Source organism: Dreissena polymorpha, chromosome 12 (genome assembly GCF_020536995.1).
Source record: "Dreissena polymorpha isolate Duluth1 chromosome 12, UMN_Dpol_1.0, whole genome shotgun sequence".
Lineage (NCBI taxonomy): Eukaryota > Metazoa > Mollusca > Bivalvia > Myida > Dreissenidae > Dreissena > Dreissena polymorpha.
This window is the reverse complement of record NC_068366.1, coordinates 43,470,103-43,685,260: the sequence shown is the minus strand read 5'-3', so window position 1 is coordinate 43,685,260 and position 215,158 is coordinate 43,470,103. Positions and strand designations below refer to the sequence as shown.

Below are 215,158 nucleotides of genomic sequence, written 5' to 3'. Positions count from 1 at the left end.
ACTCGAAACAGTAAAATGGTTTCAGGATGATAACTCAAGAATGCTTACATCTAGGATCATGAAACTTCATAGGAACATTGATCATGACTGGCAGATGACCCCTATTGATTATGCCCCCCTTCGAAGAAGAGGGGGTATATTGCTTTGCACATGTCAGTCTGTCGGTCGGTCCGTCCACTAGGTGGTTTCCGGATGATACCTCAAGAACGCTTGGGGCTAGGATCATGAAACTTCATAGGTACATTGATCATGACTGGCAGATGACCCCTATTGTTTTTCAGGTCACTAGGTCAAGGTCACGGTGACCCGAAATAGTAAAATGGTTTCCGGATGATAACTCAAGAACGCTTATGCCTAGGATAATGAAACTTCGTAGGTAGATTGATACTGGCTGGCAGATGACCCCTATTGATTTTCAGGTCACTAGGTCAAAAGTCAAGGTGACCCGAAATAGTAAAATAGTTTCCGGATGATAACTCAAGAATGCTTATGCCTAGGATCATGAAACTTCATAGGTACATTGATCATGACTCGCAGATGACCCCTATTGATTTTCAGGTCACTAGGTCAAAGGTAAAGGTCACGATGACCAGAAATAGTAAAATGGTTTCCGGATGATAACTCAAGAATGCTTATGCCTAGGATCATGAAACTTGATAGGTAGATTGATCATGACTCACAGTTGACCCCTATTGATTTTCAGGTCACTATATCAAAGGTCAAGGTCACGGTGACCCGAAATAGTAAAATGGTTTCCGGATGATAACTCAAGAACGTTTATGCCTAGGATCATGAAACTTCATAGGTACATTGATCATGACTCGCAGATGACCCCTATCGATTTTGAGGTCACTAGGATAAAGGTCAAGGTCACAGTGAGTTGAAACATTTAAATGGTTTCCTGATGATAACTCAAGAATAATTAGGCCTAGGATCATGAAACTTCATAGGTACATTGATCATGACTGGCAGATGACCCCTTTTGATTTTCAGGTCACTAGGTCAAAGGTCAAGGTCACTGTGACAAAAAACATATTCACACAATGGCTGCCACTACAGCTGACAGCCCATATGGGGGGCATGCATTTTTACAAACAGCCCTTGTTTCTAATGGAAACCATCAACTCCACCTGTTAAGTATTAGGTCATGTAAAGAATCAGATTCCAATCCCTGTATATTGTAATTGGAATTACAAGTGGAGTGTGATGTATGCAGAATTGATGATTCAAAATTCAATGTTTATTGCTATGTGGCCTCCGGCCCTTGCCCTTGATGAAGCAATGTCCTCAAGAACTTTACTGCCAAATACCTTGTCAATCTAAGAACTGTCGTTCATGCCGATGTTCTGTCAGACAAGTTTTGAAGTATCAAACAAGTGATGCACACATCATGCGAAAATGGGTTTAATGCCATATAGGGCCAGGGTTGCTCCAGTACAGCCTGTGCACTCTGGTCGGTAACTTCTCCATTCTCTATAAAGTCAGGCAAGGTTTTGTGGTCTCTCATGCAATCTGGTCTGGAGCAATGCTGGCTGCATATATATCTTAAGGCACATTTTGGCGTGACATGGGTCAACTGTTCATAATACTTTCTGATGCTTCTTATCTCCTGTGCCTTTAATGATTATGAACTTATTTGGGTGAAATGACTTCAATATTACATAAGCCCATGATAATGAACAGCATATAAGATTCATCATGAATTTGTTAATGGTCTTGAGACATGCACTGTATACACCACATCTGACTGCCACCAGCTTCCCACCAATGTCATTGACTGAGGACCATATTTCAAAGCCTGGTTCACACGTAATCATCTGACAGGGTTAAGTTGGTGGGTTAATAATCTTGGTCAGGTCAATCTGTGGATGATGAGTTGACCTTTTTTTTGTCCTACAGATATTGGATGCTCTTCTGAATACCATCTAGAGATCTGCTGACAGTGCGGACATTTCTTTTAAAAAAAACGATCTAATACAGGTCAATTTCCAATAATACAATGCATGGACATAATTCTGCTGGGTCAGCTCAAAGTCTGAGAATGTCCCTTTGTGCTTTGTATGAAGTTGTCCTGACCTAGTGCAGGTCAATGAACCATCACTTGACAAAGGTTAAGTGCTAATTGACATCTCTCACTAATATGTTGTGCTCAATTAAGCTAGTCAACCTAACAATAACTATACTGAACTTACAATTCTGCTGATATTACATGTAGTGATGTATTGCTTTGTGAAAAATACTGAGACAAAGGTTCAGGTGATTACCCTGTAAGCTTCAAGTGATTTTACATTGGTTGTAAGGCTAACACATAGGTAAGAATTATTGCTGGGTGTTGCATAATAATTTCTTCATTAATGCATGCGTCTTTTGTCAGCTCAATAATTCTTACCCATCACAATTCCAAATGAAGATGACAAATTATCAAAACATAGACAATGTCTTAAGGATGCAAAGTTTGCCTCAGTTTTAGGAAATTTTGCAAAGAATACCGCAACATCCACACAAACTTTCACTTCTACAGAATTTAAACAAATGTTTTCAATATATAAGCCACAACATGGAACTAAATTGTTATGTGAAACTGAAGTTTAAATTTAATCGTTTTATACATGTGGAAGCAGTTTGTTCAACAAAACAACCTACAGAATAACTCCAATATACCCTCTCTCAAACTTTATTGGCAGGGGTATAGTAATGGAGAGGAAGATAACTATGTATGTCATTTATTATTTTTATACCAGAGTACATAAATATACTAATGATTATTGCTAGATTACAATACAACAGCACTGCAAATTGTATGCATATTCATTCAAACTACAAATCATAAAATATGAAGATAGGCAAATTTTAAAAGTATGTTTCACAATATTCATTTGCAACAAGAGATATGTTTGTCAGAAACACAATGCCCCCTTCTGCGCTGCTTTGAAGCCATATATTTAACCTGAAGGATGACCTTGACTTTTCACCACTCAAAATGTGCAGCTCCATGAGATACACATGCATGCCATATATCAAGTTGCTTTGTGAAGCGACATAGAAGTTATGAGCATTTTTCGAATGCTAAACGCAAAGTGTGACGGAAGGACAGACGGACAGACAGAAGGACAGTCCGATCAATATATGCCCTCCTTTGGGGGCATAAAAAAAAAATCAGTATTGAATAGCTCACAATGTGCAAAATCTCTAACATACTTACAACTAAGCTCTGAACTCTGACTTGATATAAAAGTGTGGCTTACTGCTTACATTCATATATAAACAATATACTGTATGACTTAAAATGACACATTGTAATCAATTGAAAATTATGTAATACAATCATTAAACCACATAAATACTCAAAATATACAAAGATGAACACTGCACTTGATATGTTGCTACAGCTAAACACTGTGGCAGATAATACAATATAACTATACAACCAAAATACACTTACTGGTGTGTAATCAAGAACTAGCCCAGTATTTATTATGTTTTTATCATGACATACATTGCACATTGCACACGAATATTGATATACATCATATACAAGTTTAATGATATATTTTTGATTTTCAAAATTATGTGATCACTGATTTTTTTCTATGATTGTTTCACATATTTTTTTTAAATATAAAGGCAATAAAGAGGATACAAAAACATGATTACATTGATCTTTTTCTATGAAAAATACAGAATGACAAATTATTAATACAAATTTAAAGACAACACAATTATGGCACTAATATAATATGCAATATAATTCACAGAAAATGTAAGCACTGCTTTATGAATAATATGCATACATAGTATAAGAAAAGTACAAATACAATAAGCTTATATTGGAACCGCATTTCCCGAGGGGAAGACATGTATAACAATGGATTTTCTGCAAGGTAAAGAAGTACATGTATAACTCAATTTATTCACTGAGCTAAACCAACCAGCTACATTCTGTAAATCATTTGTCCAAATTAACAGTCTGTAACACAAGCAAGCTTCCGGTCACTCACTCTTCCACAATTTGTTTATCACTCGTAGGGCCCCCTGTTGACCTGGTGCAGTTTTCTACGCTGACGTTCCAGCAGGTGCCTCAGTGTCTTCCCAGCATTCCCAAGGTCATCATCTGAGGCTGTCAACAGTAAAAATAATAAAAAAATAATCAAATTGATATCCCCTGCCAAATAAATTGTGATTATGGATGGGAGCAAATCCCTTGATAAACAGTATATCATAAAAAGTAATTCATAGTAGGGTTATTGTTTTTATGCCCCCCTTCGAAGAAGAGGGGGTATATTGCTTTGCTCATGTCGGTCTGTCGGTCGGTCCGTCCACCAGGTGGTTGTCAGACGATAACTCAAGAACGCTTGGGCCTAGGATCATGAAACTTCATAGGTACATTGATCATGACTTGCAGATGACCCCTATTGATTTTGAGGTCACTAGGTCAAAGTCACGGTGACTCGAAATAGTAAAATGGTTTCCGGATGATAACTCAAGAACGCATACGCCTAGGACCATGAAACTTCATGGGTAGATTGATCATGACTCGCAGATGACCCCTATTGATTTTGAGGTCACTAGGTCAAAGGTCAAGGTGATGGTGAACCGAAATAGTAAAATGGTTTCCGGATGATAACTCAAGAACGCATACGCCTAGGATCATGAAACTTCATGGGTAGATTGATCATGACTTGCAGATGACCGCTATTAATTTTGAGGTCACTAGGTCAAAGGTCAAGGTCACGGTGACCCAAAATAGTAAAATGGTTTCCGGATGATAACTCAAGAACGCATACGCCTAGGATCATGAAACTTTATGGGTAGATTGATCATGCAGTCATTGAAATTCAGATTTAAATCTACAAGCAAGTCGGGCTAGTACTATGGAAATTTGAACAAGCCCGAGTCAGATTTTACCAGCCCAAACATTTTTGTTAAAAATGCAGATAAACATAACATAAAACATCCAAAGAAGCATTCATTTATTCAATCTTTAGAATACAATACAAATCTCTTATTAATTTCATCCTCATACAAGTTAGCTTCCTAATCATCTGAGCCAGCCTCTTTCGGATCCTTAAATAAGAAGAAATTAATTTCACACACAGATTTCAATCAAATCACAATTATAAATATATACATAAAGTTTAGGTAAAAAAATAGCAGAAATGTATCCCATATATCCATGTGAAAGAGAGAGCATACCTGAACCACCAGAAAATATATAAGCAATTAAGTGCCAGGTTATTCTACAAAAAACCAGTTGACAAATGCGTCAATCACAGTTACCTGGCTCAGATTTGCATTCCTCAACGACGTACTTGAATGACAACTGTTCGGATATTACTCTCTGTGTCCCGAACGCATTGCAAAACATTTATTTTACATAATAGTAATCCGGGAACCTCAAAACCATGCGCTTTATGCGCAGTAATCCAATTATTGGCTGATTGCCCAGCACGTGTTCGCAATGTGTTAAAACATAAGCGGCTGTTGATTTAAGCGACTCAAAACATTGTTTACAAATATTGAAAATGAAAGTGGAACTCGTTTTCTGTTAAATGAATTGTACAAGCACGTCGGGCTTGTAATATTGGATTTCCTACAAGCCCGAAAGAAAAAATACTAGTTTTTTGCTGTCGGACTAGTGCGAATTTCGACGACTGATCATGACTCACAGATGACCCCTATTGATTTTGAGGTCACTAGGTCAAAGGTCACGGTGACCCGAAATAGTAAAATGGTTTTCGGATGATAACTCAAGAACGCATACGCCTAGGATCATGAAACTTCATAGGTAGATTGATCATGACTCGCAGATGACCCCTATTGATTTTGAGGTCACAAGGTCAAAGGTCAAGGTCACGGTGACCCAAAATAGTAAAATGATTTTCGGATGATAACTCAAGAAGGCTTTTGCCTAGGATCATGACACTTCATAGGTACATTGATCGTGACTCGCAGATGACCCCTATTGATTTTCAGGTCACTAGGTCAAAGGTCAAGGTCACAGTGACAAAAATCGTATTCACACAATGGCTGCCACTACAACGGACAGCCCATATGGGGGGCATGCATGTTTTACAAACAGCCCTTGTTATGCATTGAAATTCTTCCCATTGATTTCTATACACCCATGAAGTTTCATATTGAAATATTGTATTGTATCTGAATTATAGCCCTAAAAAGTTTCATCATACAAAAACAAACAAGAGATGTATTTGTCAAAAACACAATGCCCCCTAATGCGTCACTTTGATTTTTTTTACCTTTGACCTTGAAGGATGACCTTGTTTTTTCACCACTCAAAATGTGCAGCTCCATGAGATACACACATGCATGCCAAATATCAAGTTGCTATCTTTAATATTGAACAAGAGATGTGTTCGTCAGAAACACAATGCCCCCTACTGCGCCGCTTTGAAATAAAATTTATATTTATCATTTGGCAGGTATAGAAATCATCTCCTTTTAAAGCTTATTACTTCCCTTGGATTATTTTTTTTTGACCTTTGACATTGAAGGATGACCTTGACCTTTCACCACCGAAAATGTGCAGCTTCATGAGAAACATATGCATGCCAAATATCTTCAATATTGCAAAAGTTATGGCTAATGTTAAAGTTTTCGGACAGACACACAGACTGACAGACAGACGGACTGACAGTTCAACTGCTATATGCCACCCTACTGAGGGGGTGGGGTGGTATATCAAAGAGATCATAGCCACAGTTCATCATGTTTATATGGGAATAAGTCCACAGGTAAATAATGAAACCTACCATTCACAACTCAGTACAGGAAAGAAATGATAATTATATCAATAAAAAAAAACTTTGACAAATCAATCATTTAAGTTATAAATAAACAAAATACAAATTCTGTTCAGTAAGTGTGAAAAGAACTTAAATTCTTGGTGAGGAAATATATAATCTGAGATTTATAATTATTTAAATTACTTCCCTTGAAAATAAGTGTCTCTAACAAATCTCTATTTTTAGTAGCAAATAACTATAAGCCACTACTGTGACTGTAGATTCACAGGTAACCTTAAGGTGCCTAAGAGCCCAAAAGTATCATTGTGTGCTTGGCCTCATAAAATGTCATTTTGATTATGCTTCAGTTGTATGGTTTCATATTATTATATATAAGTTTCAATATATCATTTGGAAGGTTTAGAAATTATCTCCCTTTTAAAGCTTATTACTTCCCTTGATTTTGTTTTTTACTTTTGACCTTGAAGGATGACCTTGACCTTGAACTTCCACCACTCAAAATGAGCAGCTTCATGGGATACACATGCATGCCAAATATCAAGTTGCTATCTTAAATATTGCAAAAGTTATGGCCAACGTTAAAGTTTTCGGAAGGACGGACAGACTGACTGACTGACTGACTGACTGACTGACGGACGGACGGACGGACGGACGGACGGACAGACAGTTCAACTGCTATATGCCACTCAACCGGGGGCATAAAAAGTTATGACAAAGGTTAAAGTTTTGACATAGACACACAAACACACACACATACAATGACAGACAGGCCAAAAACAATTTACCCCCATCATTCGATCCGGTGGCATAAAAAGGGCAATAACTCTTATTTAAGAAAGTGAAGAGTGATGGTTCTTAAGCAGCGCACTTCTTATCATTAATATCAATACACCCATGAAGTTTTCATGTTGAAGTCTTGCATGGTATCTGAGATATAGCCCTGAAAAGTAAATCAAATAAACAAGCAAATTTGTAGAATTAATCCCCCGCCAAAATACTTCTGAACACAAATATTTCTGGACGGATGGACAACGCCGACATCATCCTCTTATCCATTTATATACTCATACCAAGTTTTCAATGAAATCTGTCAAAGCACTTCCAACATATGGCTCCGGACAAACAAAAAAGCATATTTTCAAGATACAAAGGGCCATAACTCCATTATTATCCAAAGGTGTACAATGCCATTTGGCGTGCATCCTCCTCTTATCCATATATACACTCATACCAAGTTTCAACGAAATCCGCCAAAGCACTTTCAAGATATGGCTCCGGACACAAAAAAGCATTTTTTCAAAATACAAATGGCCATAACTCCGTTATTAACAGCTGGTGTACAATGCCATTTGGCATGCATCATCATCTTATCCATATATATACTCATACCAAGTTTCAATGAAATCTGCCAAAGCACTTCCAAGATATGGCTCCGGACACAAAAGTGCCGGACGAACGGAAGGACGGACAATGCCAAAACAATATCCCTCTGCCTATGGCGGGGGATAAAAAACAAATCACTCTTAATTAACAGTGTATGGTTATGGTTCTTGTGCATGACACTTCTCCTCATTGATATATATACACCTGAAGTTTAATGTTGATATCTTTTATAGTTTCTGAAATAAAGCCCTAAAATATTTGTTGTCACAGAGGGACACACTAACAGACGGACGGACATCAATTCTATATCCCTCCACCTTTTTCATAATACCATGTAGTTATTAATCAGAAGTGGCATTCACAACTGGCCATTTTAACTTTAGTTGATAAATAATCAGTTATGGACCAGACAATTTAGGTTTCTCGATGTATGAGGGATTGATATCAAGACTTGTTACTTTTTTCAGTCTAGTGTGCGATAGTTCAGTTTAAACTCTAAAACATTTCGTAATTAAATAATGTTTAACTATGTTCCATTAAATCTGCATATTAAAATCCTGCAGCATAGGATAACAATAAGTTAAACACAAGCCATCATTGAAAACTCACCATCTGTACTCAGCTGGGGAGTAGTCAGGAGGGGTCTCAGGCATGAAGCTAGGCCGAGTACCAAAGTCTGCCTCCCCTAACGTGTCCGTCTGCTCCATACGCCGCTTTAAGATCTGCTGCAGCTCAACTCTTCCTCGCGTACGGTACTAAGGTGTAATGTTATGTGTTAAACTGTCCGCAAACATTGTTTGAGCATAATTATTATGAAGTATAATAACTGATTATAATGATGGATCTATTTAACAATCTGCTTTGTATAAATAAAAATATATACATGTAAAACAAAATAAATGTAACAATCAAACAGATTAAAATTACTGGCGCCACTATTCCTCCTGTAAAAGACCTGAGGGACTTTAACACAAGTTTAGTTCCATTTCATCATTTTGTAATATCAGTAACATAATTTGATTGGCCCAGCTAGCCCTCAGTGAGGTAGTCTTGTATGGACTACCTACCCCAGCGTTCAGTTTCTGCAGTTCCAGCAGACTATCAAGGCGGGATCCTTCTTTCTGCCCCACAAGTCTCTCCAGCTCGGACCGGTCTGTGTTGAACAGGTCAAGACCACTGTAGCCACGCAGGTTGTCAATGGTCCTGGAAATAAAATACAAATGTTCATTAAACACATGCAACTCTTTTTGTCTTTTACATTAAACAAGACTTAACTTTGTTTATGTGATGTTATCGAATAACAAGAGTGCCAAACTGTCACAAGATACGCCAGTTTCAAGGTTTTTGACTTGATAACTTTACCATGACCCATATTTGAACTTGACCTACATATCATCTAGACACAACTTCTGACCGAATTTGGTGAAGATCCGATGAAAACTACTTCAATTAAAGAGCGGACACCATGCTAAATGCTTGAAATGCACTAAGTGACCTCGTGATCTAGTTTTTGACCTGGCATGACCCATATTTGAACTTCACCTAGATATTGTCCAGATACAACTTCTGACCAAGTTTGGTGAAGATCGGATGAAAACTACTTCAGTTAGAGAGCAGACACCATGCTAAATGCTTGATATGCACGAAGTGACCCTGTGACCTAGTTTTTGACCCTGCATGACCCATATTCGAACTTGACCTAGATATTGTCAAGATACAACTTCTGACCAAGTATGGTGATTATTGGATGAAAACTACTTCTATTACAGAGCTGACACCATGCTAAATTCTTGAAATGCACTAAGTGACCCCGTGACCTAGTTTTTGACCCGGCATGACCCATATTCGAACATGACCTAGATATTGTCAAGATACAACTTCTGACCAAGTTTGGTCAAGTTCGGATAAAAACTGCTTCAATTAAAGAGCGGACACCATGCTTGAAATGCACTAAGTGACCCTGTGACCTAGTTTTTGACCCGGCATAACCCATATTCAAATTTGACCTAGATATTGTCTAGATAAAACTTCTGACCAAATCTGGTGAAGATCGGATGAAAACTAATTGAATTAGAGAGCGGAAACTGCTGTGGACAACGCCTGCCCGCCAACCCGCCCACCCGCCGCCAAGCTGAAACTATAATACTTCCCACTTTTTAAAAACGAGCGTATAAAAAGGATTCATTTTTGATATGTTTGAGCAAGAAAACTTCAAGCTCATAAAACAACACTCCAAAATTGTTTGAGAAAGACTGGTTTATTTCTTGCAAAATACAACAGCTATTGACGCATTATATCATTTCTTAAAATTTTCTTTTGAACAAGTTCCTGAAATTTGTAGCGAGTTTTTGGTAAGTTACTGGTTCTCACATTTCCCAGATAAGTTAACCAATAATAACTAGAGCTTTGTCACAAACGTGACAAATACCCACACACGCAGCATTGACACAGAATATTTTGCATGTTGTCTTCACAAAAAACAGAGGACACCATGCTAAATGTTTAAAACTTACTAAGTCACCCCGTGACCTAGTTTTTGACCTGGTATGGCCCATGTTCAAACTTGACCTGCACATCATCTAGATACAACAGTACTTCTGACCAAGTGTGGTGAAGATCAGATGAAAACTACTTGAATTGGAGAGCGGACACCATGCTGAATGTGTAAAACATACTTAGTGACCGTGTGACCTAGTTTTTGATCTGGCATGGCTCATATTCATGAAGTTTGGTGAAGATTTGATGACAATTGCTTGACTTATTGAGCGGAAACGAAAAAAAACCACAATTTTACAATAATTCAAGGGCTGTAACTCAGGAGTATCTGGGTCAATTTGGCCGATTATCGAACTTGACATAGATGTTATAGCCTAACACATATTCATGAAGTTTGGTGAAGATCTGATGACAATTGCTTGACTTATTGAGCGGAAAATAATTCGGACGGACTGACTGACTGACTGACGGTGCAATTTTAATATGCCCCCAGAACCTATGTTCTGGGGGCATAAAAATACACTAAGTCACCCTGTGAACTAGTTTTTGGCCGGCATGGCCCATGTTCAACCTTGGTGTAGAGATCATCTAGATAAAACTTCTGACCAAGTTTGGTGAAGAGATTGGATGAAAACTACTTGAATTTGAGAGTGGACAACATGCTAAATGTTTAAAATGCACTCAGGGACCCGTGACCTAGTTTTTGACCTTGCATGATCCATATTCATACTTGACCTAGACATCATCAAGATACAAATTCTGACCAAGTTTGGTGAAGATCGGATGAAAACTACTTGAATAAGAGAGCAGACACCATGCTCAATGTTTGAAACGCACAAAGTGACACCATGACCTTTTTTTGGTCCTGCCATGACCCATGTCTGAACTTGGCCTAGACATCATCTAGGTACAACTTCTGACCAAGTTTGGTGATGCTCAGATGAAAACTTCTTGAATTAGAGAACGGACACCATGCTCAAAGTTTAAAACGTACAAAGTAACCCCTTGACCTAGTTTCTGACCCATCATGACCCATATTTGAACTTAAACTAGACATCATCTAGATACAACATCTGACCAAGATTGGTGATAATCAGATGAAAACAACTTAAATTAGAGAGTGGACACTTAATACAGACAGACAGACAGACAGACCAACAAGTTCACTACTATATATCCCCCTAAACTTCGTCTGTGGGGGTATAATAATGTAATACAATCACTGTTGACAGAATAAAAATACAGCCTTGCAAAAAAGCAAAACTTCAAAATCATAAACATCAAAAATCAACAATGAGTAACATCCACCTTTTTGCAAAGCCTTTCTGCTGCATCCAGTCCCTCACTTCATCAGAGGTTGTGTACTGTGATATAGACAAGATGTTCCTAGGGGACACAGGAGTGGGAACCGGGCTGCGGGACCTGGGCTCTGGCGGGTTGTGGGGAGCCCTGAAACCCATGGTGGGGCTTCGGGGAGGCTGCTCTCTAGGGGGTGGGTCCCTGGGGGAGCTGCCACCTCCTGACCTGCTGTCATTGGACAGGCTGATCTTGCTACGGAGCTCGTTCTGCAACTCTGGCGTGTACTTGTTTCCTAAAGTATTATCATACTAATGTAATATAATTTATTCTAAAACATTTTACATATTTTGCATTAACTTCCCATTGAAAGCTCAACAATCACCAGTTTTGGTATTTTCATTAATAATACATGTCCTTTTAACTAGACAAGTATAAGTAAAATATGAATTTCCCTAAATTTTGATTGTATAGTCGCAAACCCAGTCCCTAAATAACTTTTCCCGAATATCCAGGTGCATAAGTTCATATGCCCATAATTTTCTTGATCGATTACTTTCAATTTTGCTTGAGGCAAATAAAAGTGTTATGCTTACAATAAAGCAATAATTTAGACTGAGTTTGGAAAAAAATGCCCCAAAATACCAACGTGCTGCAAGTGCACTGGACATGTGAATCTTGTGATTGTGAACTTTAACCCTTAACTGAAATATTTGTAAGCAACAGACAGACTAAGATACATCTATAGGCTTACCACCATTCCAATATTGGGACATGTACGAAAATTATTTGACATTGAAATACAAAAGTTGGTATCAGACTTTTTTCCCAAAAATGCTAATTTGACCCTCAAGAGACATTATTATACAATAATATTACTAGAGTTTGATTAAATATTATTGATATGTACATTGATATGCCATTTAAATATATGTCATTTCAATAATATTTGTATCAGACTCTAAAAGGATCTTCTTGATTTTGTTTATCTTATCTAAGAAAGCAAAAAAATGCTCCTTACTAAAAAAAATGTTAAACATATTTTTGCTCATAAATAATAATCAAGCGAAATTTGTAAATTAACAAGAGATTGCCAAGCAATATGGTCCCCTACCGGTGAAACTCCACCTCAGTAAAAATATTTTTTTATATTTGTTGCCATAGCAACCAGAATTTTTTACGTAGGAACAAAATGAAATGACGTGCATAATCTCCATATTGCCATCTATTCATGTTTCAAGTTTCATGAACAAATATTAAGAACATTAAAAGTTATCGCAGGATCCAGAAAAGTGTGACGGACTGACTGACAGACAGACTGACAGACGGAGTGCAAACCATAAGTCCCCTCTGGTTTCACCGGTAGGGGACAATTAAGCATTAGTAATGCATCTCATTGATAATTTGGAAAATATGTGTATTATAATAAAAGCATGTAAAATGAAGTCGAATATGAAAAGATAGTGGTAGCCTTTTAGATTTTGCCTTTTAAGGGCCTGGGTTCAAATCTAGAGGCATGCAACAATTTGCCCCCCCCCCACCCAAAACAAGAGCTGTCACCATAGGATGACTTATTCCCCCTATAAACGCTTGATATAAGTTATGAGCTTTTTTCTAAACCTAAACGCAGATTTCAAAACCTAAATGCGGACCATAAGTTCAAGGTCAAGGTCACAGGGGTCAAAATTTGTGTGCGTATGAAAAGGCCTTGTCCATAATACACATGCATACCAAATATAAAGGTTATATCTCAAGGGACATACAAGTTATTAGCATTTTTTAAAACCTACACGCAGATTTCGAAACCTAAATGCGGACCATAAGTTCAAGGTCAAGGTCACAGGGGTCAAAATTTGTGTGCGTATGGAAAGGCCTTGTCCATAATACACATGCATACCAAATATAAAGGTTATATCTCAAGGGACATACAAGTTATTAGCATTTTTTAAAACCTACACGCAGATTTCGAAACCTAAATGCGGACCATAAGTTCAAGGTCAAGGTCACAGGGGTAAAAATTTGTGTGCGTATGGAAAGGCCTTGTCCATATACACATGCATACCAAATATGAAGGTTATATCTCAAGGGACATAGAAGTTATGAGCATTTTTTGAAACCTGAACGCAGATTTTGAAACCTAAACGCGGACCCGAAGTTCAAGGAAGGTCACAGGGGTAAAAATGTGTGTGCGTATGGAAAGGCCTTGTCCATATACACATGCATACCAAATATGAAGGTTATATCTCAAGGGACATAGAAGTTATGAGCATTTTTTGAAACCTGAACGCAGATTTCGAAACCTAAACGTGGACCCTAAGTTCAAGGTCAAGGTCACAGGGGTAAAAATGTGTGTGCGCATGGAAAGGCCTTGTCCATATACACATGCATACCAAATATGAAGTTCAAGGGACATAGAAGTTATGAGCATTTTTCCAAACCTAAACGCAAAGTGTGACGGAAAGACGGACAGTCTGATCACTATATGCTCCCTTTTCTTCGAAAGGGGGCATTAAAACAAAAAACAACAAGAGATGTGATTGTCAGAAACACAATGCCCTCTATTGCCATAAATTTGACTTTTGACCTTGAAGGATGACCTTTGACATTGACCTTTTACCACTAAAAACGTGCAGCTCCATGAGATACACATGCATGCCAAATATCAAGTTGCTATCTTCAATATCAAAAAAGTTATGACAAAACTTGAAAGAAGGTTTAAGTTTTAGGAAAGAACAAGAGATGTGTTCATCAGAAACACAATGCCCCCTATTGCGCCGCTTTGAATTTTTTTTTTTTTTACCTTTGACCTTGAAGGATGACCTTGACTTTGAACTGTCACCACTCAAAATGTGCAGTCCATGAGAACGCCGCTTTGAAACAAAAAAAAAATAAAAAAAATTGACCTTTGACCTTGAAGGATGACCTTGACCTTGAACTTCCACCACTCAAAATGTGCAGCTTCATGAGATACACATGCATGCCAAATATCAAGTTGCTATCTTCAATATTGAAAAAGTTATGGCCAATGTTTAAGTTTTCGGACGGACAGAAGCCATATATTTGACATTTGACTATCTTCAATAGTGAAAAAGTTATGGCCAATGTTAAAGTTTTCGGACAGACAGACACCTTTAATTTGACATTTGACCTTGAAGGATGACCTTGACCTTTCACCACTCAAAATGTGCAGCTCCATGAGATACACATGCATGCCAAATATCAAGTTGCTATCTTCAAGTTTTTGGACGGACAGACGCCATATATTTAACATTTGACCTTGAAGGATGACCTTGACCTTCACCTATCACCACTCAAAATCTTCAGCTCCATGAGATGCACATGCATGCCAAATATCAAGTTTTCAATAGTAAAAAAGTTATGGCCTATGTTTCAGTTTTTTTTTGACGGACAGACAGACTGACTTACATACTGACGGACAGCTCAACTGCTATATGCCACCATACCGGGGGCATAAAAATACACTGATATTTGACCTTTGACCTTGAAGGATGACCTTGACTTGTCACCACTCAAAATCTCCGTGAGATACACATGCATGCCAAACATAAAGTTGCTATCTTCAATAATGCAAAAGTTATTAAACTTTAACCAAGGCTAAAGTTTTGGGACACACACAATTAATGAATGAATGACAGACAGACAGGCCAAAAACAGTATACCCCAAATCTTTCGATCCAGGGGCATAATAAAACAAAACAAACAAGAGCATTTGTGAAACATAATGCCCACTACTGCGCTTTGAAGCTGCACAGTAGCTATTTAAGAGAAAACAAGGTCTATAATTCAGCCAAAAATCAATGGACCTGAATGAAACTCGCACTTCATCTTAATAAGTCATGTAAGTAGACTCAAATACCAAAAATAAGCTTAATATCTGAAAGCGCTGCATAAAAAACTCCACAAAAGAGTTATTATAGAGAAAATTTCTGAGTCAAAGGCTCATTAATTTGCCAAAAATCAATCAAACAGAATGAATTTCACACTTCATCTTTAAGTCATGCAGGAAGACTCACATACCAAAAATCAGCTCAATATTTGAAAGTGTTGCATATAAAAACTCGGGAAAATGGAATTCTGGAAGGACAGACAGATGGACAGTGTGACTGCTATATGCCACCCTACCGAGGGCATTAAAAGAACAATAATACAACATATGTAAATACTTACTGTCTGCCTTACCCTGCGGGCCCATCCTCGTGTTGCGCTGGTCACCAGGGGGTGGAGTCAGTGGGCGGGCCAGTTGGTTATCAGAGGGGCGTCTCTGTCGACTACCAGGCTCTACAGACACACAGACAAGTAGGGTTTGAAGGGAATATCCGATATATATATCCCAGAATGTAATAGATTTTTTAAAAACAACCCACTTATCTTGCGGGTTCAAAAACATAAACAAAGCTGAACCATTCAATATCCTTTCAAAATTGCAACTTATATCAACCAATATTATCTGAATGAATCTGCAATTTTAATGTTGATTAAAATGGGTAAGTGCTGTTTGTTCCAATGTATCAGTGGATTTTTCCAAAGTCTAAAGCAAAACGAGACAAGTCTATTACCGGGTATTAAGCAGAATTAAAATCAGTCATTCTAAGGCAGCTTTTGAGGTCATTATCAAGTTCTAGTTAATATGATTTCAAAGTTTGGATTCATGATAAATGTTTGCTTGAAATACAGATGCATTTTAAAACATAAATTGTCAAATATTTTAATTATTGAAATAAAGGATCAACATAATAACTAGAATTACTAGAATCACATGAAGTTAACTTTCAAGTTAACAGCCGCGAAATGTACAATGTTCATTACAGTAATATTTTGTTCAATGAGATCAAAGATATAGGTCTGTAACTAGCCTACAAGACTTAAGTGAAGTAAACTGCAGCCATTACACCCCAGTAGGAGACTTAAACAGGTTATATGCAAAGTCAAAATTATACTTAGCAAAAATATCATCCTTAACGTAAAAATAACTTTATAAAATATATAAACTTACAAAAAGAAATGTGGGGATTAATGTTAAACATGTAGTGCATTTAAAGAAAATTTAAAATAAGATGATAATTTTTATACAGAAATATACAAGCTACAAACTGAAAGTAAAAAGAAAACAGGCAGCATTGGGAAAATAGTGTTGTTTGGCTTAAGGTTATAAAAGCCATTCACATGTCATGTTGTAATTATGAGAGTAATTTAAAAAGCATAATATTTTCTAGCAAAAATACAGAATGCAGCATATCATATGAAATAATACCTGTATGAACCCTTGCTTGACAGTAACCAAATATTCCAAGCAGTGTACATGTAACCCATGCACTAGTATGAGATAAGCTCAAAAGTTATAGTAATAGACGATTGCAGTGTTCTTACAAGAATGTTCTTATCCAAACATGTTTGTATAGGGAGTCTTGTTAAATTTGAAAATCTGGCATTCCATCCTACATTAGTTAACCATGTTCATATTACAGTTTTTATGCATTTTTGTTGATATTACCAAATAGCTAAATACTAAGTTATGAAGTAAATCAAACAGATATCAGTTTTTTTTCCTTCTTTGAGACGGGCCTATTATCAGCCCTTTCCCCTAGACAAATTTTCCCCTCTTACAGAGATTTTCCCAAAACAATGACGTCTTAAAAAAAATTAGTTTTTTTGTGGAAACCTTTAATTATCTAAGTTAACCTGATCCAGTGTAGCAATTAGAACAATATTGCATAATTAAATTATCTGTTGCCTTGAATTTGTTTTAAAAACAGCAAAATATGTTTAACTGATTATTTAAGACTTTCCTTATTTTCCCCCAAAATCCAGCGTTTCGCACATTTTTTCCCCCTAAAAAAAAGCAAGACCCCAAAATCAGATAAAAAAAACTGGATATGATACATATATAATAATTCGGTCATAAAAAAATACAAAAAGCAGCCAATGCATAACTACATTTTACCTTAGATCCTCTTATTGAAAAATAATGAGAAATTATAACTCAAATCATATAATATATAGTACCATATAGCTGGTGCATCAAACACTACAATAGAAGGTGGTTTACAGCTTAACCCTTTCCCACTTAGAGGCAAAGTGAAAATGGCTATGTGCAAACAGCATAAAACCAGAACAGCCTGCGAGTAAATCGCAGTCTGTTCTGGTTTTATGCTGTTTGCTGCTCACCAGTATCTAATGGTTGGAAATAAAGCCTTTAAAGCTTGAATCTAGTAAGAAAGGTCTTTAATTTAATTAAACTTTCCAAGGGACTACAAATGCGTCAAAATACGTTCCGGTATCTACATGGTAAAGGGTTAACCTGGCATACACATCAGAAGTGTTAGTGGTGACGCAAAACTCAAATTAAGTATGTGCATCTATGAACTAACTAACACCCACATATCAAAACAACTTAACACCATGTTAACATACTCCGTACCCATAATTCAAATTATGTAGACAGAAGTCCTTAAAATATATCACAATAAGGAAGCTCAGATTTGTCAATGAGATGTTACAAAATCTCCTACTTTAAAATTGGTCTACATGTCGTGTGCTTCATTCATCAATCCTAAAATCATGGTCATAGATGGCACCTAATTAATAAACAAGAACTATGACTCTTACAATAAAAATTTCAGTCGTGGTTAAGGGTAATTTGTTGGTATATTCTTAGCATGTAACATATCATATTATTTAGACCATTTTGAAATTGTCATTACCTAAGCTCTGTAGACATTTTCTTCACATAAAGCCATAATAACCAATATATTCTAAAACAGTAATTAGATCGACTTAAATTGAATTGTCTAAATAAAATGACAATTAAAATAAGACAGGAACCAAAACAAAACAGAAACAAGACTGTTAATTGTCAGTACATGGAAACATACCATATTAGTAAACACACAAGTGCAAACAAAATCAAAATGCATACAAAACTTGATGTCAGTCAGGTGTGAGTTGTTAGTAATTCTATGCAGACATATCCAGTCTTACCCTCTGCACAGTATTCATGAAGCCTTGTACGTCTTCCGGTGTGTATTCCATTCTGAGTGTTTTTCGCATTGAATGAGAACCCATCACACCAAGCAGTATGAGGGGAGGACCTATGGTACGTCCCAGGTCCCCAGACTAATTTGCTTTTAAAACTTAGTGAAATTTCTGGATAACATATGTCACCCTTGACCTTAAAAGCTTCTTTTAGATTCTTTACTGGGTTGTGATCAAGTCTGTTTTCACAATCGTTATAACCAACATGGTCATTTTTGTGTCCTAGTGTCATTCCATGTGCAGGTTTTCAGCCAAAAAACGCCAATTGAAGTTAATGCACTTCTGCGCATTATCAAAGATTGAACAGAAAATTACGTTTCATATTTTGGTAGGATTATATGTGCACAGGCTAATCAGGGACGCCACTTTCCACTTTTATGGTATTTTTCGTTTAAAGGTAGTCCCTTTTTTACCAAAAATCTAGTTTAAGCGGAATGTGTTGTACCTGATTAGCCTGTGCGGACTGCACAGGCTAATCTAGGACGACACTTTAAGCACATGCATTATGCCCAGTTTTCTCAAAACAAGACACATATATAAATATTCTTATCGCCAACCTCAATTATTAGTTAATTTCAGTAATGTCTATTCATTTCCGTTTGATCTTGCATAGGTGCTTTATTTTAGGAACATAGAATATAGATCACGACTATTTATTTGTTGTGCCATAAAACTTCACTTTTATTTATTTATTATCCTATCATGGTATAGAATTCCCCATTTTTGGAAAGTATTTCAGCAATTTCTGCATTTTTGCACAAATGTTCATTGAAATGCCAAGTGAAGCATGCATTCTTCAAGAAATAGTGCAAGTTAATAAAACAATGTATATAACAATGTGCTGTCAATATTTGCTTTTTACACTGAGACATCTTCATGAAGGGTGATGCGATTTGACAACTATCAGACATGAGTCGTATTTTGAGAAAACTGGGCTTAATGCATGTGCGTACAGTGTCATCCCAGATTAGCCTGTGCAGTCTGCACAGGCTTATCAGGGACGACACATTCCGCCTAAATTGTATTTTTGCTAAGAAGAGACTTCATTTAAACGAAAAATGTTATAAAAGTGGAAAGTGTCGTCCCCGATTAGTCTGTGCGGACTGAACAGGCTAATCTGGGACAACACTTTACGCACATGCATTAAGCCCAGTTTTCTCAGAGCACGACTCGTATAATACGTTACCACCCATAATTGTATACCTTCATCTTTCCAATAATATCATTATCTTGTTACAATAAGTTGACTTTAACCTTTTTGTCAAGTGCGGATGTCATTAACTTTATGTATATATATTTCTGCATTTGATGCTAAAAATCCCTATTAACCACCATGTAACTATCATAAAATTATGATGAAGTGTATCAACATCAATGTGTGCACTATGGTATGCTTTACATGTCATACAAAAATAGACGTTTCCAGAGAGTTTAGTGGTAGTATCATGGGACAAAGGGGCTTCATGCATGTGACAGTGTGTTACATTCAGTACTCACAGGCCAATTGGGAAGACACTTTCCACTTGTATGGTATTTTGCGTACATAGGAAGGCTCACCTTTGCAAAAAAACAGATTGGCAGAAAGTGTTGTACCGGACTAGCCTAAGCCAACTGCACAGGCTCATCTGGAACGCAACTTAACGCACACGCATTAAGCCCGATTTTGCCAATGCGGCTCATGTTGTTTATAAAGTAAACTGAATAAAGTTGTGCATGGGTCACAAAACGATTATATTAAAAGAATGACTTCATATTAATATCTAAACTGCCATGCAACAAAAAGTGTTACTTTTTAAGCAAAGTACTTGTTAACTGGTTTACAAATCAGTATATAAAAGTGTGGAATCTTTATCAAAGAAAACAATTTAATCTTCATTTTTTTAAGTTTATTCATTTTAATTGTGCTTACAAATCGTAATCTGGTAATGAATATGGTTTACATACTTTTGAGTACATGATACAAGTATAGGGTACATAGCACAACCAGTTACAAGGGGTTCAGGGAGAGGCGGGAATGCAGGAAATCTTAGATCAGGGACCATTCAAGGTTCAAGTATGCAACTGTTGTATCTAGTAAACATTTATGTTATCAGATAAATGTGTTTTACAATAATCCCTTAAAGGGGCAAATGAATATGTTGTGTGAAAACTGTGAAACATTTGTTTTAATACTAGTATTTGGTGTTTTTTAATAAAATTGTATTTTCATTTTAACACTTCTATCACAGAATTTGTTTACTAGAAAAATGAATTGCGAAGGATGTGCATTCAAAAAGATAAGTGCATAGAATTTATGAAAGCCGATGGTGTGGTACAATGGTTGTGATTGACGATTAACTTCATTTGACTGTTGTTTTTATTACCCAGTGAAAATACTTTTAAATTATTACTTTGACGTCAACATTTAATTGCGTGGTTAATTTAAGTTTAAAATTGTACTGATACTGAACCAATTTTCATGTTGTTATGTTTGAGGTATTGGAAACATTTCTTCCTGGGTTTGCATGTCATTTAACTTCCACCCTTATCAACATAAATTTGCCTCAAACAAACATGGTCAGTCAAATGTCATGAACATTTTTACTCTGCAGTCACATCAAAAACATTTCAATTAAAGCGTGGTGGTTCTAAGAAGATTTCCATCATTTCTGCCTTTCCAGGAGCGCCTGATGAGAGGATGTCAGAGATATAAGTTCTAACACAAAACAATATGGCTTCGAAAAAAGGACATCACATCCATAAACAAATACATTGTTCACAAGGAATGCCAACAATCGTACTAGTGTCATCGTTTAACATTAATATTGTCTAAAATAGTTACAGCTTTACCTAATGCTCAGCAATATAAAGGAAGAGTTATTATCATATGAAATTAATTATTTCTTTAAACTTAATTTTTTTGTCTGATATTCAGTTTTATATGAATTAAGTTGCAAGCACATTGTTACTTGGCCAACCTTCACAACATAGTTTTTACTGTTTCCAGTAACTTGAAATCACAACAAGAGCTGTCACCATATGATGACTTATGCCCCCTATAAACGCTTGATAGAAGTTATGAGCATTTTTTGAAACCTAAACGCAGATTTAGAAACCTAAACGAGGACCCTAAGTTCAAGGTTAAGGTCACAGGGGTCAAAATTTGTGTGCGTATGGAAAGGCCTTGTCCATATACACATGCATGCAAAATATGAAATTGCTATTTTTCTGAAGCGCCATAGAAGTTACGAGCATTTTTTGAAACCTAAACGCAAAGTGTGATGGACAGACTGACAGTCCCATCACTATATGCCCTCCTTCTGGGGCATAAAAATATATAAACAATAATACATAATCATATAATCACAGTACATAAATAAAATACTAAATATTTTGATAATAAAACGAATTAGAATTGTATAAGAGTTTAAGCAATTATAATTAAAGCTGATGATGAAAAATGTAAAGCTATCTCAATATAATAATAAAAATAATTTATTAATGTGTATTCATTCACTTTTTCAGATCTTAACTTAATAAAATCTAAACAATTAAACAACAAAAAAACATCATACATGGACATTTTAACAGCAATAATGATATTGTACTCCCTAACAAACCTTTGATGAGTACATAAAACATGATTTATGACTTGAAAACTTGTCAAATAGAAAATCATTAAACAACAAATAGGAGGGTAATGCAACCTGTTTTCAATGGAATGTCAATTAGTGTAACGAATACAGTTTGTACTGTCTCTGATGGCATTTTATTCATACAATTGCATACTAACAACACTATAACTGAACTGCATTTTGCTAAAATTTACAATTAAAGAAATATTATTTACCACAACAGTATTTAAATTGTATGAATTTTCCTTAAATTGAGTACCATATTCATTTTATTTTTGTTTTGCTAAAAACAAACATAATTAACACATTACATCACAAGACAAAGTTGATTTCAATCAATCAAACATATTGACAACCAAATTGGACAAATTAATTTACATGAAATTGAACGCAAATACGGAAAATGTGTAAATGAATTGATGTATTCTCTGTCTGTATTTACTTATATCATTTCAAAAGCTATCTTGTTTATCAAAATCTTTGATGAAATAATACACAGCCAAATTCTCGGCTTGTATTAAACATAAACCTCACATGCAGTTGACTTTTCAGAACCCTTGTTAACAAGAGATGTGTTTGTCAGAAACACAATGCCCCCTAATGTGCCGCTTTGATTTTTTTTTTTTTACCTTTTACCTTGAAGGATGACTTTGACCTTTCAACACTCAAAATGTGCAGCTCCATGAGATACACATGCATGCCAAATATCAAGTTGCTATGTTCAATATTTAAAAAGTTATCGCAAAACTTTAACCAAGGTTAAAGTTTTGGGACAGAATGACAGACGGACAGACAGACAGACAGACAGACAGGCGAAAAACAATATACCCATTACCCCCTCTTCTTCGAAGAAGGGGGCATAAAAAACAAGGATCTAAAAGCAATTAGTGAGGGAGGTAATAAAAACACCATTATTATAGAGCTCAACTAGAAACATTACCAGTAGACAGGTTATCAAAAGTTGTTATAAGTGGGTAACAAACATCAAGTTTTCCCTCAACATAGCTTGAATCTTGACTTTCATAGTAAACCTATAGAACTAGAATAAGTGATTTACCATTGTCTACATAAATGTCTCTGTCAGTAGAGGGAGACATCTCAAAATCAGGACTGTCATGCCAAAATGGGGATAAATGGCATGTTTTAAGCAAGGGATACAGGCATAACGTGTGACATGCTGTCACTAATATTTCTGCAGCTTGGTGAATGACAAAAGTTACCATCTAGACAAGCTGCATCATACCTATATCTGACCTTTGAAATCTAAGTGAGCTTAACCTTTGAGCTAAGAAAACAGGTCAAGCGTGTCCCATGACATCTAGACAAGCTGAATTGTTGTCACGTTAATTTTAAATTTCATGATGAATGATTAAGGTTACAATCCAGACATACTCAGCTGGATGTTCAGACTCACAACAGATTTATGCATATACACAGAACATCCATTTTGACAGCTATATCTAGCTCTACAAAAATGATTTATGAGAATTGTGATGTTATTATTTATATACTTTTGAAAAAGGTTTTTCAAAGTCATTCAAACAATTAACTACAGTCATGGAAAGTGAATAAAATGATTGATAAACATCAACAATAAACAAAGAGTTTTTTTATATGCATACGGAACAATCTTGAAAACAAAATATAAAAATAAATGTACAATTTATCATATAATTGTATTTACACATTCATACATAGTCTAAAACAATGCTTCTGATTATATACAACCTTGTATCTTATAACCTGACCATTCAAAATGTGTCAGAGACTGTATAACGAAATTTGATTGGCTAGTTGCCGAGACTAAGCAAGAATCTTACAATAATTAACTGCACACAATAATACTCAGATCTATATCAGTGACATGCAAATTGCCACATTGGCTCGTTCACACCATGTTTTAACAACCATGGAAGAGTTTATCCGTTTAAATTATGAATACTGGAAATTATAATATTCAACAACAGGTGGCCAATTTACAATATGCTACAATGTATAGAATGATCAATATATAGTTAAAAACATTTTTTTTTTAATCATTAACTGACAAGAATTGCAAACTGTTTCACAACAAGTTAATTAAAAGTAAGACCAACCAAGAACATGTACCTCAGAAAGTAGAGAAAAAATTGTTTTTCCAACATGTTTCATTAAAAGTAGGACCAATCAAGAACATTTTCTTCAGAAGTAGCGAAAAGAGCCATCACCTTCATTGCGATTGGTTGATCTGCCTAGACCGCCCATAATTGGTGGGGCAGGGGGAGGTCCTCCTCCATTTATAAACCCGCTGTTGTAATCACCACTCAGTCTACGTTTGTCACTTGAATTCTGCAAGTAGAACACAAATGATTAGACCCCAATCACAACAGCAGTCCCCAATCAACAAGTCTCTGTTATGTATTGCTTATGTACTGATTTGTGTTCTTAAGAACTTGTTTTCGGCAAAGTTGTTTTGAAAAAAGTTAACTTCAAATGTAACAAATATGGAATATATATATTTGAATTTATAAAAAGTTAACTTTAAATGTAACAAATATGTAATATTTGAATTTATAAAAAGTTAACTTCAAATGTAACAAATATGGAATATTTGAATTTATGACATAAACCAATACATAATCCACAGCAGGACTCACCCATCAAAACTATACAAAACGTTTCTAAAAAATAAGGATTCTTTTAGTTACTTTCTAGACAATTTAATAGCTAACAAATGTGCTTAAATAAGTGAGCTACTACTTTATTTGTAATGTATGGCATGTAAATAAACTGAAAAACTGTCTTCATATTTGATTAGTTAATAGATATTTATTAAATAAGTGAACAAATTACATGTACATTTCCAACGCTATGCAAAAGCTTTAAAAATATTTTTTAAAACAGGACTTTTTATTTTTGCAAAACAATTGATCAAGCAAATTTGACAGCATTGATTTTGAAATGAACATTAACAAAGTTGTGGACAGAAGTATACGCCCGTCTAAAAAAATGGACCTTATGAGATGCCTTATTTTTTTGGCTGGTTATCAAACTTTACTTCCATTTTATGGGAGCTAATATATCTGGAAAGACTGTGAAAAGTGATTGTGTTATGGGATCTAAAATGGGGAAATTGGTAGTTTTTAAATAAACAATAAGCAACAATTCTGAAATACCTAACATGATTTGGCTGGTTATCAAACTTGGCACCCAATTTATGTAAACAATTTGTAGGAAGTTTGGTAAAGACTCCATCATGACACAGCTGAATCAGCAAATTTCACATTTTTAAAAAAACTAAGGGCATTAACTTTGAAAAACCAGGTGCAAATTGACTGGTTATGAGACTTGGCCTCCAATGAATGTAAAAAAACAAGCAAATTCATTGAATTGATATCCCCCGCCAATATGCTTCTGGACACAAAAGTTTAATATTTGACACTCAAAAAAGCATTTTTTCAAGATACAAAGGGCCATAACTCCATTATCAACAGATAATGTACAATGCCATTTGGCGTGCATCATCCTCTTATCCATATATATACTCATACCAAGTTTCAATCAAATCCGCCAAAGCACTTCCAAGATATGGCTCCGGACACAAAAAAGCCAGACGGACGGACGGAAAAACGGACGGATGGACGGACAACGCCAAAACAATATCCCTCCGCCTATGGCGGGGGATAACAAACATGTCAAGATGGTTGGTGAAGATTTGATAAAAACTGTATGAGTATGATAGCGCAACAGAGAAATTTGCATACTATGCATAAGCAACAGACTATTGATTAAAATTGCCTGTTATGAATTGGTTGGTTCTCAAACTTGTCTTTGATTTAATGTTGACAAACATTTCTTGGAAGTTTGTTTAAGATTCAATGAAAACTGTACGAGTAACCTAGCAGAAACAGAGAATTTCTTATCTTTCCTTAACAAAGGTCAATAATTCTGATGGCCTGGAGTGAATTGTGGGGTTATTAGACTTGGCCTCAATTTTATTTCTACAAACATATCTAGGCAGTTGGGTGAAGAATCGATGGAAACCGTCAGTGGAAAACTGTCCACCCATCCATTCATTAAACCAGCCCATTTGCCAAGAGTGTTCCCACAAAATGTCAGGCAGACAGGCGTATACAAAAATGGAAACAGAGATAAGCATGCTATACACTACAGACAAATACACAGATATGCAAGCAGTTAGTAAAACACCTGCCTGTAATGTAATGGTAACTTTTCAAACATTTTCTCACAACATACCCAATAAGCCAGCCAATTCAACAAGAGACACACCCATATCTTTTAAGGCTTCTCTGGTAAACAATTTGTTTACTTACAAAAAGATATTTACACAAAAATAAGTTTTTTTCTCTCCAGATAGTGTTATAAAATAGCAAGAAGGCCTAAAAGGCCCTAGGTCACGCACCTTAAACCAAGGAAATGAACTGCTCTAAGCGGCTTTTGTGATGTTTCCAAGATGGTAAACAAGTTAACTATATGGAGACCAAATTTGATCTCATTGACATTATTTAAACAAACTTGGTGAGGAGATTTTTTTTATATTTCTGCTATTTACTTTTTAGTGGAAACACGTTTCCCTACATGATGGGCCAATATTGTGACCCAAGGGATAAGATTTGAACAAACATGGAAGAGGACCATATATGATGCTGTATGCAAACTATTACACTTCTTAGCCTTGTCGTTTCACAGGTTTTTAAGGTAATTGTGCTGTAGATCTTTTTAAATCATGTCACCAACGTGGCGTGAAAGTTTTCAAACCCAGGGGCATAATTTGAACAAACTTGATAAATGACCACAAGAAACACCATTGACCCTTGCATGCACTGACAGGTAACGGACAACACATTATCTTATAAGCTCAATTTTAGCCATATGTTGAGCTAACAGAACCTTTTTTTAAATGCATCCTAAATCTGACAGAAAAAAGCCCCATAAACAGTTAGTTCCAGTTAATATATAACCCTTCAAAAGCTCATTAATGCATTCATAAAATGAATGAATGTACAGTCTAGCCCAGCATCAACTGCATTCTTAAACTGGTTGTACACATTCCTAAAGAAAATAGCCAATATGTATAACAATATTGTTAAAATCTCTATCGCAATTGAAATATGAGCCAAACTGCACAAGAAAAGTTACCTTCTCACTTCCAGTCAATTCTATTTATTCCTCGTTTGATTATTGCTATTTCCATTTAAAAATAATCATCACAAAGATTGCATAATAATTGGCAATTTGCTGGATACATAATTCTGGTGAAACACTTTAAACCGTATAATACTTTTTTTTTGTTTTAGGTAAATGAACCGGAAAGTATGCTACCCAAATGCATAAATGCATTATCCCATCAAATCTTTGTGATCAGTCAGTTATAAACTAGTCAAAATGATGCTTTTTACATACCGGTAACAGTTTAAACATTCAGCGATAACATAATGACATGGGAAAAGATGGAAGCAATGCACAAACTAGGAATCAGCATTAAATAACCAATGTTACCCACACCAATTGTATATGTTACACTATACAGATGCAAACAAGGCGGCTAAAATTCTGATATCTTACACTGTTCATAAACACAAGTCCAATGTGATAAATGTTAATAAGAGGGGATCATCTGCAAGAGGAAGTAGATTAACAAGTGAATGAGAGAAACAATATACAACATAGATCATGACGCAGGCCCATTTCTATATATCCATCTACATAGCCATATCACAATACCTGAACATTTGCAAAATATTATTGTCTTGATTCCATTACTTATTACTTTAACAGTCTCATCTGAGAAATAGGTTTGAAAATCATGAAGATCTCGACAAAAATAAATTCTTTTAAGAATGCATCGCAATCAAATGTGTCCAGATGCTGGTATTTAAGTTTTGTACATACCAATGAAAACTTACTACTACCTAAAAACACACGAACACAAAGTTGAACAATACATTCTTTCCCCAAATTTGTAAATTCTCTTGTTTGATAAGAAGTTTGATATGGTTACCATCTATTTATTCCCCAAAATGAACAGAATAAGGTCTGTCAACATTTCAGGAGCTGTAGGAATTGAACGAGATATACAAATAATTTGTATCACAAACACATACAACACATTCACATGCACAAAAGTAAGATGGAATACAGCCAACTACATAGTTGAATATCTGCATGGTTACTTCAGACTTTCTGCTCACATTAAAAAAAAAATTGCTGTTTTTATTCAGATGAAAATCCCAATAGAAAATATGTTTTATTAGTGCATACTATTCATTAAAGACCTTATAATTTGCTAGACACACAACATACAGACAAACAACAAATAATAGTCACAATTGAAAAACAGATAACTTGAACTTGATCTTCAAGTCTGCATGTAAATGATAAGAGAACTAGTTGTAAGCATAAATACACAGCATATATCAGTTTCTTTAAAGTGGTATGAGCAATAACAACAAACTACATCAACATTAATTTATTTCCATTTATATGGAAATCTTATATCAGGTTATAGTGCAGAATAACTTTTCAAAAATGCACAGCGTAGCCATATAAGGAATAAATTTAATACATGTGTTACCGTGGTAACAAGCAAAAACTGTCATCAAATAGGCAAAACAAACAATCATTGTAATGAAACAGACAGTTTGTCCTTGCCTGATTGGTTTACTTTCCAGTTTTACACAACCTTGACATGAGGCCAATCTTATTTAGGGCCTATTTGAAGAGTCCTGGGCAGCAGAAATGAGCCCTAAAGCAAGGGAGACAAACAGCATTTGGTTGTTATGGTTCGCAAGGTCAAAGGTTGCTATGGTGTTTTAAGATTTGTTCCTCTTTTTTTAAACAAAGTTAACAAATTCAATACGTTTAACACAAAACACAAAAAAGATTTGTATGAAATGACAGAAGATCATAAGCAATAAAATAACATGAAATACATGATACACAAGGAAATTAGTTGTGTCATAAAGAATTGTTGTTATTATGAAGCCAACTAAATGCAGAATCTTGTGAAGCACTGAAAGCATAATTAAAAAAGTAAAAACTGTGAATATTATGTACCAATAAACTTGATTCTGATCTTCAAAAGTAATGTCTTATTTCATAAACAAGATTTCCAACGTGCATATTCACAATGAATGGCTAAGACAAATAAAGCAGAGCTTTATATAGATATAAATGACCAAAATTTGTATTTCATAGTCCAACATATTCAGAAATGGCAGCATATAAGAACTTTGTTATTGATTGATGTTAACCCTTTGCATGCTGGAAAATTTGTCGTCTGCTGAATATCTTAAATTAGCATTTTCTTTGATTTTTTTCAAAGAATACTATCAGAATAGCAAACAGTTTGGATCCAAACTGTTTACAAAGGCCTTCAAAGTTGGGTTCCAGCACTGAAAGAGTTAACTCAGAGACTGTTGCATGGCACTGGAACCTTGAATGGCATTCTACTGATACCATAGCCTTTCATGGACCATTTAAAGGTGCAACATCAACAACAGCACATCAACTGAAGGAACAACAGATGTTTAACAGCCTTACAGGGTCTTGACAATGACAAAACTATTGTGTTTTTTTCCATTTGAAATTTTTATTAATACACTGTGACTGTTTTCTATTGCACAACATATAAAATGGCACATATTCAGCTATTATATGCAAAGATTTAGATTTCTTGCTGCTGCTGGATGCCTTATGCTGCTATGACTACATGTATACTATTTTATTTCCTGATGAGCAATGATACCAAAGATTTCAACAAGATTCCAGTGCATAAACATAAATCTTAAGATATGTACCGTATTTTCCCTTGTATAGCGCGCGGTTTTTTACCTCCAAATTTCAAATAAAAACGTTTGTGCGCGTTATACATTGATACAATGCTATCCTGGCTGCTTAATTGCAAAAAAATAATGTCATAATCGTAAATATTCATAATAGCCGCCATTTTTTTATTCCAGAAACTACACCCAATAATCTTACAGATTGAAGGGGCCGTTGTTGAAACAACAAAAAGTCGGTAACGGCAGGTATGAACGGGGTAGCATTAGTTATTTACAAAAAATAAAATGTTAAATAAAGTATGGGAACATTTATTTGTCTGTGTTTGGGCACTTCTACTGCCATTTTCAGTCCGATTAGGCAGCTTATGTTAGACTGGTAAAGGTATTTAGTCTTTTTTTGCAGGTAACCGTAGGTGTGAACAGGGACTTCCTAAGTGTTTTCCAGTTTATCGACAAACAATAACCCAACTTGTCCAACATAATAGACTGCCAGTTTTACGTTAATACTGACATGCATGTATCTCAACAACTGTAGCCCTGTCTCCCATGCATGGCTGCCGCCACGAAAATTTTATTCAGCATTCAAATTTAAAGCCCATGCTTTCCCCAAGGAAAAATGATACAGTGTACATGAATTTTTATTTTCTCACTTTTTTTACGAAATGCACGTGGACTGTTAATCTGTTGCTAGAAAATTACAAAATTTTCAAGAAAGTATAGTGCTATGCAACCCATGCTCCTAATCATAATGACGCTTGCTATGTTGAAGGCTTAATTAAGCTTTCCAATGCCCCTGATTATTGGATTGCGCAATAGTAGAATGGCAGCCATTTTCGGTCCGATTTGGTGGTTTTATTGTCTTTTAAATATTTTTTTTCTGCATTTTTGCATTAATAAAACAGCCTGCGCGTTATACATGGGTGCGCGCTATACAAAGTAAAATTCGGTAGTTTTTGTATTGTACACCAAGAATTTGTATACTTTCAGCACCCACTTAGCCTTTGGTTACGTTTTTCTCTTTTCAACAGTAGTGTATAATTCCAGGTTCTGAAAATCAAAGTTTGTCACTCATATTTTGACTTACTCTCTTCATCAATTAACAAGACAGTTCTCAGATTTTTTTGAAAATATAATATTTAAGTAAACAAAAATTTATCATACACAATTTATTTTTGTTAAAGCCATCAAAACTGAATTTTGTATGAGATTAAAAGACATACTGACTGAATGAATATATAACTACATTGGTTTGAAAATCTGTTTCGGCAATACACATCTCAAATGAGCCAAGTCAGTCGAAAATGGGTGTCATATGTGCCCAGCTTATCTCCAGACCAGCCTGCGCTATTGTGCAGTCTGGTCAGGCGCTGTATGTAGTCCGGCCTGTAGCTGCTATAAAGTCATACAAGGTTTGGAGGTCTTATTTGTGGACCAGGTAGCAATTGTGCAGGTTGGTATGGAGCTACACTTCTAGCAAATGTGCATGAGGCGGCTCAAATAAGTAATCAGAAGACCAGAAAACAAGCTTAAAGCTACGAACATCTCAATAATTATGCACACGTATACACCCACAATCATGAAGAAACAAGACAATACAAGAAGTGCACTGGGAAAGGCAGGCTGAATGCAAATGTGTTGTCAAAGATTGGCCTGCGCAGTCCACACAGTGCAAAGATTGGCCTACGCAGTCCACACAGTGCAAAGATTGGCCTGCGCAGTCCACACAGTGCAAAGATTGGCCTACGCAGTCCACACAGTGCAAAGATTGGCCTGCGCAGTCCACACAGTGCAAAGATTGGCCTACGCAGTCCACACAGTGCAAAGATTGGCCTACGCAGTCCACACAGTGCAAAGATTGGCCTGCGCAGTCCACACAGTGCAAAGATTGGCCTACGCAGTCCACACAGTGCAAAGATTGGCCTGCCGCAGTCCGAACACAGTGCAAAGATTGGCCTACGCAGTCCACACAGTGCAAAGATTGGCCTACGCAGTCCACACAGTGCAAAGATTGGCCTACGCAGTCCACACAGTGCAAAGATTGGCCTACGCAGTCCACACAGTGCAAAGATTGGCCTACGCAGTCCACACAGTGCAAAGATTGGCCTGCGCAGTCCACACAGTGCAAAGATTGGCCTGCGCAGTCCACACAGTGCAAAGATTGGCCTGCGCAGTCCACACAGTGCAAAGATTGGCCTACGCAGTCCACACAGTGCAAAGATTGGCCTACGCAGTCCACACAGTGGATTTGTGTTCCAGAAGAGATCTCTTTTAATGAAAAATTTCATAAAAGCAGACTGTCATCCCTGATAAGCATGTGCAGACTGCAGAGGCTAATTTGGGACAATATTTTATGCACATGCATAAAGCATTGATTTCCCAGCGCATGACTCATATCATTAAAAATGCTCAGTGCAAAAGTTTATTGTATGCCATATGCGGCCAGCCATGCTGTCTGGTCAGGAGTAATGCTGCCAACTAATGATGCAACTAAACACTGCCTGACTGTATAGCCAACTGGGCAAATCCTGTCCTGACAGATGTGGTCTGGAGCTTCACTGGCCGCAATCTGCATATCATTTTAGTAATCTCATACTACAGTGTTCAAGCTACAACCAATACAGGAATTATTCACAGTTTCAGATAATATTGAGTCAAGTCACAACTTTATTCCTTACTCACTATAAGGTCAATGGTTGCGACTAGTTGCGACGGAACACATCCTAAAAGGGGAACAATTATGTAACATAGATTCTAACCAGACAAGACATGTAGCTGTTCTAATGTAACTTCACTGTTTTCTATAAATATGGTCATATATTAACAGAACTTAATTCAAAATAGCTGCTATCCTAAAGTAAGATACACTGTTCTCTATAAATATGAAGCAGGGTCATATATCAACAGAACTTTACTTAAAAAAAGCATAATTAATTGTTTAAGGAACTAAAATACATCTAGGCTTGTTCATAATTTAAATGTTCACCATTCACCATGCATTGCCTCATATGTGCTCAAATTTAATGACATGGTAAAGCACACAAGCAAAAAGCGTAAAAAGTAAAGTGCTCTATCACAAGTGTGCCACAATGGTGTCACTTCATTTTGATTTATAAAGATTTTTTTTTTAAAGAAACTGCAACAAAATGTCTTCACAGTTTATATGATTAACAACATAATTATTATGTATCCCATACTTATGATCTACAAGATACTTAGTTTTTAGCATTAACTGAATTAAACTATTTTTGAGCATTAACTGAATGAAACTATTAAAGTTTTGTCAAAGATGGAATACATATAACAGTCACCCACAGCCAGGTATTATAGGCTTACAAGAACACTTATTTTTGTAATAGTTTTCTCAGAACCTGCTAGATTAAAACAGCCACATTACACAAAAGAACATTATTGTAAAACACAAAACATGAAAAAAAAACTGTAAATGTTTAAGTGAATCCATAACAATGAGTTTTCTTTAACTATGATTCAGAATTACAGACTCAATAACATTGGAAGGTCATGGGTAAATGTCACAGTAAGGCTTATGGTCAAAGACAGGTCATGGTTCAAGATCACTAGAAGGTCATGGGTCAAGGTCACAGGATGGTGGGATACTTACATGGTCATATGCATCACCTCCCTGGAACTCCTTGAGAATGGTATATGGTGCGTAGCCGCTTTCTCCATTGAAGTTCTTCAACTTCCACCAGTTACGGGACTTGTCTAATACCTGAATCAAACAATGACTAGAGGAATTAAATTATCAATGAAACATATATAACATTCAATCTCAACATAAAAAAATATTCAAGCAATTACAATCAGAGTTTATTGGAACCAATCAATATCTCTTATAATAAAGCAATCAGATTTTATTTGATTACCAAATTAATATCAAAATTCACCAATTAATATTAAATATGTAAATAATAGATAGTTAAAATAACACAATCAAATTTACAAAAGTGAATGACAGAATAGATAGCACAAAACATTATTGATTCGCTAAAGTCAAGATTGCAACATGTTTTAGTAACATTAAAGCTTCATCAACTAATCCCTTTTAAATTTAAGTAATTACACAAGTACATACAAAACCCATTGACCAAACCAGAATATCCCATTGACCAACCCAGACTATCCCAGTGACCAGCCCAGACTATCGCAGTGACCAACTCAGACTATCGCAGCGACCAACCCAGACAATCCCAGTGACCAACCCAGACTATCCCAGTGACAAATCCAGACTATCGCAGTGACCAAGCCAGACTATCGCAGTGACCAACCCAAACTATCCCAGTGACCAACCCAGACTATCCCAGTTACCAGCCCAGACTATCGCAGTGACCAACTCAGACTATCGCAGCGACCAACCCAGACAATCCCAGTGACCAACCCAGACTATCCCAGTGACAAATCAAGACTATCGCAGTGACCAAGCCAGACTATCGCAGTGACCAACCCAAACTATCCCAGTGACCAACCCAGACTATCCCAGTTACCAACACAGACTATCCCTGTGACCAACCCAGACTATCCCAGTGACCAACCCAGACTATCCCAGTGAGCAACCCAGACTATCCAAGTGACCAATCCAGACTATCCCAGTGACCAATCCAAAATATCCCTGTGACCAACCTAGTTTATCCCAATGACCAATCCAGACTATCCAAGTGACCAATCCAGACTATCCCAGTGACCAATCCAAAATATCCCAGTGACCAACCTAGTTTATCCCAATGACCAATCCAGACTATCTAAGTGACCAATCCAGACTATCCCAGTGACCAATCCAAAATATCCCAGTGACCAACCCAGACTATCCAAGTGACCAATCCAGACTTTCCCAGTGACCAACTCAGACTATCCAAGTGACCAACCCAGACTATCCAAGTGACCAATCCAGACTATCCCAGTGATCGACCCAGATTATCCAAGTGACCAATCTAGACTATCCCAGTGACCAATCCAGAATATCCCAATGACCAACCTAGTTTATCCCAAATGACCAACCAGTATATTCCAGTCACCCACCCTGTTTATCCAAATGACCAACCATTATATTCCAGTGACCAAACAGAATATTCCAATGACAAATGCAGTATATCCCAGAGACCAACCAAGTTGATCCTGGTGACCAACCTGCAGAATGTCTCCCTTTTCCACTGTCAACTCCTTGGGATTCTTGCCCTGCCTCTCATGGCCTGCCTCGTATATCCTGCAAAAGACATCAGTGCTTCCATTGAAACCAGCCATAAAGTGGAGTGTAACATTGAAGGACAAGTCTGTTACCCTAAACCTAATATTGGTACCAGCTACTTAAACAATTATTTCATGTGTCCTTGTAATACTACAGTGGAGATATTTGAAAACAAGACACATGTCCATAGGCCAGAGATGCACCAACATTCCACTGATGTCCTTTAACTCCACTTGTGTTACTAACATGCTGATTATAGAAACATAATATTTTTTAACTTTTTTGTGTGCCTTTGACCATTCAGCTTATCAGATGGCTGATACATTCCACACTCAGTCCCCTTATTATGGTTATTTGTGGTAACTTTTTAAAAAGCATGATGAATTACCAAGTTAGAGTCCAGCTCTTCAATGGCCAGATTTGATATTTGACCTTAAAAAGTGACCATGCCCTTTAAGGTAGGGGGACAGATGTTTCCCTATGGTGGTAAGTTATTTAACAAGAGCTGTCAGAGGACAGCGCGCTCAACTATTTGAGTGCTTGACAGTATAACATAAGCCATCATGGAGAGGGGGGAAGGGGGGGGGGGGGGGGGTTGGGGGGGGGGGGGAGGGGCGGATGGTTTGGGTGGAGTGCATTGTGGTATGTCAGGTAAGTGTTGTTTTGTCAAACTTTAACATAGATTTATCAATAATATGCATATTCTAAGTATAAAAGGGGCCATAATTCTGTCAAAATGCTTGATAGTGGTCTGCTCTTGTTTATAGGTTGGGGTCATGATGGTAAACAAGTATGCAAAATATGAAAGCAATATGTCAAGGGACATTGGATATATTTGGGGTAGTAACGGAAACGCCGACGTGAGTAGGATAGCTCCACTATATATATATATATTTCATATATTATAGTCGAGCTTAAAATAGCATGATGAAAGACAAAGTAACAGTTTAGAAAAGATGTTTTTGGGCCAAATTTAACCTTCAAGCCAGTCAAGGGAAACGGCCAAATTGGCTGCTTAAGCGGGGTGGCCTCTTAAGAGGGGGTTGGGTCATAGGGAGTCTAGAGTTGATGAGTGCATGGCCAACTGTTCACTTTTTGTATAAACAAAATGGTAAATATGTGTACATGTACTAAACAATGTATAGACTTAAAATAATGTTATTTCTTCCTTTCTAGAATCAGCTATAAAACAACATTTCCATTCAAAAAAATATTCTATTCATCTTTCTAATCATCATCAATATCATCATCATCATCAGAATCAAGTCAATGAAAAAGAATCATTCTCATGATTCGTTGTTTACACAATGCGCTTTGTATGGCATCAATACACTTAAGATGGGAACAGTTGTGAATCAGTTATGCGTGAATAACTCCCGTGTCACTGTCAATCGATAATTTAATTGGTTTATTGCAGTTTTTTACCTACCGCACGAATTGGTCCCGACAGTGATCTCCTCCACGATAAAATCGTGGCCAGTTACTTAAGAGACTGATAATAGCAACCAGGTGTAATCCTACTGGTAATCGTGCTTTGCATGCATAATATTATAAAAACATTTTTTTCGGCGCGTAAATGGTTGTATCAAAATGAATGTTGAAATCATTGTAAATATAAAACAAATATAAATGTTTTGTTTAATTCCCAAATGGGAATCATAATTTGTAATCCGAAACACACTCCCGATTGTTTTATGTTAACGAGACGTTTACAAATTCTAGCATCAAAAAAGTCCTCATGTATTTCCTTTGTCCCGACAAAAGCGCGCGAAAATTATGCACCAATGTACAATGTCACGTCATACCCATGCATGCGTGTATTGATTTTTGGATAAAAACTTTGTAGCACAGAGAACATGTAGATCAGTTGATTTCGGTTAAAAGTTTAGTTGTTCTTTTTAACTTTTAATTAGCCGATAATTGTCATAAATCTGTGCTTGAAATAGTATGATTTAACAGCTACAAATAATAAATTATAAATTAAGAATCTCTTTTCCAGTACTTAGTACTTAGTAGATGATATTCGCATGTGCGGAAACAAAAAGATCAAACGGTCGCATATTGCTTTTAACCCGATAACCCGATAATCTGCAGCTAATTAATTGCAATTTGCAAACTGGCTGTCAAAATGTTTATCACACATCACGCTTCAGTACTACAGAGTCTAAACCGCAGACTGTAAGTACGTATCGATTTCTCGCCGTTGCGTCGGTGTAACTTTGCCAATGTACATGACTGACTTACTCGCGCGTGACCACTCATATTGGGGGAATTTAACATTTGGGATGCAAAATTGCTGGCCGCTGGCCGGAGAAACGGGGTTACCGCTAAAGAGGGGTGCATTATATAGTGTTTATCGACGGTCGCGGCACAGATCGGCCGCCTACACGGGGCGACCGGTGATGAGGGGTGACCGGAAGTAGGGGTTGGACTGTATATAGTCCATCACTAAATGGAAAAAAAAATTATCACTGAGAAAGAAATTTTCAAGCTGTTTTATGTCCAAATTGGACCCTTTAATCTCTGGGTATAACCTTGACCTTTCAAGAAGGGAGGTGGGTGTCACACATGACACATCCTTATGACCTTTTGATGGTTTACATGTGTGCTTTATTATTTTTAAGTCTATCAATATATGGCATAGTTAGGACTTAGAAAGAAATTTTGGGACTGTCATCACATACTCGCATATGCAGACAGAAGGTGTGACTGCTTTATGATGTTTTATTCAAAGGGAGGCATATTGGTAATATGGCCTTGTTACTTTAGAAGTTTGCAAAAACAACAAGAGATAAATGTGATAACCAAGTAAGAACAAGCCTTGCGGGTGCAGACCGCTCATCTATTTTCCTTTTTAAAGGTGTAGGGACCTTTCTTGATTTCAATCACAAAGGTTGGAGGGGTGGAGTGGAAAGGGGTATAGTGTGGGGGTGTGGTCATTTATTACATTATCTCCCAAAAATGCAAAAAAAAAATAAAAAAAAATGGGGGGGGGGGGGGGATTCTTGGGTGTGATGGTTGGACGGTATTTCAAAAATAAAATAATAAAAATAAATATTTGTGTTTTTTAACCATGTTTGAAAAAAACATGAGATGTTTGTCAGAAACACGATGCCCCATATTGCCCCGCTTTGAAAAACAAAAAAAATTGTGTTTTTTTACTCTTGGCCTTGAAGGATGACCTTGACCGTCCACCACTCAAAATGTGCAGCTTTATGAGAACGCCGCTTTGAAATATTATGTTTTGACCTTTGACCTTGAAGGATGACCTTGACCTTGAACTTCCACCGCTCAAAATGTGCAGATTCATGATAACGCCGCTTTTCAATTATTATTATTTTTACCTTTGACCTTGAAGGATGACCTTGACCTTGAAGAATGGCCTTGACCTTGAACTTCCACCACTCAAAATGTGCAGCTTCATGAGAACGCCACTTTGATTTTTTTTATTTTTTTCTTAAATTGAAGGATGACCTTTACCTTGAACTACCACCACTCAAAATGTGCAGCTTCATGATAACGCCACTTTGTTTTGTTTTTTAGTTTTTTTTTTACCTTCGACCTTGAAGGATGACCTTGACCTTGAAGGATGACCTTTACCTTCAACTTCCACCACTCAAAATGTGCAGCTTCATGAGAACAACCCTTTCAAATTAAAAAAAAAAAAAAAAATTATCTTGAAGGATGACCTTGACCTTGAACTTCCACCACTCAAAATGAGCAGCTTCATGATAACGCCACTTTGAATTTTTTAATATATTTGTTTTACCTTTGACCTTAAAGGATGACATTGACCTCGAAGGATGACCTTAACCTTGAACTTCCACCACTCAAAATGTGCAGCTTCATGAGAATGACGCTTTGATTTGTTTATTTTTTTTTGTCCTGGAAGGATGACCTTGACCTTGAACTTCCACCACTCAAAATGTGCAGCTTCATGAGATACACAAGCATGCCAAATATCAAATTGCTATCTTGAATATTAAAAAAGTTATGGCAAATGTTAAAGTTTTCGGACGGACAAACGCCATATATTTGACATTTGACCTTGAAGGATGACCTTGACCTTCACCATTCACCACTCAAAATGTTCAGCTCCATGAGATTCACATGCATGCCAAATATCAAGTTGCTATCTTCAATATCTTAAATATTTATGGCCAATGATAAAGTTTGCGGACAGACAGACACGATTAATTTGACATTTGACCTTGAAGGATGACCTTGACCTTTCACAACTCAAAATGTGCAGCTCCATGAGATACACATGCATGCCAAATATCAAGTTGCTATCTTCAAAAGTGAAAAAGTTATGGCCAATGTTAAAGTTTTTTTCGGACGGACGGACAGACTGACTGACATACTGATGGACATTTCAACTGCTATATGCCAACCTACTGGGGGCATAAAAATTATTTTTTTGGGGTGTGGGGGGTATAGTGTGAGGGTGTGGTGGTCATTTATTAGATGATCTTTAATAAAAAAAAATAATGGGGGAGATTGAGGGGGGGGGGGGGGGTTCGGGGGCGTGGGGGATGGTTTGGGTTGTGGTCAATTGTGGTATGTCAGGTAAGAGTTGTTTTGTCAAAGTATCAATCAAATATAATCATAAATAAAGAAGTTATGGCAATTTTAGCAAAATTTAATTATTTGACCTTGAAAGTCAAGGTCATTCAAAGGTCAAGGTAAAATTCAACTTGCCAGGTACAGTACCCTCATTATAGCATGAAAGTATTTGAAGTTTAAAAGCAATAGCCTTGATACTTTAGAAGTAAAGTGGATCTAAACACAAAATGTAACCATATATTCAAAAAGTCGAAAAAGGGCCATAATTCCGTAAAAATGACAACCAGAGTAATGCAACTTGTCCTTTACTGTCCCCTTATGATAGTTTGCGAGTGTTCCAAGTATGAAAGCAATATCTATGATACTTTAGGGGTAAAGTGGACCAAAACACAAAACTTAACCAAATTTTCAAGTATAAAGGGCCAATAATTCCGTCAAAATGCCAGTCAGAGTTACATAACTTTGCCTGCACAGTCCCCTTACTATAGTAAGTAAGTGTTGCAAGTATGAAAGCAATAGCTTTGATACTTTAGGAAAAAAGTGGACCTTAACACAAAACTTAACCAAATTTTCAATTTTCTAAGTATAAAAAGGGCACATAATTCTATCAAAATGCCAGTCAGAGTTACATAACTTTGCCTGCACAGTCCCCTTACGATAGTTAATAAGTGTTGCAAGTATGAAAGCAATAGCTTTGATACTTTAGGAAATAAGTGGACCTAAACACAAAACTTAACCAAATTTTCAATTTTCTAAGTATAAAAAGGGAACATAATTCTGTCAAAATGCAAGCCAGAGTTATCTAACTTTGTCTGCCCAGTCCCCTCATGATAGTAAGTAAGTTTACCAAGTTTGAATGCAATAGCATTGATACTTTATGAGAAAAGTGGATCTAAACGCAAAACTTAACCGGACACCGACGCCGACACCAAGGTGAAGACAATAGCTCATTTTTTTTTCAAAAAATAGATGAGCTAAAAATGAAATTAATACAACACTTCAAATATTAATCACAGACAAAGGATTAAATCAAACAGTAAAGGATCACTTTAAATGGTGTCTGTAAGCATACAATACAGAAATGTATTATTTATTATTACTTTTCATTTCAATGGGAAACGTGTTATGCAATTTACATGCCAAAGGGTAAAGTCTCTCAATTGTGACGCATTACATCATTTAAGTTTAATGTATCATTCTCATTCAACTTCATTTACATCAAAGTTATATAAATGTTGAAAAGCATGAAGTAAACCACAAACATAAGCATAAAGCTTATGATTTCATTTCTATATGGGCCGTGCTCTGTGAATAATGGGTTTAATGCATGTGCGTAAAATGAAGTCCAAGATTAGCACAGGCTAATCAGGGACTACACTTTCGACTTTTATGATATTTTTCGTTTCAACAAAGTCTCTTTTTAGCAAAATCAAGTTAAGACGGAAAGTGTCGTCCCAGAATAGAAAAATGTTGTCCCGGATTAGACTGTGTGGACTGCACAGGCTAATCTGGGATGACACTTTATGCACATGCATTAAACCCCCTTTTCACAGAGCACAGCCCAAAATCATTTGATAAACCACTCTTACTTAAAAACACTAAAGTTGTTGCATAGGGTAATCACAAGGATACATATAAGCGTTACTTCGTCATTATTTTTCAATATGATATGCCCAATTAAAAACTTACTTTTGATCACTTCCTTCAATGCTTGACATACAAAATGGCACTGTGTATAAAGCCATACAAACATCACAGATGGACACTCATAGCGCATTTTGAACATATAATTTGCAAACCACTTAATCCAAGTCATTTTCTTAAGGCATTTGTTAGTATGGAAAGCAGAATGTTCAGTGTAGAAAACCATAGATATTAAACAAGAGGGACTGAAAGCCCCAAAGTCGCTCACCTGAGATAAAAAGAAATGACCTGTTCTTTGCAGCCCAAGATATCAATGGAACGAATGTTCTAACCAAGTATCATGAAGAATGAACAACAAAATTAATGGTCCCTTGGCGGCCATGTTTTTTTAACAGACCTGAACCATTTTTTAACTATTCCAAGATATGTCCAAATTTCATGAAGATTGGGTAAAAAATGAGTTTTCTAGACTGTTCACATGTTGTCACTATACATATAAAGAAAACTGCCCCACTCCCTGGCGGCCATGTTTTTTCACTGATCACGACCATTTTCAAACTCGTCCGAGACATCCACATAACTAATGTTTTGACAAAATTTCATGATGATTAGGCAAAACATGTGACTTCTTGAGTGTTCACAAGCTTTTTTTACTAAATAAATATAAGGAAAAAGACCCCCCCCCCCCCCTGGCGGCCATGATTTTTTACCGATCCAAACCATTATCGAACTCAACTGTCCTATCCAGGTGTGGTAGTGCGGTCTCCTTCGCTTACGTAAATGAACCGGTCACAGGACGGTTACAAGTCATGTAACTTTGTAAGAACTTATGTAATGCGGAAATATTTATTTGACAAACTCTTATTTCCGGTCAGGATGAATATACTGACTGGTTGTACTTCAATTAACTAAAGGCGTTCAGTCATGGATGCCAAAATGCACTCAAAGAATTTATTTATAAGTGAAAACCAAGGCAGCTTTAACAAAAATAACAAATTGAAGAACAATGACAGAAAATTAAGAACAGGTACAAGCCAAGTCTAAAGAATCTAAGTATCATTACAAAAATCAACAACATACAGCAAATACCTTAATGAATGTAAAAAGAAGTTCAAAATCTGTCCAAAAAAACTGATATAAATATAAGTTACTGTTAGTCTAGAAAGTGCTTCAAAAATCTAGTTTACAAAATAGGTCTAATTTAATCTAAAGAACAATATTTATGGAGATTAGGAAACTTCAGTGAATCAAATGTAAAAATAAGAAAAATTTATTACAGTTATTGAAATAGAATAGTCTTTCTAATTTAGAAAATGCCAAATAAAAATAATCTTAATAATAAGAATAATTTAGAAAATAATGCCAAAATGTCTTGATGCTGGTTTTAAAATTTAATTTAGAGTTTAATTAATTCCAAATTCCAACCTTTTTCAAGATCTGTTAACTTTTCAAGAAAGCATAAAGAGGTGTTTAAATCAGCCAAAACAGCTTATTGTATACAGTTCAGAAGAGATAATGGCAGAGTAGTCAATTTTCCCTCAGAACAGTGCATTTATCAATGATCAATATCTTCCCAAATTCCAGAGTACAACTAAAAATAGATTACTGAACCAGGTTAAACAAGGGAGAGAAATACTGCATAAATACTGCAAAATCATGTACATGTTGTCTTTTTTTCAGTTATCTCTTAGTTGAAAGGCTTATCATAAGTGTTAATGACTAAAACAGTTATGTTAACTATGAAAATTCTGTGTTATGAAAAATTACATAACACAGTTAATGTCACATAATATTGACTTAATAAAACCAAACTTTACTGCACAGGAAACCAATGTTCTGACCAAATCTCATGAAGATTGAGCAAACTAGAAAGTTAACAAGATTTTACTATAGCCATATAAGGAAAATACCCCGCCTCTTGGCAGCCATGTTTTTCAAGCCAAGGTTACCATTTTTGAACTCATCCAAGATATCATTGGGACAAATCATCTGAGCATGAAGATTGGAAAATAAATGTGGCCTCTAGAGTGTTAACAAGGTTTTACTATAGCCATATAAGGATAAATGCCCCGCCCCCTGACGGCCATGTTTTTCAACCACAAACATCATTATCGAGATCGTCCAAGATATCATTGGGATAAAATCTTCTGACCAAGTTTTATGAGGATCGGACAATAAATGTGGCCTCTAGAGTATTAACAAGATTTTGCTATAGCGATATATAGCCATATAAGGAAAAATGCCCCGTCCCTTGGCAGCCATGTTTTTCAAGCAAACGTAACCATTTTCGAACTCATCCAAGATATCATTGAAACCAATCTTCTGACCAAATTTCATGAAGATTGGACAATAAATGTGGCCTCTAGAGAGTGAACAAGGCAAATGTTGACAACACACAACGCACGACGGACAAAAGGCGTTCACAAAAGCTCACCATGAGCATGTTGTGCTCAGGTGAGTTAAAAAACAACAAAAGGGACTTACTGTCTTTAAGAAAATAATTCATAGAGACATACTATCTATACAACAAGAAATGTGTTTGTCAAAAACACAATGCCCCCTATTGCGCCGCTTTGAAATAAAATTTCAATATATCATTTGGTAGGTTTACAAATTATCTGCCTTTTAAAGCTTATCACTTCCCTTGGATTGTATTTTTTGACTTTTGTCCTTGAAGAATTACCTTGACCTTTCACCACTCAAAATGTGCAGCTTCATGAGATACACATGCATGCCAAATATCAAGTTGCTATCTTCAAAATTCAAAAAGTTATGAAAAAACTTTAACGAAGATTAAAGTTTGGGTTAAAGTTTTGGGACACACACAATGAATGAATGACAGACAGACAGACAGGCCAAAAACAATATACCCCCGATCTTTCGATCCCGGGGCATAAAAAACTGCTAAAATTATCTATATTTTAACAACTAATGCTCACATCATATATAGTCTGTTTAGCATGCTACGGAATAATCTTAAATAATAACTGATAGAAAAGTCTTCAAAACATTACTATAATTGGACAATGATTGTTACAACAAGAGCTGTCACCATTGGATGACGTATGCCTCCTATAAACTCTTGGTAGAAGTTATGAGCTTTTTTCGAAGCCTAAACGCAGATTTCGAAACCTAAATGCGGACCCTAAGTTCAAGGTCAAGGTCACAGGAGTCAAAATTTTTGTGCGTATAGAAAGGCCTTGTCCATATACTCATGCATACCAAATATGAAATTGCTATCTGAAGCGACATAGAAGTTATGAGCATTTTTCGAAATCTAAACGCAAAGTGTGATGGACAGACAGACGGACAGACGGTCTGATCACTATATGCCCTCCTTCGGGGGCATAAAAATGTCTTAGAATATCAAAATAAATCAGAAAGCCACATAAACTAGAGACAGGACACCATGCTAAATCCTTGAAATGCACTAAGTGACCCCCTGACCTAGTTTTTGACCCAGCATGACCCATTTTCGAACTTGACCTAGATATTGTCTAGATACAACTTCTGACCAAGTTTGGTAAAGATCGGATTAAAACTATTTGAATTAGAGAGCGGACACGAAAAGTGTGACAGACTGACGGACAGTGCGAAAACTTTATACCCCCTTTTCTTCGAAAGGGGGCATAACAACTGTGGAAGCACACTTGAAATGATATAAAACAAGATCCCAACATGCATAGATAAATCATCATCATCTTCACTAAGGCACTATAAACTGTGACACTATAAAATTCGCAAACTGTTCTCAATGACTTTTAATTATTTTCAAAGAAGCAACGCTTTGTTAGTATGTGAGTCGGACACAGGTGCAAATCACTTTGTTTGGCCTTGGGATCTCAATAATTTGAGTCGCATTCTGAGAAAACTGGGCATAATGCATGTGCGTAAAGTGTCGTCCTAGAATAGCATGTGCAGTCCGCACAGGCTTATCAGGGACGACACTTTCCGCCTTTATTGGATTTTTGCAAAGAATAGACTCCATTTAAACGAAAAATGTCATAAAAGCGGAAAGTATCGTCCCTGATTGGCCTGTGCGGACTGCTCAGGCTAATCTGGGAAAACACTTTATGCACATGCATTATGCCCAGTTTTCTCAGAACACGACTCATTTAAAACCATTTTCAGAGGCCATATGCTTTGGTAGTGCGCGAAAATAAGACACAGGCTACACGCAGGGTGTTAATATGGATTAGCTACTGCAAGAAACACAAAAGCTACACCTAATCTGGGTTTTTATATACTCCACTATTATACATACTGGTGTCTGAAAACATAAATGTTTAAGTGCACTATATCGAATTATTCATGAAAGTAACAACTGTTATGTGAGAAACATTTGGGCACAACAGTGTCATACATAAAACAAATAATTTGTTTATGCAAAAATGAGACCAAGTGTTATTACAATCCTAATTTATCAATAAGAAAGGTTATGCCAAAAATATAATTTTTTTATTAGAATTATACTAGAGTTTTAATGTTAGGTCATGGTTTTAGCAAAATAATTCCTTGGCTGTTTGTAAAGATGCTGGAATATTGTACCACTGGTTTATTCCACTAACTGGATGTTACAATAGACCTTAAAGATCATGTTATAGCGATATGAAGACTACAGCAATCAGACACTGTTTGTAACTGACACAATGTTTTTTCAGTGTATGAAAGCTGTAAGGTGTGTAAGAATAGACCCACTCACAAGACTATTTACCTGTCAAGATTTTGACCAAAAAATATGATTCCACAAATTTAAGATCCAATGAATATGCAAGATTTTGCAAACCCATACAATGTGATTTCAATGAAAATTAAATGAAACAAATGTAGGCTATATTATCTGAACAATGTTAGATTATAAGACTGTATCATTTAATGTTATTAACTGCAGATGTTCTTATATATTGACACGCATTTACATATGCATATATGTTCATTAGATTTTAATATTAAGCATGGAGAAAATCTATAAATACACTATTGTTACTCGAGCTACTCATGCTGGGTAAACAATTACCGTGGTGCCAGCTCTCGAACACTCAAACACATCCACAAAGAGTGAACACTTACGTAGCTCCCATGCGCTTAAGATCCTGCGCAAAGGCAAGGTTCAGTTCTGCACGAGTTTTTGGTGCTGGTGGCGCGACATCCCGCGGTGTTCGTTTCTCCCTACAACATGAAATATTAAATGTAAGTATTTAGATTTTACTGTCTTACATTTTTTGAAGAAATATTTATTGTATACATTGCTTTTTCTTATTAATGCCGAAATGATGGATAATATATCACATTCCTGGAAATGTCAACAACATTTTGACTGCTTTTAACACACTTGACAGTAGAAAGGAATATGTGTCAGTCGTTCTAATCAAAATAGTAAAATTGTAAAAGGAACATCTACCTTACATGTGAAGATAATTGTTGTTGTTTTGGATAACAAGGATCATTTAATATCTCCATGATATTAACAATCATTAAGGTATAGTTTAACGTCCGGTAAATTCTCTATTTGATCTCAAGATTATAGTGATATAAATGCCTTTACATTAATGATAAACTGACAAAAACACGTTAAACTTAAGTAAGCATGCTTTATGTTAACATAACATTGTGAATGAACAATACCCTTATTGCGATGCAATAGATGTTAACTAGTCATGTAATGATTAACCCTTTCAGTGCGGGAACCGAATTTTGAAGGCCTTTGCAAACAGTTCGGATCCAGATGAGACGCCACAGAACGTGGCGTCTCATCTGGATCCAAACTGTTTGCTATTCTGATAGTATTTTTTGAAAAAAAATTCGAAGAAATGCTAACTGTAGATATTCAGCAGACGACATTTTAGCAGACGATAAATTTCCCAGCATGCAAAGGGTTAAACAATAACTCAAATCAAGTTCAGGACAAGCTAAACTTCAGAGATCAAAATAATTGTAAGTTTTGCTTTAACAAAAACTCAAATCAAGTTTTATAGGGAAAGCTAAGCGTCAGTCAAACACATCTGTTTATGAAATGATTGAACAATAACTCAAATCAAGTTTAGGGCAAGCTTAGCTTCAGTGAACACTATTGTTGTATGCAATGATTTATCAAACTCAAATCAAGTTAAGGGAAAGCTAAGCCTCAGCAAAACACATCTGTTTATGAAATGATTGAACAATAACTCATCATTTTATCAAGTTTAGTGCAAGCTTAGCTTCAGTGAACAAAATTGTAGAAAGTAATGATTTATCAAAATCAAATCAAGTTTAGGAAAACGCTAAGCCTCAGTAAGACACATGTGTTTATGAAATGATTGAACAATAACTCAAATCAATTTTAGGGAAAGCTAAGCCTTAGTAAACAACATTGTTAAGAAATGATTAAACGTTCAAAATCTAAATATTTACACCATGATTGTCTTTGCAAAACAAAGACAACTTAACAGTGTCTTAAAGTTCTTATGGTGAATGATGGAAAAAGTTCATATTTATTGGAAATGTCTGGAAAAAAAATGTATAAAAACCATAGTAAGGCTAATTAGTATTATTTTTCTAACACACTATTGCTATTGAATGCATGAACAGTTAAATGCTTCAACATTAAAAACAACAAGTGCACAAACAATATCAGCAACTGGTAAAAGGAAACCAGTTCAATCCAATTGAAACCAGTGTAAACTTGTTCAGTCTCCCAACAAACAAGAAATAACAGCTAACCAGGTATCAAATTTACTTTTTAAACTTATAAAACAAAAATGATCAAAATGATTTTTATTGATAAAATAAACAACAGTCCAAACGCAAAATAGTCAAGGGATATATAGAGGATATTTCACGAGTGATCATAAAACTAATATTTTCAAGAGTGGCGCATCTTATAATAGAATTAACACGTAAACATTAATTGACAGACAATACACTGTTCTACAACAGTAAAACCAGTCAACTGTCACAAAACATCTTATAGTATTTCATATGCTCAAAAATGATGAAGCAAACTGTCAAACAAAGCTATCTTGGTCAGCTGTGGATATCTTCTCAAAACGGAGTGAAAAGCCATGATTGCAAACCTATTCCTAACGTTGCAATAACTTTTAATTGGTAATTAAACAAAGTGACCAAGCAATACATTCATTAAATCACATTTTCTATTCAAATGCTCTTTTGTTACATCTTATCTTTTTTAGTTTGGTATACAATATGCAAAACAACCTTATTGGTTGTATCCCATCATTTTGTTGCATAGCGATTTACTGTTTAGTGTTTTGACTGAAAATCCCAAAGGTCAAATGCAATGAAAAAAGTTTTCAAAACTTGCTTCATCTGAGTTATGTGTTAGTTCTTTCACACAGTACCTAATGAAGTCAATTCTAGATTGTTATTTGTTTTCAGAACTTCCAGAATAAACTGGGTCACTAAGGAAATCACACTTTTTTGGAAATGCTATCCTACAAGAGGCAAAGATGGGTTTGTTGTTTAAAGGGAGCTGAACTACTCACCAAAATGTGGAATAGAAATCTTTCGATTCCCTGCAGAGTTTGAAAAAAGAATTGTTAAATTCAAAATTTATTTTATATGCACCCTTACCTGAGGGCACTTAAATTAGGTACAGGGAGTCCATAGGTAGAATGCAAGCATAGAAATGGATGTCTTAAATACAGAAAGGAGTTACCCACAATATTGTCAAGAAAGCCAAATGCAATAAACAAACCTTTACATTAATTTGATTAACAAAATATTCCTGATAAATCTGTCATATGTAAAAATTATCCCTTCTTACTCGACTCTGTAGGGAGCAGGTGTGGGTGTTGGGTAATTGTCATGTTCCTGTTCATCACGCCTTGGAATGGACTTGGAATATGCTGCAGGCTCTCTTGTGTCTCTATACGGGTCCTCCCTGCGAATGTCCCTGCTGTATGGGTCATCCCTTGCAGATTCACGGTAAGGTTCTTCCCTACGCGTGTCACGATATGGGTCGTCCCTGCGTGTATCTCTGTATGGGTCGTCCCTGCGTGTATCTCTGTATGGGTCCTCCCTCCTATACGGGTCCTCTCTACGGGTGTCTCTTAAGGGCTCTTCTCTTCTGCTATATGGGTCGTCCCTGCGGGTATCCCGGTATGGGTCATCTCTGCGTGGGTCATCTCTACGTGGATCATCACGTCTGGCATCAAGGTATGGTACTCGCTCCTATTATTATTAACATTAGGTAGTGTTGCAAAAAGAATCTGTAATGCATTATTCTGGAAAAATAGAGGTGTACAAACAAAGACAGGTATAGACGTCACTTTGATGTTAAATACATATTTGCTACAAAAAGACTGTTTGAATGGGTGAAACAATCAAAACAGTAATTTTACAGATATTTGATTCCTTCAGTTCACATTTATTCAATAAATATTACAAGATCCTTTGAGAGCCAAAGGGGCTTATCAACCTTCTTTGCATGCCTTTATACAACCATTTGGCACTAAGAACCATCATCCAAAACAGGAACACAAATCTTACGCTTGTTCTGAGGATCTGGTCTTCCCTGAAGCCTCCACCAGGAGCGTTCACCTCGTCAACAAGCTGTGGCGACGGCATCCAGCCGTTGTAAAATCGAGGATTATAGTTGGGGACTGGTCCATTCCATTCATTTCTTAAATTGACAAAGAATGGCTCATTTGTAATCAATGTCTTTTCATAAAACCAAAATATTACCTATACATTTGTGTGTGTTACGACTTTTCCTTTTAGAGTCAAGCAGGCTACTTAACATATAAGCAATAGAGCTCTTCGACTCTTAAAGGACAAGTGATGTTTGAAAAAAATGAATTACCTTATATTTATTACATAGAAAATCATTTGGGGTCATTCTAAATATAAACTAACCAGCATACTGATTTAAATGTTCAAGTTACATGTCCCTGTGACCTTGACCTTTGATGTGATTACCACAATTTTACTAGGTGCTTTTCTTTCAACCCAAGTAACCTAACTAACCACTTGACTTCAGGATCGTAAATCAAATTGCTCTTAAATTTCTGGGTGGAAACAAATATCCCCTTACAAGCCCTTATGACCTTGACCTTTGACCTGTTGATCTCAAAATCAGTATGCATCGGTTTTTTTCTCCCAAGTTACCAGTAACCAGTATAAAACTTTAGATAATTTTAGGTCAAAGCACTCTGTTAATATCACAAAGAGACCCATTTCTAGATAAAGGCTCATATGAATTTTGACCTGGTGACTTCAAAATCAGATTGTTTCTTCTTTTTCTCCCATGTAACCACTATTCCAATTTACATGATCGCACATAAAAGTGTTCTCAAAAATAATACTGAAACGAATTTCCTCTTACACAACCATGAGACATTAATCTTTGACCTGATGACCTTTCAAAGGTGGCATAACTGAATCCTATTTTATGTCTGTTTGATCAGTACTCAGATGCATGTCATTGAACATGCTTACTGAATAGAAATGCCATTTTGAAATGGAAAGCATTTTTACAGATTATCTAAAAAAGGAACATGCATAAAGAGTATATTACAAATATGTCAACAAGTTTGCCTGGAAAAATCTAAAAATAAACATTAATAATTTATATTCCCCACAATCCTTAAAAAGGGGGCTACAAATGTCTGTATCCCATTAATGTGTGGGTATGTCATACTTGACCAGTGTCCAGGGCCTGCCAAGTCTGGTCCACAGTTCAAGCTCCTTAGACGTCAAGCAATTGGTGAGGAGTTGTTTTGCCTCTGGTAGAAGTAACGGTGCCACAGCCTCCACACCGAGGTCACGACCTCCATGAATCGGGTCACGACTTGCCTCGTAGATGAGGCTCAGAGGGGTAAACAGGAAGTGCACAAGCTCGGGAGCGTTTGGGTCGTGAATGTGGGCCTTCAGTTTAGCCTGAAATAACATGTATATATATTTTCAAATTCATATGAGTTCATAATTGCCAAATAAAAGGTAGGAATTTGGCTAAGGCTTTGACATTTCAAGAACACAATTCTGGTTGCCCAAGATACAAGAGCTCATGACAGCACACTTGATTATTCAAACATCTTTGTTACTAGCCTTGGTTTACATAATGCAACTAAATAGGATTATCTGTAGCAGGTGTAAACCAATGGATTTAAATATTTAACACATTTTTTGTCCAGTACGAAACTGATCTTTTGTAATTTCTCTAGCATAAGATACCATTAGGTCTATGACACACAAATGAAATCCAAATAGGACAAAGTTTTTCAATGAAAAATTAAATAGAGCAAAATACGTCCATTTCCTATTATTTACTTGATGCAACCAAAAATAATTTTGTTGTGGAAACTGCGTTATGAGTTATGGTTGTACTTCATCAACTAATATTTAAGCATTGTTGATAGAATATAGCTATGGTAATTCATAAATTAAGGTATTCATTCCTAGAATATTGTATCCCAAAAAAGTCTTGTTTTTTTTTAAAAACAATTTTATGGTCAACACCTTTGAATAACCAATGAGCTGCCAGTTGAATGTTAAACAAATAGGATCTTTGCTAGTTTATTCAAAGAAGCAGTTTGTTGTCTGCATAGTATAAATGTGTAAATCAACTCAAGAGTAGGTGTGAATGAGGTTTCAGCTAGTTTTGTAAAGACCAAAAAAAACAGAGGAGATTTTTGTCACATCAGTACAGAAAAAAATAGGGAAAAAAGAAATACAGTCATGGTGAGTAAAAAAAATGACTTACATATTTACTGAGAAATTACTGTAATTTGGCTAAATGCAGGTTAAAGTTATGGAAACATTTGATGTTATAACCATGAAAACATTCCTCATTTGTGTGAAGTTTAAGTTCAATATCTGTAGCAGATAAAGAGATACAAACTTGTTCTTTCAACAAACTTCAACTTGAATGATTGATTATATGTAACAATAAAGAGAAACAAACATGTTATTTAGAGATACAAACATGTTCTTTTAACAAGATTCAACTTAAATTATTGAATATCTGTAGCAGATGAAGAGATACAAACTTGTTCTTTCAATAAACTTCAACTTAAATTATTGAATATCTGTAGCAGATGAAGAGATACAAACTTGTTCTTTCAATAAACTTCAACTTAAATTATTGAATATCTGTAGCAGATGAAGAGATACAAACTTGTTTTTTCAATAAACTTCAACTTAAATTATTGAATATCTGTAGCAGATGAAGAGATACAAACTTGTTCTTTCAATAAACTTCAACTTAAAATATTGAATTATTGAATATCTGTAGATTAACTTGCTTTGAGTAAACTTAAAATTGAAAGAAACAAGAGCTGTCAGAGGACAGCGCGCTTGACTATTCAAGTGCTTGACAGTTTAACGTAAGCCGTGATAGGGAAATTGTTCAATAATTTATTAGACGATCTTTCAAAATTAAAAAAAGGAAAAAAAAAAATTTTTTTTTTTTTTTTGGGGGGGGGGGGGGGGGGGGGGGGGGTAAAGTTGAGGTGAGAGGGGGGTATGATGTGGGGTGTGGTCATTTATTAGACGATCTTTCAAAAATAAAAAAAGGAAAAAAAAAATGGGGCGGGGCATAGGGGGGGGGGGGGGGCAGGGATTCTGGGTTGGGGCGTGGGGTATTGTTTGGGTGGAATCCATTGTGGTATTCAGGTAAGTGTTGTTTTGTCAATGTATTAATAAAATCTGATCATAAATAAAGAAGTTATGGCAATTTAAGCAAAATGTTCAATTATCTAAGAATAAAAGGGGCCATAATTCTGTCAAAATGCTTGATACAGTTGTCTGCTCTTGTTTATAGGTTGGGGTCATATTGGTAAACAAGTATGCAAAATATAAAAGCAATATGTCAAGGGACATAGGAAATATTTGGGGTAGTACGCAAACTTTAACATAGATTTATCAATAATATGTATATTCTTAGTATAAAAGGGGCAATAATTCTGTCAAAATGCTTGATACAGTTGTCTGCTCTTGTTTATAGGTTGGGGTCATGATGGTAAACAAGTATGCAAAATATGAAAGCAATATGTCAAGGGACATTGAAAATATTTGGGGTAGTACGCAAACTTTAACATTTGCACGCAAACGGACACGGGAACGGATACGGATACAGGAACGGCAACGCGGGAGTGAGTAGGATAGCTCCACTATATATATTTCATATATAATAGTCGAGCTAAAAAAATACATATATGTATTTGTTAACCTACCAGCAAATTGAAGGCAAACTTGAATTTCTGGAAGATGTCTACAAAGTCGTCTGCTGGCGGAGGCCTGGCTCTCATCGTTAGCATGCCATCTGAAACACAAGTTATACATCTTGCAAAAATGGGCCTTGCGGCAAATGTAGCCAGCATAGCTCCTGAACAGTCTGCACATTGGTACAGTCTGGTCAGGCGATTCCCTGTCAAGTCAAGCAAGATTTCAGGTGTATAAGCAGACATCCTGATCAGACTACGTGTCTATAGCTAGACTGACTACATATGGCATAAGGCCCATTTTTGCATGACCAAGGTCTTGCTTTTAGACAAGAGTCTGTCTTAATGACAAATACCCCAAAATGCCGTAATCTAAATCGAGTTGTAGTAATATTATAGAAATTCAATATTTTAAAAGTGTACTGAAAGTAACATATGAACCACTTCATAAGGAACAATTCATAGTCGTTAAAAGTTTATGAATAAGTAGTCAGGCCTGTTTGAATCTATGGACAAAAAGACAAACAGTCGTCCTGAGTGAATCCAGTAAAATGCGAAAATCATACAATAACAACATGAAGTCATCTTTTGTTCACCTCCGCTAATGGCTTTCTTCTTCTTGCCCCCACCTCTCTCATTACGTCTTCGCTCCAGTTCCTTGTAAGCCTCAGCCGCTTGCTGCAGGCGGGACACAAACTTCTCTATGTCGTCAAAACAGTTGTTCAGTAATTGCTGAAAGGGCAGGTATAACAATCATGAAGTGCTTGCAAGTTACTTCACAAACATCACCAAAACAGTTTATTATTATAAAAATTATTAAAATTATAATGATAACAATGACATTTTAATTGTTTGCTAAGAACAATGGCTATGTATCAACATTTATCAACATTAACATACATCAATTGTAAAACTGACCACACCTATATAGTACAAGAGGGCCTGAAAGGCCCAAAGTCGCTCACCTGAGATAACAAGATATTATTGGGACAAATCTTCTGACCAAGTTTCACGAAGATCGGAAAATAAATGTGGCCTTTAGAGTGTTAACAAGGTTTTACTATAGCCATATAAGGAAAAATGCCCCGCCCCCTGGCAGCCATGTTTTTCAACCAACCAGCATTTTTTTTTAACTCATCAAAGATACTATCGGGATGAATCTTCTGACCAAGTTTCATGAAGATCGGACAGTCAGTGTGGCTTCTAGAGTGTTGACAAGATTTTACTATAGCCATATAAGGAAAAATGCCCGCCCCTTGGAAGCCATTTTTTTCAAGCAAACATTATTATTTTCGAACTCATCCAAGATATCATTAAGACCAATCTTCTGACCAAATTTCATGAAGATTGGACAATTAATGTGGCCTCTAGAGTGTTAACAAGGTTTTACTATACAGGGTTGTCATTATTAACCGATTGCCGATCGAATTCATCGGTTAAAATCGCCAGAAAATCGGTTGTTTTTCCCGAATCTTTAAAATTGCGATCGGAAGTTTTGATCACGCAAACCGACAATAATTGACGAGGAATAACCGTAGTATTGTAGAGCGACGCCCGGTCATTCAGTCAGTCCATTAACTCCGCCTAAGAGCTACTGTTTTCAATGAATTTCTCAGCTAGTGGCCAATATTGATTTTTCCAGCTGTCAATCAAATTCTTCTTGGTAAGCACGTCAACCAATCAGCGCTCAGGAAGCCGAATACACGCCCGAATACACGCCGACCCCACGTGAAACTGTATCAAATAGCTGTACATTTCACAGATTATTACTGACCGTTGCTCAACGAATGTAGCACTGTAGAGCGTAATTAGCTAGTTTTTTTTAGTGAGAGAAAAGGTTTCAACATATTAAAAAATGCTCTTCGATTTTCTACCATAATAAAAGATATTAGCGACCTCTGCCCTACGAAGTTGTTATTCAGCATCTAAATATTAAAGTCCACGCTTTCCCCGAGGAAGAATGACGTGACGTTATACATGAAGTCTAATTTTGGCATGATTTTCATCTGTACATGAAAAACACGAGAAATGTGTCTCTGTTGCTAGAATTTTCTAAATTTTCCGTGAATAATGAAATCTGAAAATGATTTCGGATAATACATTTAAGTATACGCATTTGAAAATACTTTAATTAAATAATGCATTTTGATATACAAATGGTCATAACGCATAATGTAATAAGTAGGTAAATAACGTGTTTTGAGATTGCCAAACTATGCATACATATAGGTCTACATGCATGAATGACCTGACAAGTTATATCACGATCCGGAATGAAAAGTACTAGGTAAAATTTAAAGAAAGACGCGTTTTTATACTCAGAAATTCACTTTCACTTTCTCAAACTTTTCTGAAAGGAGGTACATGTAACAGTTTAGATTGAGTCGTTTATTTGTCGTAATTACTAAATATAAACGGTTCTCAAGGCTCTCAAATCGCGTCACGTGATTCACGCATGTTCAATGGGAATTCCCCAATCCCACAATTCAATTTATATATAAACTTGCGTTAAATGGCGGACGACATTCATCGTCAATATTGGCCATAATTTGGTTTTGAAAAAAAAAATCGTTATAATACTGGATTATCGGGTAATGGATAGAATTGGAAAATGAAATGATCTATCAATATAACATGTTTTTACATTGTACAGTATACTAAAAATGTGAAAATCTTAAAATTGTCTATTCTGTCTAGACCTCATTTTAACTTTTTATGCTCTGAGAATAGCAGTATTTTGTCCCGTAAATGTCTAGAATTCGTTTGCGGTCGGGGGGCTTCGCCCCCTGGCCCCCTACCAGGGCCTTGCCCTGGACCTTGACCCCCGGCCGAATCGGTTACTATTCCAAAATAATCCTTTGTTTACAATCATAATGACAACCCTGCTATAGCAATATAGCCATATAAGGAAAAATGCCCCGCCCCTGGTGGCCATGTTTTTAAAGCAACCAAAACCATTTTCGAACTCATCCAAGATATCATTGGGACAAATCTTCTGACCAAGTTTCATTATGATCGGAAAATAAATGTGACCTCAGACAAGTGTTAACAAGGTTTTACTAAAGCCATATAAGGAAAATAGCCCTGCCCCTGTGGTGGCCATGTTTTTCAACCAACCGGCATCATTTTTGAACTCGTCCAAGATATTATTGGTATGAATCTTCTGACCGAGTTTTATGAAGATCGGACTATAAATGAAGCATCTAGAGTGTTATACAAGATTTTACTATAGCCTTATATAGCCATATAAGGAAAAATGCATTGCCCCTTGGCGGCCATGTTATTCAAGCAAACATAACCATTTTCGAACTCATCCAAGATATCATTAAGACAAATCTTCTGACCATATTTAATCAAGATTGGACAATAAATGCGGCCTCTAGAGTGTTAACAAGGTTTTACTATAGCCATATAAGGAAAAATGCCCCGCCCCCTGGCGGCCATGTTTTTCAACCAACCAGCATCATTTTCGAACAAGTCCAAGATATTATTGGGATGAATTATAAAGAAAAATGCCCATCCCTTGGCAGCCATGTTTTTCAAGCCAAGGTTACCATTTTTTAACTCATCAAAGATATCAGTTGGACAAATCTCCTGAGCAAGTTTCATGAAGATCGGAAAATAAATGTGGCCTCTAGAGTGTTAACAAGGTTTTACTATAGCCATATAAGGATAAATGCCCCGCCCCCTGGCAGCCATATTTTTCAACCAACCAGCATCATTTTCGAACTCATCCAAGATATTATTGGGATGAATCTTCTGACCAAGTTTCATGAAGATAAGACAATAAATGTGGCCTCTAGAGTGTTAACAAGATTTTACTATAGCCATATAAGGAAAAATGCCCTGCCCCTGGGCAGCCATGTTTTTCAAGCAAACGTAACCATTTTTGAACTCATCCAAGATATCATTGAAACCAATCTTCTTACCAAATTTCATGAAGATTGGACAATAAATGTGGCCTTTAGAGAGTGAACAAGGCAAATGTTGACGTCGCACAACGGACAACGCATGACGGACAACAGACGACAGAAAAAAGGCGATCACAACAGCAGCTCAGGTGAACTAAAAATAGGCTATTGGTAAACAACGAAGAGTGCTTATATTCACAAATACAAACACACACACATTTCATCCCTTAATCAGTCAATTTGACATAAAGAGATTAAGAAGAAAGGATTTTTCTATTTTTAGTATACAAAAACCTTGACTTCATCCACCGGATATGCTAACATAAGCTCTCTACAAGTTACCTTCATTAGAAGTTTCTATGTTTAATCAATAAACTATTTTTATTTTCAAATGTATCGACCTTCAACCCAATCATGTACCCACCCAACTCGTATGCAATCCCATGTGATATCTTGAGATAAGACATTGTCATATAAAGCTTCATTAAAAGTTAGAGAGCGGAAACCTTAAGTTGATGCCACTCTGCACTCCCACAACCTGTTTGGGCTGGAGCTAACAGTCAATAAATTCCCTTTTTAATCTATTATATTTCTTTTCTGTTTACTAATAGTTCACTCCTCTTACCCAATCTCTTTCTTTGCCAGAACTTACATTTAACTACCCTTAGCACATCTCCTTTGTTGCCTGGCACTAAATGTTAGTTAGCTCATCTTACCAAGCCTCTTTTCTTTTTGCCTGGCATTAACAGTTAACTCCCTTTACATCTTTCTCTTTGTCTGACACTAACAGCTACTTTCGATTCATTTATGTTTGTTGATATTCAAATAAATGAAATCATAAAATCAGGATTATATCCTGGATCATAAGATGTGTGGATAGTTTTTATAAGTCTGATGTAAGACTTGAACATAAAAGTTCTTTGAACATTTAATTGCGATGTTGAGGGGACCTACAAAAATCCACCAGTAAATTATATAGTTTTCACAGTAACTTCATTTGCCACATCTCTGTCACTGCCTGGCACTCCCAGTTCATCACTCCTACTTACCACGTCTCTTTCGAGCACCTCGTTCTGGCCACTGTCCATGTCGTCTCTGTACGCATACCCAGCCCTGGTCTGCGACAACACCCCACCTCCACCAAGGTACGCCCCCGTGCTACGACTTGCTAAAACAAGAACGGGAGCTGAATCATATAACTATAATAAGCTTTAAATTCAAACTGTTTAATTTGTCTATCTATTTTTTAATCAGATATATTTAAAAGTTCAACAATTAGATCATCTTACTATGTGCTTATCCACAATATATATGTCTAAAGGAAAAATCTAGTGTATTTATCAAACATTATTAAATGTCCTTAATATTTTGATTTCAAATTAATTTATCTACAGATCTCTTATCATTGTTTAAAACATGTAAATATTATTTAGCTGTAAAGATTGGAAATAATTTTTTACACAGAATCTTTTTTGATAATGACTTAAAAATAGCAATAAACAAGGGCTGTTTGTAAAACATGCATGCCCCCATATGGGCTGTCAGTTGTAGTGGCAGCCATTGTGTGAATACATTTTTGTCACTGCGACCTTGACCTTTAACCTAGTGACATGAAAATCAATAGGAGTCATCTGCCAGTCATGATCAATGTACCTATGAAGTTTCATGATCCTAGGCCTAATTATTCTTGAGTTATCATCAGGAAACCATTTAACTGTTTCGAGTCACTGTGACCTTGACCTTTGACCTATAGACCTGAAAATTGATTGGGGTCATTTGCCAGTCATGATCAATGTACCTATGAAGTTTCATGATCCTAGGCGTAAGCATTCTTGAGTTACCATCCTGAAACCTAGTGACCTGAAAATTAATAGGGGTCATCTGCCAGTTATGATCAATGTACCTATGAAGTTTCATGATCCTAGGCATAAGCATTCTTGAGTTATCATCTAGAAACCATTTTACTATTTCAAGTCACTGTGACCTTGACCTTTGACGTAGTGACCTGAAAATCAATAGGGGTCATCTGCCAGTCATGATCAATGTACCTATGAAGTTTCATGATCCTAGGCCTAAGCATTCTTGAGTTATCATCCGGAAACCATTTTACTATTTCGAATTACCATGACCTTGACCTTTGACCTAGTGACCTGAAAATCAATAGGGGTCATCTGCCAGTCATGATCAATGTTCCTATGAAGTTTCATGATCCTAGGCCTAAGCGTTCTTGAGTTATCATTTGGAAACCATCTGGTGGACAGACCGACCGACCGACAGACCCTTCTCGAAAAAGTGCACTAAATGCGCATTTAATGCGCATTAAATGCACATTAAATGCGCATTTAATGCGCATGTTATTGGCACCGTATTTTTTGCTTAACAAGTGCATTTTAATCTGTTAAAAAAAAACACTTTTTACTAGTGTGTTTATACATTTAAGTGTATTTTTTTTCCACGAAATAATACACTTAAGTGCGTTTATTATGATAATAAGTGCGCTTAAGTTTATTTTTAAGTGCATTTATACACTTGAGTGTATTTTAAGACATACAAATAATACACTTCATGGTCAAAGTAAATTTTTTAAAGCGCATTAATACACTTGAGTGCATTTCCAGTCATTCAAATAATACACATTACAGAATTAAAAGCAAATTATTTAAGCGCATTAATACACTTGAGTGCATTTCCAGTCATACAAATAATACACTTCATTGAGTATTCAAAGTGAATTTTTGTAAGCGCATTAATACACTTGAGTGCATTTCCACTGATACAAATAATACACCTTACAAAATTGAAAGTGAATTTTTTTAAGCGCATTAATACACTTGAGTGCATTCCCGGTCATACAAATAATACACCTTACAATATTAAAAGTGAATTTTTAAGCGCATTAATACACTGGAGTGCATTTTCAGTCATACAAATGATACACTTTTTGAAGTGTTGGAAGTGAATTTTTTAAGCGCATTATACGCTCAAGTGTACTTTTCATCACTTCAAATTAATATGCTTAAAAATTAACCAAATTTAAAAAAAATTCCCAGCATTTTGAAGTCAGCATTCATTCTTTAAATGAAAGGTTAGTGTAAACACATACATAAAAAACAAAAAGTACAATTCAATAGATAAATACACACTTTTATTAGAATGTTAAACCTTAAAAAACAAAAACAAATGTTACATAAAAGAGAGGATTCAAATGGGCTATTGCCTATCTGGAATTAACAATTGAAAATATCAAGCTCATACCAGTGATTTTTCTCCCCCCTGATTATTGGTAACTGATTAACAGCCAAATACAGGTGGTTTCCACTTCAAAAATATTAAAGATTTCCCCTCCTTAAGCTGAAATGTTTTCCCTATCATTTACTAGATTTTTATATATTACATTAATTCCTTTTTAATATGGACAAAAGCAGTACATTTAATTCAATCATATTCTGGATCCTAATATAATGATAAATGAACAGTATTCATGAAATTTATATAAATCTATACCTTATTTTTAAGATCTTACTTTTTTTGTTCATTATTGCGCTAAAACATGCCCTTCTGAGAGCCAGTACGTACAGGTTGTTTTGAATTTCCAAAGAAAATCACTGCATACATGCTGACAATATTTAGCAGCTTAGCCCCTGTCACTATATTTGTTGTTATACACTGTTCCTTACAAAGAATGCATTCATAAACAACCCTTTATAGAGCACTTCACCAGCTGATCAGGTCTGAATACTACTGTCATGGTCTGCGAGGCGCTTCTCGTGCATGATCTCATATGAGATCAGGTCCTGAAAGATATTTTATAATGTAAGTGTTAAATATTGCTGTTATGGTAATCTTGTTCAACAGTTGCTATAAATATCATAAATTTAAATCAAAACAAGTTTGTTGGCTTGTTGTTTTTGTTTGTTTATTTTTGCAATTTTAATCTCGTGATCACATGTGACTTAACGCTTTTCATAAATAATTTAAAGAAATTACGTTTGATAGAAAATACTGTTAATAAATGTACTAATATATGTGGTCTCCTTTGGCTGTGTGGACTGGTCGGAAGTGTGACTTCTTTGAATTGCAATAACCTTTATTATATAGTTTTACCTCTCAACAAATCCATCTTTTCTTGGTCAAGGACAAGCTACAGGGCACGGTTTCCCACTCCTGTTCCCCTCAAGTTGGCCTGGTATACATGTCCATACATCAGGTAGTCCCCTTTTTGCTCCCTTTTTTGGCAGGCGATGATGCACATTCTGTCCAATTGATCTTCCGATCAATGTAAATTTCACCTTGGGGTTTAACCTTCAAATATAAAATATTAAAGTTCTGATTAAATATGGGGGAAAGAAATCTGTTCAATGACAAGAAATAGGTATAAATAAATTTTAAGATGACAATAACCATAAAATACAGCCATAATAATTCAAATGGTGTTTTTTTCCTTAAAATTGCATTACATTTACTCATCCAGTTACATTTCCCAGTGACAATACATAAATATGATAATGATCATAATTAATTTAATTAAAAAGAGATGCAGAAATGAAAATACAAACCTGTTACAGCTGTTCTTCAGCATTCCAAAAAAACAAAAACGGCAGTTGTTGATCACTTTAACCACCCACTTTGAATCTTCTTTTCAACAAACTTATTGTTGATTAACACATTGTAGTAAATACACATTGTTTTCATCACACAATAGTTCATGTGCTGAAAGAATTTCAAGACATTTGACACTAGAATTAATGTTGCTGAATTATACCTAAAAATTTAGCTCAATTTAAGTTGCTGAAACCAAATTGTTTACAAAAATAACTGCCTGTGCTCCAAATAACTTGCTGTGCTCCAACCAATCAAAAGTGGTTTGTTTTCAAATAGATGGTCCCAGAACCAATCAAAATTTTATAAACACCCCTTTGTTTTGGCTAGATGGAGCACTGATAGGGATTAGTGTTTATGATGCTAATTGATCTCTTATCTGATCCTGATCTTATCTGATATTTATTGAATAATACACAGCACACTTAGCATATTATATTTAATTGTGAATATTTCAATATAACATACTGAATGGTGTTAGGAAATAAATATAATATTATAAATGTTATTTAAATTGTCTTTTAAAATGTATGTTAATAGTCAATGTGGTAGACATTAATTGAATTGGGGTTAAATATCAGTGTAAGAAAGTTCAAATACTTGTTTTTTATGTTGTGAAGATATAATTGATACTGGCAAGACCACATAATTTTTTTGACACTTTCAATATTTTTAATTATTTACCCACAGCCTGATTTAGTTGTACTTTTCCCTTTAAAAGCTGCTCTACTGATTCACATATTTTATGAGCAGACAAATTGTAATAATATAGAGGATATTTGTTGGATCCGGTGGATTATCGATTTTAATTCACGAGTGATCATAGAAAATAATATTTTCACGAGTGGCGCAGCCACGAGTGAAAATATATGTTTTCTATGATCACGAGTGAATTAAAGTCGATAATCCACCGAATCCAACAAATTTTCTTTTTATTTAATGCATTTTTCACAGTTTATATACAATGTTCAAGAGTTTAACTAACGAATTTTGCTGGTATAATGACGTCATTTCGTAAAAAAAATGACGTCATTTCACAGTAAACAATGAAAATTATCGATAATTCTCACTGATAATTTTCACTGTTTGAAACAGTGAAATTATCAGTTTTAATTCACTGATATTTCTCTATAAACCACCGGAAAGCATTAAATAAAAGACCATAAACATTATGTGAAGATAAAAAAGAACAGTACAGTACAATTCTCCTATTAAACACTATATCTCTGTCCTTTAACTTCAGTTATTTGCTATAGTGTTGCTCTTTTTTATGAAGATGCACTAAAACTACACTTGTACAGAAAGAATTTTTTTTTTGCAAATCAGAAGATACACTAATATGCACAAAAAATGCACTTCATTGAAAAAATGCACTTATTGCATAAAAAGATGCACTTTGTCTACAGAAGATACACTTAAAGTACAGTAAAATACACTAAAAGATAATGAAAATACAGAAAAAATGCACTTTAGTGCACTTAATTGTGAAAAAAATGCAGAAAAAATACACTTTTCGGTAAAAATGCAGAAAAAATACACTTTTTAAAGCGTATTTTGTTAAAAAGTGTATTTTATTTTGAGAAGGGGACTGACCGACATGTGCAAAACAATATACCCCCTCTTCTTCGAAGGGGGGCATAAATATGTAATTAATATACATAAGCATGTACTTGCAGATATACATCTAATAGCTACCATCTTTCAATACTATAACTATAGCAATATGTATTGTTAATTTAAAAGGAAAGAAAAATTGCCACTTACTTTTTAAACATATAACCATTAAGAACTCAGTAAATTTTGTAACATCAAACTATAGCAGGAAAAATGTTTACTTCAATATGTTAATACATGGATACAGAGTAGATTAAAGTTACAGCACACCAACACCCAGCGTTAAACACATGCTTAATTAATGAGGCTCAGATATGTGTCATACAAAAAATGTACATAAGTGTCATAAGAAGAAAACATCCAACAAACACGAAATAGCCACTGGTTAAAGACTGGGGGAACAAGAAACTGTTAAGTGTGACAACAGGAAAAATATTGTACATTATCAGTGCATAATATCGTAAACATCATTGAAAGAATCCACAAACATACATGTTCTGATGTTTAGGGACCATTGTAAGGGTTAAAAAAAAACATTAGTTCAATAAAAATGGTAAATTTAAAATAAGCATTTGAAACTTCTCAAAATATTAATGTATGAAACCATTGTGCAATATATATTATCTCTTTTTGGTAAAAGTTGCCAGTGCAAATTCTTTTTGCCAATTACAACAGCTAAAGCTTGATATTTATCTTTTCTTCCATTCATCTTGTGTATTTTGCTTCTAATGTAGTTAAGCAATTTATCTTTTGTCTAAACTGTTGCAATTAATATTCATGGCATTATGATCTTGAATTATAGTGCGTGCACATGCACTCTATTTTTCATGGTGAATTAGCTGTTTAGATCACATCATTTTCAAAGTTAAAGTTACAGGTGTTGGAAAGCAACTGTATATGTAACTTTATTTGGAATATGCAAAAAAAGTTAATTCATTAAGGTGATAGCAGAGTGCTCTAATAGTGATCAGTTTTGCAATAACATGGCCCAGTTACTTAAGGGCTTTACTTAAGGTTTTTTATTAAGAACCACCATCCATTTACATCAAACACACTTATTTACAGATTATTTTTTTTTTAATATCAGCTTCTTTTATGACCCAGGTAGCATTTTGATCACAATTTTCATCAACAAATTAAAATTTATTCTGATTTCAGTCAAACTTAAGGCATAAAGCCCAGTATGGCTCAGTTCTTTCCACTTCTCATTTCAAATACATCATTTTACAAAATGTCAATATAAACGTAAGACAACAGACATCATAACTTATACATGTATTAAACCTTCACAGTCACTGACACTTCCTTACAAAAAGCTGCTAAGGTAACACCAGAGGGGTTACAATGCACTATGTATGACTTAAAGCTTGATTTAATGAAGAATTAGAGCAAAACGTACAATAAAAACAGATGTGATAACTGGAAAAAAACAACACGAGCTCTGTCTCTGGGCATGTGAATCTTCAAAGAATATTTCTAAGTGGTACCTGTATTACGCATTTTGATCTTCAAATCATGCCTCATTTATGACATCTGTTAGGTCACATTGTACTGGTAATTTACATGTATTTGCATATCCTTAAAGAAATAAAAATAAGAATAACTTCTCATTAAGTGAAGGAAAGAAAGTGTTTGTTTTGTAAAAAAAAAAAAAGAGATAAATGTTTAGAATTGAAAGACCTAGTTATATGTAGCTATAGTAGCAAAATCATAATTATGAAGGTTAAGTACAAAATTAGCTTTTCCTTAGAAAAAATTATGAAGGACTGATGTAAAAATTCTTGTCATATAACATCAATCTTTGACTTGGCACATTTTGCTACAGACCTTATAACGTCTATCATCTCTGTAAGGCAAGCTTGACACCTCCATCCTGAACAGACATCTTATACATGTACATTGTGTGGCATGCAATGGATTTTCCTTTTTAGAATAATGACTGCATACTTGTAAATGTACATACATTCTCTCACACTCTCACATATGTCAGTGTTCATGCAGGTTGACAGGCAATTACCTACATCCAATTGAATTTCAAATATAAGGTATTTTTCATTCAGTGCAGAGTTTATTCAAATGTGAGATTCTCTGTGTTATTCATTCACCTATGGCTATTAGTTTTCTGTGAGTCATGGACAAGTCCAGGTATCTTTAGACTACATTCACATTATGCAAATTGTTTCATGTGGGTTATGAAATTTCCAGATGCATTCCAGTACATATAATATATATATAAAGATGGTATAGGTATAATTAATTTCCTGTCAGTAATGCATATTTCAAGGGCATTCACATTTCACATAATGCAATTAATTTCCTTTAAAGTGCAATGCATTTTGTTTAGGCATTCCTATATGTAGTACAAGCCTGACATTGAAGCTACCTGAGTCAATCTCATCAACCCCCCAGTTCTCAACAACTGTCTGGTCCCAGTTCTCCCTTTCAAGCATCAACTGCTGTCTCTGTTTCTCTCTAAGCGTGTTTGTGAACAGGTTCCCTGCAGACGCTGACTTTGACCTATAAAGAGCAGGCATTGTAGAGCTGCTGTACTCCATGGCTCCATCTTCTATGGGTGGCTTGCGCTTGTTTGCGTTCTTATGCAAGGTGAAATGGAACCATTTTTTGCCCTTCTTTTTCCCTTTCTTTCCAATTACATTCTGTTGATTGAATGCTCCTGCGCTCCAGGTGCTGAAGTTATTTCCAGAAGCCTTCTTGCTCTTCTTTTCCATGTGAATGGTCTCAGCATATTGATAGGGGTTGTCTCCCATGGTTTTGGGGTAGTCAATGGGCAGCAAGTGCCCTGGAGGTGCAGTTCGGTACACAGGATCAACATACATGGGATTGGTGGAGTATTGGTTGTGAATCATACGGCTTGCTATTATCAAATGCAAGAGGAGTCAGAATATTACTGATAACATTGGATTTTAATTTGAGAACAGTTATCATTTATTTCAATTTAAATTCAGTTGCATAGTTTCAATGATTTATACAAGAGCACCGCCTTGCGGGTGCAGACCGCTCATCTATTTTCTTTTTAAAGGTGAAGGGACTCTCATTTTCAATCACAAAGGAGGGAGGGGTGGAGTGAAGAGCGGTGCATTGTGTGGGGGTGTGGACATTTATTACATTTTCTTCCAAAAATGCGAAAAAAAGGAAAAAAAATAATCGGGGGGGGGGGGGGGGGGTGGGGGGGGGGTGGGGGGGGGGGGGTGGGGGGGATTCTTGGGTGCGATGGTTGGACGGTATTTCAAACATAAAATAATAAAAATAAATATTTGTGTTTTTTAACCGTTTCATAAAAAAAAATTGGGGGGGGGGGGGTGAGGTGGGGGGGGGTATAGTGTGAGGGTGTGTTGGTAATTTGTGAGATGATCTTAAAAAAAAAAAAAAAAAGGGGGGGGATTCGGGTGGGTGGAGGGGGGGTTGGGGGGGGGATTATTGGGTGCGATGGTTTGGACGGTATTTCAAACATAAAATAATCAAAATAAATAGTTTTGTTTCATAACCGTTTAAAAAAAAATTGGGGAGGGGGTGGGGTGGGGGGGGGGGTATAGTGTGAGGGTGTGGTGGTCATTTGTGAGATGATCTTAAAAAAAAAAAAAAAAAAAAAAAAAAAAGAATAGGGGGGTGGTTTGGGGGGGGGGCAGGGGCGATGGTTTGGGTGGAGTCTATTGTGGCATGTCAGGTAAGAGTAGTTTCGTCAAAGTATCAATCAAATCTAATCATAAATAAAGAAGTTATGGCAATTTTAGAGAAATTTAATAATTTGACCTTGAGAGTCAAGGTCATTCAAAGGTCAAGGTAAAATTCAACTTGCCAGGTACAGTAACCTCATGATAGCATGAAAGTATTTGAAGTTTGAAAGCAATAGCCTTGATACTTAAGAAGTAAAGTGGATCGAAACACAAAATTTAACCATATATTCAAAGTTACTAAGTCAAAAAAGGGCCATAATTCCGTAAAAATGACATCCAGAGTTATGCAACTTGTCCTTTTACTGTACCCTTATGATAGTTTGCGAGTGTTCCAAGTATGAAAGCAATATCTATGATACTTTAGGGGTAAAGTGGACCAAAACACAAAACTTAACCAAACTTTCAATTTTCTAAGTATAAAGGGCCCATATACTTTAGGGGTAAAGTGGACCAAAACACAAAACTTAACCGAACTTTCAATTTTCTAAGTATAAAGGGCCCATAATTCCGTCCAAATGCCAGTCAGAGTTACATAACTTTGCCTGCACAGTCCCCTTACGGTAGTTAGTAAGTGTTGCAAGTATGAAAGCAATAGCTTTGATACTTAAGGAATAAAATGGACCTTAACACAAAACTTAACCAAAATTTTCAATTTTCTAAGTATAAAAAGGGCACATAATTCTGTCAAAATGCACGCCAGAGTTATCTAACTTTGCCTGCCCAGTCCCCTCATGATAGTAAGTAAGTGTACCAAGTTTGAATGCAATAGCATTGATACTTTCTGAAAAAAGTGGACCTAAACGCAAAACTTAACCAAAATTTTCAATTTTCTAAGTATAAAAAGGGCACATAATTCAGTCAAAATGCACGCCAGAGTTATATTACTTTGCCTGCCCAGTCCCCTCATGATAGTAAGTAAGTGTACCAAGTTTGAATGCAATAGCATTGATACTTTCTGAGAAAAGTGGACCTAAACGCAAAACTTAACCGGACGCCGACGCCGACGCCAAGGTGATGACAATAGCTCATAATTTTTTTTCAAAAAATAGATGAGCTAAAAATGTATAACATCTATTTGTTAACAGATTTTAATGCTATAACTCAGTCCTGTGGTGGGTTTGCTAAAATTTGTATGTTTCTGTAATCAAAGGCAACATACTTGTCTTGGAATAAGGTAAAACACAATACAAATGTGAGAAAGACAAAGCGTCTCGTAATAACTGGTTGAGACAGTCATCTATCAGGAATCCTAATAATCTGGCAAAATCTTGGTGACACCAAAGATGTAAATATTTCAAAATATATTTTATTACATAACATTTGTTTGTTTTTTGTTCTATGCAAAGATGACAGTGTGCAATAATGGCTGTTAAGAGCTCACTAGAGTTCACGGACAGCATAAAGTGAAAATTTTTATCAGGTGGTCAATTTTTTTAACACCCTTGACCCATATAATAACATTGCCTTCACATCGTCAAGATAAACATTCTGACAAAATTTCATCAAGACTGAGTCATAAATCTGTTCCATGAGTGGTAGCAAGTTTCTTTTTACTTGACCTGATGACATAGAAGCATCTAACCAAGAGTCAAACTTAGATATTGTCAAAATATAGAGTCTGACCAAGTTTCATTAATGTTGATCATTGTTTCTAGAAAAAAAGTGACCCAGATTCATTCATGGCCAATTGTAAAGGTAAACATGCTTACCAAGTTTTTATAAAGATCAAGTCATAAATGTGGCCTCTAGAATGGTTGCAAGGTTTTCCTAAGATTTGTCCATAAGAACATGATTTTATATGCATGCAACCCAGATTCACATACAGCCTAGATATTGCCAAACTATACAATATGATATTTCAATGCTTAACTTTGATAATCAATCACTAAAAATATGTTAAGATGGCTGACATTTGCAACGTTTTTTCAGAAATAAGCAAAGTTTTTGCATCAGTTACCATTCATATCACTGCCATCCGCTAACCAGAATCAGAAATTGATAAAAAAAAATCCGTTCCAAGCACCAATATCAGGAATGCAGAGGAAGCTATAACAATATTTGTTCTCAAAAGATCTGCAAACAAGAGATGTGTTAGTCAGAAACACAATGCCCCCTATTACGCCGCTTTGAAATTAAAAAAATACCTTTGACCTTGAAGGATGACCTTGACCTTGAACTTCCACCACTCAAAATGTGCAGCTTCATGAGAACGCCGCTTGAAAAATGTTTTTTTTGTTACCTTTGACCTTGACCTTGAAGGATGACCTTGACCTTGAACTTCCACCACTCAAAATGTGCAGCTTCATGATATCGCCGCTTTGATTTTTTTTTTTTGAACTTTTACCTTGAAGGATGACCTTGACCTTGAACTTACACCACTCAAAATGTGCAGCTTCATGAGATACACATGCATGCCAAATATCAACTTGCTATCTTCAATATTGAAAAAGTTATGGCCAATGTTAAAGTTCTCTGACGGACAGACGCCATATATTTGACCTTGAAGGATGACCCTGACCTTCACCTTTCACCACTCAAAATGTTCAACTCCATGAGATACACATGCATGCCAAATATCAAGTTGCTATCTTCAATAGTGAAAAAGTGATGGCCAATGTTAAAGTTTTTTTTCGGACGGAGTGACAGACTGACTGACAGACGGTTCAACTGCTATATGCCACCCTACCGGGGGCATAAAAAATTGAACAGCTTTGCCGCCCCCCCCCCACCTACAAAGATTAACATTTGTCTCAACATCAACACTGAACAGTTCAAATACAGATTTATGGAATAATCAGGAAAATTGACGCCCCTGTCTAGAGTTGAAACAAGATTTTTCTTAGATTTGACCTGTGGACCTAGTTTTGGACACAAATGACAGATTTAAACTCATCAAGAAAAAGTCTAACACATTTATCTAAAGTGGAAACAAGGGTTTTCTAAGATTTGACCAGGGGATCTTGTATGTGAAGGTACATGATCCAGATTTGAAGTTAAACCCTTGTGTTGTTGAGAAAAACATTCTGACAAAGTTTCATAAAGATTGTGTAAAAAAATGTTACCCGCAGTAACTAGGCTTGTATAAGAATAGACCTGGGGCCTCATTTTTGGTCACATTTGACCAAGATTCAAAGTAAACTGAGATAGTGTTCAAATAAACTGTCTGAACAAGTTGCATCAAGATTGATACAAATATGTGGCCTTTAGAGAAGTAACAACTAAATGGCATAAAGCCAGACATTGGGTGATCACAATAGCTTAATTCAAGCATTTGGTCAAGAGAAAAAACAAAACAATTTACATTAGAAGACTAAAAGATTCCTGAAAGATTGAGATACAGTGAAAGCATAAAAATGTTAGATACACCAGGTAAGGCTAGGCTGCACACTACTTTATATGTTCAGTGAAGGACCAGTCAACAAAGATTTTCAATTACTGATCCTATAAGCTTAAATCTGATTAACATTTAATTATATGTTCTGAAAATAAAATCATAATCAAAACACTTTGTTGACTTTTCCTTAATGACTTCTTAACATTATACGGTCTTTGTGTGAAATCAACTATATTATTTCAAAACCACACCATAAACTTTTAAAAAACAAAAGGCCACACAGTATCACACTTTTGAAAGCAGAAAAGTATCAAATGTACCAAAGCATTAATTTAGAATCTCTAATCAAAGCCAAAACACTTGAGAATTCCAAATCCAAGCAATCATTAACATAGAGAAAAAACAAACTTGGTTGTTGAAAAGACAGTTGCATTGACCGTTATGATAATGTTACAAACCATCGTTGAATCTGCGTGATTCACTGAAACTGTTGTCACCTATACGGGTTTGTTTTAGGCTAGCCTCTATCGGAAGAACCTCCGGCCCGGGATAAGGACCGGAAGGCTCACCAAAGCTAGAGTTGTGTGCACTGTTACCGATATATGGAGGCTCTGGTGCAGGCACTCTTGGCGGCGGTGGTATGAAGGCTCTGTAACAGGCAGATACTGCTTTATGCTTGTTGAATACTTATATTAAAATAAATGATGTTACTTATGATATCATTAAGACAAAAACTTCACATAGTTTTTAATAAACTTCACAAATGACAAATCATAATAAATACACATTCACGGGTGGTGAGGTATCAGTATGGGCAATACAGACACTGTATTTCACCAGCCCAGATACATAGAACTGGAAACTATATACTTAGAAGTATACTTCATTGTACTGGTTGAGGACCAATAGCTGAAGAGGGCAAATAACCAAGAACCTGTGATATCAACTAAATTGTGTTTGAAATTGGCAAATAAGGAAATAATTTGTTGCAGCAAAACATTCCTGTGAATGCTTTTTATTTTAAAATGTCTATGTTAAATTGCAGCAATTACTAGCTTTTGTTTACATGTGTAATTTAGAACTTGAATACGCATTTCTGTTAACTAGCCCAAATTTGATATGTGGCAGTCCTGCCATGAGTCCAGCATTTCTTTGTTATTCTGAAAATTAATCTGCATAATTGTAAATTATTTCCACTTCAAACATTATTTTTATTTTATACATGCATTTAAGTAATAGTACAAATTCCTATTAGAATAATCAGACACCTGTATGTGGTATTTACCTTTGCCTATTTGTCTCTGACCAGAACATATACCATGTGGAATTTTTTCGTAAGACAAAATGCTAATTTTATCACATTCTCATCTTCTTATTGTTTAGGCTGTCTCCTTAAGATGACATATGCCCCCTAAAAAACGCTTTGATAAAAGTTATGAGCACTTTTCGAAACCTAAACACAGATAATGATATCGAAACCTAACCGCAGACCCTTACTTCAAGGTCAAGGTCAAATGAGTCAAATTGTTATGCGTATGGAAAGGCCTTGTTCATATAAACATGTATACCAAATATGAAGGTTACATCTGAAGCGACATAGAAGTAATGAGCATTTTTCGAAACATAAATGCTAATTTTGAAACCTAAACGCGGACCCTAAGTTCAAGGTCAAGGTCAAAGGGGTCAAAATGTGTACGCGTATGGAAAGGCCTAGTCCATATACACATGCATACCAAATATAAAGGTAACATCTGAGGCGACATAGAAGTTATGAGCATTTTTCGAAACCTAAACGCAAAGTGTGATGGAGAGACGGACAGACAGACGGACAGTCAGTCGGACAGTGCAAACACCATATGCCCTCCTTCGGGGGCATAAAAACAGATAATGTTCAAGGGAGACAACTCACTCTGGCTCTCGTCTACCGGCACTGTCCCCCTTTGCTCTGAGGATCTCGTCTACAATGTTGTGTGCCTGAAAAACACCAACATCATGTCATAAAATGATGAATTAATAACACAAAAATTGTTTACAAAAGTGAGTCTAGATTGTTTTAAACTTGACACCATTTCCCAACATCACAGTAATAGCCAATTATTGCCATACCAACCTATTTTTAGCTTCACTTAAAAACTGTCTAACATACAATTGTGTATTTTCCTAATCCTTCACAGTATAAACGTATACATTATGATGGAAGTAAAGTAAGCAACTTACATGTATATCCAAGGTTCATAATTGATGATGCATTTGTTCTCAACATGTATAAGGTTAAGGACACAGATTTCACAAACATAACTACTTACTGGTGCGTTGATGCTCTGGAATATATGCATATCTGAGGAACTGTTCTTGCGTCGAGGATCATCAAGGATAGTGAACAGGAGCAGATTGTTGTAGGTTTCCTTGTTGTCATTTTTCAGCACTGCCGTCGGCTCGTACACATTTGCCATGGGGAACCGCTCCAATTCATCCTATTGATAATATAATATGCAGACATTACAGTTATGCTTTTAAATAAATTTTCAAGGGCCGAATATGAGATAACTATATATGATATAAAATATTTAAGCAGATACAACAAGTTCATACTTAATCTTCTATTCCAAGGATGTGATATTACTAATGACCAAAATATATATTGGAAAAATATCAAACTTGTCAAACAGTATCCAGTGATATTTTTACAAATTTTCTCCTGGGACTCCATAACTTGCAAATCTCTGAGTCCCTGAATTAAAAGAATGAGTTCAAATATTAAACAGTATTATTTTTTTAGAAATTTCAATACATTTTAATATCCCCAGAGGTTTTTGTGAGTCCAGGACGCAGGACTCGCAGGTAAAAAAATCACTGGGTATCCCAACCCAGATTACAATGCAAATAGTCATCTATCAAACAACAAAATCATTTTGTCATGCAGAAAAAAAAAAAAAACGCTATCAAAGTAAGAAAGTCACTGACTCCATTTCCCTTGTCAATGATCACAATGTGAAAGCGTTCAATGATCAGTGAACATCGCATCGTCCAGATCCCCGTCGTACTCTCCATCTGCTTGAGCTTTGTGAGACCATCCTCCGGGTTTGTTATGCCTAAAACAAGGGTAAAACACTGGCTAGAGTTCAATCCTTTAATCATGGGTGAAAGGTCAAAGCTTAATTATGTGTAAAAGCTAAAGGTTTTAACATAGTTCAATTGTCAAGGTTTAAAAACAGGCTAGACTTAACATATTTATCATGATTGCTAAGTCAATGCATAAATATGGTTCAAAAATCAAGCCTAATACCTGGGTCAAAGGTATCGGCTATTATCCACAAGTCAAAAGTCAAGGCTTAAGCCACAAGATAAAAGTAAAAGCTTTAAATATACCCTCTAAGTGTTCTGTTCATTCATTAATAGAGCTAACTTAAACAATCAGAATAAAACGCTGCAAATTTAACCAGAAAACAAACAATTCCTATTGCTAATTTTCCATGCAGCATCACTTTTTCTTAAAGTTTTGATTTAATCCAATCAAACCATGGAGTGAGTTATCCACTCTTTCATGAGCCTTGATATCATATGACACATTTCAACTGTTATGTTGACCCAATGGACATCTTACCTGATTTATTTGTGTAGGTGGCCAGGTGATCCACCTCATATGTCGGGTCTCTCCCTTCACGCATTTCAAAACTGTTGTGCTCTGAAAAAGAAATAAAACGTTTCCAGCATATTTTATTCAATACAACTTACTGATATAATTTGTGTCATTTTTCTCAGGTTCTTTTAATAATATTCAACATGCAGATACTATTCACTATATTGAGGAGATTTCATTTTCCCCCTTGCTCAATTAAAAATACATAGAAATGTCATGCTCATCAAACCAATGCAAATTCCATATTCAAGTGTTGAAACAAATTGATAACAAGGGCTGTTTGTAAAACATGCATGCCCCCCATATGGGCTGTCCGTTGTAGTGGCAGCCATTGTGTGAATACGATTTTTGTCACTGTGACCTTGACCTTTGACCTAGTGACCTGAAAATCAATAGAGGTCATCTGCGGGTCACGATCAATGTACCTATGAAGTGTTATGATCCTAGACAAAAACGTTCTTGAGTTATCATCCGAAAATCATTTTACTATTTCGGGTCACCGTGACCTTGACCTTTGACCTAGTGACCTCAAAATCAATCGGGGTCATCTGCAAGTCATGATCATTCTACCTATGAAGTTTCATGATCCTAGGCGTATGCGTTCTTGAGTTATCATCCGAAAACCATTTTACTATTTCGTGTCACCGTGACCTTGACCTTTGACCTAGTGACCTCAAAATCAATCGGGGTCATCTGCAAGTCATGATCATTCTACCCATGAAGTTTCATGATCCTAGGCGTATGCGTTCTTGAGTTATCATCCGGAAACCATTTTACTATTTCGGGTCACCGTGACCTTGACCTTTGACCTCAAAATCAATAGGGGTCATCTGCGAGTCATGATCAATCTACCCATGAAGTTTCATGATTCTAGGCGTATGCATTCTTGAGTTATCATCCGGAAACCATTTTACTATTTCGGGTCACCGTGACCTTGACCTTTGACCTAGTGACCTCAAAATCAATAGGGGTCATCTGCGAGTCATGATCAATCTACCCATGAAGTTTCATGATCCTAGGCGTATGCGTTCTTGAGTTATCATTTAAAAACAATTTTACTATTTCGGGTCAATGTGACCTTGACCTTTGACCTAGTGACCTCAAAATCAATAGGGGTCATCTGCGAGTCATGATCAATGTACCTATGAAGTTTCATGATCCTAGGCCCAAGCGTTCTTGAGTTATCGTCTGACAACCACCTGGTGGACGGACCGACCGACAGACAGACCGACATACCGACAGACCGACATGAGCAAAGCAATATACCCCCTCTTCTTCGAAGGGGGGCATAATAATAGGAACCAAAGTCTGGGGAATCAGGCCCTAATGCATAAAAAATGTTCCAAGCTTTAGCAGTCGCAGAGGACACATTCCACTTATATGAAAAATTTTGTGTGAAAGAATTCTCTATGATAAAAAAATATCGAACAGAATGTTTGATCCATGATTTGTGGTGACGGCACAGCATTAAGAAGAGTTGAGTCGTGTTCTGAGAAAACTGAGCATAATGCATGTGCGTATAGTGTTGTCCCAGATCAGCCTGTGCGAACTGCACAGGCTAATCTGGGAAGACACTTTACGCACATGCATTATGCCCAGTTTATCTATCTATATATACTGCCAAGTCATCTGGATTGTAGATTGATAAGGGAAGGACAGAAATATGAATCCTCGAGCAATCAACAAAAGTAACATGGGCAACCGCCTAGGTTAACAAATATTTTGAAGGCTTTATTAGCAGTCTCATAAGAGTGGGTTTGCTATTGAAATCCCTTCTATTCACCACCCTGGTGACACAGTGACTATAATGGTCTAGACACCTGTGGCTCATTTATAAACACTAAAAACTAATCCCACAAATACATTCACAAAACATTAATGTAATAAAGACATCTACATTTAAGATTCAATAAAGGGATTTTAACTTACAGTTTCAATATGGTGATTTTAACTGACACTGGTGATCTATCTACTTTTTTCTCCTTTCCACAATTCATTTCAGTTCAGTTCTAATAAATATTTGTAATGCACACCAACCTCAAAACCCACAAAAAAAATATTTCTACTATTGCTTTATTAAATTAACATGAAATATGTGATTGTTATTATCACTATCAAAACACAATTAATGATTGCTACTTTTGCAACAAGTAAGTTATCTTACCATTTTCATATTATTGTATATTTATTTTGTTCATAAATATTTGCATTATATTTTACCAATGACCAACAGGAGCTCTTACACTACGCGGCCCGCGATTTTTGCCTAAATCACCGATCACCTCGTTTGGGTCAACGTAGCAAATCGCGGTGATTCGCCGCAAATCGCGGTGATTCACTGTGATAACACTCTATGGGTGATTCGTGGTGATTCCGCCGTGATTTCACTGTGACCATCTCACGATAAAGATCTGCTGTTAAATCATCGCAAAACACCGCGAATCGCCGTGATTGGCATTGACTACTATATTTAAATTTCAACTTATTAACTAATGTCATTATTATTGACGATCACATTATATCGCGAAAATGTATTTCAATATGAAAGTAAACACCGTACTTGCTGAATGTCGAATCCTGATTTCAAAACAATATCTTTATTTGTTGAAATAACAATAGTACAGTATGGCTCACGCAAAACCAACAAAGTTCGCGGCTACAGATACTTTTGGTCTCGAAGTTTCTCTGCAGCCACAACTAGTATTCACTCCGAATCATGCCAAGGCACTCGGCGATAATTCGCGGATATAAGAAACAGGTACAGATAATAACCTGATATTTTTACTTCTACGCCATTGTTTTAACATTTCGTCAGCTTCTCTGCATACTTCATAATTACCATCGGATGTCATCTGTCAATGAATTTGTAGGTCAGTAACCATATTGAAGAAATTTACATAGTTTAATCTCGGAAATGAGACTTGCTTTAAACGTTGAAATAAACAATATATATTTGCATAAAACTTGCTAAAAAACACACACGACACAAATATAAAAAATGTCGACCATTTGAATAATATCAAATGGTTTATTTGTAAAATGAATACTTTAACTTCGTCCCCATTTTCAGAAAATGACATTTACATGTGCATCTAAATTTAAATGTACACATTGCTTCAGATGATGTACGCGTCTCCAATCCCGATGCGGCTGCTAGATCTATTTAATAAAATAGTAGCGTGTAAAATTCATTTGATGGAACAATAGTTAACGTTTGTCTTTACTTTTTCTCGAGCAATGTTGAACGGCATAAACTTTTGAAAATGGAAGCCGTGATCCTTCGGAATTATTGTTATTTTAAATGTTTCAAACATAGTTTGTTACACTTAAAATTAGGCGGTGAATCGTTTGATTTGGTGGCATTCTGTTTCATTTCGGACCTCTTGCAATTTTTCAGATCATAATCTCTGTGCTTTATTACTCGAACTTGTTAGTTTGTGACCACGTGTGCTACTGAAAGTAACCATCGGGCTGTGTATTATGGTCCGTGGAAGTTGCTAGGACCCGTGTTGATGATCCCTAAATGTTAGATAAGCATGTGCACTATCGATTAAGTTGGTAAGTACAAAAGTTCTACTGAAAACCGCCGACTGCGTCTTTGTTTTATTATCCAATCAAGCCCCGAACATCCAATATCCTGTGTATTACCAGAAACAAACTTAAGGTAAGCATGTTTCGTCTGTCAAAACAATGATTGTATAGCTGTTAACATATTGAAGTAGCTCACACAGTTAATTCCCATATATGCTCTCGGAAACAGACTTGCATAAAACATTTAAAATAACGATATTTATTTTCATAAGTTTGACAATTTCAATAAACAGATATGACGTGTACATGTTGTATTAAATCTAAACTTAAATTAATTTGTTTATTGGTCGTTGAAGAATATTATGAACTGTAGACGACATTTGTGTATAGTCAGTATACAATGCAATAATTGTTTCAATAACGAAGGAACTGAAACAGCGTTATGGTTACAATACAGCATGTTTTAATTATATTTTATTTACAGGAAATGTCAATGCCAAGTATTTCGCGAGGTACCCCGGTAATAAAGTTGAAATTCACAACGAAACTTTTAATGGAAATTAAAATTAATGATATCAATGTTTTACCCACTATGAAATGTTTATTTACAAATAAATATACACGCGCCAATTTTCGCGCGCTTTTTATCAGAACAAAGAAATTAATTTAATTCATTTGCACTATGAATTTGTGGCTAGAATTTGTAACCAAAAATGGCTGTACACGACGCAGTGCAAACCGTGTCAGGTGATTTACGCATGTACAATACAACTGATCTGATTGGGCTCTTATTTCATCAAATCTATAAATAGAAACATATGCCGAAATTCATTTGATAATTTCCAACGTTTGTGTATGACATTCTTTGGGACTCTTATTGTCAATATTAACCAGAATTCGCTTTTAAAATGGAAATCGGGCATATGCGGGATTATCGAGTAATGGATAAAGACGGAAGAAGTTGCATGTATGTGACTGAGACAGTTGAAACGTATGTATCGGGGAATCGAGAGACTCGGAAAAATACGACGATTACATTACAATCAGTTGAGTTCTCCATGGCTTCAAACTGTTAATTGCATAATCAAAAACGCAATTATCACTCCTCCAGGTGCGGTATCATACAGCTAGGTGCGAACACTGTTTTGTTTTATACGCAGCATTTAAAAAGACCAAAAAAACCTGTCAGGGACATGGGTGTGAAATACATGTTGACATTTTAAAAAGGATACTCAATTATATCTGCCAACAATGCTAATAATCCCATATTGCTATAATCTCTGTGAAGATTATATATGTACATGTAATGTAGGAAAATCGTTCTTCACCACGTTGACCGAGAACACGGTGAATCACGGTGAATCGCGGTGAATCACTGCGGAGATTATATTTATAGCATTCACGGTGATCATGCTCGACCTAGTGTGATGAAACGCGCAAGATTGTGGTGATTTTTCACCCAAAATAAATAATGACCAACGCGTGTCGGTGATTTAGGCAAAAATTGCGGGCCGCGTAGTGTACATGGCACCTTTGATAACAGTATTCCCCTCAAGTGAGTCAGAATGTATTTGCTTCGATGCACATCAATCAGTCATACTCACCCTGTATACAGAATAGCATTCAAAAGGCAAGTCTATTTGTATTAATGTGAAACCATATCACACATTTAAAGACAATTCTTTTGTACTTTACAAGTACAGGAACTCATTTGACACATCATGTAGATGTATTTGAATGATTGATCATTTTTTAGACATGTTTTAGCATTAGAATTAAGGTGACATCAGCATTTACCTGAAAAAGTTAAAAAAAAATCAAATTAACCCAATTACTTCTGAACACTGTACCGTGTGAAGTTGGAATATGATATTTAACTAAGGACTTCATTTTTTAGCTTTTTTCACACAAAACTTTCATTGCCTGTTGTAAATGTATGTTACATATATTTGGTCTATATATTTGGCTTTAAACGCCCTATTCTATGATTTTTTGTAAACTGTGATTGCAGGCATTTCCCCAGACGGTTTAAGCACAGCGGGCCCGCGGTGCCTGGACTTTAAAATCCATTGCGCCGCGGCGCTTGAGTTTTCAGATAATGAGGTCCCGATGCTTGAATAGTTTACAAGCCATTTCAAGCTCTGATCGGAATGTTGTCTGCATTCTGGCATCGACCAATTCTTATAAGTTTTATGTTCATAATAAAAGATTTGATCAGACGCGAGCACAATTTATGGGTTGTTTATAGGGGTCAATTATGGTGTGTATCCCCTAATAATGGTCTATGATGATTGATTATTACCGGTACACGTGAAGTAAAAGCAATTAAAGGTATGCTCGATTTTGTTGTTGTTTCATTTTAATTGCACACGACTATTCACAAAATAAACAGTCAACGTTGTCTGTTGCGGTAGTGCGTACTTGAATAACAGAACATACAGTACAGCCAAAGCGGCACAAACATAATCCGCGGCTACGCCACGGCCAGATTATTAGTCCGCGGCGGCCGAATCGTGTGTTCACGCGGCGTATCGCCGTGGCACTCGGCATCGATCCGCGCAACGACGCCGAGTCTGTATTAACCTCGCGTACTTTCGCGGAGTAAATCCGCCGCATACGTACGCGGCGGATCGAGTGAAAAGATATCCACCTACATGTACATACATGTATGTGTAGCGTAGAATTAATTACGCGCAACTGTTTATGTTTCGTTCGATTATCATTATTAAATTTGTAATCGGAAACACACTTCCAAATTTTAATGCTAACGCGTCCTTTGGCAAAATCTAGCGTCAAATAAACAGTGCTAAAATATCCTTTGTTTCATAAAAAGCGCGCGAAAATTATGCAGACATGTAGAACGTCGTTTGGAAAGTTTGGGTGTATTTTGTGTTGTATAAATACACGAACATCACGTCAGGCGTAAATCGCGTGTTCAGTGGAGAAAAAAAACGCCCCGATTAGACGTTATTTCATCATCTCTATAAATAGTAACAAATGCCAAAATGTATTTGATACTGAAGGAAATATCGAGAATGTTTGCGTATCGTAAATATTTACCAGCATTTGCTTTAAAACTGGAATATACGGGATTATCGGGTAATTAGTAGCGATATTAACTGTATAATATGAACAAAATAAAACGTGTTTATATACGCATATTCAAACAATAGTTATAATAAGCTGATAATTAACAAAACTACAAATACGTCGTCACCGTCTTGATTATTGATGTGGCTTCAAACTGCTAATTTTCTCAGCTAAAATATAATAGCGGAATCAACATGCAATTAATTTATAAACCCACCATATGCTGGAGCCTTGATCACGTGTATGTGCGAAAACATATTTACGTGACCTTGTTTATGTGTGAAATACATACGCTACGGGCGGGAAACAAACTTAATAATTGGCCAGACACATTATCTATGCTTACATGTATATGCTAATACAATCCGCGCACAATAAATTTATTATGATTGTAATTATTATTATACTTGTTCTTTCAAAATTTGTTAACTACATTTAACTAATAATTTAAAAAAATAAATATTTCATGATCGCATCGACTCGGCATCATGTCGCGGACCGCTGCATGCCTCGGCGGACAGATGCGAAGTTTCGCGGCGAAATGCGACTTGCCGCCGCATACTGACGCGGCTTCAACGACTGACGCGGCATCGACTCGTTTCGCCTTGCCGCCGCGGATCGCGAAATACGTTTGTTCCGCTTTGGCTGTACTGTAACATATGTTTTATTATTACTGGCAGTATAACAAAACAAAGCGTGATTAAGAAGATTCATGTCACATTAATCATATAATTTTAGTAAAACATGGTATGAATTTCAGCGTAATATAAGTTATATTTACAATTAATTGAAGTCAAACGTCTCACTTGATTTCTCCCGCACACTTACAATGTTCACACTATTTTCTCAAACGCAACTAAATTAACAGCACCAACATAACATGCATTCACATCAAATAGCTTATTCGATATTTTCGGAAAACGCTAAATATCTGCACCACAGTTATCTTTAGTTTTGATGCACGAAATAATGCTACGATCGAATACACAACCAGTCCCTGTGTCTGGGAAATCTGCAATTGCACATTTCTTTGTCAGTACTACTAATTATCGTCGCTGTCAGAGAGTAAAATAAGTAAAAGTGAAAGTGTCAAGGATGTTTTAGTGATCCTGAGACCTCCAACCCACGAACCAAAAGTCTCAAACAGCGAGTCAGTGGCAGCAATATTGTCCAATGTTGTCCATGGGTAACAGAAGTTAAAGGAGGTAGGAACATCTTTACTTAACTAAACTTTTTATAAGTATGTAGTGAAATCAACGCAAAATGAAATCGCACGTGAATAATTATTAAAAACAGACAGATATTGTGTTAAATAAAATATTAGACACTATAGATGATAACATTTAAATATAAAAGCATATCTTAATGTAACTTTATAAACATATACTAGACTTAAAAAAAAAAAGTTGTTTGAAAAATAATCCACCCTTTTGTAGGTTTATTGTGCTCTTTGTGTATTCTTCACATGTGCAGATCAGTGCATTCAGAAGTCGGTACTGCTCCTTGGGTACTTGACTAGACTGTCAATAATATACGTAATAACAAACGAAAAACGATTTTTTGCTTAAGGTTCATGGGGGGGGGGATAAAATTCATTAAAACTTCGCTTTTGTTTTTCTTCATTCAATGTGGTACAATATGGTCAAACTATATATCATTTTAAAGCTTAAGACGGATAGAATAACATAAACACATTTTTGACATTCAATATTTGTGTGCTTTATTCATATTTTGGTTTAAAACCAATACATTTTTACACTAATTTACAAAATCTCAATCTAAAGTTAGGAAGGATATGCACTACCTTTAGTTGAATAAATACAAAGCTATATACATATACAAGGTCAAGTTAGCAACATTTCACAGAAAATTATTGTCATAAAACAACAAATGAGTTTTTATTCAACTGCCTTTTTTGGATAAATTTCCTAAACAAAGTTCTAAAAATAACTAAAACGTAACTACTTTTTAAAAATCCAGGTATGGTGGATAATAAGAGTCACAATTCTATTTCAAAGGCTTAACAATTTTGTTATTTACCTCTCAACCAAATTGCAAATTTTAAGCCATCTCAAATTGAAATAGATTGCAGACGACATATAAAATTTTTAAGGAATATAAAGAAATTGGCAAACCGATTGATTTTATATTTCAATTCCTTCTACCCATTTTGAAAGCGTGGCCATCGCTGTGCTCCGTAAAAAAAAGTGCAGAACAAATCGGTCGAAACCACGTGCAGTACGGTGAGAAAACCGGGTATGTGTATACACATACCTGAGAAAACACATATCTTATTTTGACAGTTGGGTGGCAACTAGTAAAACAACTATTAACATTAATCAGCAAGAGATCGCACTAAATAACAGAAATGACCACGTAGAGATATCATCACTTACCCTATTTCAAATATTTTCCAGCTGAAAATTGTCCCCCAAACGTCTTTTTTAATTTATTTGTATTGTTTTTCTGGAGCCGAAGTGCATCTCACAGAATATCCATCCAACTTCCGTTGTTTTCACTTTCGTTATTAAAAACTCCGTTTAAAAGAATTATTTCTACTTTAAGATTGTTAAAGCGATGTATTATTATATATTAACATTATAATAGTATACCGTGATGAATTGAACGGAGTTACGTATCGATCTTTCTGTCAGTCTGTAAGCGTACTATTTTATGCGCAATAATATAAGTAATGTGATTCGACAACGATTGTAAACATTGGTGAAATGCTTCTTACATAGTTATTCTTTTGAGTGTTTATGAGGTCTGATCGTGCAGTTTGCAAACATCAACGGAAAGAGTACAATCCAGTGCATTTGTCATCGTCAACCGTTTGGAATGTCAATTAGGCAATGAGTGAGTTTTTAGCATGTTTCTTTCTATTTTATTAATTTAAAAATGGCTGCCCCCATGGTGATGAAATGACATGTGTTCCGAGTTTTGATATTTCTAGATATGTTAACTTTTTTTACTATTTAAGCGTAACTTGCCCTCGTCAATGTCGATATTAATCACTAGTTATATAATTTTCCGCCGAAATACGTGGAATAAACATGATTCAGATTTTTGAAAATAATGTATATTTTATTGTTAAAATCGCATTGTATTTTGGTTGATTTTGTGGATGTTATGATACGTTGATGTACAAAATTGGAAGCAGTTTGAAGGAAAACATCCTTTAAAGCATATATGTATACATTTTCAATGTGGCACTCTTCTTTTAGTCAAATTTGAGTTCAATGCTAGGGGTCCCACATTTTTCAAATTGAAGCCTCTACATGAACCTTAAGCATCTCTTAGTGTTAAGTCAATGAGATTTAACATTCTAATTTCAGAATAATTTTACATTTTGTTTGTATTTCAGACTGCGAGTAGGCTTAAGCACAATGAAAGGGGGTAAACACAGAAAATTCTGCTCGCCTGAAGTCTGCTGTCCTCAATGCTCTGGTGATGGTCAGCATTGAAGGACCAGATAATGAGGCAGTGGACTTAGGAAGAATGGTGGATGTCTGGCACCAGGAGAAGCATCGGGGAAAAGGTGTTCCAAGTGAAAATTGTATATATGTGCATGTGTGGTAAAAAATGTAACTATATTATTGTGGTGTTATTTTCAATCATTTTTGAGTGAGTTCTAATGCCTACTGTTATTTTTCTTGTTATTTTATAATATAAAATATGACTTTAATATAAAAAATTGAGGAAAAATAAATAAACAATAAAATAAAATTTAATGCTTTCATAGCTCCAAATTAGTGTGTATTTTATATAGGAACATGTAGAAAAAAGTGGTTAAATAGCTCCTAAGTATTGTGTTTTGTGATTAAGAAAAATTAGAAAAAAAAGAAAGCTTAATGGGCACCCTTTTGAATCAACCCCCATTCCGCCATGTCTTGCCACTTTGCTTGACCAAAATCCTGGGGAAATGCCTGGATAATTTTGTGCCTTTGATAATTTAAATAATATTTTTTAAATGTGTTCATGCATGCATGGATACAGTTTCATCTTAGGGCGTTTTTTATTAATTCATATGTTAATACAATTTTTTGTAAAATGAATCTTCATGATATATATTCTGGCATGACTAATCATTATGTATTTGAGTAAACATTATATGCTATGAACCAGTTTATAAGAAACTCATTGAATAAATCTAAGATTTCATACATGTACATAAAATTGTTCAGTATATTATAAATTCAGTTTTTTGCCCTTTTGGTAAAAGTAGTCATGTTTGTGAAATAAATGTGGCTTCCAAAAAATTCTTAAACTCGGCTGAGATGTTATGTGTACAAAATTAATGACATGCTTAAGTTTCATCGTGATAGGGCAAAAAGTGTGACTTGTTAAATGGACTTAAATAGTTTCAATGAATACATGAAAGTTTGCCTCTACTTTTAGTGGCCGAGTGTTTCAATAGACCAAAACCAATTTTGAACTCAGCCAAAATTTAATTAAAAAAAAATGTTCTGAGAAAGGTTTATGAAGATTGGACAAACAATATGACTGTCTCCGCAGCCCAGATATCATTATATAACTAATGTTATGAGCAAGTTTTAAGAATAACAGGCAAAAATTGTGACTTCAAAAATATAAGTAATGTTTCAATATTGCCATAAACATGTAGGACAAACGGCCCAGCCCCCTCGCTGCAAGTGTTTTTCGATAACAGGGCCATTATTCAAGTGCACCACCTCTGTTTTAAGTTGCATAAAAAATAAGCCAATGCTACTTCTAAGGTGGCGCTAAGGACTGGACATTTTGAAATTTCACACAAAATTCTACAAGGGGAGTAGGTTTTATCGGGGTTTTTTAAAACATATTTCACATTATTTTTAAAATCCAGCAATGTATAAGTTCAATTCAGGGAAGATAAATTGATTCACAAATGAACAAAAACATACAATCACAACCCATTCAGGGACATATTAAGGACCTTTATAAGTTGTTGCATAGTAGTTTTTTTTAAGCAAATCCATCTTTTGCCTGTGTGATAAGTACATTTCCACCCAGTTAAATCGTTGACCACATCAAACTATAGCGTTAAACTATATTATAACTTCTTGCAGATCTAATAGATCGTTTGTTTTATTCCAAAAGATGTGGGGCCGATGTCAAGGAGGTGAGGTGCTGTTGGTTCTGATTCATGATATATGAATTAACAGTTGTATAACAATAATATCATTACATGACTTTACATTTTTATTTTTTATTTTGCCATTATCATTTATGGCCATTTTGACCATTGAACTCTTTTATTTAATGCTTTCCGGTGGTTTATAGAGGAATATCAGTGAATTAAAACTGATAATTTCACTGTTTCAACCAGTGAAAATTATCAGTGAAAATTATCGATAATTTTCACTGTTTACTGTGAAATGACTTCATTTTTTGACAAGATGACGTCATTATCCCAGCGAAATTCTTTAATTAAACTCTTTAACAATCTATATAAACTGTGAAAAAGGCATAAAATAAAAAGAAAATTTGTTGGATTCGGTGGATTATCGATTTTAATTTACTCGTGAACATAGAAATAATATATTTTCACTCGTGGCTGCGCCACTCGTGAAAAGATTTTTTTCTATGATCACTCGTGAATTAAAATCAATAATCCACTGATTCCAACAAATATCCTCTATGTATTTAAAATAAAAAATTAATGTACAGAGTCATTTTTGAACTCCAAGTGTGACCTTGACCTTGGAGATATTGACGTGATTCTTTTAAATGACATACTGTTCAATGATGATGAACAAATGTACAGAGTAATTTTTAAGTCTCACAATGAATGACATAGTTATGGCCACAACAAAATCATTTATGGCCATTTTTAACCTTTGAACTCACAGTGCAGTGACCTTGACCTTGGAGGTATCGACTTAATTCTTTCGCATGATACACCGATCAATTATGGTGAACAAATGTACCGTGTATTTTTTAAGTCTCACAATGAATGACATAGTTATGGCCCATACCAGATCATTTATGGCCATTTTTGCTCTTTGAACTCAAAGTGTGACCTTGACGTTGCAGATATCGATGTAATTTTTTCGCATGACACACCGTCCAAGGATTGTGAACAAACGTGCCAAATAATTATAAAATTTAAAAATGAAAGACATAGTTATGGACCAGAAAAGCTCATTTATGGCCATTTTTGACTTTTAAACTCAAAGTGTGACCTTGACCTTGGAGATATTGACATAATTCTTTTGCATGACACACCGTCCAATGATGGTGAACAAATGTGCCAAATGATTTTTAAATCTCACCATGAACAACATAGTTATGGCCCAGAAAAGCTAATTTATGGCCATTTTTGACCTTTGAACTCAAAGTGTGACCTTGACCTTGGAGATATTGACATAATTCTTTTGCATGACACACCGTCCAATGATGGTGAACAAATGTGCAAAATGATTTTAAAATCTCACAATGAACAACATAGTTATGGCCTGGACAAGCTTGTTCCGCCGCCCGCTGACGTTCGCCAATCTAATAACCAGTTTTTCCTTCGGAAAACCTGGTTAAAAATTATGAAAAAGGTACTCTTGCTGAATAACTATTATGACATCCCATTTGCAAATTAAATTTCTTCTTAAACAAACAATAACAGAATAATGAACACTTACCTAAATCCTCTGCACCATTATATCTTCGTTGTGGACCACTGAAATAGTGCAAAAAGATCAGCATAAAACAACACTGCTCATGAATGTATGTATACTGGAAAAACTGCAATACTTGGCAATCAGGTCCCGTGGCATAGTAGATAGGGTGTCTGCCAAGCAACTAGGAGGTCATGGTTTCGATCCCCACTGTGGGAGCGTTCTTCAGATCTCTCCCATAGACCTGAAGTACTGGTTCTAGTCCCAGGAAATTAATGGACTTTAAATAAGCCTTTGGTAATCGAGCTCAAATATATAGGTTAAATATAACCAGGTGTAAACAAATAAAAAAATAATGACTACTAAAATTGATGATTGTTTTTTCTATAAATATGATGGCATTGTTGGTAGCAATATTTTAATAAACAGTCACAACCAATTGTGCTTGATATATTTGTGATGGCTATACAGTAACCATTATTATATGACATTTCAATTATCATTTAAATCATTTTTTAAATTCTATCTTAAATGTTTTATAGCTTAACATGTATATTTAATTGCTGTCCTTTCTATAAATGTGTTAACAAACAAAAAAGCCGTTGGTTGTGTTGTGAGTTGTGATATGGTAGTGTTTACAATCTTTGACTTACTTTAGAGAAAACTAAAGGTTTTTTTTCAATCCATTAAGCTCCTTGAATATCTGACTATTTCATGTTTGTGTTGTTTTTATATACTTTTTTAAATCTTATAAATATTACTTACTACAGTGATTATATATATGTTTATTCTTTTGTAAGAGGAAAAATCAGATTGTTGTTTAGCAAGAATCCAACCAAAACAATCTCAAAATATCTTTTCAAAACTATCCTCATATTTCATACACTTCCTTCAATAGGATATATAATATCCATGCATATGATATACATCTTTGTTAGATTGTAGATGTCATGTAGATGATGTATAACTTTTTAAGATTGAAGTTAAGATTGTACAATCGTGTATCTAGCTATACATTAAAGTATTGTATAAAATCATGGTGTATTCACATAATTCAGTTCAGATCAAAGTTGTTGTTATGTTGAAATGTTTCATTTTCTTCTCGCAACAACAACATTCTCTTGGCTTCCTTTTTTCAATATTCTAATAGAAATTAATGTTTTTTTACCTTCCTACAACAAATGACATGAAAGTTGTTTGACTGACAGCCATTGTCATTCTTCTCATCCAAGTAGTAAGGTTTCAACATGATTTTCACTGATATTCCAATACGCAAACAACCAAATAGATTTGTTAAACTACTAATTAACAAGAGATCCCTGAGGATCATTGAAAGCTCACCTGAGAAACTGTAGCTCAAATGTATAAATCTACAGGCCCCTGCTTTAAGGCTAATTTTTGTTTTTTACAACTGTGGCATAACTTTAACACATCTTGCTAAAAAGTCTGTATTAAAAAGTCCATACCACGAAAAGGTTAGGCAAATTGACCCGAGACTAGGTATGTCTTTAATAAAGTATTTAGAACTTTGTAGACGACCATGATCTGAAGTTACATACAAATTATTACACCAACTGGCCTTAATTGTCTTTTCTTTTTGCAGACAAAACTACATTTAATATGTTACACTTAGAGCATGGCCACTTTTGTCCATAAGGCATTATGTAGACTAGAAATGGCGCGGCAGAGGCTGACGCGCATCCCCACGCCGCATGTTTGACCCAGGGGCTCCCCAGGGTTGGTAATGGGGCCATGCATAGTTTAGATTGATCGTATTGTCATAAAAAGAAGTTCAGTATCAATTAGAAGTGAATCGGTGTAGAAATAAAGAAATTATAGTAAAATACAATTTTGGGTGGGTGTGGCCTATTATGGGCGGGGCGCCCCAGGGTTGGTAATGGCGCCATGCATAGTTGAGATTGACTGTATTGTCATAAAAGAGGTTCAGTATCAATTTGAAGTGAATCGGGGTAGAAATGAAGAAATTATAGTAAAAGGCAATTTTGGGTGGGCGTGGCCTATGTGGCCGGGGCGCCCCAGGGTTGGTAATGGGGCCATGCATAGTTGAGATTAACTGTATTGTCATAAGAGAGGTTCAGTATCAATATGAAGTGAATCGGTGTAGAAATGAAGACATTATAGTAAAAGGCAATTTTGGTGGGCGTGGCCTATGTGGGCGGGGCGCCCGAGGGTTGGTTATGGGGCCATGCATAGCTGAGATTGACCGTATTGTCATAAGAGAGGTTCAGTATCAATTTGAAGTGAATAGGTGTAGAAATGAAGAAATTATAGTAAAAGGCAATTTTGGGTGGGCGTGGCCTATGTGGGCGTGGCCTATGTGGGCGGAAGCCCTAGGGTTGGTGATGGGGCCATGCATAGCTGAGATTGACTGTATTGTCATAAGAGAGGTTCAGTATCAATTTGAAGTGAATCGGTGTAGAAATGAAGAAATTATAGTAAAAGGCAATTTTGGGTGGGCGTGGCCTATGTGGCCGGGGCGCCCCAGGGTTGGTAATGGGGCCATGCATAGTTCAGATTGACCATATTGTCATAAGAGAGGCTCAGTATCAATTTGAAGTAAATCGGTGCAAAAATGAAGAAGTTTATGTAAAATTACATTAAAAAATTAGTGAAAATCTCTGACCCAGCCCGCCCCGACAACCATAACTTTTGACCCAGGGGTCAGATCAAAATTCCGTCACTGTCATCGTCGCACATATGCTCATAGCTACCATGAAAGTAAGTTTCAAGGTTCTAGTGCTAATAGTGTAGGAGGAGCAGGTGGCCAGGACGGACGGACGGACAGACGCACATCACCACAATATCCCCACTTTTTCTCCGAAAAACGTGGGGATAAAAAAAAAATTGGGGTTGACATCAGCATTGACCCAAAGGGCATTATCTGTAAAATTGTGTATATGACTTCTAGATGATGCTACATACCAAAAATGAAAGAATTGAGTCGCCTTTGCTGTGTAAGATCAGATAATTTGTTTAAGGAATTCTATAAAGAAAGTCTTTAATTTAGTATTTGTAAAACTGGTGACCACTAGGGCGGGGCAATTTATGAGCCCAGACGCAATATTTGAACAAACTTTGCAGAGGACATTTAAATGATACCACATACCAAATATGAAAGCCGAGGGTTTTACCATCTCAGGGCTTACCCTGGGCAGGGTCAATTTAGATCTTAGGAGAAAAAATTGAACAAACTTTTAGAAGAACTTTGGATAAAGCTATATGTCTATTGATCAATAAACCATGCTTACTCAAAATGTATTTCTTATTGAAGCCATCTTACATAAACACAACTAGATGAAAAATTCTGCTTTCATATTCTTGATATATAAACAATCCTTCAATGTTCAAATTATCTGTTAAAATCATTGTGGTACAGAAATGCTTTAAAATGAAAAACTCACCAAAATAATTCACATTACCAAGATAATACACAACTATTCCGGTGTTAAAATATTTTAAATGCAAAAATACCAAAGGTATTTTCATAGTAACTTCACCACACAATACACATAAAGCAATAAATCTAACGTAACTTGCTGAAGAAAATTTACTCAAGCATGACATATTTATCAAACACTTTAAGAATAAAAAATGCATTGTAGCCCAAATAGCTCAAGGAATTTGACATACATAACCCATGATGAGTGACAAAAATCACTTTTGTATATTGTCTAGTAAACCAAAATTTCACCTTCAATGAAATGATGTTCTTAAATATCTGATGTGTACTTATTTCTCCGATACTGCTCATATTCAATAGGGTTCAGTCCTCATTGATATAGATACTGTGCAAATTTGGAAATAATTGGATGAAAACTGTGGAATTGATTGCGTAAACAAGCGGAATTTCAAAATTTTCTCATATTCAAGGGGACGTCATTCTGGACTTTTTGCTTCGATATTGCTCTTTTTAAAAAAGGGTTTGAGTCCTCGTTGATACAAAGACACTACACTGTGAAAGTTTGCCAAGAATTGTATGAAAATTATGGACTTCATCACATAAAACAAGAAACCGTCGGAGACGGGTGATGCTCCCCAAAGTTTTTTTTTGTCACAATATTGCACTATATATTCAGATAAAAGGAAACGTCTTGAGGGCACAGTAGTTGGGGGGACAAAAAAAAATTATAGTAAATTTCAAAGGGCCACAACTCTGTGGAAAATCATCTGACCAGAACCTGCTGATAATGAGCACATCTCCTCTTGGTAGTGAAGCTTCCCATAAAGTTTCATTGAATTCCGGTCATTAGTTGCTGAGAAATAGCCCGGACAAGAATTGCACTATATGTACAGTTAATGGAAATTTTCAAAGGGCCATAACTCTGTGAAAAAATCATCCGACCAAAACCCGCTGATAATATGCACATCTCCTCTTGGTAGTGAAGCTTCCCATAAAGTTTCATTGAATTCCGGTCATTAGTTGCCGAGAAATATCCCAGACAAGAATTGTGCACAGACAGACGGACGTACCCACAAACACACGGACAGACGAAGCGGGGACTATATGCTCCCCCCAAAATAAATTTTTGGGGGAGCATAAAAACTGAATTTTCATTTTTTTTTTCCACAAATTCAAGGGGAGATAATTTTGGACTTATAACTCCGATATTGCTCATTTTCAATAGGGTTTGACTCATCATTCAGATAAAGACACTGTGCAAGTTGGGAAATGATTGGATGAAAACTGTGGACTTAATTGCGTAAACAAGCCTTATTTCACAATTTTCTCAAATTCAAGGGGAGATAATTCTGGACTTTTTACTCTGAGTTAACCCATTTTCAATAGGGTTCGAGACCTCATTAATATTAAGACAGTCTGAACAAAAGTAAAGAAACTGTGCCTTGTGGAAGAATTATGTTGGAACGTTAACAAGGAAGCATTTGAGGAATCTTTTCCTCCAGCACCAAATATTGGTATCGGTTCTAACAAAGAGACAGTTTTTAAACATTTTGCGAATAAATCTCTTCTGATTCATGTGCAATATGCCTGATTGCTAGTTCAGCGCCCAATGTTATGCAATAGCGAACAACTGCAATCCCTTAAGTCTATGCTTACAAGACTCTTTAAATGTAGGATGATATATACAATGAAAGACACCATTTCACTTCCAATTTTTCTCGAACTTTTGACCACAATTCAAACACATTCCTTACAGCTGTTCAGGTACAGCCAATTAAAAAATCATAATATTTACCCATTTATGCCTAGTACACTCCCCCATCCTTCTAAATTGGATCCCTTTATTTCCAAAATTAGGGATGTCTAAAATATTTATTTCTATATTTAGAATATTTCTTACAGAAATTCCTTTAAGCAAGCAGTGCAAACCCTGATGAGACGCCGCATTATGCGGCGTCTCATCTGGGTCTACATTGTTTGCCAAGGCCTTTTTTCTAGACGCTAGGCATAAATGGGTTAATATACATAAATTAACATAAAATACATCCAAACAAATAAAATTATTGTCTTACAGAACTCAAGCAGCTGCCTAAGAGTTAATCCTTATACATGTACACTAACCTATTTAAAGGTTTAATTCACTCACTTATGACCAGCAAATGTTTACAGCTTACAGCTCCAACAATAAGAAATCTGAAGGTTTACACTTATCCTAAACCTGTCTTTGTATCATAATCATTCTTGCATTCAGCCACACATGTAACTTGATGCAACAATTTCACATTTCAAAACTTGTTGTATCAACTTTACACTGCAGAATGATTAATTCTTCAGACCAAATTTTTTAACCTGAATGTTAAAAAAGAAATATGATAAAACTGTAGCCACCAATTTTATTAAAATATTTAACACTCCTTCCAAGGGCGAGGAATTTACATGTAAACTGATAAATACATCAGGCTTCTACTACAAAAGGTGACCTTATTTCACACACTTGAGTTATTTACGCAAGCCCATAACACAAACTGATGAATGGCCAATCTGAAAGGCTATTCCCCTCTTTTAAATGACTTAAGCATTGTTCAAACTATTATACAGATCACTGGTAAAAAACGTTTACCGTATAGTTCTTTTAGACTATTGCTCTGTATGTAAGACCTTTCAATTAATGAATCATTTGCAATCACATCAAATCTAACTTGAGTTAAGTGTTTTCCGTATAAACAATTATACAAATAAGCTAAGAGAAACTTAAAAGTAAGTTACACAAGTTTAAAAATTGGTTATTCAAGCTTAAATAAACAGCTTCTTTTTGCATTCCAAAATCGAATGATGCAGCTTTCTTCTCTTTCTTTAAATCGTTAATAATTATTAAGACTGAAGGCTGTTGAAAATTGAACTTTCATGCTAGGTTTCACATGTCCAGAAATCTACTGCAATGCAACAATCAACCATTTAACTAATTGCAACTGATAATGCACTTTTTCTGGGATTTGTTTGGCTCAAATACATTGTACTACATGTCCGTTCATTATGACATGCTACTTTGTGCTCAATTGGGATTTGTTTATGATTTGACAGCTACAGTTCCCACCATCTAACAGGGTCTGATTTTCAGTTCAAATACAACAAGACTATTTTCAAGCAATATGGTCCCCTACCGGTGAAACTCCACCATTGTCAGAATTAAAAAAAAAATTGTTGCCATAGCAACCAGATTTTCGACGTAGGAACAAAATGAAATGTTGTGCAAGTTCTCCATATTGCCATCTATCCAGGTTTCAAGTTTCATGAAATATGAAGAACTTTGAAGTTATCGCAGTATCCAGAAAAGTGTGACTGACTGACTGACACACAGAGTGCAAACCATAAGTCCCCTCCAGTTTCATCGGTAGGGGACAATAACCAGGAAGTTGGGAGTGTTATATTGAGTCCAGTATGTTCTTTTGTGAGGTAATATGTTACCCTATGTTTATCAAGAATACATGTGCTAGGTAAAAATTCAATACTTTTTTGGTTGCGATATTTTTTATGATTTCATCGATTAATCGTATTAAATCCTAAAAATATTAGATCCTGACAGGACCTTTATTATATCAATATAGTGCCATTGACTACTGATATTTATTCTTAAGATTTTTCTGCCATCACATTGATAACGCTCACAATGATGTATAAGCAGAATTAGATACGACTTCTCACACAATGTTTTGAAACAATATGATCTAAAATGATTTGATTTGATAATTATCTTAAAGTAAATAGTGTGTAGCCAACATACACATCTATCTTTCAGTTTTATGTATATTTCAGTTGATTGATAGTCCTAACATATAAACTCTTAAATATGAATGGATATGTTGCAATTGAACCATTCTGGAAAGTGATAAGTTCTTTATGTTTTATATCATATATGGTTTGTGTACTATTGCAAAATTCCTTACTCAAACTGCAATTGCAACAAAGGCAATAAAATCATATAAAAAATAAACAAATAACACCAAATTATTAAGTGTTGTCACTATAGTGTAACATATGTCACCAAGAACAGTTTTAAATATTCCATCTTATAAATACAACATTTTTATTTACAAGAGCCTTTGATAAAATTCAAGTTCTTGGTCTTCATTAAAAAATGCATAAAAATGTCATGTTTATGAATTCTGACTTCAGGAAAGACAATTATTCACTCAATTTAAAAATCATACTTAAGCTTAAATGATTTCTTGGCCAGTGAAGTCTCATCTTCAGCCTCTGTTATATGATCTAGATGAAATGTCAGCTGCTTTCGGTTTTTCATAATTGTCCAAAGAAGTCCCTCACCCACAATATTGATCATGAGTAATGGTTTTCCTTAACTCAATTGTAATTTCCCTGTACCTCGATGACAATCACATATTGTGAATACCCATAATTATGTCCCTTGAAAAAAAAACCAGCTCGTCAATCAGAGGATATTTCTAAATAGCAATCTGTATAAACCAAATTGCCAATATATTACAGTTAAAATGTATCGGAATGCAGGGAATCAGTTATTATCAATCCTTACACACCTTTAGTAATGTAACTGGTATTTTCTCTTATTAATATGGATGAACAATGTATCACCCCTCTTAAGTCCGTGTGCAATAGATAAAGAAACCATACACTTTTAAACACTCTTCTGTAAAATGAAATGGTCAATATTCCAATTAACCAACAATAAAATTAAAAAAAACACAATTCAAGGTATTTATTAAAACCAGTTCCTACACCAAATGCAAATCCAGTTACACCACCCAATACAATTCGATTGAAAATTCATGTACTTGATCAACCATTCAAAATATATCATCACCAATTTTATGCTGAAATTTAAAATGCACTTCAAAGATGATAATGATTAATCTTTGATCTTTAAGAGACAGAGCTGTTATGTGAGGATGATTTTCATGTGAATTTGAAATCACAGGAGTATTTGAACAGCGAGTCATAGACTATAGAAACTATTTAAGAATAACATTTTAGAATTCTGTTCACACCCTCCATTACAGGATCCAGGCCCATGAAACAGCATTATCCATGGACTGCATTATACATTCTGCGCTCATAAATTGATATGAGCCTTGTTCTGAGAAAACTGGGCTTAATGCATGTGCGTAGTGTCGTCCCAGATTAGCCTGTGCAGTCCGCACAGGCTAATCAGGGACGACACTTTCCGCCTTAACTTCATTTTCGGTAAGGAGAGACTTTCTTGAAACTAAAAATACCATAAAAGCGGAAAGTGTCATCCCTGATTAGCCTGTGCTGACTGCACAGGCTAATCTGGGACAGCACTTTAGGCACATGCATTAAGCCCAGTTTTTCTCAGAACAAGGCTCATATATTTATGTGTAGACAAAATGTTATTCTCCTTTGCCTTCACATAAATAAAAACTCTACATATCTGGTTACAGATTCCTCTTTTGAACATGAGCGAATGAGGTCAAACCATGTGCGTCAAATATGCACATTTCAGATTAAATTATAACAACATGTAGACAAGTGAATTTAAATTTAGATTAAATAGAACATTTACACCTTATTTTCTGACAACAAGGCAAAATTGAAAGTCAAGTTTAAAACAAACATTTGCAAGTATCTAAATCGTCAGAATTACTTATTTGTCTTTCATGCTGCAATTGCATATATAGATATAGCAATAGCAGACAATATTTAAATAAATATTGTCTACAAATAACAATGAAATGAGACTTCCACAGATAAATTGTTAAAGCTGCCAATAATTCAAAAGCTCAAGAGAACAAAGATATTTAAGAAACAGGATTAGAACATCAAACACATGAAGACAAAAGGTCTTTTTCATACCCTTATTTGCATCAAACAATATATCATAACAGTATTACTGTCAAATGACTGGTGATAGGTTAGCCATTAGTAGATTATAACAGAGAAATAAAACATGCATGCCCCCCATATGGGCTGTCTGTTGTACTGGCAGCCATTGTGTGAATACGACTTTTGTCACTGTGACCTTGACCTTTGACCTAGTGACCTGAAAATCAATAGGGGTCATCTGCAAGTCACGATCAATGTACCTATGAAGTGTCATGATCCTAGGCAAAAGCGTTCTTGAGTTATCATCCGAAAATCATTTTACTATTTTGGGTCACCGTGACCTTGACCTTTGACCTTGTGGCCTCAAAATCAATAGGGGTCATCTGCGAGTCATGATCAATCTACCTATGAAGTTTCATGATCCTAGGCACATGCGTTCTTGAGTTACCATCCGAAAATCATTTTACTATTTCGGGTCACCGTGACCTTGACCTTTGAATTAGTGAGCTGAAAATCAATTGGGGTCATCTGCCAGTCATGATTAATCTACCTATAAAGTTTCATGATCCTAGGCATATGCGTTCTTGAATTATCATCCGAAAATCATTTTACTATTTCGGGTAACCGTGACCTTGACCTTTGACCTAGTGACCTCAAAATCAATAGGGGTCATCTGCGAGTCATGATCAATCTACCCATGAAGTTTCATGATCCTAGGCGTATGCGTTCTTGAGTTATCATCCGAAAACCATTTTACTATTTCGGGTCACCATGACCTTGACCTTTGACCTAGTGACCTCAAAATCAATAGGGGTCATCTGCGAGTCATGATCAATCTACCCATGAAGTTTCATGATCCTAGGCGTATGCGTTCTTGAGTTATCATCCGGAAACCATTTTACTATTTCGGGTCAATGTGACCTTGACCTTTGACCTAGTGACCTCAAAATCTATAGGGGTCATCTGCAAGTCATGATCAATGTACCTATGAAGTTTCATGATCCTAGGCCCAAGCGTTCTTGAGTTATCGTCTGACAACCACCTGGTGGACGGACGGACCGACCGACTGACCTACCAACCGACCGACATGAGCAAAGCAATATACCCCCTCTTCTTCGAAGGGGGGCATAATAAATAAAGCAGCTCACTGGATGTAGCAAAAAATATGTCCTGAAAATATTTGAGACAGAAATGGAAGGTTGGAGAAAAAACAGGAGCCAACTGCACCCGTGTTATTTTAGAGTCAAAATTAAAATTAAGCGCTCTATATTGAATTTACAAAGTAATGCATGTATTTGATGTATTTGATGTATAACATTATTTTTAAATCATTGAAAACTGCTACTAGCTATTTTATTTAAATAAATGTTTATTAATAAATAATTCAGAACAAACTTTACCATTTGTATTTTTATTTCACACAAAAACGACTTGCCAAAAAATTCATATTGTTTATGAAATATTTTACTCTATTTACTTATGTAAAACAACTTTATTTATAAATACATTTAACCGTGTATTCAGTGACTTTTTTCACTTTATATTTTATAGCCTGTGCCTTTTTGATTGGAAAAAAGAGCATTTATATAAATATAAATAACAGCTTATCAATTGTTTGTATGTGCATTTTAAAGGGATCGTCAACAACGAATGACGAAAAAGGAGAAGTTCTAAAATACTGTATTTTAACAATTATTAGTTTATAATGATTAAAATATCACAATTGGTATATTACATTACTTCAAAAAAGTTCGTATTTTCAGTATATTCCGTTATAAAATTTTGTGTGACTTAACGATATACACACTTTAAATAACGCAAGTAGATTGATCATTTTTATATATAAAATATATCAATTCACTATGCATGCACAATTTGCATTCCTGGGTTTACACGTGACGACGATGATCAATCTTCTTGCGTTATTTATAGTTATCTGGTAGTTACCTGGTACATGTACCCAGTAAAATTTATTACCAAACATACTGAAAATATAAAAACTTTTTTCAAGAAATGTAATATAATTGTCATGATATTTTAATCAATATAAACTAATAATTGTAAAATAATACGGTATTTCAGAACTTTCCTTTTTTCGTCATACGTGATTGACGGTGCTTTCTAAAATTAATATTTTTAACTAAGTGCTAGGGAATTAAATTGCTGTGTAGTAAACTCAATTAACTTGTATTGAGTTTATACGAAAAGATTGGTATATTTTTGGGAAAATTTTGATCAGATTGTTGGGCAAAATTGTTCCTTATTTCAAGTGGGAAACAGCCTTTTCTTACGTTTTGCTATTGATATACAGCCTTTCAGAGGCTGTAATTTTGGGCGAAAAAAAATTACTGATATGTGTTTCCTTCTCTACCAAGGCATTAGACTGCCCTAATGCAGACTCTTGATGAATGTTAGTGATTTTCAAAATAAAAACAGTGTCCAATCTTGAAAAAGATTGTGAATAGCTAAAACAGATTTCCTGATAAACACATCAAACATTTTCTCAAAGACAATGAGGGACAGATATACAAAATGTATATCTCTTCTACGGAAATATCTAGCAATCAACGAGAGACATGGAAATATCTAGCAATCAACGAGAGACATGTAAGAGCTAAAACTGTGACAAACAACACCAAACCATTTAAACTAGCTATCTGGCAACCCTTACAAAGTTACAACAGGAACAGAGCCCATTACCAATGGAGCAAAATTAACTGGAAAACACTGCTAAACAGGAATGTGAAAAAAAAACACTCCAAAAAACACTATTGCAAGTGTGAGGTCCCCTACCTATTAAACTGACTTGTTTGACCAACTGATCTGGCCGATGCTGCGTATCCCGAACGAGTCGAGCGAGCGTAGTCGTAAACATTAGAGCGACTACTTTGCCCAAAGTTTGGGCGAATGTCACTGAAATAAGCTCTTTGGATTAATTGTGGTACATATGGAATTGCCAGGTGTTCAGTTTCTTTTGCAGCTAAATTGCAACAAATATGGGACATAAAACTTTTTCAACTCTATCACAGAATAAAGATATAGAAGATCATCTTTTTGGGGAATGATCAAGGCTTTTTCGACTAACCTTTTGACACTACATTGAATTATATATTCCTGATATACTTAACTGAGGTTACTTCCAGTAGTATTAACAATACTATGATTGCAGTAACTTATTTCTATACATTACCATCAATACATGTACCACTGTCAAGACTCATCATGTAAACAAACACACTTGTAAACTTTTTTAACAAGACTGCTTTTAGATACATCTTTGTTTTGTTTTGTCATTTTTAATTGAATGCAAACATTTGCTACTAAATGAAAAGTCTAAGCACAAAGCAGCATAGCAAAATGTGTACAAGTTGTCCACTGATTAATTTAGAGCATTTTTCTGTTGTGGACCTATAAGAGAAACGCAGTAATGAACTATCTGAATATAATACATAATACAGTATAAGGGAGACAACTCACCCATAGTTTTCCTTTCCATATGGATTATATCCACTGAAACAAACAAAATGTCAGGTCAATAGGAGTGCTACCAGTTGCAAAAATACGCAATTGTTGCAATAAACAATAACAAGAAACTCTTTGAAAATGATGCAAGTTTTTACATATTAGTTACTATTTGGGGAATACAAATGAGTAAGATTTTTGCACCATTGAATAATCAGCAGCCAGAAACTGATACTTAACATTATCAGTTTAATCAGTGTTAACATTGTAATTTATCTACATCCATAGGTGGTTGAAGAACTTGCCATTTTATCAGCATTCAGTTTGCTGAGCCATTTTGCTTCCGGCCTGAACAAATTGTAATTATTTAAGGTATACAATTTGGTCTGTGATTATTTGAGGGAGTATTCCAAACCATACATGTGTTCTCGTGGATCTTCTAAGAACAATTAACTTAAATTTGCTAATTCTGAATATTAATTAACCTTTCCATATTATGATCAACAAACAATGACAAATTTATGCAACAATTCATACAGCTAACTCCATGTCAAAGTTATTAACAGTCTACATAATTGCAACACTGTTCAAACTTTGATGTTTTCTTCATTGAAATGCATAATCAGATAATAAAGACAGAACATTTTAATACAAGGCATGCATAATCACATTCTGTGTACAATCTTTTAGTTATACATGGAGCATAAAAACTCGGCATCATGGGTCGAATAAAAATAACTGTATGCTGTAAAACCTAAATTCTTTCATACTTATTTGAATATTTTGGTTAAAGCACTTACATGTAAAACTAAAAACACCTATCTTATGTTTTACACTGAGAATCTAATAATAAAAGAAAACTACAAACAAGTCTATTTCCATTTGGAGCTTAATAATCTTGTGTTGTGTCTACAGTTTTGTTGTATTTTACAGTCAATGTTACCTAAGGTGGGCGACCTTTGTCAAGAAGACATAAAACAGGAAAAGTGATAGTGTAGCATGACAATCTGATCATAATCACAGTGTTTAAAGTGCTCATGCAGACAATGGTATAAACTCTGACTATAGACTCATTTTCTATGTAACATTAAGTTTTCTTTTTTATATATAAACAATGAACTGGGAATGTGTGGGTTAGTATTGACCAGGACACCCCAACCTACCAGTATGTCAGTCTGAGAGGTTTTATGCCCATGCATCAGACGTGCATCATACGGACAAAATTTAATTGTTGTTTATTAACAAATTAATGACAAATCTATTAAAGTCACTATCACGCTCACCAATACATACGGCTTCTGTATTATGCTATATAAAAACATTCGACAGCAAGTAGTACCATACGATGGTTAATTACAATAGGAAGACCCTAAAAACAAGTAACTTTGATGTAAAAACATTATATTACAAGCATTCGGCAAGTTTTAAGCATCTAAATATCTAAATATCGTTCCAAGATGTAATCTACTTTCGCTTTCGAGTCCGGATCGGATTCATTATGGTTGCGTTCATTTGCATAATTTATACAAGCCATTTTCGGATTCGCTAAGTTCCAGTTACCCAGAATTCATTTCGATTTCACAGAATGATTATTCATGAGAGCTACGTCATGCTTCCGACGCTTACCGTATCCAATCTCGTGTTTGCCCGTAAATGTTCGGATATTTCACGGGAGATATAAATGGAATTTGTGGCCACAAAAAAATAAAAAACGAGCATTTTGTATCTCGTTAAATCAATTCTACCAGACAACATCTAACGTTGAAATTTTGCATTTTGCTAAAAGGAACATTGATTTTTTTATGGGTTAGCTTTATTTAACGAAATATTCGATATTTTTTAGCGTGATTGTTACTTTAATATTATTTGGATTCTTACATGATTAGACAAAAAATGTATTTGCCAATAATATTTAAACAATTTTCACTAAACTGTGCTATGGGGACCGTTTCAATAAACATTGTAATACACATTTACAATACGATACATTTTTCGAAGAAACCTAATTGCTAAAGTTCATATCATATGATTATAAATTTTCAGAACTTAATAAATTACATTGGCATCTCAAGCGCCATATATATTTGACGAGCATGGCGAGCTAGTTCGTCTACTTATTAAGATTACAAAATACTCTTGTCAGTTAAAAATGTAGTACGATCCTTTATGAAACAGCCCCCTGGTTAATATCTTCTGTATGCATTATTTTCATTGGTATTGTAACTCAGAACCAGTTGTTTTTTTACCATTTTGGGAATGATGCCAGATTCCTTTGGAATGGTAAAAATTGCGTAGTTTGGACTTAAATTGATGTTTTTGTTATTTTGCTATCAAATACTTTCAATGGAGAATTAGTGATGTTAATAGTAATTATCCCTTTCAGTGCGGGAACTGAATTTTGAAGGCCTTTGCAAACAGTTTGGATCCAGATGAGACGCCACAGAACGTGGCGTCTCATCAGGATCCAAACTGTTTGCTATTCTGATAATATTCTTTGACAAAATCGAAGAAAATGCTAATTGTAGAAATTCAGCAGACGACATTTTAGCAGACGATAAATTTCCCAGCATGCAAAGGTTTAATAGTAATTAAATTGACTAAGGTTCAACTTATAGAACTGGATGAGAGATTAAAGTTGAGACTTATTTAAAACAAAAACACCTTTTTATTGGAAACCTTTGTTTGGGAATTTGAGGACCCATTTAGGAAAAACAAATATACCTACTGGCCCCAAATTTGAACGAAAAAAACGCCCACTTTGACCATTTTCTCCTTATCTGTAGAAGATCAGAAAGTATCCCTAGAATGTTAGACTGCTTTATCGATGCATGTATCAAGGTTTATGGCTGCAGAAACATTAGATCAGAAAGTATCCCTAAAATGTTACACTGATTTATCGATGCATGTATCAAGGTGTATGGCTGCAGAGACATTAGATCAGAAAGTATCCCTAAACACTGCTTTATTGATGCATGTATCAAGGTTTATGGCTGCAGAGACATTAGATCAGAAAGTATCCATGGAATGTTACACTGCTTTATCGATGCATGTATCAAAGTTTATGACTCCAGAGACATTAGATCAAAAAGTATCCCTAAACACTGCTTTATTGATGCATGTATCAAGGTTTATGGCTGCAGAGACATTAGATTAGAAAGTATCCCTAGAATGTTACACTGGTTTATCAATGCATGTACCAAGGTTTATGGCTGCAGATACATACTTGGCATATGAGCTACTACGAAGGTGCCCATGCTCAAAGTCTCTGTATCCACCATTCATCTCTCCACGTGACACACCAGGCATCATTCACATGAGCAGCACTGGAAGAACACAAGTACAACAGTTGTAAGTCACAAGTACAACAGTGGTAAGTCACAAGTACAACAGTGGTCAGTCACAAGTATTACAGTGGTTAGTCACAAGTACAACAGTGGTAAGTCACAAGCACAACAGTGGTAAGTCTCAAGTACAACAGTGGTAAGTCACAAGTACAACAGTGGTTAGTCACAAGTACAACAGTGGTAAGTCTCAAGTACAACATTGGTAAGTCTCAAGTACAACAGTGGTTAGTCACAAGTACAACAGTGGTAAGTCACAAGTACAACAGTGGTAAGTCTCAAGTACAACATTGGTAAGTCACAAGTACAACAGTGGTAATTAGTCACAAGTACAACATTGGTAAGTCACAAGTACAACAGTGGTAAGTCTCAAGTACAACATTGGTAAGTCACAAGTACAACAGTGGTAAGTCACAAGTACAACATTGGTAAGTCACAAGTACAACAGTGGTAAGTCACAAGTACAACAGTGGTAATTAGTCACAAGTACAACATTGGTAAGTCACAAGTACAACAGTGGTAAGTCTCAAGTACAACATTGGTAAGTCACAAGTACAACAGTGGTAAGTCACAAGTACAACATTGGTAAGTCACAAGTACAACAGTGGTAAGTCACAAGTACAACAGTGGTAAGTCACAAGTACAACATTGGTAAGTCTCAAGTACAACATTGGTAAGTCACAAGTACAACATTGGTAAGTCACAAGTACAACAGTGGTAAGTCTCAAGTACAACATTGGTAAGTCACAAGTACAACAGTGGTAAGTCACAAGTACAACATTGGTAAGTCACAAGTACAACAGTGGTAAGTCTCAAGTACAACATTGGTAAGTCACAAGTACAACATTGGTAAGTCACAAGTACAACATTGGTAAGTCACAAGTACAACATTGGTAAGTCTCAAGTACAACATTGGTAAGTCACAAGTACAACATTGGTAAGTCACAAGTACAACATTGGTAAGTCACATGTACAACAGTAGTAAGTCTCAAGTACAACATTGGTAAGTCACATGTACAACAGTAGTAAGTCACATGTACAACAGTAGTAAGTCTCAAGTACAACATTGGTAAGTCACAAGTACAACATTGGTAAGTCTCAAGTACAACATTGGTAAGTCACATGTACAACATTGGTAAGTCACATGTACAACAGTGGTAATTAGTCACAAGTACAACAGTGGTAAGTCACAAGTACAACAGTGGTAAGTCACATGTACAACAGTGGTAATTAGTCACAAGTTCAACAGTGGTAAGTCACAAGTACAACAGTGGTAATTAATAACAAGTACAACAGTGGTAAGTCACAAGTACAACAGTGGTAATTAGTCACAAGTACAACATCGGTAAGTCACAAGTACAACAGTGGTAAGTCACAAGTACAACAGTGGTAAGTCACATGTACAACAGTGGTAATTAGTCACATGTACAACAGTGGTAAGTCACAAGTACAACAGTGGTAAGTCACAAGTACAACATTGGTCAGTCACAAGTACAACAGTGGTAATTAATAACAAGTACAACAGTGGTAAGTCACAAGTACAACAGTGGTAATTAGTCACAAGTACAACAGTGGTAAGTCACAAGTACAACAGTGGTAATTAATAACAAGTACAACAGTGGTAAGTCTCAAGTACAACAGGGGTTAGTACAAGTACAATAGTAGTAAGTCACAAGTACAACAGTGGTGAGTCACATGTACAACAGTGGTAATTAGTCACAAGTACAACAGTGGTAAGTCACAAGTACAACAGTGGTAAGTCACATGTACAACAGTGGTAATTAGTCACAAGTACAACAGTGGTAATTCACAAGTACAACAGTGGTAAGTCACAAGTACAACAGTGGTAAGTCACATGTACAACAGTGGTAATTAGTCACAAGTACAACAGTGGTAAGTCACAAGTACAACAGTGGTAAGTCACAAGTACAACAGTGGTAAGTCACATGTACAACAGTGGTCATTAGTCACAAGTACAACAGTGGTAAGTCACAAGTACAACAGTGGTAATTAATCACAAGTACAACAGTGGTAAGTCACACATACAACAGTTGTTATTAGTCACAAGTACAACATGGGTAAGTCACAAGTACAATAGTAGTAAGTCACAAGGACAACAGTGGTAATTAGTCACAAGTGCAACAATGGTAATTAGTCACAAGTACAACAAAGGTAAGGAACTGGTACAACGGTGGCAAATCAAAAGACAACACTAGTCACAAGACAACAGTGGTATATCAGATGTACAGTGATGGAAGTCACAGATGAAACAATCATGGCAGTTCACATGTACAATAATGGCAAGTCACAAGCACAACAGTGGAAAGTCACAAGTACAACAGCAGTAAGTAATATGAGAAAACCTGGGTAATGCTGGGTTTTACAAGGCAATAGTGGGCAAATCTGGGTATCAAAAGATACTTTACATTTAGCATGCCATTGCATAATAATGATTTCTTGGTTTCTCACACATAAGCATTTCAGTTTATGTTTCAAGTAGAAACCATCATTTTAATTAATTATTTTTAACAAAATTGGAAGATGAGGTTTTTGAAATAGTCCTGACAAAAAAGTGACAATACTCAGCTGTTTTAAAACTCATTTCCAATATTTTATTTGTTGAATGTTTGGTAGCATGCGATCAAATACTTTGCTAAATGTTCATATAACAAAAGACAAAACACAAATACACTTCTTTTTTTGGCAAGTCCACAGGGGCTGCATGAATTAAGCATAGAAGAAGCAGAGTGCAGCATCCTTCTATTTTACTCCATACAGAATTTGTACTAGCCATTTTGAGAAAAGGAGTCAGGTCAAACTGGGGAAACGGTCACTTCAGAATAACGGTCAATTGCAGACAACAGTCAGTCTAGATTCCAATACCCCCCCCCCCCCAACTGACGAAAATCACTCTTTATTTCACTGTAGAATAACAATAAGAATATGTATTAGAAGCAATTATTTGCTGCATTCATAACGACAAAGCATGAGCACGGGATAAAGTCAATAGATCTTTATCGCTGATAAAGTGTTCAAAACAACACTATGCTGGCGAGTGTTGTTATAAGATATATTATAATATATAATATCATTGGGACACAATGTTGTTCTAACCAAGTTTCATGAAGACTGGACTAATAATGTGACTTCAAAAGTGTTAACAAGGTTTTACCTTTGGCATTTAAGACAAATGTCACACGCCCATGTATTTCAACAGACCCAGGGCTTTTTTTTCTTTTTAGTGAATGGCCCTGGAAGGCGATTATACAATTTTGACACAAACATTTCAATAAGTTAGAATGGCCGTGTCAATAATCCTGTAAATTAGCAACATCAAAATATGCACATTATTACAAGTGTGATTAAAATCTACATAAACACAATATTTCAACATATTTTCAGTTCAATTTACATCCTGGTTTACTCTTATTTCCAAATGGGGCTAACATGGCTAGAATAATTTCTGTGCCAATAGCAAAACTTGTGTGGATTTATTTATGAACACAGTGTTGTTTTTATACAAAATCGGGGCCCATATCCAGCCCCATTACCAATGGAAACAAGAGGGCCAAGATGGCCCTATTTCGCTCACCTGATAGAGGAGTCGGTTCATTCAATCTTTACCTAACAGGGTTTTTTTTTAGAAAAAGGGGAAGACGCTGGACGCTGGGTAAAAGGGGAAAATCGAGCGCGAAAGAGACATATTTGGGGAAAAAATAAAAACTGTTCATTTCAATGTCTATAACTCGCCTACAGACTTTAGGGTTTTTTTTAGAAAAAGAGGCATGTCTCTGACCTTTTTGTTCTTAAACACATGAACAAGTATGATATTAAAGTCAAAGTCCTAAATAAAGTTGCAGGGGTAGATCTAATAATGGGAAATGTTTTCAACTGGGGCCGGGGAACGATGTCAATATTGTGATTTCAATTTCATGATGAATGGGTTGACGATCTAGACCTGCTACAGTATTGGAAGGGAAAGGTGCGGCAGCTGCCAATTGTCTACTTTCATTTTCACAATAATCCGACAGTATTAATCGATGTTGATTACATGTTCCGAATCCTGCTGGGTTTCAACGGTTTTTGATGATTCATTCTTAAAAAATGTGTCAACGCAATAAATATTTTCCGAGTCCGAACGTTTTATTTTGTTCGCCAATTGTGAGACTTTTTTTCTGTTTTAACGTTTATATCTTGGCTTTTACATAACCCGGATGAAAATTCCACTGGTTTCCGGTAATTAATTGACGAAACACCCTTCTCGCGCAAGACCGGAATCCAGTAAAATGGTCACATGATTAATACGATTAGTTGTCCGGTTTCCATGACGTAATTTAAGAGCTATATATAGAATCACTGGGATTCCCAGATTTGAGTGTTCGTCGGGAGAGAGAGAGCGAGATTGTTGTACATGGTACAAATTGGATAAGTGTCGACTTCCCAAAAGAAAAAAAACATTTCTTTGAGGGTAAAATATAATATTTTGGTGAAAAATTATATTTTTGGAGGGGAAATGGTAGTTTTAGGGGAAAAATTCTGGTAGGGGAAGACGCCGAATATCGGCGTCACTTTCTTAGTAAAAAAAACCCCTGCCTAATGTCAAACTTGACCTAGATATTGACCAGACAAACATCCTGTTTAAGTTTCATCATTATTGAACCAAAACTCTGGCGTAGGGAGTGTTTTTGTTTTTGTAAGATTCAAAATGGTGACCTATATTTTGAGTTGACCCCCCTTACCAAACATCAAACTTTGCTTACAAGGATTTTGTATAATATTAAGAAAATTTGGACAATCTAAGGGCAATAATTATGGCAATAATTATGTGATTTTGCTCATCATCAAACTTGACTGAGATCTTTCAGCAACTTTGATAAAGAATGCTTGAGAAATGTGAATGATAGAGTGTTTACAAACCAAATGTGGACGGACAGCGGACAAAGACCAATCCTAAAACCTCACCTGAGCAATCAGGTGAGCTAAAATGAGTGTTTCACCGATCTGAGCCATTTTCCAACTTGTACAAGAAATCAATAAAACCAATGTATTGACTAAGTTTCACGATGATTAGGCAAAAAATGTGACTTCTATAGTGTTCGATCACAAGGTTTCTCTCTATATAGTCACATAAGGAAAACTGCCCCACCCCCCTGGCAGCAATGTTTATTGACCCATCGGGACCAAACTCATCTGAGAAATATATAAAACAAATCTATTCACAAAGTTTCATGATAATTGGGCAAAAAATGTGACTTCTAGAGTGTTCACGAGCTTTTTTTACTATATAAATATAAGAACCCCCCCCCCCCCCCCCGGTAGCCATGTTATTCAACTGACCGGAACCATTTTCCAACTCAACTCTCGTATCAAGGAAACAAATGTTCTGACCAAATTTCATGAAAATTGGGCAAAATATTTGACTTCTAGAGTGTTCACATGTTTTCACTATATAAATATAGAGAAAAATGCCCCGCCCACTGGCGGCCATGTTTTTTCACCGATCTGGACCATTTTCGAATTCGTCCAACATATCAATAAAACCAATGTTTTGATTAACTTTCATGATAATTGGGCCAAAATTTTGACTTCAAGAGTGTTTACAAGGTTTCTCTATAGCCATAAAAGGAAAACTGCCCCGCCCACTGGCGGCCATGTTTTCCAATGGACCGGAACCACTTTTGAACTCAACCAACATATCATTAAGACACACATAAAGACAAAGTTACATGAAGATTGGGCATTAAATGTGACTTCTACAGTTTTTTCAAGCTTTTTCTTTTTTTTGACCTAGTGACCTAGATTTTGACCCAGCATGACCCAGTTTCAAACTCGATCGAGATATCATTGGGACAAATCTTCTGACCAAGTTTCACGAAGATCGGAAAATAAATGTGGCCTCTAGAGTGTTTACGAACATATGTGGACGGACGGACAAAGACCAGTCACAAAAGCTCACCTCTGAGCAATTAGGTAAGCTTAAAACAAGAACTGTCACCATAGGATGACAAATGCCCCCTATAAAAGATTTTCGAAATCTAAATGCAAATTTGGAGACCTAAACGCGGACCCTAAGTTTAACGTCAAAGTCACAGTGGTAAAAAAATTTGTGCGTATGGAAAGGCCTTGTCCATATACACATGCATACCAAATATGAAGGTTATATCTCAAGGGACATAGATGTTATGAGCATTTTTCGAAACCTAAATGCAGATTTCGAAACCTAAACGCGGACCCTAAGTTCAAGGTCAAATTCACAGGGGAAAAAAAATGTGTGCGTATTGTAACAAGTTAGTTGTTACAAAACTTTATATAGCCATAACTCTGAACATCTAATAATTTCTAATATTTATCTCATATTGTATTTTCACTTAGTAGTTGTCAAATTAATGATGCTATGATATTTATTCTTATTGTATGTTACTTAGCATTTGCTTAGGTAAAAATCATCAATGAATATATTCAATATATTTATATAACTGTTATGTCACTAACCAATATTGTAACACTGTGATTCATTACTGTGGCAAATGTATTTATGAATATGTTGTTAATGAAATTTGGCATATATGAGCTATATAAGCAAACGTCGAAAAAGGCCACCCTTTTATTTATTTAATATGTCATTGTTTTAACCTGATGGCTAAATGGAGTTGTATTTGTTAAATGCATTTAATGCAGTTTTCTCATGTTATCAAAATCAACTTACTTGTCAATTGTATTTCTCATCCGCCATCTTGTTAGGAAGCTGTCAATGTCTATTTTGGAAACCGGCGTTTGATATCACATTTTTGTCTATTGAAACCATATGTGGTGCCATTTTATTCATAAAATATTGTTCTTTCTAAATATCAAGTTAACGCCACATCATAAATTGTAAATAATTGTAGTTTTGCATCAGAAGCCAAATTTTCTCGGAATCATTCATTTTAGAACGCCAATGTCATTTTGTAACGATTGTTTTCATTGGTCTGGATTTCATAACGTGCTGCCTGATTGGCTGATACTGTCTATAAAAGAAGGAGTTTCAGAAGGCAGATTCATTCAAATTTCCAACTCTGAATCGACAACATCTAGTAAAAATAAGAACCTCAAACTTAACATAAGAAACAAAAAGTAACCATAACACAACTAAAAGAAAGAGTGAACCTTATATATATTGTACGTTATAGATGTTTTGTCTGGTGATCGAACAAGAAGAAATATAGCAACATTATCGTGAACCGTCTTACGTTTATTATTATAATCCCTACACGGAACAAACACAACTCGCCGTCCTGAAAAGTTTTACAAGTGGTGTCAGAAGTGGGATATCCGTCCGAAAAATTACGTTGTAAATCAACGGGACAACTTACCTTCGCCTGCAGACGTCATCGAGAGCTATTTCTGTCAAGAGTGTCTAAAAATAGCTTTATGTGGGAAACCATTCAGTATGAAAATAAACTTAGAAATACAGTAATTTCGGCCAAAGCCTAATCGAGAAGCGGTATTAAAGGGATAATCGACGCAATTTAATAAAAAGTGCAAATATTATTATCAAACGTTACCGTATTTGCGTGTGACAGAAATTAAGAATACGTAATAAAATAAGAATATAATATTTTTAGAGATATGGCTTACCTAACAGTGTTATTCAGAATTAAAAGTTTGCCATTGATACTTTAAACCATACTTACGGCGTTCGTGTGTGATTCTGCTGATTAAAAAAAAAAATTAATCAAGTTAAACGGTGAAATAAATTGATGGAATTTCAGAAATTATTTATGAAAAAAAGGTGAACTCAACACAATATAATTCTGTATTAATGATTATCAATTTATGTGTAGAATTTTATTAAGCAAAGTGTAATATAACAATATTATGGCTAATTCGGATGATGAAGAGGTCTTCATAATGAATCGTGGACAAGGGGACGACATTCGAGAGCAACCGAAATCGTCATCCGACGATGAGAGGTCAATCCTGTCCGGTGGGGACGTCCCTCATCTGTTTCGTCGCCGACCTGCTCGTCCATGTTCAACTGTGTTCATGAAGCCGGAGGTGTACAACGGTGATGGAGATTGGGAAGTCTATCTCAATCATTTCGAGTTGTGCGCCGAGCTGGGTAACTGGGGTCCCCGAGAGAAAGTTTTGACCCTAGCGGCAAGTCTACGTGGTCAAGCACAATTATATTACGTCACGCTAAGTAGGGCCGAACGTGATTTCTACTTGGTGCTCATTCAGATGCTGGGCCAAAGGTTTGGTCGAGCTCGACAACACCCGTTGTGGATGTCTCGTTTGGAGGGACGTAAGCGTTCTCCAGAGGAATCATTTGCTAACCTGGCTGATGACCTAAAATGCATGACTCAGCGTGCATACCCAGACTTCGGTAATCAGGCGCAGGAAATGCTTGCACTAAACCAGTTTTACAAATCGATCAGCCCAGCACTTAAGTTTAAGTGTATCAGCGAGGGTTGCCAGTCTGTTACGCAGGCGGTTGCTTTAGTGGAGATGTACGAGGGCGTCGTGGACGGCGGTGCTAAACGTAAAGCATCGGTTTATGTGGTGGACAATTAACTGAAGTCATTATTGTTAAATGTAACATTGCTATTGATGACATTAGTTCAACTGTTTAGTTTTAGCATTATCATAATTTGTTCAAATCATTAAGGGAAATTACAGTTGAAATGTGAACATTATTGTGTGTACACATTGTCTTAAAGAACGTATATTTAATAATTATTCTAATCTTACATGTTGTATAGGAAAATTAACGTTAAAATTTATAAGAAAATGGAGAATCCTTTGTGGAATTTAGAGGAAGGAATATACACAGAAGTAATGGGAAAATGGAATGAAATAGGTACCAATGGCAAATTAGAATGGAATTATTTTATTTTATTAGGTTGCGCAACCGACTCTTTTCTTTAGTCTATTGGATTAGCTACCCATAATGACTATAAGACTTTTTAGTTCCTTACTTGTAGAGAAGACGGCCATTGTGGTACAGTGAGCAAATATTACTTGAGGAAGTGTATTATTCCACAATATGAAGGATCTCCTGAAAATTCAAAATTAAAGTTTTTCTTTAAGGTACAGGGGGGTGAATGTAACAAGTTAGTTGTTACAAAACTTTATATAGCCATAACTCTGAACATCTAATAATTTCTAATATTTATCTCATATTGTATTTTCACTTAGTAGTTGTCAAATTAATGATGCTATGATATTTATTCTTATTGTATGTTACTTAGCATTTGCTTAGGTAAAAATCATCAATGAATATATTCAATATATTTATATAACTGTTATGTCACTAACCAATATTGTAACACTGTGATTCATTACTGTGGCAAATGTATTTATGAATATGTTGTTAATGAAATTTGGCATATATGAGCTATATAAGCAAACGTCGAAAAAGGCCACCCTTTTATTTATTTAATATGTCATTGTTTTAACCTGATGGCTAAATGGAGTTGTATTTGTTAAATGCATTTAATGCAGTTTTCTCATGTTATCAAAATCAACTTACTTGTCAATTGTATTTCTCATCCGCCATCTTGTTAGGAAGCTGTCAATGTCTATTTTGGAAACCGGCGTTTGATATCACATTTTTGTCTATTGAAACCATATGTGGTGCCATTTTATTCATAAAATATTGTTCTTTCTAAATATCAAGTTAACGCCACATCATAAATTGTAAATAATTGTAGTTTTGCATCAGAAGCCAAATTTTCTCGGAATCATTCATTTTAGAACGCCAATGTCATTTTGTAACGATTGTTTTCATTGGTCTGGATTTCATAACGTGCTGCCTGATTGGCTGATACTGTCTATAAAAGAAGGAGTTTCAGAAGGCAGATTCATTCAAATTTCCAACTCTGAATCGACAACATCTAGTAAAAATAAGAACCTCAAACTTAACATAAGAAACAAAAAGTAACCATAACACAACTAAAAGAAAGAGTGAACCTTATATATATTGTACGTTATAGATGTTTTGTCTGGTGATCGAACAAGAAGAAATATAGCAACATTATCGTGAACCGTCTTACGTTTATTATTATAATCCCTACACGGAACAAACACAACTCGCCGTCCTGAAAAGTTTTACAGTATGGAAAGTCCATATACACATGCATACCGAATATAAAGGTTATATCTCAAGGGACATAGAAGTTATGAGCATTTTTCGAAATCTAAATGCAGATTTTGAAACCTAAACGCGGACCCTAAGTTCAAGGTCAAGGTCACAGGGGTAAAAAATTGTGTGCGTATGGAAAGGCCTTGTCCATATACACATGCATACCAAATATGAATGTTATTTCTCAAGGGACATAGAAGTTATGAGCATTTTTCGAAACCTAAACACAGATTTCGAAACCTAAACGCGGACCCTAAGTTCAAGGTCAAGGTCACAGGGGTTAAAAATTTTGTGCGTATGGAAAGGCCTTGTCCATATACACATGCATACCAAATATGAAGGTTATATCTCAAGGGACATAGAAGTAATGAGCATTTTTCAAAACCTAAATGCAGATTTCGAAACCTAAACGCGGACCCTAAGTTCAAGGTCAAGGTCACAGGGCTTAACAATATTGTGCATATGGAAAGGCCTTGTCCATATACACCTGCATACCAAATATGAAGGTTATATCTCAAGGGACATAGAAGTTATGAGCATTTTTGGAAAATGCAAAGTGTGACGGACAGACGGACGGACCGACAGACGGACAGTCCGTTCACTATATGCCCCCTTTTCTTCGAAAGGGGGCATAAAAAATCTAATCTTGAATAACAATTAAAACATAAATGAAACACAACTACACTGTATTATTATGAAAACATTAATAATCAAAGGCGAGTAACTACTGTTAACTTAAATGAAATATTTAGAAGAGTTGTCTCGCATGTTACATGACCTTAATTCATGATTGTTTGCAAGCCTTTTTATTATATAAATATAAGGAAAACTGCCCCGTCCCCCTGGCAACCATGTTTTTCAACAGACCGGAACCATTTTCAAACTTAACTCACGTATCTAGAAAACAAAAGTTCTGACAAAATTTCATGTAAATTGGGCCAAAAATGTGACTTCTAGAGTGTTGACATGTTTTCACTATAAACATATAGAGAACAAGAGCACCGCCTTGCGGGTGCATACCGCTCATCTATTTTCTTTTTAAAGGTAAAGGGACTCTCATTTTCAATCACAAAGGAGGGAGGGGTGGAGTGAAGAGGGGTGTTTAGTGTGGGGGTGTGGACATTTATTACATTATTTCCCAAAAATGCGGAAAAATAATGCAAAAAAAAAAAAAAAAAAGGGGGGGTGGGGGGGATTCTTGGGTGCGATGGTTGGACGGTATTTCAAACATAAAATAATAAAAATAAATATTTGTGTTTTTTAACCGGGGGAGGGGGGGGGGGGGTATAGTGTGAGGGTGTGGTGGTCATTTGTGAGATGATCTTAAAAAAAAAAAAAAAAAATATTAGGGGGGGGGGGGGGGGGGGGGGGGAGTTGGAATTCTTGGGTGCCAAGGATGACGGTATTTCAAACATAAAATAATAAAAATAAATATTTGTGTTTTTAACCGTTTCAAAAAAAAATAATTTGGGGGTGGGGTGGGGTGGGGGGGGGGTATAGTGTGAGGGTGTGGCGGTCATTTGTGAGATGATCTTAAAAAAAAAAAAAAAAAAATGGAGGGGAATTCGGGGGGAGGGGGGGGAGGGCACGGGGGATGGTTTGGGTGGAGTCTATTGTGGTATGTCAGTTAAGAGTAGTTTTGTCAAAGTATCAATCAAATCTAATCATAAATAAAGAAGTTATGGCAATTTTAGCAAAATTAAATAATTTTACCTTGAGAGTCAAGGTCATTCAAAGGTCAAGGTAAAATTCAACTTGACAGGTACAGTAACCTCATGATAGCATGAAAGTATTTGAAGTTTGAAAGCAATAGCCTTGATAGTTAAGAAGTAAAGTGGATCGAAACACAAAATTTAACCATATATTCAAAGTTACTAAGTCAAAAAAGGGCCATAATTCCGTAAAAATGACAACCAGAGTTATGCAACTTGTCCTTTTACTGTACCCTTATGATAGTTTGCGAGTGTTTCAAGTATGAAAGCAATATCTATGATACTTTAGGGGTAAAATTGACCAAAACACAGAACTTAATCAAATTTTCAATTTCTAAGTATAAAGGGCCCATAATTCCGTCCAAATGCCAGTCAGAGTTACATAACTTTGCCTGCACAGTCCCCTTATGATAGTTAATAAGTGTTGCAAGTATGAAAGCAATAACTTTCATGCTGTAGGAATGAAGTGGACCTAAACACAAAACTTAACCAAATTTTCAATTTTCTAAGTATAAAAAGGGCCCATAATTCTGTCAAAATGCCAGTCAGAGTTACATTACTTTGCCTGCACAGTCCCCTTATGATAGTTAGTAAGTGTTGCAAGTATGAAAGCAAAAGCTTTGATACTTACGGAATAAAATGGACCTAAACACAAAACTTAACCAAAATTTTCAATTTTCTAAGTATAAAAAGGGCACATAATTCTGTAAAAATGCACACCAGAGTTATCTAACTTTGCCTGCCCAGTCCCCTCATGATAGTAAGTAAGTGTACCAAGTTTGAATGCAATAGCATTGATACTTTCTGAGAAAAGTGGACCTAAACGCAAAACTTAACCAAAATTTTCAATTTTCTAAGTATAAAAAGGGCACATAATTCTGTCAAATTGCACGCCAGAGTTATCTAACTTTGCCTGCCCAGTCCTCTCATGATAGTAAGTAAGTGTACTAAGTTTGAATGCAATAGCATTGATACTTTCTGAGAAAAGTGGACCTAAACGCAAAACTTAACCGGACGCCAACGCCGACGCCAAGGTGATGACAATAGCTCATAATTTTTTTTCAAAAAATAGATGAGCTAAAAATGCCCCGCCAACTGGCAGCCATGTTTTTTCACCGATCTGGACCATTTTTGAACTCGTCCGAGAAATCAATAAAACCAATGTTTTGACCAACTTTTATGATGATTGGGCAAAAATTGTGACTTCCTGAGTGTTTACAAGGTTTCTCTATAGCCAAATCAATAAAACCAATGTTTTGACCAACTGATGATTGGGCATAAAATGTGACTTCTAGAGTGTTCACGAGCTTTTTTTACTATATAAATATAAGAACCCCCCCCCCCCCCCCCCCCCCCCCGGTAGCCATGTTATTCAACTGACCGGAACCATTTTCCAACTCAACTCTCGTATCAAGGAAACAAATGTTCTGACCAAATTTCATGAAAATTGGGCAAAAAATGTGACTTCTAGAGTTCACATGTTTTCACTATATAAATATAGAGAAAAATGCCCCGCCCACTGGCGGCCATGTTTTTTCACCGATCTGGACCATTTTCGAATTCGTCCAACATATCAAATAACCAATGTTTTGATTAACTTTCATGCTAATTGGGCCAAAATTTTGACTTCAAGAGTGTTTACAAGGTTTCTCTATAGCCATAAAAGGAAAACTGCCCCGCCCACCGCCCACTGGCAGCCATGTTTTTCAATGGACCGGAACCACTTTTGAACTCAACCAACATATCATTAAGACAAACATTTTGACAAAGTTACATGAAGATTGGGCATGAAATGTGACTTCTACAGTGTTTACAAGTTTTTTCTCTTTTTTTTACCTAGAGACCTAGTTTTTGACCCGGCACAACCCAGTTTCAAACTCGACCGAGATTTCATTGGGATGGAGCTTCTGACCAAGTTTCATGAAGATCGGACAATGAATGTGGCCTCTAGAGTGTTTATGAACAAATGTTAACAGACGGACGGACGGACAGACGGACCGACATAACGGACAAAGACCGGTCACAAAAGCTCACCTGAGCAATCAGGTGAGCTAAAAAGTAAATATTTTTTTCAAATGGGACATCAAAATTCCGAATTGAATGTTAACAAGAGATATGTTTGTCAGAAACACAATGCCCCCTAATGCACCGCTTTTTTTTTTACCTTTGACCATGAAGGATGACCTTGACCTTTCACCACTCAAAATGTGCAGCTCCATGAGATACACATGTATGCCAAATATTAAGTTGCTATGTTCAATATTTCAAAAGTTATTGCAAAACTTTACTATATTAAAGTTTTAAATTTTCAACCTTTGACCTTGAAGGATGACCTTGACCTTTCACCACTCAAAATGTGCAGCTTTATGAGATACACATGCATGCCAAACATTAAGTTGCTATGTTCAATATTTCAAAAGTTATTGCAAAACTTTACTATATTAAAGTTTTTAATTTTTGACCTTTGACCTTGAAGGATAACTTTGACCTTAACCTTTCACCACTCAAAATGTGCAGCTCCATGAAATACACATGCATTTCAAATATCAAGTTGCTATGTTCAATATTTCAAAAGTTATTGCAAAACTTTACTATATTAAATTTTTAAATTTTTTACCTTTGACCTTGAAGGATGACCTTGACCTTTCACCACTCAAAATGTGCAGCTCCATGAGATACACATGCATGCCAAATTTCAAGTTGCTATGTTCAATATTTCAAAAGTTATTGCAAAACTTTAATATATTAAAATTTTAAATTTTTGACCTTTGACCTTGAAGGATGACCTTGACCTTTCACCACTCAAAATGTGCAGCTCCATGAGATACACGTGCATGCCAAATATCAAGTTGCTATGTTCAATATTTCAAAAGTTATTGCAAAACTTTACTGTAAGGTTAAAGTTTTGGGACAGAATGACAGACAGGCCAAAAACAATATACCCCGATCTATCGATCCGGGGGCATAACAAAAATGTTGAAAAAACCCACTGTGAACAATATCAAGCTTTTGGTCCTTTATCTTGATGAAGTTTGTACAGCAGGTTTTTATATCAACATATACAGGTTATAATTGAAAAACAATCAAGCAGAATGCAAGTGAAAAGTAACTTTAATAATATCCTATATTTTCGCAACCCTATGAAAATGTCAATGATATTGAAAAAATAAACATGTGTTGAAATAAATCAATGCAAGTTGTATATTACCAACAATATACAATACCCTAAGACAGGAACCATTTTGGAACACATCAAAGATATCATTAGAACTAATGTTCTGACTAAGTTTCATGAAGATTGGACAACATATTTGACTTCTAGAGTGTTAACAAGGTTTAAATATAATATAATAGCCATATAAGGAAAACTGCCATGCCCTCTGGCAGCCATGTTTTTCAACTAACATTTTTTAACCCTTTCAAGATGCTATAAGGGCACATATTCTGACCGAGTTTCATGAAGATTAGTCAATAAATGTGGCCTCTACAGTTTTAACAAGGTACATGTTGATGACACACAACAGTCGACAGACCAAATTAAGGCAATCACAAAAGCTCACCATGAGCACCTTGTGCTCAGGTGAGCTAAAAAGGGTGGGGCATAAAAATGAAAGGGAAAACCGCCTTCAATTTTGCTTCAGCTAAATGCCTTAATTGAACGATAATGCTAATAAAAAAGCATAAACAAATAAACTTTTAAAACATTTTCTACTTAAAGGCAAAGCAGATGTGACTTTTTGTTAACATGTTTAATAAACATACTTAAACTATTAAAATAATACCTGCACTTTTGTGTAGAACAAATATTTCCCTATCGAACAATACTAAAATTGCAATAGATCAGTTAAGTTTATTAACCATGACTGTATTAACACCATATCTTAACATAATGGGCGTCCAAACTTCCTGCTTACAAGTAAGAGTGAAGGCTGAGGGTTATCATTTCAATATTTCAAGTCCCAATGTCCTCGTTCTAGCTTCACAATTCAAGATAATATACAATGAATAGTCATGTAAAAGGCAAACAGAAGATGAATGGCAGATTAAACATATCTGATAAGCATTTAAGAGCACAATATGTTATTCTAGAATTCATTTCTTGAAGGAAGTGGTCATATATGATTTTGCCTAGTTCTTTGAAGAGTAAAATGTTCAAAATGTTTATATATATGTATTAACATCATCTTGAAGAGAACACATACATCATATCAAGCCCAGATATTACTTAGCTGTTAGCTTTTATGTTTCTTAATACATAATTTATGCAATGTATAATGTAATTCTAAGATTTTTGTAGATAATATCCATATTATGAAATTAATTTCGATAAATAATTATCATACTTATGAAAGGTATGTATATTAATGTATATCAAAGAAGCTTTTTTTGACAAATTTAGAAAGTAAAAACAAGAGAATGCCCCTACTGCGCCGCTTTGATTTCATTTGGCAAGTACAGATAATCATCTTTCTTTGAAGCTTATTACTTCCCTTGGATTTGTTTTTTTTTACCTTTGCCCGTGAAGGATAACCTTGACCTTTCACCACTCAAAATGTGCAGCTCCATGAGATACACATGCATTCCAATTATCAAGTTGCTATCTGAAGGGACATAGAAGTTATGAGCATTTTTCGAAACCTAAACGCAGAAACCTCAATGCAAAGTGTGACGGAAAGACAGACTGAGACAGACGGACGGATGGTCTGATCACTATACGCCCTCCTTCGGGCCATAATAAAAACACAATTTAAAACATAATGTTAACTTTATTTCCTCATACAAGTGTTCAATTTGATAAAGAATAATTACAGTCCGACAATATTTTTTTACGATATTATAAAATTCTACCATGGACGAACTTAGATTTTCACCAGCACAATTGTTTGTTTGCATCTGTTATAGATAATAATGCCTTAAACTATCATAAATGATTACTCTCAAACCTATTAATGACCTCTTGTGATCATGACTGATTAATCATCATCTAGCTTTGTAATCATGATCACTGACCTATCATCAAAAAGCTTTGGGATCATGACTGACCTATCATCAAACAGCTTTGCAAAGATGACTGACCTATCATGAACCAGCTTTGTGATCATGACTGACCTATATTCAAACCACTTTGTGATCATGACTGACCTATTATTAAACAACTTGGTGATCATGACTGACCTATCATCAACCAGCTTTGTGATCATGACTGATCTATCATCAAACAGGTTTGCAATGATCACTGACCTATAATCAAACAGCTTTGTGATCATGACTGATCTATCATCAAACCACTTTGTGATCATGATTGACCTATCATCAAACAATTTTGTGATCATGACTGACCTCTCACCAACCAGTTTTGTGATCATGACTGACCTACCATGAAACAACTTTGTGATCATGACTGACATATCATCAACCAACTTTGTAATAATGACTGACCTATCATCAAACAGCTTTGTGATAATGACTGGCCTATCATCAACCAGCTTTGTGATCATGACTGACCTATCATCAAACAGCTTTGTGATCATAACTGACCTATCATCAAACAGCTGTGTGATAATGACTGACATATCATCAACCAACTTTGTAATCATGACTGACCCATCATCAAACAGCTTTGTTATCATGACTGGCCTATCATCAAACAGCTTTGTGATCACGACTGACCTATCATCAAACAACTTTGTGATAAAGACTGACCTTTAATCAACCAGCTTTATGATCATGACTGACCTATCATCAATCAGCTTCGTGATCATTACTGACCTATCATAAACCAGCTTTATGATATTGACTGACCAATCATCAAACAGCTTTGTGATCATGACTGACCTATCATAAACCAGCTTTGTGTTCATGACTGACGTATCATTAAACAGCTTTGTGATCCTGAATAACCTATCATCAACCAGCTTTGTGATATTGACTGACCCATCTTCAAACAGCTTTGTGATCATGACTGACCTATCCTCAACCAGCTAAGTGATCATGACTGACCTATCATCAAACAACTTTGTGTTCATGACTGACGAATCATTAAACAGCTTTGTGATCCTGAATGATCTATCATCAACCAGCTTTGTGATATTGACTGACCCATCATCAAACAGCTTTGTGATCATGGCTGACCTATCCTCAACCAGCTACGTGATCATGACTGACCTATCATCAAACAACTTTGTGATCATGACTGACCTATCATAAAACAGCTTTTTGATCATGACTGACCTATCATAATACAGCTTTGTGATCATAACTGACCTATCATCAAACAGCTTTGTGATCATGACTGACCTATTATCAACCAGCTTTGTGATCATAATTGACCTATCATCAACTACCTTATTGATCATGACTGATCTATCATCAAACCTCTTTTTGATCATGGCTGACCTATCATCAAACAGCTTTATGATCATGACTGACCTATCATCAACCAGCTAAGTAATCATGACTGACATATCATCAACCAGCTTTGTAATCATGATTGACCAATCATCAACCAGCTTTGTGATCCTAACTGACCTATGATCATATTGCTTTGTGATATTGACTGACCTATCATCAACAAGCTTAGTGATCATTACAGACCTATCATCAAACAACTTTGTGATCATGACTGACCTATCATCAACCAGCTTTGTGATCATGACTGACTTATCGTCAAACAACTTTGTGATCATGACTGATCTATCATCAACCAGCTTTGTGATCATGACTGACCTATCATCAACCAGCTAAGGGATCATGACTGACCTATCATTTAACAGCTTTGTGATCATGACTGGCCTATCATCAACCAGCTTTGTTATCATGACTGACCTATCATCAACAAGCTTTGTGATTATTACTGACCTATCATCAAACAGCTTTGTGATCATGAATGACCTTTCATCAAACAGCTTTGTGATCATGACTGACCTATCTTCAAACAGCTTTGTGATCATGAATGAGCTTTCATCAAACAGCTTTGTGATCATGACTGACCTATCATCAAACTGACTTCTGTCATAAAAACACTGAGATGTACCAGTGATACCCCTCATGAAAAATAGCACCTAAAAATAAACATGCAATTGTATTATAATCAGGCGTTTAAAGTATTTTCAAGTCGTTTAACAAATGAGCCATTTGCTTTGGTGCAAAGATTTCAGGGCAAGAGACACTGCTAATAACAATAAAGTGTTATACCCTGCAATAAAACTGTGATGGGTCGAATGGATACTTACACTCTGTCTGTGATGCAATCTCACATTTTTGAGATCTTAAATTATCCAATATGAATAAAAGATAGTGTCAACGATTTCACAAGACTCAAACTACCAAACATGACAATCATGGTTTCAACATATCTTAAGCTATCATTCACACAAGATAACACTTATGGGAGGATCCAAAACTATTTGACCTGATAAAGAACACTAGAGATCTTCCAAGCTAAACCCATATTTAAGCTATAAACAGCACCAGCAACAACATAAGCTGTTTTTTTGATGATCTCAAATGGAAACATTTTTGGCAGAACATTTTAACTAGTCACATATAAACTTATGAAACAGAAGTGTATTGGATAAGTCAAACATATGCTGTGATCTTTTGTCATAATTTGATATGACTAATAAATGCAATAACCTGATCGAAAACAGGATGCTGGTCTTTTACAAAATACCAATACACCAGTTGATCATGACAGGCCATTAGAGTAACACAAGATCTTCAAAGACAAAACCTGTTTGTATGATTGACCAGTGAGGTCAGGAAAAAAATTGTTATAATTGGTCATCAACATAACACAAAAACATGCAAAACATAAGTTTAAAGGAAGCCAAAAATACAACACTAAAGAATAACAACAAGATCAAAGGAAAGTCCTTGTGAAACAAACAGACACAATTTGTCAAAATCTGATCTTACACACTACATGTAAATCAACATAACAGCATATTATTTGTAAAATAAGACATTTAAAAAGGAGATAAGCAGGAGATCAAAATATATTCCAATGTTTGTTATATTTTTCAATGCTCATCTTTGATGCCTTTACTCTAAAAGCTCTGTTCAAAAGACAATTTGATTACCCAGTGTGTGTTATAGAGACTTTGAATGCTTGAGTCCAGCGCCCTCACACTACTTTGGGGGAAGGGGTCCGCAGCCCTTAGGAGCGGGAATTTTCACGACGTTTCCTTTTTTGGGGGATTTTTTTTACTTGCTCTCTCATTATTACATTTGTATATGTTTGCACTAAATTCATTGCATTTTTCATAATTAAGTATGTTTAAAAAGATTAAATTGAAATAGAATTGAGATATAATAATCATGAGATGAGACACATCTTTCTTTAAAAAAAATAAAAAAAAAAGTTTTTTTTTGTTTTTTTTAGGGGGAAGTTTTTCCCCAAAAAGGGGAAAAAGTATACTTTTCAGGTAGGGGAATGCCGCCGAAATTCGGCGGCAGATTTGATAGATTGAGGGCCCTGGAGTCTAGCATATAACACTAGATATGCATTTGAAATTTAAGTTTAACAATATATGGGAAAACTATACACAAATTATATGCTAACAGACTTTGTGTGCCACCTCTAAGACACATGAAAGTAACACAAAATCCCCAAAAAGTCTCTTAATTTTCTCCCTCATTTTAACTGCACCTGGATTTGTTAACTCCTCATAAAAAAGTGTGGACCACTAATCAATCCCAAAGTGCAACAAAAATCCAACAGTAATTTTGATTTAAAGTTGTCAATTCTTTATTTAAATAAATAAATACCTCTTATAATTTCTCATCTATAGAATGTGATTGACAATACATTAAAATGTGATACAACTGTTTATATAATTACCACATAACAATGACTCCTTCTATAATTACAATTTAAAGATTTCTGAAAGCTACGTTTTGAGATGCAATATAGAATGCTCATAATAATTACATTAAGAGGGGAGCAAAAATTAAAATCTCTCTATTTCCATTATCACATTGTTATTTTAAGAAGTAGGACTTAGGAAAATCCTACTAATGAAGAATGAGGCCAAAAGATGACCACTACATCAGTAGCCTACATCGCCCACTTAACTACGCAGGGTGGGGTGACAGTTTCACCTACTGCCAACAGCACATTGGTGTTCAACTATGAAACAATAACTAGCCCTCAACTATTATAACACCTGTCATTGGTAGAATGTCTTCATTAGCTAAGACATAACACATCAACTGTGCCCCCAGGCATGCATACACATCAGATAACTAAACTTTAACATTCTTATGGTAGATTTTAAACAGTTATAGCAATTTTATGATGGAAACAGTAATTAATTAAGAAAGATTGAAGAATTTGTTAAACCGTTAAAGGGCCTTTTCACAGATTTTGGCATATTTTTAAGTTTGTCATTAAATGCTTTATATTGATAAATGTAAGCATTGGATCTTAAAAGCTCCAGTAAAAAATCAAGAATAAAATTTAAAAAAAGGAAAAAAGTAGCCGGTACCAGGGCTCAAACCAGTGACCCCTGGAGTCCTGAAGTTAGTCTTAAGTAAAAACGCATTTGCCCTCTCAGCTTTTCCGCCGGGTATACACAGATAAGTATTTTATACCTTATATAAGCAATCTTCGTAGTTTCGTAAATTCAAACGACAACAACAGAACTCTCCAAATTATTCAATCGTTTTGTGTTGCAACGCTTTATAATTTTTAGGTTTTCAAATCGTCAAAAGATACATGTAATGGCTATATTGGACTATGGTAAATGTTCAGTAATACTGTTTCCTCACAAATATCATAACTAAAACGACAATTTGCGAATCTGAAACAACTTTTTTCAATTTTGTCAATTTACCAAACCGTGAAAAGATCCCTTTAAGTAAATAAAGATGTAATGTTTTATCCGATAATTTGATATTTGTCAATGTTTTGTATTATAATTTATGTGCCTAGCTTGAAGAGAAAATGTTCATGACATCACAAAGATTTTCATAAATAGAAAAGAAGCTGTTCCAGACAGTGCAACCCTCTGCCTTTGGATGTAAAGTTGTTGAAATGGTACAGTAAACATTTACCATTTTATCAGTAGCACCCAGTAGCTTATCTGTAAACAAATTAATTAATGGCAATAATTCCTTTAAAAAATAACTCAATATTCAAAGCTTAACAACATGTGCTTCAGCACATTGAGTTATTTTATCTGTTATATTAATTATTATGACCCAAAATCACACACAAAATGTGTGAGAAGTACGCACTGAAGCTTTACTGTGCGATTGTTAAACAAGGGGAATAACTCCTAAAAAATAATGCAGTACCAGAACCTTGCCAATATGCGCTGTAACACCTAAAGATAATTACTGTGCAAAAGTCTGACAAAAATCACACACACGATTTTGGAAGATTTACACAACAAAGATTTTATATGTAATTTAGAACAAAGGGCAAAGGTTCCTTAAAAATAAAGCTCTACCAGAACATTTACATTGTGCAATGCACTTGGAGATAATTATTTTTCTGAAAACTTTTAAAGAATCTCATATACAAAATGTAGATGGTGTGATGCACAGAAGCATTAACTCAAATGTTAAAACAAAGGGCAATTATTCCTTTAACGTATTATGCAAACTTGAAATTTGACAATTTACACAGTAGCACTTATAATAATTATTCTATAACAAGAGCACCGCATAACGGGTGCCAACGCTCAGCTGCAGGTGCATTTTTTATAAATAAAAGCTTGACAGATTTTTTTTTATAGATGTCACAGTGACATTGACCTTTGACTTACCGTAGTGTCCAAAAATGGGTGTAGAATTCATGAAGGTGCATCTACACAATCATGAAGTTTCAAAGTTGTAGGTGAAAGCACTTTGATTTTAGAGCAAAATGTCTAGATTTTAGCACGATACCGGGGACAACGGAAAACAAGCTGGCTATGACAATACCTCGGGTTTTCTCCGAAAACAGCTGAGCTAAAAATTTGATGAAAATCTGACACAAAATGTCCAAGGAGTTGTGAAGAGAAGGGATGAGGCTTACCATTTCTATATTGCTATGCCTTTAAGCAGGGGGAATGATAAATATTGATAAATGCTTTACAATTAAATCCTTTTCATAATAGTGTTAATTCACTCGTTTGTATTTGATTTTGTGTGTGTTTATGTTGGAGATATTTGTTGTTTTGGTTGATCCTTTAAATTTGATCACCATTGCTCAGACAAATTTTTGTTAACAAGAGTGGCACAGCAATGAGTGAAAAACATATTTCTGTGTACACAAGTGCATAAAAAATAATAAATATACCAACAACAACACATTTCTTCCTTATTTTAAGCTTTTAACAACATTTTTCTGAAGAGGATATACCCAATGAAATTTTGTGAGAACAATAATTTCATGAGGTAAAAATAATGGCACCAATTTACAGTTCAACAGTGACAATTATAATTATCAGTTTATAAACAAAGCTTATTCTGTGTGGTTAGCGCAGTGGTTAGTACACTTGTTTCTCTCCAAGGCAAGTAAGGCAACCTAGGTTCAATCCCCATTCCCAGCCCATGTGAGTTTGGTAGGTGGTCAAAATTCTGGCAGTGATTTTTTTTATTTGTTACGGCCTGTGCCATTTGAATTGGGAAAATTAGCGTGATAAACCATGAAATTAGGAAATATTAAGCATTGTAAATATGATTATAAGTAACAATTTGTTCTTAAGTGCATGTTCAGGGGTTTTTCTAGCCATTTTGGGAAAAGGAGTCTGGTCAAATTGGGATTTTTTTAATTGATAAAAGTGGCAAATTTGGGAATTATTTATCAACAAAAAGGACTGAAATTAAGTTATATATTTTGCAGGATATTTAGATAAAAAGTTGAGATCTAGAGTTAAGAAATCATAAGTCATAAGAAACTTCTTTCTTTTTTGGAAATTTTGCTTTTTTGGGGAAATTTTGGTTAGCTTTTTGGGAAAAAACTTATATTTTTGCGATTGGGAAGCAACCGTTAATCTACTGTGATTTTTAGCAAAAACATTCACTGTCTGGACGGGTGGGTTTATCCTGGGCTCTCCCGTCTTCAACTTCAACCACAGCATAAGACCACAACAAAATTAAATATCCTTCAGTAAAAAACTAAAAAAGCTTCTGCAGCAACATGCAAAAGTTGTCAACAAACTTTTGTGTGTCAGGTAAGCAAAAATTTAAGAGATCTGGGACTCACTACAGATCTTCACATAATGCAGCCTCTGGCCCAGAAGTACCTCATTAACTTCAATACAAACACACACAAAGTGCAATCATCTATAAACCAATGCAAAGCATGATGCAATAATAAACAATAATAGTATTAAAGTATGTAATTACTTTTTGAAATATAAATGATAAATTTACGGCAGTGTCAATTTGCAAATCTTTTTATTGGTTTCCTTTAGTGAAAAGTCCTAATTCTGGATTACTCTGCATAATTACTTCAAGTACAACCCTGCCGTGTAATTGTTGATAAGCATGCTTATATATTCAGGGGTGTCAATTTACCGAAATCTAAAATCCTGAAAATCATCCTAAAATTTGGGGACCAGAGTCAAAAGAGTTTTAATGATTCATTAAATTATGTTTCCTTTGTGAACAATATGCCAAAGGTCAATAATTTGTGTTTAAGAGTGACATTTTGTGACAAGAATGCTTAAAATAACCAAAACAATCCTCTGATTTATATCAATATCAAAAGTTTTCCTTGAGGGCTTAAATCCTGAATTCAGGAATAATCCTGAAAATTGACACCTCTGTATATTACAGGGCCCTCAATTTCAGCGGCAGCCCCCCACCTGAAAAGTATACTTTTTCCCCCTTTTGGAGGGAAAAATTCCCCCTAAAAAAAATAATTTTTTTTTAATAGAACGATGCGTCTCATGATTATTATATCTCAATTCTATTTCAATTTAATCTTTTCAAACATACTAAATTATGAAAAATGCAATGAATATAGTGCAAACATGTACACATGTAATAATGAGAGAGTAAGTAAAAAAAATCCCCCAAAAAGGGAAACGCCCCGAAAATTCCCCCTACTAAGGGCTGCGGACCCCTTCCCCCAAAGTAGTGTGAGGGCGCTGTATTATACTATAATAGTTTGGGAAAAAATCATATAAACTATAGTTTAAGACTTAGTTAGATGTTTATGATTTTTTTATAGTGAATTTAAAGTGATATATAACAATCATACAACACTTCTTTATAAAAAATATTATTTTTGGAAAAACCTCTGTCTACTCTCTCTCTCACATGCCTTTATGTTTTGTGACATTTATTTAAGTCCAAATCCTGTAAAATGTGTTTCCAATAAAGCTTGCATTGAGAGGGGGATTGTAAAGTCATTAGTCATAGTGGTTGAAAATATAAACATTTTGAGCATGGGAATGGGACAAATTTCAGCCACAAATAAAAAGCCCTAAAAAATCTTTGTCATGTTCAATTTTCTATTACTCATAGAAAATCACTTATATAAATTTTCCGAACATATTGCCTTTGGAGATTAAAATGGAATATATTGTCCCACACAAAAAATAAGAAGCATTTTGTATTTCGTTAAATCTATGTAACAAGACAATATCTGGAGTTGAAATTTGGCCATTGCTACAAGGAACACTGATATTTTAAGGGTTAACTTTATTTTACTAAAAAGTTTACGAAATATTCGTTAATTTTGAAGTTATTGCGGTTTTAAGTGTTAACATTTATGATTGTTAACATCAACAGTATGCAATTTAATATTAAAATTTCATCCTTAGATAAAAACTTAAAATAAATATTGTTAAATATATATGCTTGTTTGGTGGACAACACAATATTATTTTTATTCTACAGCTAGAAAAGATCAGGTATGTTATCATTCTTTGATTCGTGTACAAAATAATGGTAGAATAGTACATTGAGCTAATTTAATCTTTAAGCATCTAAAAATCTTTTTATACCTAATATCATGACAATTTACAGTTTGACATTTGCAGTGGCACAATAAGTAATCATCAAAATGTTTTTGACATATGTAACTTAATAAATATTTGTAATTTCGCATTGCACACATTGCACACCTTGAACTTTAATAATTAGAAATACAATATTACACACACAAATTATGTTTTTCAAATTGTCATGGTATGTTTAAACTTTGTAAAATCTGTTCACAAAACTCAACATTTTGTTAATTGTTGAATGTCATATGGTATATGTCTTGAACAACCGTGTGAACTGTTAATTCGTACGAACAATGCATTGTTAACTTACTAGATGAAACGAAACGAACAATGACCTAACAACTTGAGACGACAAACATGGCGAATAGATATGCTATTTCGGACACACCTTTCAAAAAGTACTTTCGATTTCATGACGAAGCGCTAACAAATATCAATGCTACTTACAAATAGAAAACAGCCTCTGCAAATTAGCTCTTTTTCTCTTTAAGGTCTTTGTTGATAGTCCAATCAGCATAGATAATTATTTTTTATGGACCCAATAAAATTCTTGGGCGAGGCAAGTTTGTGTACGCTATTACATTTATCGGTTATACGCAAACCGGAAATGCAATTGTTTGTGTTCTTTTTTCATCAAATCGTGATTTAAATTATTTATTACTAGCAAAAGCTTACACTCATTAATAATCACAGTACATTTGTATTTATTTGTACGAAAGCTTTAAAGAATAGTTGTACTTATATATACGATTTTCTAAAGAGCAGCTTAATACGATTATCGTTCTTAATACACACCTGTGTAAATCCAACAAAGTAAACAGCCTTATTACACTGTTTATGAACGTGGTACTTTGGCGGCAAATGTCAATTAATGCTCGCCAGCACGTGCTTTTTATTCCGTTGAATGAAACAATTTTTCTTAATGGCTCGAAAGATGCAACTATTCGTATACATTATTTGTTATTGCCAAGGAAGCAAAAGTCTATAGATCTACTTCAGACCCTGTGGAGATCGATGTCATTTGAGCAAAATTAGTGTTCTGATTTAATCGTTTTTATCAGGTCCCTGTTTTTATGCTGATGAGGCTAAAATGTGACTTAGTCAAGTTAGTGTGTGTACTAAGTTTGACAGAACACATAATTGGGAAGTTGCACCACCTTTGGTACCCATGTGGTTTAATGAACCACAACCATTATTTTGTGAACCAATCGGCAAAAATATATGTGGAACCAATATTCTCAGCAAGTATCATGAGGATTGGACACACAATGTTACTGCTACAGTGTCAACAAGGCTTCACATGTCCATGTAAGGAAACTTTTACAGCCCTCATGCAAAATGGAGGCTATGATGTTTTTCAACAAACCTTGCATACATATACCATACATACATATACTGGCTTGTCGAAGCCTTTTCTTACTTATACCAGAAATCATGCATGCACAAATTGCCTCCTTTTTGAAAGGCTATTAAACAAAATTTTACTCCATCAATTCCAATACACATAATGACCCTAGTCAATAACCTATAATTATATGCTCAAAATCTATGTTATTTCTGATTCAAAAGTTTTATATGCACTATTAAATGGTATTGTATATGTAAAATTGGAAGAGCCCAACATTACTTGAAACCAAAAAACGGAAATCCATTTATTAAATTTCCATAAGTCCCACTAGGAGATGAGAGAATAGTGGCCTATGGAAATCTCCATATGACCAGGACTAGGATGTTCAGAATTGCTTAAACATAGTTCAGTATAACAGCAAGCTTTCAGTGACTTAAGAATTACAATAATGCTTATCTTTTTTAATTATCTAGTATTTCCCAGAATTTGCAGTATGCAATTCTTCAGCACGTTTCTGAACAGGCTTAAACTATTTGCATCGGGTGAATAAATACAAATCATGGTTGAGCTTAGTTGTGAAGATCTATTTCTGCATTCTCAACGTGGAATTTCAAATGCATACTGATACACATACATGTACCGGTATTCAAATTCATTCGGAACAAAACTACCCGGTGTTTTGTGCGTTAAATATACAGAGTTATTTATTGCTATTTAAGCCACCGTGATCTCAAAGCCTTTGTTAATTTGCGATTATTCATGGGACACAAGTGCATTTAACAGATAAAATTTGTGACTACCTTAACTTTAATTAATGGGTAGGCCGAAATCTTGGTTTATTGGTGTGTGATCCCCCAGAAAGTTTTTCATTCAGTGTCTGAGGTGCATGTTTTTGGCATATTTTTTCACTTGAAAAAGTGTACATGAAGCTTTGTTCCTGAATATATATTGCTAAAAAAACACATCTTATGTTCAAGCAAATAAACTAAACTAATATCTTACAAGTTAAAAAAGAACTTTTTTGATGTGCCAAAGATCTGTGATTTACATATCTCTGAAAAAGTGAATACACCAACAATACTGATAAATAAAGGATCATGTGTGTAAAATAGTTTTTAACTTGGAACCAGTGTTGTCGTTCTTTCTCTCATCTTATATTAGTTTGTTTTGATTGTTGTTATTTGCCATGTATTTAAATGAATCACAATAATGTGTGTTTGTAAAACTATTTTCCTAGGGGACCTTCTAGAGATCCTTTGTTTAAAATTAATTTAATATCTTCCAGTGTTTTTTTTAAGTTTAATTGTTTAAAATTTTTGGAAGAATAGGTACATTTCAATAATGTTTATTTAATTAGTAAAAAAAATTTTTTTTTCCAAAATACTCTTTTCGTACAATCAATTATTGACGAAAACATTCAGTGCCTGACTCTAATAGCTCACCCTTGAGCAATTCATGCTCGAGTAAACTTTAACACAACTAGTAAGCTCAAAACATCAACATAGGTAATTAAACTAAAAAAGAAAACAAATGCAGCTGATAAATTTTTAATCTTTATTAAGAAATATTACTGGTAAAAATACCTTGTAAAACCACTGACATAACATGGACGGATACATATACCACTATGTTAATAGACAATATCTATGAGCCATAGGACTCAAAGCCACATGCAACACCACAATAAGTAAGCAGTTCTTAATAACAACTTCAATATCACAAACAATGACGACATGAGTTATTTGGATTGACAAATTAATATTTAAAACAAGGGCTGTTTGTAAAACATGCATGCCCCCCATATGGGCTGTCCGTTGTAGTGGCAGCCATTGTATGAATACGATTTTTGTCACTGTGACCTTGACCTTTGACCTGAAAATCAATAGGGGTCATCTGCGGGTCACGATCAATGTACCTATGAAGTGTGATGATCCTAGGCAAAAGCGTTCTTGAGTTATCATCCGAAAATCATTTTACTATTTCGGGTCACCGTGACCTTGACCTTTGACCTTTTGACTTCAAAATCAATAGGGGTCATCTGCAAGTCATGATCAATCTACCTATGAAGTTTCATGATCCTAGGCGTATGCGTTCTTGATGTTATCATCCGAAAACCATTTTACTATTTCGGGTCACCGTGACCTTGACCTTTGACCTAGTGACCTCAAAATCAATAGGGGTCATCTGCGAGTCATGATCAATCTACCCATGAAGTTTCATGATCCTAGGCGTATGTGTTCTTGAGTTATCATCCGGAAACCATTTTACTATTTCGGGTCACCGTGACCTTGACCTTTGACCTAGTGACCTCAAAATCAATAGGGGTCATCTGCAAGTCATGATCAATCTACCCATGAAGTGTCATGATCCTAGGTGTATGCGTTCTTGAGTTATCATTCAAAAACCATTTTACTATTTCTGGTCACCGTGAACTTGACCTTTGACCTAGTGACCTCAAAATCAATAGGGGTCATCTGCGAGTCATGATCAATGTACCTATGAAGTTTCATGATCCTAGGCCCAAGCGTTCTTGAGTTATCGTCTGACAACCACCAGGTGGACGGACCGACAGACCGACCGACATGAGCAAAGCAATATACCCCCTCTTCATCGAAGGGGGGCATAATAAACAAGTATATCAGTACCACTAATGGATGCTCCCCAATGATGCTTTGTCGATATATGGGTTAAATGTGTGGAAAAAAGTGTGACCTTGAGAAAATCTATTATAAGCCTCGGTGACATTGACCCCAGTTACATCAAACCTCATCAAAAGGTAGAGGTCCATGCAAGGTTCCTACATGCCAAATATGTAAGAGATCAGTAAAATATTGAAGGCGCTATGAGAAAATGTGAAAGTGTGACAGAAAATCTACTATAAGCCTAGGTAACCCTTGACGCCAGTGACCTCAAACCACATCAAAAGGTAGAGGTCCATGCAAGGTACCTACATGCCAAATATTTAAGAGATCGGTAAGGTATTGAAGACGCTATGAGAAACTGCAACAAAAGAGTGATGGAAAATCTATTATTAGCCTCAGTGACCTTGACCCCAGTAATGTCAAACCTCATAAAAAGGTAGAGGTCCATGCAAGGTACCGTCAAGCCAAATATGTAAGAGATCGGTACAATATTGAAGGCGCAATGAGAAACTGTAACAAAAGTGTAACAGAAAATCTTTTATTAGCCTCGGTGACGTTGACCCCAATGACGTAAAACCTCATCAATAGGTGGAGGTCCATGCAAGGTACCTACATGCCAAATATGTAAGAGATTGGTAAAATATTGAAGGCACTATGAGAAACTGTAACAAAAGTGTGACGGAAGGAAGAACGGACGTACAAAAAGGCAACTATAGTTATGCTCCTCATATATATTTATGGGGAGCAAACAAATAAAAATTAAATGTAACTAGGCGTATGCGTTCTTGAGTTATCATTCAAAAACAATTTTACTATTTCTGGTCACCGTGACCTTGACCTTTGACCTAGTGACCTCAAAATCAATAGGGGTCATCTGCGAGTCATGATCAATGTGCCTATGAAGTTTCATGATTCTAGGCCCAAGCGTTCTTGAGTTATCGTCTGACAACCACCTGGTGGACGGACCGACAGGCCGACCGACATGAGCAAAGCAATATACCCCCTCTTCTTTGAAGGGGGGCATAAAAATATGTGTAGTCACGTTCATATAAGCCATGCAGGGCTCAACATTAACGGTTGTCGTATTGCCCCTGGCAAGTAAAAGTTGGGTCCGAGCAGGTTACGTAATAATCTAGTTGTCCGCCCGGGCAAGTGCATAAAAGAAAGAACAAAGCATTTAATTTAGACTTTAATTAGACTTTTAATTGCTATAATCATTTTGTTAATTGCTGTAATCATTTTGTTAAATGTGCAAAAATAAAAAAGGTTTTGTGGTTGATCATTTCGATCTTTATGAAAATATATGAGGTTAACAGTTAATGTGATATTTCATGTTTGGGCAAATGGCTTTAAGTTCAGGGCAAGTAGATTAAATTTCTAAGTACTTGCCCTGCCGGGCAAGTTAGCTTTTAGGTTAATTTTGAGCCCTGGCCATGAGCAGAACTTTTTTCTTATATATGGGACTTATGCTATTAATTAAAAGAAATCACTATGTTGAAATGCAATACCTAATTTTATTACAAAATATGTTCAGTAAAAAATTGTGTTTCAACATAATTTGTCAGTCATTAAAAATATCATATTATAATAATAGTATTAAATAAAAATGAATTCTTCCAAATGATATTCACATTTAAGTTCAGATCTAAAATCAAATGAGACAAACAAAAAAATCACATACAAATAGCACTCTGCAAAACAAAATCTATATTATTGGAGTTAAAAGGCTAGCAGTCTACAAGGAAACTTTAGTTCATTTACAATACTGTAAACATTCCTCTATACCAACTCTTATTATTGACACTTGACCAACACAGCCTTTTTTAAGAAAGAAAATTAGTTACATTAATAACTTCAAATATACAAAATCTACCCCTCTACTTCAACAACATTCAAATATATAAAATGATATTCAGTATATATAGCATGAATATTACTAAATTAACACAGCATCACTGTTGAAAACATACAGACAACATTGTATTTAACTAGAAGAAATACTGAGCTCCAATTATACTGGAATGTGAATCAAAAAATGATATGTTTTTAATGCAAAAGCAAATGTTTACGTTTATATATATATATATAATATAAACAAGAGCACCGCATAACGGGTGCCATGCTCGGCTGTGAAAGCTTGTCAGAATTTTTTTTTTTTTAAAGAGGTCACAGTGACCTTGACCTTTGACCCAAAAATGGGTGTGGCATGTAGATCTCATCAAGGTGCATCTACATATGTAGTTTCAAAGTTGTAGGTGGAAGCACTTTGATTGTAGAGCAAAATGTCAAGGTTTTAGCACGACGCCGGCAGACAACACAACACGAAAACGACGAGCTGGCTATGACAATACCTCGGGTTTTCTCTGAAAACAGCCGAGCCAATAAAATTACATTACATGGCGATAATTTGGAAATCAAATTTTGAAATTCAATAACATCGTTCACCATATTATTGTTTGTCAATGTGGACTGGATGAAATTATTACACTTGTACAGGGTACCTTATCTTCAGGGGTGTGATTTTTCCGCGGATGTTGTCCGGTTCGAGTAAATTCGAAAAAATGGGTGAAAGTACGACCGAATCCGCGAATGTATTTCATAAGCAGCCCGAAAAATCCGCGGCCTGCGAAACCTCTCCGCATATTACACTTGTATTCTGTCTTAGCATTTTTTGAAACGAGCGATGTCATTGGCTATATTTTATCAATCTTCCAATTTAAATCGGTCTTTTAAAATGTGTTTCATATTTCTTTGCTGACTTGATTGCAAATGGCGCCTATGTGAAGCGTTAATGCTGACAAAGATTTAACAATTATTGAAAAACAAATTTAAATGGAAAAGGAGAGAAACAACAGTGGATATAAATCAGAAAGCGATACCACTTTCTGAATGGGTACGGAAGATCAACTGTCTTGGTAAGGCTGAAGTCATATTCTATTGTGTAAAAATCTTGAACTACGTAAAATGTGGTAAATTGTCATTAGTTGAACAATGTAACATTGTTGAACTTATGTAGAATTTAAAGGCATTGAGCTCAAAAGAAAGATTGCTGTCATCGTTCACAGGTATCGAAACACCCATTGATTTTGATCACTAATAAAACTGGTAACTTTGCATAACGTAATTTTAAAAATATTTTCATAAAAAATTGTGTTGATAAGTTAAAGATGGTGTTTATTTTAATGTCTGTTTTAAGGTTTGTCATTGCGTTATGCACGCGATTCGGGTAGTCAAAATCAGTATACAGAATTTTCCTCCCCTCGGACTTCACCTCAATCACACCCCTGATCTTATGCAGATAATCATAGGCAAAGTTAAGTGATACCATTATAAACTTAAACAAGTGTGCACGGTTGGAGACAAATGCTACCCCCAAACATGGCCTTGACCATGACCTTTGACCTAGTGACTTGAAAATCAATAGGGGACATCTGCCAGTCATGATCAATGTACCTACGAAGTTTCATGATCCTAGGCCTAAGCGTTCTTGAGTTATCATGCGGAGACCATTTGGTGGACGGACTGACCGACTGACATGTGCAAAACAATATACCCCCTCTTCCTTGAAGGGGGGCATAATAAGTGAAATAAGATGTCAGTTAAGCATCCTTTGCAAATCTAAACCACAAGTTAGGAAGAGTGGTTGAGGATTACAAGCAGAGCAAATAAACATATATTATTTAACACCTCGTGGTATAACATTTATCTGATTTTTTCATTTTGTCCTCAATTTATAAAGATGTAGTATTCTAAATTTTATTTTTAACTTTTATATGATTAGTGCAAAAATCTTCTCATCAGCCCCAGTCAAAAGGCCAAATATTGCACTCGACCACAACCCTGCTAGTTGCCTCCCAGAGATCACCAGTATATCCGCCAATCATACGCTCATCTGCATGTCAGCGAAGTCGTAGTAGTTGTGTATCTGCTGCTGGGCGGACTCACGTGATTGGCTCACAAAGACAAGGCCTGTGGAGCCGGCCGCGGTTGTCATGACAACCTCCTGACACACCTGTATGGAATGTTCTCCATTGTACTCAAGACCTATCACCAGTCCTGCAAGGTAAACATTGTGAAAACATTCAGAATGTAACAGCAACACTCATAGTAATTGATTACTCTTCTGTTTTATTTTAACCCTTTGCATGCTGGGAAATTTATCGTCTGCTAAAATGTCGTCTGCTGAATTTCTACAATTAGCATTTCTTCGAATTTTTTTCAAAAATTACTATCAGAATAGCAAACAGTTTGGATCCAGATGAGACGCCACGTTTTGTGGCGTCTCATCTGAATCCAAACGCCACGTTCTGTGGCGTCTCATCTGAATCCAAACTGTTTGCAAAGGCCTTCAAAATTCGGTTCCCGCATTGTAAGGATTAAAACCTTGTATTTTTAGCTTGATTGCATCGAACACCAATCGCTTATTGATAACCCGTTTCCTGGGTTGAACTAAAACTTGGGTGTCTGTTTGAGTAGATCTTTAGAACACTACCTGAGTAGGGATCGCACCTGGGATCTCTTGATCACTAACTAGGTGGACACCATTAAAAGTTTGCTACAGCAACCTTTTCTTTTATGAGCGTAATGTTCACTGAACAAGAACAGATATATTGAGGGATACAGACAGAGGTAAAGTTAAGAATTTTGAGAGTTTTCTCTTCAAGGGGGGGGGGGGGATAATAAGTTATCCATTTAAGCAAGAAATGTACCTACCTCTACTGACTGCCTCCTTATAGAGATCGGTTCCAAACACTCGCTGTGCATCGTTACCTACCTCTACTGACTGCCTCCTTATAGAGATCGGTTCCAAACACTCGCTGTGCATCGTTACCTACCTCTACTGACTGCCTCCTTATAGAGATCGGTTCCAAACACTCGCTGTGCATCGTTAGACTGCATCTTAAGCTCCTTGGTTTGCACTAGCACACACTCGGGCTGAATAGAGATCAATTATAAGGGCTATCACACACTCAGGCTGAATAGATATCAGTTATAAGGGCTATCGCACATTTAAACTACAGTGAAGATATAAAATGTGAGTACAACTCAACCTTAAATAACAAGCAAGAACCTGCGGAAAAAAAGTAACAACAATGGTTTTCAGGTTTTCATAGTAAAGTCAAGAAAATTCAAAATATTCAAAATTGAATTCTCTGCTCATCAATTGCACAAATGATTTCATATTTTGATTTTACCGTATCTATATTGCTTACTTCCAAGTCTGTGCCATCATATTTTACGAAAAACTAGCCATGTTTAAATAGTTAATACAATTACTATTTGTGACTACCAAAGTAATTGCACCTGCTTTTTTCAAGTATCCAGAAGCTATAATAATAAGAATGAGATGTTAATCATAACTTCACATAGCTGTTAGTGCTTGCAATAACTTACATGGGTTTGCCTCATGCCATCTATGAAAGACAGGGCTCTTTCTTGAGAATTTCCGCCATAGAAAAACACAACTAGACATGACTGAAACAGAATAAATGTTGCCATAACAACAACTATCACATTGCACAGCATTATTTAACAAAATACAGTTAAAACTGACCTAACAGTCACTTGAGAATAACGGTCAATGGTCAGTCTGGATCCCCCGACAAAAATCACTCTATTTTACAGTTGAGAATAAAGGCCAATTAATTGTCCATAACAGCCAACAGCCAGTACATTCCACCCTAAAAATCGTGATTGTAATGAAAACAAGAAACAAAATCGTCACAAAACCAGATTTTCAATATGAAAAAAGCCTGATAAAGGGAGACAACTCAAACTGAACTGATTGTTTATAATTAAACCCCTTGGTTTCCAAATAAATCTATTTTTAGTCGTGGCGACCTTGACCTTGGAGATATTGACGTAATTCTTTCGTGCGCCAATGATGGTGAACAAATGTGCGAAATGATTTTATGTTCTCACAATGAACGACATAGTTATGGCGCGGACAAGCTCATTGATGACCATTTTGGACCTTTGAACTCAAAGTGTGACCTTGACCTTAGAGATATCGACGTAATTCTTTCATGCGACACTCTGTCCAATGATGGTGAACAAATGTGCCAAATGATTTTATCTTCTCATAATGAATGACATAGTTATGGCCAGGACAAGCTCATTTATGGCCATTTTTGACCTTTGAACTCTAAGTGTGACCTTGGCCTTGGAGATATCGACGTAATTCTTTCATGCGACACACCGTCTAATGATGGTGAACAAATGTGCCAAATGATTTTAAAATCTCACAATGTACTACAAAGTTATGGCCCGGACAAGCTTGTTTAACCCGCCCGCCCGCCCACATTCCCAAATCTAATAACCAGTTTTTTCTTCTTAGGAAAACATGGTTAACAATGATCATGCGTCAGTCGTTTTGAGTCTTGAAAAGTAAAAACACAAAGCATCATTTGTACGTCTATTTTGTGGGTAAAGAATCTGTTAGTGGTTACTGCCTTTGATATGATCAAAGCAGCCTGTTACGAGAAAACAAATAATAGAGTGATGAGAAGGTTTGTTTACCGGGGATAATAATGGGGAAAAATGTCAGATTATGTTACAGGTTTAAAGTAATTACCGCTAATTAAATGATTGCTAATTAGTACATTATACTTACAACCTTGAGTATGGATATATTAGATTAATGCGAGTGAAAATGATTGTGTGTGGTTTGAAGTTTTTTGCGTGACGTTATCTTGAGGTTGTTTGAATGAAAATGCTTTTAGTGTGATGTTTGCATAGAAATAATTTACAAAATTTTAGTGTCTCTTTCTTTGGATGAGAATGGTACAGTTACACTGTACTTTTGGTTTACGACAGCGAATCCGGTTTTTATTAGGGATGGCATCGAATACCTATATCGGTATTCAAATATTCGCAAATCCATTCAATCAATATTCGAATAAAACGGCTGGTTTGATTTAACTTCTATTACTCTGTTTCGTATCCAGTAAGGATATTAAATATAAATCGACCCAGAAATACAATTGAATATACAATTGTTGTGTTGAGAAATAGAAAGACAATGTAGCTAAATTGTAAAAACAAACTTTGAAAAAGCCTATTTAGGCGAAAAATATCAGAAAAGAGTGACACTTTTTCTGTGTTCACTTCCATTGCTTTGTAAGTTATATCCGTTTGCTAAATACAAGGCTGTTTATTAACATTGCTATCGAAAAAGTGTATCACTGTCGGCTAATACTATGACTTACACTGTAATTGGGCACAAATAGAAGGAACAACATCATGTCATAGAATATTTTTTTATTTGAAATTGTAAAGTAACGAGAACATGAACGTTTATATAGAGAAACATATCAATAAGGCATGCAAAGTACACCCAATATTCAAGAACAAATATAAGGAAAAACATCATGTCATAGAATTTTATTTTTATTTGAAATTTTTAAATAACGATAGCATGTACGTTTATAAAAAAAAAAACATATCAATATGTCTTGCAAAGTACATCACAAAGCTTTTCAGTGGTGACAGCGCCTTTTTATGTGATTTATGCTTCCGTGTCGTCCTGGCTCAAGTGACATGATTCCACAGATTTGTAGTAGACTCGCATATGTAAAACTAACTTTACACACATTACACGTTGCGGTCTTCTTATCCACAGACCATGTTAAGTATTTCCATACTTTCGAAGGGGCTGGTGGCATTTTCAGATTTAAATTATGATCCCTTATCACAAACAATCGTTCTGCAGTTTTCTACCAAAAATTTACTTTTTGAAATTGTATGATATGTTAAATTTTCATAATTCACATATTTTAAATGTCTGTTCCAACTGTGGTCACAGAAAATAAATTATAATTCGCCAGACAATTGAATCCCTTAATTGGCACCTAATTGACAAACAACAGTTCGGGCCCTTTCTTAGAATGTGTATATTGCATGCGCAATTTGAGTAATTTACACATTTTAATGGCTGTTCATACTGTGATCGCATAAACTTAATTATTATTCGCAAGTCAATTGAAGCCGTTAATTGCAGGCACCCCATTGACAAACAACAGTTCGAGGCCTTTCTTAGAGTGTGTATATTGCATTGCGCAATCAACGCTGATATGGGCCAAGTAATCAGTTTGACATGAAGAACATCACATAAACATGTTAATTACAAGTGATTTCGGGTGCCAATTAGTAAGCAGCTCGCAGGTTATTAAATATTAGGGCAATTATGTTTGAAAAAATAAAATAAAAAATTTGCGAATATTCGAATATCAATTATGTTATTCAATTATGAATATTTGAAATATATAAACAAAATTTTTGTGTTTGGCGGGGATATTATTCAAATAATTTTGCCATCCCTTGTTTTTATACTTGTTCGGACTTGTTCGGACGTGACATGAATGACATGTGAAAACCTTTTTTTACTAAATGATCGAGATGCACGAGTAAACAATCATACTATTGTTGATGAAGTCATATATTAAGTTTTAAAATATTAAATTAAATCAATTTATTAGATATTACTCTGTTTTATTTAATATAAGTTACTTATGTTATTATAATGAGCTATTGGCAATGAGCCTTTGTTGAGTGGGTGGGGTAAAGACTAAGCAATACAACCGACTGACCAACCATCTAAAAAGTGGTGATCGGAAAACAGCTGTCACTTGTGGACAAAGGCCACTTTGGTAATTTCCCTTGAGTGATCGCTGTTCTCAGTTTTGACTGTACATAGATAAGGTTAAACTCTACACATATATTTTGTTACCAAACACACTACAAATATATAGGCTCTAAAAATGCTGATATTGAGTCTCTGCCGGGAACAAGTATGCATTAAGCAGCTAGAGTATCATTGTTATCTTAACCTGCTTGTTATCAGGTGTTTAGAAAACGTCAACCTGATCATGTACAAGCATCTTTGACATTAATTAGAAAAACTGTTATTGTCTTTGATCTGAGAAAGAGCTGGCACCACAAAGGTAACCACTGAAATAAAGCTGTTTTGGCCACAAAAAATAAATGTGATTATTATATAACACACAAAAAAATCAATATTTCTACCTCATCGGATGTTTTCCTTCTGTTCCCCATGGATCGTGGCACAACACTTTTGTCTAGGTTTAGATCAATATGCATTGGTTCAAACATCTCTCCAGTAGGTAGAGGCACAAAGTCTTCAACCTTGGAATCCTGAGAAACGGAACAGTAACAGCAAGTTGCATTGAACACTACCTGAGAAATTGCTGCATCCAATTTTATGATATTTTCTTCCAGTTATTTAAATTTGTGCAGACAGACAGGAAGACTTATGATAAACTGTGGAAGAAACTGACAGATGTTAGAATAGAAAACATAAAGGGAAAAGAGCATATCCAGTTTTATGATAATGTGTTCTTTTCAAACATACAATTTTAAATATTGTTGATAGCAAACGTATAATCATTGCAATTTACTTGTCAAACAAGGGACAAAATTGTCACAAAACCAGGTTTAAAATTTAACAAGATGTGTTTGTGAAACACAATGTCCCCCTATATGACGTTTGACCTTGAAGGATGACCTTGACCTTGTGAAGGATGACCTTGACCTTTCACCACTCAAAATGTGCAGCTCCATGAGATACACATGCATGCCAAATATCAAGTTTCTATCTTCAATATTGCAAAAGTATTCATAAAATAAGCGATTTGGGCCACATATATTTGACCTCTGACCTTGAAGGATGACCTTGACCTTTCACCACTCAAAATGTGCAGCTCCATGAGATGCGCATGCATGCAAAATATCAAGTTGCTATCTTCAATATTGCAAAAGTATTTATAAAATAAGCGATTTGGGCCACATATATATGACCTCTGACCTTGAAGGATGACCATGACCTTGACCTTTCACCACTCAAATTGTGCAGCTTCATGAGATACACATGCATGCCAAATATCAAGTTGCTATCTTCAATATTGCAAAAGTATGCATAAAATGAGCGATTTTGGCCACATATATTTGACCTCTGACCTTGAAGGATGACCTTGACCTTGACCTTTCACCACTCAAAATGTGCAGCTTCATGAGATACACATGCATGCCAAATATGAAGTTGCTATCTTCAATATAGCAAAAGTCATTGCAAAATGTTTAAGTTGGCGCAAACAGACCAACAGACAGACCAACAGACAGACCAACAGACAGGGCAAAAACAATATGTCCCCCACTACTATAGTGGGGGACATAAAAAAGTCTGATAAAGGGATAAACTACAACTCAAAATGTGCATTGCTACTGATTGTTCATCACAGTTAGCCCCCTTGTTTCAAAATCAATCTATTTTTAGTCGTGGCGACTTTGACCTTGGAGATATCATGTAATTCTATTGCGCGACACACCATCCCAATGATGGTGAACAAATGTGCCAAATGATTTAAAAATCTGACAATGAATGACATTGTTATGGCCCGGACAAGCTCATTTATGGCCATTTTTGACCTTTGAACTCAAAGTGTGACCTTGACCTTGGAGATATCGTCATAATTCTTTTGCGCGACACACCGTCCAATGATGGTGAACAAATGTGCCAAATGATTTTAAAATCTGACTATGAACGACATAGTTATGGCCTGGACAAGCTTGTTCCGCCCGCCGTACACATTTGCCAATCAAATAACCAGTTTTTTCTTTCGGAAAACCTGGTTAAAAATACTAGAAGTGCAATCCAGTTTTGACCTTTTACTAATGTTTTAAATGTACTACTGACTATAGAAAACAACAATGATGACCTCTTCAGAACATTCACTTCGTAGGCGACCTCGTGACAAAATCACAATAGTTAAGAAGGCCCGACCTTTGCCATGTGGTGAAAAGGGGATAAGGCATAATCCTCATGATGCCCTTAATATGTATACCAGGTTTCCTCCAAGTAGTTTTAGTCAGTCATGAGAAATCACAGACAAATAATGTGCAGACCCACAGACAGAAATGATGGAAGGGAAACCTATACTATAGTCAGGAATTTCCAATGATACTCACAGAGAACTAATTATTCACCAAAACTTGTTCTCTGCGCCTCTTCTATTATGTGAAACAAGCAAATGCTTTGTAATAATATCCCCGCCAAACACAAAAATTTTGTTTATATATAGGTGCAAATCCCTTGATATATGGTAGTCATAAAATATAATTAAGTGTAGGGTAATTGTTTTTTATGAATTGCAATGCTCCTCATTGATATCTATAAACACATGTTTCCTGTTGAAATCTTGTAGCCTATCTGAGATATAGCATTGAAAAGTTACATCATACAAAAGCAACAAAGAACAATAAATGTAATTATGGTTCATGTGCATGACACTTCTTCCTACTTATTTCTACACACCCATGAGGTTTCATGTTGAAATGTTGTAGTGTCTGAGATACAGCTCTGAAAAGTTCTGTCATACCAAAACAACAAAGTGCAATAACTCTTTTTAAAGAAAGTGAAGGGTTATGGTTCTTATGCATGTAATTTCTCCGCATTAATATCAGTACACCCATGAAGTTTCATGTCTTGTCTGGTATCTGAGATATAGCACTGAAGAGTTACAATATACAAAAACAAAACAAAGGGAAATAATATTAAAGAACAAGAGATGTGTTTGTCAGAAACACAATGCCCCTACTGCACCGCTTTGATTTTTTTTTACTTTAGACCTTGAAGGATGACCTTGACCTCTACCTTTCACCATTCAAAATGTGCAGATTCATGAGATACAAATGCATGCCAAATGTCAAGTTGCTATCTTCATTATTGCAAAAGTTATGGGCAATGTTAAAGTTTTCGGACAGACGAACGGACGGATAGACAGTTCAAATGCTATATGCCACCCTACCAAGGGCATAAAAAGTAGGGTTATGATTCTTTTGTATGGTACTTCTCCTCATTGTTATCTATACACCTATGAAGTCTCATGTGGATATCTAATATAGTTTCTGAGGTATAGCCCTAAAAAGTTTTGTGACAGATATGCTGATAGATTGACTACTGATGGGTAAAATAATTGCCCAGTAACTGTTGTATATAAACAGCTTTTCATGCCTTTCTATTGATCTCAGGTGTCAAATGATTGAAAGCTTTGACTAACAAATGAAATATAAACGAAAAGTTGAGGACAACTGATGACTTTATAATCGTAACTGGTCAATTGCCAAATATACAAAAGACCAATTTCCACAGGACACTTGTGCCACGTTCAGGTCAATGGTCAATTGCACATTACAGCAATGTCAAAGGGTCACTAGTGCGACCTTCAATGTACCACCTCAGGGAGTAGGGTGTAATGTGTCTCCGTGGCATCCTGGGTGAAGTCATGGATGTTGCTCCAGTTGTTGTTGAACACACTTAGGCCTGCTTCCCGGAACTGAACTGAATAAACGGTGTGTTAGTTATCATAATGCTTGAATATATCAAAAACTCTAAGTTTAATCTAAAAGCAATACAGCTATCAAGTTTGTGCATGAAATACCCCCCTCCCAAGCCGCTATATTCAAAGGGCATATAGTCCAGTTATAAAACAAATTTTCCAACAATGAAAGCTTCAAACTTTGTAGTTTCACCTTGATACCTCATATTATTGTTGAGATATGCACTGTAACGTCAGCACGAAAATCAAGACTAGCTGTGAAATTATGAAAGTGCAAGCTTTGGCTCTTGTGGACTGCACTTCCCAATATGGAGGAATGTCAACTTTAGTTTGCAAGATATGTGCAATAAAATGTGATGTTATACAGTGCTCCAGATAACATGCGTAAAGGCGTAAAAACGAATAAAATTTCTTAAATAACGATTTAGATTTAAAATCTTTGCGTAAAGTTACGCATTGAAAACATAAAACACGAATTCGACATTTTCGAACGTGCGTAAAACTTCCAGTAGCAAATTATATATGGTAAACATTTCATCCCAGTTCTGACTCGTCGAGGCGCTCAATTAAAACTACAACTTTAAGTCAACGTCACTCAAGCGTTTGCTGTAAGGAAGGGCCACACTCAAGATCGGTCGAAAGGCCAAACAGTCTCGATTCTGTTCTCCTGGTATTACAGGCGAGTCATTACTGTTTATTGTACCTTTTTAATTACACTTATCGTAATTTTTATACACAAGTAATATACAATATACCTATTCAAAATGTCATTAAAATTAAATGTTAAATGTATATTTTTGATATGACTTTAGCGGCGACCAAAACGCCATTATGACCTAAGCCGAAGTGTCAGTTACTGTTTTAAATAAAAAATCAAAATGGCCGACCGAAGCGGTGTATCGAAGCGTGGAAGGCAAAAAAAGCAAGATTAGCAAGATAGATGTGGGGTCTTTTGAGCCAGAAAAAGCTGTCCGATTATGGGAAAGCAAGAAACGGAAAAGAAAGCCAGGCTTTTCCAAGACTATAAACCAAAATGTTGGATTGTTGATGTGTCAAAAACAATGCATAACAGGGTTCGACATTAACTTTTTTACAGCAAGACCATCGGACCAGCTCCTCTTAAAATCTACTAGCCCGAATCTGATGTATACTAGACCATAAATGACATTGCAAATAAACACAATTGTGTCATGTAACTGTTTAATCAGGATTTATCAGTAAAAAATCAGTGAACACCAGAAAGTTATTTTGATGCATAGAGTAAACAGTTTTTGCTTTTCTTTGTCAAGTTCAAACCATGGAAACTCAATTTTCCATTTAGGATAAAATTGACGTTTTCTTTTTTTTATATTCAAGTTTCCTGTCAGTTTTACCGACGGATTCTTCTTTTTTTACTGATTTTTCGGACGAAAATCCGAACTTGAACAAAGCCATTCTTTAAATTACATTCTTTCGTCTGCTACGCCAAAATGTTTGCATTGACGTAACCGATTTTCGATAGAAGTCGTAAAAACATGCTGTAAAGGTTTACAACACTGCAGAAAATCATTAATATTCATGACAACTTGACCAATGGAAAAAGCAATTTCTGCTGGAAGCCCTCCTTTGAGTCTAAAAATAGCGATGAATCATGTGAATGCTCCGCGTTTATTTATATAAACGCTAGTTTTGTTCTGATGTAAATAACGGATACGAGAGTAATTTTACACATTAAGAAAAAAGGTTTTCACAGCAGTTAGTTATAGTTCTATTAATCATTATAGACTTTTTCATGTACGACCAGTCGGACAAGCTAGCCCGCAGTTTAACTAGCCCGACCACCGATCTTACTAGACAATGTCTGTCGGACGTGCCTTAGTGTCGAACCCTGCATAAACATTATTTGGTAATATAGTGTTAAGAATTAATTTTATAAATAAGGGGTAAAATGAGAATTAATTTTCGAAATAGGGAGTAAATAAGAATTTGACCAAATTTTTATCTGGAGCTCTGATGTTATATATTAAAACTAAGGTGTTAACAAGGTTTTACAATAGCCATATATAGCCTTATAAGATAAAAATGCCCTTCTGACCAAATTTCTTGAAGATCGAACAATAAATATTGCATCTAGAGTGTTAACAAGGTTTAACTAAAGCCAAATAAGGAAAAATGCCCCACCCCTTGGGGGGTATGTTTTTTAACAAACTGGAATCATTTTCAATTTTGTCCATGATATAATTGGGAAGAATCTTCTGACCAAGTTTCATGGAGATCGAACGATAAATTTGGCCTCTACAGTGTTAACAAGGTTTTACTGAAGCCACATAAGAAACAAGATGCGTTTGTGAAACGCAATGTCCCCCTATATAACGTTTGACTTTGAAGGATGACCTTGACCTTGTGAAGGATGACCTTGACCTTTCACCACTCAAAATGTGCAGCTCCATGAGATACACATGCATGCCAAATATCAAGTTGCTATCTTCAATATTGCAAAAGTATTCATAAAATAAGCGATTTGGGCCACATATATTTGACCTCTGACCTTGAAGGATGACCTTGACCTTTCACCACTCAAAATGTGCAGCTCTATGAGATGCACATGCATGCCAAATATCAAGTTGCTATCTTCAATATTGCATAAGTATTTATAAAATAAGCGATTTGGGCCACATATATTTGACCTCTGACCTTGAAGGATGACCTTGACCTTGACCTTTCACCACTCAAAATGTGCAGCTCCATGAGATACACATGCATGCCAAATATCAAGTTGCTATCTTCAATATTGCAAAAGTATTCATAAAATGAGCGATTTTGGCCATATATATTTGACCTCTGACCTTGAAGGATGACCTTGACCTTGACCTTTCACCACTCAAAATGTGCAGCTTCATGAGATGCACATGCATGCCAAATATGAAGTTGCTATCTTCAATATAGCAAAAGTTATTGCAAAATGTTAAAGTTGGCGCAAACAGACAGACCAACAGACAGACCAACAGACAGAGCAAAAACAATATGTCCCCCACTACGATAGTGGAGACATAAAAATGCCCTTCCCCCTGAAGGCCATGTTTTTCAAGCAACCATGACCAGTTACGAGTTCGTCCAAAATATCATTGAGACAAATCTTCAGACCATATTTCATGAAGATCGGAAATAAATGTGGTCTCTAGAGTGTTAACAAGGCAAATGTTGATACTGCATGTCGGACACAAAAGCTCACCATGAGCACATTGCGCTCAGGTGAGCTTAAAACTAACAAGGGCTGTTTGTAAAACATGCATGCCCCCCATATGGGCTCTCCGTTGTAGTGACAGCCATTGCGTGAATATGTTTTTTGTCACTGTGACCTTGACCTTTGACCTAGTGTCCTGAAAATCAATAGGGGTCATCTACGAGTCATGATCAATCTACCTATCAAATTTCATGATCCTAGGCATAAGCGTTCTTCAGTAATCATCCGGAAACCATGTTACTATTTCGGGTCACCCTGACCTTGACCTTTGACCTAGTGACCTGAAAATCAAAAGGGGTCATCTGCGAGTCATGATCAATGTACCTATGAAGTTTCATGATCCTAGGCATAAGCGTTCTTGAGTTATCATCTGGAAATCATTTTACTATTTCCGGTCACCATGACCTTGACCTTTGACCTAGTGACTTGAAAATCAATAGGGGTCAACAGCAAGTCATGATCAATCTACCTATCAAGTTTCATGATTCTAGGCATAAGCGTTCTTGAGTTATCATCCGGAAACCATTTTACTATTTCGAGTCACCATGACCTTGACCTTTGACCTAGTGACCTGAAAATCAATAGGGGTCATCTGCCAGTCATTATCAATCTACCTGTCAAGTTTCATGATCCTAGGCATAAGCGTTCTTGAGTTATCATCCGGAAACCATTGTACTATTTCGGGTCACAGTGACCTTGACCTTTGACCTAGTGACCTGAAATCAATCGGAGTCATCAGCCAGTCATTATCAATCTACCTATGAAGTTTGATGATCCTAGGCATAAGTGTTCTTGAGTAATCATCCGGAAGCCATTTTACTATTTTCGGGTCACCGTGACCTTGACCTTTGACCTAGTGACCTAAAAATCAATAGGGGTCATCTGCCAGTCATTATCAATCTACCTATGAAGTTTGATGATTCTAGGCATAAGCGTTCTTGAGTTATCATCTGGAAACCATTTTACTATTTCGGGTCACCGTGACCTTTGACCTAGTGACCTGAAAATCAGTAGGGGTCATCTGCGAGTCCTGATCAATCTACCTATCAACTTTCATGATATTAGGCATAAGCGTTCTTGAGTTATCATCCGGAAACCATTTTACTATTTCGGGTCACCGTGACCTTGACCTTTGACCTAGTGACCTCAAAATCAATAGGGGTCATCTGCGAGTCATGACCAATGTTCCTATGAAGTTTCATGATCCTAGGCCCAAGCGTTCTTGAGTTATCATCCGGAAACCACCTGGTGGACGGACCGACCGACAGACCGACCGACCGACATGTGCAAAGCAATATACCCCCTCTTCTTCGAAGGGGGGCATAATAATGGGCAATAACTATATGGAAGCAATAACTATAGTTTGTTTGTGCATGGCACATTCCATTCATGAGATTTATCTACAAATTGAGTTTAAAGCTGATACTTCATATACTTCTTGAGATCAGCACAAAATTGAAGAACACAAAGGGCGCTTTAATAGCAAAAACCCTCAATCATGTTCACCTATCTACAAAAAAACTCAAAACCGCTCACTTTTCAAGATGTGCTCCAGACAAAATAAAGAAAAAACAAGACAAATGACTGTAAAAATATGGGTCAATAGCTATGTTTCTTGTGCACTACACATGCACTCAGTCAGATCTACCAACCCATTAAGTTTACAGTTGATATATCTTTTAGTTTAATTTTTTTTTTTAACTCCAACAAGAGCTGTCTCCATAGGATGACATTTGCTCTCGATAAATGCTTTGATAGAAGTTATGAGCATTTTTCGAAACCAAAACGCATTTTTCAAAACCTAAACGTGGACCCTTAGTTCAAGGTCAAGGTCAAAGGGGTCAAAATTTGTGTGCGTATGGAAAGGCCTTGTCCATATACACATGCATACCAAATATGAATGTTAAATCTGAAGCGACATAGAAGTTATGAGTATTTTTCGAAACCTAAACGCAAAGTGCGAAGGACAGACGGACGGACAGTGCAATCCTTTGGGGACAACAAAATTAACAAGGGGCAATAACTCTATAAATAGTGGAACAACAGTTACAGTTCTCAAGACCCCCTAAATGAGATCCAACAATCGATCAAGTTTTTAAAAAAAAATCTCTTTTAGTTTTGGAAATATGCTCGGGACACAATTTTACTACCTATATGATCATAGGGCAATAACTCTTACAATAGGGGAACAAGAGCTGTGGCTCTTGTGGAATGCACACTACCTCAATGACATCTACCTAAGAAAGAAGTTTTCAGTTGATATCTCTAGTAATTTTCAAGATATGCTCTAGACAAGAATTCCAATTTTGTTTAGACAACAACAGATGGAAAACCTAAAACTAGTCTACCCTTCCCTTACAACTACTTTGTCTGTCAGAATAATAATTATTTGCAACTTAAAACAGTGATGAGTAGATGCCTCTGCTGTAAAAGATTTAACCTTAAGGAAAAAACAATAACTCTGATGCTCTGAAATAATTCAATTGCACTCAAGTTTATTCATAAATGTTCTGGCCCTTGACACTCTCTAATAAACAAGGGCTGTTTGTAAAACATGCATGCCCCCTATATGGGCTCTCCGTTGTAGTGAGAGCCATTGTGTGAATATGTTTTTTGTCACTGTGACCTTGTCCTTTGACCTAGTGACCTGAAAATCAATATGGGTCATCTGCCAGTCATGATCAATGTACCTATGAAGTTTCATGATCCTAGCCATAAGCATTCTTGAGTTATCATCCGGACACCATTTTACTATTTCGGGTCACCGTGACCTTGAGCTTTGACCTAGTGACCTGAAAATCAATAGGGGTCATCTGTGAGTCATGATCATTCTACCTATCAAGTTTCATAATCCTAGGAATAAGCGTTCTTCAGTTATCATCCGGAAACCATTTTACTATTTCCAGTCATCGTGACCTTGACCTTTGACCTAGTGACCTCAAAATCAATAGGGGTCATCTGCTAGTCATGATCAATCTACCTATCAAGTTTCATGATCCTAGGCCTAAGCGTTCTTGAGTCATCATCCGGAAACCATTTTACTATTTCGGGTCACTGTGACCTTGACCTTTGACCTAGTGACCTCAAAATCAATAGGGGTCATCTGCGAGTCATGATCAATCTACCTATCAAGTATCATGATCCTAGGCCTAAGCGTTCTTGATTTATCATCCGGAAACCATTTTACTATTTCGGGTCACTGTGACCTTGACCTTTGACCTAGTGACCTCAAAATCAAAAGGGGTCACCTGCGAGTCATGATCAATGTACCTATGAAGTTTCATGATCCTAGGCCCAAGCGTTCTTGAGTTATCGTCTGACAACCACCTGGTGGACGGACGGACCGACCGACAGACACTTCTTTATTGATTGTTCACTTTAAAAAATCGAGGTATATCGATCGCTGCGTCGTCGCGGTATTGTTTTTTTTTATTGTTGTCATGAAAACTCGTTGATTTACAACGCAAAAACGTCTTATTTGAACTGACGCTAATTATTTCAATCATATTTCTTAACTTTTGCTTTATTTTGATAATTTAATCCAAAGTTTAATGTAAGCAATTCCGAAAATTTGCAGTCTATGTGAATTGACAGTTTGACGTCATCAAAGGAAAGCCGCTTCCTGTCTGAAGCAATAAAGCGACAAGTTTCTCACCGACAAAATTGGCTTCCTTTGTCTAGCAATCAACATCCCCAACCAATCGTGTGTTTGTTCCTCAATGGCAATCGTCCAATTAAATAATAGCACGTGCAAAGCTCCGCCTTCGAACCTTTTGCAGAGAACGGAGGTGGAGTTTAACGGTTTATTGAGCAAGTGTTATACGTAAGTTGAGTCCCGATTTGCCCAAATTTTTCGGCCCTAAGCATTGAAACTACGAAAACGTTTATCAATGATTTTCCGATCTCTGCATTGATATGCTACTGTGCGAGTATACTACGTAGGTTACAAACCAACAATAGAGATATAGACTTGTTTTATTTTCTTTCAATAGAGACAAACTCATGATATTTGTCTAATGGCTTTACGCCGATAACGCCAACTGTATGGAATTGAGCATTCGGGTGTATTGTTTGTCTCACTATAAATACTGATCAACTAGATGCAGTGAAGGCGCAAAATACCGGGTCAAACTGGATTAAATGGGGAGCATCTCTTAATGGGGAAATATTTAAGTCCATGAAAAATAAAATGGGATCCACAGACGATTTGCGTAAAATTTGACATTGCAATGTTGCGGGTCTGCAGAAGACTATGTCATACGATTTTGTGAGCGGCAGGTAATGAAAATGTTACATTTTTCAAATGTGTGGAATAGGTAATAGTGGTATGAATTTAACGCGCAGGGGTCTTGAAAAAACACGCGCAGTGCACGGCAATAAGACATATACGGTGTTCTTGAGAGAATAATCTTAAAAATTGTCGAAAATATAGTGCTATGCAACTCATGCTCCTGATGGTATAAACGCTTCCTACTTTAAAACAAAAAATTAGGCGCCCGAAAAACTCAGATTAAATGATTTCGCAATATAAGAATGGCGACCATTTTTGGTCCAATTTTCAGGTTTTTGGTCTTGTATTCTTTTTTTTCTCCATTTTGGCTTTAAAAAACCGCATGCGCGTTATACATGGGAGCGCGCTATACATGGTAAAATACGGTAACAATAATATATACGTGGGTAGGTCAGATAACTATGTCCATTTAAAGCTAATTACTTCCCTTGACTTTGTTTTTTCGACCCTAGGTCTTGAAGGATGATGTAAACCTTGAAATTTTACCACTCAAAATGTGCAGCTCCATGAGATACACATGCATGCAAATATCAAGATGCTATCTTTAATATTCAAAAAGTAATGGCCAATGTCATAGTTTTTTTCGGACGGACGGACAGACACACTGACTAACGGACAGTTCAACTGCTATAAGCCAACCTACCGGGGGCATAAAAAGAATGTATGCAATCACCCACAATATTATAATGACAATCTTGTTTCACTGTCAAAAGCACTACAAGTTTATAGAGTCTCCTTAACCTACCAGCTAACTCGGAAAAGTAGTAGCTATGCAGGCCAGCCTAACCCGCTAATTCTGGATAAAAGTGGCTATAGCAGACCTGCCTACCAGCTAACTGTGGATTGTAGTAGCTATAGCAGGCCAGCCTTACCAGCTAACTGTGGATAGTAGTAGCTATAGCAGTCCAGCCTTACCAGCTAATTCTGGATAGTAGTAGCTATAGCAGACCTGCCTTACCAGATAATTCTGGATAGTAGTAGCTATAGCAGACCAGCCTTGCCAGCTAATTCTGGATAGTAGTAGCTATAGAAGACCTGCCTTACCAGCTAATGCTGGATAGTAGTGGCTATAGCAGGCCAGCCTTACCAGCTAATTCTGGATAGTAGTAGCTATAGCAGACCTGCCTTACCAGATAATTCTGGATAGTAGTAGCTATAGAAGACCTGCCTTACCAGCTAATTCTGGATAGTAGTAGCTATAGCAGGCCAGCCTTGCCAGCTTATTCTGGATAGTAGTAGCTATAGAAGACCTGCCTTATCAGCTAATTCTGGATAGTAGTAGCTATAGCAGGCCAGCCTTACCAGCTAATTCTGGATAGTAGTAGCTATAGAAGACCTGCCTTATCAGCTAATGCTGGATAGTAGAAGCTATAGCAGGCCAGCCTTACCAGTTAATTCTGGATAGTAGTAGCTATAGCAGGCCAGCCTTACCAGCTAATTCTGGATAGTAGTAGCTATAGCAGGCCAGCCTTGCCAGCTTATTCTGGATAGTAGTAGCTATAGCAGGCCTGCCTAACCAGTTAATTCTGGATAGTAGTAGCTATAGCAGGCCAGCCTTACCAGCTAATTCTGGATAGTAGTAGCTATAGCAGGCCAGCCTTGCCAGCTTATTCTGGATAGTAGTAGCTATAGAAGACCTGCCTTACCAGCTAATTCTGGATAGTACACTGTAACTCCAATATAGTGCGGTTCGTTATAACGCTGTGTCCAATATAACGCAGGGGATGCTTGGATCCCTTTTTTCTCCAACCTTCCATTTCCGAACAATAAATTTAAAGTTATTGCATTTGTTTCCCCTGTATATAAGAAAGATATAATAGTGTATTACCTCCCCTGTCCTGCTTATATTTATATTAATCAACAAAATTAAACATTAACACAATATTTAACATACAAAATATACAAAAAATCTCATATTCTGATAATATTTTTACTGATCCACTGTATTTTACTAAAAGGATGATGTTTCATTGGACTGATAATTATAGATTTAGGATTACACACCAGTTGCTTCAGTAATATTGTTCAGAGTGTGCCCTGTTGGCCGCGTATGCATTCTTGAGTTATCATTCAAAAACCATTTTACTATTTCGAGTCACCGTGACCTTGACCTTTGACCTAATGAACTCAAAATCAATAGGGGTCATCTGCGAGTCATGATCAATGTACCTATAAAGTTTCATGATCCTAGGCCCAAGCGTTCTTGAGTTATGGTATGACAACCACCTGGTGGACGGACGGACGGACGGACCGACCGACAGACCGACATGAGCAAAGCAATATACCCTCTCTTCTTCGAAGGGGGCATAAAAATATATTTAATAATCCTGACGATTTATTTACATGCTAACGCAGTGTAAATGTAAGCAGAGATTCACTTCAATTTTTGCCCTTTATCAGAAAGTCCACGGCAAGCACGTTTTTTACATGCTACGTATGATGCAATAAAACATTTCTTTGTACATGAATCGTATTACATTCAATCTAAATTTAAATTCGCTCGTCCAATGAAAACTGTGCCCCATAAAGCACTGTACTATTTTTCAGAAAAATGGCGTAGGCATATGGATATTGTTTATGAAATTCTTAAACATATTTCTCGTCATAAATGTGTAAGATTATTTTTTCGTTAGTGATGTTGTAATTATATTGGAATCGTTCGATTCGGCTTATATGCATGTATTTGCGGATGACAACACAGCATGGCAATACACAGGACCTATATTATAGTCTATAGCCCCCTTCAATAAATAAGCTCAAAACTTATAACGCTATCCGTTTATAACACTGTTGCGTGGCTTGGACCCCGTCATCCGCGTTATATTGGAGTTACAGAGTAGTAGCTATAGCAGACCTGCCTTATCAGCTAATGCTGGATAGTAGTAGCTATAGCAGGCCAGCCTTACCAGTTAATTCTGGAAAGTAGTAGCTATAGCAGGCCAGCCTTATCAGCTAATGCTGGATAGTAGTAGCTATAGCAGGCCAGCCTTACCAGTTAATTCTTGATAGTAGTAGCTATAGCAGGCCAGCCTTACCAGATAATTCTGGATAGTAGTAGCTATAGCAGACCTGCCTTACCAGTTAATTCTGGATAGTAGTAGCTATAGCAGGCCAGCCTTACCAGCTAATTCTGGATAGTAGTAGCTATAGCAGGCCAGCCTGACACCCGATGAGGACTCAATGATGGGCTGAGTTGCGCAACACAGGAAGGCATCCAGTTTGTGGCAGTCCCGCAGTCGGAACTGCTGGCAGGCAAGGACAAACTTGCAACCTGTGCAGTCACGGATGAATATACTGAAAATCACAAGATTGTTTTTTCGTGTAGTAAAATCTGTTTAAAATTTTACACAACATGTTTTCTGAAAGAGAAAGGAAATGTACCATGAGTTAAAATGTAACATGCAACTTCAGGGCAACAGATAAGGATTGTTCTATTGTTTTTATGGTTTGTATATGACACGTGGTGACGGCTTTTAAAATATTAGGCTCATAACACAGTGGCAATTCAGTGTCTGCAAAACAAATACCATCGTCAAACTATGATTGCAGGGCTCGACATTAAATGTTGCCCGACTGTCCGGGACAACCAAATTGTTAGTCCGGACAAGTAAATAAAGAATTTGCTAGTCCGACGGGACAAGTGGTCATTATATTGTATAACTTAGAAAAAATGCCTTTAAAGCCATTATTTCTGTGGAGATATCACTCAACTTTTCAGAGTATATTTTGTATACGTTTAATCGTTGAAGCCCGAGATATTCCGATAGTTCCATGTGATACATGTACTACACTGTACTGTTCACAAGGGAATCAACCCTTAACATTTTTTTCTTTGCCAAGATAACAAGAATATTCTCCCTTATAAGGAATATGCTTTTTACGACACCGGTACACACCGATCTTACAGACAATTAACGAAGTGACGTCGTCTCTATGTATAGAGTGATTTTGTGTTTTTTTTTAAATATCAGTTAAGTACTGTACATATACATCACTTTTAACATTTTCTGTTTGATGTTGGCAACACACAAGTTTTTGTCAGGTATTATGGCTTTGTATAATGTTTAAAAATCAATAATCTTGAGCTTTCCTGTTCTTCTAGTCAGTTCTTTTTGTATTGAAATTGCCTACAATTATGTTTACATGTATTTTGAACGATTCAAGTCTATGATTTGAGCATTTTTTATTATTTCATTATTTTGCAAAGTACTGAGCAGAATAAGATATACTGGTCAGGACAAGTTGCTTTTTTGTCAGGACAAGTGAAATTATGGTCTACTTGTCCGACTGGACAAGTGGCTTCAAAAGTTAATGTCGAGCCCTGGATTGCTACAGACTTGTCATTGATGGAGAGGGTTTGGATATGTATCTTTGAAACAAAATAACTTATTATCATCCATGATTTACAAACAATCATTGACAATATGAATGTATAAAGACTTTATTATTTGAATTTAGAACTGCTGAGAATTATCAAAACCCAAAATAAAGCGCTCATCTCATCACGAAATAAAGTTAAGTTTTTATCAAATGGTAATAACTATATGACAAATAGTTTTTTGGAAAAAAAAAATTTGTAACAAAAAGCCTGTAGTGAAAATTAATTAACAAGAAATCTTATATGTTGCTCTGAATTAAAAAAATGTGAATAAAGGATACACACATTTTATATTTTAAGTTAATGTATAATGACTAAAAATTAATTAAAATTGGATAAAAATTTTTGCCGTTTATCACAAATCTATTTTTTAAGCATTAAAGATTAACATAAAGTATGCAAAATAATCTGCACACAGAAAGTTATAGCCTAATACTAAAAAATGTTGATATGCACTATCCACAAACTTTTGCTCTAAAAATAAAAATGACCTTTCCCAATAACAGGTACATTAATTCAGATAATGTAAAATTCATTTGCTTCAGATTCACTTTTCTCACTAGAATACCTGGTTTTGATTGGTCCAATAAAAATGTTGCAATTGACACAGTCATCTACTGTCACTGTGCTGGTGTGGTCAAATATGTAGATGTTGCAATTCTGAAGCAATAAAGACCAGGTTCATACAGAGCTCAAGATAAGGGTCGTATTTTCGTAATTACGAATTATTTTCAAGTACGTTACGCATTTTAAAATCTTGTCGTACCATTAAGAATTACAAAATCAAGTTACGAATATTATTTTTACATCGGTTCGTATCTATTTTTATTGAGTTCTTTTTGCGTATTAAAGATCTTTTCGGTGCTTATATAAAATGGTTATCGGGTTTGTTTAACAAAGCGCATTTTTTCCAATAAAAGCAGCGTGTACAGTCTCTCTGTCAAAAAACAATGGCGGCGCCCAGAGAGCGTCCTAAAAAACTGCAAAGCCTGCAAAAACATGCTTTTAAAATATTGTACGCAAAGTGAGCCATAGTTGAATGTTAAGAAAGACATTATAGAAAAGATCTTATACGATGTTGTATGTTCAGTTGCCAAACAGTCCGAAAAGCTAAAAAAAACGCGACACGACGGGTCCAAACTTAAACAAAAAACCATTGAACGAGTGGAAGCGACAATTCCCGTGGCCAATCGTTGAAAAGATTGAAAGAGAGACCCATTTTAAATGTGAAATACGTAAAAATTCATCAAAGGCATGCAATCTAAGCACAGTTTGGGCATATGAAGGTTTTTGAAAAATAAAATTGTATAAATACTGAAAAGACACTGTGTAACTCGTTTAAATTAAGTTGCTAGTATGTTTATTTAGATTTTTTGCATGAAAATAACCATTATTATTTATTTTTAGGTCATTTAGAAAAGTTAAGAATAATTTTCCAAAACTTAGTAGTAACGTTAAGAATAACATTTCAGAGTTAAGAATTATTTTTGAAAATCTGGTAGTAACGTTAACAATTTCACAAAACCTTATCTGGAGCTCTGTTCATAGTTAATTTGAATCAAAAAATTGAAATTTAAGCAACTGCAGTAGGTCACTGATGGGCAGATATCAATAATACAAATGTTCTGCCAAGTTTCATGAAGATTGAACTATAAAAGTGACTTTTAGAGTGGTAACATGTTTTTTTAAAAGACATATTAGGATAAATTCACAGCCTCCTGGCGGTTATACTTATCAACAGACTGGAAAAACTGAAACATTTTTTACCTTATCCAAAATATGACTAAAGCAAGAGCTGTCACCATAGGATGACATATGCCCCCTATAAACGCTTTGATAGAAGTTATGAGCATTTTTCGAAACCTAAATACTAAATCCTTGAAATGCACTAAGTGACCCCGTGACCTAGTTTTTGACCCGGTATGACCCATATTCGAACTTAACCTAGATATTTTCTAGATACAACTTCTGACCAAGTTTGGCAAAGATCGGATGAAAACTATTTTAATTAGAAAGCGGACATGAAAAGTGTGACAGACTGACAGACTGACGGACAGTGCGAAAACTATATACCCTCTTTTCTTCCAAAGGGGGCATAAAAAATTCTCAGACACAGTTCGATAAAGACTACACTATAAATGTGACTTTTACAGTGTTAAAAAGGTTTCAATAAAGCCAAATAAGGAAAATTGCCAGGATCACTGGCAGCAGTATTGTCTTACCAACCGGTACCAATTAAGAACTCATCCAAGGTATAATTTAGACAAATATTCTGACAAAGTTCTTAAAGATCGGACAATAAATGCTGCCTCTTGAGTGTAAAAAGGTTTTACTAAAGCCATATAAGCAAAAATGCCCTGCCCCCTGGTGGCCATGTTTTTCAACCAACCTTAAACATTTTCGAATATCAAGATTTCTGATTATCATTGGGACAAAAAGTTCTAGTGAATTAACAAGGGTTTACTATTGCAATATAAGGAAAAATGCCCCGAACCCTGGTGGCCATGTTTTTCATCTAACTGGAACCATTTTACAACTCTTCCATGATATTATTTTGACAAATGACCGAATGTCCTGTAAAATGTGGGCAACTTTCGGAAAGTCTGCGACAATCCACCAACAAAAGGTGATCACAAAAGCTCGCATTGAGCACAATAATTGTGCTCAGGTGAGCTAAAAATAATGACTAATTCATCCTATAATAAGAGGGCCATGATGGCCCTGAATCGCTCACCTGACTAACCAAATACAATCCGAACCCAGATTTCATCAAGATAAACATTCTGACCAAATTTCATAAAGATTAGATGAAAACTGTGACGTCTATTGTCTACACAAGGTTTTTCTATTATTTGACCTAGTGACCTAGTTTTTTACCCCAGGTGACCCAAATACTATCCCAACCCGGATTTCTTCAAGATAAACATTCTGATAAAATTTTATAAAGATTGGATGAAAACTGTGACCTCTATTGTCTACACAAGGTTTTTCTATTATATTACCTAGTGACCTAGTTTTTGACACACCCATTTTTGGGTGACTAGGTCAAAGGTCAAGGGCACTGTGACCTTTAATAAATAAAATAATCTGACAAGCTTTCATTTCTTCAAAACTGCACCCGTAGCCAAGCGTGGCACCCGTTATGCAGTGCTCTTGTTGAAAATCATCTTAGTTTCTTGTTCATGTTGTGTTACTTAGCATGGTATTGTTCTAAGTTTAAGTCTGCTTGAGTTAACCCTTTACTGCTTCAATACACATTTTGACATATTTGTGGTCCCATAAAAGAATATAATTAAATTTTAAAAAATCGTAATTTATTCAATATTGAAATGATTAATCTCTAACCCTAAGATACGGATGAACAGCAAACAGCATAAAACCTGAACAGCCTGCAAGTTACTCTCAGACAGTTCTGGTTGTATGCTGGTTGCATAAAGTCATTTTCAATTTTAATGTGAATGGGAAAGGTTTAATATGCTCAGCCTGTTCTATTTGAAACTTCATTGTAAATCCTCAGAAAATAGTTATTGAAGATATAAAAAAATCTCAATGAAACATTTTTTTTTTTTAGTTTACTCACAAATATTGTATAAGGACCAGATATTATGAGAAGTGCATGGTCACTGTAACATGATGCTACTCTTCTGACTATGTATATAGCAAGCTTTTGTATGTTTATACATGTGTGGATATGAAGAGTGTTGATATTGGAATGAAAGACGATAAAGCACTGATGTCAAGTCTGTTATAAGTGTCCCTTTCCTGATGCACCAAACCCATTTTTGCCTCATAGATTTCATAAAATGTTTTCTCTGCTGAAAATAGCTACTTTTAACTAGACTAAGTGTAATATTATATAAAGACTTAGGTGGTCGGCACACTCAGTAATGGTTCTTGATTAATATCGTAATTTAACATAATGAATGTGTTTGAAAATTACAATCTTACACTATCTTCAAAATGAATAATTATTTCACATTAAATTAGATATTTCTGCTTGTAAGTATGGTAAAGCTGTTTTTGTTTGAGCTTATGTGCTATCATCAGAGTCCTTATTGATTTTCAGGTTACCAGGGAAACTGGATTATTACAAGAACAAAAACAATCAATTTTATTCTCGGGGTTCAGTGATAGATATGATATTGTATGGTGGTTGTGTTACTTTGTAGTGAACTGGAAACATCAAACAGAATAATTGTTAATGATGAGTTTGAATGTCATTAATATATAATATTGACATGGTTGCCTTTTTACAAAATAAAAATGCTTATATAAAGGAGCAACACATTCAATGCTGTAAACAGATTAGCTTTTACATGTTGCTCTTAATGTTCCAAGTCATGAAACTCAATTTCTAGTAATACAATTTAATAAGTAAGTTAACCTTCAATCAAAAGTCATAAGTCAGTTAGCAAAGCCATTTAAACACTAACAATCTGTTGTTTTGTCTCCAGTGATTTCACCATTGCTCTCTGTGCTGTTTGTTGTCCACAGTTGCTAGGCAGCATCATTAATGCTATTTTTACAATGTCTCTATCCTACATTGAATGGGTCGACTTCTTATTCATTATTCACAGCTGATGTGTCCTCATGGTTCATTGGTTTAAGAAATGATATGTTTATTTTTGTCACAAAGATATAAATAATATATATTCACAAAGTAAACGGAAAAAAACAGCTGGGGAATTTGCTTAACCCTTTCAGTGCGGGAACCGAATTTTGAAGGCCTTTGCAAACAGTTTGGATCCAGATGAGACGCCACAGAACGTGGCGTCTCATCTGGATCCAAACTGTTTGCTATTCTGATAGTATTCTTTGAAAAAAAATGAAGAAAATGCTTATTTGACAAATTCAGCAGACGACATTTTAGCAGACGACAAATTTCCCAGCATGCAAAGGGTTAAACAATCAATAGTATAATTTGAACACCAGACACATAATTTAACTGGTTTTCCACAAAAATCCATACATGCAGCAGATTTAATTGTTTAGATTTAATAATGTTTGTTTGTTTTAGATACAAGATCAGGTGAAACATTTGAAAGATGAACTTCAAAGAAAAGATTCCCTCATCCAACAACTTGTCAGGTAGATAAATGAGTAAATGAAAATAAAATTAAGATAAAGTATTCTTATGGCTTGGTTGCAACACAATATAATAAGTATTTAATCCTTTGCATGCTGGGAAATTTGTCGTCTGCTAAAATGTTGTCTGCTGAATTTCTAAAATTAGCATTTTCTTGATTTTTTTTCAAAGAATACTATCAGAATAGCAAACAGTTTGGATCCAGATGAGACGCCACGTTCTGTGGCGTCTCATCTGGATCCAAACTGTTTGCAAAGGCCTTTAAAATTCGGTTCCCGCACGGAAAGGGTTAAAATTATATACTGGTAGAGGATATTTCAAGATATCAGCATATTTTAAATTTTTATTAAATGAATGGTTACAGGCACAATATTTAAACAAGTTGCATAGCCGTAAGTTTCAATACACTTTTTCTGTAACAATGAATCAAATTAATATTTTATCATTTACAGAAAACAACATTTTTATTTTTGCTTCAGTAAAGTAAGAAAAAAATCATATGAGAACAGCTAATTTGTCAGATGTTTGTGTATCATAACATCATCAAAATATGTGTTTCAGTGTGAAATAAGAATTTTGGAAAAGGTGTCACAATCTGTGTATCACTGTAGCTAAATGATAAGTTTTGTTGATATGATTCGTGGATTTGTGGTTAAAAAGTGTTCTAGTATTCTACATGCATGTTAATTTGTCAGGAAAATTAACTGAATCTGATAGACTAAGGGGATTGAAGGAGAAATATTGTGAATTTTCTTTCACTAATAATATTTGACATTCCATTAAAAAGCATTTAAGTAATTTTTTTATAAATAATTTAGAGTGTATTTGGATAAGACTTATGACATTGTTTCAATTTAAATCTTAGTCATAACAGGTCATTCATCATTTATGTCATTTTGGACCTCATAATATATGGAAGATTTTATGCCCCCGAAGGACGGCATATAGTGATCGCACTGTCCGTCTGCCTGTCCGTCCGTCTGTCTGTCCGTCACACTTTGTGATTGGGTTTCGAAAAATGCTCATAACTTCTATGTCGCTTCAGATGTAACATTCATATTTGATATGCATGTGTATATGGACTAGGCCTTTCCATAGGCACACAAATTTTGACTCCTTTGATATTGACCTTGAACTTAGGGTCCGCGTTTAGGTTTCGAAAAATGCATTTAGGTTTCGAAAAATGCTCATAATTTCTATCAAAGCGTTTATCGAGGGCACATGTCATCCTATGGAGACAGCTCTTGTTCTATTAGTTGACCTAGTATTTGACTAGTGACCTAGTTTTTTACCCCAGATGACCCAAATACAGTCCCAGCCCAGATTTCATCAAGATAAACATTCTGACCAAATTTCATAAAGATTGGATGAAAACCTCGACCTCTATTGTTTACACAAGGTTGTTCTATTATTTGACCTATTATGTGACCTAGTTTTTGACCTAGTGACCTAGTTCATGACCCCAGACGACCCAAATACAATCCCAACCCAGATTTCATCAAGATGAACATTCTGACCAAATTTCATAAAGATTGGATAAAAACTGTAACCTCGACTGTCTACATAAACAAATTGTTGACGGACACACGCACACACGCACGCACACACGCCGGACATCACACGCTCACATAAGCTCACCATGTCACTTTGTGACAGGTGAGCTAAAAATTGCTTACCTCACAGTTCTGAATGATGAACTGAGTTCCATTCAGTGAGCCTGGCAGTTTGCCTACTGTCTCCCCTTTCAAACCATCAAACATATAACTGGACACATCTACCTTTGGCCGTTTATCCCTGCAAAAAGACAGGAGTTAAATCATAAATCCACGTTCATTGGTCTCACTTTAAAATAATATTGTATGACATGGTAAATGCTACATAATAAACTAGAGTGCTAACAAGGTTTGATTACAGTAATAAGGAAAAATGCCCAGTCCCTGGCCGCCGTACTTTTCGGGCAATCATTACCCTTTCTTAACTCAGTTGAGCTATCATTAGAACAAATATTTTGACCACGTTTCAAATACATTGGACAATACATGTGACTTTTAGAGAGTTGAAAAGGTTTTACTTTTGCCGTATATTTCAACAGACTGGAACCATTTTATAATTACAACAAATGTTCTGCCCAAGTTTCAAGATTGGTCGACAAATAAGACTTTTAGAGTGTTGCTAACAAGCTTTTACTACAGCCATATAAGAACAAGCGATGTGTTTGTGAAATACTATGTCCCCATATATATGACCTTTGACCTTGAAGGATGACATTGACCTCGACCTTTCACCACTCAAAATGTGCAGATCCATGAGATACACATGCATGCCAAAAATCAAGTTGATAGCTTCAATACCGGTATTGCAAGTGTACATTAAATGTGCAATTTCGACCTATATATTCAGACATTTGACCTTGAAGGATGACCTTGACCTTTCACCACTCAAAATGTGCACCTCCATGAGATACACATGCATGCCAAATATTAATTTGCTATCTTCAATATTGCAAAAGTTATGGCAAATGTTAAAGTTGGGGCAAACAAACAAACAAATAAACCAACGGACAAGGCAAAAACAATATGTCCCCCACTATAGTGGTGGGGGACATAAAAATGCCCCACCCCCTAAAAGCCATGTTTTTCAATAGTTTGGAATTATTTTCAAACTCATCTAAGATATTATAGAGAAAAATATCTGACCCAATTTCATATAGATCGGAAATAAATGTGGAGTCTAGAGCGTTAACAAGGTTTCACTATAGCCATAAAGAGAAAAATGCCCCACCCCTGGGCACATGTTTTTCAATCCACCGAAACCATTTTCAAACTTGTCCAAGATATCATTGGGAATATATCTGACCAAGTTTCATGAAGATCTGACAATAAATATTAACCTGTGAGTGTTTCCATATAAGGAAAAATGACCTGTCCCCTGGCAGCCATGTTTTTCAACCACCACAATGTTTAACTTGTCCAAGAAATCCTTAATTGGGACAAATCTTCTGACTAAGTTTCAGGAAGATTGGACAATCAATGTGGCCTCTAAAGTGTAAATAATGCAGATGTTGAGGCCACACAACGCACCATGGACAAAAGGCAATCACAAAAGCTCAACATGAGCCTATTATGCTCCTGTGAGCTAAAAACGAAACAGATTGATTGATATTTTACCTATTTATTGATGATTTGAACAGTGCTATTAAGAAAAAAAAAAAGTTATAATTTACAGAAACATATAACAAAGATAACCATTAAAAAAATGTCTTACTGTGAATAAACATATGTAATTGAGATACACCCTTAAAAAGTGAAAAAGAAATCAAATTACACAGTGCAATAAAACACACTTTCCTGAATTATTTCAACGTTTATCAAAATTACTGGTAGAAAAGGTAAGACGATTTAGGCACAAACTATGAGTCTAAATCAATTACCGGTAATTTAAATTATACTCAACTAACCTGGTGAATGGAACTAATAAACAGCAATAGTTGAACTTAAAGCAGCTGAAGCAATTCATCACAATTTCATCAATGTCTTAGCCACTCCAATAAACACCATGTACATGTAAATGTCAGCTAGCAAAGCTCAACTTGATTAACATTTTTTCATTTTTTTTCAGTTGTAACTACAAAGCCAGTTTCGATAACATGTGACACAAGACATTAAACACACACAGTTCCAGTGTAGACAGATGCAAAAAACTAACAAATCACTAGAGAAAATTAAGTATTTCATTTTTTCAATTTCCATTATATGATCCACAGTACAAGTCAATCTTGGAATTTAGTTCAGTGGCAAATGAAAACAAATGACAACAGATGTTTACGCTCTTAAGTTGTGATTATATGACAACACTTCAATACAGGAAATCAATTTCTGCACTATACCAACTGGATTCCAAGCCACACTTAAGCATTACAGCTTATTGGTTCAATCATTTGGTATCCAGATACAGTTATACATCCTTCTTCAAAGACAATGAACTTGCTTGTAATAAGATGTAAAGTATAGTCCCAGATTAGCCTGTGCAGTCATCCCATAACCAGATTAGCCTGTGCAGTCATCCCATAACCAGATTAGCCTGTGCAGTCATCCCATAACCAGATTAGCCTGTGCAGTCATCCCATAACCAGATTAGCCTGTGCAGTCATCCCATAACCAGATTAGCCTGTGCAGTCATCCCATAACCAGATTAGCCTGTGCAGTCATCCCATAACCAGATTAGCCTGTGTAGTCATCCCATAACCAGATAGCCTGTGCAGTCATCCCATAACCAGATTAGCCTGTGCAGTCATCCGATAGCCCTGTTCAGACTAATCTGGTACAATATTTAAGGCACATGCTGTAAGCCCCTTTTACCCCACGCAATTCTCATATAAGTTTAACAAAGAATATTGAATTTCCTTTCCTGTATATTTAAAATAAAGGATATACATGACGTAACATCATAGTATAAGTATATACTAAAACAAATAATACTTCTGTACATTATAACAGTAGTTAAAATCTATTTATTTCAGTTTGATAAAGTAGAAAGCTTTTGATAAATTCTAATATCAAGCGTTACATTAGTGATGAATTGTTAATTGAGATACACAATACTCATTCAACAGTCTATTGAAACTGCAAGGCAGTGTTTGTCTTATACAGAAAACTCCCTGCAGCTTAGAAATCAATACCATGGTGCTAATTGTTATAATGGATCAATCCAGGTCTCATAGGAAGTAAGAAAATATTGGTAATTGCAGTGCTCCAGCTAGGCCTAAATGGAAGGACGATGCGCCCTGCCCTTCCGAAGCCCCGCCCTGCACTTCAGATGCCACGCCCTGCCTTTTTTTTAACATATTATAATTTATTAAGATCATATTACATTGATATTGTATTAACATGGCTTAATAATAAAGGAAATAATATAAACTAACAATTATTAATAATATAAAAATGAATATCCAATGGAGAGCATTCCAGATATGACAGTGCACTCGAAAGTGCCCATTTGACAAAAAACTGCGCGTTTGAAAGTGCCCTTTTAACAAAATAGCCCCACCCTGCCCTTTGCAAATCCTAGCTGGAGCACTGTAATTGTAGTAATATTACTGGCAACATTGTAGTAACATTACTGGCAACACACTGAACGTATTGTTGTTCAGGCATCCCAGCTTTACAACATTTTCAAAATACAAATAACATGTTTTTACTTTTTACTACATAAGTAATTCTCAATATACTGGTCTCATTATATACCTCTAACGAAAAAGGCAAAGAGCAAATGAGCTCACCTGAGACACAAAGAAACTTAAGAAATTTTATAAGCTTAAGTGATTTTGTGTTCTAAATTTGACAGTTGACAAAGCTTTTTTTATATCTCTTAAGGCTTATAACATAGATTATATTCTGGCAATCACATTATTGGAACGAATATTCAGACCAAGTTTGAAAATAACACAAAGCAGGGGGCTTCTGAAAGGTCAACTGTTTTGAAATCCTTAAAAAAAAGTCTGATACACAAATTATTTTATTATCATCTTGTCATTTCAGGAAAATTGCATCAACTTTATAAGTTGATATTTCATCAGACCATTTTAAACCTTTTCCAACAAATTTAATATGATACGAACAAATGTTCTGAGCCTATGTAATGATGATTGGTTAAAAATATGATTTCAGTGCGTATTTGCTCAGTCACACTTACAATACATACGACAAAATCTCATATAATTACTTTATTCTTGTTGGCATCTGCTATGAACTGTAAAAATATTAAGAATCAACTTGCTTTATTCTATGTTTGTTTGATTGCTTGAAATGGTTGTCTTTATCAACGTGGCCTGACTTTGCCATCTATGACATAATAAGAGAATATTTGTTTCCTGTGAAACTATTTAACAAAAACTTCCACATGTACATGTTTGTTAATTGTCAATTACATATTTCTCCACATGAGATGTATATTTTCATTTCAGATTTCTACACTGGTGACCCAGTAGACAATTCATATTTGGTATGCATGTGTATCTTTATACTTGACAAAACCTTTCAATGTGCATACAATTTTTTTACATCTGTGACCTTGACTTGAACTTGAGGTCAGCGTTCAGGCTTTGAAATCTGCAACTGCGATTAAAAAAAGGCTCATAACTACTGTGTCCCTTCAGAAATTGGTTTCATATTTGGTATGCATAAGTATCTAGACAACACCTTTCCATGCGCATACAATTTTTTACCCCTGTGACCTTGACCTATTTGTAATTTTGATCTGACCCCTGGGTCAAAAGTTATGGGGGTTGAGGTGGGGCCGGGTCAGAGATGTTCACTCATTTTTTTAGGTTATTTTACATTAAGTTCTTCATTTCAACACCAATTTACTTCAAGTTGATACTGAACATCCCTTATGACAATACAGTCAATCTCAACTATGCATGGCCCAATTACCAACCCTGGGGTGCCCTTGGGTCACACATCCGGCGTTGGGACACGCGTCAGCCTCTGCAGCGCCATTTCTAGTTAAATCTGTCTCAATATGTCATATCATGTGCAAGTTAAATAACAATTTATTATACAATATTGCTTGGCGGACAGTGTGCAAGTGTGTAATATCCTTCTAGAATTCGACTTCAGGTTCACCCAGTTTTTGACGATGCTGGAACAGCAGCGTCCAAGGTTTGATAACCAGTAAAAAAAATCTTCACAATTGCGACCTATGTAAAAGACCGAGCCAGTCCGATTGAGATAACTCGATTTTTCAGTTACTTCCCTTGGCATTCGCCACTGCGTAGGAGATTGCTCGTTGATTTTCATTGATAACATTTTCCTAGCAGAGTTGTCGTTCGTGTTGATAAAGGTAAATATTAATAGAACAGCATATCCTGGGGAAACAGATTCAATAAATGTATCAGAACGTTAATTTCAAATTAGTAATTTTACATCCATTTAATTTTTATGGACCAATGAAACAACTATATATTTTCTCTATTTTGTTTGATATTTGTTCTCGATTTGGTAAATAAATTGCGAATAAAAACATGTAAAATTAACTTTTTACGTGATCACAAAACTAAAGAATGCGAACGATTTTGAACCTGCAAATTGTAAACGCTGCACTGCTATGATATATATAGATAAAACAACATTACTTTGCGTAATTGTCCGTCCCGCTAGGACGTTCGCTTTTTCACCTTTACGACACCGGTTAGATTCCTGCTCCCGGCGCAATGTTATATTGTGTATGTTTTGTGGTCACCATTCCTGACAGTTGTTTTTTTCCGGAAAATCTTATCCCCCCCCCCCCCCCAGCAGCATTTGACCATATAAAAAAATAAAAAGTATTTCAGTACAAAACAAATAGCTGGAAATTGCAGCTATCATTCAAAATTCGTCCCAACTGTCGTCAATCTTATCTTATTAGGTAGGAGTGCTGGACACACTCCGGGTCCCAACATTATGCAGCCTCAGCGCGGAGGCAACTCATTACCTTGGAAAAACACAAATACACAGACTGGGTGCAGCCTAGGCGCGTATAGACTCAAACAAGGCAACAAACTCAAGTGCGGGCACAATCATTTAAAATTTACATATTGAATACGATATTCTAACAGAAATTACACAACCACCTAAGTGTACATACCATGTTTGATATTTCGTTCAATTGTTAGATTTTAGCATATACATGTATAAGGTCATTTCGCTATTAGTTAACTTATCCATATGTTCGTGGGCGAACTCGGATAGTCAAGTGCTCATTCGATTGAGCTCACATGGTCCGGCTATGTGCTCATACCTACTTTCGAGAATCATCATGAATGTATTGCCATACTTAATGAACAAGAATGTGACCCGCCTCCTAGTTTCGCTAAATGGGTCAAGTTACCCACGGGTACTACTTCCCCGTATCCCTAAACTTTTTTTCGTACCAAAAATGTTTCGTACGCAATTTTTTTTTCGTACCAAATATTTTTTCGTTCCCAAAATTTTCGTACCCAAATTTTTTATCGTACCCAAATGTTCGTATCAACATACACAATTGTGGTGATATAGATAAACTTAAATTGATGTTTTATATCCATCCTCTTCAAAAGCATTGTCACACCAGTACTGTCAGTACCTTGATCTTTTTTCACCACAAACCTTTTTCTGTTGAACAGTGTTCTATATATTTATACAAAAGGTTACAGTATCCTAAATACTTTTGGATGGAACATCATTTATTTGAAGACACAATTCTCTGTATGGACACTTGCCATAACTTTATTTTGAAATATTTTTGTGTGAATTTGGTAGGGAAAGCATTGTTGTATACCAGCGCTTCCGTTAGCTTTTAAAAGTTGAAAGTCCTGACTTCCAAGCCTAAAATTTTGTACGTTCCAGACATACATGTACATTTTGAAGTCCCACTTTTATTTCAGAATTTTAATATACATACATGTTTCAACTCTATCCATACCCCGATAATCCAGTATTATTACGATTGCTATTTTCAAAACCAAAGTACAGCAAATATTTACACCGCAAATGTCCGCAATTTTGCGCAAGTTCATATGTACAAATTGAATTGTGGGATGGGGGGACTCCCATTGAACATGCGTTAATCATGTGATGCGATTTGAGAGCATAGAGCACTGGTTCATATTTAGTAATTATGACAAATGAACGACTGAATTTAAAATGTTACATGTACCTCCTTTCAGAAAAGTTTGCGTAGGTGAAAGCGAATTTCGGAGTATAAAACGCGTCTTTCTTTAAATTTTACCGACTACACTTCATTATCCCCACGCTTTTTGAAAAAAAGGTGGGGATATTGTGGTTATCTCCGCCGTCCGTCCGTCTGTCTGTCTGTCTGTCCGTCCGTCCTGGCCACTATCTCCTCCTACACTAAAAGCACTAGAACCTTGAAACTTACACACATGGTAGCTATGAGCATATGTGCGACCCTGCACTATTTGGAATTTTGATCTGACCCCTGGGTCAAAAGTTATAGCGGTTGGGGTGGGGCCGCGTCAGAAATTATCACTAATTTTTTTAGGTTTTTTTACATTTACTTCTTTATTTCTACACCGATTCACTTCAAATTGATACTGGACCTCTCTTATGACAATACGGTCAATCTCAACCATGCATGGCCCCATTCCCATACCTGGGGCGCCCCGCCCACATAGGCCACACCCACCAAAAATTTCCATTTACTATAATTTTTTCATTTCTACACGGATTCACTTCAAATTGATACTGAACTTTTGTTATGACATTAGGGTCAATCTCAACTATGCATGGCCCCAATCCCAACCCTGGGGCGCCCGCCCACATAGGCCACACCCACCAAAAAATTCCATTTACTATAATTTTTTCATTTCTACACGGATTCACTTCAAATTGATACTGAACTTCTCTTATGACATTAGGGTCAATCTCAACTATGCATGGCCCCATAACCAACCCTGGGGCCCTGTCCACATAGACCACACCCACCCAAAATTGCCTTTACTATAATTTCTTCATTTCTACACCGATTCACTTCAAATTGATATTGAACTTCTCTTATGACAATACAGTCAATCTCAACTATGCATGGCCCCATTACCAACCCTGGGGCGCCCCGCCCACATAGACCACACCCACCCAAAATTGCCTTTTACTATAATTTCTTCATTTCTACACCGATTCACTTCAAATTGATACTGAACCTCTCTTATGACAATACGGTCAATCTCAACTATGCATGGCACTAATTACCAACCCTGGGGCGCCCTGCCCACATATGTCACACCCACCCAAAATTGCCTTTTACTATAACTTCTTCATTTCTACACCAATTCACTTCTAATTGATGATGAACTTCTCTTATGACAATACGGTCAATCTCAGCTATGCATGGCCCCATTACCAACCCTGGGGCACACCTAGGTCAAACATTCGGCGTGGGGATACGCGTCGGCCTCTGCCGCGCCATTTCTAGTTCCGAATTGCGATATAACTGGTCAGGTCATTCATGCATGTAGACCAATATGTATGCATAGTTTGGCAAAGTAATAATAAAATGTGATCATAAATAAAGAAGTTATGGCAATTTAAGCAAAATGTTCAATTATCTAAGTGTAAAAGGGGCCATAATTATGTCAAAATGCTTGATACAGTGGTCTGCTCTAGTAAATAGATTGGGGTCATGTTGGTAAACAAATATGCAACATATAAAAGCAATATGTCAAAGGATATAGGAAATATTTGGGGTAGTTCGCAAACTTTAACATAGATTTATCAATAATATGCATATTCTAAGTATAAAAGGGGCAATAATTAAGACAAAATGCTTGATAGAGTTGTCTGCTCTTGCTTATAGGTTGGGGTGATGTTGGTAAACAAGTATGCAAAATATGAAAGCAATATGTCAAGGGACAATGAAAATAAATGGAGTATGAAAACTTTAACATTTGCTGCATATTCTAAGTGGAAAAGGGGCCATAATTATGGCAAAATGCTTGATAGAGTTGTCTGCTCTTGTTAATAGGTTGGGGTCATGTTGGTTAACCAGTATGCAAAAATATGAAAGCAATATGTCACGGGACAATAAAAATAATTGGGGTAGTACGAAAACTTTAACATTTGCACGCTAACGGCACGGCACGGAACCGAACGCCGATGCCGGGTTGAGTAGGATAGCTCCACTATATATATTTCATATATAATAGTCGAACTAATAAAAGGAAACGTCTTGAGGGGCATAACTTTGGACAAAATAATACGATGGATGGTTTAGCAACTTAAAAATTTAAAAGAGCCATAACTCTCTAAATAAATCATCTAATCAAAACCCACAAATAACATGCGCATCACCTCAAGGTAGTTAAGCTTCCCATAAAGTTTCATTGAATTCCGGTCATTAGTTGCTGAGAAATAGCCAGGACAAGAATTGCACTATATGTACAGTTAATGGAAAATTTCAAAGGGCCATAACTCTGTGAAAAATCATCCGACCAGAACCGGCTGATAATTATTATATGCACATCTCCTCTTGGTAGTGAAGCTTCCCATAAAGTTTAATTGAATTCCGATTATTAATTGCTGAAAAATAGCCCGGACAAAAATTGTGCACGGACGGACGGACACACGCACAGACAGACGAAGCAGCGAGTATATGCTCCCCCCAAAAATTTTGTGGGAGAATAAAAATTCTACCAACAAATAAACATTTCTCGTGTATTGCGTGTACAGATGAAAATCACGCAAAAATTAGACTTCATGTACAACATCAAGTCATTCTTCCTCGGGGTAAGCGTGGACCTAAATATTTGATTGCTGAATAAAAACTTTGTAGCCAAAGGTCACTAATATTATTGTATACAGCTTCATGTGGGGTCGGCGTGTATTCGGCTGCCTGAGCGCTGATTGGCTGATGCGCTTACCAAAAAGAATTTTATTGACAGCTGGAAAAATCAATATTGGCCACTCGCTGAGAAATTAATTGATAACAGAAGCTCTTAGGCGGAGTTAACGGTCTGAATAACCCTTTTTACTGTTGACATTTGTACGTGTTGTGTATTAGAAAATAGCGTACATGCGGATTATCAGATGTCCAAGGATCTTCCACCATTTGTATAATGGACGTAAGACTGCCGTTTTCAGGCGTAATTTACACCCAGACGTCCACTAACGGAAGCACTGGTATACTATAAATTAAGTGCTTAGCTTTTAGGTTGGAGCAGGGACCTATACAAACAAAGGGATGCAAAACATCAATGAACGGATGAACAAGCTAACGCGTTGTTACGCAAAACGGAAAAAGACTTGCGACCCAATGAGACTTCACGCGACGAGGCAAATTTTCACAGCCGCCTTTTTGACAGACCGAGACTGTGACAAAGCGATCGAGAGAGATTAAGATTACAAATCAACCAAGTGTTGCCAACAAAGAAGTATTCATTGTAAAGGTTTGTTGAATTTGAGACATCTTTTGATTTATTTGTTTTTCACTATACTAAGTATTTTATACTAATAAAAACGACGGTGGGTAGTTTCACTAAATCATGCGATCATTGTGTACACTTCCATAATCCGATAAACATATGTCGTGGTTTTTTTCAACAGGCTTGGTCAAATAAAACTCTATACTATTCATGTTGGTATTCTTACAAACGTTACATTTCAATGCATTGTGTGGTAAAAACTTAATTTACATTCTTTGCAAATTCATTATTTTACAATAGCTCAAAGATTATAGAATTTTAGTCATTTTTTTAAATTTTGTAATCACTATCAGTGTTATCAACATATGTCGCAGCTTTTTTCGAAAGGCTCAGTCAATACTATCCCTATATTAATCTTGTAGGTATCTTTACAAATGTTACATTTAAATGCATTGTGTTGTGCACATTTTATTTGTATTATTTGCAAATTCATGATTTTGAATGAGCATGAAGACAATACAATTTTAGTTTTTTTGTTTTTTTTTACCACTATCAGTTTGATCAACATATATTGTGGCTCTTTTGGAAAGGCTCAGTCAATACTAGCCCTATATTTATCATGTTGGTATCTTTACCAACGTTACATTTCAATGCATTGTCACATGTGGTGCAAATTAAATTTGCATTATTTGCAAATTCATGATTTTGAATGAGCACAAAGACAATACAATTTTAGTGATTTATTTTTATTTTTTACCACTATCAGTTTGATCAACATATGTCGTGGCTCTTTTCAAAAAGGCTCAGTCAATACTAGCTATATATTTATCATGTTGGTATCTTTACAAACGTTACATTTCAATGCATTGTGTGGTGCAAATTTAATTTGCATTATTTGCAAAGGCATAATTTTGTATTAGCTCAAAGATTATACAATTTTAGTCATATTTTTATTGTGTAATCACTATCAATTTGATCAAATATGTCATAGCTTTTTTCAAAAGGCTCAGTCAATACTAGTCCTATATTAATCTTATGGGTATCTTTACAAACATTACATTTCAACACATTGTGTGGTGCAAATTTAATTTGTCTTATTTGCAAAGGCATAATTTTGTATCAGCTCAAAGATGATACAATTTCAGTCATTTTTTTTAGCACTACACGTGTTATCAACATATGTCGCAGCTTTTTTCAAAAGGCTCGGTAAATAGTGAATAATTGACAGGGCTTTCAACAGGCCATTTAACGATCCCTCGCTGGGGCACTTGAATTCGAAATCAGAGTCCCCGGGGCGCTTGAAATTTTAAGATCAGTGTATTTTTCAGTAAAAGAAAGTGGAGATTATAAAAAAAAATCAAGGTTTCTCTATCAGTGTATCAATATTCCCTGTTTTAAAAGAGCACTCAGTACCTACTTTCACAAGTAATCGCCATAAACACCACATGCGGTAATGGATAATCCACTGATAAGAGAATAGCATGACGCGCGTATCTATAATTCTAGCCAAATTACACAGTCATTTAAATGCTGACAATGATGTATCAGGTAACTTTCCAGTCGTCAAATCGGTTACGCGAATGCTTATGCGGGCGAGGTTAACTATCGACAATTATTTTTTATTGACGTCGAGCACGAAGTAAGAGTTTATCGCAGCTTGATTAGCAAGAAGTTGTACCATTTACGTAATATTAAACTGGTAACTAGTACAGTACAGTACATTAAAGACCGTTAGACAGTTTCGGGAATCATCATCACACCTTTTTCTTACCTAGGTAAACAAGTGTTACCTACATGAATGACTCAAAATTAATACGAGAAATTAATTGCAAGTGGCAAACAATGAATAACTTATAGCGAGTAAGTTGTGCAAATAACTGCTGGTTACAATTATGCGGTAACAATTTAATTCCAGTACATGTATATTTCATCATGTCCATTTATAGAACTAATTCACCTCCTTTTTCTGACATTTATTCGACACGTAATGCGCTTTAACAAATTTTCGTTGAATTAATTACGCACACGTGTAAATGTTTCGTCCGATAATTGATACTTTGAAGACTGATGATGGCAACCGGCCGTAATCCTCCTGGACAATGTGAATTTCATGCATAATTCCGTCAAAACATTTATTCGACTCGTAAAGTGTTTAAACAAATTGTCGCTGAATTCATAACGCAACTGTTAATATTTGTTGAAATCTCAAATGGCAATAATTAAATTTGTAATCCGAAACCCATTCCCGAATGTTAATGTTACCGCAACGTTAAAATATTCTTGCTTCAAATTAGCAGTGCAAATTTATTTTGTGTTGAATCTTTTTCTCAATTAAAACGAGCGCGAAAATTATGCAGCATGTACTACTACGCGTCATTTGCATAGAAAGTGTGCGTGTATTGAGCGTTTTAACAAGCACTTACACAACACGTCAGGGGATTGACGCATGTTCAGAGGCAATATTTCACAAATCTATAGATAGTCACTTAAAATTTATTTGATACTATTGAAAAATGGCAAGGTTTGTGTTAAAGAAACAATTGAGAGATTTTATCGTAAATATTTACCAGAAAGTGATTTATAACAAATGGGCCTGAAAGGCCCAAAGTCGCTCATCTGAGATAAAAAGAAATTACCTGTTCTTTGCAGCCCAAGATATCAATAGAACAAATGTTCTAACCAAGTTTCATGAAGAATGAACAACAAATGGCCCCATGGCGGAAATGTTTTTCAACAGACTGGAACCATTTTTGAACTCGTCCAAGATATTATTGGGACAACTCTTCTGGAAAAGTTTCATGAAGATCCAACAATAAATGTGGCCTCTACAGTGTTAACAAGGCAAATATTCATGACGCATAACGGAAGACAGACAATTGACAAAAGGTGATCACAAAAGTTCACCATGAGCAAAAAATTATGCTCACAAAGATTGTCACCATGTGTGAAGATCAGCAAGTGTCATTCAGATTGAACTAAAAATGTGACTAAAAGAATTCACAATGTTTTACTATAAACATTAACTGTGGTAGTGTGGTCTTGTTTGCTTACACAAGTGAACCGATGACGGGACGGTTACGACTTGTGTAACTGTGTGAGCCCTATGTAATACGGAAATATCGATCGAGTGAGTCTAATTAAAGAACGCTATTTCTAACACACTTACTGGTTGTAATTCAATTAACTAAAGGCGTCCAGTCAGATATGCCTGAATTCAGTGAAAGAATTAATCTATAAGTGAAAACCAAAACAGCTTTAATGAAAATAACTTTAGTCTAAAGAATATATGCATTATTAAAAATGAACAAATGAAGCCAATACCTTAATGAATGTAAAAAGAAGTTCACAATCTGCCAAAAAAACTGATATAAATATTAGTTACTGTTAGTCTAGAAGTTGCTTCAAAAAATTTGTTATAATAAGTCTAACTTAATCCAGGCCTTTTCCGCTCCATTTTGGGAAAACGCCACACTGGAATTTTGGGAATTTCGCGTCGTGAAAATCCCTATTTTAGGAAAAAAATCATCGCAAAACTGGCTCAAATGGGAAAAATAATCGCATGTAAATTGTGTTTCTTAAACTTCAAAGAAGCCGTTAACTTGTAAATATGGACTATTTTGATAACATATTATGAAAATTTTATAAAATATTATGAACATGTGTGACAAGTGCAGGGTTTTTTATCTGATTTTGGGGAAAGGGCCTGGCCTTTTTTGAGGGGAAAAAATTGCACGAAACGCCAGATTTTGGAGAAAATAAGGAGAATCTTAAATAATCAATTTAACATTTTTGACTGTTTTTTAAACAAATTCAATGCTACAGATAATTTAATTATGCAATATTTTTCTATTTTCTACACTGGATCAGGTTAACTTATATAATATTTAAAGGTTTTAAAAAATATAATAAATTTTTTTTTTGGAATTGGGGATTTTTTTTTCAATTGGGAAAAAACAACCAGATTTGCATTGGGAATGGGGCCGATATTCTGACCCGTGGCATAGGGCGGAAAAGGCCTGTAATCTAAAGAAAACAATTTATGGAGAGTGGAAAACTCCAGTGAATCAAATGTAAAAAATAAGAAGAATTTACAAAAGTTATTTCAATCAAAAGAGTCTTTCTAATTTAGAAAATGCCAAATAACAAGGTTGCCATGGAAACAGTTTCATAGCACAGTAGTCTGCTAAATACACCAAAACACAGTAGGTTAACTTATCAGTAAAGATCAAAGATAATGCTCTACAGTGCATTAGTACATGTACAGTTATATTATGACATAGGTTTATTAAATTGCATGCAAACTACTGTCTTTATGTACACCACATTTTATGAAAGAAGTCCCAGGTTTATACAAGGGAGTTAACTATTAGTTAACCAGGGTTTTTTTTGGCACGATTCTATAGCCAAAATTCGGCTATGTTCCCAATCCCAAAAAGTATACTTTTTTCCCAAAATGTGGCAAAAAATTCCAAAAAAAATAATAAAAAATCTTCTTTTTTTTTGTAGAAAGAAATCTTATGTGTATTTTATCTCAATTTTAATTCAATTACATCTAACAAAGTATTATATGATTTTTTTCTTTTAATTTGAATGATTATAAAGACTTAAATCAAATTTAGTATTTCCCTTATCAGTGAACTTTTCGTGTGGAAAAAAAGGCTAATGAATTTATTTTCCCAATTTCTTGAAAATGCCAATAAAATTCCCAATTCCAAAGCCATGGGCTATCTTCCCAAAAAGTGGAAAAAAAAACCCTGGTTAACTATTAGAAAGTATGCAGGGGTTTTTTTTAGAAAAAGGGGAAGACGCTGGACGCTGGGTAAAAGGGGAAAATCGAGCGCGAAAAAGACATATTTGGGGAAAAAATAAAAACTGTTCATTTCAATGTCTATAACTCGCCTACAGACTTCAGATTTGTTTTTTTTAGAAAAAGAGACATGTCTCTGACCTTTTTGTTCATAAACACATGAACAAGTAATTGAAGTATGATATTAAAGTCAAAGTCCTAAATAAAGTTGCAGGGGTAGATCTAATAATGGGAAATGTTTTCAACTGGGGCCGGGTAACGATTTCAATATTGTGATTTCAATTTCATGATGAATGTGTTGACGATCTAGATCTGCTACAGTATTGGAAGGGAAAGGTGCGGCAGCTGCCGATTGTCTACTTTCACTTTCACAATAATCCGACAGTATTAATAGATGTTGATTACATGTACCTCCGAATCCTGCTGGGTTTCAACGGTTTTTGATGATTCATTCTTAAAAAATGCGTCAACGCAGTTAATATTTTCCGAGTCCGAACGTTTTATTTTGTTCGTGTATGAACGCCAATTGTGAGACTTTTTTCTGTTTTAACGTTTATACCCATCTTGGCTTTCACATAACCCGGATGAAAACTCGACTGGTTTCCGGTAATTAATTGACGAATCACCCTTCTCGCGCAAGACCGGAATCCAGTAAAATAGTCACATGATTAATAAGATTAGTTGCCCGGTTTCCATGACGTAATTTAAGAGCTATATATAGAATCACTGGGATTCCCAGATTTGAGTGTTTCGTCGGGAGAGAGAGAGCGAGATCGTTGTACATGGTACAAATAGGATAAGTGTCGACTTCCCAAAAGAAAGAAAAAAACATTTCTTTGAGGGTAAAATATTATATTTTGGTGAAAAATTATATTTTTGGAGGGGAAATGGTAGTTTTAAAGGGAAAAATTCTGGTAGGGGAAGACGCTGATAATCGGCGTCACTTTCTTAGTAAAAAAAACCCCTGGTATGTACAGGTTGTCTTTCTTTAACATTATGGTTTATCACAACTAGACTGTTCAAATACTTTCACTATATACATATAGAGAAAACTGCCCCACCCCCTGGCAGCCATGTTTTTCCACCGATCTGGACCATTTTTGAACTCAACCGTCATATCCGGAAAACACTTATGACCAAATTTCATGAAGATTGGACCAAAAATGTGACTTCTAGTGTGTTATAATGTTTTCACTATATACATATAGAGAAAAGTGCCCCGCCTCCTGGCGGCCATGTTTTTTCACCGATCTGGACCATTTTCGAAATTCGTCCGAGATATCAATAAAACCAATGTTTTGACCAAGTTCATGATGATTGGGCAAACATTGTGAATTCTAGAGTGTGCACAAGGTTTCTCTATAGCCATTTATGAAATACTGCCCCGACCCCTGGCGGCCATGTTTTTCAACGGACCAGAACCATTTTTGAACTCAACCGACATATCATTTAGACAAACATTTTGACAAAGTTACATGAAGATTGGGCATCAAATGTGACTTCTACAGTGTTCACAAGGTTTTGTTTTTTTTACCTAGTGACCTAGTTTTTGACCCAGCATGACCCAGTTTCGAACTCAGTCGAGGCATCAATGGGACAAATGTTCTGAACAAGTTTCATGAAGATCGGACAATAAATGTGGCCTCTGGAGTGTTCACAAGGCAAATGTTGACGCCGCACAACGCACGACAGACAAAAGGTGATCACAAAAGCTCACCATGAGCACAGCTCAGGTGAGCTAAAAACGGGATTATCGGGTAATAAATAGAACTTGAAAAGTATTAAGTATACAATAATAGAGTCGGGTTGAAACGGAAGTATTGGGGAATCGTTCGAGTCGGGATTTTACTATCGGTGCAGGAAAGTTTTAAAACAATTAAACAATATAAAAAATTATATATATTTTTAAATGACTGGGGGATTTTCTTGAAGAGTCATAGCGCACCAAATGACATCTTTTGACGCTGTTATTCTTTGAGTTATAACACACCACAGACGTGGGTTGACACGTTAAATAAAAAAAAAACAACACCCCTATCAGCCCCGGGGCGCCTGAAAAAAATCCTGTGGAAAGCACTGAATTGTGTACGGTTCAATTAGCATATTTATCTTTTGTTCATGTGCTGTCATTTTGCCTTAATTTATATACTTATATTGCCATAATTCTGTTTTAAATTCATATTGTTTTATATTTTCAGTGCGTTAAAAGAAGCAAAAGAGGGTCTCTTGCTCTTTAGACAGAAAGTTTCGACCCCGCAGAGGAAAATGTCATGACATCAGCGAAACTTAATCGTACAAACCCAGGTCATGTCCACATTTAGAACTGATAATGCCTGCAAAACATTGTGGACTTTAAATAGTGATGACATACATGGGTGATCACAGCTATGCCAAGGATACTGATACTGATTCAACACCGAAATTTGATTCCTTTCTTTTCCTGAGACGTACCTTGACCATCCCAGCACTAAGATGATGTTACTAAATTCATGTCTACTAGATAAAGCAGTGGCAACAACAAACTTCACAAACCTTCAGCCTTACTGAAGACAAAAGAAAATTCAATCTGAATTTGTTTTAAATATTCAATTGATGAAATTTAACTGTTGCATTTTTTTTCACAAATGAACACATTCCAGCAGTGATTATCTCTGCTTAACTCAAAAGTTACTTTGAGCTCTTTGATCATGTTAATCAAAAATTTGTGCCCAAAACTCATTATAAAAATTAATTTTCCAAACTTGTTTAAAACAAGATAATTTTGTATTTAATTTTAATAAGCTTTTTGTGTATTTCTGAAGGCTTTGAATAAATCTTCTGCATCACCATGTCAGGAGGAACCTCAGTTTTTGTTGTTGAAATAATAAAAAGACAAGAGCACCGCCTTGCGGGTGCAGACCGCTCATCTATTTTCTTTTTAAAGGTAAAGGGAATCTCATTTTCAATCACAAAGGAGGGAGGGGTGGAGTGAAGAGGGGTGTATAGTGTGGGGGTGTGGACATTTATTACATTATCTTCCAAAAATGCGGAAAAAAATGCAAAAAAGAAATTCTTTCTTTCGGGGGTGGGGGGGGGGGGTGGTGGGTGGGTTGGTGGGGGGAATTCTTGGGTGCGATGGTTGGACGGTATTTCAAACATAAAACAAGGGCTTTTTGTAAAACATGCATGCCCCCCTATATGGGCTATAAGTTGTAGTAGCAGCCATTGTGTGAATACATTTTTTGTCACTGTGAACAGTGGTGGTGGTGGTGGTGGTGGTGGTGTAGTAGAAGTAGTAGGAGTAGTATTAGTAGTAGTAATAGTAGTAGTAGTAGTAGTAGTAGTAGTAGTAGTAGTAGTAGTAGTAGTAGTAGTAGTAGTACATGTAGTAGTAGTAGTAGTAACAAGGGACAAAATTGTCACAAAACCAGGTTTTCATTGTGAAAAAAAATCTGATAAAGGGAGAAAACTCAAACTGAACTTTTGAAATGAACAAACAAAATTAACCCCCTTTGTAAGTTTTTTTTTTTTTAATCTATTTTTAGTTGTGGCGACCTTGACACTGGAGATATTGACGTGATTCTTTCGTGCGACACACCGTCCCATGATGGTGAACAAATGTGCCAAATGATTTTAAAATCTCACAATGAATGACATAGTTATGGCCAGGACAAGCTCATTTATGGCCATTTTTGACCTTTGAACTCAAAGTGTGACCTTGACCTTGGAGATATCGACGTTATTATTTCGCGCGACACACCGTCCAATGATGGTGAACAAATGTGCCAAATGATTTTAAAATCTGACAATGAACGACATAGTTATGGCCCGGACAAGCTTGTTCCGCCCGCCCGCCAGCCCACCAGCCAGCCAGCCCGCCCGCATTCGCCAATCTAATAACCAGTTTTTTCCTTCGGAAAACCTGGTTAAAAACCTGGTTAAAAATAGTAGTAGTAGTGGCCGTAGTAGTAGAAGTAGTAATAGTAGACATGGTAGAATAAGTGGTGGTGGTGGTGGTGGTGGTAGTAGTGGTGGTAGTAGTGGTAGTAGTAGTAGTAGTAGTAGTAGTAGTAGTAGTAGTAGTAGTAGAAGTAGTAGTAATAGTAGTAGTAGTAGTAGTAGTAGTAGAAGTAGTAGTAGTAGAAGTAGTAGTAGTAGTATTAATAGTAGTAGTAGTAGTTGTAGTAGTAGTAGTAGCAGTAGCAGCAGCAGTAAGAATTATCAAATGGGAAAAGGTAACCTAGCACTGGCAGTAAATATGGGGCTCATTTACAGGTCAGATTTGGAATCTCTGCTGTAAAATGAGATTTTGAATGAATTAAAGGGAGGCAAATCTGTAATAAAAAGAACATGCATAAACCGTAGTTGTTTCCCTTTTTTGAACCATGCTAAAACCTTATAATGCTTATTTCCAGTAACTATGACCTTCACCTGTGACCTTGACCTTTGACCTAGTGACCTCAAAATCAATAGGGGTCATCTGCGAGTCATGATCCTAGCCCCAAGCGTTCTTGAGTTATCAACCGGAAAACACCTGGTGGACGGACCGACCGACCTACCGACCGACCGACATGAGCAAAGCAATATACCCCCTCTTCTTCAAAGGGGGGCATAATAATAAAAATAAATATTTGTGTTTTTAACCGGTTCAAAAAAAAATTATTGGGGGGTTGGGTGGGGGGGATATAGTGTGAGGGTGTGGTGGTCATTTGTGAGATGATCTTTAAAAAAAAAAAAAAAAAAAATATTTAGGGGGGGGGGATTGGCAGGGGGGGGGGGCAAAATTTAATAATTTGACCTTGAGAGTCAAGGTCATTCAAAGGTCAAGGTAAAAATCAACTTGCCAGGTACAGTAACCTCATGATAGCATGAAAGTATTTGAAGTTTGAAAGCAATAGCCTTGATACTTTAGAAGTAAAGTGGATCGAAACACAAAATTTAGCCATATATTCAAACTTACTGATAGTTAGTAAGTGTTGCAAGTATAAAAGCAATAGCTTTGATACTTAAAAATAAAATGGACCTAAACACAAAACTTAAACAAAATTTTCAATTTTCTAAGTATAAAAAGGGCACATAATTCTGTCAAAAATGCACGCCAGAGTTATCTAACTTTGCCTGCCCAGTCCCCTCATGATAGTAAGTAAGTGTACCAAGTTTGAATGCAATAGCATTGATACTTTCTGAGTAAAGTGGACCTAAATGCAAAACTTAACCTGACGCTGACGCCGACGCCAAGGTGATGACAATAGCTCATAATTTTTTTTCAAAAAATAGATGAGCTAAAAATTGTTTGTCTTATTATTAAGTTCTATTTCACATTGCAAAAAGTTACATGTGCAAAATCTTGTTCAAAAATGTGATTTTTCACATGCTATTGGGTTTTTATAATATTTTCTTAAACTAAATGCTCATTACACTTTGTAACATGGATGTATTGTAACACATACTCTTAAAATTAAATAATACCAAGTTTACCTATCATGTATGTTCTTATGTGTATGTTTCAGTGATTTACTGATTTATACTGAGAAATAAAAGATAAACGACTTTTCCGAATTGCCTTGCCTTCAAATTCTGCCGATTTTTGTTCAATACTTGAATATGAAAAGACTTTCAGTAATACCATGGATATCATGTTTAAAAGGAGTCCAACAGAATAATAAAATGGCATTCCTTCATTGTCTCGGATGATAAAAAAGAACAATTATACAGTTCAAATTGTAAGCAATTGACAGGCGTTGATAATTTTGATATTTTTCACACAGCAGAGTAACATTTTTAACTAATTAAAAGACCGGTCTTTGCTACCTGCACATACATGCGAAATTCAACTGCAATTGAAACCCCAAGAAACAAATGGTATTGTTACTCGTCAACGCATCCGGTAATTAGGTTCTGTGTAGCATACTGGGTGTTAATACTACTAATTATTTATTAACAAGACAAACGAATTAAAATTGAATGAATATGTATCTGTTTATTAAACAACAAAACTCCAATATTGGGAAACAACTACCACAGTAAATGAGCGAAATCGCTTGCAATCGATATCACTTAGACGCATGGTAGATAGAGTAATCGTTTTATCGATCGAGATTATCAAATCTCGCGCACCGGTTTATTTTGCGCGCTGAAACGGGATATCGCGAGGTTGCTAATCCCTTTGTTTGTATAGGTCCCTGGTTGGAGACAACATGAGACTTTGACAGATGGAGGGAAAGGCTCATCAACTGGAGAAAAGCAGGTAAAAAGATGGCCTTATAACAGTGAAGTTGATTCGCCTAGAGTTCTTTCTTAGATACTACATGACCTATCGTTTTTGTTGTTTAAAATCAATTCAGCTTGGAATGCTCTTTAAGAAAAGGTATGGTTATGAGGGTGTCTACCAGCAAAACTTTGACTTTATTTTTTGTTTAAGTTATTGCTTTAACATTGAATTTGCTAAGGAAATCTGTTCAGTATATTGTGTCAGACCTAAAAAGTCTTACCTGACATTTTATGTAATGTTCTTTGTTTAAATAAATGACAACATTTGTATTAAATAAATACAGATTTAAAACTTATATAATGAGGTGGAATATCTTCTGGTTAGTTTAAATGGATGAAAACTATTGTGCAGGAATATGAGTTTGTCTATTTATTGTTTCTATTGCTTATATCACTTAAATTAATTAGGTAATCTGTTGAATCATGGGGTTTTTTTACTTAGAAAGTGACGCCGATATTCGGCGTCTTCCCCTACCAGAATTTTTCCCCTAAAAATACCATTTCCCCTCCAAAAATATAATTTTTCACCAAAATATAATATTTCACCCTCAAAGAAAAGTTTTTTTTTCTTTTGGGAAGTCGACACTTAACCAATTTGTACCATGTACAACGATCTCGCTCTCTCTCTCTCTCTCCCGACGAACACTCAAATCTGGGCATCCCAGTGATTCTATATATAGCTCTTAAATTACGGGCAACTAATCGTATTAATCATGTGACTATTTTACTGGATTCCGGTCTTGCGCGAGAAGGGTGTTTCATCAATTAATTACCGGAAACCAGTCGAGTTTTCATCCGGGTTATGTGAAAGCCAAGATATAAACGTTAAAACAGAAAAAAGTCTCACAATTGGCGTTCATACACGAACAAAATAAAACGTTCGGACTCGGAAAATATTAATTGCGTTGACGCATTTTTAAAGAATGAATCATCAAAAACCGTTGAAACCCAGCAGGATTCGGAGGTACATGTAATCAACATCGATTAATACTGTCGGATTATTGTGAAAGTGGAAGTAGACAATCAGCAGCTGCCGCACCTTTCCCTTCCAATACTGTAGCAGATCTAGATCGTCAACCCATTCATCATGAAATTGAAATCATAATATTGACATCGTTCCTTGGCTCCAGTTGAAAACATTTCCCATAATTAGATCTACACCTGCAACTTTATTTAGGACTTCGACTTAAATATCATACTTGTTCATGTGTTTAAGAACAAAAGGTCAGAGACATGCCTCTTTTTCTAAAAAAAAAACCTGAAGTATGTAGGTGAGTTATAGACATTGAAATGAACAGTTTTTATTTTTTCCCCAAATATGTCTCTTTCGCGCTTGATTTTCCCCTTTTACCCAGCGTCCAGAGTCTTCCCCTTTTTCTAAAAAAAAACCCTGTGAATGCACTGTGTGTATGCAAATGAAGTAACATGTGACTTATGCTGAGCATTTGCAATAGGCGCGTTTACACCGGAAAATGTGTCATTGTTGAAAATACCCTACGCGGTGATATCTAACTGGTTACTAAAATTGTTATGGAGAACACTGGGATTCAAAACCCCATTGGAGCTCAGAATGTAATACCTTATTACTGTAGCCATCGTGAGCATTGCCACCAAATTGAATCCATGCGACATACCAGGACGATTCCATATAAACACAGGTGCAATCCCATAAGTTAACCCGGTCTGTGTTTCTAAAATCGAAAAATGCCAATGGCAATGCAATTGCAATGCTTGTTAAATGCTTTTCTTTAGTTCCATGTAAGACTATGCTGGCTTACCATGAGAACACTTTCGGTTGCTCCTCTTCAAGTGTTTCATGTCGAGCAGCTTTTCCAAAGATTCGTGAAAATAAACAACCCATTTTGTCGTTGAATTTCAACGTGACATTTCTTGTTGCTAAAATTAACAGGTACCGTACCGAATAATTATTGCATTTCGATTGGCTGACGGACCGGTGTGGGTTAATATTAATAATGTAAGATTCAGTTAAGAACAAATAGGTATCATACTAGCAACTGTGTTTGCGATTTTATTCACCTAACATAATTATACATTTCTGCTGTATGTGTAGTAAAGGTCAATTTATTGTCTCCTTTTTCATATAACATACATTTATTTTGGAAATTCTATCCTCTCTCTACAGCGTGCGTAATCTTCATTTAATCTAACAAGGTGCCTGTACCACGTTACTTTTTCGGCTATGTGTTACTCCTATAAATATGAGGTCGATTTACATCGTAAGCGGGGTAGCTTACGTCTAATTATTTGGACTAGGCTATGTGTGGGACAATCGGATGTCAACAAACCATCGCTTCAGGTAACGTTTTTGATAATTTCTTCATTGATTCAAACCCATTTTCAAAAAACAAAGACGAGAGCACGGTCATTGTCAAAATACACAACTGTATTAAGTTTGCGCAAAATTAATTCAGTATTTTTTCCAAAAAGTGCCACCGCGCGTTTGAAAGGACACGAATTGAAATGCTATGTGTGGTATATTTTGTATTCAAGCAACAAAAACGTTCATTATAATATTGTCGAAGGTTTAAAAAATAGGGCGGACATTGTAATGCTTCACAGAGAAGCTACATACATTGTTTGTTTGCACAAATACATCTGATTCGGAGTGTGTGCTTAAAAATGCAATAATGCTATGTGTGGGATACGTTTTTGAAATGCTGTGTGTGGTATACAAACTATTAAACTAGAGAATCGAAAGATTGACATAAACACCAATAATATTTTAAGTCTGTCTAAATAACAAAAGTTGGTCAATAAAACATTGTTGGTACTGTTTTGCTTGCTTAAAATATGATAATCACGACGTTCATGTTACTCAAAATTATCATGATTGTCGATAATTTATATTCGTATTTTTTACTTGTAGAATGCCGTTTGTTTGGGAACAGTGTGGTAGAGAGGTCAAAACACAGTCGGGAATCTCCAAACACAAAGCCATCCACGCACGGGAAGGAAAATATTTCTGTTGCGGCAAACCTTTTCTTGTGAGTTTCTATAAAATTAATTGTTACAAAATGTTAAATTTTCAGTGAATTGTTACTTCCAACTAAGGCACTTGTTTAATACACAAAATCGTAAGGATTGATTGTGCAAGGTGTCATGTGAATATAATTGTAACAAAATTACAAAAAGTGTTATTGAACTTATGGTCGTGTGCTTTTTATCAGGAATGTGTTAACATATTAGACCGTAACGAGAGTCATTAAATAAGCATAAAGAGATAATACAGCATTATTTAAACAAATAGACAAAAGGATCAATAACTTATTTTTCTGTAAACTCATGTATTCGTATCTTAATCATATTGAGCTATCTTATATATCACGCATGACAATATTTATTTTTTAAGTTTTACAGTTTATTTCATGTATATTTTGTTCTTTTCAGGGAGATTAAAGTATTTTTGGAAGCACCTTCAAGAGACGTACTGATATCTTGATCAATGAAAAGTTGTCATATATAGTATATGTTCAAAAGACTGTTTGTTTTGTTACCAGATGGTGCAAGTATTGCAGTGAAAGAAAACAATCAAAGTAAACATTAAATACACATTTGACAATTCAAAAAATTGAACAGCATGTATTGTTTATTACTTGGTGCGTTGGTAACAAGATCTTGCAGCCCCTTTCATGACCGGGTCGAATGAGTATTTTCATTAAACATCTTACACTATTTTCAGTTATTCATATTTCATTTGAAATTGAGTTAATGAAGTATTAATACAATTAAATATATTTGTTGGTATAATAAACCCCCAAAGCCAAGACTTTTTTTGCGATGATCATGTGTTACGTGTTAATTAGATCATTTATATGTTTGTATAGCAAGATTTGTTACTTTGCGAATACTGATGTACTTCTTTGTGTACTTGGTGCTTTAATTTCTATTTTAACATGTGTATGCTGGTTATAAAGCAATGTTATTATTAATGAAGTGTTTATTTTGATATACTTAAGATATCCATATGGAGATGATATTGGAAACTAAATGAACTTAATAGACCACAAACAATCCTCATTGGATTTATATTGTTATTTGTTATGAAACAATTGTTTTATTAACATTCTATCTAGATTTTATATTCATCTAATCAATTTCATTAATAACATAGATACAAAACATATAAATATACACAAATATCAATACATACACTTTGTTTTGATTATGCCAAAATACATATTAAATGGTATGTTTGCATAGTTAGTTGAAATAGCTTTCCGAAAACATCACAGAATGAAGCTGGGTCCGTCTCTGTCACTGTGGTTTTGATAATTAACTTGCCGCATATTAACTTCCGCGTGGTTTGATGGTGTTCATCTAATTCTAACACAGCTTCGCGACTTAAAGCGTTACAAATCCTTCGACTAATCCTTGTCAAGTCTGAAAAACAACAGAAATTAAAACCCATTTTAAAGCAAGTGCTTTTACTTTCTTTGTCATTCATTTTTAAAAATAGGACCGAATTTAATAATCAGGCAGAAATATCAATCATGCTATTTATTTAAAGACAATCAGCCAAAAAAAAAAGAAAATATACGAACGTTGATTGTTATTGTTTACATTTCGATATTTCCGCGCATGCGCATTGACTGGAGGGCAAAAACACTGGTTACAGTAACGTAAAGCATGTATAAAGGGCTTTTGCTTCGTCAATATTTTGATAACAAATGCGAAATAAAAATGAATATCTTTAAAAAAAAATAGTGCTAATATATTATATTTACTGGTCATGTACGTAATTCCGGCCACTTTTGGGACTATTTAAGAAAAATCTTTAATGTTAGGCAACTGGTTAAAACTAAACTTCACATATATAATCCTGGGTTCAAAACTCACCTAGCATGAAAATTTAAATAGAATTAGATCAGTGAATGTTACTTAATGAACAGAAAATGATGACATGTAAACTATCCATTTTCGTAGGTTAAATGTACCTAAAAAATCGGCCACTTTTCAGTTTGATCTGCAGATAAAATTACAAAGCAATATCTTTTGACAAATGTCCTCAATTTCAGAGTATTAATCAATGTTTATACTATTAAAATTGTTGACTTGAAATTTAAAATAAATGCGAAATTATTATACCAGTTACTCCCCCTACCTATTTTAATAAATATAAACAATGGAAAACTGCTATTTCATAAAAAAATATTTGTTTTTAATGTGTTAAATAAATTTTTTCAAACATAGCTAAAAAAGTAAACCCATTTTGTTTGAAATGTTGACTTCAGTGTTGATTATTAGCAAACGCTTATATATAATATTAAAACATGTAATCTAGTAATATTCTTTTAAAGGGAGGTAATTCATATATTAAAAATTTATATTTAGGTTCTGATTTGTATGTTTTGAATATAAGTTTTTGTACAATTAATTGGTAAAACTTTAATTAAAGTTTATAAGATAAAATAAAAATAATTTTATCAAATATATTTGTTTCTTATATGATTATAATTGTTGCAATTAATGATGACATCACTTTCCCCATGAGCCAAATATTTCCTGCTATATTTGTGACATTTTAACACAATAGTTTACAGTGATATGGTTCTTACATTTGCAAAATATTGAGAGTGGGGATGGTTTTCATGTTGATTTTTCTAAATAAAGACAAAATATGTGCGTTAAGATCATGAAAATGATTTTACACAGGTGGCCGATTTTTTACGTACAGGCCGGAATTACGTACATGACCAGTAGTACCAATAAATGTATATTCACATATATATATCGATCCCTCTTCATAAAAACAATGTAGTTATAAGCATCAGAGTAAATGTGGTGGGAATACTAAATACTGACAATCCCACAAAACAAAACAATGAAATTGCCTTATTGTTTCTGATAGTAAGACTTTAATAAATGATATTGCAAAAATAAAAAAACACTTATTAATTTGATAATAATTATAAGTGGTATGGATAGGGTTTTTTTCATCAGCTTGTAAGAGGTGCATTTAATATCAATTATCAAACAAAGCCAAAAACGGAATACATAAAAAAATTAAATGTTATGGTTATATACTTTTCCAATCAATAAATTTTCGTTTCGTTAACATTGAATGCCATTGTTAATAAATTTTATCATACAAACGCGGAAAAAAACCTGCATATGATGCAAATTGAATTGTCTTCGCATGTATATTGAAATCTCTTTACTAGTGACACGGAGCGTATATTGTCATCTAGAGTCCGTGCTAGTGATAATTAGTGATAATTTAAAGTCTAGCATTCTATTATAAACACATTATAAATTTCATTTCTTTAACGCAAGTATTTTTTACCATATTGTGATAGCTTCTTTTCATGATGGTATTGTGTACACTGAAGTAACGTAAAATCTTTACACGTACTAGCGAAGTTTACATTTGCCGGATCCCTTAATTACGTAGCAGTAATACTGCACAATATGTTAAAATTATATTTATTGAACACTGTATTATAATGATTCAATTAACTGGCTAATATAATGCACTAGTTCCTGTTAATCCATTTCTGACAGATTTCGTCATTTTGTAATGTTGAAATATTTTATTGAAGCCACTTTTCTTTTTTGCTTTAAAATTTGGCTTTACTGATTTCTCAAAATGCCAAGAGATGTCATGGAGGTATCGTGAATTGTGTTTAATGAACAGACAATCGTCTGCAACATGTGGTTTATGGCATGGACCCAATGTGCCTTGGTTTATGACAACCTGTTGTCTTTGTCTGGACGGTCTCCGATCATAACGAGATAATCGATTTGTGATGAACAAAGGTGCAATTTAACACCTTTGCTGCAACACAGAGTGTCAAAACTGGTGTAACAATTAAATAAATCAATAACATTAATCGATAAAATTTATTTAATGTGTAACAAGGTTAGTTTTTTTAGACATATAGAGGTTACTACATGCATACAGGTATGTTGCTAAGATAAAATCTATCTATTTGTTGTTTGTCTTCATCCTCAATTGTTTTCGTTCATTAAATCTATTTTATTCTGAAAGAATTGCAATTTCTGAGACTTGTTTTAACTTCAAATGGTCGCAAAGAAGTGCAAGTAGAGAAATTTTGTGGTATCCATATACCGTATGTGCTCTTAAATGGTTTTCCACTCCCGAGTTCGTTTAAAGTAAAAACAAATAATAACAATATTATTCAAAAATAAAGTTCCTTGCATGCTTATGTCTTTTAAGACATCATAATTAAAATTATATTTGATATTATGCATGATTATCAACAAAAACGTTGATTTTGTCAAGGCAGTTCTATGAGATAGATATTGAGATAGAGCTTCTGTATATGCGCTTTTTGCCCTCCAGTAGAAACTCGGGTCATTTAGCAGGTGCGCGTGACGTCACTCGTCAACGTTCGTATAGTTCAACATAACGTGTTTGTTAAAAAAGACCATTGGTTGGATAACAATTACGCAGTGTATTTTATTTAAAATTTATGTTCAATTAAACATAAATTGTTTAAACATGGCACAATTACTTCAGTATTCCATCATGTAACATTTGGTTAATTTGATATATTTTCAGTACAGACTGAAGTATACGAACGTTGACGAGTGACGTCACGCGCACCTGCTAAATGACCCGAGTTTCTACTGGAGGGCAAAAAAGCGCATATACAGAAGCTCTATCTCAATATCTATCTCATAGTACTGCCTTGACAAAATCAACGTTTTTGTTGATAATCATGCATAATATCAAATATAATTTTAATTATGATGTCTGAAAAGACATAAGCATGCAAGGAACTTTATTTTTGAATAATATTGTTATTATTTGTTTTTACTTCAAACGAACTCGGGAGTGGAAAACCATTTAAAAGCACATACGGTATATGGATACCACAAAATTTCTCTACTTGCACTTCTTTGCGACCATTTGAAGTTAAAACAAGTCTCAGAAATTGTAATTCTTTCAGAATAAAATAGATTTAATGAACGAAAACAATTGAGGATGAAGACAAACAACAAATGGATCGATTTTATCTTAGCAACATACCTGTATGCATGTAGTAATCTATATGTCTAAAAAAACTAACCTTGTTACACATTAAAGGGGCCTTTTCACAGATTTTGGCATGTTTTAACTTATTCATTAAATTCTTTATATTGATAAATGTAAACATTGGATCGTAAAAGCTCCAGTAAAAAATCAAGAATAAAATTAAAAAAGGGAAAAGAACATTGCCCGGAGCAGGGTTCGAACCAGTGACCCCTGGAGTCCTGCCAGAGTCCTGAAGTAAAAACGCTTTAGCCTACTGAGCTATTCCGCCGAGTATACATACTTAACGTATTGTATACCTTATATAAGCAATCTTCGTAGTTTCACAAAATTTAACGACAAAAACAGAACTCTCCAAATTATTCAATCGTTTCGCGTTGCAACGCTTTATAATTTTTAGGTTTTAAAATCGTCAAAAGATGCATATAATGGCTATATTAGACCATGGTAAATGTTCAGTATTACTGTTTCCTCACAAATATCATAACTAAAACGAAAATTTGCGAATCTGAAACAACTTTTTTCAATTTTGTCAATTTGCCAAAGCGTGAAAAGATCCCTTTAAATAAATTTTATCGATTAATGTTATTGATTTATTTAATTGTTACACCAGTTTTGACACTCTGTGTTGCAGCATAGGTGTTAAATTGCACCTTTGTTCATCACAAATCGATTATCTCGTTATGATCGGAGACCGTCCAGACAAAGACAACAGGGTGTCATAAACCAAGGCACATTGGGTCCATGCCATAAACCACATGTTGCAGACGATTGTCTGTTCATTAAACACAATTCACGATACCTCCATGACATCTCTTGGCATTTTGAGAAATCAGTAAAGCCAAATGTTAAAGCAAAAAAGAAAAGTGGCTTCAATAAAATATTTCAACATTACAAAATGACGAAATCTGTCAGAAATGGATTAACAGGAACTAGTGCATTATATTAGCCAGTTAATTGAATCATTATAATACAGTGTTCAATAAATATAATTTTAACATATTGTGCAGTATTACTGCTACGTAATTAAGGGATCCGGCAAATGTAAACTTCGCTAGTACGTGTAAAGATTTTACGTTACTTCAGTGTACACAATACCATCATGAAAAGAAGCTATCACAATATGGTAAAAAATACTTGCGTTAAAGAAATGAAATTTATAATGTGTTTATAATAGAATGCTAGACTTTAAATTATCACTAATTATCACTAGCACGGACTCTAGATGACAATATACGCTCCGTGTCACTAGTAAAGAGATTTCAATATACATGCGAAGACAATTCAATTTGCATAATATGCAGGTTTTTTTCCGCGTTTGTATGATAAAATTTATTAACATTGGCATTCAATGTTAACGAAACGAAAATTTATTGATTGGAAAAGTATATAACCATAACATTTAATTTTTTTATGTATTCCGTTTTTGGCTTTGTTTGATAATTGATTAAATGCACCTCTTACAAGCTGATGAAAAAAATCCTATCCATACCACTAATAATTATTATCAAATTAATAAGTGTTTTATTATTTTTGCAATATCATTTATTAAAGTCTTACTATCAGAAACAATAAGGCAATTTCATTGTTTTGTTTTGTGGGATTGTCAGTATTTAGTATTCCCACCACGTTTACTCTGATGCTTATAACTACATTGTTTTTATGAAGAGGGATCGATATATATATGTGAATATACATTTATTGGTACTAAATATAATATATTAGCACTATTTTTTTTAAGATATTCATTTTTATTTCGCATTTGTTATCAAAATATTGACGAAGCAAAAGCCCTTTATACATGCTTTACGTTACTGTAACCAGTGTTTTTGCCCTCCAGTCAATGCGCATGCGCGGAAATATCGAAATGTAAACAAAAACAATCAACGTTCGTATATGTTTTAAATTCTTACAAAACTGTGTGCAGATTAAATGCAGAACTGACGGGAAAATTCTTGCATACCACACATAGCATTTCAAAAATGTGTCCCACACATAGCATTATTGCATTTTTATACACAGACTCCGAATCAGATGTATATGCGCAAACATACAATATATGTAGCTTCTCTATAAAGAATTACAATGTCCGCCCTATTTTTCAAACCTTCAACAATATTATAATGAACGTTTTTGTTGATTGAATAACAAATATACCACACATAGCATTTCACTTTGTGTGTTTTCAAACACGCGGTTGCACTTTTTGGAAAAAATACTTAATTAATTTTGCGAAAACTTAACACAGTTGTGTATTTTGACAATGACTGGGCTCTCGTCTTTGTTTTGTTTTTTTGAAAATGGTTTTGAATTAATGAAAAAATTATCATAAACGTACCCGAAGCGATGGTTTGTTGACATCCGATTGTCCCACACATAGCCGAAAAAGTCACGTGGTACAGGCACCTTGTCTAAGCTGGAGAGTTGTTAAACTTTTTTCTCTATTGAACATTTTGTATTTTGACATGTGTGTGAATTAGTGTTGTTATTGTGGTATTCGTTCCATATAAATTTAGTAGTATCGCTTGTGTTGTACTGTCTGTAAAAACATATCATTGTTTTGTTTAGGACTTTCCGTTGTTACTATGTTGGTCTACGTCTCCAATAAGATGGAATTAATTATCCATGGACTTGGTTTACCATCTGACCCACTCCCACACCCACTACATATTATAATCTAATTACAGCGAATTTTTGTTTATACCGCATTTCTTTCATCAACCAAGGCGCAGTGGAATCACAATGGAGGACGCGGAGTCGTCGCGAGAACAGGTCTCATCTGAAGTTACATGGCTTGCCTTGAAGCTGTCCAAGGACTCGTCTGTGAGACTGCTACCGGCAAATTATTCCAAAGTCGGATTGCTGCTTGCAAAAAGTAGTGTCTGTTCTTGTCTAATCGACAGTATGGGGCGAGAAAGCATACATTTTCCCTCTAAGTAGGGACACAGTAGCTGGATGGAGGCTCAGGTTGGCTGGTATTTCAATCAGGCAGTTGATGATGACAGATCATGTACATTAGTTACAATCGGGGGTCAGTACGACGTATCTGCAGGGATTGCTATCCTATGAAGGCAACCATTTTACTAGTTCTGCTTGTTATAATGTATATGGATCCCATACTGTCGATGCATACTCCAGGGTTGGACGCACTAAAGTCGTGTAGCTTCCTTCTTAAAAAGGCGATATTGATGTTGGATTATTTACGACACATTTAAATGGTTCTTCCGAAGAACTTTTTCATGCATTGTGATCCCTAGGTACTTCCCATGTGTGACATTTGCGAGTTGATGGCCGTGATGCTCGTAGGTCCTCTTGATTGGATGCCGTTTTTTATGGAACGCCTCGTCTGTTTTCTGTTGACTATGATATATCAGAGGTTTCATTGAAATGATGTGGGTTTAAATCAAATGATATGTGTTTATAATAGTATGCTGTGTGCTTGCCATAGTATGCTGTGTGTTTGTGATGATATGCTGTGGGTTTATGATGGTATGCTGTGTGTTTATGATGATATGTTGTGTGTTTGTGATGATATGCTGTGTGTTTGCCATAGTCTGCTGTGTGTCTGCCATTGTATGTTGTGTGTTTGTAATGGCATGTTATGTGTTTGTGAAGGTACGCTGTGTGTTTCTGATGGTATACCGTGAGTTTCATTGACATGATGTGGGTTTTGTAATATATGTTGAACAGGTGTCTGCATGTTTATCTCTATGCGCATGCCCATTGACCGCTACCCGCGGCACTAGCACATGTTATCTGCCAATTTTAAAAATTACGTCTTAGAAACAGCACGCTTGTGTTCTTGACTTGATTGTCTATAATTGCCTTATCACATTTGTGATACTATGTACTAGAACTATGAACATTGGTACGACAAACAAAATATAACTAGTTAAAGCAACATAACATAACATGGTGTCAGAGTAAAAAAATAATAAATTTGAATTATATATACTTTGTGTAAAACTATCTAGAAAATGGAATTACCGGGAATAACACCAACGTGTATGAACTGGACTGATTCAAATCTTTCAGAGCAATGGAATAAATTCAAACGACACGTAGAATTTATGTTCTCCGGACCTCTGAAAGCTAAATGCGAGGAGGAAAAAGTGTCCTACCTATTACTATGGACAGGCGAAACAGGAAGGGATATTCACTCTACGCGGGGTGACATATCTGAAGACGATTAAAAGAAACTGGACACGTATTACACCAGATTTCAAGCTCACGTACAGCCAAAGCTGAATCCCATATTTGCGAGATACAAGTTCGAGATCTACAACGAAATACATTTCGATGCATTCGTCACTCGACTACGGTTGACAGCAAGAGACGTCAACTTTCGCGACCTGGACGACATGATTCGCGACCGTATTGTGTTTGGCACGAATTCATCGAAGATTCGTGAAAAGCTAATAAACATCGGAGCAGAACTAACTCTCGGCAAAGCAATTCAGATTGCACAGTCTTTCGAGAACTCACAGAAGCAGCTTCGGACCATGAGTGAACAGGAAGGTCATCGTATCCATACACGGGGAGAGGGAAGTGCAGTGCAACCGCAGCGGCAACAGCTATAGCCAGATAGGCGTTCGGGACCAAAAACCGCAAGGGTGAAGACGCGGGAACATTTCAAACAATCGTGTGACTTTTGTGGAAGAAAACATCCAAAGACTGCGAAATGCCCAGCGAAGGGAGTGACATGTCACAATTGTGGCAAAAATCATTTCGCAAAAGTGTGCCGGTCGAAAAATGTGCATGAACTGAGTGCAGAAACAAACAGCTTGTGTTACGAAACAGACAGTGCATGTAATAATATTGATTGCAACATTGGTATGGTAAGCAAGCTTTCTTCTCATCCTGATCGTGCATTTGTTCAATTAAATGTCGGCCCCTCCCGTGTCCCGATTCAATTTAAAATAGACACAGGTAATGAGGTCGTAGTTTTACCGCTTAAACATTTTCGCACTTTAAATCTTAAAACCCCGTTGGAAGCCCAAGATAGTCGATTAACCTCGTATTCTGGAAACACTCTCCTAGTGAAAGGGATGGTCAATCTGAGATTGAGATACAAAGATAAGATTACCGAACAAATGTGCTACATTGTGGACGGTAATGCTTCCCCTCTACTTAGCCTCCAAGCTTCTGTTGACCTAAGTTTGATCACACTGACCTACGCAATAGATAATTATCCCAGAAATGCCCCTTTAGACAAGGAATCGGTACTGAAAGAGTACAGTGACCTTTTTTGAAGGCGTAGGAACCATTCCAGGTTTTTGCAAATTACACATCAAGCCTGATGCCATACCTGTAATTATACCCCTAGACGAGTACCGGAAGCACTTAAGGATAAGTTACATAATGAGCTCCAACGCCTTAAGCGTGCTAAGGTCACCGAACCTACTGACTGGGTTAACTCCATTGTAGTGGTAGAGAAGCCCAAAACAGGCGATTTGAGAATTTGCCTAGACCCGAAAGCATTAAATGACGCCATACGACGACCACACTTCCCAATGCCAACACTAGAAGACGTGACGTCAAAACTGACTGATGCTAAGTACTTTCGTACACTAGACAATACGCATGCATACTAGAGTATCCAGTAAGACGAAGAATCTTCATTGATGACGACATTTAGCACCGTTTTTGGTCGGTACAGATGGTTAAGACTTCCTTTTGGAATTTCTGCGTCATCGGACCTATTCCAAAATAAAATGGACGAAGTATTTAATGGACTGACGGGCCTGACAGCGCTTGTCGACGAGCTGTTGGTCACAGGAAAGCCAAGACGGGAACATGACACAAATTTGCTACGTTGTCTCGAGCGAGCACGAGCAAATGGAGTACGGTTTAACCCGGACAAATGCAAAATCGCAGTTCAAGAAGTCACATTCTTTGATCATGTAATCAGCTCAAAGGAACTGAAACCCGATCTTTCAAAAATCAAAGTGATCACAAAGCTAGGTATTCCACAGAACAGGACGGAATTGGAAACCCTACTTGGCATGGTAAACTACCTGCAATTTTTTTTAACAAACCTAGCTGAAGTAACGAGTCCCATGAGCTCGTTACTTAAGAAAGACGTTGAATTCATCTGGGATCACGCACAGACGGACGCATTCAACAAAATGAAGCACGTTATTACACAGAGTCCTGTCTTAGCATTCTTTGACACTGAAATAACAGTTACAATTGAATGTGATGCCTCAAAGCACGGTGTTGGCGCAGCCATATTTCAAGATGGCCACCCAATAGCATATGCATCAAAAACATTGACACAGACTGAATCTGGTTACGCAAACATAGAGCGTGAGATGCTGGCTATATTGTTTGGTTGCAAACGCTTCCATCAATATATTTACGGTAGACGTGTGACAGTACACTTAGATCACAAGCCATTATCAGCAATCATGAAAAAGTCACTTTCTGTTGCTCCACCCGTCTGCAAAGAATGATGTTACAATTGTAGAAATTCGACTTTGACGTACAACACGTTAGCGGGAAACAAGTTCCAATACGTGACCTACTTTCCAGACAACCAGTCACAGATTCATTTGAATTAGAAGGCATTGACTTGCACGTACACACTGTTATGCATTCAATTAATGTGACTGACCGACGAATTCAACTTCTACGCGAAGCAACAAAGAATGACCCTCAGATGCAAACGCTAAAAGCCACTATCTTGAACAGATGGCCAGAAACAAGTTCACAGTGTAATAGGTCAATTCAAGAATTCTGGAACCACAGGGATACTTGATTTTAAGAGGTCAAACAATAGTTATACCAGGACCGGTCAGACAGGAAATGATGCAATCAGTTCACAATAGCCACATGGGTATCGAGAAAACAATACTCGGGGCAAAAGGAGCATTGTTTTGGCCCGGCATGGCAAAACAGTTAACAGACTATGTGCTAAATTGTAGCATTTGTCAGAAATACAGCCAGTCAAATCAAAAAGAACCACTGATCTCACATGAGGTACCACAGCGACCATGGCAATATGTCTCTACTCACATATTCACGCTAAACAACAAAGACTACATGATTACTGTCGACGCATATAGCAATTATTTCTAGATAGACTATCTACATGACATGACAAGTACAACAGTCATACGAAAACTCAAATGTCACTTTGCTAGACATGGTATACCAGACCGACTTATGTCCGACAATGCTGGTAAATACACATCAGATGAAATGAAAAACTTTGCAAATGAGTGGACTTTTACGCAAGTATTTTCCAATCAACTACATCCACAGTCAAATGGCCTAGCAGAAAATGCCGTGAAAACAGCATAACGTTTGCTACAAAAAGCGAACGAAAGCGGACAAGATCCTTATTTGTGCATTATAGAATACAGAAACACACCACTTAAGTCTGGCTACACCCCTGCACAACTGCTTATGGGCAGACGTACACAATCTGTTATACCGGTTACCCAAAAACATCTGCGTTCCCAAACAGTTAACACACAACATATTCAATCTTTTAAACAGAGAGAGACAAAGAAAAACAAAAGCGCTATTTTGATAGGTCAACAAAAACACTGCCAAAACTTGGAGTCAGTTCAATATGTTCGAATGCAGCATGGCAAAATATGGTTACCAGCCAAAGTCATTAAGGTTCACGGTGAAAGATCTTACGAAGTACAAACGCGAAACGGCGGATTTAATCATCGTAATCGTTGGATGTTACGCAAAACCAATGAGAGCTTCCCGGAAATTACATTTTAGCACAGACTTTGCCACTAGTAACCCCGAATAACGCTCCCCACAGAAACAGCTTTGATCAAGAGATTAACAGATCAGCAGCCCCATTTAATGGCCCTTATCAGACACGATCAGGAAGAGTTGTGAAGCCGAACAAACTGTACAGTGGTGATCAATGGATATGTAAATAACTGTGAATAAATAAAGTGTGTAGCTTACACATGCAGCTTAAAACAAAGATGCATGACTACTATTGTATTCAAAACAAAAATCAGTATTAAATAAACAAATACTCATTGAATTCAAATATACTAAGTTGACGAACAAATCATGCTTTTGAAATAGATATTTGAAATGGTATTGAATAAATTTTCATCTTTAAAGAGAGGAGGATGTAATATATTTCGAACAGGTGTCTGCATGTTTATCTCTATGCGCATGCCCACTGACCGCTTCCCGCGGCACTAGCACATGTTATCTGCCAGTTGTAAAATAAACGTCTTAGAAACAGCACGCTTGTGTTCTTGACTTGATTGTCTTTAATTGCCTTATCACATTTGTGATACTACTAAGACTATGTTCATTTGTACGACAAACAAAATATAACTAGTTAAAACAATATAACATAACAGGTTTAAATCAAATGATATGACTTGTGCTTATAATAGTATACTGTGTGCTTGCCATAGTATGGTGCGTGTATGTGATTTTATGCCGTGTGTTGGTGATTGTATGCTAGGCGTTTGTCATGGTATGCTGTTTGTTTGTCATTGTATGCTGTGTGTTCGTCATTTTATGCTGCGTGTTTGTCAAGGTATTCTGTGTGTTTATCATGGTATGCTGTGTGTTTGTTGTACTATCCTGCGGGTTTATCTAATATGATGTCTTTTTCATTCGCTTTGATGTGATTTGGCGTTTCCATTGATGGAGTTTTGGGGAGATCTTTCTCAGTGAGGACATTGCTGAAATGTGAGTGTAGGATCTCAGCTTTGCTCGTTGGGTTACTATGGCCGACACAGTTGTTTTTGAGGATTTGGACTCCGGATCTCTCGCATCTTTTGCTACTGATTACAGAATACAGCTTATAACTTTGTCAATGTTGACGAAGTCTCTCACATAGTTGTTTTATGCCTTTTGGGATTCCTGTTCTGTGCCTTTTTGGAGCTGCTTATACTTGGTTGTATCTTTAGGTGTGCTGTTGATTTTAGCATTTCTTTTTTTCTCCTTGAGAGACGTTTTACACTCCTGATGATCCAGGATTGGTCGAATCTGCTACATCCCCATTTTGAAGGTATTTTTCTTCTACTATGGAGATACATTGATCCTTAAAGGTCTTCCATAGGGCGTTAATGTAAGCGGTCGTAGCGTGTTTATATGTGAAGGTGGATGCTTATTTATTTGTTTATATTCGTCGATCCTTCTACGATGTAGGCGTTCGTACCGCATTCTCTAGAGCGTCAATCTTGCAACCACTATATATTGATAAAAAAAATGTTTTGTTCATTGTGCATTTTCGTTATGAAATACAATCTTTCGGTTTACATTAATATGTCTTTTAAATACCTGCACTAGACGCTGTGTAAACCTTTTATTGTAAAAATATGAAGCTATAACAACATACTGCTGGTGCAAAATATGATGAGGTTATTGTCAAGGAACAATAGCACCAGCCGCCATCAAACTTGCTTATAGACGAGGAGGATTAAAGAAAATGCTGGATAAAACCAGAACTCGGTGAAGATCAACAGAGAAAAATTTCACCATTCTAATCGCATCATTCCTCAATGTACAGAAATGATTTCCAAGAATTCCGAGACATTCTTAAATAAGTGTCACCAATAACACAATTTAATGATAATACAGTTTACATTGACCGTACAATTTATTTATTTACTTTAAAACGCATACCGAGTAGTTCGTTTTGAGATACTTATTCTATTCTTATTATTCTAAGTCTGCATTTGAAAAAAAAACCCTGCTTCCTTTCATTGTATACATAATTTGCTTTTGAAAATGTCTGTGAATTATATTAAGTTTGCAATTGCAAGATTATTTTCAGACTACGATCATGAATATTCGCAAATGTCAGCATATTTTTTCTTAACATTATAAAGACAATAAATATATAATGAAGGCTTTGAACTTGTATAAGCTTTACTGCTGAATAAATGTTGTTGTTTTTGTTGTTATTTGTTTATGTTAAAATAAAAACTAAAAAAAGGAAAACACAAATGGACATAAGATTGAACGAGTCATTTTGTTATTAAAAACATCAATTTGTTTAATTCCAGTTAAAGATGAATTTGTGAATGTGCGTCAAGATTAGTATTTATTATTTGGACTTAAAGCGTTTGTTAAATTACTTTCACGAGCGAAATTGCGTTTTAAATTTTCCTCATGCTGCAAAGTTTGTTGGCGTTGTATGGTCTAATAGTGAATGGGGTGAATATTTAAGTTTGAAAGTAGATCACGTAAACTATGCATCTCAACTTACAAAACAGAAAAAAATCTCACCACAACGTTTGTTTCAAGAAATTTCTTGTTTCGAATGTAAACCTGGTGAAACGGTCGTTTGTCTTACCTTACACAAGTTTCTTAATTTATGAAAACAGTCACAAGAGTAACACTATTGTTACAAAATATTTATCATTATGCAAGTTATACATGTATACGATATTATACAGACTGGATATTTCGTTCATCTGAGATGATTTCTACATAAAGGGCTGACGTAATTTAAGGAGCAACATTGTGTTAACCGCTTTAAAGGGACTTGTTCACATATTTTGGCATTTTTTTTAATTCGCCAATGAGTGATTTAAATTTATAAATGGAACATGAGAACTAAAAAGGTCACTAGTACAACAAAAATATAATTTAATAAAGAAAAAAAAACATGAAAAATGTTGACCTCCGTGTGTGATTGACCTCTGGTTTAAATTGTTATTTAACCATATTCTCAAGTCCGGGAAATTTCCTCACAGCTGGTCAACGGGTCTGATTATCCCCCTCTATAAAAAAGGCGATCCTTCAATACCCAACAATTATAGAGGCATAACCCTTGTGAGTTGTTTTGCTAAGTTATTCACGAGTATACTCAATGAACGCTTACAAAATTGGGCTACAGCTAATGACATTTTAACTGACGCACAGTTCGGATTCAAACCGGGTTATAGTACGGTCGGCGCATTATTTGTCCTTCAATCATTGATTGGAAGTCATATCAATAATAAACAAAAACTGTTTTGCTGCTTTGTCGATTATTTAAAGGCATATGACTTAACGGATCGTATGCATCTCTGGTTTAAGCTCATTAGGTCCGGTATCGATGGCAAACTCCTGTCCGTTTTTCGCTCTTTGTATAACCAGATTAAATTAGGTGTCAAACATATGAATAGTATTCCCGATTTATTTGAATCCGACATCGGGTTATTACAGGGAGAAATATGTTCTCCAATAATGTTTTCATTATTCTTAAATGACATTGAGTTGCACTTACAAGCTGATATAAATGCGGGCATTACAATTGATCAATTATCCATTTATCTTCTATTATTCGCCGACGACGCAGTACAAATCTCAGAATCAGCTGAGGGTTTACAATCATCCTTGAACAATTTGTTTGAGTATTGCACGAAGTGGAATATAACGGTGAATGTCGAAAAAACAAAAATTGTTATTTTTCATAAAGGCAGATTAAAAAAAGGCTATAGATGGGTGTACAATAATAATCCAATTGAAATCGTGAACAATTTTAATTATCTAGGAATAGTAGTTTCAAGCAGCGGCTCGTTTATACAAGCCACAAATACTTTATCAGCCAAAGCGCTTAGAGCGATGAACGCATTATTTACTGTTACAAAACCATTGAATGTATCTGTTAAAATAATGTTAAATCTGTTTGATGCATATGTTGCCTCGATTCTAAATTATGGAAGCGAGGTATGGGGGTTTACTAAAGCCGAAAATATTGAGCGTGTCCAACGCAAATTCTGTAAATGGCTTTTAAGTGTTAAAGCTTCTACTAATTCAAATGCTTTGTATGCCGAAGTAGGGAGATACCCGATGTATATATGTCGATATTTGCGAGTAGTTAAATATTTCTTAAAATTGTTCAACGAAAAATCTTCTAACTGTATTTTAAGTAATATTATTCGTAAACAATTTAAAGAATCATGTGATAATCCTCACTCCAAGTCATGGATATCAAACGTTCGGAAACTCTTGCAAGAGTCAGGTTTTAATGACGTATGGTTATATCCAGAATCGGTTAATGTTAACAGCTTTATTATAATGTTCCGCAATAGATTAAAAGATTTGTTTATTTCAAAATGGCGAATTGATGTAAATGACTCTCCATCACTATATTTGTACAAAGAATTGAAACCCATGTTTGAAAGATCTATTTATTTAGACAAAATTGAAAATTCGAAATTTAGAAACATAATCGCAAAATTGAGATTATCTTCCCATGTTCTATTTATAGAAACTGGTAGGCACCAAAATATTCAAAGAAATGAAAGAACATGTACATTTTGTTCAATGAATGAAATTGAAGATGAGTACCATTTTGTTCTTATATGTCCTTTATATGATAATATTAGAAATACATGTATACCTTATTTTTACAAAAGAAGACCAAGTATGTTTAAATTGTACAATTGTTGAATGAGACTAGAAAATCTGTATTGATACGTCTAGCTAATTTTTGTATAAAAGCATTTAAACTTAGAGCCGAAAATTTATAGTCTTATGAGAGAATAGTTTTTTCCCCAAAATTGTGATTTTGTAAATAATTTATAACTGCATAATGTCTATATTTTATTTTTGCTCAATCACTAACGGATCATAATCATTTACTTAACTTTGTTTAACAATTAAGAGCCTTCTCTTTCTCTTTCATATTGCATTCTCACAAAAATCATCTATGTGTAAAAATGCATAAACATTTGTTGTTAGTTTGACGCATGTGTATGTATATGTATTTATGATTGATTTATTGTTTTTGACGATGAGCTGTATATGCTTAAGTCGCAAATAAACTATCTGTTCTGTTCTGTTTAAAAAGCTACCGCGTCGAACATTCGGACATCTGGGCTGTTTCAATATTGATTTCCTTTATAATGGTTATTATAAATCGAGACATTGCCATAAATGTAACGAAAACAACATTAATTTCCCCAAATTATCAAATAATTTCTTGTTGCGTGGTGCTTTATAATGTTGTCAATTTCTAATGATCACTCATAATAACAATCGTACTTTCCGTATGAGTTTGCGTCATAAGTGTTCCTTCGTTCTCTTATGTTAATTGTTTTTATATTTGTTTAATTTTAGAAAAAAGTTAGAAAATTGTAATTTCAACAATCTGTATACAGTGCCATTTAAGCAAAATACATCTTTATTGCAATACACGATATATCTCAATTTTACTGAGTGCACCTGCGTTTGTAATATGTGGCATTAGCAACAAACTCGAAAACAACATAAGCTTAAGCTGTATGCACAAAAAACAACCAAGTAAAATATACATGAATAAACATTGAATAACGACACAAATTTTAACCGATACTATATTTAACAATATATCTTGTTAAGCTGGGCCCTTATTTAACAAACAATTCTTAGACTTAAGACTACGAATAAAGAATATTCTTAAAGTGTAATGTGCTATCATTTGTTTACTATTTTGTTTATTTTGACATTTTACCAATTTGACGAAACTACACCACTCTTCATAATGGTATAGAAGAAATATTATTGATAGTCTGCATCTATGCAAGATCTGGAGTTGTATGTCTTGGGTATTTTTTTTTTAGTAAAACGCTGGATTGGTGAATACGGGTCCGGGTGTACTTTTTCACAAACATAGACTACATAAATGTATACTCAATAATTTAAGCACAATCTGCACCAATATAAATGTTGGGTTTTCATCTTCTTCGTGAGCTAGCTGTCAGATACGATTTAAACAGCCACCTACATCTGCACGATAATCTTTCCTTTACTTTTCTTCGTGTACAAGTACTGCAAGAAAAACAAAATGTTAGCATTTAGTTACATGGCCGTTAATCACGCGCGCTACCTCTTTTTGAGATGCACTAATAAATGAGCCAATGCAACTTCCTATGTGGCGCTCAAGCCCGCGTGTTTTGAAATTTCATGGTTAATTTGACAGGGTGATTAGGTTATATATGTTTTTTGAACATATTTCCCATTATTTTATAATCGGGCAATGTTGTGCGATTCAGCAAATTCATCCAAAAATGTACAGAAACATACATTCACAACCCATTTTAAACGTGAGAACCTTTATTAGCTGTGGTATTGTGCAGTTTTAAAAAGCATTCCGATGAGGTTTTCCTGTGTGACAATAAAATGTCCACCCAATTAAATCTTTAACGGCATCAAACAATTGCGTACAACATACATTAGATGCTGCATTCACAAAATTATTGTCTTCTTGCCGACGTAGTAAAAAATTTTGCATTTTCCAAAAGAGATGGAGCCAATGCTAAATAGATGGCGCTAATGATTGAAGGTGGCGCCAATGCAGGATGTATCAATTAACAGTCGTATCGCAATGACATTATCACATGACGTACATTTGATAGATAATGTTATTTGTTATTATTTATTTATTTATCAACGCACATACGAAGGCCCAAATCTTAACAGAACATAAACACAGTCTATTATAAATAAGATGTAGTTTTTTAAAATATATAAGTGATCAACTCAATTAAGAAGTCACCATAAAAATAATAAAACATATTGTACGATATATACCAAAAGTTTTTAATACTCGATCAAACCAATAACGTAATGTTGAACATTATCAAAATAATTTATCGACAGCAATATTTGAATACAGTATAATAATTTATATAATAAATATAAGATGATGCTTCTTCTTATAACGATGATTCGTGTCCCTTAATACAAATGGTTAATTTACTAAAAGGCCAAGGTCAACGAATCTTAATTAGGCTAATATATGTTGTTTTCCCACTATCAACTCCAAAACAACCTTTTTGTATGATGCATGTTAAATGTTCTTATCTTACAAAGACGAACGTTTATGCCCATCAAGACATTATTATAAAACTGTTCGTCCGTCTGTCTGTCTGTCCGTCCGTCCGTCCCTCCGTCCGTCCGTCTGTCTGTCCGTCCGTCTGTCTGTCTGTCTGTCTGTCTGTCTGTCTGTCTGTCTGTCTGTCTGTCTGTCTGTCTGTCTGTCTGTCTGTCTGTCTGTCTGTCTGTCTGTCTGTCTGTCATTGTATGTGTGTGTCCCAAAACGTTAACCTTGGTCATAACTTTTGCAATATTGAAGATAGCAACTTGGCGTGCATGTGTATCTTATGGAGCTGCACATTTTGAGTAGTGAAAGGTCAAGGTTATACTTCAAGGTCAAAGGTCAAATATATGGCTTCAAAGCGCAGTAGGGGGCATTGTGTTTCACAAACTCAGCTCTTGTTCTAATTAAAAACGCACGCGACTCAAATGTGCTGTAGTAGTCAACTTACACAAAATAATGTAAGTCCTTTAAACATAATAGAAACCATTACAAAAAATATTTCACTTTAAAATAGCTATAAATGTACATTGGCGCCACTACCTTATCTGAGCGCCACCTCCTTGGCATTGGCTCCATCACTTTTTGAAAAATACAAATTTATCTATTAGATCGGCTAGACGCCGATGTTTTTGTGCACGCAGTAACTTGTACAGGTTCAAAGCAATCGTTTTATGTGATGAGCGATTTAATTGGCTGGGAATCTGCTCGTCACATAGGCAAAAAACATCGATTTGCTTTTACGAATTTTACAATGCCACATCTTATAAAGGTCATCATGTTTCCAAATGGATTGTCATTGTATGTTTTTGTACATCTTTGGGTGAATTTTATAATCGCTGAAACGCACTTCATTGACTGATTTATAATGTGAAATATGTTGAAAAAAAACCATATAAAACCTAATCACCCTGTAAAATTTTCCGTAAAATTTCAAAACATCCGGGTCTGAGCGCCGCCTCGGAAGTAGCATTGACTAATTTATTGATGCATCTCAAAATAGAGGTGTCGATCGTTATTAACTGGCGCGTAGTTAGTGAAATGTATTTACAAGTTGTAACATAGACTGTCATTGCATTCGTAACATTACCTTCTTGTCGATTTTGATCGCATGTTATATAAGCAAAAAGCCACACAATAAGGAATGTTTTAAACAAAACTATTGATGAACCAACATACATTTTGTTAACGCATTCACACAACTGCATTTCAACAAAACTGTGGATATACCGGCTTTCAGATTGTCATTATTTTTCAAACTTAATTACCTCCACTGCATCCGCAACCTTTTCCAGACCAATAAAAGGTCCTGACGCAGTTCCCTCCCCTTTGTCAACAAAACTCTTCAGCTTTCCTTCACTAAAGTACTGAACCTGTTTCTTCATGTATGGACCAATGTCACTTCCAAACTGCTTCAGGAAAAAACCTCGCACGCTGGCTGACTTTACTAGAAGCTGAAATATACATTGAATATTTGTCAAATATTGCATATCGTGTGTAAACAACGGAATTCAAGCATTGAACAGTTTTCGTCATATTAAAATAGAGATGCAACAGTTTACAAAAACATCAACAGGTTACCTTTTATTTTATCAGTTATGAATCGGTTATAAATTAATTAATACATATCAATCATTTATAAATAAAGCAAATTTATGTATTACTCGTTATCATATTGCTATGATCGAATTATAAAACATTAGTCTAAGGTTTGTATGACAGGAACATTCAAATAAGAAGTGGTACTCTGAATCGATTTATTTGCTTCCTTGCACATTATGTACATGTTCATTTTCACAAAGCTTAAATCTCTAATGCCACTTTCGGCAGCCTGAACTAACATGTAGTATGTAAACAACCGTAATGCAACTTTTGGCTCTCTAAACGAACATCTAGTATGTAAACATCTGTAATGCCACTTTTGGCAGCCTAAACAAACATGTAGAAATACATGTTTACGATAATCAGTGGTAACAGGATAAAATAAATACATTTAGTTCATAATAAACTGTACACAAATGACAACAATTAACTTGCTAAATACGTTAATGCTATTAGCCCCCAATCTCTCTCCATAGTTAGCAAAATAAATGTTCACCAGTAAGACAAAACAATTGTGCTTATTGTCAAAACAAGCCTGTTTGTTACCACAAAGGTACAGTTTGTTTGGTTTATTACTGTATTTGTTAACACGTTTTTGATTCCCGTCGTTAGTGGGCTTGTTATTCTGAGAAAACGCCAACGTTAATAAGCAGCATGTTGTTGTTGTTGTTTTTTATCGAGTGCACCGGGATTGTCTCCCATATGGCCATCGCCCCCAGAAAGACGTGTTAGTTGGTTACGGGGGATTGTGCAAGATACAGAAGACACCCCGTTCCAGAGGTGACCCTGGGTCTTTTAGTGCCCGGTGTATAGCACCTAGTACACTGCACCTCGGTTAAACGTCTCATGCGAAAGACGAGTTAGTAGGTTAGGTGCAGCGGGGAATCGAACCAGCGATCTCTGGATTGTGAAGCCAGCGTGTTACCACTAGACCACGGATCCGCTACTGGCAGCATGTTGGTTTAAAAGTACAATTTATACCATGATAAAGTGTTAATTTTAAGTTTTAGATCAACCTTTATTTTAAAAAAATGCAAATGGTCGTTTAAGTAGATAAACCGGTTAACCGATTAAAACTGTTGCATTCTTAATAAAAAAACAATCCACGCATTTAAAGTTGAAATAAAATCAAATGGGAAATTCCTTTCCATCTTTGATGTTTTTCGAGTAAAAGCATATATATATGAACCCCTTAAATGTTATGCCAACGAAGCAGTCAGTACAACTTCTTTTCTATTCAATATGCATACCCATTTATCGATTATGTTATAACTATATACACACGTCTTTATTAGGCATGGTTGTACTAAAGTTACAACGGATCCGTGGTCTAGTGGTAACACACTGGCTTCACAATCCAGAGATCGTTGGTTCGATCCCCCGATTCACCTAACCTTCTAACTCGTCTTTCGCATGAGACGTTAAACCGAGGTGCAGTGTACTAGGTGCTATACACCGGGCACTAAAAGACCCAGGGTCACCTCTGAAACGGGGAGTCTCCTGTATCTTGCACTATCCCCCATAACCAACTAACACGTCTTTCTGGGGGCGATGGCCATATGGGAGACAATCCCGGTGCACTCGATAAAAAACAAAAACAACAACAAGTTACCGTTGACGGCAGATTCGCGAGAGCCTTAGGAAGCACATAGTCCTTCTTCGATTCGTAGCTTTCAATGACCCCGATAACAATCAACCTGCCATGTACCGCAAGGCTGGACGAAAAATAAAACATAATACAGGTGTACATGAATAGAAATATATATAATTAACCACAGATTGTTAGCGTGTGGCTATGATTTTAATTAGTAAAAACATCATTTTGAAGAAAAATAATCAGATTATAACGAAAAATAAACTTTTCTGAAAAAGAATATTTCACTACCAAATATAAATGTGACATGGTATTCAACTCAAAATCACCCAAAAAGGGTGCATCGCTTTGACGGATTGCATTGCCTGTTCGAAGGCATTAGCCCCAACAGTAATCAGCTTTTAGTTCAGTGCATGTGTGCATGTTTTGCACAGTATCGGAAAGGATTATTGGTCAAAAACCTTAAATGAGAGACCAACGGATGGTAAAAAGACTTACTAACAATGGAGTTTCTTGAGTTTCATTATCACTTTCTTCGAAAAAAACAACACAAGCCGCATAACTTTTACTGACAGACAGACAATATGTTCAGAGTTATACACAAGTACATCGTCTTCATACTAAATTATACATATATTTGTTTACAGATGAAATAACTTACATAAGTAGTATTTTCGAAGAAAGTGATAATGAAACTCCAGACGTACTATTACTTATGTAAGTTATTTTGTCTGTAAAATTCGATGGTTTGTGTTGTAAAGCAGCAAAAAAAACATCTGTTGTTCGTCGTAATGTTTAAGTATTTTAGATAATGATTTAATTGAAATAGAGCGTAGCAAATGAAGTTTAGAATTTAGTTTGAAGCTTACCTTTCAACACAGGTGTCAAACATGTCCCCGCCCACTGTCTCATATATAACGTCGATACCATTCTAAAAGTTAAATCATGACTTTAATATAAAACAAAATGTTCACTGTTTGTTAACATGCTTGAGATTGCAATTTAATAGTATACAATTTATATTGACAATTCTGTAATTAACTTTAACGGCAAACCCTGATATTGGACTACAGTGCTACAATCTGCCAAGAACAACGTACTGGGTATTCTTTTGTCAAGACATCTTTCAGGTTTTCTCTGGTGTAATTAACAGGTCTGTCACATCCCAATTCCTGAAAATAATCGATACTAGCTATTATTTAAACGAAATACAACTTGAACATTACTTTTGTTATCAGTCTACATCTTATGTTCATGCGATGATGACATCTTGTAATGTTATCAGAAATACAGTACGATGTACATGAATGAGCTCACCTTAAGGAATTGTACTTTCTCGTCGGATGAGCACGTTCCAATCACGTGACACCCAGCCAGTTTCGCCCACTGGACCTGAAAGTCATCATCAGTTCGTGATATTTATTGATTACATTGTTAATACTAGTTGAACAAATACACACAATCATTCGACAAAGATTAATATATAAAATGTACATACTTCGAAATGCCTGTACCACGTGATGGTTTCTGTGAGGTTCACAAGAACGTTAAGAATTTCGGCAATGCGTTTAAGCCATAAATCTATTATTTAAAAAAATGATGTGTTAAAGAAGACTGCCGCTCATATGAAACAAATGCTACAATCCAAACTATCTGCGGTACCAATTGAGTATTTGGTTCTTAAACTGCACATGGGCATTATGTAAATTCACATGATATGAATTGACTATTTTGCTGCTAAAGACGTCGAACGTAGAGCGGACAATCTAATTCTCCAAATAAAGACGCAACATAAAGTTTGTTTTTCCACACGCAATATGCTGCGAGCATGGTCGTTTATGATATTGCCCATATATGGGTTTACGTAAAGACATATTGGTTTAGTCTTCCATTATGTTTGTTTGTCATTTTAAGGCTTTACATTTTGTCATTTTATACAACTGATGCGTTGACAACGTCCTGATCTGTTTTGTGTGAAATAATTATTGGAGGTAAGAAATGAAATGATGATTCGGATGGTAGTTTTGCAGATTTCTGTTATTTTTAATTTACGAAATTCTGAACTCAGAATATATGTATGATATATATGACATTACTTACTGCAATCTGTCCCGTGCCGCCCGCGGCAGCTGTCACCAGGACCGTCTCACCGGATTTAATCTCACCAACCTAACATTGAAACGTTGTGTGTTCATACATATCGTCATCAAATAAAAACGATATTTTTTACATTAAGTTTAACGGTTATTTAAAACTTGCTGTAAATACAAGTCGAAGTACTCTTATTTTCCACCTGCTAGCATATGATTTAAGTAATGTAACTTTTGTATTTTTTTAACTACCTCAATTTGTTTCGGTCGTTTGGCACATACAAACATGAAAACCTAGCACACATTTTCTCGTATCTGTTACTTTATATATAGCGGCGATCCCCGAGAAGGAATCCGTATGGTGAAAGAAACAACGCAAACTTCAAAAATACCTTGTCTAAAGATATGGCAGCGGTATTTCCACTGAGAATGAAGGGCAAAAACTCGGGTTTTGGCGCAGGCAGAGGAACGACGGTAGCAGCCTTTACTATCTAGAAAAAAAAACAAATTAGAGAGCTCAGTATACTTAATTGTGAATGTTTGGTCGTGCAAAGTAATGAAATCGAATAATTACGGTTCAAAGCAAAAATACCCATTTACATGAACTTTGTTATGCAAGTTTATTCGATCCAAAATGAACATATATGATTCTTTAAGAAATGAGAGGTGTACATATACGTATGTGTGAACTTAAATTGTATAACAATTGGCTAAATCCACTCACCATGATATGTAGAAAAATGTCTGATGCTTGAACTTAAAACTTAAAATTAGTATAAATTGTAACGCTGCATTCAGACAACTTACAGGGACCACGTATTTTACCGGTAGTTCATACCTTGTAGTCGCAGAATGCCCCAGACTGAAGATAAATGAGTGCCTGCCCAGGCTTATACACAGCATTTGGACCAGCCGACACCACTTCAGCCAATGCCTGTCTCGGAAATAACACTAACGCTATTTTTTTTTTAAATATATTGCACATTTCC

At 35.5% G+C, this 215,158-nt stretch overlaps 3 protein-coding genes and 2 long non-coding RNA genes across 17 annotated transcripts in view; 1 reads left to right on the top strand and 4 right to left on the bottom strand.

Moving 5' to 3' along the window:
* Positions 1-2,707: 2,707 nt before the first annotated feature.
* On the bottom strand, positions 2,708-130,424 carry LOC127853232 (epidermal growth factor receptor kinase substrate 8-like). 9 transcript variants are annotated; one of them, XM_052387546.1, is made up of 24 exons: positions 130,253-130,424; positions 103,904-104,003; positions 100,696-100,728; positions 88,005-88,042; positions 74,716-74,796; positions 74,076-74,203; positions 73,418-73,585; positions 73,021-73,085; positions 71,570-71,760; positions 58,919-59,037; positions 54,555-54,690; positions 53,971-54,059; positions 51,438-51,676; positions 50,288-50,420; positions 49,563-49,969; positions 49,282-49,311; positions 46,871-46,969; positions 35,533-35,608; positions 34,010-34,120; positions 24,814-24,934; positions 16,140-16,238; positions 11,952-12,234; positions 9,215-9,350; positions 2,708-8,902 (listed from the first exon to the last, which is right to left on the bottom strand). In XM_052387546.1, exons 2-24 carry the CDS (start codon positions 103,987-103,989, stop codon positions 8,753-8,755), a joined length of 3,018 nt encoding a protein of 1,005 aa, XP_052243506.1. In that variant the 5' UTR covers positions 103,990-104,003; positions 130,253-130,424; the 3' UTR covers positions 2,708-8,752. The 9 variants fall into 9 exon arrangements, with proteins under 9 accessions (XP_052243506.1, XP_052243502.1, XP_052243509.1 ...); XM_052387542.1 differs by having other exon boundaries at positions 16,128-16,238; positions 130,253-130,422; XM_052387549.1 differs by having other exon boundaries at positions 16,128-16,238; positions 71,708-71,760; positions 130,253-130,420.
* On the bottom strand, positions 97,717-188,019 carry LOC127853242 (protein XRP2-like). Of its 5 annotated transcripts, none has more exons than XR_008036536.1 (10): positions 187,854-188,019; positions 164,803-164,920; positions 158,609-158,700; positions 156,784-156,956; positions 146,047-146,150; positions 142,820-142,948; positions 139,190-139,270; positions 138,631-138,730; positions 133,462-137,851; positions 97,717-98,160 (listed from the first exon to the last, which is right to left on the bottom strand). XR_008036536.1 is itself a non-coding variant. In XM_052387580.1 (9 exons), exons 1-9 carry the CDS (start codon positions 187,934-187,936, stop codon positions 137,676-137,678), a joined length of 1,056 nt encoding a protein of 351 aa, XP_052243540.1. In that variant the 5' UTR covers positions 187,937-188,019; the 3' UTR covers positions 132,694-137,675. The 5 variants fall into 5 exon arrangements, 2 of the variants coding, with proteins under 2 accessions (XP_052243540.1, XP_052243541.1); XR_008036537.1 differs by lacking the exon at positions 97,717-98,160 and adding an exon at positions 132,694-133,316; XR_008036538.1 differs by lacking the exon at positions 97,717-98,160 and adding an exon at positions 132,694-133,316 and having other exon boundaries at positions 133,607-137,851.
* Positions 188,020-188,061: 42 nt separating this feature from the next.
* On the top strand, positions 188,062-190,025 carry LOC127853248 (uncharacterized). Its single transcript, XR_008036539.1, has 3 exons — positions 188,062-188,392; positions 188,963-189,080; positions 189,484-190,025. It is a non-coding gene; the product is annotated as an uncharacterized LOC127853248 (long non-coding RNA).
* A 208-nt stretch (positions 190,026-190,233) lies between these two features.
* LOC127853249 (uncharacterized) lies at positions 190,234-191,186 on the bottom strand. The gene is made up of 2 exons (XR_008036540.1): positions 190,638-191,186; positions 190,234-190,476 (listed from the first exon to the last, which is right to left on the bottom strand). It is a non-coding gene; the product is annotated as an uncharacterized LOC127853249 (long non-coding RNA).
* Positions 191,187-207,542: 16,356 nt separating this feature from the next.
* LOC127853243 (prostaglandin reductase-3-like) overlaps positions 207,543-215,158 on the bottom strand; it is an 8,810-nt gene continuing 1,194 nt past the window's right edge. Inside the window, exons 3-11 of the mRNA XM_052387582.1 lie at positions 215,008-215,103; positions 214,562-214,660; positions 214,180-214,248; positions 213,397-213,471; positions 213,180-213,251; positions 212,949-213,010; positions 212,098-212,200; positions 210,152-210,337; positions 207,543-207,835 (exon numbers count right to left, since the gene is read on the bottom strand). Of these exons, the coding sequence (XP_052243542.1) occupies positions 207,788-207,835; positions 210,152-210,337; positions 212,098-212,200; positions 212,949-213,010; positions 213,180-213,251; positions 213,397-213,471; positions 214,180-214,248; positions 214,562-214,660; positions 215,008-215,103 (810 nt within the window). The 3' untranslated portion in view covers positions 207,543-207,787. The remainder of the gene's footprint in view (positions 207,836-210,151; positions 210,338-212,097; positions 212,201-212,948; positions 213,011-213,179; positions 213,252-213,396; positions 213,472-214,179; positions 214,249-214,561; positions 214,661-215,007; positions 215,104-215,158) is intronic.

Bases quoted from the DNA above. Each gene is read 5' to 3' on its own strand.
- LOC127853232 (XM_052387542.1), bottom strand. From the start codon at position 103,989: ATGATGCCTGGTGTGTCACGTGGAGAGATGAATGGTGGATACAGAGAC. The intron at 71,761-73,020 runs GTGAGTTGTCTC...TGCCTGTTACAG, and splicing joins GCCGGTAGACGAGAGCCAGA to AGCCTTCATACCACCGCCGC. The intron at 51,677-53,970 runs GTAGGTTAACAA...ATGTTATTTCAG, and splicing joins AGTTTGCCTTCAATTTGCTG to GCTAAACTGAAGGCCCACAT.
- LOC127853242 (XM_052387580.1), bottom strand. From the start codon at position 187,936: ATGGGTTGTTTATTTTCACGAATCTTTGGAAAAGCTGCTCGACATGAA. The intron at 156,957-158,608 runs GTATTCTAGTGA...TGTGATTTTCAG, and splicing joins ATTGGACCAATCAAAACCAG to TATATTCATCCGTGACTGCA. The intron at 137,852-138,630 runs GTAGGTAACGAT...TTTACCTTGCAG, and splicing joins TAAGGAGGCAGTCAGTAGAG to GACTGGTGATAGGTCTTGAG.